This window comes from Aythya ferina (assembly GCF_964211825.1).
Source record: "Aythya ferina genome assembly, chromosome: 2".
Lineage (NCBI taxonomy): Eukaryota > Metazoa > Chordata > Aves > Anseriformes > Anatidae > Aythya > Aythya ferina.
In genome coordinates this window covers 112,351,133-112,639,490 of record NC_140297.1, presented here as the reverse complement: position 1 = coordinate 112,639,490, position 288,358 = coordinate 112,351,133, and the positions used below count along the sequence as shown (strand labels likewise).

At 37.3% G+C, this 288,358-nt stretch overlaps 2 protein-coding genes and 3 long non-coding RNA genes across 9 annotated transcripts; 1 reads left to right on the top strand and 4 right to left on the bottom strand.

Annotated features, from left to right (window-relative positions):
* Positions 1-23,945: 23,945 nt before the first annotated feature.
* ALKAL1 (ALK and LTK ligand 1) lies at positions 23,946-60,576 on the bottom strand. The gene is made up of 6 exons (XM_084510944.1): positions 60,465-60,576; positions 59,354-59,658; positions 32,130-32,183; positions 28,774-28,854; positions 26,827-26,903; positions 23,946-24,603 (listed from the first exon to the last, which is right to left on the bottom strand). Exons 2-5 carry the CDS (start codon positions 59,646-59,648, stop codon positions 26,839-26,841), a joined length of 495 nt encoding a protein of 164 aa, XP_084367070.1. The 5' UTR covers positions 59,649-59,658; positions 60,465-60,576; the 3' UTR covers positions 23,946-24,603; positions 26,827-26,838.
* A 74,598-nt stretch (positions 60,577-135,174) lies between these two features.
* Positions 135,175-209,693, bottom strand: RB1CC1 (RB1 inducible coiled-coil 1). 3 transcript variants are annotated; one of them, XM_084507405.1, is made up of 24 exons: positions 209,536-209,693; positions 197,614-197,729; positions 195,593-195,720; positions 192,617-192,743; positions 192,189-192,359; positions 181,628-181,830; positions 180,108-180,543; positions 177,052-177,222; positions 170,239-170,423; positions 167,436-167,622; positions 167,274-167,355; positions 166,355-166,416; positions 165,268-165,371; positions 163,081-163,207; positions 153,596-155,511; positions 149,363-149,522; positions 147,501-147,609; positions 147,145-147,385; positions 146,185-146,236; positions 144,819-144,866; positions 141,726-141,784; positions 139,850-139,986; positions 136,708-136,778; positions 135,175-136,143 (listed from the first exon to the last, which is right to left on the bottom strand). In XM_084507405.1, exons 3-24 carry the CDS (start codon positions 195,661-195,663, stop codon positions 136,066-136,068), a joined length of 4,797 nt encoding a protein of 1,598 aa, XP_084363531.1. In that variant the 5' UTR covers positions 195,664-195,720; positions 197,614-197,729; positions 209,536-209,693; the 3' UTR covers positions 135,175-136,065. The 3 variants fall into 3 exon arrangements, with proteins under 3 accessions (XP_084363531.1, XP_084363532.1, XP_084363533.1); XM_084507406.1 differs by having other exon boundaries at positions 139,859-139,986; XM_084507407.1 differs by lacking the exons at positions 192,617-192,743; positions 195,593-195,720; positions 197,614-197,729; positions 209,536-209,693 and adding an exon at positions 185,793-185,847 and having other exon boundaries at positions 192,189-192,307.
* On the top strand, positions 209,030-237,666 carry LOC311430640. Of its 3 annotated transcripts, none has more exons than XR_014688920.1 (4): positions 209,030-209,238; positions 232,088-232,148; positions 233,724-233,760; positions 237,139-237,666. It is a non-coding gene; the product is annotated as an uncharacterized lncRNA (long non-coding RNA). The 3 variants fall into 3 exon arrangements; XR_014688921.1 differs by lacking the exon at positions 209,030-209,238 and adding an exon at positions 228,684-228,860 and having other exon boundaries at positions 237,203-237,666; XR_014688922.1 differs by lacking the exon at positions 209,030-209,238 and adding an exon at positions 228,699-228,860.
* Positions 224,797-228,470, bottom strand: LOC311430637. The gene is made up of 4 exons (XR_014688918.1): positions 228,333-228,470; positions 227,918-228,033; positions 227,051-227,134; positions 224,797-226,073 (listed from the first exon to the last, which is right to left on the bottom strand). It is a non-coding gene; the product is annotated as an uncharacterized lncRNA (long non-coding RNA).
* Positions 235,824-239,672, bottom strand: LOC311430638. Its single transcript, XR_014688919.1, has 3 exons — positions 239,438-239,672; positions 238,844-238,962; positions 235,824-236,052 (listed from the first exon to the last, which is right to left on the bottom strand). It is a non-coding gene; the product is annotated as an uncharacterized lncRNA (long non-coding RNA).
* Between the last annotated feature and the right edge of the window lie 48,686 nt (positions 239,673-288,358).

Genomic DNA, 288,358 nt, shown 5'->3' with positions numbered 1-288,358 from the left:
TCAAGCTGTGCACATGACATTCTTAGTGATGTGTTTGAGGAAAATATTAAGACTAATTACTATTGCACTATCATTAATTTATTAACTATTGTTGACATTGTTTTGCCGTTTTGAGTAACCTCTAGGGATGCCATTGCAAAGAATCCAGACACTTTTTATTTCATGTACGAAGAGGCAGGCAAACCAGATGGGACAGAATGATCATTCTAAATAAACATTTAAAAATCTCTATACATGCACAAACACCACTCAGGTGTGAGTTAACATGTGATCTATTTGCAAATTCACTATTTCCTATTCACTATGATATGGATTATTCAATGGAGTTCACTGATCTTTATCTTTTTTTTCATTTTTTTCATCTTTTTCATCTTTTTTTTTTTTTTTTTTTTTTTTTTAATTGGTATGTCTTATGAATAGTCATATTGAAAAGTTGTGGATGCCCCATCCCTGGAAGTGTTCAAGACCAGGTTGGATGGGGATTTGAGCAACATGGTCTAGTGGTATCTAGTGTCTCTATGCATGGCAGGATTGGAATTAGATGATCTTTAAGGGCCCTTCCAACCTAAACCATTCTGTGATTCTATGATATGTATATAAGCATCATATTTGTGCACAGTACCTGAAACAGCACAGGTTTTCAACAGAAAATACTGCCCTGTATAACAATTTGTTCATTCCTTTAGGATAAAATCATTAAAAATGCAAATTAAATATTGAATTATATGGAGAAATGTAAACAGTCTATTCATAACAGCCAAAGATTTTGTGCAAAGAATTTTGTTAATTTTTCATAAAAACATTTTCATTTTGTTGCTTATGAATATGGATTATTTAATACTATACAGGATAATTTAGCCATAGAAATACATGTAGAGCTCTGAGATTTGACTTCTATATACATGCAAAAACAATAAAATCATAAAACATTTTTACTGTACTAGTAAGCTGCTCAAATATGAAATGCAATTTGCTTATAAAATAGTTTTGAATAACAGAAAAATAAATGTAATTCGTTTTAGCTATACAATATAATTTCAATAGACTTTGGTAATCTGCAATAGATATAGTGGTCCAAAACTGATCTTGGATATGTAAAGCTAAATACAAGTCATTCCACTAAACTAAATCTATGTAAGTGAATCAGATTTTAATCCAAACTTAGTACCAATAAGAAGTAAATGTTTTAACAATAAGAGTAGTACCATTTTAGACTCCCATGGGTATCTGATATACATTGGGCTAGGAAATATGAAAGAGGACCAATAGGGAACATGTTTCTAATTTCAGGATCAGGGACAATAACAAAAGGTATCTAGAATGGCATGAGATTCCTATGTTTAAGTTGACTCCCTAATTGTCTCTAATGGAGATCGTACTTAAATACATCACCAATAGAAACCATTATACCTCAAAAACTAAGAGATTGGTCCAAATACTCATTACATTGATGGGAGAGAAAAAAAAAAAGCAAAAAAAAAAAAAGCTACTTAGATCTTGCTGGTTGCTTTTGACTTGCTAATGTAGCTTTGGTAAAAATATAATCTGAAAAAAAAATTCTGATGAATAAATGAATAAATTATTTATTCATCATATGTGGAAGTATATGAATATTTTGCTGCCCCTGATAATATGCATAAAAAGACAGCTTCATCAGGAAAATTTAGTGTACATTGTAACTAGCTTAACTTCAGCTTTGCCACTGTTTGTGTTTGAATCTCTGTCACAATCTCAATTAAAGTGTTAATCCTTCTTTAATTTTAATAATCCTTAATTATATGTGTGCCACAAATAATACAAACACATTATTCTGTAACTTTATCTGCTGCCAGCCTCCTAACCAACTGGGGTCCTCCATATGATATATCCAATCATAATGTACATTATCAGGTACATCCTAACAGCATTTTCCCACTGTTACTCTGCTTTCATATGTCTCTCATATTAGTGATCAAGTTTCTGGACTACAGTTGGTTTTATTCCAGTCAAATAAACTTAATACAATATAAATATTTGTGGATATAAATACAGTTTCAACATTTTATCAGGCTGGCTAAAAGCTCTCACATACCTAGTCCAAGGGTTTTGACTACTGGATGTTGAAATGATAGAGTTGCTCAGCAGTCTAAGAAAATAAATATGACAATGATTTTGAAGATCAGTGAAATATAATAAAAAATAATCTACTACTTAGATTCAGAACGGAACCTTTATCTTTAATCTTAAAGACCAAATTCCTACTGAACCACGCAAAGCTGAACCTCTCCCATTACTTAGATCCCTGTACTATCTTGAGGTTAAAAGGACATATTTTTAAAGATCCAAATATAGAGATATTTTAAGTATTTGTACTACCACCCAGCACTGTAGAAATGACAGCTTTGAGTCTAGAACAAAAGGAATAACAACAATTCTAGGCAATGCACCAGCCATAAGACACAACAGAAACCAAATGAAGTGATCCAAGGACTGAAATAACACTCCAGAGCAGTCAGCAGCAGTTTCCTTTTCCTGCCATTACTGCCAGAAATGCCTTCATGGGCATGCAGTTTGGAGAGGAAACATGCCGTGACCAGGAAATCCAGAAGAAGTCCTGTGGTCCCATCAGCTTACCTTTAAGCAAATGAATGCAAGTGGATCACTCTTTAGTTTCAAATTCTGATGCAGATTAGGAAGAGAGACTGGACAAGCAACTGCACCAAGGAAGAGAAAGCATCTACCTCCAGACCCCAGTGGAGAGAGCTGAGGGCCCGTGTGTGCAAAAACTAAACCTTATCTAACTTCTATATTTCTTGTGTAATTAAACAGAGCTCTGCAATAGCACTTGCCATTCTGAATGTCTTATTAACCAAAATAGAGACATTTCTTGCCAACTGTGTTTTTCCAGTCTCTCTCACCTCGTATCTGCACCATCTGTCTTTAAATCATAAATATACTAATAATATTTATCCTTTCAAGTTCTAGGCTCACTGATCCCTGTGTTATTTTTGATTATTTTTTGACATTGCATGTCACCCACTTGTCAGCTGCTGTAGTATTTAACCTTTGAATATCTTGCAGAAAATAAAGACATTTAAATGACAGGTCATTGAACCCCTTATAAATACACATACAAACTTTTGTATACTACATATTATATCAATGCCCCCCTGTTATGAATAACATTGTGATGACAGACTCATACTCAACTCATGTCCATTGCACAGACTAGGTAGAGCAAACAGAGATAAGCTCTGAAGAATTTTTTTGATAATGAGAGCCTCTGAGAATAGTATCTAACTCAGAACCTTGGTTTTTGGTCATGGTCCCCATTTTTTTAAAACAGGAATGTTCTCTATATTTCTCTAAATATTTGTTCAGTTAACATATCTGTATTCAAACAGTTAGTTTTACACTGTATTTACTGGGAAATTTTTCTACAAAAAAAAAAAAAATCAAAATTTGAATTAACTTAGCTCATTATTTTCTGTTAGTTTTTACATTTCTCCTCATTTCCTAATTTGAAATGAAAGATGCTAATACAAATCCTAAAAAATTTAGGAGGCAGCTGTGGTTTAAGTACATTGTTCTTAAATCCCTTCACTTTTTCCTGTAGCTCCAAGTCAGCTTCTGAAGAGAGAGGAAAAGCAAGAAAAATAAGGGGCTGAAGAGTGCCAAACAGAGAAGATGCTCTTGGCTTCTTTATACCTTCTTCTCAAAATTTCTAGGGCCAGATTTGGTACTTGGCTCTTCCTAGAAAGTTGGTCTCTGACATAGTAAAATTTCTTGTGCAGATACATATGCAGACACATTCATCTGCATAAGAAATGAGAAAGAAATGAGTAAAAGTCCTAAATTAGAAAAGTTATAGAACAAGAAGAGAAGCTGGAAAGCTAAAAAAAGACTGAAATAAAGGCCAGAAGATAGGTTGACCTTAGCTAAATCATCCAAATATTCACTCCCTATAGAAAAATATGCAACATCAAATCCTCCCTATTCACAGTGAAACAAGTATGTTTCTTTCAGCATATGCTCTTGCTTATCATCTCTGTGTATGTGCAAAATAAAAGCTACATTAAAACAGAAAAGGAAGAATAAAGGAGTGTATTTATCTCTACTTTTTCAGCAATACTCATTTCACCTAGTAAGGTTGTCATTTCCCAGTTCCTAAGCTTGCTTTTGGTGGCCAACACAGCATATTCTGCAAAGACCACTACCAAAGCTGCTGGCATTATATTTTTCTACTGTTCATCATAGTATATAGAAATTGTTTTAGAAATTTCCATAATCAAAATCAGTTACATACAAAAGGCCTATTCAGAAGATCCTGTTTAGAGTTCTGTTTATTAACTGGTGACTCTATATTAAAGACAGCAAATGTAGAAAAACACTCATAGGTTTAGTCACCAATAAATATCCATAGAAGGGTTGGAAAATGAATGATAGACAAGTACATTTGCTGCGTAACTGTTTTTCCAGGTTCATTGTATTTGTTTTGAATTATATTTTATGCCTTTTAAATACCTTTAAAAAAGTAACCTGTTTTCCACAGAAGAAAATTAAAAAACATATTTTTATTATATTTTAAAATATTGCTGTCACCCTATTTTCATCTTATTAACATATTTTATAAGCAAATGTTTGTAGTATAATTAATCCTCTGAGAAGTAAGTAAAGCCACAGTATTAAACTACAGCATTTAGGCAGATTTATATCCTTGCCAAAGTAATTATAACTGTACTAATTCAAAGCCTGCTTTCCATGACTGAACTGGAAGAGAAAACAACCAGTGACTTGTGGTTCAAATCAGTCTTGAGATACACATAGACTGTATTTTGCATCAAAGTCTATATTGTTTTCCTCTGTAAAAACAAACAAATAAATATAATTGCGTCCTTACACATTTTTTTTTTTTATATTTCAATTTCATTCTGAAATCTAAGGGACCAGATTCAAAACTGTTTATCCTCAAAATTAAAAAGAAAAGAAAACAAAATAGTACTTAAATGTCCTTTCAGTACTTACATATAAACTTTAAATTGAGACACACACAAAAAAAAAAAAAAAGAAAAAAAAAAAAAAGATCCCTTTTAGTCTCCAAACTAAGAAATTTCACTCTATTTCACTCTGTTGCTCTCTAATAATGCAGTCAAGCAGCTCTTGTTTAGTAAGGAATTATTTGAACCACAGTTATCTACCTACTGACAAAGCACATTATCAATACTAGTGTTTGTGTACAATGACATGTAAGTCTGACCATTTCCTTCTTTTTTGAGATTTGTGCCAGGCCAAGCTGCCATACAGTTCCTTCAAGGAGAAGGCGTGCTGCCAATTGAACTCTCCCTCTGTGTGCTTTCCTGCCTCCAAGAAATAGATAATTTGCCTGGAACTTTTCCCGAAGAGATAGCATCTCAAAATATGGGGTTACTCAATTTAAGGAGAAGGGAAAACAAAACAAAACAAAACAAAAAACACACCAGTCATATTTATTAATTCTCATTATTTATGAATCTCATTATTATGAGATTCAGAGATCTTCAGTATATCGTAACTGTTTTTTCACGGAGCTAAATGCTTTTTCAATAAGGCTTCTGTTCTCAATAGCTAATTAGGGCTTGGCTGATCTGGGCTTCCTGGACCTGGCAGGAACAAAGCTCAAATAAAGGTCAAGTACCTGGAGTGGCAAACCAACTTTTTTTTTAGGTAGGAATTTTTAGTTCAGGCTAGAGATAGAAATTACACCCAAGGAAAAGAGATGACAAAAGTCAAAATTAAAATAGGTTTTCCTCATGAAACAAACAGTAGCATGTGGCTAAAACAGCCAGCTGAAGCAGAGAGATTTTGTCAAGGGCAATGTTTACCAAGAACAGCTACTTGCATGATGGCTTCCCTCTTTTTTCCCTCTCTTTCCTTACCATGTGATATGGTTCAGTTATATGAGAAGAACAATTACATGGCTCCATGACCACCCACACATACAGCAGCATCCAGTTCTGCTGAAAATAGGAGCTTCAAATAGGCTTCATATTGGGTGTTAGAGCTCAAGTGTTTCATACATGTATCTCTATTTGAGCAGAGTTCAGTCTCTGTTTCCTGTGAAGCATCATGCTTTGCCATCTTATTGACCCACTGATAGTCATCACAGAAAGTCATAAGTGCAAAATTTAAATAAATATGCTATTTTTATCCCTGAACTATGTAATATACATATTTTAAAAATCATTTTTAGAGTAGAAGTTTCTAAACTTTTTTAATTTTTTTAAGTTTATTATCTGGGTAAATATTCAACTTCTATCAGTCATTGCTGTCTATAGCAAATTTCCTGATGCCTCTCAAGTCATTTAGATGCACAAGTGATTTACTTCACAAATTTAGGCAGATAATTTAATAAGCTAGTCTACTCACATGTCCTATACAGTAAATGGAGAGAATCTGTGTTCTAAAACAGCATTTGAACTACATGTTAAGAAGTAGGAAAACTCCCTATCAGCTTCCTACAAAACAGTGGTAAAGGTAAGGACTGCTGAACTGGATTTCATGAAACAAACAAATAAAAACAAACAAAAACAACAAGCAAACAAACAAAACAATACCCAAACATACACACACACTTAACATAGCTGAGAAAGGAGACTTGGGCACCACGCTGAACCTGTGACACAAAAACACAAGCCCTTTCCTGGAATCAGATTCTGCCACCAACTCATTCCTTCCAAGACAAGAGACAAGACAGTACAAGAGACATGGCAGTAAGAAAAGGAAGTAATTTTAATAAACACTAGTAGTTGAAATGTTTTATTTTATACACACACCCCTTCAAATATCTATATAGAAGTTTCACTTTTTCTTACTAGATTTGAATCTGTAATTATTGCTCACAGGGATCCTTCACTTTAGGGAAGTATTCTCTCTTTCTGAAGTTAATTCAGTACATAGTAAACTAAAATAGTTCCTTGGGATACAGAAAGGAAATTACAAGAATAACCAATAGTCAGAATCCTTCCATTAACAATAATTTCGTACACAAGCTATTGCAGAGCTTAGAGACAAAAATGTGTGTCTATGAAGATGGGAGGGGTAGATTCAGATCTGTTTCCACATCAGATCCACATTTGAGGTATGCAGAAGGGAGCAGAAGTATCATTACTTGCTACATTTATTATATTAGGATTTTGGCCTTTTCTAGGCTTAGATGACTCATTATAAATAAATAACTAAACCACATGGTTTATTTCATGGGACAGATAATATAGGTTCTTGTTGACTATGAAAATACTGTAAGGTGATATTTTATATACCTGAGAAAAATAGTTATTTCCAGGGTTGGCAGCAGCTAAAACATGGCTTTAAGTATCTAAGGATGAAGTATAGGTACCTAAGTCCTCATTATCTCTCCATGTCCTTTTTAGAAGTATAATACAATTGACTTGTATTGGTTCTGTGATTCTGTGATTCCTACCTCCAAAATTTAATTGTGAGGATGAATAAATTAAAAACTGGCAAGCACTCAAAAGCTGTAGTAAAAGGATGTGTAAATGTGCTGCTAGTAGATTTAGTTGTGTCTTCTCCATTTAACTTGATTCATAAAATCAGGAATGAATGAGCACCTTGAGCAAGAATGTTTGTTCACACAAAGAACATTAACTGCATTTCTGTGTGAGCAGCATACAAAGGAGACAGTCCCAGTCCCTGGGAGATCTTGGTTGAGACTCTGCCTTCGGCCTCCAGCAGCCACAGCTCCTGATATCCCAAAGCCAGGTCTGTAATTGACCATGGCAATCCTGATCTGGGACTCACACCGACCCAGGGGCCTACATCCTGGCTTGGCCTCATCCTGTCCCCAGGGAGGTGCCCAGTTCCTAGAGTTGGGCCCCGGCTACTGGGGCCTTGCCTGTTGCTACTGCCAGAAGATCACAAGCCTTTCCATTCCACGCTCCATAGGTTCAGCTGGCCCCTCACTACCTGTGAAACCCAGCCCTTCCTCATGGTACTGACAGCAGTTTCCTCATCTTGTCACCTTGCCTCTAATGGCCATTAGAGGTTTCCTTCACCCTGTTCAGCTGGCTTTACCTCTAGCCAGGGCCTAGGCAGAAACCTAGTCACTTTCCTGCAGCCTTAACAGCGTGTAATCAAACCCAGGGACCTGATTTAAATTTCTTTGCTGAAGGTGCAGATTGGAAAAGGTTATAGTGATGTAGTGATGGTCTGCTGGTCTGCAGAGAACCCAGAAACTGTTATATAAACTGAGTACAGCAGATCACCGTGATTTAAGAAAGACCAAACTTGTCCAAGGTTTACTGCAGTGGCCTCATTTTAAAAAATGAAATGAAATGAAATGAAATGAAATGAAATAAAATAAATAAAATAAAATAAAATAAAATAAAATAAAATAAAATAAAATAAAATAAAATAAAATAATAATAAAATAAAGTGCTTGCCTTTGGGAAATAGTAAAGTTGGTTGTTTAGTACAGAAAGAAAAAAAATAACTCATTTTATTTAAACAAACAAACACCACTACGTTAAAAAATGCATGAAGAAATAGATGGAGACTTATGAGTAGCATGACATAAATCAATACTAAATTTCAGACAGATATAAGAATGGCATTAATCTCTTCTGTTGCTAAAGTTTGGGGAAATATATATATATATATATATATATATATATTATTTTAAATCTACTCTATCTTTAAGGGAAGATTAATCTTCTGGCTTGGGCAGATTTACCCAGACTTAGAGATTTGGAACTAAACTGACTAAAAGATGTAGCACCATGTAGCCCCAGAAACACCACATAACATCCCTTGGATGCTGGATACATCAAATTCTGTGTGCTTCTCTTACCCGCTTAGCCAGAGCAGCCATACACTATCATTTATTTCTATTTTACCAACTGAACTAGTACACATTGATACTGTTAGTGCTAATTATAATGTAGATAAATGTTCACTTATCAGTAAAAAGTTTTGCCTGAGAACAGATAGTGATTCCTTTTCTGAATTGTTCACCCAAAAATACACATCAAAAATGCCTCTGTACAACGGATTGCAAGACTATTTTCTGTCTTACAGGCTGGACTTGCAGGTGAGTTCAACAAAGTCCACGGGCATTGTCCTCTTTACTTGTGCATCATCTAGCCTCAGTTCTATCCCAAAGAGTTTCTCCTTGCCCCATCTCTGATCACACTACCAATGCAGTCTTTGAACACATCATTCCCTTCCTCATCTGTTGAAAACTGCTCTTCAATTCATTGCAAAAAATAAAATAAAATAAAATAAAATAAAATAAAATAAAATAAAATAAAATAAAATAAAATAAATAAAATAAAATAAAATAAAATAAAATAAAATAAAATAAAATAAATAAAATAAAATTGTCTGTGTCTTACAAATACATTCCCTGCATCACATGGAAATATTAACATAACACTCTCCTTACCAATGGAAGTATTTTGCTCCACTAATCCCTATTTTACAACATCTGATATTGTCCCCTACTCCCTTCACATGGGAGAAGCACTTTCCCAGCAGCCCACAAAATATCGTTCTTTCTCCTCTTTTCTTATCTTCCTCATGATACCAGCAATTTCTCATCTTTTTTAACCTACCACCAGCATTTATATTTCTAATTTCATCAGTTTGGGGGAACAGTGCTTTCACTATAGACAATTTACCTATTAATGTAGAAAAGATTTTTCAGTTAGAGTTAGATTGTAGAGTTTAGTTTTATGCGGAGTCACTGAATGCCTCCATCTCTCTCCTTTTAATGTGTAGGGAAATCAGACAACTTTATTCTTAATTTAGATAGGATACATTCAGCATTAACCACATGACCAAATCTCAAGAGTAAACTCAACACTATCCAGAAATGCTTCTACTAGAGAATATTTATGAATATCTTGGTGTATAGAATTTGAAGAATTGCTTTGGCAGTAGATATATAAACATAAGAGGCACTGCCCAAATTATTTTTCCAGTCTTCCTAGCTGAATCTGAGCAAAGCAGCTGGTGACATAAGCACAAAAGCAGTCAGAATTTACAGCTTTCTCAAGATGGACAAGTGTCACTACTGTAATTTTAACCTAAACCACCTTGGGACATCAGAAACAGTAATTTTACTGTCTTAAAAATCACAATGAATTATTCAACAAGTAACGCTTACCAGAATAAGAGTAAGCAGTTAAATTGCATAAGCTTTCAATTTCTTAGACCTGAGTGTAGAAAAAAGTAATTTGTAACTGAAGTTGTGATTTCAAAGATTGTATAGAGAACTATCAAATATGTAAAATGAAGGATATAGAGTAACAGAAACAAGAAACAAAGGCTACCATTTGTTTTTCACTAGAATATATATATATATATATATATATTTTATTTTTTTTTCAGAAAATCAGTTACAAAAGAATTGGCTTCCTTTTGAGCAACCGCTGTGTGGACTACATTGCCAATGATTTCTAGGTACACTGACAGATAAGATATTTGTACACTATTCTGGTATCTTTTTGGTACAGGACAGTAATTATCCTACAAAGATTTAGAACTCAGCTGTCCTACATATAGTTAAAGATATCTGGTGACAAAGTCTCTATGTTGATTTGTCTCCTGTACTAGTTTTATTTTTCCTTTCAGTTTCCTATCATTTTTAAAATAGGCTCTAATCTTTCCATCTCTGCTAAGATACAACAGGAAAGTAGTTCAGATACTACTTTGATGGACAAGTGGTACCTGATGAGGGAATTTTATTTGGCAATAGCAGCTACAACATTTAATATTGCTCTTGTTACACCAGAATGAGAAAATCCTTCCTTTAAAAATATGTTGGAATAGCTAAGAAAACACAGGACTCCAATTTATGTACTATATATTCTTTCAGGCAGCTCACTAACATTTCATTTGTTTGTTCTGAGTAAACAATTTACAATGATATGAACTGTTGTTAGCAAAAGACAATGGTGATCCTTTCATAAAAGTATCACTGCATAGTGTGTTCAGATAGTTGACCAAACACAAAAAAGGCACAAGTGCAACAGAAAAGCACAAGTTCTGTATGAATTACTAAAAAAGGTGCACGTAATTGCTCTTATATTAAATACAGGATTGTTTAATGTTATGCTGAAATCCACACTATTATGTTCAGACTACCTACCTTTTCTTGCAGTTTTATGAGATGTCAATAAGCTTCATAAAGCTTAGCAATCTACACTGATGACCCAGAACACCACGGTTATCTGTGTAACTGAAGTAACTCATTTCCAAATCACATCTATGCTACAAAATGTGTTTTCCTAAATGATTATCTGTACAATTATTCTTAAGATCAAATGGTAAAGATAAATGTATTATTATTGCAGAATAGGTCTGTCACATCAAACATGGTGGACAAGTGTTGCTGAATGCCAGATGGAATAAACGTAATGCTAATGTGATCTTCTTCTGCATATAACCGTAACCTCACATTCTTTGAAGACACACACCACTGATGTGAATTAGTGCAAAACTGCCCCCTGCAGTCACAAGGCTCTTGTGAACATGGATGGCCTTTCTTTATGTCTTTCCTCATGTCTTATATCAGCTGATCCTTGTCATGACTCAGATATACAAAGGATATATGGAGCAGATATCTGGCATTCACAGACTGAGATCTGGCCAAATGGGAAACAGGCCATGCAGGACACAGAGAGAGGGTCACTTTCATCACAAGCCAAGACTGTGGGAACTGTTCTAGACATTAGCAGACCTTTATGTAGAAATTCAACATGGAAGAAGATGCATAGCCTATGCCATTACTGCCAAAGTAAACATTCCTAGCAGGACTTCCTTATTTCTCTATTTTTGTATGAGACATCAGAAACATTTGCCTGTGTGATGGTGAAATACTTCAGCGCATAAAATACCACATCACTATTCATTTGCAATATTTCAATGTCAGCAATCCTTTCTTGTAGTGACCGGTTAGGCCAAAGACTCTCATATGTTTCTTTTTTAGGTATGTAATATTAGGGGAAGGCAAGTAGAGAAAATAAAAATAATAACAATAATTAAAAAAAAAAAAATCTAAAATACCAGAAGACCTTTACTATTTTGTATGAGCTGGCAATGTGCCCAGGTGGCCAAGAAGGCCAATGGCATCCTGGCTTGTATCAGGATGTAGTGTAGTGTATCAGTGTAGCCAGCAGGACCATGGAGATTGTCCCCCTCTACTCTGCTCTGGTGAGGCTGCACCTCAAGGACTGTGTTCAGTTTTGGACCCCTCAGTACAAGACAGACATCGAGGTCCTGGAACATGTTCAGAGAAGGGCTACAAAACTGGTGAAGGGCCTGGAACACAAGTCCTGTGAGGAGTGGCTGAGGGAACTGAGGTTATTCAGTCTGGAGAAGAGAAGGCTCAGGGGAGACCTTATTGCTCTCTACAGGTACCTGAAAGGAAGTGGTGGGGAGCTGGGGATCAGCATCTTCTCACAGGTAACTAGTGCTAGGACAAGAGGGAATGGCCTCAAGTTGCACCAGTGGAGGTTTACATTGGAAATCAGGAGACATTTCCTAGAAAGAGTAGTCAGGAATTGGAACAGGTTGCCCAGGGAAGTGGTGGAGTCACTATCCCTGGGGTGTTCAAGCAAAGGTTGGATGTGATGCTTAGGGACATGGTTTAGTGGGTGACATTGGTGATAGTGTAATGGTTGGACCAGATGATCCTGAAGCTCTTTTCCAACTGTAATGATTCTAGGATTCTGTTCAGTTTACAGTTTTTAATCATAGCCTGGTTTAGGATGGCCTCGTATAATGAAATGTCATAGTACAGCAAGAATTCCTGGATATCTGGTAGTTTGAATTACTCTGGAGAGACATTGTCTTTTCCATTTCTTTTTCCTTAGCAATTGTACAGGCGTCACATAGCTACTTATAGTCAGCCACAAAATGCACATCAAATATATCATTAAATAATGATGGGAAAGCATGAAAGTGTTTTAAATATTTTTAAACTAAATAAAAGTCACTGTGTTATTTCAACTTCAGGAAAACTTAAGTTACATAGAACAGTTGTTTCCTCTATCTGATCTCCTATCACATAATCAACCACTAAGAGGGAAAATCAAAATTATATATTGTGTCATTACTTATTAACTCAGCCATATAACAGAGGTATTTGTTTTGTTCATGTCTGTCCTGTGCCTAGAACAAAGTTGTCAAGAAATATCATTAATTTTAAGGAAATGTAAAACTTAGGGAGTAGGAGAGGAAAAGTGTAAATCAAAATAATTTTTATTCTTTAACCTGGTATAATGCAGTTCCTTCAGATAGAAATGCCTTTGCACCTGAAATTTCACATACATCAAGGTTATTTGTATAGTACAAGTACGGTATATATATAACTGCATTTTCTTGCTGAAAAGAAAAATCAGTCTATCATGTTTTACAAAACTGTACCTAATTATAGAGTATAGCTGTTGCCAGTCTCCTGCTAAAGTCCTATTTAGTAAGAAATGGGCAGGAAAAAAAAAGGCATAGTACTTAAGGACAGAAAGGATTGTTAGATTATCCAATTTTTTATATTTTGGAGGCCAACACATCTTTATCTGTGTAGCCTAATAATATAGGCTAATTATAGTATATTTTTCTAGAAAAACCTCCATCCTTAATTATTTCTTGATGTTTCTAGAGACTCCACCTGCACTTTTGATACAATTAACTTTATGAAGAGATTATTAGTGATTTAGAGCCATTCCAGATTTGAATCTGCATAAAACCAGCTTCCAGCTTTTGGTCTGCGTTTTACCTCTCCCTACAGATTTATGAAGTCCCTTTGTGTCTTTCTGTTGGGAAAGTAATTAAACATGGAAATCTATTCATTACTCTGTAGCCTTTAAAAATCAACTAGGCAGGCTGAGCCTTTTAATTGTCTCATTCTAGCATATATTTTCCAACTTCCAGACATTGGTATGCTTTCCCTGCACTTTCTTCACTTATGAAAAAAACATTCTTAACTTGGGGCTGTACAGATAAGGCATAGTTAAGATGCAGCTACAGAGCAGTGCAGAGAAGGCACAGTGCAATGCAACATGTTACAAAAGCAGCACCACTTTTGCCTGTAAAATGTTTTTAAGCACATCTAATAAGAACCTTGAACTCCTCAGAATTTCTGGGATACAATCCTTCATTCTGTATATATGGTCTCTATTCTATACTCCTAGATGTGTAGCCCTGCTTTTGCTAATATTAAAGCAGCATTAAAACACATCTGTGATATAAATCAGTCTGGTCATCTGATAATCCATATAATGACCAGATTTCAGTGATTACTTAACAAGACTTTTACCAGCAACAACTTCAAACTTCCAAATATAAAGCAAAATTATTTAATATGCTTTAAAAACATTAATTTCTATGTAGACCCTTGTCAACAACACTCCTAATTAGTAACAAGGCATTGCTGACAATTCCTTTAGAATCAGCTTGTTAGCTGCTTGTAACTTGATTAAATGTGCCTTTGGAAGGTACACATAGAAAACATAGAATATATAGAACATGGAAGAAAAAAAAAAAAAAAAAGAAAAGTGTGATCATTGCACTGATAAAGTTTGTTAAAATGAGAAAAGACCCCATACTGCCACCTTCAAGAACAGGTGATTGGATTCACCCAATCTATCAATCACATGTAACTTATGTAGATAATGTTTAGAATTGGGGAAAAATAGTGAAAATTCTTCATGCTGTGCCCCTAACATAGTCCTTGCCAGATAGGATCTTACAGACTGAGACAATGAAGTGGATAAACATGTTCTCCCACAACTTCTAATCTATTTGTACAGACTGGCAATTTATTACAGAATCTCAGAATGACTGAGTTTGGAAAGGACCCCTGGAGGCTATTTGGTTCAACCCCCTGCTCTAGCAGGACCACTCAGAGCAGATTGCCCAGGACTGTGTACAGGCAGTTCTTGAAGATCTCTGTCACCTGCACAGTATGGATCTTCCTGTGCCAATTGCCTTTTTGCCCATTGCCTTTTATCCTGTCACTGAGCACCACTGTAAAGATCCTGGCTCTGTTGCACCCTCCCTTCAGGTACAAAACATACTGAACTTCCCTCCTTGTTGAAATACTTGAGTTTGCACTGGTAGATGGTGAGATGGTTAAAGAGCATATGGTTTTTAGCAAAGGCTACAAACACAGAAACACAGTGCAGGGTAATACCAGAATATATTTTCCTGGATATTTGAAGAGATTGGAATACAATGGGTAAAAGCTATGATGTTTGTGATTTGGTTGTGCGTTTTCAAGTCTTATCACTTTTTCTCTCCATACTTCAGGTCCCTTCTTTCCTGTGAATAGATGCCAGAAGATAAAAATAAACTAAACTTGCTTTTTATCAGTGAGAGAGCTAAACCATGGAGAGAGTGAGTTAAATCTCAACATTACATCCAACTCGTTTTGTTACTGTTGGATTTTCTGTAGTTAAGAAGATACAGGAATTCTATTTAGGAATGATAGATGAAGAGAACATGCAGCTTCTTCTACTGGAAGTTTTGACTATTTCTCATCCTTCTTGAGATATTTTGCAAATATCATGTTGCAAACAATTATTAGAACCTTATGTTGTTTTAAAAATAGAAAATCCACATGACAAGAATATTATGGTACATGTGTCTTCCCTAGCTCAAAGTTATCAATCATCATGATGAAGTAGACATAAGTGATGAGATTTCCATGGAGGATAGAATACTGGACCAGTGAGAGAATGTTATAATCCAGCTGTAGCAATAATTCTAAGTAGCTTTCAGATGCTGAAGTCTTAATAAACTTAAATACTTGTGTAAGCCAGATTTATTGAAGCAGTTTCACATATTGTGAAAGTCTAGTGTTTTTTGTTTTTTTTTTTTTTTGTTTTTTTGTTTTTTTTTTTTTTTCCCTTGGAATATGTACTCCCTATTCCACCCAAGAGACTACCAAAAACATCACATACTTTTTCTTCTCTTCCTTCCCCATGCATCACATATATTATCAACATTAAAAAATAACATAGTTCACTATTTTATGGTCTACATATTAAAATTAAAGCAAACCAAGAAGACTGTTTTACTCACTAAAATAGGATACATGTTACCAAGCTTACACCTGAGACAGCAGTAACCTGACAGCTTACATGTGATCTTGCCTTGAATATCTGGAAAAAACTTTTACAGTCTTGTTTATTTCCCTTTTTAAATAAGATAGAGGTTCGTTTGCTCTAAATTTTGTATCTGCATACTTCACTGATACATTTTTGGCACTCTTTCATATTATTTTAGACCTGTTTTTGGCCTAATATAATTTGTCCTATATTTGTTGGTTCTCTCCCCAGTGCTCTAGGATTTCTTCCATTGAAATTTTATGTTTGAGTAATCTCCTGGAATTTCTGTTTTTTCCATGGTCACTTGTTCTTTCAAGAATATATGTTTCTTTCCATATCCCTGACTTATTTGAAGTAGCTCTTCCATTGGCATTTGCATTTAATTTCTGTCTACAAATTTAAAGGCAAATAATATAATGTGAGGAGTAGTAAGCATCATTCTCTCCTTTTAAGCACAAACCAGTCTGGAATTTCTCCCTCTTCTTTCTAATAGTATTTTAACACATGACAACACAGCTTACTTCTCTTTCACAGAACATTAGTCTTCACCATACTGTGAGGTCTCCAGGATATCTTGAGTCTAGAGACATTCTAGTTCAGTTCTAGTGTAATCAACTAGAAGACAGGCCTGAAATACATTGTTTTGCCTCATGCTAATAAGAATACAATTTAAATAAGCCCTGAAGGACCATAGAATTAAGGTATATGGAATCATTTCTTCCTTTTTTTTTTTTTTTTTTTTCAGTGCACATTTTAATATATTGATACTAAAATTTAATTCTTGTGTCAATAGAAGAAAAGGTGTTCAGATGATGAATAACTTCTGTATAGAAGAAAGAGAAACTTCTATATGGAACCCTAGCTAAGAAAGAAAAACAGAACTTTGGAGTGTTAAAACTATTTAAGATGGTGTTTACTGAAGAGCTTCCTCATTTTTATAGAACAGATTTAGCTGCTGTTCTGCATTTTTCTAAGGAAAAAAAAAATCAGTTCAACTCAATACAAAATTCTCAGTGTTACCAAGTAACTATTATGAATGCAAGAAAAGAATAATTAGGAGAGCTGACCAAAGCACTCCAGAGAAGATACATCCATTTTAGTAGAAATGACTCCTTTTTCATCCCAGTTACATTGAATTGAAAGAATCATAGAATCATAGAACTTCTTGGGTTGGAAGGAACTATAAAGCTCACCTAGTTTTAAGCATCATGTTATGGGAAGGGATGACACCCACTAGACCAGATTACCAAGGGCCTTGTCCAGCCTGGCCTTGAACACCTCCAGGGTTGGGGCATCCACAATTTCTCTTGGCAACCTGTTCCAGTGTCTCACCACTCTCTGAGTGAAGAATTTCCTCCTAACTTCTAATCTAAATCTCCCCTCTTTTAGTTTAAAACCATCTCTCCTTGTTCTGTCATTGTATGCCCAAACAAAATGTTGCTCTCCATCTTTATTATAAATATAGGAAAGTTGAAATAAGGTTCTCCCTGCCTTTCACTGTGAGTTAATTTGTTTGGAAGTAGGACAAATCATCATTCCTATGCAAGGTGCTAAATATATCAAGTTCACAGAGGTTTAGAGATACAAAAACATTAAACAGCATTTTCATATAGCACATTGAATTGCGTCATCCAGTAACATGAGGAAAGACTAAAAATCTGCTTAAAGCACTTTGAGGACAGCACTATAACATAAGTTTATTGTGTCCAATGAAAGATAAGGAGATCATTAAAGACAAAGCAGTAATAGCTGATAGTTGAAAAATAGTATCTAATAAAACCTTAGAAGCAACTTACAAAGTAAGAGAAAATAATTATATCAGTATGTTGACTAAAAAGATAAAGGTAAAAGTTAGAGGACAATGTGCTATACTTAGTAGAACTTAATAGAACAACACTATCAGATTTAAGGTACACATATATAAGGTTGGTAAAAGTTTATATATGTAGCAGATGAAAAGAAGGATAAAGACACTTTGATTTAAAAATATTCTTAAGTATACACTACCCTCAAGACTGAGTCAGTTCACGTAACTTTATTTGCTCAGCATTTTACTTTGAAGAGAAGTAAAATTCTCTTTAAAAGTTCTTTTATTCACTTCTGAAAGTATTTCCTCTCGGTATTTGGAAACAAGGTATTCAGCAATCCAAACAGAGATATTTTGGGAAAAGCAAACAACAAACATTAAAATAAATAAATAAATAAATAAATAAAATGAAACAAGATGTCTTTTTTTTTTCTTCTCTCTTTTTTTTTTTTTTCCTTTCTTTCTCCTGATTACAGTGTTATAAAACAGATATTGCCAATTTTGCTACTAAAGGATAGCTTAGGTGGAAATGACAAAATATAGGAATGGGAACAGCTTTTGTTTTACTGTGATTGGAAATAGTCTTAACTGTGAAGTAATGCTGTTGTACCTAGACAGAGATAGCTTTATCTGTCACTGTATATCAGACATATAGAAGCTCTGAGAGAGGGTTAACTTCCAAGTGATTTTTGCAGCTTTAGGGTTGTAGTGACTGTGCACAACTGACAGATCTCCAAATGGCAGTCAGCACAGATTTATGAGGTGAAGTGAAAGTTTTACCCCCACATTTGTCTGCTTCAAGCTTTTTGCTTCTTTAATTTTTAAATCCTCCAGTTAAACAAATAAATAAATAGACATTCAAATCAAATTAAACTTTGCTGCTAGGAACTGTCACAGCAGAAATTTCCACTGGATATAGGTATCAGCATGTTTATGAGCCTTCAGGGACAGAGCTTTCATCTTCAAATATTTAAATTCATAGGAATACAGGATCTTAATTGTGAAAATATCAGTTGATAATTTAAATAAGGAAAGATGAGACAGGTGCAAAAAGAAAGCACCAGAGGTGCCCAGGAAATCATAATCAATAAATACACACTTCTGCTGAATGGATTAGTGTCTTCACAATACAGGATGCAATGAATTGACAGAAGAGGCTACTCTCATGTAAAGTGATATGAAAGGTGATATGAAAACAAACAAACAAAAACAACCAAAAACAAACAAACAAACAAATAAACAACAACAACAAAACAACAACAAAAACAAACAAACAAACAAAAAAAAAAACACAAAAACACACATCAGCTTGTTTGATGTAGTCAAAAGCATGCTTGGAAGAAATTAATATTTATGTTCATATCTCTTCATCTGAGCAATCTCTGAGGGAACTTTATGCCTATTCAAGATGCCATGAAGAAAATGCATGAGTTATATGGATCTTCATACCTTCCAGCAGGATCAGGAAAAATACCATAAGGCAGAGGCATATTTAATGAAAGAAGTAGGATTCAAAAGGGAGAAGAAATAAAAGTCTGTGGTTTGCTCTCTCCGTTAGCCCTCTCTTAAGACCAAGTGCATAAAATGACCTTCTACAATGAAAGGATCAAAAAACTGAACAGTCTTAAATGTTTTTGATGCTGATTAAAAAGTCACTTGGTTTTAAAAAATGGAAGCGGGCCTGTAAAAGCTTATCAACAGACCTTATGATACTGAGTGACAGGGCACAACAAGAAAATTAAATTTGGTGTGCACAACCATAACGCAATGCACAAGAGAAAAGTCATATTGTTTATTTATGCACATATACAATGATAGGCTTTGAGCTGACACTTACTACCAAAGAGTGAGATCTGTAATCTATGTATTTCAGTGAAAACATCAGGTCATTGCTCTGCAGTAGTCAAATAGCCAATGAGAATGTTAACTAGGAAAGGAATAATAATTACATAAATTATAATCTCTTAATATATATATATATAGCAGAGACCAGAAGACTATTGAAAAAATGTGCTTTGTAAGTAAAAGTGTATGGTCATCAGGGAACATTTCAAATATAAAATACCAATTTAGCTTTTAGCAACTGATACAGTAATAATTTCTTGAATTTGTTGCTTCATATAAAAAGTACAAAAGCCAACATATTCTGTGTAAAAGTGGAGAGTAGTTTCAATGAGTATTTTCAGCAAATGTCCTTAGCAGAAACATCTTTAATAAAAGGGCACTGCACAGAAATTTTCTGATACTGCAAGTAGGTCAATGGATCAAATACAATAGCAAAGGGCAGAATTGTAGCACTTCCATATAATTATGGGTATTATAAGGACAAACGAAAATCAAAGCTAAACTGATTGCACTCAGACATGGTAAAATCAGCCTACATGGATGGTAAATTGATACTGGTATGATATGAACTGTTGAAAACAATATCCCTGGGTCAAAGAGTAAATGTCATGCTATCAAATGGCATAATCTGTCAAAATTTTAGTATCATTTTCTAACAGTGAAACTACATCAGAGCTTTGCAAATTTTTTTTATCCTGTTTTGCCACTGGATTCATCTCTTTTATGTCCTCATAAATATTGACATGGCAGCTTTTGAATAATGATAACTTACATTTGATTTTATGAACACCTGCCTGTGAGTAGGTGATAAGGCTTGTATATTCACAGAGGCAATGAGCGGGTAAGTGTCCAAGACTGGGGTTAAACTCAGCTGTTAAGACAGTTAATGGAGGAGAGACGAAATGATACGTAGGCCAGTAACAAATTGTGTAGGGAGTTCAATCCCATACTCCAGTGCAGTAGTAGTTGTGCTAACTATCCTTATTCCTCTTATTTGTACCTCTCTTTTATTTATTTTCCCAACTCATCTCCAGTGCAGGTAGCACCTGGCCATAGGATGAAAAGGGTGGTTGGGCTGGATTCTTGCTTCCCCAGAATCACAGCCACTCATCTTAGCCTTCCACACCAATCAGATGTAATTCAGTCTCTCACTCTAAACCTCCCTGTGCTAGGTTGTTGTGACGTATGTGGGAGAAATGTCTTCATTTTTGTTGACCAATGGAACGTTTGGACCCAAGTGAGTTAGGGATCCCACAGGTTATTAATAGGATCATGTGGGATCCAAAGGGTGCTGACTTCTTTGTCCAGATTGAAATAATTTAGGTCTCTACATAAGGGAGGTTTCCTGTGCCTGAAAATATCTATAGCCATTTATAAAATCTTTATGATATGAACTGAATGTGTATTCATGCTGGTTTGTTTTTTTTATATCCCAGTTACTCCACCATCACTTTTACAAGACTTCATAAAGGGTACCTTCCAGTCTGTGTCCAAAAAGTGAGTTAGCAAATTTTTGTTTTCTATATTTCTGCCTCTCTTCATTTTCCAGGCTTTCTGTGGTTATTTCTTCCTTAAAACTAATGTCTTGTTCTACGCTGAAAATTCTGTACCTTACTTTAAAGCATATCATCGCCTCTCAGCTTCTATGGCCTGCAGTTTTTTATTTTATTTATTTATTTATTTTCAAATAATCACCTTCCAGATTTGGTCCCTACAATCTAGGCCTATTGACAAGTTTTAAAACAAAAGAAGAACATCACATGTTTCAGGTTAAATAGTACAGTGACTATGTTACACTATTTTGTAATTTCTATACTACTAACTTTGGATCTAGGCGCTATGGTGATGAATGGTGACAGATGTAATAATAGAGGGAGGGTACAGAAAATCTGGTTTTAATTCCAGCCATTCAGAGCATATTGAGCATCTAAAAGCCTCTAGGGCCGAAAAGAAAGAAGGAATCCATGCCACAGCTGCCTCAAAGAATATCTTGCTAACAACAAAAAACAAAACAAACAAACAAACAAAAAAAAACACTAAGCTTTATGACTTCTTCCAAATTAGAATGGCGGGTTTGTCTTCTCTAATTTATTTCACATATTATTTTTCCCCTTTGCCAACATTTTAACTCTGTGTTTTAATCTCTGCTTAGTGTCTTTATAACATCTGTTTATAACTTCCCAAAGGTAGGGAGCTGAGCACTCAATAGGAAGAAGATGTCTTTATTCTCACAAAGTAAGATGAAGCTCTTGATTTAGCATATTAGACTGGAGACCCAGAACTACATTAAACAAACCAGATGAGGTTTTCTCATTGGAATTCTTATTTCCCTTTTCAGAAATTCTCACTCCTTTTCAGAAAAGGGCATTTTTTTTCTGTTTCTCCTTTCATTATCTTCAGTCCCTTGAGGAGTGAAAGAAGTTATGAGAGACTTTTTTTTTTTTTTTTTTTTTTTTTTTTTTTCTAACTTGAGAAACTGAGATGAAAACAAATCAGAATGGAAAATGCAAAATCAAGACTTAAAAATGAAGATTTTCTCAGAACCTCTAATCTCTACTCTGGGCTTCTCTCACCTCATCCTTTCTCTTCTAGCTGCAGTGTTTCTGAGCCACCCACAGACTTGTTTTGGCCAATGAAATATGGCCAAACTTCTATGAAATACGTAACTCACAGAGAAACATGGTTACCTATCTCACCATTCTGACACTGGATTACAGATACATTTCTCTATTTTCAGTATGAATACTGCCTTCAACATAGATTAGAATGTAGCTTGAAATCTTTGCTCTCATCAAAAAAATACAATGGCAAAAAGGTTTGGAAATAATCATATAAAGAATAAATACAAACAGCACAGGACTTCAACATTCTAGCCAGGACTACAGAGGGAGTAACAAAGTAAACAGCTGTGAGTAACGAGCTGTTTAGAAACAAATAGTTTAATATATTATTGCCCAGGCAGAATGTAACAGTACCTGGAGAAGGTATGAGCTGGTCTGACTGGTGCGTGATAGGACCCAGCCCAGCTTTGATGCTAAAAGACTGCAATTTAGAAAGAAGAAACTAAACCCCTTTGAATGTAAGAATAAGGCAGCTGTACACTATTTGACAAGGAATCTCAGAGCAACATTTCCCTGCTATTCTGTAGAGGGAGAAGTAATCACAGAATCACAGAATGGTTGAGGTTGGGAGTTACCTCCAGAGATCATCTAGCCCAAGCCCCCTGCTCACCTAAAGCACATTACACAGGATCACATCCAGGTGGGTTTTGAATATCTCCAAAGAAGGAGACTCCACAACATCTCTGGGCAGCTTCTTCCAGCACTCTGTCACCTGAACCATAAAGTTCTTACATATACAGCAATGAAACTTCCTGTACTTCAATTTATACTCATTACCCCTTGTCCTGTCACTGGACACCACTGAGAAGAGTTTGGCCTCATCCTCTTTACGTTGTCCCCAAAGGTATTTATAAAGGTTGATAAGGTCCCCTCTCCATCTCTTCTTCTCTAGGCTAAACAGGCCCAGCTCACTTAGTCTTTCCTCATAAGTGGCCATAGAATTTATCAGGATCACCAAGCCTACACTGAGGGAAAGGATAGCATAACCAATCTGGGGCAGTGCTTTTCAATGGTCAATTAATCACAAGAATTGTGATCCGGGCACAGTGAACATGTGTTGTCAATTACTGTATGCCTGACCATAAAATTCTCGCTTCTTACTTCATACCAGATTCTTTGACAATCAATCAAAAATGCTCGGAATAATAGAACTGAGACAAATGGGTAGCAACTGTTAACATCACAATTTAAGTTTAAATAAGAAAGTAATTGTGCTTTGGAATCTTCCCAAATATTTGTTTGATGTGTTACCAGCCAAATACTTTCATTATGCCCTTCAGTTTATGATACTATTTTATGATACTATTTTCCCTCAGTATTTTCTCTTCTATAGGGCTATTATGCTCTTTTCACACTCACAGAAGGTTTCTGTTGTTCACAGTGGGTGCACGATGTGTTTTTGTTGGCACCCCATTTAGCTGAAGAATAAATGCCTGAATAAAATTTACTTAAAAAAAAAAATGCAAAAAAGGTAAACCCACAAGTTTGTAGTTCTCAGCGGAAAATTATTTTGACTTCACCAAGTAAATTAAAGATGTGTATTAAATAAGTAACCCCTTAATAAATTTAAATACCCACCCTTGAAAATGGTTTCTTTTTATGTTCTTTATTCCACCAAAACTGCATTGCAGTTTTCCAGTCTTTATATTTACATTATTTGCAACTCTTTCCATAAGTGCCAGTACAAATGTAACTGATGATAATCCCAAATAGTCATACAAATGTTCCTGAAAGCAAGGTGCATTTCTGAGCATTTTTTTTTTCTGATGAGCAATAATATATATGTATATATTAACAAAGCTTCATAATATAAAATATCTTCCATGGCAAGTAAAACTTCCCCACAGCTTATTCAGATTTCAGTTACATAGACTTCAGCATTTCAAGTTAGTGCAAATAATGAAAGTAAGAGCCTGAGCAAAATGATGTAAATACAATGGAACAAGAGAAACACCATTTTTTTTACCAACTCCCTGCATGTGGTTATAACATTTAATCAGTATATTATTAGTATTCTTTATATACAATGTATTTAAATAATTGTCTTGTCTGAACTATAGGCAACAAATTTACAAATTAAAATAAAATGTTTCACACAAATATGGAATGTCCAACAAATATATGAAAATAAAATGCATCTAGTAACAAAATGTTGTAAATCAAAAAGGTAAAAGATGTCTTCTCTGTCTTGGAAGATTTCAAGGCACTTTCTTGGCAAATCAGAATTCTCTCCTTAGTAGAAAGTCTGCAAGAGAAAAGGACATGACATTTTATGACTAATTTCAAAACACAGAGGAAGGCTGCTTAATAATTCGGTATAATTCTGTTTGTAAATCATTTTACTTTGGGTTGCACAAATCTTAACTCCAGAATGTCAGTGGGTCTTTCCCTCCTGTGAATACCAAGGAATTTTGCAGTGGCAAATCATCAGATCTGATGCTGAGATGTTTAACTCATAGCAGTCCACACTACACATCTCACCAGTTTCCCATACATGTAGTCATGTGCATTTCTAGATTTTGGATTCCATTAAATGCTTCACATCCATTTGAAATCATCTGAATGAAAAATAGTAGTAATAATAATAATAATAATAGTAAAAAAAAAAAAAAAAAAAAAAAAAAAGCTGCAGCCCTACTATGGCCTTCTCCATGGTCCTGAAACGCAGCCTGCAGCAGCTCCCCTTCAGCTCCCACTGCCACACACTACTCTATCTACCTGGTGGAAGAACAGAGCAAGGGAGCACAGAGGCAGCTGGGAAACACTCAGATCATAGCTCTAGTTTTTCTTATAATGTTCTCCCTATATTTAACATTGTAGGGAGTAAGTCAGCCTAGGAACAATTTTATGTGAACACAGTGCACATGGCTTATATTTCCTTCCTCACACATCACCTCTGAGTGTATTTTTGGCAGGCCACTTAGAACAGCTAGATTTGCAAATCAGGAGCAACTTCTGATCCTTTTATAAAGCTGGAAATAGGATATGATAGAGGCTTCTGTACTGAGGATATGGAAGTAGAAAAAAAAGAAAAAGAAAAAGAAAAAGAAAAAGAAAAAGAAAAAGAAAAAGAAAAAGAAAAAGAAAAAGAAAAAGAAAAAGAAAAAGAAAAAGAAAAAGAAAAAGAAAAAGAAAAAAGAAAAAGAAAAAGAAAAAGAAAAAGAAAAAGAAAAAGAAAAAGAAAAAGAAAAAGAAAAAGAAAAAGAAAAAGAAAAAAGAAAAAGAAAAAAAAAGAAAGAGAAAAAAAAAAAAAGAAAAAAAGAAAAAACAAAGGAAAAAAAAGAAAAGGCATTCAGGAAAGGATTCCTGCCTTCAGTTACAAAAAGAAGATCCTGGTAAAGTAACAACATCCCTTAGTCAGTCTCACGTTTAGTGTCCCTGATATATTCAAGACCATCTGCAAGACCCAGAAGGCAAGAGGCCAAACAGACTGAAAAGAAAAGAAATGAAGAGGCAAAAGGAATTATGTCATTTATTCTCAGCACTGAAATATTGCCATATTTTTCTAAGCATTTTCACACATCCACCAGAATGAAACCCACCTCCACTTGGGAATCAAATCAGCTAACACTGACTCATATCCTACTCTTCCTTTCTTATTCTTGATTAGTATGAATTGAAGTCTTGATGCAGGAAGAAGTGACATACACTACTCCCCCAAACTCCAGGCAGCACTTGTCAGAAGGAGGTGGTAAGAGGAAACCATCTTTGAAAAAATTTAAATAAATTATTTTTCACTGATTTTATATATTTTCTTGACCCATAATAACTAGTGTGTTTTTTCAAATTAGTGTGAGAACTGTAAACAATATTTGGTGATATTCAAGCTGCTAGGAAAAACAGCTCACTTGGAGATGTTCCTTTTGTCAGTGACACTGATGTTTAATTAGCATATTTAATATGCTAGTGAACTGCTACCTTCCACAGCTTGTTACTGAAAGACTTCAGCTTTGTCACATCTTTATATTCAGTTTACTCCTATTGCCATCTATGGTATTAACTTTAGGCAAATTTTCAGGAGACAATTTGGGAATGACAAGTGATCCTGAAGATGAATAAAGTGATAGCATGTCTGTTATGACTTCAGACCTGAGACCAAGGCTTTCTGTTTCTTCCATGCATTAACAGCAAAGCTCTCTCACTGAAAGCTTGTAACAAATGTAAGTCCTTACACACTTTTCATCTTCACCAGTTAGTCTTCTCAAAATTTTGGTAGCAAGATGTGATCCAGAGCACAATTTTGCTCTGTAGTGCCACCTATGACTGGGGCATGTATCAGAGACATCTGTGCTTCTGTGTATTACCATGAGGTAGTAGGCAGTTCTTAGAGCAATCCCAGAACTGCACGTTGATGCACTGTTAATACAACATTTCTATATACACACCTGATAACAAGGTACAAATGTGGAGTAAATCATTAGACCATTAAATAAATAAAAAACACGAGTGGGAAAAAAATGATACTTACATAACAAACATCCTAGGACTGTGTACACAAAGGGCTCATTGCTAATCTTGTTAGCAACCTTGCACACCTTTTATAATCTGTAAAACAAAATTACCAACAGCAATAATGAATCTCATCTGCCAGATACCCTCAAAAACTGCACCAAATTAAATGTAGAACTTGTAATAGAATTTCAGGCTGTCTACACAATGAAAACATTCCCTGATGGAAATTCATGAAATTATGAGCACAAAATGCAAAATTATACCTTATCCTAGCTGAGGCCCTAGAGGAAATGTGAGAGATGTAAGCAGTTCATTTTCTACTATATAGTTCCCTCCTAAGAGGTAGAAGACCAGGTTCAATTCCCAACTTTACCTGAAGGAACTTAACTCATTACTTGGGATGTTACATGTATTCCTATACAAAGACTATGAGGTACTGAGGTCAGGCCCTTTCAAACTTTTTTATTGTTCCACTTACTGTTAACATTAATAGGAATCCATATTTTCCATGTCTAAATAAATCTTAGCTATCAGATTAGAGTTACTAGTGACCTACTTGCTCTTTCTCTAGTGTCCTCTGTTCAAATGGCTTTCTGATGGAAAGACCGAAGCATTTAGTAACAAGGAATACTAAGTACAATCTTCTTGTCTTGTTTGATAAGTTTCTTGGTAAAACTTAACAGAAATTGTGTCAAACAACAAGGGACCGAATGCTAACCTGGGATCAGTGCTTCAGGGAATGTTTATAAAGAACTTAACTGTGCCAGTAGGACAGGAAGTAACCCATCCTCAGAAGTCCTATGGTAGCTACGGTTTCCCTGAAACAAAACAGCAAACTCCTCTAAAGAGACTGGAAAAGATTCTGGCTGTGATCAGCCTTGATAACTATCTTGAATGCTGGATAAATTGCAGACAGGTGAGTGTTCAACTCTTTTAGATCTACAGAACATTTAAGGTTGAATGAAAGTCATTGTCTGCTTTGGGTCTGATTGAAGAAAAGGATAAATAAAACCTGCTTTGGCTTTAATCACATTTTTAGTATCTATGCTGATAGTTAAACTTAAAAATTAGTTCCTCACAGTTCAAACTGCAATCTTGTTTAGAGAAAAGTTGTTTAATTAGAATAGAAATGTTATGACTGTGTCATTTTTTTATGTTAAGTCCTGAAAAATTTCCAAAGTGTGCCATTCCATAGTATGTGCTTACACATCACTGAGATCCACATTTGCTAATGAAATGACATAGTTTATTCTAGAATAGAGAATGTTAACTTAATTGTAATGGACTTTTTTGGTTTGTTTGTTTATTTGTTCAATTTTTCTTTGTTTTATTCAGTTAATAACACAATAGAATAGTTTTCTTTTTCAGTAAATCTTTCTGACACATTTGCGTTTAGTCTGTGTTACAGCAAAACTTCTGTTGATCTCATAGTGGAATACTACTTGATAAGAAATGCATAGGTCAATAACAGAAATGATGAACAAATTGCTTTTTTGTTCTTTAACAGTGGGCATATTTGGATAATTGCCATCAGAAGCAGGTGTATAGTCAAAAACAACATATAAACATGCAATTGATGGTTAACAGAAGGTGGGGAGTTTTTCAGATTTCATCTTATTGCATGAGTAGAGCTAAGGAGAGTGGGAAAGAATGGCTTCATACCCCACGTCTGTATAGGCATGCCTGATTTTTTTTATTCTTTTATTTTTGTCCCAGAGTTTTCATTTCATTTATGTTAGTCTCACTTAGAAGGATCTCTGTTTTAAGCAGTTGACTGTAACTGCATTAATTAACAGAAATTAATGTGTGCATTAGAAGACCTTCAATGTATTCTGTAGAATATTGCTACAGTGAAGAGAAAACGATACAGAAGAATCAGCACACCAAACACTGAGCAGGAAAAGCAAGTTGCTTCTAAACAAGTATCACAGCTGGATTTTAACTGACTTTAGTTACAACTTACAAGCTGGCGTTGAGCAGTCCCTTGTGTTGTGATACAGCCGATGAAAGTGCTTGCTACACTCTGATGAAAATGTGACTGGCCCTATTTGAGAGTAAGCAGGAGTTAACCACAACCTTTCAATGTCATGATTTCGCAGCTTCAATGAATCATGTCATCATATAGAATTAACATCAAGGTGTTTTGATAAAATTATGCTTAACTTTATGCTACACCTTAAACAACTATGATGCAACACAACTATAACAATACTACTAAAATAACAGAAAACAATCTTATTACTACACTATAATGCTTATGATCCAAGTAACAGAAAAATTGAAGTGATAGACTGCCTTACCCTTGAAATTCTATTAATTCCAAGTTAATGGTACAGTTTGTGGTGAAAAATAGAATGTTGCAACTACAACGTTAGTTCAGTAGTCAGTATTATAATGTAGGAATAATGTAGAAGGAATGCAGATATTATTTCTGAAGATAGATAAAAGCAATATTTTAAGGAAATATGAGTTTCTAAGCCCTGCAAAGATGAAGTAGTTTGATCTACTAATGCTTCTAATTTGCACATCATTTAGAAGCTCTGTATGAATATGATGTGGGAGTTGAGGAGAAAAATAGAGCCAAAAAGTATCTAACAACCCTATCTCTCGTTGAAGCAGTCCTAGCAAGAAAGGGTGCACACCTGCAGAGGGCAGCATGTGTTTTAAACGTTTGGATGAGGCAAATCCCTGTGTGCCCAAGGTGTTGTATGCTATGTGTCTGCTCTTCCAGTCTCCCTTTTTTCTGGAAATTCAGTGTCATCGGCCCATAACAGTATTTCGTAAGAATATACAGCTACTGGTCCCCAAACCATGGCTGACATGCAACACTGCTTTGACTAACTTTCTAGTCAAAGAAAAATACTATATATTTCTGGGCAACAGTTATTTATCTCACCACTTGAAAGGTGGTTTAGCAGCCTCAAAATATACAGGGAGACAATACTCCCTGGCTCCCTGATAGTGGAGGTCAACTACCACAGGCTTGCAAGAAGATTTCTCCCTATGACAGTGAACTGACTTGAACATTGGGTATATTTTACAGTAATATGTAGATTTCATGAGATTTTTCAGCCACAAGTAAGCTTTTGAATAAACTGACAAAGCAGCCTTTGCAACTTTGAACTGGAAGATTGCTGCTATTTTTTATCTGAGTATGTAATTAGGCTCTCAAGAAAGTATGCAATTTAAAATTATCCAAGATATATGGAGATAACATCAGCTTTGTCACTAAATAAATTTTATGTCCCTTCAGATAATATATGATTTTCGAACTTTCCTTCTTGCCATCAAAAATAGGCTGTTAATTTTATTTGTGCCTTATAAAGCAATCTGTGTCAGCTGGTTTTTCAAGCTGAATTGATAGATAGCTTTATGACTCAAAATATTATTTATGATTGTTTCTACAGTCAAGAATTGTTACATACAGATCTTATTTGGTTTTAAAAAGTCTACTAATCTTGGCAAAGTACAAGCGTAGAAAAAATCTCTTAATCCTGAAACTCTACAGATAATGGACTGTGAAGGTAGTGTTGATTTCCCTTCCCTCTCCTCTTTTCCCCAACTCCATTAACTCAGGATGTCCAAATTCTTGCACTAGCAAGGACTATATTGGAATAGTTTACTTAAATAAGGTTCATAGAAAAAGGATCATGATTTGAACAGAATCAAGAAAAATACATTTAGGTTGTATTTTAGGAAAAAGACTGTGTATTACAGGATCTAATAAACCTATGGAAAAGAAAAATCAGGCAGAAAACCCCATCACTGAAGATCTTAAGAGCATAATTAAAAAGGAAAAAAAAATGTAGGAAGTAATTCTGAGCCAATAAAGAAATAAACTTCCAAGAATTTTGGAATGAACCTGCTTTCCTTATTCATTCCAGCTATTCTTAAACAAATAATTTCAGCAATTTTGATAGCAACTACCCATGCAGGAAAAAACTATTAATTTAATAAATGTCTCCAGAAACAAGCTTTTAAATACTTTTTGATCTTTTTCCTTTCTGTGATTTAGTATTCTCAAAATAACTTATGTAAAACTCGTGGCTGTTTTTCACTACTGTTTCTGAGTAATGAAACTTGCTATGTATTCATCATCTATCCTACTCAGATTCTTATGTTGATCTTGTTATGATGGCTGAGAAGTTTCCAGATTTAAATATGAAAAGGAAACAGTTAAATTATTAATATAAGCAACTCTTTCTTGTCTGTCCTCCCCAGAAAGTTAATTTCTAGTATTCCTGTGGTACATGGAATAACACAGTTGTACCTTGCATTACTTTTTCACATGAATTGACATTACTTTTTCACATGAATATAAGGTTCATAATTATTCTTGTTTACTGTGGGAGTGAAGAGGCAGCTGGGTGTAGCATTTCTCCTGTAGGTGTTGTTAGACTGGAGTTAGCTGTTGGCAGAAAGACCCTTACTGTCGTGCTTATTCTAAAGGTTTGAGGACTCCCCTGACATACAAAGGACACAACAAATCCTTTCCTTTCTTGCCAATGACTGTACAAAATTTCCAAAGAGGTAAGACATAATTATCTCAAATTCTATTTTGTTGCTATGTATTTCTCTAGGTTTTAGTTTCACTAATCCCAATAATACTTAAAATCACCAAGACATTTGCAGTGTCATACTTTCAGACCTTCATTTTTCTGAATTTCAGAACATTTGCAATAAAAAAGTAAAGAATCAGCACAAGCACGTTGATATTTTTGCTGACAGCTCATTTTGCTTACAGCCAGTACAATAATTTTCCCAGTAGTTACAAAACAAAATACAATAAACAAGTGTATGATATAACTACATCTGTTTTCAAGTACAAGTATTTGACTGCAATCATATTAAGTTTCCATATCTAAAATATCAAATGATTTTTCTGATTCATTTACACTGATTTAACACCCTTTCTTGGTTTAAATCCTTTCTTGCTTTGTTTGCTGTGTTAAAAAAAGCAAGCCCACATATATATCATGAGATAGAACAAAGTGTTTTGCTGATAGAGTGAAAATTTAGTCACATGGATCTGATTCTGAAAGATATATGTAGTCTAATGAGTAGTTAAAATTGGCAGATTTAAAAATTGATATGGAAGGACTGACAAAGTTTATGGAGAAATACATATACATTTAAGATTAAAAATGTGATTAGAGTTCTTTAAAACATTCTAGCCCTAAATGATGGAAATATAACTTCAAAAATGTTAAACTTAGTGCATAACCTCAAAAAAGTTAACAGCATGACTTTTTTTTTTTTTTTGTGGCATCTTAGAATATACATCTGTGGGTAAAATAAAGTGCAAACAACTTGCCTTACCTGTAAAATGTTTTATGAACTTGTCTTTTAGACTGGAATCTCTTGGGAAAATTTCTAAAGAGAAAAAGAAAAAAAAAATGTATCTATGTAGTATAGGAATTACAAAAAAAAATAAATTAAAGCAAAATATGAGAAGTCTACTGTAATAACACAATAACTATTCAAATTATTCCAGGTATATTCACATATAATAATAATCTTCTTCCTGGAATAATCTTCTTTTAATCCAAGAAGAAATTGCCAAATTTCTTCTTGAAGAAATGTCAAATGGTCCTCATAAAAGCATACGTTATCATATTTTCTGTCGTTTGCACATCTTGTAAGTTAATTGAGCTGTACTTTAAGAAAGACCGTAAATATTATAAATATGTTTTCATGTAATGACAACTGTTTGAGTACCTGAACAAATTATGTAAAATACTGAACCAAATACAGTATGTTGGGTATTGAAATTATGGGTACATGAAGAGAGAAGTAGATAGACCAAGAGTATTTCTATAGTCATTATTAGTCAAAAAATAGTATTCCACTCCTGGGAAAATAGTTGTGAATTTTAAAACACACCATTTTCAAATATGGTGCTTTTTCCAAAAAGTACAAGAGAAAGTACCTGTCTCAGAACAGCCACAAGAAATAGGCAGAAGAGAAATCTGAGCTAACACAAAAACTCTACTCACTAGGATTTATTTATTTATTTATTTGCAATAGGATGTTGCCTCTGGCTTACAGCAAAAGCTTTTGATACAAGTAAAAATTCTTAAAACTAGTGCATCTCCCTCAAGACTTATTTTTTCCACTGAAACTGTACATAACAGCTATATGCTATGTTAAATTTAAAAGAAATGCCTTTCTTAGCAGTAATTCTTTGAGCATTGCAATGTCTCAGCATTAGGACCTGCAGCTAAACATATTTATTCACTAAAAATATCTCCTGACCACTTATGCCATTTTAAATATCTGTATTCTCCTACTTTTTTTTTTTTTTTTTCCTAATTCACAGTCTGAATTAACATTTAGCTTAGAAGAGAGCAAGCTCCCTTACATACTATAGAAAGATGTTGTTCTTCTGCCAAAATAAATTCTTATCACTGGCCTTAAGCAGTTTCTCAGAGGTCACATGAGTGTATTTTTAGTCTGGGATTTTAAACTAAAATGTCCAAGTTTTTAGATTTTAAACTAAAATGCCACACTAAAGTGCAACTTAGCAAGATCAGGGGACCTAATTTACTTGAAAATCTCAGTTTTAACTCACGTCTATTTCATTTGTTTCCTAATTTCAAATGAAATATCACCCCTTAAACTTAGAATTTTACTGAAGTACTGTATGCCAAGTACTGATTTACTGATACCAAATACTTTAAAATTATTCAGAATGAAGCATAAGAAAAGATAAAATAGTGAAACAATCTGGATGAGTTTTGAATGAGATGCCTCAAGTGGACCAGTAAAGAGAAATAACCGAAGCCTGGTGAAGGCTGGTCAAGGATGACAGAAAGCCAAAACCCCACCCTTAAATACACAGATGGCAAAACAGGATAAAAGATTTGATACTCAGGAAAGGAGCTCAGGATTTCAGGCATAAACTGCAGCTGTAGCTGAGAATGAATGCTGCAGGGTCTGCTTCCCACAAGCAACCTCCATTGGGCTCAGGGTTCACCCCAGCCTGTCTACGCCTGTCCCTACAGGAATGGGTCAGCCATGTGCAGGGCAGCAGCTGAATGACACCGACTGCATGCCCACTCCTCTTCTGACACAGCTGCCAGCCCTCCAGGCAGCAGTCTTCTTTTCAACACGTGCCTATGTTTCAGCTTTCTTGAAACATTCTTTTTCTTCCAGTACAGTACATTTTGTAATGCAGTCAGTGAGCCCCTAGCTCTCCACAAAGACAATGTCAGTTCATTTGTATAAATGGCACGGGGAGCACAGGTTACTGGAACACTTCTGTCCACTTGCTATAATGGCACAAGGAGCTCTATTAGCTCTATGAACTATTAATTGCCTGACACAAGCACAGTAATTTTCTTCTACCTTTCAGCAGCATAGCTGGATGCTGGCACTGCTAATGAGACCAGGCAAACTATTTCTGCTATAGGTATTTTCTATTAATTTCCTCAACAACAGGTTTCCAGAACTGTCCATGTTGAATGTAGTGAAGCCCTCCTATCTGTGCACAACTATGAGGCTGAGGTCTCAAAGGACTTAGGATTTAAATCAAACTAAAGAACATCCTTTTAGAATGGAATGGTTATCACTGACTCCTGACCAGATCACACTGCAACCAGAATCAGGATCTCAAGTCCATACAGGATGCTTTTATATGGTGATGAAAGATCAAGACAGAACCACTATGCTAGGTTATTTTGGCTTCTAACCTGCTCTTAGTTGCTCAGATCATGCTGCATGTGGTACCCGACACCTATTAAGACAGATATCTTAATATCCATTCTTGCAGTGTATGCTCATATCTTCACAGAGCACGTTAAATTATTTTGATATATAAGTCTCATAAAGGAAAAGCAGAAACATGTAATAGCATAAAATAACAAGATAGATTGGCAAAGTATTGCTAAAATCAAAACACTGTGAAGTAACACTGCAAAAATACAAAAGAAACAGGAAAATGAAAGAATGAAATGTAAGTATGAAACACACATGAACAGGAAGCATTGACTGGAGATGATTTATTCAATCCATTCTTGCCTCAAGACCATGCTACACAAACTAGTAAAGTACAGCCAGTATATATCCTATGGAAGAGAGTAACAGATTTTTTTATCAGCTGGGAGAACATTCAGACTGTGCCATTCTTGTGCACAATCTTACAAACCCTGCACAGCTCTCCAGAGATAATATATCTGAGTTAAAATGCACTTGTGCTATTGACCCTGAGTTCATCTTTATAATCTCAGATTATAATCATAAATAAAGTGAATTCAAGGTTTTCTTTTTTACCGACATGAGGACCTCTGTATGTGTTTGTAGCTTATTTCTAACCTGGTCCAAAATACTGCCCATCCTACACTGCTTCCACAGACAGCAGTGAATATGGACAGCTATTAATGGTGCTAATACAGATCTGCTACTAGATCTGCTGCTTAAAATACTCAGAATATAAAAATATAAGGTGAAAATAGAGGGATGTTACAAATGTAGAGTGTTTTCCAGCTCCACAGACAGAATGGCTAAGTTTGTACCGCAGTTTCAATCATAAATGATCCTTACTGTTAATTTTCTTAATCTGAGTTGTGATGCCTTGTAGAAGGACTTGGGACTTCAGGTAAAATGCAAAAAGGATGTGACAGTTTTATACCATGATTAAATGATTGGAATGGTGGTTAGTTATTCACAAAGCCTGCATGAGAGTAAGCAAGCTCTGAGTTAAGAGGCAGTGAGCAACAGCTGCTCCGGAGCTCTGCTGTAACCATGATTTTGTTGTAAACTTTCCAAAGTTGATTTAAACCACTGTTGTAAAGCTAATGATGTAGAAAATTATTCTGCACACTTTTCAGTTTCTATTCAGTGTTTGGTAGCTGAGATGAATGCTTAATTTTTCACAAATTTGGACTTGCTCATCGAGAGGTAGAAAAACAAATAAGCCACAGCCATTGGCTAGGGCGTGAGCTCAACCTGCAATAGAGACATAGCTGCATCACCTTGGATGTGGATTTCCACTTCTGTGTCTCTCAGTGTTTGTGAGTTCAAATTGCAAAGCTGTGACAGCAGGTGCTGATTTTTTACCCTGTGTTTCTACTGTCTCCAGCACTATGATGGTACCTGATGAATTCACGTCCTCCTGTAATATATATATAAAAAAAAAAAAAAAAGAGAGATGTGCTTGCAGCACTGAAATAGGCCAAATCCCCACAAGACAGCTTGTCAGCTTGGGGCATCAAAGCTCCACGTCTTGAGGTGATATCACCTTAGCAGAAAAAATCAAGATCTCAACTTGTTTGTGTCCCCAACAGGCAGCCTTTGCCTATGTTAGCTTACTCAGGGAAGCTCAGGCTCTGCTTCATTTTCCAAGTCCCTTAACCCTTCTACGTAAGAAAAAGAAATCTTCATCAAGAATCATCATCTTCACTTTTTGTAAGAATACCCATGCATCTAAAAATAATAAACAATAAAAGAATAAATGATAAAAGGCACATTTTTTTCAATTTCTTAAAAAAAGAAACAGGGGGTGGGAGGGGGGATAAACACTAAAGCATTCTTAAAAAATTTTGTGGCAGGTAAATTCTTCAGGAAAACATAAGTGTATCTAACAGAACACAAAAATAGAAATTACATTATTTGTTAGATTTAAAAACAGGTGCTAAAGTGCTCTTCAAATCATTCTTCAATTAAAGTATTCAAAGCCTGGCATTTTTAGCCAGCTTCAATAATTTTCCATTTTTCAGAATAACTATTGTTAACTCAGAATAGCCACTTTTATTTTCTACAGCATTCCTCAAAATTACATGTCAAATGATGGAACAACAGGCTTTTCTGGTTCTTATGTTCTGCACTTCAAGGAGTTACCTAAGACAGTTAGCTAGACAGTTAAAAGACTATAAATGCACAAAAAACTTGGCAAATACACATAGTCCAACGTAAGGTCAATAGGAACAATAATGTATCTTAATATATCTTACAATGATTTATATTATTTATATTTTGTTTAAAGCAATTTTATAACCATAGAATTTATAATTAAAAAATGTTTTATTGTGTATTTTCTTTTTTGTCTATAAAACAACAGGAAAAAAATATCAAAACAAACAAAAAAATAACTGCCAGCAGTGAGATGCATCTGACTTTTATTATAAACTCAAGCTTCTGAAAATGTTGTTTTGACATGAAAATAGCATATAATTCTTTTTGTTCTTCATAATATAATTTCAGATCAATAAAATGGTTACAAAACAATATGTTTTAGCAAACCTTTAATTAAAAGTGACATTTTGAAGGACAAGACTCTCCAAAGCTTCAGCTTAACACAGGCTGTATTTGTTCACAGGAAATGTGCAGTGGCTGAAACATTATTGTCAGCAAAACTGTCTTTAGTTAAAATAGACAAGTCCCATTTAATTAAATGGAGCTTTTCTTCACTAGAGACTTCTGTTAGTGCCTAAAGATAGCAGGTCTTGTGTACTGTGACAGTACTACAAGGTGTAACAGTTTGCATACTTGCAGCAATGCCAATATGGATTTAATTCATGTTAAAAAAAAAAAAAAAAAAAAAAAAAAAAGAGAGAGAGAGAGAGAGAGAAGAAAGTGATAAAAAGTCTTAGTAAAATCTTTCAAATGTAAATTCATAAAATAACTAGTAAGGTGTCAGAAGAACTTAAATAATAGAGATGAAAATAGAAAAAAATAAGAAAATACCCAAGTAAAGAGATATACCTAAAAGATGAATGAATGGAAAAACATTGCAATGACAGGATGAACGTATCCTCGGCATGGTAGCATTTTCTCTTAAAAATAAATTAAATCTTTACAAAAAAATCATTAAAAAAAAAGAAAAAAAACACATAAGATATTCAAAAACCTCAATGATCCAAATAATCTCTCCTCTGTATGCCTTAACTATGCAATGATTTCTACAAATGGTAAGAAGCAATGCACATCCTCAGTGTAAAGTTAAAAAAAAAAAAAAAGTTTACATTCATTTTAATAAGATTATGTTGTGTTGTTGAGTAAACTATAGACATTTGACTACAGTCAGTGTCACACATGGGAATCACATGGCAAAATGTCCTGTGAATAAATAGAGTGTGAAGCATGCACCTAGAGATCTGATCCAGGTACTTCTCCTAGATGAAGACAGTGATCCACGACAGTGGGCTGCTGTCACAGGTTGTCAGTCCCATTCCCTGGCTAAGGCATTTGCCACATGACAGCTTCATGGTGCTTGAAAGAATGGCTCCTAACTGCAGCAAATGTTAAGGAGAATTGAATTAATTAACATATACTGCTTTCTTCAGCTCCCTGACCAATTAAAAAGCATCAGTTTCCTACTTTCATTCTTACACTTTGGCAGTGAACTCACTGCTTAAATCTCTTACTCCAGGTTTCATGGCTGGACAAAGTTCAATTTGCAAAACTGAGATATTCAGTAGCTTTGGCTATGTTGTAAATGCTGGTTTTATATGCTGCTATTCCAATGCAAGCAGAATGGTATTACTTTTTGTTCTGCAAACAATAGCCATATTAATACAGATTTAAAAGTTTCTGTGGATATTCATGGTGTCTGACACATTAGAGGAACACAGCTCTTCATTGAAAATGGGTGACATTTGTAGTCCCTGCTTAGGGACTACTAATTGATTCTGGGGTCTCTCCAGGAGTGCTCCATATCCTTAGGACAAATTTGTGGTTACGTTACATCTCACTTCACAGACTGATATTTCTAATGCATTTTCTACTGCTCTTTCCAATTGGGAGGCAAGAAAAATATTGCTTTGTTCAACAGAGAGCAAATCTTTCCATCTTTTTTTTTTTTTTTTTTTTTTTTTTTTTTTTTTTTTTTTTGTATTTGAAATAGCTGCTTTATGAGAAAATATCTACTTAAACAAAGCAATTTAATTCTTCTCAGTCTCCTCATTCACGGTTTCTATCAATCACATAAGCTCTATTTCTGCTTTTGTTTTGCATTTTCCCCCCAATTTTTTCATAAATAAATCTTCGTAATAATTTCTAATTGTCTTAGCAATTTGTTTGTTTACACACACACATACACACACAGACTGCTTTCCCCCAATAGATTTGCAATTCATTCCTGTAGACAAGGGAAAATATCTATTTCTGTGTGCAGTTCCAAGACGTCACTGTGTTACTACTTCTGTTAAGTAACACACACAGTTCCCACTTACTGAATACTTTTATTTTGAGACTTTGATGTGTACACACTAAGTTCCACAGGGCATAGATGGAAAATGAGTCAATGCTCCAGACAGATGCATTCCTTTCCCTATGTAATACCATTGTTTGAAATTGAAAACTTACCAGATGCCTTACCAAGCGTTGTGTAATGAAGATTACAATAAATTAGAAAAGATTTTTAACATTTTCTATCCCTGTTTGCTCCACCAGGTAAAAAATAAAAATAAAAATAATAATAAATACCTGGTATCTTAGTATTTTCTGAAAGAAAAAAAAAAAAAAAAAAAAAAAGGCCTCAAATAAACCCCCAAACAACGTTACTTGGTTTCGCAGAGATGACAGCATCTGTTCAAGAGAAAATCCTGAGTTAATCTACAACTGCATACCACTGCCATCTACTGAATGTAGAATATGCTGAATGTACTCATACATACCTTTCTGCTCTGAGTTTACTAGGCTTCCCACTTACTCTATGTAAAGGGAGCTCTTTCCGTTCTTGCAATACAAAGTTTACTCTAGAGCTTAAGGGTTGCAAATAGAGCACAATTAACAATTCATAATGAATGACTTGGTCAATTTATCTTTTACTTCTCCAAGGGTAGACATAAACAGCATTGTAATCTCTCTGGATTTATTTGCCGTCCACAAAACCTTTGTTCAGTACATTGACTTTATTTATAGCAAATATTTGGAATGCACACTGTGATATTTGACTGTACCTCATTAGTCAAGTCCTAAAATGCTAGTTCTGCTCCCATGTCAAATAAATGCTTCCACACTTATTTATTTTTCCAGGTTTGAACCTGTGCTTCTAAGGATACTTAAACCAGTGACTGGAGGTTCACTTTCCCTGATATTCATTCCAGTAATATTTTTCTGATGTGAGGATGGCAAAAACTACTCCATTTACATGCTGAGTAACTGGAGTATTGAAGTATATTTTCAAATTCTCCCCACTCTAGTTATGAATAAAATATCTGGTGGTACATATACTAAATAAAGTTTTTATTCTGTGACACTCATTGCACTTGAATGATGAAGTGGGTTGAGGCATCAGTCAGTTTAGATGTACAATGGCATGACTGTAAAGTGAAAACTGAACAGGGCTTGCATTCACTGTGATTGATCCAGCTGCCATGTCAGTAGCCAGTGGCAAGAGCACTAGATTTAAAACAAAAACAAAACAAAACAAAACAAAACAAAAGAAGTGCAATTCTTAAATGTGCTAAAGGTAAAAAGAAGCACCAGCTTCTGAAGTCTCAGCCTGTCATTTAGTCATGATTTCTATATGTTTTTTTTTTTTCCTTTCTTCCCTTTTTCAACCCACCACATGCAGTGCCAGTCACCTGTTCTTATCCCAGAGAATCTACTTGTCTACATTATCTATTTCTTGCTCACACTGGTAAGTCTTGGTATAGCAGTCATTCCCTTAAATCCAGGGTGATTAATATTCATAGACAATTTGCAAGGGTATATTGCAAATACTGAACATTTTCAAAAATACACAAAGTTACTGTACAAAGGGATTCCTAAAAACAGATGATAAAAACAGACAACAATTTCTACAAAGCACAGTAATGTGAGAAAAGAAAAACATATAAAGAGCAAATAAATAAATGTCTCCTAATTCAGCATGCATCTTTTTTGTTTGTTTCTGTAAAACTATATGTTTATATGTCCTCAGAACATTTGTTCGAGAGATTGACATCCATGCACAGTTTGGAATACCATTATAGTTTGGGTACTTCAGATTTGAAATAACCAATTTCTAGTTCATCTTTTCTTTGGAATGGAATAATTTATTTATTTTTTCTATTTTTTTTTTTCCCTAAAAGTAGTCTTGAAATAGTTTGAAGTACTGGCTTTTTATGTTGGCCAGGGTCAAATTCCACTCTAACTCATAGCTGCACAGTCCCCCTCATGCATCAATGCCCCATTAGTGTAATTGCAAGGGAACTATAGAAGAGGTTTTAGACTCAAATATTCTTAATATGTGTTATTATTGAGACATACAGGTGGATACCAAGAAAACAGATGACGAACTTTAGGCACTTGATTTCATAAAGTTGGATGTATACACTTTATTTGAATGATGGGGTAGTACGCTCTGTTTTAAAGAGCATGGAAGATTCTTTACATTTTAAAAATATAAACAGTAGCACACACACACAAAACCAAAACAACAGTAACAACAAAACAACAGCAGCAACAAAACACAAGGCAAATGCAATTTGGAATTTTCTTCAGGAAGCAAAAGGATATTTATGTCTGCTAACTGATAAAACAGGCAAGAGAAGTCTTACATTAGCTAGGACATGTCCAGTTCTTTTAAAAGTTTATGAACAAAATTCTAGAACGTGTTGCCTGAAATAACAGAAGGCTGAATTTAATAAATCCAATAGGTTCCAGCAATGATTCTAAGTGTGCAACACTATCTTGAAGTCAACAGGTAACTACCTCACATATGTTCTGTGTGCTATTATCCCCATTAGGTCACAGCCCACAATGTCTAAGAGGAATTTCTCTTACCTCCCCTCTAGAATTCCATTTATGAAATGCTAAGTATTACATAGAAACTATGCAAGCTTGTAAATATATGATGATAAGCCACACAAACATGTCTTTTTTTACCTTGAAAATAATAATAAAAAAATGTTTCCTATAGTGTTTTATTGCTAACTCCCTCATTATTTGTTTATTTCCAAATCAGTAAACAGGGTTAATTTCTGAATTAATTCAGAATGTGGCTCTTTGCCACACTTCTAGGACAGGGTAAATCTACAAAGAATGTCTGTTTTCCAGCTTCTTTTTCAATGTTTCAGATTGTAAAAAACTAACGGCTTCATGAAAAAAAAATAAATAATAATTTTGGTGCACATAATTAAATAGATGGCTTTAAAAAAGTGTGTATTTTCAGGTTGCTCTTTCCAAAATACAAAAAGCATAATTCTACTGCATTCTGCAGTCTTAGAAGGCATGTGTGCTTATTTGTATGAGAAACCAAAACTCATTCTCCCTTCTACAAAGGAAAATCAAAATTTTATATTTTCTACACTGCTGCAGATTCTTCTCCATTCATCTGAGATAGAAAGAAAATGAAAGTAAAGATTGTCTCCTTTTTGAAGTGAGGCCTTTAGTCCCATAATCATTGTATACTCCTGCTGGATCTTAGAGGCCATAATGAAAGCAGTGTCCTGTCCACACTCCTGTGTTATTATAGCTATCATTATGGTCCTCTTGCCAATGTAGACCCTCCCAAACACAATTTGTGTGAGAGCTGCCTTCATTCATAAAGGTGAAAGGAGATGAAGGTGATACAAAGTCCTCAGAGACAAATGTGTGTGTCTTTTTTTTTTTTTATGCTTCAAGGGAAATCAGTCCTTCAACAGAAGCTTTCACAAAATCAAAAGAGGAACAAACAAAGTAAATACACATAAATTTTACCCAAGTTTGCTCTTTTTCTTTTTATGGTAACATTACTTGGGAAAGATACAAATGTACTTTCGTTTATAATTCAATTTCCCGACTTAAATCTACAGGACAATCTTTCAGACACCACAACTGCTCTTGTTTTATCAGTTTCTCACTCCCTGTGACCAGCATTATCATAGCATATAAAAATGAAAGCACCTGTGACAGTAGAAGACAGCAGCAAGAACACGCATCCAAAAATAAGAGAACAAAAGTAGGAGAAATAGGAATAGAAATATTTGGTGTTCATCTTCTGTCACTATAGCACCTACACAGTATACAAGTCACAGGAGATGATCATCTGCTTAGGATTCCTGTCTTCACTCATATCTAAGTTACTTCTTCAGAAGTTGCAGTGGAAAACTATTTTTCAGTAAGTTCCTCCAGCAGTCTGAACATTGGAAAAACTTGCAGTCATGGGAAGATGATAAAGACCAGCTCACATTCACAGGAGAGATCCAACCAGCTGCTGTCTCCAGTCTTCTGTGTCCATGCCCTACTCTTGCCCAACTGTTGCACTTTGTCTTCTTCCCTCTCCACTCTCCCTTTGGCCTCCTTGCCTTGGCTGGTCTCCGCCAAGCTGTGAGTGGGAGCAGGGAGTGACAGGAATAGTTAGCAGCAATCGTTGCTATGAAGACAACTATCAGCACGAACAGTAATTCCAGTGAGGCCTTCCTATCTCAGCAGAGCGACGACTATTTACAGCCTAAAAGAGGTTGCCAGCCTCCAGTTCAACACCCTCTTAAGGGCAATGGATTATCCCTAGAGTTGGCTCCTGCAAGCCTGGGCACTGAGCTGTGGGAAGGACATAACCTGAGACTGGAGGAAGCTAACTCACTTGAGCTGCAGAAGCAGCATTTAATCACATCTGAAGGGCTAGGATAGGCAAACAGGGGATGGGCAGGATAGTTTTGCCTGTTGTGAACTGGGTTTTCAACGCTGGTAATACTATGTTCTTCCTCTCCCCCAACCCCCACTTTGATTTTTCTTTGCTTAACTCATTAGTGAAAGGAAAGTAGTTGCTAATTATGTGCTCAGAAAAAAATTCAGAAAAAGAAATCACACCCTGATGCTGGTTAAAAGACTGCTCTTTTATTGATATTATCATCATGAACTTGTACATGCTTAATTGTGGCTGGCCAGGGGACAGAAGTTCTTGTCAGCCCCTCCCAACCACCACCCTCTGATGCTCTCTGTGGTGTGAATGCAGAAATCAGCACCTACAAAATGTTCTAAATCAGAATATTTCTGCCAGTATCTTATATGTATGTCCAAAAATATGATACTAAGTAATTTCTTTATACTTAATTTATAATGTCATCAGTTATATGCTGTAACAACACACATTCATCATCCACATGGAATTTACAGAAATACATGTCAGTCTGCAAATTGCAGATCTTTTCAGACACTTTTCAGTCACCTGTCTACCAATATTTCCCTCTTTTGGTAGAACTACATGAAGGCTCTTAGCCAGGTAATCACTGCACATGTTGCCTTCTCCCAAAATCAGTTGCATGTGTGAAGCCTTCTCATAAAATATTTCAGTTCTTTCTGAATGATCTTTTCAAGTTTTCAGCTTCTACCATTTTTCTTCTGATCCTGCGAAGCCTTCATGATCAAACAAGGGTGGGTATTTTTGTTTGTTTAGTTTTATTTAATAGAAAATTTAAAAATGTCAAAGAAAGCATAAAAATACCGTAACTATGGAAGAAAAAAAGTCTTATTTCCTGTTATTCATAAAATGTAACAAACACATATGTTCATTAAGGAAGAAGAAAAATTTTTCAAAATTTTTCCAAATTTTCACTATAAAGTTGTTGAGCTTTCAGATCAGTAGAGTTTCTCAATGGGACAATTGAAGATAGTATCTCTGAATTGGGACATAGGTCTAGTTTTGATATTGTCAGAGCTTTAATCTGAGAATGTATTAAAATGAGGAAAATACATATATGTCTCAATGTTTCTCTTAATTTAAAAATGTCAAAGAAAGCATAAAAATACCGTAACTATGGAAGAAAAAAAGTCTTATTTCCTGTTATTCATAAAATGTAACAAACACATATGTTCATTAAGGAAGAAGAAAAATTTTTCAAAATTTTTCCAAATTTTCACTATAAAGTTGTTGAGCTTTCAGATCAGTAGAGTTTCTCAATGGGACAATTGAAGATAGTATCTCTGAATTGGGACATAGGTCTAGTTTTGATATTGTCAGAGCTTTAATCTGAGAATGTATTAAAATGAGGAAAATACATATATGTCTCAATGTTTCTCTTTGAAACTGGCTACTGTCAAAAACCGACATCTGAATCTGGAGTTCCAGTTTCCACAGTTAGAGTCTTAGGAGCCATTGTCTGCATGTCAAATTTTGAAATAAAACCTAAAAGAACCTAAGGAAATACATTCTGTTTAAAGTCCTAGCCTACGATCATAATAATAAAACATAAATTGCGTACTAGCGGCTCTCTAGGATTTCTGACTGGTACAAAAATGGTTCTAGGAGCTGTCATACACTCCAGTAACAGTTTTGGTGTTTGAAAGATACTGGAAGAAAAGCGTGGCCTGATTCTGTTCTCCTCGATTTCAATAGAAGCAAAAACAGGTCCTCAATCTGTGTGTAATTCACATGATCTACTTAGCTAAACAATTAAGTCACAGCTCTGACATCTGATATTTATTTTAAGTTCTTTGAGCCAGATTCTCTTCACTGAGCTAACCCTTTTTTCTATTCTGGTGGCACAAAGGCTGTAACAACCATGGATTTTCCCAGCTGGAGATTCTCCCAGCATGAATAAGTCTTTACCTGTCTGGCAAAACCAGCTTTCATGTTATTTCCTCCTCCTTTGCACCCTCTGAACCTTAGCCGTCTTATGTGAAAGAATAAGAGGCCTGGCTACAGTGTTGGTTACCATGCTTCAAATACTTTTAGCCTGCATATTCTTCAAATTAAAGCTATCTGCTTAATTTAAAATAATACAGAGGCTATTGTATATAATGTGAAAACATAGTATAGTATGATGCTCCTTTTGCAGTATTTCAGAAGACATAAACTTGAAGATTTGTCTGAGGTGTGTTATCAACAAGACACCCAGAAAGCGCTGGACCTTTAAAATATAGGTTCCTCCTAACTGTGGAGGCATATTATATACGAGCATATTGTAAGGTGATCTTTAAAGAAAAGACCCTCAATCCAACCAAGCCAAATGCTCAAACCCCTTCCCTACCCCAAGATGGCAGAGACTGTACTGAGAGGTAACCTGAAGAAATATTCAACTGAAAAAAACACACAGCTTCATCAAATTGAGTGACTGTCAACCACAGCCTGAGTGTGGAATCTTGTGGTTAAATGGGTGTTCCTTTTACGTTATTTTAGGAGACATACGCAATGGAAATATCTTCAAACAAGTATAGTTTTAAAGTAGATTTAAAAAATTAGGATGCAGTTTACTGCTGCTCTTTTTTGAATTTACCTGAAGTAACATTTACTTCACTGTGTAAAAAGTAACATTTACTTTACTGTGTGACTGATCTGCTGGGGAATGTTAATCTTTACAGAGGGACTGCCCTGTATATGTGATGTGGAAAGCAGTGGAACAACACTGAGCCACTGTGAAGATGGAACCAAGTACTCAAACTTACATCTCCTTCACTATGCTTACAGTGTCTAGGAATTCATCAAGGCTCTGACTCCAGTCTCGAGATGCACTCACTGTCAACATTCCAATTCCTTTTGTCTGTGCTTGTGCTTTGTCACTTAAACTCTGGAGTTCTCTGGAAGATAAAGATCAAGTCGATGCTGATGCATAGCACAGGCCCAAGCTCTTACCCAGCAGTGTGCAGTGGTTGGAGTGTCACAAACAGATATTACAGTACGCACTCTGCCTTGAACAGATGAAGAGTTATTTCATTCAGAAGTAACTGGAAGCAGGAAGCAAGCAGACCTCAAACCCCAACAGCAGACAGAGGAGTAAATATAGTGTGTCTAACCTGAGGAGACTCTAAGTTTCTGTTTGGGTACACAATTTCTTTTGTTGTATTCTCTTTAGCTGCATTGAAGCTGTGCCCCATTTCTGGTCAGAATCATATTCTAAAGTGTAAGCTTACACGAATATTTACAACGTACATTAAATCCACAAAATAAATAAATAAATAAATAAATAAATAAAATCTACATAAACCTATCACATCTGGCTTCTGGACTTGCACTGGCATATAATGGCCCAGTAGAGTAGGCACACAGCTTCATGTACTAAGATTTCTGGCCAAGGAAATGAGTCAACCTGGGAGGTAAACAACATCAAAGAGAGAAATATTCAGAATGCAGTGGTCCCTTCTGATCCAATGCTTTCTAATCAGCCACTTTCCAATAATTCATTAAGACTTGAACAATGAGGTTGAAATGTTGGGTTCTCCTAGGGCTTCAGCCAACCATAATGAAATTATAACAGGATATATTTACAAGGTTGAATATCTTGAACTCAGTTATAATGATGTTTATTAGTAATTCTTCAATAGCTGCTAAGAAAGCATATTTGTATTAGTTAATCCTTGCCCATGGAGACCTTTATATTTGTTTTGCAGAAGAACATTAAGAAGCAAGGATTTGCTTTTTCTCTTCTCTGTAAATCCCCATTTCTATCAGAAAATAATGTGGATCAAGAAATAAACCAAATCTGTATACTATTACTTTTCTTCTATTACAATTAGTGGTCACCCTAGAAAACAAAACTGGAATGTATAGGGATATAGACCTAGCCTAATATAATCTGGCAACTTTTACATCTGAAAAAAAAATGTAAAAAAAATAGCAACCATTGTTTGTATTGCAAGCCCCTTGACTAGCAACACATATATACAGATAAGTACAAATAATTCAAAAGCACCCCCCCCCCAATTTTTTATCTCCTGTCAGATGTAGACATGTAAAACTCTGAAATAGATGTCTATTTTGAAAAGCAAAAGAATAGTCTCAAAATAATTACAGACATGATGTTTGAGTTTATGCAGGTGGGTTTTGTTTGTTTGTTTGTTTGTTTTTCCCTAAGAGAGTCCAATAAAGAGGTAAAGATATCCCTCAGGGAATTCAAATGTCAAACATGAATCCATGGCTATTTTGAATACTAAATTGTGAATATGTACTTCACCATCTCCAAGAGGAAAGATGTATTATAATAGTAATTGTTCATTAAAATATAAAAATACAATAAAAAAAAAAAATAATGAGACATATAGGTAGAATTGGTCAAAGTATTCAAGGCATTAATTTACTGAAGCTGTATTTTTCCTATTCATATCTTTTCTATAACAAATTACAACTTCTATTCAATTACCAGCTACTTGGAATCACTTAACTATTAAGGCAGATATTTCAGCTGAATCCACAGACTCCAAACTATGTTTGGAAAGCTACTGGACTGAAGGCAGTACTACTCTTAGAATGAGATATAGAGACTAGATATTGATAAATATGAAGAGGAAGTTCACTTTTTGCAATTCTGCAACACTCTATGCAAGTATTCTGTTTTAGCTATTGTGGCTGCTAATAAATGTAGATTCTAGAATATTTACATGAATTAAATACATGAACAGCTGCAATACATCAAAAGAAATATATGAACTAGTTAAATCATCTGAATGAAAGCTGATGACATGTGCTCAACTGCATACAAGCCAAACTCAGCACTGACAAACATAGGCAAACTCTGTTGGAGCGAAAGGAAATGGAATTGAGTTTGCCAAAGATGAATTAGGCCCTGGTCTTTTTGAAAGATGAATAGGCTCCAGGTTGATTGCTGTGCAAATGGCAATGTTTAACTGTACTTTACAATTCCTATGCTAATTTTAGAAATGTTTCTATTTCTTTCTGAATTAAAACAGATTCAGAACTATCAAAGTAGATTAATAACCCATAGATTCTCACTTATTCCAAACTGCTATCTTAAAGGTGTTCCTTGTGAACATATGCTAGACTTATACCCAGGCTAAGGTCATCTTACTCTGTCACATACAGGAGGAGATGTCTTATAAATGATAACTGAAATCAAAATATTTTGAGTATGAGATATAAATGCATCAAGCATGGTAAGCTACTTAGACACTGATATTCAAAGTCTCTTTAAGAAACAAAATCAGGAGTAATACGCATGTAAACCATACATTTCACTTGGCCAAAATCTTCTGGGCAGAAAGCTTTGGCCTTACTTAAGGGAAAGGGAAAGGGAAAGGGAAAGGGAAAGGGAAAGGGAAAGGGAAAGGGAAAGGGAAAGGAAAAGGAAAAGGAAAAGGAAAAGGAAAAGGAAAAGGAAAAGGAAAAGGAAAAGGAAAAGGAAAAGGAAAAGGAAAAGGAAAAGGAAAAGAAGAAAGAGGAAAAAGAGAGGGAGAGGGAGAGGGAGAGGGAGAGGGAGAGGGAGAGGGAGAGGGAGAGGGAGAGGGAGAGGGAGAGGGAGAGGGAGAGGGAGAGGGAGAGGGAGAGGGAGAGGGAGAGGGAGAGAACACTTTCCACATCCTGAAACTGAGATAGTTTTATGCTTCTCTGGTTCTTAATACTGCTTTCACTGTTATAAAATTCTGGTACTCAGAGACAGTGAGAGTAACTGCAAAGAAAAGGAACTGGGTCAGCACAAACATGTTACGCTCAACATTCAAGAAGTCTCCTATCTATTATAAGATTCCTTGCTCTACTCCTTACTCTAACAAGCAAAGAATTGCTGCTCTAGACAGAAGTAAAGAAGGAGAAGCAAGGCTTTTCTGAAGGGGCTGATCAGTTCTGGATAGGTAGACTTCAGGATAAATATGCAGTTTGGATCTGTTCTAAGGATTCTGAAAGCCCTGACTGAAGCTTAGATAAGAGATCATCTCTAGTTCTGTGCAGCTGAATCACATATGTACACATGGAGTGATGCCACCACACAGGTAATGTTGAATTACCCAGTTCATGAGTAGTACATCTGGGTATTGAATTTGTTGCACCTGCACAGGTCATTTCCACACAAATGATTTATTTTGTAGTAATCCCTTTTCCAGATGATCATCAATTGCCCTAGCATTTGGAAAAATAGCTCATTACCAAATAAAGGGGGAAAACCTTTGTATATTAACTTCACAGGCAAACTTGGGATTTGGTCACATAATAAGGGGAAGCACAAATTGTAAGATATGTCTTGCTAAATATGTACTGACTAATTGGTCCATCCAAACTTTAGGCCTGTGGTATAAAATGACTGTTATTAGCCTGCTTCAGATTGTATTCCAAACCAGAATGTTTCAAAGGACAACAGAAGAAATTGATATGTTTTGGTAATGAGCTTTTGTCCATGAGGTAAAAGATGAGTTCTGAAAATATTTTTCCTAAATTTCCTTAGCCGAATATCCCAGTTTTCCTATGTCAGGACTAGGGAAGTGATTGTCCCCCTGTACTTGACTCTGGTGAGGCCACAGCTCAAGTACTGTGTTCAGTTTGTTTGAACAAGTCCAGAGAAGGGCAACAAAGCTGATGAGGGGTCTGGAGAACAAGTCTTATGAGGAGCGGCTGAGGGAGCTCGGGTTGTTCAGCCTGGAGAACAGGAGGCTCAGGGGTGACCTTACCACTCTCTATAGGTATCTTAAAGGAGGCTGTAGTGAGGTGGGAATTGGTCTGTTCTCCCACGTGCCTGGTGACAGGATGAGGGGGAATGGGCTAAAGTTGCATGAGGGGAGGTTTAGGTTGGATATTAGGAAGAACTTATTTACTGAAAGGGTTGCTTGTATTCCAAGGGACTGGCTCCATCACACACGGACAAAGCTGTTGCTATTGATCCTTCACCAAGGTAGAAGTCAATAACTAGCTTTAATAGTGTTGGATGAAGACAAAATTAAAATATAATTCTTAAAGGTATGTTTCTGAGATCTTTTACAAGCATAGCATACAAGAATAAAGTTTATTTCCTTGTACAGTTATAACATTATGATGAAGTTCATGGAAATATATGTGTATGTAAGCATTACCGTTTATGATTTAAAAACAAACAAACAGAAATATTATCAGGTATTAAAATTTCAAAAACAAATGAGAAGCATCTCATGTTAGGCAAGCTATACCAATAAAAGACGAGGAAGAAGTAATTATCACAGTTAAAGTAGTAAAATCACAGCTATCTCCTCAGCTATTTTAATTCAATGGGATTCAAGAGTTTTATTAATCTAGGGCATATATCCAGTACTGCCCTATATACTGATAAGGATACATTTCCTAACACTTCATTTCAAATGTTTCTTCTACTGTAACACATATAGTTTGACATCATAAACAGTAAAGGTTAAGGAAAAAAGAGTTTAATGTTTTCTAGTAGGGTTTTGCTTTTATTTCTTTCCTTTATATTGCAGATTCAAGCCAAAAGGGGAACATAATTTAAACAAAGTCTTGATTAAATTTGTGCCATATTCCTCTTAAAGTTGCATAAGATCTGCAAGGAACATTACAATAATTGTTTTAATGATGCAAATCTAAATGTTTATTTTCAACCCAAAGATACCTATAGTAAGAGAACATACTAAAATGTAATCTAACCAATTTATTTCAATTGACAAAGACCTAATAGACTTAAATATAAATAAATAAATATTTAGATATTCTTTGTTCCACTGGTGTTAAACAAAGACATTTTTAGGCACCATTTCTGCAAAAACATTAGTGGCACATCAATAATTTTTTGCTCAGTAAACATAATAAAACATAGAATAATATAAGCATGGCCACTAACCAATGAAATGCTTAGATCCTTCATGTGTTAAATTCTGTTTATACCCTACAGATAAAAAATTGCACCCTCAGTATATAATCAATATTCAATCAATTCTCTCACTGGAGCAAACATTTTCCATTTGACCGACATTAAATAATGCCCAAAACACAAACGACAATAGCCTGTAGGTCTTCCACTGAAGTAGTAACCTCTAAGTCACAAGTAACAAAATGAATCCTTAAATTGAATAGAAATGCCTAACCACGAATTGATGCTAGCAGAACAAAGACTCTTTCAAGCAAAATGTTTTCCATTATATATCTTCTTCTTATCATTTTCAAATTCCATTTTTGACATATTTTCCCCACTAGAGTTAAGTTTCACTTGTGATCTCATGGGACAAGTGTATGCAGCTGCTGAAGTTTCAACAATAAAAAAACAACTGCCCCAGAGAATATGTTTTTTTTTTTCTGATTTAAAAATAAAATAAAATATAATAAATCTTGTTCTATGTAACTGCTTATTTATGCATAATATACCACCAAAATTTTTGATTCTTGAGAAAACAGGTGTAGCACAATTAATATAGGGATATTCCCACTTTCCCCAAAACCTAATTTCTGGCCACTTGGAGAGAGCAATTAATGACTTCATGATCCCAAGGCTGGCAGTGGCACTATGCAGTGGAAATCAAGTCAGCCTCCCTTTTCTTTCTGCAGCCTTCCAGTGGTTATTGTCCTACACAGAAAGTGTATGTGTGAGGGTGTGTGCCTATACATTGGACATATATATATTTACACTGCTCATCTTCTTAAATCTTTCTCCATGTATACATATATATTTTAAAAGCTTAAAATAATCTCTAGACATGAAGCAGTGTATTTTCAAGGCCCATACTTATTTGCTAAACAATAAATATCCTACAAAGCCTTACATTTCCATACTACCACTCTTTCCCTATCAGATTAACACCTGAAATAACAAACTAGAAAACACTGAGACCTGATGTTATTTTATTTTATTTTATGATAATCAGAACTTCATGTCTACAAGAAAGAAAGAAAGAAAAAAAAAAAAAAAAGAAAAAAAAGAAAAAAGAAGGAAAAAAAAAGAAATATCTCAACTCTTCAGTTTGCTCACAGGCACAGTGCCAAGCTAGACTAATTCAAAATGCATGCCATAGTTACTGGATTGCAGACAGTTATGCACTTGGATCTACTTTGAAGTGAAATCTCTGTTTTATTTGTTGTTCACTTTGCTGCATATTGGAGGAGTCCTGGTGTACTTCAGGTATAAACCTGGCATAATTCAGTAAGAATTCTGATATTCATTTTTCTGGGGCTAGAAAGGTACATATTATTAATTGTGTATATTGTCATGCTAAATACAAAATGGATTTTTTTAATACTAAAATGGACTAAAATGAAAACCAGAAAATCTCTCCATATTGAATAAAGAAGTCACTGTTTTTTTTGTTGTTGTTGTTGTTTTTTGTTATTGTTGTTTTTGCCAATGGCAGATCAACTAAAAGAGTTTTTCCATATGCAATCGTATTTTGCCCTTCATTACAGTGTACTATTATCTAAAATACTATCATCTGAAATACTTTCTGCTCAGTGTACTGCAATTCCACAAGGTTTCATCCTTCAGGTGACAGAGCAGCATGCAATGTCACATAGATTCTGAAGGTATTGAGCAGCCTTGGTTTGCACTGTGCATAATGGAAGTAAGAGCAGAGCCCCTTGGAAAGCCAGTAGAATCACTTCATTTGGAAAACTATTCTGATGGCCTTCATTGTATTTTAAATCCCAGTGTACATAGCAATTACAAATTGACAATAAGTAGTTTTGTTCTTGTTTACTCATTAGCTATCAGAATTCATTCATGGGCTCAAAACTCTCTACCATGATAAAGAAGATGCTGGAGGCTCATCCTAGATTTCAGATATCTTCTGTTCAGCAGCCTAGTTCTATTGCCTGGTAATCATGCTTGCCAAACACACAGAATCACTATTAGAAGTCATGTTGTACAATACACCTAACAACTTAAGTATTTGAGGCAAGAAATGCAGCAGGAGAGTTACAGGTTATAAAGTTGTCATATCCATGAAGGAGCCACCTCCTTCAAGATGGATACCAGTCCTTAAATGGAACTGAAGGTTGAGGTGGTCTGCAGGTGGTCTGCATATATAAGTATATATGCATATAAGCATATATAGGTGGTCTGCAGCATTTGGTGCTTAATTTAAACAAGAAACTAAGAAAGCTGGCATGCAAACTAGATGCACCAAAATCATTGACATCTTAAAGTTTGGAGAACTAATACAAATGTAATACTTACTGGAAGGAAACGATGGTGATAAGTAACAGCTAACCTGAATGAAAGTCAGTAAAGTCAATGATCATTCCATTAAAAATAGCAAAAATGCTGGGAAAGGCATATATTACAAATATGCGCTTATCAAAATTGTAACTTGGGGGTGTGGAACTGTACATTTATTACACAAAACAATAAGTAATGAGCCAAAAAGTGGACAATATCAACTTGCTAGTAGAATTTATCATAGAAAATTTGAGTATGACTTTGAGATAAAAATACTATCAATGTAATTAATGAACAGTAATTCTCTCTTCTCATCCAAATAAAATATTACGTAACAAAAATCTACCCTGCCTACTTGCATTCTTTTGGGTAGGATTGACACCTAATCTTGGTAGCAACTGAGATGGTGGTTATTACCACTGAGCTTATTGGGACCGTTACGATTTCTGCATCATGGTGTGAAGAGATACATCTCCTCTGACCTTGTCTCAGTAACAATTAGCCTGGGCAACATAGTGTATTATGGCATCTACACCACTTTCAATGCCCAAGTTAGTGGGTATATACAGGTGTTCTTCTGAGAGGAAGATGATGGATCCAGTGATTCATTCAGCTTGTTAATTCTGTGAGAACAACTTTTCTCCTAAGTACTGTATTTTATATATGCAGTTATAATTTACACACCTATCATGCCTATCCCAATAAAAATAAAGTGAGCACCATAAGCATTTGGAATATTGATTATATTAAACCTACCCATCAACTTCACAGTGAAAATAATTTGAAACTTCAAATGTAGAATCAGGAATAATTTCTATAACCAAACAAAAAATATTTTGATTTTTAATGTAATTATTAATCTTTTAATAAAATTTCACCTAGTATTCTGCTAATTTCTGAGGTAATGTCTGTTTTGGTAAACATGATTTTAGAGGATGGCATTTTTATTAACTCTCATTTTCTTTATCCCTTCTAAATGTCCAGAAATTCCTACCAACATATTGATACTTTAAAAAATCTAATAGGAATAATAGTTAGACAAGACATAGATATTGCAAAGAATTCTGTATTACACTGTACCATACATTTCAATTTTCTTGGGACGAGGTTTACATTCCTTAGTGGTATTCTTTTTTATTCCAGACCTGTAATTACATTCACTGAAGTACTTTAGTATTAGGCACAGCGGATCTTGTAGAATTAGGGATTTCCAGCTGGAACTATCACTGGACATTCACAAGATTTTTTTAAGTGAGTAAAAAGAACAAAAGTTTTCTTATGCCTTATGTACAGTTGCATGGTTTTGATTCAACAGTAAAAGAAAATAAACCCAAACTTATCTTTCAAATCTAACTCATTTTGAATAACACTTAAATTAGCACCATGTCATGGGACAGTGTATAGTTTTTTCTGCTGATGTGTAAGATATTTGGCATAAAACTGAACTCCTAAGTTTAACCTTAGACTTTAAATAGTTTGGGGGCCAAATTCTCTTCTCTGATATGTTATTCTAAATCTGAAGTAGGTATGCTCAGGAGGCTAATTTGAACACACTGGTAAATCGAGAGCAATATTTATCTTCATTCCTTCATGCCTGAAATATAACTTATCAAAATGTTTTAAAATGTCTTGCTGGTCTCCCAGTACAAAGACAAATTTCAGCCCCCCTACTTGTAAGCTTAGATAGCTCATTTCTCCACTGTCTTGGGGAATATGCATGGAAAGAACAGTTAATGCAAACTTTTTTATTTCACAAGACTTCTTTCAATCTAAGTGCATGGAAGCTATTTTGGTCCTGTGGAAAGTGTTTGGATAAAGGTAACAAAGAAAATCTCAGGAGAATGACGAACTATTCTAGTTCCCCCAACGTGATATTCAAAAATAACCTGATGTTGAATTTTGTCTTTGTGAAAATACATATTTGGGTTCTTCATGAAAAGACAACCATGGTTACACATCAGAAACTGTGGGAGAGTTATGAAAAAGACTGCCCGTGAGGAGCTTTCATAACTATACTTGAAAACTTCACAAGGCACTTAATTAAAAAAAATAAATAGTAATAATAATAATAAAACTTAAACACAGATTTCATAGAAATTAGGCAAAGTATATTATGACAGAAAATTTAATACCACTAGATATAATAAGTCAAAGAAAAAAATTGTATTTTCAGTGACATTCTACTAGAAATTCTAGCAGAAGATGAAGACTGCTTTTTGATTAGTTGGAATATAAATTTCTTCTGAATATGGTCTTCAGAGTAAGTGCTCACACTCACCAATCAAGTCACCAAGAAAAATAAATAAATAAATAAATAATGGACAGATCTGTCTGAGAAGGCTTTTGAACATGGGTAGATAAAAGAGAGAAGTAAAGTCAGCTGAAGTGATGGGCAAATGAGTGTCTTTACAGCAGATGTGGGTGCCTTTCTTAATCCTGTAAGACACATGATACAACTCTTCATCTGGGTGAGAAATACACAACACATGTTATATCCCTGACACCTAAGGGGAAAAAGACCTAAAGAGTCATTTCCAGGCAGGAGCACAACAGCCCAGTGCAGGTTTGAGTGTCCATCCCATTTCAGTGGCTGCCCATGTGGTCATGTACCATTGCCCCCCAATGAACCCAGAAGATGAACAGCACAGCTGTTATTTCACAGAATCACAGAATTGAAAGAGTTGGAAGGGACCTCAAAAGATCATCAGGTCCAACCCCCCTGCCAAAGCAGGTTCCTTAGAGCAGGCTGCCCAGGTAGGCGTCCAGACAGGCCTTGAATATCTCCAGAGAAGGAGACTCCACAACCTCCCTGGGCAGCCTGTTCCAGTGCTCTGTCACCCTCACCATGAAGAAGTTCTTTCGCATGTTCGTGCGGAACTTCCTGTGCTCTATCTTGTGGCCATTACCTCTTGTCCTGTCCCCGCAAACCACTGAAAAGAGGTTGGCCAAATCCCTCTGTCTCCCACACCTCAGGTATTTCTCTGACACAGCTCAACACCAGGGCCTGTCTGTGAATTGGCTGCAAGCCACTTTCAGACTGGGCATCGCAGACCAACCAGTTTTGTCTTACACTCTCTTTTCTGTATCTACAAATGAGCAGCACCTCATTTAGTACACACAATGATGCTTTGACTTTCCATTATGGCCTGAGGAGTACATTCCCCACAGCGGTAAGGATGAAGACCCATCCCCTCTCAACTCCTCATCCCTCATCCTGTGCTCCAGCCACTTGCTTCCTAGAATTCACCTGCTGGCACACCAGGCTAGCTCTCCTCACTATGCAAAAATGTAACTAAGCCCCAAAACAAATACAAAACATGTGGGGAGATGCAGGGCTGTGACCTGAATTAGCTCATCGTGCTGAAAGATTAAAGCTGGAACCAGTTCTCAGAGACCAGGAGGGAAAGTGTATTTCAACCCTCCTGCTATTCAGCTCATTGATACTAAGGAGTTGTTGTTTGTTTGTTTGTTTGTTTTCCTTTGAAAATAAAAAAAAAAAAAAAGGAAAATGCACAAAAATGGGGTTTCCTTGGATTCTTTCTTCTATATACTGCTCTGGATGCTTTGCGTTTCAAATGCAAGAAGCAATTGAGCAAAAGAAGCAATTCTCTTCTAAGTCAGACACTTGGGTTTGATTTTCTGCAATAAGAGCAGCCAATCCAAATATATAACTGATTCTAAATGCTTGACTCAGTATGTAGCTGAATGCAACACGTTTTCTGACTGACGGGAAGATTAGCTGTTCTTTTCAGCTGATGCTCAGGTACTACCAGCTGGAGTACAAAGCTGCTGTTAATGTGCTGGTGACGGGAGTTATAAGAAAAGAGTTGATGACTTGCATATAAAGCCTAACAGTTTTCTGGCCCCCAAACAAACATATCACAACAGATACTAGTTTGTATCCTTACTGTTTTTTATTCAAAAAAAAAAAAAAAAAAAAAAAAAAAGGAATTAATATCAAAACTTGACTATTTTTTAAGCTGTAGATCTGCCCTGTCTGGGCTGGAGAAAACTAACTTTGTGGCTGCCCACAGGACACTGCACCTGTGCCAATGACTACTGGAGAAATCCTCCCTTTAAGGACATTCAGAAATTTCACCTCTGTAGTGTACAATATATTTATCAAAACTAAAGTTTAACAGAAAATAAAGCTTTATTACATGTAATATTGATCAAGAAAATGCATCTTCAAAACTGCATAAATATTTGGGAGCTTGATGTAACTACTAAATTAGGAATAAACATCTCAAAAGAGAGATAACTCTTGTCCACAACAGGCTTTTTTCTCTAAGCCACATTATTCTAGCAATAATTGCTCTCAAGTTTGTACTTTTCTTTCTTTCGTTCTCTTGCAAAGAAGACCTGTATAAGGCATTTTTTATAGTGCCTTGAAAAGGCCATTTGGATTTTTTTTTCATTGAAAAGTGTACATTGAGGGTTTGCCCACAGAACATAAAGAATTAAGCAAAAGTAAGCAATCACCCATGGCCAGTCACAATGAGAAACAGCAGCACCTTTTTCACGCAGGATACAACTCTGTGGCAGTCTGGTTTGGGTTGGTTTGCCTGTAACCACCTGTTCTGAAAAGGCAAGAAAATCTAGAAGTTCACAGGAACACTACTACCCCTTTCCAATAACTTTCCAAGAACAACCAATAACTTGGGGTAGATCACACTCAGCAGAAGCTTCTAAGGCCAGAACTGAATTATTTTTTAATTAATTTGTCTCTTTTTCTTTTTTTGGTCCAGTTTCCTCAGACTGTACAATGATTACAGTGTGCAAGTGTCTGTGCCACTCAGTTACTCACCTACTAACTTCTGAACATGTCACCCCACCATTTCAAGACTTTCTGAAATTAGATGTTTAATTTTCTTCAAAATAAAGCACTGATCAGAGATGAGCAACCTACCAGTGTGACTTCTGGGTGCCTGCATCTCAACTTCACTTATTACTAGCTATTATAAACAGGGGCACTCTCCAGAGAGGCGAATCCCTAAGAAACCAAACTTTCCTAGTTTCCCTCCTCTTGGTTTCTCTCCACTAGGATCTCTGATCTCTGGCAGGCACCAAGTTAAAAAAAAAAAAAAAAAAAAAAAAAAAAAAGAAGTCAGTGGGCTACAGCCCAAGAGAAAGTCATTGTTTAATCTCCCTCTTGCTGAGCTGCACCACCCTAACGCCCGCGAATCCCTCAAGCAGTGCCACTCTAGCAGGAAATGTTTTGGATGGCTTTGCATGAAAACTAGTCGTGGCAGAAGTGACCTGCTGCCGGGCCTCCTGGCCAAGCAATCTGTGCCCACCACCACGTAGCTGTGCTTGGATCTGAACCATCCCCACTTGTCACGACCAGACCTGTCCGGGGCCGGTGGCAGGGACGGCTCCCGGCCCTGCAGGAGCATCCTCCGGGGAGGTGCAGCAAGCCCCGTGCCCAGCACGCACCTCATCCTACGCGCCCATCCAAGCGAGCCTAGAAAACAGCATCACGCGATGAACCGGTCGAGTTGAAGAGGAAGTTTACAGGAGTATGTCGGGACATCTGCCTCAGTCAGACAAATCAGTCATTTTCCCCTTTGTTCGCATCAGAGCAGCGGTGCTAAATCTGGAACGGGGCTGCCGCGGAGCCACGCTCAGAGGAGGCTGGAGGTCAGCTCTGGCTGCGACTGGCTCCCAGCTGAAGGCGGGGAAGCCCGAGCGACCCTCTCCTCCCTCGGGACCCCCAGCCTCAACCTCCCTTGTGGCACAGGGGCTCCCCCCGCGGGCGCGGAGCCGGGCAGCCCTCTGCAGTGCTCGACCCCACCAAAGGCAGAAACCTCCTCGGGGGCCGGGGCTGGCAGCGCGGCGGCTCTTCCTTACCTCGTACCGCAGGGGGCTGCCGGGGGGCGGCGGCGGCGGCGGTGATGGGTCGGGGGTCGGGCGGCGGGGCGCCGCCACTGTACCGCCGGGAGATGACCCGGTCCCGCCGTGGGGGCCGGGGGGGCAGCGGGCGGCCGTCGTCGCCCAGGGCTTGCAGGAGCAGGTCGAGGAGCGCCCCCCGCTCGGCTCCGGCGGCGGGCACGTCCCTGCCCTCGGCGCCCGGCGGCGGCGGGGCCGAGGCCAGCAGCAGGAGCACGATGGCGGGCAGCGCCTGGCGTTTCTTCGCCCCTCGCATCTCTGCGGCGCTGGGAGGAGGCAGAGAGCGAAGGCGGTCAGCTCCGGGCCCGGCCCGCAGCCCCCCCGCCCGCCCCCCATGCCGCGGCCGCCCAGATTCCCGCACGCCTGCCCCGCGGGATGGCGGCGGGATGCGGGGCCCCGACGGGACCCCCAGGGCCGGCCCCGGCAGCTCCCGAGCAGCCCCCGCCGCGCTCCGCCGGCTCCCCGGTGATGGAGGAGGATTAGGGGAAGGGCATTAGCCCTCCCGCACGGAGCGCGCTGCGGGGCTTTGCGATGGATTTGCTCGGCCGCCGTTGCCCCCCGGGGGTCCCGCGATGGGGGCTGCCTCCGTCCTCCGCCCTCGAAGCGGGGCGGCCCGGCACGGCTCGGCTCCGCACGGCGGCTCCCGGGAGGGAACGGACGGGAGGACAGCCGCACGGAGCTGAGTTTGTGGCCAGTCGCATCGGAAACCGCCGCGAAGCAGGGCGCAAAGGGCAAACCCAGTTGCAAGAGGCTGAGGCTCCGTAATGCCCCTAAGTAAGCTAGCCTAATTATAGCCCACGGTTAGGATTAAGGGGGAGGCAGGAGAATTGGGTTCTCCACGAACTGCTTTATACTTGGCCTCGCTCGCAAATCCCCTTTGGGCGAAAGAGTTAATCGGAGCCGCTGGGAAGACGGCTCTCCCCGACGGCCAGGGGCCCTCTGTCCGTCCATCCATCCGTCCGTCCGCCGCCCGGCAGAGCCGCGCGAAGAGCCGGCGCTCGAGGGGCAGGGGCGCGGGGACCCCCGGCTCCAGAAGGGCCGGGACGCCCCCTCCGAAGAGGCGGCAGCTTACCTTCCTTCAAGCACGGGCAAACCCCGGCGAGCGGCCGCGGGCCGGGGACAGACGTCCTCTGCCGTTGCCCGAGAGCCCGTGTCCCCGCCGAGGCTCCGCCGGGCGCGGAGCGGGGCGGTCGGTGCTGAGCCCGGGGAGGGGGGATGCGCCCTCCAGGGCCATGCGCTTCTCTTATATAGTCCGCACCGGCGTACTCATTCGAGTACTATCGACTTTAGGTGGGTGGCAGTCGATGGAGACACCTCTGGTAATCACTCTTGGGCTCAGAGAAGGTCTTTTCTGACAAACTTCCTCCTCCCCGTTTGTCCCCCGGTGGATGGCAACTGAAAGCTGCGTTTGAAGAGGCTCTGATCTATTTGAGAAATTAGATTTCCCCGAAGACTGGGAAACGCTTACTAATAAAGCTGCCGGCTCAAAAGATTAAAATGTGCTTTAACTTAGGGGGATTCCCTTAGGAATACAGCAGGAAAACTATTTTTTTCCCCCCTCTTACTGAACAAAGAAGCCGTACAGATGAGCGCGTACAGATTTGTTTCTGTTTGGACAGTGAGGGAAGTGGTAGACTGTCTTTGGTGGGTGAATTCGTAAGAGACACCTTGTGAAAGTCTGTTTCTCTCCCATTATTTTTTCTTACTTTTTGACAACTAGACTTAATGAAAAGATAGCAAAAGAAGACACTGACCTGATGAATCTCACAGGATAAAACAACTTGGATTCAAGAGCCTTAAAAAAAGTGAGCAAATAATTGAAGGAGATCTCTGCTTTCAGAGAGCAGTGCGTACAGGTGGTCTGGGGGTAGATTGAAAAGCAATATGCATTTTAAAATCATACCAGACAATATTTCACATTATGACAGAATTTTAAAGTGTAACTCTTCTTCAGAAAGTACCCCGAGATATTTAATTAATAAGAGTGGGAGAAAAATTAAAAACATTTGAAATATCCTTGAATACATGAAAAGGGAGATTTTAGATTTGGAACAAATTTGAACTCTTTATATTTGTCTGGCAGATGATATTTCTCTACAAACTTTGTCTCTTTCCCAAAAGTCCCAAAAGGTCCTTCCTGCGCTTCTCTGGTTATCTCACGCAGAGCACACACAGGGCTGCATCTCACAGGGGCTACATCTGCACTGCTGTTGGGAAGCCAGCTTCTCACCCACCTCCTCCTATTCTTGTGCCATCTTCACTCACCTTTCAGGGGCAAAATACCACAGAGATTGGGGATCAAACCACATTAAACTATTGAAGGGTTACAAAGGGTTATACCCTTTTTTATTATTGTTTTTTAAGAGGTCAGTGCATTGCACTAGGCAAATCGGTCTAACCTGTGGATTCCCAGGATAACAGAAGGGAAGTGGCAATCTGTCATGATTTACTGTTTCTCTCTTTATTGGGGGCATATAAGGAGTTTTTTTCTGGTCAAGGTGACAGGTCAAGTGAAAAGAAAAAAGGAGAGCTGTTACAAGCTGAGAAATGAAGAAGTGTGCTTATTTAACAACTCCAAAACAAATCCCAAACCTTCTCTTCACTTGTTTGTTTGTTTTATTTTGTTCTCAGAGATGTATATTGCCACCACAGAATGGGACTGAATTGTCCTGTAGAAATGATCAAAGCATTCCCTTGACTTGGGCTCCTTTGCCCAAGTCAAAGCTCCTTCATAACTGGTCATAGATTAGGTCTTAGCACTGGAAACAGGACCCATGGAAATCTACATGGCACTATTAAGAAAGATATTTTTTTATCACTTGAGAAAAAAAAAAAAAAGTTGTTATTGGATATCTTTTCAAGGCAGGTAGCAGAATACTCACAGGAACTAAAGACAATATTGCAAAATACAAGCAAATAACACCTCTTCCCCATGCCCACAAAAGATCTCCAAGCTGCCATAGCTGGCTATGCAATCATGATTGACAACATCCTGGAGCTCTCATTTGGGAAAGTTTGTGAGTTCCTGAGCAAACACTGTCAAATATGTCACCTACATTCCATGTGTTTCTAAGAATCAATCCTGTTAGTGTAAGGATGTTTTTTGTTTGTTTTTAAAAAAGGATTTTAAAACTCTATAGCAGAACATAGCTAGGCCTATTACTATGGTGAACTACCCAGCTTTAGCTTTCTCCTTTTTCTCCACTGTCACTTGCTTTCTAAAGAAGGGATCTTTTGGAAAAGCTATCTTTCTTTCCTTGGATTGACATTGTACTCATCTAGAGGACAATAAGGTGTTTCTTAACTAATATTTTAAATTAAAACAAATTGACAGGGTGGGCACTTCCTTTATTACCAGTATTTAACTTTTTTTTTTTTTTTTAAATGTTATCCTTTGTGTGTTTTCAAAAGGAATAAACAAGAGGTCAAGTAAAAGAAGAGAGTAGCTGTCCCTGCAGAGTAGTCTGAGAGGCAGATCTGTCAGGCCCTAAAGTTGCTGCAATGATTCCCATTCACTGATGTGGGAGTTGGTTCTTTTCACTTTAAAGCTTGATCCAATTAGAGCCACAGCACATCTAAATCGCAAGCTTTAAGTAGCTTTTTCAGATTATTTTATTGTTTAAAGAGCCTTAAAGACTTATTAAAAACAACAACATATTTGTTTCCTACTGTTGTGTAAAGCCTTTTTAAAATTGTCTCAATATTTGAATTCTTCAGAGAGTATTTGAAGGAATGTCAGCCAGAAAGCAACCAAAGGAAGACGACTGCTTTACTAATCCCAGGCAATTCTGAAAACCCATTCTCAGGTCACAGTCACATTGGCCCCTTTTTGTTCATAGCCCTACTATGCCTTCTCCTCATTACATGGAGAAAAAACCCTCAGCATGAGGTTTACATCAAAGAGAGCATCTTAAAACTGCATTCAATGTCTTGTTTAGGAACTGAAAACACGTTCGTAGTAAACCCAATATAAGTCCTGTTATTTGCTTCTTTTAGCCAGTGGATTTAAACAAGTGAATCACATTTATTTCCTGTGGCATGTTCTTTTCATTTTCTGATGTGTCTTAGCCACGAGTCCATCGCTGATTGAAGTTAAAAGCAAACTGGTTAAATCAAAGAATCACAGGGCTGACAGGAACTTGGAGAGATGATCTAGTGCTTTCCATTGCCCAAGGCAGAACCAACTATACCTATGTCAACAGGGCTCAGTAGGAAACTAACCTTTATTTTTTCCCATCAAGCTCAACGCTTCAACCCAAATCCATTAAATGAACAATTGGTAAATGTCGGTTTAGTAGTTATTTTTTTTTTTAATCTCAGTATTTATAGTGAAATATAAACATTATCTAAATGTATTCCCAAAGCACACGCTCAAATAAAAGACAAGCTAAAACAAAGACTTAAAATTTAGGTGTCTCACTGGTTCTAAATAAATCTGTCAGCCAAAGATTTCCGTGGCCACTCAGCTAAAGCACAATGAAAAACAGAGAGAAATCCTGGTTCTGTTGAAGTCTATGGGAATTTTCCTGTTGACTTTGTTGAGCTGGGATTTAAAGCAAAAGTTGTTACTAGAGGAGAGATGAGAAAGTGAAATATGACCACAAAAATATGAATGTATTAGCCAAGGCACTAATTTATAGATACCTGCTGTAATTTCTGATAAGTAACAGAGGATTCAGGCTTGGTTTTAGATCACACAATTTTCTTAAAATCAGAGTATTTAAACAGCCAAATATATGTGCCTATTGAAGCTGATATAAAAATACTCTTTGTGTAGAGGACTTGATCAGATGATTGCTTGCATAACTTTGCCATTCTTTATATCTATGGATCTACAGATTTATTTTTTTCCAATATTTCTGCCAGCAACTTTTAAGTCACAAGACTTGCTAATGAATTAACTGACTGTGGAAGGTCATACAGTATAAGTAAAATAATACTGCTAAAAGAGATGTAAGAATCTGTGTGCCATATATATGATAACAGGAAACTTAATCTCTTAAATTCATGTAAAAAATGTTATAGAAATAGAGAATTGTGGTATATTCTTACTGAGTTTTAGTTAGCATGTCAGCTTTCTTGTAGTGGAAATTAAACTAGAGCTTTAAAAATGTATTCCACAAATCAATATCAGTCTTTCCACTTGAAATATAGCAGATTAGTTTTATATATAAACATATGTAACTATTTTTGACTAAAGTGTTAAAATGATCTTTACCAACTTTTCCTTTAAGAAATTCTGTGCTGAGGTCATCCCTATCTGGGTTTTGGAGGAGTTTTGTCCAGGCAACTAAGACATATAGTCATTTCTGGAGGACCTTTGGCTCCCCTGTACTCTTGAAGGCTCAGCTGGAAACGTGAAACAGCTTCTTAAAACTAAAACCTGCAAATTGTTCAACAGAAAACAAAGAAGGGAGTAGGGAGAAAGAGTTTCAGTAGTGAAGGTTTTGATTGTGCCCCATCTGATTAGCTGCCTGCAGCTGGGACTGTTCAGTAGAACATGGCCTGTAGGAGAAGCTAACTACTTCAAAAGTATTGTTTAGATGTTATTTCACAAAAATCTACTTCTAATTTTTTCTTCCACAGGACATCTGGTATTGGGAAGTTAAGAGGAAAAAAAAAAAAAAGAGCATTTCTTGCCTTTAAAACTGTTCAGAAAAGATCTTCTGCAAACCTTCCAAAGAAAAGTGGGAAGACTTTAAAACCCTGACAGATTTTTCAGGACCTCAGAGTTGGCCCTTGAGCTCCATTCTCAGTAGACAAGCAATACACAGTCCAGGCAAAGGAACCTTTTGAACTGCTTGCGGTCTTTTATACATCATCGAAATGATGTATAATTTGAAAGCAATTATCTGCATTACTGTGACTCTGAAGACTGACAGTTTATCTTAGAAAATGTCCAATAGTTGTTTTGCTTATTGTCAGCTTCTGATTTGGCCAGAATTAAGAAGGAAACAGTAGTCCCCACAAGAGTCCTGTGGCAGGCACCTGCTCTTATGACACCCCATCTCGAAATCAAAAATAGGTACCAAATATTCCCACTGGTTGGAGTCCCTCTCTTTTGAACCCAGTCCTGGATTCTCAGCTGTGTTGGGTGTACCCAGAAGATAAAATCCTGTTTCTAAGAACATGACAGCTTTTTACACCTGTCCTTATAGCTTTTAGAATTAATCCACAGATGCAGTGAGTCAAGCATAAATTTCTTGCCTGACACTGAAGACACCTTCATCATGTGCCATTCGTGACAGCAGACAGGAACTTGCTGACAGCACCAAAATAACTTTGCATGTGACATGGCTTCCTAGAAGAGCTCTGTCTGACCAATATGAGGACCATCATCTAACCAAACAGATCTATTTCCTTTCAACAAAGCAAAAACAAAACTGTGTTTTCAGAGTTTGGCAGCTAGGGCAATATCAAGCACAAGATGTTACATTCAAGTCCTGGAGTGTCTGATATAGAAGAAAAATATCAGATTTCCTCTCTCAATGAGAGCCTTCAATCAGGGGAACCTGAACCTAGGGATTTGGGGACGCAAAGATGCAATGGCAGCCTTCACCACAGATTGTGAGTCAGTACGGGTGTGCTGCATCAGAGTGGCATAAGAGTCTAGAGCTCACTGCCCCTCTCTGCTGAGGTAATCATCTTTAAAAGAAAGAACATTTTGATAGGAATGTCCTGCCAGGAATCCACAGTGGTGAACAGGGAGGCTTGAAGAGTTTTTGAAAAAATGATCTGTATGGACCACCCCGAATGAGAAAGTTAAGTCCATGCGACCTCCACACAGAGCAGAAGTTGAGACATGAGGTGTCATTCCCTACAGCAAAGACATTTCCTGATGATATATTACATTAAGGATAGACTTCCACAGTGGCCCCTTGTGGATGATGTCTGATTCCTCATCTGATTCCCCAGGAATAAATGCAGGCCAGCATTTATAACACTGGAAGAGGCAAAAATAGTGGAATCACCCTAATCAGATGACAGCAGAAGCAAGCCTCAAAAGTTTCTTAACAAAAGCCCTAAATTGAGCAGGATGTGGCACAGCCTGTGCACACCCATACATGTGCAGAGATGGTGTGCAGGACTCAGAAATCCCTGCATATGTGGTGCAAAGTTGCTGGACCTGCCACACAATGTTGGTTATGATGCTTCAGAGAGGAGAAAAAAAAACAAATGAGGTGCATGCTATTCAACTAAATGAGGTTACCTCATTGTTGATTCAAGAAGAGATTTTCAGCAGGAATCAATTTGTAGAATGGCAGATAACAAGGGAAACTGGTCACCATTGCTAGCGCAGGCCAATTTGGGTACTGGAACAAGAAAAGCACCATTAGTTTTGATGCAGACAGATGCAGAGAGTGAAGCTGAGTGTGGACTCCAACCTGCAAAAAACCAGTTCTCAAATAAAAGTTGTAATTGACCAAAGCAGTTCTGCTTATATCCAGAAAGAGGAATCTCAACTGAAGTGATTTCTCCCTGGTGAAACTGCTACTGAAGTCTTGTACTTCAGTCAAGAATTCACATCTTGGGAAGAATGATGAGATCTGGAGACAAATCGGGAACATTCTTTTAAGTTGGGGAAAAAAAAGGTTAAAAGATTATCAGAGAAAACCTTAAGCTTACCCTATAAGTATCTACTCGGAAAACAAAACAAAAGATATTAGAGAACTCTTTAATTTACTAACATGAATTTGGAAAAGACCATGATGGTCATTCAGTCTGTAAAACCTAAAATTACCATCAAGAATGCAATAGACACCTACTTCAAACAGAGTATAAAACATGCATTCCCCATACCCCTACACACTTGGGATGAAACAGTTTTTAAAATAGACTAAAACAAGCTTAAAATGCCTGTAAGAGACCAAAAGACATGTTATAGTGTCTGAAGGAAAATCAAGGGGAAAAAATCAAGAACAAGGCAATGCCTTAAGGTCCTAGAGTAGAGATTTTTTTAATAAACTGACCCAAGGAACCAGGTCATCTACTTGCTTATGAATATCAGAATGCTTCTGCCTACCTGGCTTGGAGGAAAAAAATCATGATGACTCCAGCCCTGGTGACTGATTTATATCTGAGCCTGTGATTATGATATACTAGCTGAGCAGCTGAGAATGTAATGACTTACTAATTGATCTTTTTGACATCCTGTCTCCAGCTGTGAAAGTCTCTGGTGACTTAAAGGAAGGGAAAAAGGAAAAAAAAAAAAAAAAAAAAGAAAAAGGAAATCTCTTCCTCCTCTCCCTTTCCTGAGGCAAACAAGGCATCTAAGGGATGTTTAGGAATGGTCCCTACTTTCATCAGGTGACTAGAAAAAATAAGGTTTAAGCATCTGAAATGGAATAGGTGAGCAGCGATCCTGTGACTTTCAAATTCCCTTGGATATATCTACTGGTTATTTCTAACAGATTCTAACAGATAATAGTTCTAGGTGCATCACAGTTTGTTAACTGAGGCCTGAATTTCACAAGTAAATCACAAGTAAATTACACACTATGCAAAATGTATTTCACTTTACTTTTCCTTCTCTTGTGTTGCAAGATGGAATTTTTGAGGAACCCAGCTCCAATATTGTAGCACAAAAAAGAAGTAGATATTCATAAGTCTTTGTAGTCATACCTCTGACTGTCCTCTTTTTCTTCTCTCTCTGCCATGGTAGTCCTAAATTTAAAATATTCATTTTACTTCAGCTGCCTCAGTTTCTCTTTGGTATACATTGGTTGGCTCTGCCTTCTTCTTTTCTGCCATCCTTCCCCCACATTGTTCTTTTTACTTTTCATTTAAAATGGCATATGACACTACAGCTGAAATATCAAACATATCAGTCATGCAGTTTTTTAGACATCCTTTGTGTCTTTAACAAACAGAAAGACACATTCAAGTTTTTTTGTTATCTAGGAAAGGAAGAAACCATACTAAACACACACAAAATTTCTGTTGAACATTAATGTCTTGGTATCCAAATTATGACAATTTAATAAAAAAGTTAAGTAATAGTTTTTTACAATTTTTATGTTTTAATCTTGTTAATTTGTTTTATTGTTAGTAGTGTGTTTTTTTATTTTTCTTTTATTCTGTGTGTGTGGTTTTTTTTTTTCAAATTAACTTGGACACTTTTAAGGAATAAGGATTGACTGGCAGAAAATCAAGCTGTGTTAATTACATGATGTATTGTTGTTGGAGATTTATTTTCAGTTCATTTGAAACCAATGTTAAAAATGGAAATTGTGCTGAAGTTGTACATTCCTGATTCTGAATTATTACGTCCTTCACCAGTAATCCTTGCAGTAGGACTCTATGGGTGCTAAGTGATGCCTATCTCATAACTTCCACTGCATCCATTTTTGGGCACCACTGAAGAGGCTCTTCAGATCATGTAACCCATTTTACATCAGCATCATCCCTCTGTTAAAACTGGGGATCCTGTAATGAAAACGGAACTCTGCTGGAACAGAAAAATAAATAAATAAATAATACGTTACAAAAAAAAAAATAAATAATATATACATACATAAACATATATATATATATATCAACCACTGCCAGCCAGTGGCAGGATTAACATGAGGCACACCATGAGGCTGCATTAGAGGCTGTAAAGACAGACCTAAAGGTGCTTGCTTAGCTCACTGCTTGGAAGCAGCCTTGTCTGCAGCACACAGCCCCTTCCAGACCCAGGGAAGTGGCTGACCTTTGCTGTCTGCTCTGACAGACAGCAAAATGCTGGTGCTGGCAAGCAGCCAGGGGATCTGATTCCCAGATGATGAATCAAAGGCACAGAGAAGGGGGGGCTTGCCCTTTCCAAAGGGGACACTGGTGAACAGGTGTTTATTGGTTTTGTTTGATGACTGCTTTTTGGCTGATAAATGCCACAGAGAGCCTATTTGGAGAGGCTTTATACCAAAATGGCCATGGCAGTTTTGTGCCTGAACAGAAGGACAGAACAGGCAGCATACAAAGTCCACTTGCTCAGTTTTGCCTTTTAACATTACTCTGCTTTTCATAACTGAAAAGTAAAATGAACATTAATTATACTTTGTTAAAATCTTTCTTTGGCTTTTTTTTCCTGGGGCAATGAATTTTCACCCAATTACATTGTTTGTCTGCAGCTTCATGTACAATTTAAACCAACATAATTTGGCATTGCTGCCAAAAAGATCAACACCATACTCTGCATGCCTCTGGCCACCAAATATCTGCCCCTAAGCTGGGACCTCTGTTATGCTGGCACAAGAGTTCAGGTATTTGCTTGCTGAATAGGGTCAGGATACTGATTCAAGCTAAAGTTACTTCCCAATGGCTTGTTTCCCCATGCACCCTACTATATACCACATAGCTTGTCTTGTAGACGTGGAGAAGCAGGTAGTGTGGAGATGTCACTAAGGAGCTGGCATCAAACTGTGTCTTCCACAAGCAATGCTGACTTACAGTGTTCACAGCTACCCCAGCAGCATTTGAGTCCACTGGCCATCTGCATAAGATTACTCTTTTACACCAGATATAGCAATCTTGGCTGCCCTTGCTTTTGCTTTGATTTTCAAATTTCTTATCCAAGTAAAGATGCTGAAAGGAACTAAAAACCTTTACAAGGGATACCCTGCTCTTCTGACTTCCATCTGAGGAGGCAAAGAGAGAATTGACTCAGCAGGAAGTGGACCCAGAACTGCCTTCATTACTGCTCCATCTCTCCTGCCTCATCTCCTGTTTTCCTTCCTCCACAATTCCCTTTTCATTATCATTGCAGGAATTTGAACATGTTGCTGAGCAAACTGCACAAGCCTTCCGCAGCAGCTGTGAATCTCACCTGCTAGGCAGCACCAAGAAAAGCTAGACAAAGGCTATATTTCCTAAGCCTCCTCTTCCCTTCTCTCCTAAATAAAAGAATATAAAAAATATTTCAGCTACCAGGCATGACGCTGTAGAGGGTCTATAAAATGCTGTGAAAAATCTGTTACTAAAGATAGCGGATCTAAGATAAGCAGATCTTGGCCCAGACGAAGACCCTTAGCTGTTTGAGGAGGAAGACTAAGAGTAAGGATAACCTCTCACACTGCTTGCCTGCAACATATGGACCTTTACTAAATCTGATTTGAGCAGGTTTAACTTATTTGGATGTAAGCCCCGCTAAATATTTGGAGAATAATTCAGATTTAAAAAATCTACAACCCATAGCCCCCTTTTTGTTCTGTGTGATGCAGTGTCAGCTTTGTATGGCAGAAGCATAAATACTGCAGACAATGCTGGAAAAGAAAGAATACAGATGTCTTTGACAAATGACTCCAGTAACATAGTTGAAGCACTCCCACTCAGTTGTCCTAAGCAGCTACCTATCTAAAATGTACTTTGCAGCTACTTTAATCCCTAGCTCAATTTTCCCTAGTAGGAGATTACTTAAATAACAAAATGGTGGGAAACTACACAAGGACTTCATTGTCCCATTAGGTGCCGTTGCATTTTTCAGTCTTATTCACCTTACCTTTGTCTCTATAATGTCTTTTTATATTGACTAGTTTATTGGCAGAGACCTTGTCTTTTGCTCCCTGTGAAAAGCTTCTTTTCTACTATTCTTAACAATAATAACACTAAATGAGTCAAGGAGAAAATTTAAGTAGGAAAGATAACAAGCTGCATGGAGGAGGTAGAAAAATTGTTGATTGAGTACAGAAGCAGTAATGAAGTGAGGAGGAAAGATGCAAGACAAGGAAGGGTTAAGAGAGGAGGAGAAGAAAGTCTGAGTCAATGCAGAGTAGGAGGAGGTGATTAAGAAGGAATCAAAAATTTGAATTTTAAAAGGAAGGTTTTTGTTACAGTAAAATTGGAAGGGAAGGAAAAAGGATTTGAAAGACAAAATGTTGAATAAGAAGGAAGGCAATTGTACTCCACACCTTTTCTACAATGTGAAGAAACTCAAGAAAATGCAGAATAAAGGAAAGCATTAGAACAGGCTAGGTAGAGAAGAAGAAAAGGATAGTGAGCTGAGGTAGAAAGGAAGTTAGAACAAGTACAAACGTTTGATATGTAGAGGGATATGCTGAGGGATATATGTATTGGTCTAAATATTATATTCAGCTTATTTTCTTGGAAAATGAATGAGTATTTCCACAGGAAGAGATACATTGGAGTTGAGCACAGGAAAGGGAAGGAAGAGAAAACAAAATTTGATAAATTTGAAGCATTTACAAGAGAAATACTGCTTTTAAAAAAGTGGTAATTTATGGACAAAGCCATAATAGTCATAAGAAATCTATAAGTCAAGATGTCACTAAGTATATACCTGCAACACATACAGAATGTCAGATACATTTCATACACTTTTCTCACACATTTAGTGTCTTAAATAGATCTTGTTTGGTATGTTAGTTTGATTTCTTGCTATTTACTAGCTGAAAACATTCCAGAGTAAAACATTTTCTCTGGCATAGGGCATTAGATTGGCATTCAGCATACTACTGAGGTAAATAAAAGACCGTGAACTTGACTTTGCTGTTGCATAACCACAGATGATGTTCTTTAGCTATTATCTACTTATGAAACAATCCTTGAGCTTTTATAAAGTGATTCTGAGCATTTCTAAAGCATGAGACATTCATCGCTTTCTAATGTCTAAAAGCTAAAGACATTGTCTCTTCAGGAAGAATTTCCTCCCAGATTGTCCACATTCCTCTCAGGTCATTCCTATCCTTCTGAAATGCCTTACTTCCTCTGTTTTTTGATGTTTCGTTTTGTTTTGTTTTGTTTTGTTTGTCTTATAATACCTATGTGCCTTTCACTGTCATCAGCTTCCCGCACCTCCATGGTTCTCTCCTTTTTTCTTGAGCTGTACTTGAATACTGTTCTGATACAGCTCTACATCTTGAAAGTGAGTAAGTATTAGTGTGGTGCTAGCTAAACAACATATTTGGGAACAGCTCTTCATTCTTCTACACAACACAGAAACATTGAAGCTCATTAGTCGTTGTGTCTGAAGGAAAACTGTTTCATCAGAGAACACTGATTAAACAGGACATATGGATCCTACAGGAGTCCATCAAAAAATTCAGCAGAAATATGTTTCCAGGTTTCCAGGCAGTCTGCCTTGACAAAGCACTAGCCAGTTGGCTGGCAACAGGGTGGGCAGGTTGCCGGCTCTCTGGGACCCTCAACTTCCCTGTCAGAGCAGGAAGTTAGTAAGCCAGCTCAGCAGCTGGGACAAAGAGCGTCCAAAAAAATGATCAGAGAGGTGGGAGGCAAAGGAGTTTGGCAACTGGGAAAGCAAGAAAGACATTTGAGAAATCTCATTCCCATGGAAAGAGTCAAATTTCTGGCTTTTCATCCTGATCCAGGAGGAAATATATACACATATTTATAATATACATAAAAAAAATGTATACGCACCTGTATGTGTTTATATATATGTATACCTATTTAAAATATTATTTCTTGTGAGAAAGGAAATCCTTCTTCTAGCTGGCTGTAATGAATTGTTGATGTCCTCTGCCATGAAAATTAAAAGTAGGCAAATATAGACCAAAATTAGGAAAGCTAGCTGATTAAAGGAAATGCCATGACATTGTCAATGCATATTATTACAATTAAATATGAGATAACATGCGATAGGGTTGAACTGAGAGACTGTAGTTTTTTTAGCCCTGTGACAAACAATCATCACTAAATAATTTTAAGGCTTTATTAAGCATGGTTAAAAAGGAAGGTGAGAAAAATAAGAACAACTAATGTAATTTTACTTATAAATATTTATATTCATAAATATAAGGTAAATATTTACATATTTACATACTTACAGCTGCTGCTTCTGTGTCAGAAATAATTTTTCTTACCTTTCTTCTGCCTCATTTTTATAACAAAATATTTCCTCAGTTTGGCAATCTACAGGGGAAAAAAAAAAAATAAAACCTGAGCTGAGAGGAGAGGATCTCAAGCACTTTTTGAGAACCTTCTAATCCTGGTTCTTGAAGCAAAAGACCAAATTAGGGGAAAGATTAAAGAAAAAATAGCAAAGTAAAAAAATATAACAAAAAAAAACTGTGTTATGTCATTAGAATGGACTCCTCTGGCATCCTTGCTTCAGAGGGGAGAGTGGCAGCTCCTCAGGGAGGTGGCCGGATGAATCTGCTGAGGACAATGCTTTCAGCTGGTCAAAAGCTGAAAGAGCATTTCAAGGGTTGCAGTCTTGGCAACAGGACCAACCTTCCCAGTTTTGTCTGGCCAATATATGGAGTAGGGAAGAGAGAAACAACTGAGGCAGAGACACTTGAAAGCACAGATGACTGACCAGAAGGACAAAAAATACAAAGCCACAGTTAACAATCTTTAAATCTTCTTTTTTTTTTTTCCCTTGTATGTATCACAAGGGGAAATTAAGAAAGAAGTGAAATATGAAAGAAGCAGGAAATCTCATGGCTTGGATGTGGAAACCACTCCTTCCTATAAGTCCTCCTCCTAATTTCTCTCACTAGCACTTTTCACTACAGCATATGCACAAGGTACAGCTCTGCTGCTGACTGCTCTTATGCAGGTCCCAGATGAGTTTTCACTCCTCTAAAAGAAGTTTCCTACAAAAGATGCTAGAGATCATCTCCAAGCTAGTGCTGGCTATCAACCTTGTCTCTCCTTTTCTTCCTGAGAAGTGATGATTCCTCCTTCTCTGGGTCACCAGAAGTGAATCACCTGGCTATCCTGCTGTTTCTGATTGCATCAATATCACTACACTCCAAAGGACTTCAGAGCCAGTTCCCTCTGCCTAAGTCCACACAACAACTCACCTGTGTACCCATGGAAAGTGCTAATTACACCTGTCTGCTTTTATGCTATGAGAATATACACTTGTCAAATGTCTGATGCAAGGCATGAAAATGTACTTTCATGCCCGTGAATGTACAGTTCATTAGATTGTTTTTATTGATGAAAGTAAAAAATGAATGTGAAAAACCCATTGTTATAATAGTATCTAATATAAACAAATAGAGGAAAATGTAATATTTTGTTTTCTTGCAAAGGAATAATTTTCTGAGTCTTATTTATTATATAATACCAGATGAAAGATACATTCCCACCCACCTCCCCACCCCCAAGAAGAAAAGAAGTCTAAACTAAAGTTAACAATATAGTATTTCTTCTTGTTTTGATAGTGAAATGTTTCTTCTCTTCTGAAGTACCTGAATAATTTAATTCAGTAAACATGCAACATAAATACATCTTTCAATGCCTGCATGCTTTGATCTTCTTAATACTGGCAGGTCTTTGTTGCCTCGTACTCTTGATTTTGTTAACAGTAGTTTAAGCAACAATCTTTTTGAGAAAAAAGGATTACAACTTTATTAAAATATTCTCTTACAAAACTCAAACATTCATAAAGCTTGTCAGATAGCTTTGCTTGTCTTGTACTTCCAGAGTGCAGAATGAAATCCTCGGTTTACTCCAAGCAGTGTGGCAGTCCCTGGGGACATTAAAGGCCTTTTGCAAGGCAATGCCAACATTTCTTGCTCTAAGAAACTGAGAGCATGAAATCACCTCTCATGCATGTTTTGCACAAATGCACTGCAGAAACTGCAACTGTGGGCACACAAACCCTGCTCAGCCCATAGTTTCAAGGACCCAGCAGCCATGCTGCCTTTGTGGGGACAGTCCCTTCCCTGAGCTGCCATGGTCCCTTGTAAGAGCCTAGTGCACTTCCACCTGGCCAGATTTCTCCTCTGGTCTTTTTGGTGATGGTAGGAGCAAGCAGCTCATTTCATTGTACCAAACATCTTGGTACTGCATCATCTCTCTTTCCATAGCCAGAGAGCATCATTGGCTACTAAATATTAAATAACCTGTGTTTAAAAAGAGGCAAAGATGCCCTGACCACATTGAAATAGCCATTTATTTTTAAAATAGAGATTTTTTTTTTATTAGAGATTTTTCTCTATAAAAAATAATAAAAAATATTCCCTAAGAGTTTTTCATATAGTATTATGACAGGTATTTTCTCAACCACCAGAAACAGAGTCTGTTTTGCTCATGACAATAATTGTTGAGTGATCTCTCTGTTCTTACCTCAACCCTTGAGACTCTTCCATCATATTGACTTCCCATTTCTTCCTTTGAGAAAGGTGAGTGAGAGAGTGGTTGTGGTATTGTTTAGCTGCCTATCGGTATGAAACCATCACAGCATCCAAAATATATAACTGAAGTATAAATCAATAGAAATTAAGAAACTTTACTTTTGTGTTAGTTATAACACAGTTGCAGTTATAGCCTTACTCAAGGTACATATATGCCTTATCACATTTGTAGCATAAACAGATACAGCTTCTAATAAAGTTAGTGACATTGATCCATTGAAGGCTTGCTTAAAATTAGTTTTGACTGATTTTTTTTATGCATATGCAGATTTTCTGAACAGTCAAAATAATGATGTTAAAGAAAACTACTTAGCTCGTTATTGCATTTGTTAGTTCTATGCGTTGTTAGTACCCTCATTAAAGCTTATTGAGATATGGAATTTTTTTTAATTTTTTTTTTTTTTTTTAGATAAGAGGTTAATCGCTTATTTTACTTCACCTTTGATTAATTTCATAGGTGCTAGCAGGCACAATTCTGCTTACACATTTAAAAGTGTAGAACACTCATGCAACATGTGTTTCCCTGTTTGTTTGTTTCTATCAAGAGCAACATGATAATGATAATGATAAATCAAAATGTGGCAATCAGTACCTTTCATCTACAAGATCTTATGTTACTCCTCACAAGATTTATGCCAAGAGCATGGAATATCTCCCTTAGGCAACCAAGTTATCTCATACTTGGGAATTCCAGTTTGCTAATTCCCTGGAGCTCTCCCAGCTAGGTGTTTTCTTCTGAAAACATGAGCACAGTCTCATAGTTACCATATAAATTGAGAGCTGTGTTGTAACAGACAAAATCAGCCAAATAACACAAAGAAAATTAGGATAGACTGTGCACATTTCATGTGCTGTAGCAGTCTAATTTAAAAAAAAAGTCACCATCAGACATGGTAGCCCGAGAAGATACATCATCATCTTTAACTATGCAGTATGTTAAATTTCAAGTAAATTATGTAATTTGTAGTGCATTATCATAGTGGGACAGTATTGTTAGCTTATTTGTTACCAATAGATGGCAGTGATCACTCAGTTTCCTGCAGGAGTAAAAAATGTGAAACAAAAGCCAGGTGTCAGGAAATGGGTAAATATTCAAGTAGATCTGCCTGTAAATGAAGGAGTCATTGCTCTTAGTATTGTGCTTTTAACCAGAACATTACCATACTTTCATATGTTCAGGAATAGTGTAGTCCTTGGATTAAGGAAACATCTTTTGATGCTTACTTTGAAACCAATTCCATAACCTCATGTCAACCTACTGTGTTACCATTGAGTTATTCATCCTTCCTGAGGAGGCATGTGGATGAGTGTACTTCCTTTGATAGAAAAAAATCACATGGTTTGTAGGCATCTCTTCTCTGCAGCCTTCCATTACTGCTTTCCACCATGTTTCTCATGCTTAATGGGCAGCTAGCAAGGGTAACTCAGCAGGTAGTCACCTCTGTCTTTGGAAAGGTAGACTCAGAAGCACAGCAGATGGACAAAAAATTCTGGGGCCAAGAATGAGAAATTTTCTGAATTGGTTTTGTGACTCTGGTGATACAAAAAATCCCCTCAGCTGTTGTCTAAGTTCAAAATCTCTCACTTGCTGCAAAAAAAAACAGAAACCCTCTTGGAGTGCTATGCTATTAGCAAGAGAGCAACAGAAGAGCAAAGCATATCTTTACTGAGTCTGTGTTGGTCTCTTTCTGATCCAGATGCTTCTTACTGGGCTTGATCCTTCCACAGTTCTCAGCAGTGTGGATGTTTTTTCTCCAGTGACTAAGAATATATGAACATTCGTGGTCACTCCTCACAAAGATCAGCCAACTCCTGGAAAGGCCCAAAGTTACAGCTGGTGTAATGTTTAACTTTTTTTTTTTTTTCCTTCAGCATTTCCATAGCTTGCTAAGACACAAGATGACTTCAGTTCCATCCTTATCTCTAACTGTCTTCATCATATTTCAGTCCATATCTAACCATCTCATAGCTTTAATAAAGGAATTGTCTATTTTCTTTGTCTTCCATGGCCACTCTCAGATATTTACTTTCCACTGTCTTAAAGGAAAATTGACCCTTCCCGACCATTTCTTGAATCTTCTGGAGTCTTTGACTTGGCTAATCACTGTAGATCCATTAAAGGACTTAGACATTTAACTCCTGCTTTAAATATCTAAGTCCAGACTGTAGATCCTCAAAATATCACCCTTATCTGTCACCTAATCATAGTTACATCTGTAGTCTGACACCAATTCTGTTTTCATAGTCTTCTGAATATTTGATGGTCATCTAGTGATCAACACTATATTAAAGCTCCACAAAGATTCACAAATGATTACGTCCCTTGCTGAGCTGATTCTCAGAACAGTGTTTATACTCATACACCCCAAAGGAGAAGTAGCAGTAACAGCACATTTTTATTCATTAGCACAGTGGTTATAAACATACCTGAAGTGAAGAAAAACAAAGCTAATTCCGTTTTCTACCTAAGAACCTTTTCATACCACAGCTCTGAAGAGAATGGCCTAACTCCAGGCTATAAAGTGCTTTAAAATTTTCCAGCTGTTCATATCTGTACAGGTGAAAATTCATATTAATAGAGGCTGAGCCCAACCCGTACCTTCCCTAAAGACTTCCCAAGCCATTAAGTTATTTTTTCCTTCCATTCTCCTTCTCTTTCCTACCACCATTTGCATTGCATGTAGGTTTTCCTAATTACAGGATAAGTGTTATGGATATGAACCCAATAAGGAAGAAATAACCTCTTTCTAACCTCAAGCTAAGTTCCTAACTGCCTAGATGAACCAGTGATCTCTGTAGATCCATGTCAAAGCCTCACAAAATGACAAAAGGGATCTGTCCCTATACTTGTGCAACTACTAACCAAATTTCTGTTTCATTTCCATTGCTTAATAAATTTGTAACCAGGATTTTTTTCCTAGAAGCAAAAGTCTCCACTATTAGAATGACCACGTTATCCAGATCTCAGCTGCAACACACTAATTAACACGGATGAATAAGTATGTGAGAATAAAAATTTATTCATTTTGGTTACAGCATCTTAGATTGGAAATATCTTGGGTTTTTAAGACAGATCACTGTAAGGATAAACAGGCATTCCTCATCTACCAAGCTTCTTCTGAATTGTTACAGACACTTAGACAGTAATTTTCTCTAAGTGTCTCAGTAATAAGTCAGTTGAGAGAGCAGGTTTTTCATTCATATCAGAAATATCACAAAAACACCTGCTCATGCTAATTTGGTATTTCTACTCTGTGCTCATCTGGAAGCCAAATATGTCACAGAAAGCAAAACACGTGTGGTTTATGTTTGTTAAAAGGTTTGAATGCTTCCATCTTACCTAATTTAGTGTAATTCATATACAAGAAAACTGTGTATTCCAGTAAGGATTATTATTTTTCTTAGTAGCATTGAGAAATCCCCATGTGAGACAGTAGCTCTTTAGTACTAGGCACTCTTACAGGTAACAAAACCCTGCCTGAAGGGATTCTCTGTATAAATAGACAAGATAGCCAAAACAAAGGCGGAAGTGTTTTACAGATAAGACACTGAGGTACGAACAGATTGAATGACTTGTTCACTTATGACTGTAGCAGCAGCAGAAACTGATCCAAAATCATTGAAGTCCCACATCACCACCTTAAAGACAAGATAATTTGTCTTTTTTTTTCCCCCACTGTGAAGATGACATCACAAGAGACGCCCACTTGTAGTGAAATTTCGCTACTACACCCATTACCATCACATTCACTTTTCTTCTTGGAAAGAGAAGAAACATTATTATTCCTGCTATAAGTGAGGTGGAAATTGGAGCAAATTGATATCAAATTATCTAAGATGGCAAAGATAAGGACTAACTGTGAAGAACTGCAGAAGGACTACATGACTGGACTACAAAATGACAGATGAAGTTTAGTGTAATAAGTGGATCCTGATTCACATGGGGAAAATAATTTTAACTTTACCTATTAAATTAAGCTTTGAGATGACCATTACCAGTAGGAGTAAGATGTTGGGGCTGTGAATAATAGTTTCATGAAATAGCAGCTCAAAGCACAAAAGCAATAAAAAAAAAAAAAAATACCACAAGCCAAGTGCTAACACTTGCTAGGAATGGAATAGAGAAGAAAGATATAGAGGAAAAAGCATCATTCTGCTACCTACAAATCTTCAGCCTGCCTGCACTATGCATGTATTCCAGTTCTCCCATCTCAGAAAGGACAAAATAAAATTGAAAAAACAGAGGTGGACAACCAGGCTGGTCAAAGATATGGAGTGGATCTTACCCTGAGGACCAAAAATAGCTCTTTAATTTGGAAAAGCAAAGATTATGAGATATTATGCCAAAGATCTACAAATTCATGAGTGTAGCAGAGGGTTTGGATTGTTCAGTTTGTCTTCTGCTACAAGAAACTGGGGACACTCAAATGTTTCTAGTAGGAACCAGGTCAAACCAAATAAAAACAATGATTGTACAGGAGATGCATAACAATATATGATGCATGAGATATTTGAGCTATGCTCTTCCTTACCACTGTATCTTGTAGAAGGTGAAAACTAAGATGAGTTAAGATGAGGGAAGACTGAACAGAAAATTCATCCATCAAATGTCTCTAATTACACAAACAAATTTATCTTAAATTCCTCAGCTCAAAATGTCAAGAAACTGGGAGAGTACTAAGGGAAAGTTTCCTACTATCTTCCTTGGTCTCATATTCTTCCCTTGGTCATCTGCTTTTAGCAGCAGTTGGAAACAATATGAGTTAGATGGACCTTTGGTGTTTTCTTATGTGCCATATAATGAATGATGATTTGAGAGAACATATCATTAAATTCCTAACAGTTCTAAAATTCTCCTACTGCAGCCTAAAATTATTTCACTACAACAGGTACCTAAAAATCTTCAAGGTTAATTGGCTGATGCTGTTTAGCACAGTGCAATATGAAACAACTGTGAACAAGTTTGCAAAACAGAAACAACTCTTTTTTTTTTTTTTTTTTTTTTTTTTTTAAATATACAGTATATTCACAGAAAAATCATTCTATCTTTACACTGATGGTTTGGGTCAACACTTATAAAACAAATCTAACTCCATTTGTTTGCACTGATATTTTTACCAATGAAAAGTTTATATTATTCCTCTAAAAATAATAATAATAAAGGAATATGTATGTTTTGTAGACTACACCTGGTAGCAAACACCTTTTTGAACTTGCTTGCCTTGCATCCTTAACTTGAAACATGAAAGTGGTGTACCTAACTACAAGGTTTCCATTCAAGAAACACTAGCTTCAACTTGTCCTAAAAAGAAAAAGGGGAAATACACATCAAACACATTTAATCTGTTGGTAGTTACCTGAGACATGTAATGTAATGGTGTCTGGAAATCTCTCATTTACTTTGAAAAGCCATGTGGTCAATGTCATATGAATACACTCAAAGACACGCTGACTCTGCTTGAGACATGCATGTCAGCAACTCTGACATTCTAAAATAAGATTTACAATCCGTCTGTGAAAGCTGTAGCCCCATTAATAACATGCTATTGTGGACCTTCACCATGTCACAGCAGAAGGAGATTGCAAGTGTGATACTTAAACCTCAGAGGATAACTGCTACACACTTTGCCCTAAAAACTGCATTCATTCCATACAGCGCCACCACTACCACTCTATCCCATACTCTCTCTAGCACTGTTTTACCAGCTTTCTGCTCTAGCTGAGGCAGCTCTATGGTTTGCTTAATCTCTGCCTCTTGCTTATATGTACCTTGATCCTACCTCCACTCCATACTCTGCTTTGACACCTTAATCTAAATTTTGGAAGTGTTTATTGCCTTGCCCACTCCATCATTTCAAAGGAGAGAATGAAGCCTTTAAGAGGGTTTGAAAACTCTGGGACAGAAATACCAAGAGATATTCTGAACACATTCATTACCAGAGGAGGAACAGCAAGATCTTGATGTAGCCTGAACACAAACACAGAGAATACGGCAGCCAAACAGAGACCAAACAAAGCTAGGAATATGGCCAAAAACTGCAGAGAATAAGGATGGGGACAACACTGCAGGGACAGTTAAGATGAGGAGTCATGTGTAATCAAACAAGACGGCTGCTAGAGAGGAGTCTGGATTTAGAACTGAGTGTACAGTTAAAAGGGAAGTCATAGAGATTGGTATAGTAATGGTACCTAGAAATGATGGGAGCTAATGAAATGCTTTATTTGGAAGATATGTAAAAAATCTAACTTTTAATCTCTAGCCTCTCTCCTGAGAGTTCCCCCAAGAACTCTGCCATAAATGGTGGTGGCAGTAGTTTTAGTCACTAATTTAGAATCACTAGTGAGTGCTTCAGTTAAGAAGGTTACAGAACAGGCAATAAGCCATGGAAAAAAAAAAAAAAAAAAAAAAAAAAAGGCAAATCCACCAGCCAGCAGAACACAAAAATCCAAGGGGAGAGAGTCTGTTCCCAAGATTATTTTTTCCCTTCAGACTAAGTGAGGAGGGTATCACAAATGACTTTCTAGAAAGACTATTTAAGTGACTTCCTCTTCCCAAGGGCAAAGCACAATTTAGGATCTGTCTCATTCTTGTATTGGAGTGGGTGGACTGGATGGGAGGGAAGAGAAATCTCTTCTGCAGAGACTAGCAAACTGCAGGCCACCACACAGGCAGGTTTGGGTATCTATGGTTTGTTGTACTTGTTTGTTTCACATAGCTGTCTGATAGGACACAAAGAAGATGAGCCAGAAATCCCTGAAATGTTTCCACTAAAAGAGAGGATGTAGAAAAACTGCTGCAGCACTGGCTGGGACAAGTCATGTTCTCTGCATCTGTCTCTATGGAGTTCCCAATGATAATAGCACTAAGGCTATCCTCGGTTTAAATCCAAGCTTCATGAAGTTTTAGGTATTTCTGATGATTAATTATGGAAAATATATATATATATTTTTAAGCAAAGAAATTAACGTCTTCTGTATAGCCAACAGTGTGTAACTAGTAGTTTGTGATAAGTAGTTTGTGTAAGGGATACTCAACTCTACTTAGTACTCAGAACTTGTTGACGGAAGAGGGTTTTTTGCTACAGGAAATCACTGAAAGCAGTTTGACTAGAGGTAGTTCCCTTAGCCAAGGATAAGAAGCAAAGATGGGAACATGTGTTTACAAGTCATTTTACTTTGATCTTAACCCAGCTAGGTTGTGTCTGTTCAAAAGTGATGTTGTTCTAGGTCATCAGAAGTTTTAGCTTTAGAGGTGTTAGTAAACATGCAGTGGACTTCAACTGACTTCTGTTCTCATTTCAATAGTGAATACAGTGAAGTTCATTACATTAAATTTATTGCCTTCTGACAAATGCTCACATTTTTTGACACATCATAAAATACACTAAAAGTTAATTAAAAGGATCTCCACAGCTCAGAGAAACTGAGACCAACCCCATTTTAACCTTTTCCTTACTATATCCCCAATCATGAAATGATTCCTGTGTGGAGGTAGAAAATGTGATACAGAGCTGAAAAACTTTAAATGAAACCTCCCTAAGCCTGTTTTTAAGAAGAAACAGACTGATAGTTCAGATGTTCTTATTGGTCCTTGATGTCTGTCTATAACACAAAAAGAAAGGTGGTCTTCATACAGAGCAAGGAGGTGGCTTCAGCAGAGGGTACAATACAACAAAACAGTGTTTTTGTCTGGAAATACAACACCATCATGGTGGAGGAATGCCCATATGCTATATGATGTGAGGCTTTAATAAGGTGATTTTCCTTGTTTACCATTCTGCATATAACACAATACCTTACAAACACAATATTTGATCAAAGACGTCAGGGAATATTGAGTAAATACTGGAAAAGGAGATGGTGGAGGGAAACAGAATTCCTGTTCTCATGTCCATCATGTTTAAGCAATTCTGTAATTATTTATAGATGAAACAATGAGCTTACATCTGTCATAACCATCTTCAGGAAAATAAGAGCTCTTGGCTCAATTCTTACTGCTTTCCAATGGAGGTAGAAATATTGTCTTTCAAGAAGTAAATCTCAATCTTAACAGTAAGAAGCATTTAAGTACAAGCAGGTATGTAAAAGTCACTGCACAACAATTTAGCATATATTATAGTTAGACAAATAAAGAGGAATGCTTTGGAATATTAAGGAATAGACAAATGACAATCTTCTGTATTTGAAAAACAATTTGCAAATTATTGCTTCTGGAAACTAACATTAAGTAAGCAATTGAATATAGAGTATTTGTAACATATATAAATAATGGAGCAACCACTTCCTTGTAGTTTTATTATGACTATAAATTGATGACACAAATATAGGAGATTGGCTTAAAATATTACTTTGGTGTGGGTGCAACATTTACTTACACAATCCACTTAAATGATATATATATATATATATATGTTTAAATATTATTTCCCATGTAAGCTAGTCTAGCCTTGGAGTGCTCAGCAGAACTAATAATTACTACGGCAAAAATAAAACACATAAGACAAACAGAAAATGGCAGATAATTTGTTGTATCTTTCTTCTCAGGTTGCCTCCATGATGTGCACGGCTGAATTAACCAAAGCATGAACCCAAAACAGAGAACTTGCAGCCAGTGTCCCTTGTAACACCTCATTCCTCTGTTGTACCTCTTTAGTCATTGGTACCAATTGCATCCCATCCAACATTATTCCCATTTAAATATCATTCAAAAGGAGAAAAGGGTGGGAAAAAAGGGTAGAATATGAAACCAAAGAGACAAATAAAACAAGTTGAATTTTCACTGCCTTGTTGATTTTTCTTACAAAACTAATCAGCCAGAAAGCTTTTTAAAAAGACCATGTATATATTTTCTTGTTTCTTTTCATATATAAATCTGTGTTTAATTTGGCATTAGATTTGTTTTCTGCTTTCAGTCTGAAGAATCATCCCAGACTCTAGAAGAATATAGATCATATATTTTTGGCATGTATTTCACTAGATTTTATTCCAGTGTAAAATTTTAAGTCAGCTGTGGCCCACACTTCCATAGCTGACTCAGTGTATGACATTCATAAATAATGTAATTTATGACACAGAAGTTAATACCACTAAGACAGGAAGGCAGGAAGTTTTCCCAGATCAGAACACCTTCTTTCATATGAGCCTTGATAAGTGTTAACAATTTCTCTTTGACCTTTTTAGACAGGAGTTCAGACTTCTCACTCCTGGACTTCAGCTACAGAATGCCTTGATGATTTCTTGAGTCTCCAGACAGTGCCAGACAAGAGTTTAGTTTAACAAACTTACTTCTGTTTATTAGTGACTCATTGGTCTCTCATTCACCTCTGAATAAATCCAGAGTCATTACTGCTTACCTTAAGTCTGCGTACATTTTGCATTTCAGAAATGTGAGAAAGTACCTCTTTTTCCATCTGTTACAGAAGATCTGAAACATTTAAGCTCCTCATGTAATTGGCCTGAGAGGAATTTTTATGGTTGTAATGACTTCTAGGTCACAATGCCAGATTCATTGCTATCCTCAAACGTAAGTATGAAAGGAATAGCTGTCATTAAGAGCCTGAAAATAGTCTTGTTAATTTTGAATCCCTGGAAAAGCAAGAAAACATTATGAGATATTTAATTTCGCACTAAGACCAATAACAAGCATATCTGGTAATGCAAGTGATACATTAGAACCAATCTGTGCATAACAAATAATAATAAAGATTATTTGTTAAGCTCATGTGTCAAAAAATACCTTTCTTGATTCAGTGAGAGACCCACAGAGAGGACACAACAGCAATTCAATAATAGTATAATCTATATTTGGATTAGGAACAGTCTCCTAATTAGTGAGACCACATGCACAACCTTTAAAAAAGAAAATCAACTCTGAATAGTCACTGTCAGAAATGCATTTTAACTGGGGCTAGCACCACTTGGCAGGTCACCAGTTGGGATCATTTCCAGGTCACACAGAGAATTTGCAGTAGATGCTGATGCTGATAATTCTGTGTGGTTTTGCTCTTCTAGTAGCTTTATTAAGATTCTTTAACTTTAGTCACTGAGGCAACTAGAGGACCATCTGCAGAAGATTTTTGGGGTGGGTATAAAACTACTCATTTCAAAGGCAAGTAGGCTAGGCTAATGTCAAAAATCTCACTCAGGCTCCATTCTGGAATAGTAATCTTAGTAGTAACATAGATTTGTTGAATCATGACAGATACATAATACTGTCCTACTCTCCTCGATTCTGGCTAACTTGTTATGATGCTGGTTAGAAAAATCTCAATTGTAAAACCCAAACATCTTAGATGAACAGATAATTATTAAAATACAATATGATCTCTCAATAAAATATGAGAAAATTAAGCATGCTGTAAGGCATATAAATTAGGGTTACAAACTCAAAATTCTTTATATTAAAACACTGTACTGTGTTCTAACCTGTAAAATTTAGAAGGGGTAAATGTTATAAAGTACAAACAACCAAGGCAAGATTCTCAGCTGAGAAAAATAATTGATCACCAGCTCTAACTATATTTTTAAATGACTATAGCTAGAGTTAACGAAGCTATTAAGAGTATTAGCTGCTGCAAGAAGATAAAATATGACCAAAACAGTAATGTTAAAAATACAGACCTCAGATATACAACTTGATGGTGAAAAAGAAAGGTTTACATCGCTCACATACCAGCATTCACTTGGGAATCCAAATGCCCTAAATAGGATGTTGGGAGAAAAAGTAGTTCCCTAGTAGGCAATATGTGTTTTCCCTTCAAGACACAACATCCCTGATTAACTTCCTTTTGAAGTCTGTCTCCAGCCAATCAAGAGGACCATTAAGTCAGATGATCTTTGTTTCAGGAAAGAGATGCTGGGAAAATAGTCTTCACAACCCACCCATTCCCTCTGAGTCACTTCTCTTGCTACTTTTATTTCTTTCAAATGGATCTGTGGCAAGTATTTTTAGAATCTATTGTATTGTGTAAAGACACCAAAAAATCAAGAACAGGAAAGGTTTTTCCACCTGTTTAGCTACCTGTTGCAGTGACTGTGTGGCACAGATAAAACAGATGATATGTAATGAAGCGAAGGTGTGATCTACCTCATAAAGGAGGGGGTCCACAGTTCCCTTTTTCCATGGGAAAAATGCAATTTATGTCAACTGAGGACTAAGGAGAATCTCCATCCTTTACTGGATGCGGGGGGAAACTTAGTTACAAGAGATGAGGAAAAGGCAGAGGTGCTCAATGCCTTCTTTGCCTCAGTCTTTAGCGGCAATATCGGTTGATATTCTCTGGATACCCAGTACCCTGAGCTGGTGGAAGGGGATAGGGAGCAGGATGTGGCCCTCACTATCCACGAAGAACTGGTTGGTGACTTGCTACGGCACTTAGATGTGCACAAGTCAATGGGGCCGGATGGGATCCACCCAAGGGTACTGAGTGAACTGGCAGAGGAGCTGGCCAAGCCACTGTCCATCATTTATCAACAGTCCTGGCTGTCGGGGGAGGTCCCAGTTGACTGGCGGCTAGCAAACGTGACGCCCATCTACAAGAAGGGCCGGAGGGCAGACCCGGGAAACTACAGGCCTGTCAGTTTGACCTCAGTACAAGGAAAGCTCATGGAGCGGATCCTCTTGAGAGTCGTCACGCAGCACTTGCAGGGCAAACAGGTGATCAGGCCCAGTCAGCATGGGTTTATGAAAGGCAGGTCCTGCTTGACGAACCTGATCTCCTTCTATGACAAAGTGATGTGCTGGGTGGATGAGGGAAGGGCTGTGGATGTGGTCTACCTTGACTTCAGCAAGGCTTTTGACACCGTCTCCCACAGCATTCTCCTCAAGAAACTGGCTGCTCTTGACTTGGACTGGCGCACACTTCATTGGGTTAGAAACTGGCTGGATAGCCGGGCCCAAAGAGTCGTGGTGAATGGAGCCAAGTCCAGTTGGAGGCCAGTCACTAGTGGCATTCCCCAGGGCTCGGTGCTGGGGCCGGTCCTCTTTAATAACTTCATCGATGATCTGGACGAGGGCATTGAGTGCACCCTCAGTAAGTTTGCAGATGACACCAAGCTATGCGCGTGTGTCGATCTGCTTGAGGGTAGGAAGGCTCTGCAGGAGGATCTGGATAGGCTGCACCGATGGGCTGAGGTCAACTGCATGAAGTTCAACAAGGCCAAGTACCAGGTCCTGCACCTGGGGCGCAAGAACGCCAAGCAGAGCTACAGGCTGGGAGAGGAATGGTTGGAGAGCTGCCAGGCAGAGAAGGACCTGGGAGTGATGGTGGATAGTCGGCTGAATATGAGCCAGCAGTGTGCTCAGGTGGCCAAGAAGGCCAACAGCATCCTGGCCTGTATCAGAAACAGTGTGACCAGCAGGGCTAGGGAGGTGATCGTCCCCCTGTACTTGGCTCTGGTGAGGCCGCACCTCGAGTACTGTGTTCAGTTTTGGGCCCCTCGCTACAAGAAGGACATTGAGGTGCTTGAGCGGGTGCAGAGAAGGGCGACGAAGCTGGTGAGGGGCCTGGAGAACAGGTCCTACGAGGAGCGGCTGAGGGAGCTGGGCTTGTTCAGCCTGGAGAAGAGGAGGCTCAGGGGTGACCTTATCGCTCTCTATAGGTACCTTAAAGGAGGCTGTAGCGAGGTGGGGGTTGGTCTGTTCTCCCACGTGCCTGGTGACAGGGCGAGGGGAAATGGGCTAAAGTTGCACCAGGGGAGTTTTAGGTTGGATGTTAGGAAGAACTTTTTTACCGAAAGGGTTGTTAGGCATTGGAACAGGCTGCCCAGGGAAGTGGTGGAGTCACCATCCCTGGAAGTCTTTAAAAGACATTTAAATGTAGAGCTTAGGGATATGGTTTAGTGGGGACTGTTAGCGTTAAGTCAGAGGTTGGACTCAATGATCTTGAGGTCTCTTCCAACCTAGAAATTCTGTGATTCTGTGATTTAAGTTGGATTCACATAGGAAACTTTTTTATAAACCTCTTATTTTCAATGTTATCAAAAGCGTTTACTGTAGCTCTGGCTTTAAGGTGACATTAACCTTAATGTGCACATTTTAACTGCATGAAGTCCACCACAGTTATGGTAAATTACTCCTTCCTTGTACGAAACAAGGCAGTATTGTATGTATTGTGAAACATACATACACAAATTTAATCTCTCAAAATTTTAGCAGTACCAATTTATTGTACTCTGTACTTATTAAAATAAAATTGTTGCGAGGACATTTGTTGTCGACGGAAGGAAGACACAGACGCTCAATATGAGTGATCAGTGAACTTCGATTTATTGGATAGCTCAGTCGTCTTTTATCTAATTCAATATAATTAGCTCATACATATTGCAAAAGCTAAGCTCATGATTGGTTAGTGCATTTCTCTATTCTATCAGCTAGTTTCCCACCAAAGTAACACAGTTAGTACTTTCCCAGCATACCAACAGATATCATGTTCTTGTACCTGAAACCTCCCTGAAACCTCCCTGAAACCTCCCAGAACGTACATTCCTTCCCAGGCCGCATTTACGTACTTTCTCAGGCTCATATGAGCTGCGTTCGATACTTTGTTAGCTCGCGACCTCCTAGTTGCTCAACATTCACATGACCTACTTCACTTAACCATTCCTCCACATAAAATCACCCATTTTCTCTGACTTTATTATTGCTCCACTGCAAATTTAAATGTTGAAAGAATCTTAAATCTTGAAAGAACCCTATTACAGCAGTGTTTTGTTTAGCAATACAATTAAGCTTGGACAGTGTTTCTGTCTAGATTAACCTCAGTAACATTTCAGCCAACATGATCTTTGACTTGACATAGCAAGTGAACACATATGTATAGGGCTGAAAATGGGCTTACACTTATCTGCAAGTGAAATGTTGAGATGTCCAGTTAGTCAAAAGGAGATGGAAATTATTTAAACATCTATGATGTCTTCTGAGTTCTTTAATCTCTGTCTGAGAAGACAAAACAAACTTGTCTTTCAAAAGAAAACTGGCATCTGTTAAGTTTTACCCATTAAGGGAACCAAAATGAGAACAGAATCCATGGACAGCTTTCCACCTGTTGTCATGAATATCAATAGTCAGAATAGACTAAATTCTTTTCCTCTTCTCATTAAATCTGTATAACTCCACTGGATCCAATTACTTCACACCATTACTGAACTCGGCTCCATGAAGCTTCTAATTTAATTTATTAAGTTGTTCATCCCTTGCTTTTCATACAGCTAATATGTATATACTATAACGGCCTTCCTTCATCCTCCTCCTCATCCATCCTTTCCATTTCAATGTCATCTTGGCCAGATATGAGAAGCACAAGAGGTGTGTTGAACAAAAAATACCTACCATGAAAAAAAAGGGAGCAGTACAAAAATCCCTCATGTTGACCGAGGAGGAATACAAAGATGTCATCAGTCAGAGAGACTAAAAAGCATCCATGCATGTATTGTAAGGAAGATAATAGGAGAAAAAAGAAAATTCATTCCAATAACTCAATATTTTTCCACCCTCTGTGGCTGAATACAGTTTCAGAAACTGCTAATTTACTAAAAATTTGGGATTGAAACCAGAAAGATTTACTGCTCTAATTATCCTTTAAAGAATACATGAAGAAAGTTTTACTTAGCTGTTTTTGCTCTACCACTAGTGTCTACCACTCTAATGTATCACAAATACATGAATAAGTGAAGAAACTTCTATTTGATAATGATGACCAATTACTTACGTAGAAAATTTTCTACTGTGTTTCTACCAACAGAATATTCCTAAGAGTTTATGACATTCTTGCTCCAAGGCTATACTCTCTGATACTGCATAGGATAATTATATTATCAAGATAAATAAAACTCTCCTTAAGGATATTTGTGTGATTTAAAGAAGCCTTGCCAGATCAGCTTGGAACATTCGCTGTGTAGTTATAACTTTCACTCACTGATGATTTTTAATTATTATTATTATTATTATTATTAATAATAATTTTCTAAAAAGGGTTTGAAATTATCACAGCTTCTGTTAGCTACTACACTCTGGGATGAGTGCTCAACCTTTCACATTTGTCATATTCTTCCTTGATCATGTGTTTGTGAATGATTTGCTGTTCCTCAGATTTACTCCTGGTGACATGAAGGCAAAAATGCTTCTACTAAGGTATCTATTTACAGTCTTTCTGGGTTCCTCCAGTGCTGTTCTGGCATGTCACCCACCAGACTGAGATACAGAACATGGAATAAGGAGGCAAGGTCAGTGGGTTTTAGTAAGTAGAATCTAGGTTTCACTAGAGTTGGCCTGTGTTTGTTAGTATGAAAGTAAGAGAGAAGATGAAAAATGCAAGGCCCTTTAGCTATATAGCCTAGCATGATTCCTGGTCCAGACAGGGCATCCCTCTCCCTGAATTTACGAGAATTCTCTTCACTGCTTTGAGTTTCTGAGGATTAAAATTAATCATCCAGTCTGGGGAACACTCAGACTTGAAGAAGTTTCAAAGTTTTTCTTTGAGGGTCTCCTGGTAATACCTGTCCATTCAGCAGTAAGGACGACTGCATGCTTCATTCAGCTAAGAACTACTGAGAAAACTCTTGTGTTTTATCTAAGGTTGACAGGGAGTTCTGAGTGCCAGCCTAGTTTTGTGTGATCTTGAACTACCACTCAGACACTCTGTGACCCATTTTCTTCATCTGTAAAATGGGATAGAATTGCTCAAGTAGAATCCTGAGATCCTCAGATGAGAGACATTATGTAAATGCAGTTCCTGTATGCTCCTGCAAGACAGCAACTGCTGAGAGCCCAGAGCAATAGCTGAGCTCTCAGAGTCTAAGACCTGTAGGAATCACACTGCGTGAGAGAAAATTGTGCCAGTGTCACCTCCGGAGTTAAGCTGTAGATAATAAATGATTGCGCTTCCATTAGTAAAGATGAAAGAAGAGTGAGCATATGCCCCTCAGGTACAGCAGAGAAATGGCACTGCCTTCCTCATCATCCTTCCATTATTGGCCATAGTGTTGTTTTCCTGCTTGCATTATATGGGTTGATTCTCCAGCATTAGCACAATGGGAAGCAGTTTTCAGTGTCTGCTTTTAGAGGAGATCAGTGTTGCTCTTTCTGCATGAAGTTCCAAGGTCCATCTTCTCATGGGAATGTAGAGCTGGAAGTGATCACAGAACATCTCGTCTTACACCCTTCTTCAAAATACACCGCTGTCATTTCTGACAGATGCGTGCCCACTGAAGAGCCTACAGTGGTGATAGTCCACCACCTCCATAAGGAGACCACTTCAATGCTATAAGAATTTTTTCTTCCAGTATAATCTATTGTCACTTATTATAATTTAAACACATTATCCCTAGTCCTACTTAAATCAGGACAAGTGTATTTATTCTTTTATGTCTATCTTTCATAAAATTGAAGACTACCATCAAGTCTTCCTCAAACCTTCACTTTCTTGAAGTAACACCCATCTTTGTGAAAGCTTAGTGACTGTACTTGTTTTTGGTTTTCTGAGGGTCCAGGAGGAACTTTCTGCTTTTTTACTGTTTTGTCCTGCAAAAGAATTGCCTTGACCATTGCTCCAGACTTTTTTCTGGGAGTAGCTGGTACAATAACACAGCCTGCACCAGCTCCTCAGATATATAATTATTTTAGATTTTAAAGGCAAAAGTTATTGTCTGGAAATATTAAATCATATCACTAAGAATTACCTAACCCTTGAACCAGGTTTTAAACTGTGATTCACTGCAGACATCAATCAATAATAGAAATAAGCATTTTTCCAGGAAAGCAGAAACTCCTTAATAGAAGACTAAGGCTAATAAAAGAAGATCTGTCTCTTAAATCATAGTCCACCTTACAGAAAGCCAAGAATCTATAACATTGCTGCATTACTGAAATTGCCTATTAGAGTCCTTGGAGAATTTCTCTTAAGACCTCTGAAACATTTAGACTGAGAAAGGAACAGAAGGGAAACTACTCTTGATTTTCATCTTGTGTTATTTAACTTGAAAGCAAAGATAAAGCAAAGCAGTGAATTCAGCTGGAGGCGTCATTTTCTGGAGGATGTATTTGCTTAAAATATTCTGACACCAGCAGTTAGGGGGGAAAAAAGGAAATTCTGCTGTAAAAGCATCAGCATTTTCACAGACCTGACTGGGCCCCTGCCAGGGGCTCTTCTCAATGTTGCTTTGCCTTATTTTAGCAAGTCTGACTCTAGCTTCACAAAAAAGACAGACTGAAAAGGTTCATCTGAAAACTAGGTTTCTCAAAATCAAGTTATTTTTCTTTCCCTTTTCTGCCCAGATTGTATTAGAAGTCACAACCAAGCATGACACTTTCAATAAATGCCCATCTACAAACAATATACTTAAGTAAAGAGAAAAAGAGTCACTAGTGACCAAAAAAAGTTCTTCTGTATCCTGAATAACAACAGACTAAAAGCAGAGTACTCTCTCCAGAGAGCTCAAAATAAGACAATCTATCATTATAAATGGAAAGGGATTGACTTTTTCAATGGAAATGGTATCTCCCAGCTCATGTAAGCCAAAGTGAAATGAAAAATTGCCATTACTGTGCAGATGATGTACTACCTACCTAAGATGGATTTTCTCTCTTTTACTTACTAAATACTCAGAAGTCCACAGAGAAAGGTGATGTGATCATGATAATAAATTTTACAGCTCTTTTACTCTCTTTTGCTGTCTGGGAATTGTAACTCACTTTCAAAATAGAAGCTTAACACAGAAGAACAGTCAGCTCCCCGTTGGTACCTCTCTGCAAACTGACAGATTATGAAATAAACTCAAGTAACAAATTTGTGTAATCTCTCTGCAAATGGAATTTTGTTGCATGACATAGATTTATACCAAAAATCTGTAAGAAAGGCTAAAACATCTTCATTCCTCAGTGAAATTCTTAAGCCTACTTAAGAAAAAGCACTGGGCAAGCAGGAAAGACGTGCGACTTTCCTCCTCCATCATCTTACACTGCTTATGAAACATCCTAAATTCTTTTAAAAGAAGTATCAGTCAACCAGGCTTCTTCATCTTTCTTCCTGAGACTAAGCACTGAGGTAACTGGTCTTTCTAAGCTCTACTAGGAAGCAGAATCATACGTTGTTCTTCAAGGGCAGTGACATGCTCAGCAAACACAGCCCTACTACCCGTACAGATACTTGTTACAACAGGCATCTTCATCTTCAGTATGTTACTTATTTGCTCTGTCAACCTAAAACAGTTGGTCCAGAAATGAAAGGGGAAAAAATGTGTAAGATTAAAAAATGGAATAAAGTATGACAACATGCCAATGACATTATGACATTTTTAATGAGATGAATAAATATATTCTGAAATATTCTTACTCAGTGGATTTCTATTGAGTTATTAGTCATTTTTGAATCTATTAAATCTATTAATATCAGTACTTTGTAAAAAAAACACTCTGAAACTCTTCTTAATCGGCTAAGAATTGGAAAAGAACTGGAAATGTGTTTTCTTAGAAGCTTGTTTATATCACCATGCACTGCCTGGGAAAAACAGGAAAGGTGCAACTAGAATAAATAAATAAATAAATAAATGGTGGTCAAATAAGCCAAATTATCTCTTCTAGTCTTACCTTCCTAAAGCCTGATTTGTTCAACAAATATTGAAACAGAAAAAGAATTGATGTCAGTATTTAGGTACCCAAGTTTGCAGATTTCAGACTTTAACAGTTTTACACCTTACAGTCAGTGAAAATAATAAGCTTACCAAATTTCTCCTCAAAATACTTAAAGTATTAATCACTAGAAGTTCTGAAACATTTTCTGATCTTTGGTATTTATTAGATAATATCCAATACATAATTAATAAGATTACTCTTTTTTTATTTTTCTTTAAGTCATAAATGTACCAACTCCAACAGGCAAAAACAGGTATGGTAGAGATTATGCAGACACCCATAATATGTAATCCCCTTCCTTAAAATGTTCACATGCTGTATTTACACAAAGAAATATAATTTCCTTTAAAAAAAAAACCAGAAAGTGTTTTAATTCATATAAATGAAAAATCTGCCAGTGCAAGAACCAAGGTGTAAATACACTTAAAGCTGTAATGCAGATTATATCCTCGTAATGTTTACTGGTTTTGAAGGATAAACCTGATATTACTAAAATTCTTGCTCAAGGATATGCTTATAAAAACTTTTTGCAAACAAGAACACTAATTTTAAGCAGCAGTGTTCCCTTTCTGAGTGGCAGATTCTATTTTCTGTGACTAACAAGTTAATTCAGTTACAAAGACTCATTCAGAATTACAAAATATTACAACTCAGATTGCAAAAATGAGCCATTAAGAAACACTTCATGTGACAGCCAGAAGTTTTAAGCCCATCATCAAAAATTCAATTGTGTAACATAGGGACAGAAGCTGGTTGCAGGTGTAGCTCTGTCATTGGATGACTCATTTCATTGACTCATTTTAATTATCTTAATGACTCATTGTGATGATTCCAGCAACATAAATTCAGTTTGTTTTGTCAGCAACACACAGATATCAACTAAATGCTCCAGAGAGAATCAAATAACATAATCAGTTAAAATAAAATAAAATAAATCTTATTTTTTCAGGGTATTAGCATTGATGTCATATGCATACGAATATTTCTCTTTACAGTACTCCTTATTTCCTTGTGGCATTCCTCCCAGATGACTGGCTGTTGACCTGTTAAATGATGTTTCACAGACCATACTTCTGCATATCTGTTGACCTTGATTTATGAAGGCAAAGCTCAAAAAACCCTTGGCCATCACTACTTAGCTACTGCAACTCTCAGCATGTAATGTCAAAGCATTTGTTACAACCGGTGTGTTCATGCTAGTACCCTTGTCCCTTGACTGAATACACTAATCATGCTCTCTCTTTGGGAGGGGGGTGGTGAGACGAAGTGGAAGAAGAAACTGTCACCCATCTCCTCCCTTCTGCAGATTTGCCATGGAAGATGACAGATACACACAATTTTATTAAACTACCTGGGTCTGCAGCATCTAGTCTCCATATTGGTTTAGTAAAACCCCAAATCAAGTTGTGTCATCATTTCATGATGGAGCTGAGAATTTCTAAGACAGGAAATAATACTGTCATGTACCAGCTTAAAGCAGCTTTTTGAGTGGCTCAGCAGGAGGACACAAATCTTGTTCCCTCAACCGCTGGTGCTTGCAAAGGTCCCCCATAAGAGAGATCCCCCAGCTGCCGGAAGAAAGATGGTTCCCATGCTTAAGACACAAAGAACTATTTCTTAAATAACATGTGGGCTACCAGGCAACTTGGGCATCTGCATAGTTTCAGACGTAGCTACCAATAAGCTACAACTTTACAAATAAAATAATTAATCACATTAAACCTTGTATTGTTCAACGTCAAAAATAAATGTGCCCCAAATGCCTTCAATTAAGTGTGTCTTATGGCCCTCAGACTTGTACTTGTCCTCTTTTAAATTTTCAGCACACAAAGTTTCAGCAAATATCACTTTTAATTTTGCCATATTTAAAAAAGTAGGACAGTTGGTGTATTCTTAGACATGCATCATGCATAGATTATGTTACCCACTTGACCAAAATAACTGATGAAGATGATATGATTATTCTGATTTATTATTATTATTATTTCTTTAAAAATATGTAAAAACTTTTATCATATCAAAAAGTCATTATGTTTATGATACTGGTGAAAAAAACATAATATGTAAAATATATAATCTCTTGGGTTTGGTTTTGTTTTTCCCCATGGCATTTAACAATTCTAGAGTTCTTATGCTGTTAATGTGAAATACTTCTTTTTTCTTTTTTTTTAAATTGCTTTTTTTGGTCTGATGGTGATTCTTCCTATTTCTCATTAACTTTTCTCCATCTCGGGGTGGGAAAATATTTAACAGTAAAGCAGGCTTCCTCAATAAATAACTGACTATTTGAGTACTAACTTTTTGGTCTGATTTGCTTTCCTTTACTTTGAACATTTTTACATAGTAGCTTTACTGCAGGTCTGTGGGTAACACATTGAAAGAGTATCACATAGCAGTTTGTAGTAGAGACCAGAATCTGAGCAAAAATAAAAACTCTTCAAGACAGCACACTGCAAACTGTCATGCAAAATGGTGTATTGCAAAGACAGTTCTGGAAAATTAGATCAAAATGCATGACAGAGTTTTACTATTGAAACCCCATCACTTTGATGTGAAAGCAATTCCAAGTCTGATGAGGAGGATTTACAGAAAATAAAAGTAACAAAATGCACATGGATCTGAAAGTTAGTGTGAGAGGTATTTTTTTTCTAGTACTAAACACATTGATGCCTGACTCTGCTAAAACCATTACTGTCCAGACTGCTTTAGTATACATCACAGTAATTTCACTTAAACAGCCATTCAATTGCAAGATCTATTAATTTTAGTTCAAACATTGAACCCCCAGTTCCTGACACCAGCTGTCCCATGTACTCAGTAGATTAAAAAAAAAAAAAAAAAAAAAAAAAGCATCAGAAGGACAGGACACTCCACCTTTGCCTAGTAACAAAACAAACAACGAACAAACAAACAAACAAACAAAAAACTGTTTCCAAGGGATAGAAATTATTTTCAGTATTACTGGTATAGTATTGATTGATTGATCTATGAAGATTTTATCTTTCTTTACCATTGGGGTACATGGGGTCTACTTGGACCTATAGACAAATAAATACCTTATTGATTTGTTACTCGGTCACAAAGTTTTCATATCACTACTTTATTTTCTACTTATATGGGCAGCAGAGTGCCAAGGGCTCTACCTTAAAATGCTTTTCTAAAACTTCTTTTCCCTGTTTTAATTGTTGTAAATTGAAAAAGGCATAGCCATCACATGAGGATTAGTCAAATGCTGTGAGTGCACTGGGAGCACTATCCAGATAGATTTCTTTTTTCCATTTTTTCATCATTGCAGTCACAAAACTACAGAAAAGTTGCATACAAGTCAAGATGAGTCCACATCTTCCAGGAACAGAATGAATCAGTGAAAAGCATTTCATGACTGACCTTGAACTTCATTACCACCAGCTACTCTTGGCAAAAAAATTCTCAATGGATTCATGTGCACTCTGGATTTTTAGTTAGTTTTCCTTAATAAAAATACATCTTTACATTTTCTGTGCTTGTCTGTCCATAAAAATATATCACAGAATCACAGAATTGTCTAGGTTGGAAGAGACCTCAAGATCATCGAGTCCAACCTCTGACTTAACACTAACAAGTCCCCACTAAACCATATCCCTAAGCTCTACATTTAAATGTCTTTTAAAGACTTCCAGGGATGGTGACTCCACCACTTCCCTGGGCAGCCCATTCCAATGCCTCACAACCCTTTCAGTAAAGAAGTTCTTCCTGACATCCAACCTAAAACTCCCCTGGTGCAACTTTAGCCCATTTCCCCTTGTTCTGTCACCAGGCACGTGGGAGAACAGACCAACCCCCACCTCGCTACAGCCTCCCTTGAGGTACCCATAGAGAGCGATAAGGTCGCCCCTGAGTCTCCTCTTCTCCAGGCTGAACAAGCCCAGCTCCCTCAGCTGCTCCTCGTAGGACTTGTTCTCCAGGCCCCTCACCAGCTTCGTCGCCCTTCTCTGCACCCGCTCAAGCACCTCAATGTCCTTCTTGTAGCGAGGGGCCCAAAACTGAACACAGTACTCGAGGTGCGGTCTCACCAGAGCCGAGTACAGGGGGACGATCACCTCCCTAGACCTGCTAGTCACACTGTTCCTGATACAAGCCAGGATGCCGTTGGCCTTCTTGGCCACCTGAGCACACTGCTGGCTCATATTCAGCCGACTATCCACCATCACTCCCAGGTCCTTCTCTGCCTGGCAGCTCTCCAACCATTCCTCTCCCAGCCTGTAGCTCTGCTTGGCGTTCTTGCGCCCCAGGTGCAGGACCTGGTACTTGGCCTAATTGAACTTCATACAGTTAAATATCAGATAATATCAGATGACCAAAAGTATTTAAACAGAAATTTGTTGATATCAGACACTTTAGAATCTTTGTGGCCTTGTCATATGCAGAAAATAAAAGTATATCTCACATCCAAGTCAAACTATCTCTTGTGTTATATTCTCCGTTTTCTTCTGTTGCCAGATCAGGTTAATAGCATTAAATGTTTCATTTCACCAAATAAACAGTATCCCAGTCCTATTACAAAAAACATTCTGATGCCTTCTCCTAGCTCCACTAAGAGGGACAATACAAAGTTGTCCTCCCAGGAGAACCCTGAAAGCAACAGCACAGTTAATCACATCTAGAAGTCCATCTAACTTCTTTAGCACTGTTCACTGGGCCCATTTTTCACATCTTCAGTATGGAGCTCTACTTCAGCAGAGGAGTCTCTAAGGGCCAGCAGAGGAGATAACACCCTGGTCTAATCCAGTTTTTCCAACAACAAGACAAAATAAACCTTTGGTCATTCTGATTTGGTCTCATGATGGGTTTTATAGACAGAGAATTTCCAACACCTTGTTTTTTGTTTGTTTGTTTGTTTGTTTTTGTTGAATAAACATGTATGGTCGGGAAGATAATTTTTGTGAATGATTTATCATTCTTAGAACCAATTGCTTTGTGTACATTTACCACAGCATGAGAACAGAGCACTTTTGGTACGGGGTAACAACACTATGAATGATAGCTAGACTTTAGAAATAAAGGTTTAGCTTACCATGAATCAGTCTGCTTACCATGAAGCAGTCTGGGTTGCTGGGCATGTAAACCACATAGTCTCTCCCACCAACTTTAAGAATTGCATCCTTTGAAATAAAAGAATTTATTCTATTTTGCAATGCTCTTAGCTGAGGTCAGCACGTTTACCTGCTGCTGTAGCAGCCCTGAACATTATGACAGTATGCAGTGAAATTGCAGGTGATTTGTTTATTTATTTATTTTTGTGGTTTTGGTGTGTTTTTTGTTTGTTTGTTTGTTTAAGCTCTGACATTATCCACTGATACTTGCTGTTGAGGACTGTACTATAGTGCAGAAGTAGATTTTTAGTGAATGAGACCAGACCTGGTGTGTTTGACTTCAGGAGGGAAATAATTGCTAATTTCAAAACGCAAAAGTAGGAGAAATTCAGATCTGCTCTCTAAATTTACAACTAACAATTCTGATGTAGGACATTATTCTGGGGATAAGATATCAACACAGTTGCAATGAGAGGAAAACAAAAGATTTAGGAACCCTAAACTTCTCCTACTTCATCAGTCAAACAAAGTCAAATACATTTATGTGCATTAATGACAGCAAAATGCTTAAGCTTTCAAAGAACAAAATGTACTGAAAAGTTGCAGTCCTACTGCTTGTGCTGAATCTACTGAATACCTCTAGCAATCACCAAACTCTTTTGGGTAAGGGGGAGGCCTTCAGAAACAAGACACTTGTTTAAATTTTAAAACTTCTTTGAGATTAAGTTTAAACTTAAAGAGAATTAAGGCAAAACTCTAGAGTGGTGTCATCAGAAAGAATTGTGAACAATCCCTTCAGAAAGACCAAATCAGATGTAAACTAACATATTTATACCCTAAAGATCATGAATAAGACCAGCCCATATTGTGCCAGTGCCATTTATTGGCACTAGCCAATAAAAATAATGGTGTGAGAAATTTGGCATTCTGTTCATTTTCCAAGAAACATAGCAGAGAAATGGTGTAGATTTTGGCACAGACAGTGGAGAGTCAAAGACGAAACAGAGTCCCTACAATCCTTTGAGGCCAAGAGCTGATGGCATTGTGCCTTCACCCATGCTCCTCCAATAATGTGGAGGAAGCCTGCAAAATTCTACCATGCTCACTAAGTAGACAGCAGCCTCCAGAATTCAGAGCTTCCTTTTTGTTATTTTTTTCACAGCAGAGCTAAAATATATTTTTACATTGAACACAGGGCAAGGTGTGTGTGGACTCAATTTGGAAGAGACTGGTTTGCTCTGCAAACACTGAGAAAGCTTAGACATTTGGGTATACTTACCTACAATAGCTAAGAAAATGTCATCAAGCTGTAGACAATTTGTTGGGGATTTTACAACAATCAGGTCAGGTAAGATCATCTTCTCACTTTAACATTTGAGAAACTGAAGCAGAAGATAGCCTACAAATCTCTCTGGTTTATATAATGTTGGGAATAAAATTTAATTTATTGAGATGGTAACCAATACACAAGTTTCACCCCCAAAAAATATTTTTTAAAGAATATTTGAATAGTAGTTTTAAAACAAGAGTCCACTGGCGTACAACAAACAGATTTTTGCAGTACCAAGTACATTAGAGATAGCAGTTAAAACCCACTCCATTCTGCTCATTTTTAGTCTGTGTAAAAGGAGTTTTCCAAAACTGCAAAAAAATGTAGTATTTTTGCATACTTCTGTTCTCTTACTACTTATTCTAGCAATTAGGATAAGGAAAGTCTTTAAAGAGTGCAACCTTAAAGATTTCCTTATGATAAATAGATGAAAGCCTCCCACACAAAAGGAAACACTTTTTATATGTCAATTTAGTCAGGTTAGCCATTAATCTGAAGTGTGTAATTGTTTCAGCCAGAGAACTCAGAAGCTTCTACCAAACAAGACTATGGACGCTACGGCAGCAAATTACCCAGTTTATGCTTTGTAGGGGAGATAAAGATATTGAAATATTGAAGGATTGCCTGGTAAAGGCTATCTTTTCAATCAAGTGCAAGTACAAAAAACTCAGCTGGAATCACTCTGTCTAAACTTCTTTTAATCATTCACACTGCATTTTTTTTTCTCTAGATCCTAATTTCCTGTTTGATTTTTTCACACTTGTACATAAAGAACAGCTGATATTTCTGAAGATTACCCCTGCTTCCAAAGTAACAATTCTGGATTACAGTGTCAATAAATATTCCAATTTCCTTAAAAGAACAGGTTAAGGTGGTTAGGAGTGGGAAGATTATGTTTCCAACAGCAACCAAAAAAAAATAAATAAAAAAATCCAATAACAAAAGAAAAGTGTTTTTCATTCGATTAAGGTTATGTAACTGAATTTTAAACTGATCTGTCTGCTACTACTATAACTGAAAAATAGTTCAATCAGAACTAACTGAGGCTTAATTTTAGCCTTTGTGTAAACATAGGGAAGTCTTAAATCACTGTCTATTTAAAAGCGAACCACAAACCCATGAGCTTCTGAAAAGCTATCTGCAGTGCCCAGAAGGTAATAATTAGTTTGACTCTTTCTGTTTTGTCAGTCCATTTGTAAATTGCAAGGCTTAAGCATCAGATCTGCATTGCATGTACAGAAGAGTACAAACCCCACAGAAAATATTGTATCACAGTAAGTAAATAGGCCAATAGTTAAAAAAGGACTTCATCCAACAGCAGTGTAGGCTGTATCTTAGGTCTTAAACAATTACACAATTTTTATTGATTGATTTATTTATTTTGCTTATAGCTTTGCTACTATTTTTGGAATAGTTTGCTCTGTGTTAATGGTTGGAGGCAGCTTAAAAGAATTTTACATTTTACCTTACGTTTTACCTCTTGGGATCTAAAAGACATTTTAGTAGAATACACAGAGAAACCAGAACATCACTGACACACATCCACATCTTAACAGCACCACTGGCATTGCAGCAGTAGCATGTGTGAATGACAGAAGCCACCTGTAACTTCATCAAAACAAAAGAACACTGATTGTGCAGAAGTAAAATCTTCAAGTTTTTACTTGAAGTAAAGTGCCATTTGTAAGCACCACTGATCAGATTATATCCACCGTGGAGAAAAGTTTACAGGAATGGGAAAAATGATGCTTAAAACTTCTTAGGGTTTTTCATCGTGTTTTTCTCCAAAAGCTCCCCTGAATGCACATTACTGTAAGTAAAGGATGAAGCTTCCCCATCCAGCTCAATTATCTTCACCTATAATAGCAGCTAACTAGCAGGTAACCAAGGTTACCCAAAAGTCCTCACCTACAGCTCACTCTCAGCTTGACTCACGCTGCGCTGGGCTGCTCGGTGCAAACCAATGCCTGGTCCCAGTCTTGCAGTGCTCCTCTCCCTTTCTTGACTGATGATCTGAGAACATTTGGCTTACATCAGTTCACTGGGCAGAAATAAACTCAACCCATGTCATTACTGCCTGGAACCTTACAGAATCAAACCTGCACTCATCTGAAAGTACTGAACATACCACTGATGTATCATTACTCTAGCTGGCCCAAGACTGACTCTGAAGTCAAAACAATACGTCTGATGAATGTGTAGATGCAGTAATTTTCACACAAAGTCATTTCAAAATGCCGTAAGAGTTAGAGATAAAAGAAAATAAAATGGAAATGGAAAGGGAGGGAAAGGGGAAGGAGAGGGGTGGGGAGGCTGTTTAAATTTACTCTTTTAAATTATTTCCTTTTTTTTTTCTCTCTCTCTCTCTCTTTTTTTTTTTTTTTTTTTTTTTTTTTAAGGATGCTAAAAGGAGAAAATAGTTTCCTCTATAACATACTTTGTACTGAATTGTTTCTAAAGAAAATGTGGCACATGGTTGAATACCTGAAAACAAACAAACAAACAAAACTATTTTGCATACTCTGTTTCCACCTTTATTTTTTTTTTCAGATATTTTCACACAATGTTTTAAAACATTGTTGGGCCCCATACTTCCAGATGAACAGTTGCTTTTGTGGCCACAGTGTCACTGTAACATAAGCAAGAAAAAGCTCTATGATGTACTGTTGCAACTGCAGATTTGGAGGCCTTTTTTTTTTTCTTTTAACTTTATATAGGACCACAGGTGCGTGGTTAGTGAAACACCTGTGAATATTAACCAACTCAGTTATTCCAACGACATTGTGCCAATTAATTAAACTCATGCAAACCTCCACTTTCTCAAGCTAGGTAAGTGCAAATGGTCACATGGACCAGGCAGAGGTCCTTAGCTCAGGAGTTCTGCCTTGACTAGTTCTTGCAATGGCCAGTAACAAAAGCAAAGGGAAGAAGTTTAAGCATGAACCGTGTCTTTGCCCAGTTTCCAGCACTCCAAGGTTTAAGGATTTCCTGATCCAGAAATTATGTTGATATCTTTGTGTAAAGAATTATCTTATTGTGGTAAGCAAAACAATTTTACTATGCTTTTTGAGAGGGGGAAAAAAAAAAAAAAAGAAAAAAAAAAAGTTACTATCTTTTGTTTTACATTTGCTGCCTAGTAATTCCACTTTATTAATCAAGACAAACAGTGAGTAATCACTGCCTGTATATGACTGTATGCATGACTCATGTTTCAGACACAGAACATGGATTGCTGAGAATGGCTTTCTCCTATTATGAAAGAATAAAGAAATGATTTTAAACAACCCTATGGGTGTCTAAAAACCTACATCAGACACCTCAGATACACATACTAGATACACACATATCAGATACACATATACACAGATACTTTGAGAGAGGAGGAAAACACTGCCAGACATATACCTGACCCCTCTGCTGCAAATATTAAAACAAAAATAAGCAGTAGAGGCCGGACAGTGGTTGGAAATAGATATCACAGCCCTGGGGCATGAAGGATGGTGTGCAGTTGTGCTGTGGCAAAGTGACAGAACATCTGCCCATCCCAGCTGGGACCTCATCTAGCCTCCATTTCAGCTGTCTTGAGGTCATAAAGGGGATCTGGTGGCATTGCTTGCTAGGTGTTACACCAGCTTCAGGTAGCTCTTGCTTCTGGGCACCTGAGCCCCCAGTCATACACTGCGGCTTCACCTACAGAAATAAGATCTCATCCACTTCACAATTATGTGTTTCTTTGTTTGTTTGTTTGTTTGTTTGTTTGTTTCTCACTCCTTTGCTATCCAGATCTGTTTTCCTCTTCTTGAATCCAAAACTCTGCTTGGCACCGTGAATTTTGTCCCTGAACTACTCTCCTCAAGCCCCAAGCCATCCCATGAACCTTGCCACCATGGAAAGTGTCTGGATTTCAGGAAAAATTTCAAAGTTAACTCACTGGGACAAAATGATAGCAAAATCATGAATTAATATATGATTACAGGCTGCAGCCAGTAGGGCTGCAGGCTGGACCAGGAACCTTTAATCACTATGGATTTTAACACTGCTCTGAAAAATACTGGTTTTGACTGTTTTTTGTTTTTTGTTTTTTGTTTTTTTCAGAAGAAAACATCTCACAACCAACTAGCAGCATCACAAATCTGCGTCTGTGAAGTAACACAGAAATGGCTGCACTGGAGTGAAGCAACGATCAGCAACTTACTAGCCACCAGGCAACATGTAGTTCATCAGTGACCAATGGGAAGTGAAGGAGGAGAGCAAGAATTGCCAGCTATCAAGAGAGGCCTCTCTAAAAATGTTTCAAACTCCAGGAAACGTTAAATTGGGTTCTCATGTAAAAATATTCAGACTTGGCCCAAATAGGATGGACCCCTGACAGTTTATGCCTCTGTTATGCATGGACATTCAGGCTATCAGGGTTTCAGAGCAAGCAAATTAAGTCTTTGTATGCCTATGCCATCAGCTGAAACAACTCTCTAAAAGCATTGCTAAACTGACAGTGCAGGTACACTGTAGGATATTCAGAGTGAGGGATATGATTTCCTACTTCTAAGGCCTGTATCTCCAGCCAGCAATTCATAAATCTACAACAGCTGGAGCAGTCCAAGGCCTTTCAAGCTCCTGAGGAGAATGAAAAGATTAGTCTCCAAGGCAGTCACAATCCCTTCATGGTTTTACTTAACTGCTGTTTATATTTTAAAGCAAATAATAAAAGCTCTTTTATACAACCTAGTCAACACGGATAAACTCTGACGCAGAACAATGAACAAGCACTCCCTGACACACCACTGTTTTTCGTAATGAAGATGCCATTTACCATTTCCTGAATTGGAGACCTCCAGATCAACAACAAGGTGATTGCAACTGCTCAATACCATATTTAAAAACTATGGAAGTAAAGGTCATGCAATAGTTTTATAACTGGTTTTCCTGTAACTGGTGATCTGTAGTCATCTAACACTATGTTGATAATATAAAGTGTGACTTTATTTATAGTGTTTATCAGATGTTGGGAAGCTAGGGGGCAAATCTTCCTTACAAAATTGCAAACAGTTATAGGAGAAGGAAAGAGTATGAACATTTATTTCTGTATCACACTTTATAATAGTTTCTTCTCAGAAATATGAGTGTTTCATCCATGATGGGGGCCTATAAACTTTCCTGCTTGCTTTGTCCCTCTCAGCACCACAAGTGTCCTCTCTCTGAGTTCTTCTTGCTGCGTTTGTCAATGATGAAATAGAAATTTCCTCACATTTTCTGTTCTACTCAAGACCATTTGTTGCTCATAACCCCAATTAAAGAGAATGCTCTTATTCTGCCTTAGAAGTTTCTATAAATTTACTGATTTTCAGTGTACTGTTTAACGTGTTCCTCCTGACATACACAGCCCTGAATGTCAGTGCCAAAGAGACATAGCCAAACATAGGAAGTCTCAAAGAAACACTGAGGATAATCAAGCTTGAAAATAAAACTTGATCATATGAATTGAGACTGCAAAAAATAGCCTTAAAAGGAGGTGAACAGTTGGTGTTGTGATGAAAACATACAACCTAACTGTTACGGAAATAACCAGTGCTCAAGAAATTGTAGACACGAAATTTCTGTGCTCCTTCCCTGTTAACATAGGAACAAAGTAGAATTCAATAGCTGTTTCAGTCCACATATGATTAAAGCATAGATAACATATTGCTGCAAAAAGCTGCCAGAAAATCTGCAAAGTTTGCTGAAAGAACAGTCATTTCTGTGGATGACGAGAACATCCACAGAATCATAATTGAATACAACTAATTCACTCAAGAGACATTAAATCCCAGTCCTTGGGAGTTAAGGCAATTTCAAATGAGTACAACTCATCATAAGCCTACGAATGTATGTGGAGGAACAAAGGCCATGTAATCCCATTTTCTTCTGAAGTATATAACACTAATTGTTACTGAAGAAATGGTATGGGATTAGGTGGGTTTGGGATGTAAACCAGCATGGCATTACCTATAGTCCTGCTCAGTGCTACTTTTAGCTTTTCTGTTAATCCAATTCCAGGTGGCCAGAAGAAAAGAAGAAAAAGCAACTTTTGCACACTGCCTGCATTTGAATTCATAAGATGTTCATTAAAAACCTCCCAAAGTTCCAGTACCTCAGATAAGGGTCAGAAAATAAATTCTTCTCCCTGAGGAAGAACATGCTATTAAAATGCCCCCAAATTTCCATAATTTTGAACAATGAAAAGGGAGAAGCCAACATTCAGGGAAAACTGTTGTTTCTATTTTGTCTAAACTATACTTTTTTCTCTAATCACTGTTTCTCAGCCCCATCTATTTCATGCTGGACTTGCAGGGGAAAGGCACAGAACCCTAGCCAACTCTGGCAGAGTCAGGAAGCTTAGTCCTGAAATACATCAGGATTTGAGAAACCTAGGGAGAACCACAACTGGCTACTCCTAGCATTTCAGTACTATGGGACAGATCTCAAAGCATCATATGATAGGTTTATATAAGAATAAAAAATAATAAATAATAATAATAATAATAAAATTAACTTTCTATCTATTTCTCTTCTTAAATTCAAAGATTTAGTCAAGCTGCTTTTTCAAATTTCTGCATACACATAAAGCTTTAAGTTCCATCATTCAAGGCTTAGGAAAAAAAAGAAAATCACAAGATTAAAAAGGCTGGGAGTTCTCAGTTCTAAAGCCACTACAAAACATCCAGCATAGCAGGTTTTTGTTTTGTTTTGTTTTCCCCTTTTTTTCTCTGCTCTGATCAAGCTGTGAAAAAAATAATGAAAAACCAGGGTAAAGTCTTTATATCAAATAAAAAATTCCTATTTGATCTCCTGGAGACAGACTTTCATCTCATGAACTGCTATAATACAGCCAAGAATTATACCCAGATATTGTCCAACTAATCCAACATCCACTTGATAGCAAACCTAAGAGATCCAGTATAAATCAGCATCTAGAGCTATGAAAAGATTCTTGGAACGCCCTTAAGTCATCAACTCCATCAACTCTGTTATAAATAAAGAATGTGATTAAAGAGAACAAAAACATGAACACAATATCGTACTTTTCTTCCTGGAGCTTTTTCTTTATTGTTCCAAATTAAACAATTCACATGGTGTCTTTTTTTAATTTTTTTTTTTTCTTCTGTTCTGCACTCTCTGTTTGCAAGCACATATTGTATCTGTTGTCTCTTCCAATTTCCTTGCTGCCTCTGGAGGTGCTGAAGACTCATCTTGGTCTCTGATATTTCTTGACTACTAGTATACTTCACACATCATTTTTTTCAATAACAGATGCCACTGCTTGAGGAAAACAACAGTCTGCATGCTTAGGCTAGTAAGTGCAGAAAAAGCAGTTAGAGCTAGTTTTTGCTTTTTCTCAATAGGTGCTTCAACAATATCAATTCCCTAAATAAAATCTATTTTCAGTGCATATGTCCAAGGTTTACAAAGCATACAGAACTACAGTGGGTCTAGATCATATATATATATATATATATACACATATACAAAAGGCTTTAGCCCTCAAGTTGTTGTTAATTGCATTCAAATAACTTCACTATGACTATTTGATTTTGAACAAGATATTAATATGTGATACATCAAATAATATCAAAAGAAGATATTAATATATGATGCAGTGTTTTTTGGGCTACAGACCCTGCATCAAAAGAAGTGTGTCCAGCAGTATGAAGGAGGTGATACTCCCTCTCTACACTGCTCTTGCAAGACCCCATCTGTAGTGCTGTGTTCAGCTCTGGGGTCCCCAGCACAAGAAGGACATGGAGCTGTCAGAATGAGTCCAGAGGAGGGCCATGAGGATGAATAGAGCAGTGGAGCACCTCTCCTGTGAAGACAGGCTGAGAGAGCTGGGGTTGTTCAGTCTGGAGAAGAGAAAGCTCCAGGGACACCTTTTAGTGGCCTTCCAGTACCTAAAGGGGGACATGACCAGGCTAGAAGCTGGCACACCCATTTCATTCCAGTCAGGAAGTGAGCTTTCTGAGAGGGCCTGCAGTCTCCCTCACAAATTTAAAAACATGCATCTGATACATAACATGTCTGCAGACATGTCTGTCTTGAACCAGGGGACCCAGAAGAGGGCATGCTACACCAACTTCAGCTGTGCCAAGTAGGCAAAATACAAACTTTTTGCCATCCATGCTTCCCCTAAAGTAACTCAGGATAGGGTTTACCTTACTAGTGATGAGACCACTGTTGTGTATTAAGTTTGGATTCTGCCGTAATGTCTGTTCTTTTTTAGCTGAGTTGCTTGAGTGTGTGCTCTGCCTCAGTACGTAGGTCCATCACTTTCCCAGGAAAGGAGGTGAAGCAGCCTGTAGCTCCCCTAATTCTCCTTTTACCCTTCCCATCCATGTTTCCTGGTGCATCACTGGATGGTTCTCAAACCTGTAAAATGTTTTCCTTATGCCCCTTATGACTTTTAGCTCCAGTGGCGGCTTTGGTCTTCCCAATTTCACACCTATGTGTCCAAGCAATGTTTTTATGCAACACCTCTGTAGCCTGTTGTTGTTTCTCCTTTTTATTTCCTCTCCTTTTCCATGCTAGTTGATCGAAAAGCTCATTGCTTAGCCAAACAGACCTTTCACCAGAATTATCAGTCATCTTTTATAACTGGACAATGTACTCCCAAGCTTTCAGAGCATTTTCTTTGAAAATCAGCTGCTTGCCTAGGCGCTATAGCAGCTTCTCATTATTTTTGTCTGGCCATCCCCTACACAAGCCAAAGATTGCTGAGGCTCATCTGGCTGTCATTCTAGCATCCCTTTAAGAGAGCAGAGAACTGCCCCTGCCTTTGTGGTATCACAAAGTATATTATGTGCCTTTTCATAACATTACATTTCCTGAGTTTTATGTTGACACAAGAGAAGTTCCTCACATACCACTGTGCTCCATTTGCTGCTTTATGTTTGTATCTTTCCCTTTACATATCTTCTTTCCAAAATAGACATCCCATTATTCTTTTCCATTCTTGTAGTCCCTCCCCCCCTCAAAAACACTAATACCTTTTCCTCCTGTAGCCTTGATCATTCCCGCAATGCTATGTGGAACTGCCCTCAAATTCTACAGAAAAGTACAATAAACTGCTCTTTATCCAACTATTTCCCCACTGACACCTTATATAGTGATTGTTGGCAAAATGCTAAGAAGTGTATTACTGGGAGAGATGTGGCATTTCTTGTAGTGACCACCATGCAGCATTTCCTGATGTTCAGCCAGTGTGGATCAGAGGCAGAGCTGCCCATGCTACAATGCACTGCCCAGTGCAGTCGTACCATACCTGGTGCCAAGGGTTCGCTCTGCAATGCAGCATGGGGAAGCACTGAATCCTTGCTCTCCCCAGGTATGCTTTTGGCTGTTGGAAGACATTGTTCAGTCTCCTGCTCCAGATACACTCTTGCTGCTTCTTGGACAGCTCTGCACATTAAACAGAAGATTTTATTACATGGCCCACAGACAAAGGCCAGCTGTCTCTTAAGTAGGGATGTTAAAATAATATAAACAATAGAAATGTAGTAAAATACTCTTTAAGACTTCCTTAGAAGTAAATGTCTGTAATCCTTTGGCTTTATTATCTCATTTTCTTAGAACTTTGCTGTTTGCCACTAGAGCTTGGGTGCACTTGGAAAAAAATAACTGTTTGCCCACTTGGGTTTATTCAACAGCTATAATAAGAACTTCCTGAATTTCTGTACTCCTTATGTGGAAAAGGTGTCACAGCACTCAGCTGAAAATAAAAATATTTTTAGATGGTTGTGAATTTTTTTCCCTTTATAGAATCTTGCTGATTTTCTAATCTATCACATTTTGAAGACTGCAAGTTATTTCCCATAATACATTTTGCAAGATGTTCCCCCATCCATGATTTCTCTAACTCATTGTGCTAACTATGCACTTTTAAGAACTTTGTTCCAACTTTATCCTCACTGTTCTCCTCTGTTTACTATTAAGCCTACTTTCTCCTGTGTTAATTCTTGCAGTTGTGCTGCAGCACTGTTGTTTTTTTTTTAATTATTATTATTATTTTATTATTTTATTTTTTTTTTTATTATTACCCACACTTGTGTAACAATACTTCCAATGCCATTTGCTTATCCCTTCAAATTTCAGGAAGAAACGATAAAAAAATTTGGGAAAAATAGAAGAGAATGACTAAAATCGTGCACACATTTCTTCTTGGCAGAAGGTAATTTATCTCCAAATTCTTGATACTACTGTTTTAAATCTGCTCAGTGCATAATACATTTATGCAATGCCTCAAAGTCAGATTATATCTATCTTGTATTCACTCCTAAGGTCTTTATTCTAGGAGAGAATTGTTTTTGAATTCTTAAACAAGGCCAATAATTTTCATGATAAACATATTCAAAATGTATAATCAATATATATTTATCTTGCATCCACTTACTAATTACTCATTTGTAATTCAGCCTACTACATTTTTTGAACAATCCTGAATGTCAGACAGTGAATCCATAAAAATGCATTATGTCATCCTCTGAAAACACATCTCACTCTTGTAGTACTGGAAAAGATGCATCTTTCACCTTAAAATGGTAACACAATAGAAACACAACACTGCTCTCAGTCGCCAAACTCATTGCTCTCGGCAGAGCTCAGACCTGTTCTCTGTTACAATACTGCACAGATTTCTAATACAACAAAATCCTATATTAGTCAAATATTTTTATAAATACAGGTCACATCTGTGCTATGATGCACTTGTTTCTAATGTGATAAAACTATCAAAGCTGAAAGTTTCTTGCAGACAGTTTACATTTTGTGATGACGTTCTTTTGAATCTTAAGTGTGGCAGCCTCTCTTGTTTGTGGGCTTAGAGCTCTCCTCTGGGAATGGAAACATTAGCTACTGATGAAAATATTCATGAACTCTTTGTCATGCTATTTTTATGGAAGGAAATTCCATCTATATCATGATCATGAACTGACAAGTAAACTAATCTTTGCTCTTACGTATTAGTCATATTTTCCCTTGTGTTCTTTGCAGAACAAGTGGCACGTGCGTATTTAATTTAATTGTGCATAAATATTCAGCAGGGCCTTTATCATATCACCTTGATAGCTCCTTTGGGCTAGCAGATTTTTAGCCTTGGAGTCAGAAAAAGAATCCGTTTCTTACAATTAATACAAAAGCATGTGACACTTAACAGCACTCAGCCTCACAGAGGCGGGTGCTGAATTAAGAATAATAAATCCTAAATATGTCTTATTAAGGAACTGATCAGTAACAATTAAAAGCTCTACTTTATTGTTAACTTTCTGCTACGATATTCGTTGATTTATTTGCAGATTTTCAACATTATTGAGTGAAAGCATTATTCAAAGAAGCTTTCAAGAGATGATACACAGATACACTGAATTCTCCATTTAGCATGGCAGTTGGTTTTCCTTACATTGTTGAATGGTTGACAGGGGAGAGTATACAGTATGGATATATCCTGCATATGATGGTGATAATTATTTAATATTCAGAACAACTTTTTTGTCACATGAGGCAAACTGAACAAAACCTTTTAGGTACACAACCATATTGCCTTCAGACCAGTTGCTGCAACCTTCTTAAGAGAAAGCTCAGCAGAGACCTGTGGGAAATTTTCATAGTTGTTTTGCCTTTTATATATTGCAGAAGGAACTCCGCATACTCATAAATGGAACACATTTGTGCACCACAATGAACATAACATTTGCTGTTAACGGTGCAGGGCAAGCACCTTCACTGCCTTCCTAGGAAGGGATGTGGGGGAAGCTTCCTACCTTGTGTCCTCTTCTTTACAGGATATCCCATCTAATGCTCTGGCCCCGTGAAATGCAATAGCTAACAGGCCTGGGAGGGGATGTAGTCGTGACCGTGCAGCTACACTAATTGCATGTTGGATGGGGCACAGAGAAGCAGTCTAGGAGTGCATGAAGCTGAAATCCCTGGCTCTGCTCCTGCTTACCATTGCCAATATTACATCATTAGACAAGGAAAGCCAAACCAGTATTCAGACTGCCTTTGAACTGGAAGAAAACGGGATTTATCTTTCCCACCTGTGCTATTTATATTCAAGATTTTTAGTAAAAAGTATATTACACACCAAACTATTTCTGACCCAAATATATGCTGAAAGGAAGTCTACAGTTATGTGCAGATTAGATATACAGTGGGATGTAGGAAGAAAAATATTCTTACATAAGCTCCAGCATCATTTACACTGTAATACCAACTGAATTTGCCCTACAAGCCAATGCTGGAGAGTTCAGAGTTATCAAAAGTGAGTTCAGCCATCTGAGGAATGCGCCTGGGCAGTTGATTTCTGTGATTCTGCTCCCCGATGCCTTTCTTACGTGGGAAGATGCTCTAGCTGTTTAACTTCATCTCACTGGAATGTGTTTTGCAAATGTTTTAATAAGTTATGACCCTACTTGTCTATGTAATGCAGTTCCTCAAATACTTCAGCTGTGCTCTTCTCCTCTCAGCTGTTTAAGCTGCAAATTCCTTAACGCCTGGGATGTTTAGGAAAAAGGGAAGTTTATACCTTGCTAAATAGGGTTGTTGTTGCCCCAATGATAAATTCTCTGGCAAGATGAATATCTAAGCCAACTTAAAAAAAAATAAAAAAATTTAAATCCATATGTTTATTATCCTTTATGACTCCTGGGAACCCTTCAGGCTGTGTTGGATGTTTCCCACCTCCCACAGTGTGAATGTCTCAGGAGACATAACCTGCCTGTAGATTTCTCCACGTCTAGCAGCTAGAGCAGCTGCAGAGTTGCAGATGGAGAAGAGCACAGGATCTCCCCCTTAGCTGCTCCTTCCCAGCACTGGCTTTACACCCTGCTTAGGAACAAAATCTAAGGCACGGGAAGCCCTGCCCTTTGTCAGCTATCAAGGTGCCTCTCCTTCTGCAGTAGCTGTCAGATGGGTACCAATTGTGTTTGAGACCCGATGTTGACATATGTGGTAGTTTTACTCAGGTGGGCAGCTGAGTTCCACCATGGCCGCTCTCTCACTCAAAGGGAAAGGGGGAGAAAATACAATGCAAAGGGCTCAACGGCTGAGATAAGGACAGGGAGATCGCTCAACAATTATCGTGATGGGCAAAACAGACTCAGAGTAGGGAGATAGTAAGATCAATTACCTATTACTAACAAGATAGAGAAGTGAGAAACAAAGGAAAGAAACCAAAGTCAACTTCCCCTCATTCACCCTCTTCCACCTCCTCCCCCCATGTGGAGCAGGGGAACAGGGAATGGGGGTTGTGATCAGTCCCTGATGCTTCATCTCTGCTGCTCCCTCATGGTCACTCTTGTAGTGGGTTTACGTGGCAAGGTTTTGGTAGCAGGAGGCCATAGGGGTGGTTTCTGTGAGAAGGATCTAGAAGCTGCCCCATGTTCGGGAAGGGCCCCACTGCTGACCAGAGACAAGCCAATAAAAAAAAAAAAAAAAAAAAAAAAAAAAAAAAAAAAAAAAAAAAAAAACCAACGCTGCACCACACAGCAGCTGGGAGAGTGAGAGCAGTGAGGAACAGCCTTGCAGGCACCAAGGTCAGTGAAGAAGGAGAGGGAGAGGTGCTCCAGGCACCGGAGCAGAAGTCCCCTGCGGCCTGTGGTGAGGACCATGGTGAAGCAGGATGTCCCCCTGCAGCCCATGGAGTACCACGGTGGAGCAGGGTTCCACGCTGCAGCCCGTGGAGGAGACCACGGTGGAGCAGGTGGCCCTGCACCGACAGAGGCTGCTGCCTGTGGAAGACCCCTGCCGGAGCAGATTCCGGGCCGGACCTGTAGCCCGAGGAGAGGAGCCCACGCAGGAGCAGGTGACCTGGCAGGAGCTGCTGCCCATGGGGGACACAGGTTGGAGCAGTTTTCTCCTGAGGGATGGACCCCGTGGTACGGACCCATATCTGGAGCAGTTCTGGAAGAGCTGCTGCCTGTGGGAAGCCCACGCTGGATCAGTTCATCAAGGACTGCATCCCGTGGGTGGGACCCCACAGCACAGGGGACGAGAGTGACTGAGAAGGAGCTGCAGAGAAGAAGCGCTGTAGACTGACCGTAACCCCAATTCCCGTTCCCCTGCGCCACTCGGGGGAGGAGGTGGAAGAGGGTGGATGGGGGGGAAGGTGCTTTTGGTTTCCTTCCTTTGTTTCTCACTTCTCTAGCTTGTTAGTAATAGGCAATAAATCTTACTATCTCCCTATGCTGAGTCTGTTTTGCCTGTTACAATAATTACTGCACGATCTTCATGTCCTTATCTCAACCTTTGAGCCCTTTGCATCGTATTTTCTCCCCGTTCCTCTTTGAAGAGGGGGAGCAAGAGAGCGGCTGTGGTGGAGCTCAGCTGCCCACTCAAGCGGAACCACGACAACTCTCTGCCCCTGCTCCACAGGATGCCATCCTTCCTAAACTGATCCTGCGTGGGTTGCCCACAGGCAGCAGCTCTTCAAGAACTGCTCCCACATGGCTTCATATCACAGGGTCCATCCCCCAGGAACAAACTGCTCCAGCACAGGCGGCAGCTCCCCCCAGCTCCTATATGGGCTCCTCTCCATGGGCTGCAGCTCTGGCCCGGGCTCTGCTCCTGCGGGGGCTCTCCATGGGCCACAGCCTCCTCCAGGCCACATCCACCTGCTCCACCTGAGGCTCCTCCACGGGCTGCACCGTGGAGATATGCTCCATGTGGGACCCATGGGCTGCAGGGGGACAGCCTGCTCCACCAGGGGCCTCTCCACAGGCCGCAGGGGGTGTCTGCTCCGGCACCTGGAGCACCTCTCCCCCTCCTTCTTCACCGACCTTGGTGCCTGCAAGGCCGTTTCTCACTCCTCTCTCCCAGCTGCTGTGTGGCAGCAGTTTTTTTCTTTTTCTTCTTTCTTAAATCTTCTCTCACAGAGGCACAAACAACATCGCTTATTGGCTGGGCTCTTCCCAGCGGCAGGGCCCTTATCTAACATGGGGCAGCTTCTGGATTCTTCTTGCAGAGGCCACCACTGCTACGAAAACCATGCCATGTAAATCCACTACACCATACTATCAAAATGTAATCATTTTGTTTTAACAAACGCAGAGCAGATAAAGATCAAAAGGTAAAAGGGGCTTCATACCAACTTAAGGAAATACAAAATAATAATAATAAAAAAGTAACACTTATGCCCATCTCATTTTGAGAAGACCAGCCTGAAGACAATATTACCCCCTTTTGATAGTCCAGGCGGGCAGTGATAACATCGAAGAGAGAAGCCTCAAGGCTATCAAAAGGGACTTTAGGGGGCTGGGTCGGTTAGTGGATGGAGCGGGAGTGCAGGTGGTGTTTTCGTCCATCCCTATGGTGGCAGGGAGGAGTTCAGAGAGGACACGGAAAGCCCACCTGTTAAACACGTGGCTCCGGGGCTGGTGCCAACGCAGAAATCTTGGGTTTTTTGATCATGGGGCACTTTACTCAGCACCTGGCCTGATGGCCGCAGACGGGTCCCTATCTTTTAGGGGAAAAAGGATCCTGGGCCAGGAACTGGCAGGGCTCATTGAGAGGGCTATAAACTAGGTAGGAAGGGGGATGGGGCTGAGGCTAGGATTGTTGGGGCTGTGCCAGGGGGAACAATGGCAAGGCCGGAGGATAAGGCAATGGCCCAGCTGAAGTGCATCTACACCAATGCACGCAGCATGGGTAACAAACAGGAGGAGCTGGAAGCCATCGTGTGGCAGGCAGGCTACGACTTGGTTGCCATCACGGAGACGTGGTGGGACCAGTCTCATGACTGGAGTGCTGCAATGCCTGGCTATAAGCTCTATAGAAGGGACAGGCAGCATAGAAGGGGTGGTGGTGTGGCTCTCTATATTAGAGAGTCTTTCGAGGTTGTAGAACTCGAGGTTGGGAATGACAAGGTCGAGTCCCTTTGGGTTAGGATCGGCAGGGACAACAAGGCTAGTGTCCTGGTCGGGGTCTGCTATAGACCGCCGAACCAGGATGAGGAGACGGATGAGGAATTCTACAGGCAGCTGACAGAGGTTGCAAAATCATCAGCTCTTGTACTCGTGGGGGACTTCAACTTCCCTGACATATCCTGGAAGCACAACACAGCCCTGAGAAAGCAGTCTAGGAGGTTTCTGGAGAGCGTGGAAGATAGCTTCCTGACGCAGCTGGTTAGTGAGCCTACCAGGGGAGGTGCCCCGCTAGACCTTCTCTTCACAAACAGAGAAGGACTGGTGGAGGACGTGATCGTCGGGAGCTGTCTAGGGCAGAGTGACCACGCAATGGTGGAGTTCACTATTCTTGGCGAGGCCAGGAAGGGGACCAGTAAAACCGCTGTATTGGACTTTCGGAGGGCTGACTTTGAGCTGCTCAGGACACTGGTTGGTGGAGTCCCTTGGGAGGCGGTTCTGAAGGGCAGAGGGGTCCAGGAAGGCTGGGCGCTCTTCAAGAGGGAAGTCTTAATGGCGCAGGAACGGTCTGTTCCCACGTGCCCAAAGACGAGCTGGCGGGGAAGAAGACCGGCCTGGCTCAACAGAGAATTGTGGCTTGATCTTAGGAGGAAAAAGAGGGTTTATAAGCTTTGGAAAAGTGGGCAGGCCACTAAGGAGGACTTTAAAGAAGTAGCGAGGCTGTGCAGGGACAAAATTAGGAAGGCCAAAGCTCATCTGGAGCTCAATCTGGCTACTGCCGTTAAAGATAACAAAAAACGTTTCTATAAATACATCAACACAAAAAGGAGGACTAAGGAGAATCTCCATCCTTTACTGGATGCGGGGGGAAACTTAGTTACAAGAGATGAGGAAAAGGCGGAGGTGCTCAATGCCTTCTTTGCCTCAGTCTTTAGCGGCAATACCGGATGTTCTCTGGATACCCAGTACCCTGAGCTGGTGGAAGGGGATGGGGAGCAGGATGTGGCCCTCATTATCCATGAAGAACTGGTTGGTGACCTACTACGGCACTTAGATGTGCACAAGTCGATGGGGCCGGATGGGATCCACCCAAGGGTACTGAGGGAACTGGCAGAGGAGCTGGCCAAGCCACTGTCCATCATTTATCAACAGTCCTGGCTATCGGGGGAGGTCCCAATCGACTGGCGGCTAGCAAACGTGACGCCCATCTACAAGAAGGGCCGGAGGGCAGACCCAGGAAACTACAGGCCTGTCAGTTTGACCTCAGTGCCAGGAAAGCTCATGGAGCAGATCCTCCTGAGAGTCATCATGCAGCACTTGAAGGGGAAGCAGGCGATCAGGCCCAGTCAGCATGGCTTTATGAAAGGCAGGTCATGCCTGACGAACCTGATCTCCTTCTATGACAGAGTGACGCGCTGGGTGGATGAGGGAAAGGCTGTGGATGTGGTCTACCTTGACTTCAGCAAGGCTTTTGACACCGTCTCCCACAGCATTCTCCTCAAGAAACTGGCTGCTCTTGGCTTGGACTGGCGCACGCTTCGTTGGGTTAGAAACTGGCTGGATAGCCGGGCCCAAAGAGTCGTGGTGAATGGAGCCAAGTCCAGTTGGAGGCCAGTCACTAGTGGCGTCCCCCAGGGCTCGGTGCTGGGGCCGGTCCTCTTTAATATCTTCATCGATGATCTGGACGAGGGCATCGAGTGCACCCTCAGTAAGTTCGCAGATGACACCAAGTTAGGTGCGTGTGTCGATCTGCTTGAGGGTAGGAAAGCTCTGCAGGAGGATCTGGATAGGCTGGACCGATGGGCTGAGGTCAACTGCATGAAGTTTAACAAGGCCAAGTGCCGGGTCCTGCACCTGGGGCGCAATAACCCCAAGCAGAGCTACAGGCTGGGAGAGGAATGGTTGGAAAGCTGCCAGGCAGAGAAGGACCTGGGAGTGATGGTGGACAGTCGGCTGAATATGAGCCAGCAGTGTGCTCAGGTGGCCAAGAAGGCCAACGGCATCCTGGCTTGTATTAGGAACAGCGTGACCAGCAGGGCTAGGGAGGTGATCGTCCCCCTGTACTCGGCTCTGGTGAGGCCGCACCTCGAGTACTGTGTTCAGTTTTGGGCCCCTCGCTACAAGAAGGACATCGAGGTGCTTGAGCGGGTGCAGAGAAGGGCGACGAAGCTGGTGAGGGGCCTGGAGAACAAGTCCTACGAGGAGCAGCTGAGGGAGCTGGGCTTGTTCAGCCTGGAGAAGAGGAGGCTCAGGGGCGACCTTATCGCTCTCTATAGGTACCTCAAGGGAGGCTGTAGCGAGGTGGGGGTTGGCCTGTTCTCCCACGTGCCTGGTGACAGGACGAGGGGGAATGGGTTTAAGTTGAGCCAGGGGAGTTTTAGGCTAGATGTTAGGAAGAACTTCTTCACTGAAAGGGTTGTGAGGCACTGGAACAGGCTGCCCAGGGAAGTGGTGGAGTCACCATCCTTGGAAGTCTTCAAAAGACGTTTAGATGTAGAGCTTAGGGATATGGTTTAGTGGAGGGCTGTTAGCGTTAGGTTGGAGGTTGGACTCGATGACCTTGAGGTCTCTTCCAACCTAGAAAATTCTGTGATTCTGTAATACCAAATACTGTTTTGAAGGAGCCTGCAAAGAGGAAATCAAATCAGATTTTGGTTGCTGAGCCAACAATAAGAAATGGCTTTGAAGACCTATTATGCTGACTTGAATACTAAGAGTATAAGTTGAGAAGTGATACTTTTCACTACCTATTACTGCTTTGATTGCTTTGACCCTGCAGTGTTTTATCCCTTGTTAAGGCAATGAGTATCTTCATGAACTGCTTTTTATATGATTTTAAAATTTGTATTGCTTTTTTCAACCAGAGTAAGCCAGAACCTCATGACGATAAAGAAAGGCCGAACTTTGGTCTTTGCAGCTTGTGGATAGCAGCAGTCGGTCCACCCAGTTGGTGGAGACCTGATCCTCACAGTGCTTCACTGCAAAATAAACAATGGCACGGGACACGGAAGCAAGATTTGTCAGTAGGAGCTAGATTCTCAAAATAGTTTTGCTCATGCCAAGCATCTAGCAATCTGAATAATACTAAGGACAGCCAAGGAAATAGGTATAAGATAAAAATAAATTAACTGAAGTCAACTCATGGGGTTACAGTCCAAACTTATCCAGAAGGAGAAGTGGAGAAAAAGTATGAGTAGTCTCAGGGAACATGGTTTTCTTTAGGCAACACACAGCTGGGAAAACCTGGGGTCCCTCCTAATGACTCACATCAACCAACTAGTCATCCTGACACCCACAGAAATGGGACTAAAAAAAACAACTATTCATAAAACAGCTGTGAAAGGAAACGCTACTGACCCTTCTCTTTTATAGAGGTTTAAATCACAGGTCTGGGTAACACGAGATGTGAAGTCAGCTCCTTCTGGGCCTGAGGAGACCTGAGCAACATTTTTGGTAAAACACTGATTTACTGAAAATAATCTAGCATTTCTTTGAGAAGGAAGGCCATCACAGGCCAGCAGCTGACTGAATATAAAGGAGATAGTGGCCGTGAACAAGCCTGGAGGCAAATCAAACTGTTGGCCAATTTTGGTTATGAAAAACACAAATTAATATAAAAATCCAGATCCAAAGTCCTGTTTTATAACAATTAGACTCCAAAAAAATGGGAAAAACTGAATTCCTATCCCTGCTTGAGGGACACGCACCTCTTCCACCATCTAGAGCATGTTTTACTATCACATCTAACTGATGTTGAGGGAACTGTCTCCTGGGAGGTTTGTCAACCACCTTTGTATATCCCTGTATACTGACAACCACAGCACTTCATTTTGATGTAAAATATTACCTTTCTCATGGAAGGTGCTGCTGTATGAGGCAACAGCTCTCTGTGAAGTCTTGTCCCTCATACCAGGACCACAGATTACTGCAAAAAGACAAACTGTACCTATTGCCTCTTAAAAAGTACAGGTTTTTATGGAGAAGAGGAAACAGATTAAGTGTCAATTCAAACTTCAGGCTTACAGTCCTTGAGAGGAAATTTGTTCCATGGAGCAATAAAAGAACTCTCTAATCTTGTTAGTTTGAAGTTGGCTGTTCTGCAGCTCTTTTCATAGCAATTTTTATAGTAACAAAGAGAACTCTGCAGAGATCGTAAGTGCCTAATACCAGATATCAGGTTTAGGAAAGCAAGGCTTCCTCCCCCACCCCACCCCCCACCCAAAAAAAAAAAAAAAAAAAAAAAAAAAAAACTGTCAAAGAGATGGGAGAGATTTTATTTGGGACTATATTCTATATGAGCAATTCAAGTAAGATATATGACATGCAATGTCTAGTTTATTGTCAAAACTTAGCTCACTGTATACCACATACAAAACAGCAAGGATACGTACTAAGAAAAGTGCAATTTAATTGTGAAATATGGGTGGGGATTATAATAAACAGAAGAAAACAAACTACTAAAAACAACAGCAACAAAAAATAGGCAGAGTTTTTTTTAAAGAGATCACAAGTGTCATTTCAGATCTAATAGAGCCATATTGAATAAGTTGCTGTACAACCTATATTAGTAAAGATAGGAGAAAATAATTTATATAGGACAGGTGTTGTCACAGCCAGCAGAGCTGTCTTTCAGTCTTCTGAAATGTGTCCCCAGGCATTAATCTCAAATAGTTACTTTCTTATTTTTTCCAATAAGAGCATCAAATACGAGATGCAGACACTAACACACAGGGTGAGAATATCACCCATTCAAATTTTTTCAAAATGTCTCAAAAGCATCCCTAACAGCAGTTCATAGTTGATTTTACTGCTATTTAACTTGCACAACACACTGGCTTTGGTGGACACTTTTGTATGTATTAGTCCCTAATCCTAAACATTTGTTATACATGTATTTCTAAATACATACATGTATTTTAGTGTGTCATGTACACATCCAACACAAGAGAGCACCTTCAGCTATTTTCTCCCCTGGCACTTAGCCAATGCAAAGATGTCCTACAGACAATGTGATACCCACCCTTGGGTTGGTAGTCTGCTCTGGGATTTTGAGTCACAGAGCTGGAAGCTAGACAAACACCAAGTAATACATGCACAGATATACACAGCAGACATAGTAACAGGACCATCCTCATTAGTGATATGGAGTCTTTGCCCTCAGAGGTGACCCTGACTAGAGTGGTCAGTCTGGGTGATAGATATTCACAAAGTTACCTCAGATCCCTCCCTGCTGCTCTCCCAGTTAGAAAAAGAACCTCAAGACTTCAAGATGTCAATCTATGCAGCCAGTCAAGAAGAAGAACAAGATATAAGCATCTCCAAGAAGGGAACATGCTTTTCTGCTTCCCATAGCCCACCAGACACAGCGTGGTCACTCAAATAATTCTGCCTACTACAACTCCCCTTGGACGCTGTCTAACATGCCCTGGGCCACAGGCCAGCAGAGCTAGACAAAGGGCTGGAAACTGAATTCAGGCCCATTTTTGTTCTTATTTTTAGAAAGCAATTTTAATCACTGCAACAAACAGCTAGGTGTTAATGACAATCTTGACAGCAAGATCAAGTGTCATTGTGGAAGACAGGTTCATGATTTAAGTCATTATTATTTAGGCAGATTATTGCATTTGATTCAGTCCTAATGAAGAAAAATATGATGGTCTTTAGTATGCCAAACTAAGGTCAAACTAAGTGATCTAATCATTTGACTTAACCTCTTTAAAATCAGGGGGAAAAACAAACAAACAAACAAAAAAACAACAACAAACAAACAAACATGAGAACACTCATCACCAGAATTTCTGGCAGATGTAGGAATCGATTATACTGGCTGAATGTCCAGTCATTTTAAAGACTTCAGCACTGTAAAAATAGATCAGATGGTCTAAACAAAAAACATTTACTTTTTAAAGAGGATCATCTAATGAGTTATGTAAAATAAATCCATACTTGTCCATGAACAAGATACTTTATCACTATGAGATTACCCTAAGAACATACATTGTAGCTAAAGTTTACAAGTTAAAAGAGCATCAAGCTATTTAGCTTGGAGTGGATGACCACTCTAAAGGAGTAACTTCCCAGAATACTTACCTAGATGGATAAGCTTATTATAATTAACACACATTTCTTTGGTCTCATAGTACAATGCCAAGAGACTTACAACATGTTCATTAGAGTTTTCCCAAGATAAAGTAAAAACAAACAAACAACAACAAACATGCTTTGTTCAAGAATACTTGTACTTTCCTCAGTCATCAGAGGTGTAGAGGAAACATTTGGCTTAAAACTGTGAAAAAAATGTTTTAGGTGAGATTTTTTTTAATTGCTGAAAAAAAAAAAAAAAGAAAGAAAAAAGCATAAATTAGATAGAACAGATATTGACAGCTCTATCTCATACATGATTAAAAATATTCCTTTAAACTGGTATACCTCTAATAGAATCCCAGAAGGCAGCCTTTCTCATTAAATGTTTTTATTTTGGCACATGGATTTCCTTGCAGATGGTTGTTGGCTACTTTATTATTTTTAAAGAAAAATGCTAGAGAGAGGCAACAACTATATTTTTCTGACCAAGCTAGCCAGTGTATGATCCTGCAACATCTTCCACAGCGTGCTTTCTATCAAGGACTGTCTGAATTCTTGCAGAACACTCCGTATCAGTTAACAGAATACCTCGTTCATGGTATTGCATGTGTTAGAGAAGTCAAAGGCTCCTCTCAGCAAGATGCTAATAAAAAACATTCTTACTAAGGATAAGGCTTCTAATGAATAATGAAAAAAAAATAAAATAAAATAAAAAATCAAAGGAGAATTCATGAATTCATCAGTTGTCTTTTGGTTCATATTTCCTGTCACAGATGACTTTTTCTTAGTATGGGGAAGAAAAAAAAAAAAAAGAATACTTCAAAGTAACAGTAGGTTTTTGATTAGTTTGATAACTTCATAGGAATTTCCTACACTTATAGCTGTGATATTCAAAGATTCGAAGTATTGAAAGATATCTGCTTTGCTCACTGAGACCCATCCAATTACCACTGCTTCCACCAGCAGAAAAATCTCTATCCCTTTCTTCTGCCAATGGAGAAATTCAGTTACAAATTCCATTATGGCTTTCTGTTACAGGAAAAACAAACAAAGCAAACCCTGCCTCCTAAAATTTGGCAAAAATAGTTCGAAATTCCAAATGGTTAGTGCCAGTCCAATGAATTAATTTTATAAGTGATTTGTTGTCTGGACTTGTGGCTCTTTCTTTAAATAGCAGTACTCTGCTATCAGGAGGCATTAGATTCATTTGATCCAACACCACGTGGCCTCAGAGAGAAGAAAAAAAAAAATATATATATATATATATATAGTTGCTTTCCTCTACTGGGATAAAAGATCTGGCATTTTTAATTCACGGCTTTGTGTGTCTTGAAGTCACATAATCCTCCTACTTGCCGATCTCTGAAGGTAACTTTATTTTCTTAAAAGGTTATCTTGTTTGTAAACACAGTTATCAGAAAGCACCACCTTTCTCCCTGCACTCACAAAGCATCATTCTTCTGCCGCAGCATCAGATGCTGGCATCCTAAAGAACCATGGATTTTTTTCCTGTTGATGTTTTTAATCATTGTCTGTTTTTATATTTGTACCTGTCTGTATTCCTTTAACATTGGTTTCTAACGTGGTTATTCTGGGTTGTCTATTAAACAAAAGTTTAAAAGTTTAAGTGTATTAAAAAAAAAAAAGTCAGCCTGTAACATTACAGCAAAGCCTTAACAAGAATGTTTTAACATATCAAGGCTAAAGGCATAAGGGAAGTGCCTGTTTTTCCCCGATGCAACACAAACTAGTCAGGCTAATTTTGATCTGCCTTTAGCCACCAGCTTGGGCTCTTTTACTTGTCTGTATTTTTAGCATATACAGCAAAGCCTCGAGTGTTTCTTGATAGGAGTAGATCTAACCAAGTCAGTATGAAAACACCTTCTCAAATCTTTGAACTGGTCAGAAGCTTATGTATTTTTCATGAATATTTTAATGTAATATGAAGGATCATCATTCTGGTCTAGAATGAAATACACATGAAGGATGTCTTTCATTAAAATCTTTATATATCTTCATATTTAACTGTGAGGATTATGGGAACATTTTTTCATGCTTGAAAACTAGAGGTACTGGGAAAACCAGGATCCATAGACATATTTAGTGAAGCACACAGTAGCCTTCAGAAAAGATCCAGAAGCCAAGAAGCACAACGGAACCGGGAACTCAAGAGGCTCCATCTCAACATCAAGAAGCACTTCTTTACTCTGCAGGTGGCAGAGCACTGGCACAGGCTGCCCAGAGAGGCTGTGGATCTCTCCTTGGAGATCTTCAAAACTACCTGGACATGGTCCTGGGCACCCTGCTCTGGATGGCCCTGCCTGAGCAGGGGCTTGGACCAGGTGACCTCCAGAGGTCCCTTCCCACCTCTGATAGTTATTTGTCAAACTTGCACTGAGCCATAATAAGGCTGTGTATATGGCTGATGGTACCAGCACATAATTCTCTCACCAGGTTGGAGCAACAGGTTAGCAAATCTCTCTGGCAATGTGTCACCAGCAGGACCTTGTCTTCAGGAGCTCAATGGCTTCCCTCAGGGTTGCAGTCCCTGCTCCACCGCTAGGCTTGCTCCTCCCAGAGGTCTGCAGCCAGCAGTCCTGCATCCTTTTGGCTGAGGCAATAGTTAGAAATTTCCTTCCCCCATTCAAAGCCAACAGCTGTTTCTATTATGAGACCGTGAACTTTTGGTATTATTCTAGGAACTGTGTCGCATTGCTAGTTTCCACCTCAGAAATGAATTACATCATTTCCACTCAGTTATTACTTACAGGCACTGAACCTTTTTCAAGCAACTAATACCACGAATAATCAGTTTTCACACTTACCCTGAGAACATCAGAATTTTACTCGCCTCTTCATAGCTTTAATATCTTCCTGAAATGGAGCAGCCATTTCCTCCTTAAAATTGCCATCAAAGAGATACTCAGAAGGTGTGAAATCTTCAGGTCAATCAAGCTATTGAGAGCTCAAATGAGAGTACTCAGATGAGTTTCAGCTGTCTGGCACCACCCTGTTCTTCCATAGTTCAAGACATTTGGGAAGTAAATGATAAAATCTCAAGGGGAAAAAAAAAAACAACCTGTATATTCTCCCACAGTACCTAATAATGGAGATGAAAAATCAGGAGACAAGGAAAGGAAGGAGGGATAGATGTACAATGGAAAGTGGAAAACCTCACAGATGGGACAAAAAGAATAAGATGTAGGACAGCTAGAGGTTGTAAGGCTTAGTCTATGTGAAACACGGACCGGGAGAAGCAGCTCAGCCAAGATGCTTATTTCCATCTACTGAAGTATTATACAGAGAAGTGGGTAGAATTAGGAGTAACCACTAATGCTAAGAATCAGTGGCACTACTATATGGTAACGTTATTTATATTACTTGTTATTATTTATAAAATTAATTATTCTTAAGAAAATACCCCCACCAAGTTACTTTTTAAGTCCAATAGTCAGGAAGTTACTTTATCCATTAGCTCTAGCCCTTATCTTTATGATTTTTCTAGATCTCCATTCTTTTTTTTTTCTTTTTTTTTTTTTTTTTGTCTTCCAAAGCATAAGTGTAGTCTGTATAGCACCACGCTTCTTTGATACATATATAATTATTCTTTTTTTTTTTTTTTTTTTTTTTTTTTTAAATGGGAGATACATTCATTCACAAATCAAAAGTAGAACTTGGTGGAAAGACAGGAAACACAGGCTGTTTAGAATAATGATTTACGGGATTTTATTTTTTGATGTCTTTCTTCGAAATATGCAATTTTTTAAAAGCAGTCCTAGAGGACGTTCTTCTAATAAAAAGTCTAATCTTGAATGAGGCAGAAACAGGCAGCAGGAACTTTATGTTACACCCATTCAGAAATGTCACACACACATAGAGCTATGTGCAAAGCAATGTTGCTTTCATGCTACATAACCTCTACACAAACATAGGCTAGAAGCAGGGCATGAACACATCTCAGGTTTACTGCCTTAGTCACAACCATTTCCTAAAGGATGAAACACAGCAGGAAGAAAGCAATTTCATTGTAGCTGTTAGCATATTGCTTATTGCCTGCTTTTATTGTTCATGAAATAAACACACATGAAAGGGGTCAAAAACCAGAAAAGACCTGTTTAAATATCCTGCATACATAATAGCATGCGGTTCAATAAGAAAACCAGAATTTAACTCTGGTTTTAAGATATGAAAGCATCTAATTCTTTCTTTAAAAATAGATTTAAGCATTACTTACATGTATGTCAAAAAATTGTACAAGACTAATAGTTTGCTTTCTTTCTCTTCACTGAAGTAACCCACGGATTTTGTGTTATAAAAAGGCTCCTGAATTACAGGGACATACTTGAAATAGTAACTTATTGAGAGCCATTTCATGACTTCAGAAACCTAATAATAGTCCTCTTCTGCACTAGTATTTCAGCAGGTATCGTTCTTTTATTTTTTTATTTTTTTTCCCATTTTAAATCAATTCTTTATGTGAAAATATGTATCAAATCAAGCAGTTTGATTTTCATATTATAATCATATGCTTGTTTCAACAGGAACAACTACGCATGTAGAAATGGAAGTGCTACTATTGCTCTGTCATTTGCCTAAATAACTGTGTTCATAGACTTAAAAATATTCCTTCAGAAAGAACCCAAAGGTTATGCAACAGAGACAACATCTCCCTGTAGAAAATATTCATTCATTTGTAAGAAGCTAAAAGTATGGAGAGCAGTTTCTGAAGATGTATTAAGGATACATAAATGCCATAGCTGCAAGTGTGAGTAATAACAGATGGATTAAAATAAATAAATAAATAAATTTCAGGTTAATGAATCACTACCTCTTGCAGCACTACACTGTGTAGGAAAGGACATAAGCTACAAACACTGTCCTGTTTTTTTTGGTGATTGTGGTTTTGGTTGGTTGGTTTGTTTGGAGAACAACAGTACAAGATCTGCTTCACCACTGATTCTATAGACTGCAACCCAGGGCACAGATTTACCTGGAGCACTCAGTTGAAGGATGAAATTAAACTTCACGAAAAGTTCCAGAAATTGTCTGCCATTCCTTGCACCTGCGTTCAGAGGTCAACGCAACCACAGCAACCTGCCTCACAGCATCCTAAAGCACTGGCCTGTTGATCCTGCATCACGTGCATGGTCAGAAACCAATGACAGAGCTCTGGTCTCAGCACAGCCTGCTGCTTTGCAGCACATACTGAAATACCTGCTCCCTACTTTGCTCCTTTAAACTGTCTCAGTCATCCGAAAGAGCTTATAATGACATGGATGGGACTCATAGTATAGAAACACAACAAATTCCAGAAGCAACAAAGCAGGATTTGGTAAGCAGGTCAGAGGGCCAAAGAATCACATGGGAAGGAGCATTTCATTAGAAATAAATATTTAATTCATCACAATGCTAACGAAAGTGATAGGATAATTGCAGCATGAAGCAGGCAACCTTAACAATAAAACTTATAACCTTCTGTGAGAACACATCAAACAAGTTACTTGGGCAGCAGAACTGGCCATGAAAGGCACATGCATTGCTCCTGGGGATGTGTACAAGGTGCCTTTGATGAGGAAAAATAAAACACTATAAAGGCAGTGCAGAGCAGCAAGAGATCTGAGAACATTCTGCTGGGGCTTTTCATTACAGCCCAGCCCAAAGCCACTGCACTTGGTCTGCAGCAAAACAGTGCTGCCATTAGCTTGCCATCTGTAAATTCAGCAAGAGGATTACAGTACATGTGAAGAGGCTGACACAGTACTTACTGAAGTTGAAAAGGTATGAGCATAAAAGAAAATAGCATACAACCTGTAGCAAAATGATTTCGGTTTCTTCAGCAGAAGAAACCCCTATGGCAAACACAAAATTCCACCAACCCACAGAAATAATGAAAATAAGTTAATATAGCTAATATGGAGCAACTGAAAACATGGAGAATATTTATGGAGCCTGGTGGAAAGTCTGCAACAGGTAGAAAGGAAAACGATTGCCATTTCCTCCCCAGTTTCCCTTTTGTTGTTGTTGTTGTAGTAGCGCTGCATACACATGGATACAGAATAAAGTCATTTTAACTTCCTCCTCGTTGTTTCTTAATATAGCTATTGAAATAGTTGGTTGTAAAAATGCTTTGTAGGTAGGAGAGGAACTGGGGGCACTGATGATGCTGGCTACAAAATAGCTATTCTATTTCATTGATGGTGTTGCAGTTTTTGTGTTTAACTCTTGTTACCAGCTTAGGAAAAAAAAGAACTGTGGGCCCCCTGCAGGGGTCTATTTAACCAATGGCCTAGTAGATACACAATGAGGTGGCTTCCCTTAACAGCAAACCCCTCCCTCCATGCCACTGTGGCATATCTGCTTCAATGTTAATAAGTAAACTTTCCTAAATGTTAGATGTACTTCTATGGGACATTTCACATTTGGAGAAGTTGGCATTTGACAAAAAAAAGATTTCTGCTAAAAACTTACAACCAGCATCAGGGTACACAAAGCTTATGCACTATTCTTTGTCACCATGGGATAGGTAAGCTACATACATACAATGGAAATTATGATTCATCTACACAATGAGGCAAAAACACTTGCTTCATCCTGCCATGCAGGGATAAAGAGAAATAACTTTGGAAAGAGAAACTTAATTGCTGGTAACCAATCTCATTGAAGAAGAAGAAAGAGTAAAGAGAGACTAAAGACAAAAAGAAAAATAATCATAAATACTCAAAAGGCACCATATTAAAATTCTGGCTTATCCTAAGTTTCCTGTGAAGTATGGGTTCAGAATTTCAACAAATTTTTGCAAGATTATTGCTAAAGAACTATATCCATAGAAAGACTAAAGGTTCAAAATTACTCTTGTAGATTAGGAAAGAAAGAACTAATTTGGCAGATGGAGAAGTACTGAAAAAGATTAAGGAAAAAACATAAAGCAGAAAAATGAACAAGATCCCAGTGGACAGAAATTGAAACCTATATAACTCATCTGAAAATAAATTACAGGTCTTTAATCAACCATTCTAAAAGTGAATTTCCTCCTGTGTGCATAATCTCAGAGAAATTCTAAGAGCGAGAACTGGCTCGCAACATGCAGGCTTTCAACACAGCAGCTTGCAGGGGTTCCTGACAGCAGAGTCAGAAACATCAGAGGGCACAGATTCACAGCTGGAGTTTTTTGTCCTGGTACTTTGTGCCTTCACACACATTGTTTTACTTTCTAATAGCATTCTCTCTCTTACAGAACAGAGCACAGACAGGAAGAACACAGTTTTTTGAAGCTATAAATTGCACCGAAACTGTGTGAAACAGTTCAAGTACCTCAATTTGGTCACCTTGGTTTTCAGGTACCAGAAATAAGTGGAAACTAAGAAATCTGGAAAATCTTATTTCTTACCTAAGAGGCACATAGCAAGTATTCTACTTGAAAACTGTCAACATAAAAAGGACAGGAATGTAATCATATATTTAATACAAGGTTTTAATGTAGAACTGTAAGAAAAGATGTGGAAGAGAAGAGCAGGAAAATAAGAACTAATTAAAATGTGCATCCTCGTGCATACATGTATGAAAGAAGTTTAAAAGTTTGTCAAGCAGTCAAACCGAAATTTCCTAACTTTTCAGTGCTTTAAAACTAACATTGCAAAAATCTAAATGCATTCTATCAGACTACATACACACAAGGCAAACATACATAGGTCTGAAGAGATCTGGCATTCTGGACTACAATCACAGATCAAGCATGCAACTATATGCACTTACATTTTAATGTCATTTAACAATTTTTACAAACTCTACAGTATGTTGTTAGAAGGTCAACAGAAGCATATTTAACTGCATGCATCATGTTTGGATAATTATTTGTGCTTACAGAAGTTCATTTATATCCAAGAGCTACAAACAAAAATTATAAATACAATGAGCATCACAAGGTCTAAAATTAAAAAAGGTCATTTTACTTCTTAGCCATTTTGTTAAATACTTTTACAGGTACAATCTCTGAAAAAGTTACTTTAGCTTGATTCAAGAAAATTTAGTATTAAACCAAGCAAGTTTATTTCCAGTTTAAAGCCTCTTAGGCATGCTCAATTGAAACAATACTTTTTTTTCCCCTATGTGTAGAATAATTACATAAAAAAGCTCTATCACAAAGTTTAAAACAAAACAAAACAAAACACAGTCTTCTATAGCAACATCAGGAACTTTTTTGCCAAGTTTAGTATTCATCATAAGCTTTTTCTACAATTTCAATCTGAAAATACCCCTCCTCACAAGAGTCATGGCAGTCAATTTATGCTGACCAGTCCCTTGAGAGAGGCACCGCTCAGCAGTCTCCTGATTACATTAGATGTTTAATATGCTTAAATTAATACAGGCTCAGATATGAAATGGTTATTCAAATACTTCAAATGAACTGCTTCTCCTTAAGTGTCCAGGATCTTTAGGTCAACTTTGTTCTTCCTCCATATTTTCCCTGCAGCAACTGTTGAAAGGATGAGCTGCTAAGCAACAAACTCCAACAGAACAGAAATCCTTCAGCAATAGAAACAAGTAGGTCCTATTTCTGTAGTTAATCTTTGCATAAAAATTGAGAGGATACTTTTCTAATTTTTTCTAGACCTCTGATACTCCCCACACAGGTAAACAGGACCAAAATATAGCAGGTTTGGCTGCAAGTAGGTCAGTATCACTCAATCATTTGTTGCACACATGTTTAGGTTAGGTAGATCTCATGCAGAGATGTGAGGCAGAAACAGGTTTTCTTACTTTATATGAATGTGTCAACATAGCTTCTAACACCCCCTTGGTGAACTTTACAAGTTCTTGATTATAAGACACCTTCCTTCAAAGCTGCTCCCATTGCAGAAAGATCAGCTTCTTACCCAATATTTTTTTCTAATTTCTCTTTTCAGTACAAAACTCAGTGAAAGTGGTGCCTTAAGAACAGGACAGATGCCTTAAGAAAAGGAAATTCAGCACATATGGCTTGAAATATTCTACAGCTATACAATGGAATCAACATATAAGGCAAAAAAAAAAAAAAAAATTGCATTTGCTGGGAGCAGCCATAGAAATATTAATTTGGCAGCTAAGTTTCTTTTATTTAAAAACTTTTTAAAACTGTTATAAAACAAAAAGATACTGAAAGCCAGTATTTACCAATATATTATTTTTTTTGAGGGGAAAAGTAGAAAAAAATAAAATTACCCAAATTATACCATCAGTTTCAACCCAGCTTTCAAAACAAAGGAAATAAATTGAACATTTTGAGTTTGCTGAATTGAACAAATTAGTTTTAATCTCAAATCCCCTGGTGAAAATGTCCCTGCAATTCTGCCTGAGCAGGGGCTTGAACGGACTGACCTTGAGAGATCCCTTCCAACCTCAACTATCCTGTGATTCTGACACCACTTGAGCATGTTAACATTGAACTGAATTCTTTGCCAGTAGCTACTTGGAATACAGGACTAGACACTCCTTTACTCCTCAGTATTATATATGGATGTTGTTAATACAAGTGATTTAATTACAGTGACTGCTAAAGGAAGTAACTGTTTAACGTTTCTAATTTATCATCATTGCTTTAGGACCGTGGAATGGCTTGTAAAGTGATATTAAGACACTGTGACCTTAAAACGCAGCACCGAGACAGCTTACTGAAGTTTAATAGCCAAACGTAACTTGAAAAGGGAAGTGTTCTTGTGTAGTGAATGCTCCATTTCTAAAATTACTAAAATTAACCTTTTTACGCTATGAAAAAGTAGCTCCCTGTATTACAGCTTGTTGATGAAAAATCTACCGGAATGAGTAAGCGCTACAAGCTACTACTCAATTTTTGCTGTTTACAGCCAATGCGGTTTCTATCTGAAGCTCCACAGAAAAAGAAAGGCTGCAATATTGGGTACGGAGGAAATCTTGGACTACAAAACAGCACAATAATTTTGCAGAGCGAAAGGCATACTTTCCAGTCCTGCTATACAACATATGTAACGGCAGCTATATTTAGGAAAACACGTATACTTCTGTGTATGCTTAATCAGTCTTACTCATGCTTAATCAGTCTTACTCATTGGCCATCTTAAGATTCAAATGAACCACAACTGAATTCTTAACAGCACAACCTCCTGACTGGAGACGAACAGCAGCAGAGGTGCAAAAGCCACGTAACGCTCAGAGCACTCAGATAGAGACTTCCAAGATTATTATTATTATTTTAAAGTCCTTTTAAATTATCACCTCCTTTCTGTTTAGGTCTGCAGGATAAGGTTTGCTCTGAATCAACTTTATCTACTCTTCATGTTTCTTTTTGCACTTCAAAATATAGTTGCTCTTGTTAAAAGCCAGACTTACAGACTAAATATATATTAGCAGTAGCACAAGAGGGTTTGTTTTTAAATAAGTCAAATACATTTCCAACACACAGCCACACACAAAACAATGAAAGAAATCTCTCATGACCTAACTAATTCCCAGCCTTCCCTGACCTCTTCTGAATATGCTGTTGCTCCAAATTATATAGCCATATACAAAATTTTATTATGGAGCAAGATGAAACACATAGGTGGTGCATAACAAGCATAGTTTCAAGAACCAGTAAGGCTGTGACATACAAAAAATATGTAAACTAAATTTTTTTCAATGACTGTTCAGAATCATTACTGAATATGTTAGGAGTTTGTTTGACAGAATTTCCATTTCAAATATACATAAAGATTATAAAATGAAACACATGACAAATATTCCTAAAAACCAAAGCCATTGCTGGTTATTTATATTTTAGAAGTATGATGTCATGTAAAAATAACAGCTATATCCTGGTATTCTTTTAAGTGGCAGATATCAGCTGGGAAGGACTTTTTTCTGCATTCATGGTTTGCATTACAGTACTTTTTTTTTAAACCAAGTATTTAGGCTTTTTCACGCTCAAATTGCTTGTGTGTTTCTTGGTTCTATAAGCATCAATCATGTCTCTGCCTATGATAAGACAGAAATCAGAAGGAAATCAAACCAACTTTCATAGCACCATGCATCAATACTGCTATTGTCCACATAAAAGTTACATATAATTTCAATCTGCACAGCAAACAACTTTGATTAATTTAAAATGAAAGCACAGACTTTTCTTAAGACAAAACTAAAGCTATTTTATATTGTTAAAAAATTCTCAGCATGGAGTTGTACGCTCAGGAAGATAATCTGAGAAGCTGCAACAACCTAATGTCATCTAAAGAGTAGCAAGACACACAGACCTTGGTGCAGTCTTAGAGGTTGGAGTACCAGAAGCACATTTTTGAATGTCCTAAAAGGACTGTTGTTTGTAGGTGCACAGTTCTGGAGGCCCACAACGAAGTCTACCATTTTATCCTATCTAGAACTTCACAAACAGATCCTTTTCTCCATGAGGAAAGATCCAGAGGACCTTCTACTTATCTTCGAAGTAGGCTATTCAATAATGGCAGAGTGATATTTTACATTGTAGTGCCGAACTACATGCATACTATTATGCAGATCCATTGCTACTCAAGGAGTAACCATTCTCCCAGAAATGGAAGGACTCTGTGCCTCTTAGCTAGGCCTGGTGGCTTCCAGGAGATGAGTCCCTAAAAGGCAAATAAGGCTCAAAGCAGTAGGAAGATTATCTAAGGATTGGAGAAGTTTTGTCAGTGGAGTTTTGTCAGTATCAAGGCAATTGAACACACAGCTTATTAGAAGGAATGAATAGTGCTATGTGCGCACCTTTGTAAGCCACTTGACTCAACTGATTACAGAACTTTAACCTTGCTTTATAGATCGATGTTATTTACATATTTGCCACTGGGTAATACTCAAATATGGTAATATTGTTCCTGAAGAACAAGGCACTTTGTTTTTTAAACTAAGTAGCTTTAAAGAGTCCATCCACCAACTAGCAAATTTAAGAATCGTGTAAGAAAGAGGCTTGATGAAATGCCATCCTATTTTCCAGAGATCAACTGTCTTAGTTTTATTTTAATCGAAGGTGAGATACAATTCCAAGTCTACACATTTCACAATTTAAAAAAAATAATCTGACCTTAAGTTTTTGTTTGTTTGCTTTAAAGTAAAACACTGGATTTTCAGGGTATTGAAGTGAATTATTTAGTCTGGAGGAATAATATTTGCAACATATGGGGAGAAGCATTGAAGTGAATTATTTAGTCTGGAGGAATAATATTTGCAACATATGGGGAGAAGCATTGACATTTTCATGTGATCATTTCTTTATCTTCTCTCTTCCTCCACTCTATACCTTCCGAAGATAAATCGTCATTACATACATGTAACTGTATCAGTTAAGTCCTAGACATAAGCTTCTGTATCCAGAATTTCACTTTCAACTGGTTACTCATTTCTGGTGCATTTTCTTATAGCATTATTAAAAAAAATAAAGTAGACTATATTTTTAAACTGTAGCCAGTACAATTGTTTTTAAAAATGTCATGTATCAGTCTGATTTGTTAACAAAATTACTATTTATCTAGCTACCATACTGCCTAACTATTATTACAAGGCAATTACTGAATGTTGTTGAACACTAACTCCTTCTGGTGAAAATGTAGTTGTAATGAAACTTTGCTTGACCAATCAGATAAGAGCTGTAACAGATTAATACAAAATAAACATTATAGAAAGTTAATATTTAAAAGGCACACAAATGCTTCAAACACATACAGTTTCAAATCTTTATTGTTTTAAAATTCTACATGTCTTTTACAATTACAATAATTTGTTACTTAAATGACTCTTGTATGGGTTAATGTACAATGAGTTTTTTCCTGAAACTCAACCATGAAATACAATTTCATCAATATGATTTTTCTAAATAGATTAATACAAGATTTCTGGTTTGTTGGGAAGAACAAGTACTTCACTTTGAATAAACAGCACATGAGTCTTCCCTTCAGAATCTGTGTGATCAATCCATCGAAAGTGCTTTTGAAGATTGCAGATCTAACTGTGACTGATTTCCAAAATCAGTCCATCAAATTACTTTTTTTAAACATTAAAGAGCATTTTCATGTAATGAAACAAGTTGCAGTAGTTATTTTTATTCATCTACTGAGGCAAACTCATGTTGAAGAAAAATTATATGATTATCTGCATGCAATGAACACTCCTCTTTAAATAGTTGATGAATTTTACACATATAAAGAATCTGTTAAAGAGTGCAAGTACTTTGATAATGATTTCACAAAAGGACATATGCTGGTAATAATGGTAACTAACATTTAACACCTAAATACAAGCTAATGTATATTTAACAGGCAATTAACATGGCTAACAAACCATGTTGCATGTGGTTGCCCTTTGAGAAAATGAACTCATTTGGTCCACACTCCTAAAGTTATCTGGGTAAAAAAATTGGAACAGGGTCAGAGATTCTGATGAAATTCTTGTTTCTAAAATGCGACCTGTTAAAAAGTAAAAGCAGTACATCAGTGAAGTATCTTGTCACATGACCTCAGTATAAAAACATGGCCTGGTATTCGGAGCGATGAACAAGCACTGAAGGACAAGTCAAAAAAGAATGGAGACAAAATGAACTGAAATTCTGTTGTGTTATACTTTCTTGTTCCATGGTACTGCTTTCACTCTGTAGAATTTTGTACCCAAAGGAACTTTAAATCTGTTTTGTGCCTACAAAAAAAAAAAAAAAAAAAAAAGCATATTACAAATGTAATCAGAGGATTATACCTGTTTTTTTTTTTTTGGTTTTGTTTTAAATAAAGACTGACTCCCGTCCCTCTAAGTTTGCCAGACCCTGGCAAGGTTCCTCTTCATACTAAATTATTGCCTTATCTGGGTCTCCAAAGATACTTCATCATTTTCCCTGATTGCTGTTAAATTCTGATGGTTTTGAGGTACCAAAATCTTACCAGGAACTGAACCGAAGTTTAGGAATTGTAGCCTACAGGTCATTGAAATATTATTACACAGGGTTGATGGAAATAGTCACTAGGATCCCAACAAAAAGTTTTATCACACAAGCAGGTTTTCCAGAGGCAAACCTATCCAAGCCACTTGCTCGCTCACTCTTTTTTTTCTAGCTCCCCTTCTCTTACTATTCACTGACCCTGGACAATCTCTATACTGAAGTACTCTCACATATTATGTGAAGAGTATACTTTATGTAATTGTAACATTTAATCTGTTTTTCTTCCTTATTAATGTAATCAGATGTTTCTATTCCAATACTCTTACCTTTTTTGCCTGGCAATATTCCTTTTCCATAACTTTTCCTAGCACCCAAGGTCTCCTAGATGCACCTGAAGCTAAAGAGACAATGTGTTTACTATTTTGGATAGTCAACTACAGGCAACAGGACATTATATTAACTACAGTGAAATATTTGTCAACATTTTCCTTGAAAACATGAATTGTTCAAAAAACATTTTAAAGTTAAAGCCACAAAAAATAAAGAAATTATGTCAAAATGGGGTTACTGGCATTTTCAAATAAAAACAATGTTTCAGTTCAAACTTTATTTGAAAAATAAAAATTAGCAAAGAGAAAAAGCAAATCAAAATTGAAATTAATTTAACGACTCAGAATTATTCTAGTCAACCTTGTTTGACCATTTAGTCAGATTTAGGATGATAATTTCTTGAAGTATTTCAAAGGATTGAAAGTCTTCCATATAAAACTTTCAGCATTTATAAATTCCAGTGAGAGTAAGGACATGTATTTGTCTATTATTCCAAGAAATTACATCTATTTTGTCAGTGATTATGGCATGAATAAAACATCAAAAACAGACTGAAGGAATGTGCTCTGCATCATCAGTGCTCTTCTAAACACATCTACAAAAAACTGGATCCAGCGACTAGAACGTAAGTCACTCAAGAACCAGTGTTTGAAGTTTTAATCTAGCTCTTCAAAATTAGTTTGGCTATTAATAATAAAGCAGATTCCATTCTGCTCAAAGCTCCTACGTATCAGTAGGAAATATTCATATCTGATCTGAATGCTGTACAACAATATGTTATGATTAAAATACTAGATTTTTTTTGAATTTGCTTGGCTGGTGGACTTCATTAAATTCACAAAAATGAGAAAGATGCCATTCATTCCTGAAATTTGCAAATTAAAACTTCCATATTGAGACGATGTGTGACAAAACGAACCCTGCAGTCTTCAGCCAACTTCAGCATCATCCTAACATTCTAAGTTTTCTTAATGGAGGCACACACTATGACAGTCTAAGTCCCTGACACTTAATATTGTAGAGATCTATACAGATGTATTAAAAATTTATACATGTTGGTTCAAAAGGTCAGATTTATGTTGGTTTTGGTAGACTTTGAAACAATTTGTAGTACCTAGGTCCACACCAATTCCGATCTGTCACAAATAATACTAAAGTAACCTTTATTTCATTTTCCCTACTTTTCTGATGCAGAAATAGAATCAAGACGCTATTTCTTGAAATACTGAGCTAGAAATAAGTGTGTTCCAAAGGTAAGTCTTCATGGTTGTTTTATGTGCAGTTTTCTCAGACGTAACACTACCTCTGGTTAGCAAGTGGTAAGGACAGAACAAAGTAAGTCCATTCAAAAACAGTTTTCAGTGAATTGCATACTCAGGATAATATACAAACTGAAACAGTGGTTACCTTATGTACGTAAACCAACAGTAAGAAAACAATCAGTCGTATATCACAGTTACGTATGCAACACTAATGCCATTGTTGTACTGTATTATGTCTGTAAGATAGGGATTCTGCCCAGACATATATGAGAAAACATACAGCACAGATTCTTCAGCAGTTTCTGAATTCAGTTAGAACTTGGTGATCTTTTATTGTAACTGAAACCCATAATGAGGTCTGCTGCTTGAGTATAAATTAACAGCTTCTGACAAGCAACAGCAGGTATATATTTTCACTTGTAAGAATTAATAAAGTTCCTTTTGATGCATACTCTTAAATATTTCTGGAACAAAGATCTGGAGCATGGTGAGATGGGGAGGTTTGTAAAACATACATTAGGTATGATAGATTAAAGACATTTACATTAATCTATTTAATTTAGCACAGTTCATTGTAATGCACTAAACATTGTTATTTTTCCTGATATCTGAAAGATTAATACTTCAATTTTTTAAGTTTACGTAGCTGCCAAAAATCACCAATGTATAACCTGAAGATTAAACAGGGGAAAAAAGCAAATGTGTCACCAACCTGAACATAAACAAAATGTACAGAAACTAGCAGGACTCATTATTCTTCAGAGAGTAGTTTCACCATATAAATACAGTGGGAAAACTTTATCAGCAAAAAAATTGCTTGCAAACTCCCCTATACTATAGCTTACATTTTATTATTATAGACCCATATTTAGGGCCATAAATACATGAACCTAAATTCAAGTCACTTCACAGAAGATGAGCTAGAGAGAGAACACATTTTATCCAAAGAATCTTTAAAGAGCATCATAAAGCCAGGAATTAAAAATAAGAACTGAGTATGCACAGTTTTGACAGAAATGTTACAATGAGTTTTGCATTTGCTATCCTCATCAAATAAAAAAAGACACTGAGAACAAATTCCACATAATAATAGGCCTGAGACCTACACAATTATACGCTATTATTGCTGATACTGAATAGCAAGTGACCTGATAGAACGTTTTCCCTAAATGATCAAAAGATTGGCAAAGCTGCCCTATGAGGAAAGGCAGGTCTTTCGACCTTGGAGAACACAAGGCTTGGGCAAACTTCATCACAGTATTCCGGTACTTAACGGACAGCTGCAAAGAGGACAGAGGATCTCTTCACTAACAGCTACATGGAGAATGCAAGAGGCAACTGGGTCCAAGATGCACTGGGAGAGGTTTGTCTCCCAGAAAAACCCAGGTTGTCTAAGAAAAATGTTTTACAGTGAGAAGAATCAATCACTGGAGTCCCCAGAGATATGCTAGAATTCCCCATCGCTACAGGTTTTCAAGATGCAACTGGACAGAGTGCTAGACAATCTCATCCAGGCTCCCTTTTACTACAAAAGGTTGGATGGGATGCTCTTTTGAGGTCCCCTCTAACCTAGGCTGTTCTATGATTCTATGTTAATATACACTGTATATAAAATTGGCATTTATTACAGCTTGAAGATGCAGATATTCTTTTCTATTTTTCAGAGATATCAACACCTGCATAAAATTTTGATTTAAAGTGTTCTGTGTTGAAAAACATTTAGTATCAAATAGCAAAAGCTGCAGAGAAAGTTAATAGCTATTTACATTACACACTTGTTGCATTTACCACATAAGTATTTATATCACTTACTAACTGTTAGAAATTTAAGCATTATTTGTAGGAAGACAAATATTGAAAATAATTTGACACTTACCACACTCACCTGGTTTGAGATCCAATGCAGCAAGAGATTCTGAGTGCAAGAAATACAAGGTTGGACTAACAGTAAATAATACGTAGTTGTCATGCCTTTCATCCAAGATTATTAGAACCAAATCGCCAACCTGAAAACTAGAGATATTAAGGAATTTAGCGACAGAAGCACGACAGTTTAAGACTACATAAGTTACAATAACTATTTTTCCATATACTGCACAGGCAGGATGAGACTTAAGCCACATAGCAACACAGAATTTTCTACTTATGTTAATTCATACACATTTTATATTTTCTGGAGTCAACAAAAATACCTTTAAAAAATATTTTTGAATGTTTTTCTACATCCATCAGCTCATTAAACAGGAATACTTAAAATATTCTACTACGGTCTTTTTTTTTTTTTTTTAAACTGTTTTTTATTCACCCATACTTATGATACTTATCACTGTACCATAGTATTTACAAACAGCTTTTTGATGTTTTAAACTGTTGCTAATATGATCTCAAAAAATACAGCAAAGCATTTATGTAGATATCCTAAGATTTTAAGCACACGGGACAAAGAGATGAAATGTTCATCTGACTCTGATCAAAAGGTTAGAAACGAAGAAATACTGTGGTTACTTCACATAAAAAGTTTCAGAAGTCTGCTTCTTCCTGACAGCAGGTTAACACAAGCCATAAAGTTCTGTTGCTGAAACTTGGCCGAAGAAGTTAGAGAACTTCTGTCTCCAATTTGTTTCACGGTTCAAATGTGTTGGAATTTAATTTAATTACCCATGAATGAAATGAATTCTGAAACAGCTACAAGTTAAGCATTAAACCATGAGAATACTAGGAATAAATGTTACTATTATACTGAATGTGGGGGATGAAGTGGCAAAGAGAGTGGGAAATACTTCTTTGTAAAAGGGTGGGGGGCAGAAAGATACTCAGGTATAAACAAGTCTGGAGAGAAATCTCTCTCATATGCTTTAATGCACACTTTCAGATAAAATAACACAGCTTTTCCCCCGTACTGATATGATGACAGACTATGACTCAAAGATATTTCTCTTGGATGAGTAAAATCTTCTTTCATAATATTTTTGTCCCCAGATAATACCATGAGAGCTGCCATAATATTCAGATGCTCAAATGAAGGGTTGATTCTGTACATACTGCCCTTGTTACAATAAACATGCTATTTGGTGTAATTCAGAAAACATTAACAGAATGTTTTGTTTTTCCCCCAAAAACAAGCATTTTTGATGTTCCTCAATCTCAAATTGAAATATTATTTGAAAACAACTGTCTGTAGCTTTCATATTTTGCAATAATTGACACACACACGCAACAATTTTACATGTTAAGAGTTCCAGAATACATAAAAAAATATTTGAGTTAATTTCATTCTCTCAAGATAGGTCAAAATTTTAAGAAAGTAGAATTTCTACTGAAATACACTATACAGCACTATACAGATTCAGGGTGAATAGCATTCCTTTGACTTTTTCTTAGCATTATTTCAGAAAGATAACAGCTAAAGAAAAAGTAAATCTAAAAGAAAATAATGGACGCATTCTAGAAATCCCATGGAATATTAGCCTTATAAAGGAAAACTAAGACATCAAGAAATCAGGGAAATCAAGAAATCAAAAATTCAATAATGAATTCAGAAAGGCCTTTTTTAAAAAGGAAAAAAAAAAAGAAGTTTATAAAATTTGATTTATTCTGAACTGGCATGGTTCAATAACTGATGTGTGAGCTATAAAGATGATCTACACACCTTTTCATTACAGAGAAAAGACAGAAGAACTGTGACATTCTTTAACAACATTTATTACTGAAGGCACGTCCATCTGACTATAGGAAAATAAACATGTACTTACTCTCTAATTGCTATTTTTTCAGAATGTCTTGAGGATACTGAAGACATGCTCTGGGACATCTATAAAAAACAAAATAGATATAAAGAATTGGCAAGCTATGATGAAATGTAAATGGCAGATAACAATATGGTTGAAATAAATCGTTCGCTGCTGTTTTCAAACCTGCCTGCTCTCGTAGATCATAGAATCATAGAATATCCTGAGTTGGAAGGGACCCTTAAGGATCATCAAGTCCAACTCTTGACACCGCACAGGTCTACCCAAAAGTTCAGACCATGTGACTAAGTGCACAGTCCAATCTCTTCTTAAATTCAGACAGGCTCGGTGCAGTGACCACTTCCCTGGGGAGCCTGTTCCAGTGTGCAACCACCCTCTCTGTGAAGAACCCCCTCCTGATGTCAAGCCTAAATTTCCCCTGCCTCAGCTTAACCCCGTTCCCTTGGGTCCTGTCACTGGTGTTAATGGAGAAAAGGTCTCCTGCCTCTCGACACCCCCTTACGAGGAAGTTGTAGACTGTGATGAGGTCTCCCCTCAGCCTCCTCTTCTCCAGGCTGAACAGGCCCAGTGACCTCAGCCGTTCTTCGTACATCTTCCCCTCAAGGCCTTTCACCATCTTCGTAGCCCTCCTCTGGACACTCTCCAACAGTTTCATGTCCTTTTTATACTGTGGTGCCCAGAACTGCACACAGTACTCGAGGTGAGGCCGCACCAGCGCAGAGTAGAGCGGGACAATCACCTCCCTTGACCTACTAGCGATGCCGTGCTTGATGCACCCCAGGACACGGTTGGCCCTCCTGGCTGCCAGGGCACACTGCTGGCTCATATTCAACTTGCTGTCTACCACGACCCCCAGATCCCTCTCATTCACTCAAGAAAAGATTATCTTTCTGTCAGCTTGCTCTGTAGCAGCTTTTTTTTTTTTTAAAAACAAACAAACAAAAAAAAAAAACCCACACCACTAATTATGAAATAGCTGACCTCTCCCTTGTTAATAGCAATGAGAAGTGCTCCAGCCCGGGGCCTGCTCCTGAGGGGGCTCTCCATGGGCAACAGCCTCCTCCAGGCCACATCCACCCACTCTTTTTTTCCTCCTTTTTCTAATTCTGCTCTCAGAGGCAAAAACATCGCTTATTGGCTTGGGTCTGGCCAGCTGCAGGTCCCTTTGGAGCAGGCTGAAACTGGCCCTTATCTAACATGGGGCAGCTGCTGGATCCTTCTCAGAGTGGCCACCCCTGAAGCTGCCCCACTAACAAAACCTTGCCGTGTAAACCAAACACATAAATTAAAATAAAATAAACAAATAGAAATAAAATAAATACAAGTTTTTTCAACAGCTCTTATAAAGTAATGAATATCCTCTAACAACATTCCTGTCATTAAAAGATCCTTTTTAACTTGTATTGCTTAAAGAGGTAACCCACAAACTTTACTGCAAAATCCAGTGACCTGAAAAAGATTCTTTTATTATGCAGTACACCTTCTGGGTTCCTTATCTGAGGTAGCTGGGTATAAATAAATATTGATATGTTAACACTGATGTGTATTTTAGTTTTAGAAGAGTATTGGGAAGGGGGTGAGAAAAAGGAGGAGGAAGAGATGACTAAATATTTTATTTTTGAAACAGCTGACCTACATGTAAGGTATTGAGAAGGTATGTTCTTATGCCCATTTAGAAATTAACTTTGAATAGATTTAGATACCAATAAACTGCTAATTTCTCCTACACAGCTTGTTATTAAATACACTAATGGAAATGATTTTGTATTTATCTTGTACAACACCAAACTTCCTTCAACTTAATTTTACTCTTAGATGGCAAAAGATACAGAATTTAATTCAGGATACTACAGGGAAGTTTAGCAGACCGTCCAATGTGTTTGTTATAAAGAAATGCCTTTTGTGCACTTTATAAGCATTCTGAATAAACAGGTATAAGGAAATATGCTTTAAAAGGTGTTGCAATCTTTTATGATCTGCAATAGCAAGATTTTTAAGGACAGATTTTAATGGGGAATGGAAAGCTTTTGAAAAAAACAGTCATTTAATACCTGAGTATGTAACAGGAGAACAGAAGTAACTTCTAAACCAAATTTCAGTCCTATCCCAGGCAGAAAACTGACTGGTGTTAAGTAACTGAAGAAATTTAAAGACTTCTTCTATGGCATGTAACTTCATGCAACCACACAGATACCAGTTCTTATAAAATTCCTAGATATCTATCCATTTAAAGAAATGGCGATCTCCATGGCCAGTCCAACCATTCAACTGCCAACAGAACTAACAATTTCCCGTATAAACATTATTTTGAATTCAGGTTAAGACCTACTAGCAATGCTACGCTCCAGCTAAATCAATCGAGAAGGATTCATAGCTCATGAATTAAAGGAACTCTGTCAGCATATTCTCTATCCTTCCTTAGGCATTGACTGATATTTCAGCATATAAGTTAAAAATGATGACAGTATTTTCAGTAGCTATGCAAAATTAAAGTTCCACACTTGATAAAAATACAAATGCAGGTGGAAGGGTCTCTGAGTATTCTGAACGCTTTATTAGGATAAGTAGACTTTTGGCTTATAACTTAAAAGCACTTTATAACAGAAGTGTGACAGAGCCAACAGCACTGTTGTATTCTGATGTGCTGCATCCCTATTTTGAAAATTAAAAGCAAACAAGAAAACCTCTAAAAATGCTAACATCAAAAAACAGTTTTCCAAAAACAATATCTAGGTTATTGCTAAATATGCTTAATGTGCAGGCATATATATAAACTTGTAAACTGGCTTTCAATCTACTGTTGCTGAAGAACCGAGCCTTGCTGAAACTGAAATTTATTCCCCCCACACCAAGCCTGGAGAGTCTGTGCTTTTTGGGATGAAGAGCTCCAATCATATTCATCCATCCTATGGGAAAACTGCTAAATTGAGGTAACTCAAAGGTTATCAGATCAGTGATTTGCCCCTTGCATTACCATTTAAAACACTTTTGTAGTTAATAAACCACATTTTCAGATTTAAAGAAATTTTAACAAATTTAAAATTTGTAATTTTTTTTTAAAGGTACCTAAAAGATGTGCATTGCACAAATACTTACCAATCTTTGATTTAATCTCTTATTTTCCTCTTCTTTCAACTGCAAAGTCTGAAAGAAAATCTTATCTGATTAACTAATACAACTTGTACAGTATATACATCTTAAATAGTGTTGACACTATGAGTTCCAGAGTAGTTGCACAATAGAAATCTTTACTTGCTTCAGTTTTAAAACAGTATCAAAAGATATTTTGAATGAAGACTTGCACAAAGTTCAAAGGCCAGCAATTACTACTGCTAAACTATGCTTATCTCCACACTCATTCTTCTCCTCAACTTGAAAATATGCCATCAATAAAACAGAAAAAAATATGTTACTATTTTGTGGCTGCTAGCTACTAACCATGACAATATGACATGTATTCTGCTTTGCAAGCAGAATACAGAATAAAATGTGCAAGTAGTCTTAATCAGAAACATCCAGTCACTTGCATTATGTGGTTCAACATTCAAGTTCTCCTGCTGATCAGAGAATGCAGTGTAAGTGATCCTAAAGAAACTCAGGTTTCAACTTTGAAGAGGAAAAAAAAGGCAACTAGAGAGGAATTAAATATGACTGAATTGTTAAAAATGACCAGAACATGAAAGATTTCAGTTCAACCACTGAGGATTGATTTAACTGTTTACCAATAAGTAAAAAGCTTATTTCATCAAACAGGTTCCACAATTCAATTATGCTGAAAGCTACACTCAAAATAAAAGGAGTAACAGAAGTAAAAATTAAATTAACGTATATTGTTTGTGAGAGGCAGGGGAGTGACTCTAGCTTTAAACTCACAATCCTAACCTGCACGTTAAATAAGTACTTAACGTAGGAGCATTACAGTAAAGTCAGAAAATTGGAATATGAACATTCAAAACAGGCGCTATCTCAATTTTTACTGAAGTAATACTGTCAAGATTATAATGCATCCCAGGTAGAACTAAGATCACCTAAGTAGTAACAGTCTAAGAGTAGAAGTAACCTGCTTCCAAAGGAAGAGCATAAAATCAATCTTGACTCCTGTCCAACTGTTTTGGATGCCTTGATTTAAACATGCAAACTTTTTTTTTCCATGGTAAAAAAATTCCTTAGGCCAATGAACTGTTACTGCAAAGAAGGAAATACTACACCCAACTCATTTATCCCCAAAATCTATATAAACAGAGCAAAGTATAAATGCGCATTAAGCTAGGCTCAGTATAAATACACTGTATTAATACTTATTTTGAATGACTTCAGTTATACCAATCCGAAAATCATTCAAATAGAAAACATTCCTCGAAATAGTATTTATAAGCTTTGCTAATGCTATATTGCACCACAGTACTAACAGACATTTATAGTAATTAGCTGTAATGCTTAATCTCACAGATAATCTACTCACTCTTTCTAACAACATGATCCTCTGTTTTTCTTCAGACATATGGACATTTTCACTACAAGAGAAAGAAATGGGTACATTAAAAGCAATTTTTTTCCCCACACACTCAAAAAAGTGCTTTTTCCCCCCCTTCTCATTCATGCACAGATGAATGCCGTCATTCTGCTAGCGTAAGAAGCTTACAGAATACTTTGGTACTAGCATTCCTAGTACATAGGCAAGGTATGTATTTAGGAAAGAAAGAATCAGGAAAGCAAAGAATCAGGAAAGTAGCTGGGAAGCTGAGGGAGAAGAAACAAAACTACAGAACAGAAAGGCAATTTAAGAATCAGCATTGACTGGCAAAACCTTTGAAAAATTAAAAAAAAACCCTTACCCCCTTCTATAATCCAGTGAATTTTCAGTCACTGATAAATGATAAGTTTGCGGTCATTTAAGAAGAAAGGGGCCATTTCTGCATATTTCACAAGATTCAGCCCAAGATTCAGTCTAATTTCTACCACGGGCAAGTATCTCCACTTCCCACTCATACACAAACATCGTTATGCAATCTACAACAGTCACACGCTCAACCAACCAGAAAGTTTTCTGTGTTTGATCTGAAGTCAGCCACTGTTCAAAAGATATGCCAACAAAATGTAAACTCTAATAGCTCATCCTAGGTCGCTATTACAATTGCTCTTCTTCCACTTGATTTATATTTCATACACTTCGATGTAATTTTTCACCTTATAATTGCAAAGCCCTTAAGGCTGTCTACTTCAAAGCCATCAAAACCATCCATTTCTGATGACTGTGATGCCACAATTGTATATGTACATTTAAAAGAACATTCTTAGTAAGAATATCAAAGGTGGAGGGAGTGTTAAACATGCTCATTTGTACTTCAGAACACCCAACAGCACACACACAAAGAACGTGAGCATGCTTTGTGTAATTCTACTACCATGCCCCCATACTTACTGCACAGCCATCATACTGGTTTCCATTGTGGAGTCCATTCTCCCTTCAGCTGCAATGTCAGAAGCTAATCTATCTGTGTCAGCAGGAATATCAGCTGCACATGCTCCACAAGCTTCTGAAGCTGCTGCTAAGTAGGTTGATGGAGAAAGATTACTACTCCTCAGCTTATTAACTTGTTCTTCAAGCTTTTTCTTTTCTTCAAGTAAACGAGCTCGATCTTCAGAAAGCGTTTCAATCAAATCTATGACGCAAATAAATAAAAATTCCTTTAATAATAGCAGAACAAAGGAGCAAAACCAACCTGACGCAAATGGAATTGTCCTATTAGAAAAGAAATACTTTCACAGTATGCTTACCCTTATCTTTTTCTTGCTGTTGTGTTAGCATTTTTAATTTGTCACTAAGGTCATTAATTATATTTTCTTTCTTCATTTTTTCTCTTGCCAAAACAGTGTTAAAGTTGGTCTGAAAACAAACAGAAGTATTACTGAAATAGGAAACGTAAGAGACTAGTTAGAGCAAGAGAAGAGAGAAATAAAAGCCCAAGCAAGAACTAAGCTGTTTGTTTTTATGCCACGCTGAGGAAATTTTAGGTATTGGAATGGGTTGCCCAGGGAGGTGTTAGAGTTGCTGTCCATGGGGGTGTTCAAGAAAAGGTTGGACGTGGTGCTTAGGGACATGGTTTGGTGGGTGATAATGGTGGTAGGGGGATGGTTGGACCAGAGGTTGGTCTTAGAGGTCTTTTCCAACTTTACTGATTCTATGATATGAATCCCTCTAACCATTACACCCTCATACCTCCTACTTTTAAGGCTGTGGTGAAGGGAGATTAAAAAAAAACTACCAACTATCTATTAAGAGGGTATTTTAAATCACAATTTCACTTCTTTGGTGAATTATAGGAGCCAGTCATGACCTTGACTAGCTTTAGATTCTTTAATTCTGTATTTTATATTTTTTTTCTATGCCTATTCATCTGTCTTAAATCAGAAGTTATTTGTCTGGTCATACAACTTTTATAGTTGTATCTTTTTCCTGTTGAGTCTGTCTAACAAAACTCACATAACACAACACATCACAAGCATAAGCAAAAACTTAAATAACTTTACTAAGGTGAAAATGACATCAAGTATGAGGTTAAACACCCAGAAAATTCAGCAATCGTTGGAGGCAGACATAAGTTTTCAGCACTGGAGTATATGTTTATTTTTAATTAGGTTCTGTATTTCATTGAAATTTGATGTTAATGCTTTCTCTACCATGCTTTGCATGAATGAAGATTATTAGATAACAAGGAAAATGGTATACTAAGGCAGATTCCAACACAAAAAGAGATCTTAAAATTATCAATCTGTAAGATATCCCTATTAGATTAACTATGTACTTCAGTATTAATGTCTGCAGTCCAGAAATTTTAAAAATACTCATTTCTTTATAACTGTCTGATTTTCTGCTCTCTGTATGAAGTGATTCAAAGTTCATTCACTAAGCTGGTTGATTACTACACTGTCTCTCTGACCTTATTTGATCCTATTATAACTAAAGTAGAGGTGCTTAAAACAGAAAAACCTTTCTTAGTGTTTAAATGCTAAGCTGTAGATAATAGCTGTTACTAAGAGATTTAATTTCAGAACTGAGCGCATCTACAAAATTGGAGATTCATGACATTTTAAAAAGAAAAATACACCAGTAAAGATACTGTAATAATTAAATCAGTGTAATGGGAGTTTGTATCGAGGTGAGGAATACAGAGTTGTTTAATATAAGTTTAGAAAGACGTAAAAGATTACATTTGCTTTGAACCTCAAAGGCCATCTGCCCAGGATGACGACGTATAAAAGCCATTAAGTAGCATTCCAAATCAATTAGTATTTCAAAGCTTTAACTATGTATTGCACAGAGTAACACTTAACTTAAACCATACTTAAGTGACATCTTTCTGGAGTTCAGTATATCAACAGATAAAATTTACAGCACTAGCATAACAACACAAGCAAAAGTGACGAAAGAACAGAAATTGAAACTGGATTGCACGTTCACAGATAGTTAAGCAATTAATAAATAAATCATGGAGTGTTGAATTTCATTAACACATTATACTACTCCACCGAACATAGCACAAATTCTGAGTGTGTTACACAGCAAAAAAGTCATTATCTTCAGAACAGCAAAAGAACACATGCTCATGGGAGGAAAAGTAATAAAGAATCAACTTTACCTGCTGCTCTGCAGTTAGCGATGTTCTGATGTTCTGCATTTCTTCATTCTTTCTCCTCTCTTGTTCTTCAAGTTGCTCCAAAAATTTCATTTTTTCTTCCTGAAGCTTTTCTTGAAGTTCAGCAACCAAAGTTGATTCAGCAGATGATTCAGTGGGAGGACTTAAAAGAAAATGTTTAGGCTTTAAATTTATGTCATATACAGAGTCCCAGAATATATGAAAGAAGCAAACATACAGAAATCACGTCAGTTTTGAGACAGTTTTCTCTGAAATATTTAACGAATACTGTATTCCAATTAAGTCATTATTAATATTTAATTCTATTTTCAATCATGTATGTCTCAGCACACTTAAGCATTGTTTTCTAGTACGCTACAGTGACTATACTTTTGAAATTTTCTTGAGAGAGGGACTTCTGTTTTTACTTTTTGGACACAAGGTATGGAAAGTGGTGAAACAAGAAACGACAGATCAATTCCACTGAGATTTTCAGTATGTCAAAATGCAATGCCTACAGTACCCTTACAAAAATACACCATTCAGCAATAATTCAATGAAATGCAGATGTAAAAGACAACACTGGCTTGCAGAATCTGAAGAACAGCAGTAATGCAGTGATGATCATAAAGAAAAGAAAGCATTAGATGTCACTCAGGCAGGAAGGTTAATAACAACCTAACATGGCTCTTGAAACAGACAATGTTATACAGCTCAAATATTTTCCATCACTGAACCCAAAGCGTTAACCACAGTTTCTGTGGTTTGGCTATACCACCACTGTGTACAGTACAGACAAACCACTTTTGTTCAACAATTTTTGTGAAAACCTGTATTACATTTCAATTGTTTCTCCACACTGGAGTTATTTTTTAAATAAAAATTTCCTCAAACCTACCTACATACACGTGTCAATGTTTTTTGTTTTTGTTTTTGTTTTTTCCCCCCTCTCTCCAGTCTCAGCAGCCTGAAGGGACAGTCTCCTGACATTAGATAGGCTGTGCTGAAATCAAAACAGTGTGCTAACGTACCAACTCCCACAAGCACAACTCTTAATCTGAAAATGCTTCAAGAATTCTTCACCACATCATCCGGCACAAACTCACCTGTATCTGCCACCAATTCTCCCTAATTAAGAGAGCTAAGTAAAAGTTTGGCTGGGAAGTGTAATGAGGTATGCCTACATCTTACAATACAAACAAAAACACACTAGTCACGTTACTCCAGGTTGCCTGAGTGCCAAGCTAAGGCACCAGCCTAAACCTAAGACTGATAGCTGCACCAAACCAAAGGAGGTGTCATCTGCCTCACAGATGGACTGAGTGAACTCTCAGCTCTTTGGAAGATGACACTCAAGTATGTCGTTACTCTAAGGATGCTTAATACCTACGGCATTAGTTACAACACCTACTTAACCTTTTTTATTTTTCTTCCAGATACCAAAGGCACCTTTCTTCAAGGACTCCTCTTGCAAATAAACACTGTACTACTCTAATTTAAGATGACAAAGGACATACTTAGGAATACTGCCACTCCTCTACCACATGGGCATACACTGAAAGTACAAACTATGGTGTAGTATCTAAGTGCTCTGAAAGCCTGTTAGAAGTTGTAAATACAAAGGCCCTGAAAGAACTAAGTGCACACAGTGGCAAAACAACCTTTTGCGATTCCTTAAGTCAGAAGGAAAATGAGCAGGAAAACAAAGCAAGTTGTGAAGCACCCAGGCAAGTCTTTTTTTATGCCACAGAGAAAGCTTTCTTTGTGCTGGATTAAATTTCAGCTCATTTTTTAAATAAATTAAAACTATCTGTGAGATACAACATGCATGCTTTATGGAAAAGCTTCACCACTGAGCTGGAAAATCCCAAGGCTGGAAGATACCAAATTCGTAATTGAGTTTTAAAACCAGTCAGAAGCCCTACTACGCTTTTAACATTTTTTCAAAGTTATACATCTTTTAGCAAAACAAATTGCTTAATGACAGTAATTACAAAAATTGCATTGTTCAATTAATCTCTGTTAATCAAATTGGGCACATACTACATACAAAAGAAAAATTAAACAATTACAAATGCTTTGCGCATCTATTCTCTCTCCTAATCATGACGACTTGAACTCCAGGCACTTTATAAACAAAATACATCAGTTTTCACGTGTTAGTAATGCATGGGCCACAAACATTCCTTTCTAGCTTCTAAATATTTTTGTTAGATTTCATGAAAGTTCAAAAAATGAAGTTCCTGGTACCAGTGCAACGCTCAGATCAAATTCAACAACAGAAGTCCCTCTCAGTGACTTCTGGAATGCTAGCATAAGATTGATCTTGCAGAAAAAGGCACTTATTTGACAAGCACGTGCCAAATAAAGGTTGTTTTCCACTGTTACAAGTTAATGACTAAAGAACAACTGAGACAGGATAACAAGTCAACTCAAGTTACTGACACAGCTTGGGTCTTAGGAACTTCAAAACCAAACAGCTAGGCAGTGACTTTGAAATAGTAAGACATATTCACATAACATATGTGCCCTCTGGAGATGAAACACGTTGTGTCTTTATTCCTAGAGAAAAAGCCTAACAGCAGATTAAAGGCATAGAGTGGCCGTATTTTAACATCACACTTTGAAAATTACAATTACTTGATAGAACTCATAACAAACTACTAGCATGTCTTCAGACTGAAGCAGATAATATTTCTTTGAAATATATTGCTCTCCATTTTATCCAGTTTGTATAGCAATGCACACAGCTGTGTTCAGTTCAAATTTAAATGTTGGTCTTTCTTTTTTTTTAAAAAAAAAAGTCTGATGACATAGCTGTATCTTTTTCCTGTTGAGTCATATGCATCATATCGTGTCTACATGCATTAATACAAACAAAAGGAAAAGAACACAGTGCTTGATTTATTCATTTTTTCCCTTCTAATTCCAGCACATTTCCTTAAATTTAGAGAATATTTAAAGACAGGAGTTTTAATTTAATTGTATCCCAATCACTGAATCTTAACGCAGGAAGCACACCTTCATTTTGACCTTTTTTTGTACACAGATACACAAAAAGCAGACAGTGATAACACAACGACAGATACATTAGCATATCAAAATCCTTAGGTAATGGGGATGAAGTGGATATTTCAAGTGATGTGGATGTTTACATTTCTTTACACCACGGAAGCAAGCTGTGTACTGGATTCTCTGTATAAACTCTCCCCATTTTTATTTTTAAAAAACATTACATTGATATTTAAAAGGTGAATGCCAACTTAATAAGTTTGTGTTTGAGTTCTGCACTGTTCTTTTTATGTGCCCATTTTATCACTCTTCACATCTCACATACTTGATGTATAATACCCAGCTGAAGCTTTTTGCTCTAGGTACGATGATATAAATAAGAATTATCTTCGGAGCTCCAAGACTCTACAGGGAGATTAAAAACAAATTCTAGCATTTCAAATTAGAATATTGTATCTAAGCCATAGTTGCATAGAAAAAGTCTAGTATTTCCATTATATAATATACAAATGTCTACTCTGACGGGCATTATGAACTAGGAGGTAGATTAGAAATAGGAAGTCAGGAGAAGTAACTCTAGGTTTTTATGGCAAGAATTTTTTTTCCCCAATTGGAAAAATACTGCAAAAATGAACAAGGAAAAACAATTATGCTAGGATGGCCTTTAAAATGACGTTGCCCAATAACGTTTCATTATAAAGCTCAAATGGCAGACCCTAGAAACAAGGCAGCTACAGTCCAGTTTTCATTTGACCATGTATTGTCACACATTTTTTCATGGCAGCATTAGCACCACCATGAGCGTACAATTAACCAACATAAGAAAGTTACTAGCCTAAAAGCCATCCACTTCAACCTTATACAGTGCTAGTGCAAGAGCAAAGGACAGGAGAGGAGAGGCTGATGAGACCATTGAATCATGAATTTCAAGCAACTGTGGAAGTGCTCCTTCAACAGAGCATTACAAGACTGAAATAAAAATCTTCATTGCTGTCTGAAAATCATTACTGTATAAAGTATATTACGGTCTTTTATACTAAATGCAGACACAGGAACATCATTACTTATAAAACAGAAATAACTTGAAACCTGAATAAAAAACAAATCAGACAAACACTGCTACAAACATGTAGAAATTTTACCTACTGCATACTGCATCATGAACAAACCAGATTAATTACTTTAGAATACTAAGACAACACAGCAACTTAATTCTTACAGTACCTCCGATTTACTTGCATCTCAAGTTGTTCTATTTTTTCCAAAAGCCCTTTTTCAGCAGCTTCTCTCTGTAATTCAAACTCTTTACAAGCAGTTTGCACTGCGTCCTCTTTTTCAGAATTGAGTTTCTGAATGAGCAACTGCCTGTCTTGCTCTTGGTTAGATACTAACAGTTCTTTCTCTTCCTTAAGCGTATGGATAATAGCTTCATATTTTTCCCGCTGCTCACAGAGTGCCATTTTTTCCGTTTTTTCCTTTTCTAAGGCATTCACTTCCAACTCTAACTTACTTTGCAGTTCTGTTATTTGCTCTGAAAGTCTTTTTTCTGCTTCACAAGTTTTTTGATGCAGAACTGTTACTTTGTTTAGTTCAGTTCTAAGCAAATTTGATTCTTCTTCATATCTGTCTACCAGCTCAGAAATGCACTGATCTTTCTCAATTGTCATTAGAGTTCTCAGTTCTGATAAGCCCACTTGATATTCATCACTGCTGTTTTGTATCTTACTGTTTAATTTATCAATCTCTTTTTTTAAGCTTTCAGTTTCCTTATCAATCTGAGATTTTAAGGTCTCTTGTTGCTGGTTCCTGCTTTCTTCCAAGAGAAGCTTCATTTCATCCGTTTCTGCTTCTTTCAGGGCAAGTTCAACTTCTAATTTGCACCTTATATCAGATAGATCTGAAACTTTGAGTTTTAACTCTTCTACCTGTTGTTGTTTCTCTTGTACAACTGCTGCATGAGATTCCTGCATTTGTTCAAGTCTATGCTGGTTCTCTTTTTTTAATTTATCTAAACAGTCCTTGTGCTCAGCTAGCACTTTCTCAAATTCCTGTAAATGTCTAGCTTGTAGGTTGTTTTCCAGTTCTTTCAAATGGCTTTGTTCTAAACTCTGGAGTTCTGCCCTCAGGAGTTGTAGTCTTTCATCACTTTCAACATGAAGTTTTTTCAAGTCTTCCAGAACAGTCTCACGTGACTGTCTCAGTTTCTTAATTTCACAATTTTGTGTCTCCATTTGGCATTTTAATTCATGTAATTTCTGATCTTTTTCATTCTGAAGGCAAACTACAGCTTCTTTTTCATTTTTCACCATTGCGAATTCATCATTTTTATTCTGAAGTACTTCCTCTAGGCCTAACAAGTCACCTTTCAACTTTGTAATCTTTTTTTGGCTTTCTTCACCATCCTCCAGTAATTTATTAATTTTAGTTTCATATTCACTTTTCAAAGATTGCAGTTCTTTTTGATGTTTATCTTTTAGTGTTTTTTCAAGTGAAAGTTTTACCTTCTCAATAGTATTTAATATTTCTAATGAAGTGCATTTTAAAGAATTAGAAAAGTCACACTGTTCTCTTTGTACAAGTGTTCTAAAGTGGCAAAGATCTTCTTTTATGCCTCTTAAATGTACCTTTGAATCTTGAGCAATAACCCTACACTTCTCCATGCGAACACTGAGCGATGCATTTTCTACTGAAACGTCCTTTACACAAGAATTTGTGTCTTGCATGCGTCTACTGTCTATTGCATTGATAACTGAAGAATAAAGAGATTCCACCATCATTTCAGGACTTTGTGGATCACTTATTACATTAGGAGATACTGGATTTTCTTCTATTACAAATTCATTTACCGCTGACATAAAGTCAGATTCTGGACTTTCTGCTAATGAATCCAAGTCTAATGATCCTTGTTTAAGAGCTTGCTCCAGGTTCGGATGGGCAATAGTTTCAAAATCAAATGTGTGAGCATCAATGCTGTCTGGTGACAATTCCTCTAATGGAGCTGGGGGACACACAGGAGGACACAGGGGACCCTGAAGACTGAGTGATGGAGGAGTTTTTGAAGAGGTAGCAATTGTGGTTCCTGTTGTACTTTCCATCCTTGGTGTAGTAGCAGATTGTGGCGATGCTTGACTATTGGAGGCCTAGAATTTAAAGAACACAAAAAAGTGTTTAGAGATTGGCAGAAGTGTTGACAAATATTTTAAATTGATCAATAATTTCCAGGAAAAACTACAATGAAGTCAGCTTTACCTGTAACAATCCAAAATAACTAAGACTGCAGTTTAACTAAAAATTGCAGAAATTGCAAGTGGTACTTTGTTTTAATTATTTTCAACAATTGCTCAAACAAATATTAAATGTCCAGCTATATAAAAATCCTACAGAAATCACATACAATTGTCTTTGAAAAGTCTGGAACAACTTTGGATGAAAAAATGAAGCTACCAGTCAGAAATAGACACCCTTTGTTTTCCAACAATCTGCTGAATTTGTTTTGCATTAATAATTTTGTTAAGATATTTCTAATTTATTCTTGTTAATACTGTTAAAATTTAGTTTAATTCAGATACTATTAATTAATATTAAATTAAAAAGATTTACAAAAAACTTTATAATGACAAAACTGTTGTCTTCTAATGCAAGTATCAAAAACATGCAAAGAGAATTGTCCTGCTTCAGAGATCATTAAGTGCAAGTGTAAAAGACTACTAATATAATAAAGTGTACATTCTTATTAAAAGCAAAAATTCTTACTTTTCAGAAGTCAGGACATTGCAGTTGGTGTGGATTTATTTTTCCATGTTACTACCAACATCAATTTTTGTCTTTTTGCCTAGAGACACCGGATAGCACTAAACTTGATTCTGTAACTCCAAACAACTCAGTCTTCAACTGAAAGGCTAAGGATTAGAATACCTCTCCACAATCACCCCTGAGTAACAGCAGCTTGTAACCCAGCACAAATATTATGCAAGCTTCTTCATCTTTATGGAGTTATTTCCAAAAAACTCTGATCACAGTGCTTTTGATATTTAAAAGGCTGAAGTTTACCTCTCATCAATTTTCCAATTAATTGGGATTAGATAACATGTTTAAATCTCATCACTATTACCTCTTGTTCAGTACTATGAGAATTATAAAGAAAGAGTTCAAATTCTGCAAACTCTACTGTGAAGTGTATGTTCATGCACAGTGTTTGAAAACAAATCTTAAGCAATTTCAAAGATATCTTACAGATGTTACACTAAATTTCAGAACTGTAAATGCTTTTCTATATTTACTGCCATGGAAAATATACTTTAAGTGAATTCAGTTGAAGGACATCTTTCAGAATGATGCTCAGTTCCAGAAAGCCAACAACCTCCTCCAGCTAATGATCCTGTGCATGCCTCTTTTCCAAAACCTACATGCTGTCTCCATGCATTTAAATAGTGTCTAGTCTCCTCCAGTATATTAGTTTTTACTGAAGAAACTTCTGTTATCTAACTCAACTACTTAAATGACAAGTTAGTAGAGCAGGGCAATAAATGGTCAGCAACAGAAACCAAAACCAGACAAAAGTGGCAGACACCAGACTGCTGTTGCATAAATACCTAATTTTTTATTTTCTCAATCTTTTTACAAATAGCTGCTACCCAAAAAGGTACCTTATCCTTCTCAGTATGAGGTAAACACTTTCTTCAAGGAAATGTAGCATGACTAATGTGAGTAAGAAATGAATGCTAAACTAAGATTCAGGAATAATCTATTTCCAGTTGTGACACTCACCTAAACAGGCAAGCTGCATATGTATCTTACCTCGATTTGCCTTTTCATTTCTACGAAAGTAAATCATACAATGATTTTAAATTTGATGACCAAAATCCACTGCAAAAAGCTTTATGTTGTTATTCAAAATACTGTCTTCAGCCATCAAAAATGAATACAAGATACAAGAGAGAAAAAACATAAATGGAACCGTTCCTTTTGTTAAAGATACTATCAGTTCAGATTTCAATATGTTTCCTCCCTTGTGATTAATTTCAGCTTGCTGTTTATCTAAGAAAATTGAGAAAAAGAAATGTTGAAAGATACTCTCTATGTTGGTAAATGCCTGGACTCAAACCACATGCTTTAACTGACAAGCACTTAATATCAATAAACCAGAGCTTTAACAGTAATGAAAGCTAGCATCACAGATGTAAGTAAGCACGTAAAAAATGACTTTGAAGATCAAATATTAGAAAGTCCTACAGAAAGCCACATACAAAGGAAAGGCGGTATCAACTTTTGGCACTCCTGGAGGATCATATTAGAAGGCTCAGAGTAAGAATACAGCATAAAGAAGAGGAAAATAAACCACAACTTTTCATTGTGTAGAGCAATATGCTGAAGTGAACTTGCGTTTTTTTTTTTTTTTTTTTTTTTTTTAAATACAGTTCTGAGGGAAACCCAGGCTGTAACGAATCAGATGTCTCTGCAGTGGCTGCTGTGAACTGAGGTGGAACTCTAGCTGAATCACTAGATTTCCTAGTGAAGAGTAAAACCTCACATTTTGAAGAACTGAAACTACATGGAAGATTTTGTTTACCACTGCTTATTTCCCTGAGAACTTGATGCCTGCTACATAGTCCATTTACAAAGCATACACAGTAATGCATGCATGTGTCATATGCTGTAATTTCTGTGACAACAAAGAAAAAAGTCCAGAGCAAACAAGGAAAACTAGAAAGCAGAAGTAATTTTAATGCTCTGAGGTGTTACTAGATTACATGCCTTGTTCTAGTTATATCAGTAGATAAAATCATAGGCAAGGAGTTGTGCAACTCTTCAAAGGATTACAAATGGTGATAAATTTTGAATTCAACTAGAACAAATGCTATATACATAATCTCATTTGAAAAGCCTTCTCTTACATTAGGACCTCTTATCACCACAGGATTGCACATGTTAATTACCTGCTAACCACGGAGAAGACACCTTAATCCTCTTACCTCACTGCTATGGGAACCTTAACTTTCTCCTCGGTATCTTTAACCCAATCATTAATCAGATTAAACTTTGTATTATAGAAATGAAAGGACACAGCAATCTTTGTGAGACCACTAAATGAAACAGAAAAAGCAGAAAGCAAAAGGAAAACATATTTCAAAATAGCAACAAATTAAAAACAAACAACATTGTTCTTTAAATACTTTGATGTAATACTAAAAAAAAAAAAAAAAAAAAAAAAAGAAACCTCAGATAAAAATGCATATTATTCATGTTCATCAAAGCTGGATTGATAAGAATTAAGGGGACACTTAGAATATGTTATTAGCATCCCTGATCAGTTACTGGATTCCCTCTAACTTACTCTTTGTTCACTTGGCTGCAGACACATATTTCTTCTCCTTCCTAAAGCAGCTATCAAAAGAGGATCCTCCTGCATCAGCCACAGAAGCTGAACTCCCACCTGCCCCAGAAAAAGCTGAACTGCTGCACTATCGAGAAGCCTGAAAAACTATCACAGTTCAACTTGAAGAACCAGGCTCCTCCTGCCTGCCACCTGTGTGGATGGCATACAGGTGGGTTTTTGAGTATCTCCAGGGAAGAAGAGTCCACAACCTGTGGACTCTGGGCAACCTGTTCTGGTGCTCTGTCACCCTCACAGTGAAGAGGTGCCCTCTCATATTCAGCTGGAACTTCTTGTGCTTCAGTTTGTGTCCACTGCCTCTCAATTCTGTCACTGCACAAAACTGGAAAGACACCAGCTCCATCCTCTTGACACTCTCCCCTCGGATATTTATATAAATTAATGAGGTCTGTCCTCAGTCCTCTCTTTTCCAGGCTAAACAGGCCCAGTTCTTTCAGCCTGTCCTCATACAACAGCTGCTCCAGTCCTCTAATCATCCTTGTAACCCTCCTCCGAACTCACTCCTGCAGTCCTATGTCCCTCTTGTACTGGGGAGCCCAGAACTGGACATGATACTCCAGGTGTGGCCTCACCAGGGCTGAGCAGAGGGGGAGGATCATCTCCCTTGGCCTGCTGGCAACACTCTTCTAAATGCACCCCAAGATACCATTGGCCTTCTTGGCCACAAGGGCACATTGCTGGCTCGTGGTTAGAAATTCCTAGCAATATTGAGGACAAGAGGACACTTTGATGTTATCTCAATCATTTTTAAACAAAAACAAAAGAGCATATGCAATCAGGGATGTAGATCTGTTAGAGCAGGTTGAGAGGAGGGCCATGAGGATGATCAGAGGGCTGAAGCACCTCTGAAGAAAGGTTGAGAGAGCTGAGGATGTTCAGGGTACAGAAGTGAAGGCTCCGGGGTGACCTCACTGAGATCTTTCAGTACTTAAACGGGGAGGGGTTCAGTACTTAAAGAAGGTTTATAAAAAAGATGGAGAACAACTTTTTGCTTGGGTAGGTAATGACTGGGCAAAGGGAAATGGTTTTAAACTAAAAGAGGGGAGATTTAGATTAGAGGTTAGGAGGAAATTCTTCATTCTGAGGGTGGTAAGGCACTGGCATGGGTTGCTAAGAGAAGCTGTGGATGCCACGTCTGGAGATGTTCAAGACCAGGTTGGAACTAGGTGATCTTTAAAGTCCTTTCCAACCCAAGCCTTTCCTTGATTATGCTCTGTGACTTAAAACAAATAAAAAATACTTCTAGATCATTTGCAAAACAAAGTGACACAGAGAAAGGGCCCAGTCTTCTACCAAATGATAACAGGAACACTGACAAAGAAAAATGCCTTCAACAGACCTATTTGCTTCAGTTAAAAAGATGTTCAAATGAATCACTGAAATGACATACAGAGATGGGCATTTTCAAGATGACATCACGAGTTGCCCAACTCTGACTGTGTAATTTAATTTACTTAAAGGAAAGAGAGAATTATCCAAATCTGTCTAGGCATTTGACATTTTTGAGTCAGCCAAGAATCCAAACTGATCACAGAATAGCAAAAAAATGTGGATAGATCAGATCCTGATTTGGCAAGCATTTTTTGTAAAGCCTGATACAGATACAAATTTCTCAGATAAACAAAGTCTGAACCAATATTTAGGTGGACTTTCAGAGCAATAGAAACTATCCTTTCTATGACCAAGTAACCCACCTGGTGGGCGAGGGAAAGCCTGTTGACGTAGTCTACCTAGACTACAGCAAGGCCTTTGACATGGTCTCACAGCATGCTCTGGGAGAAGCTGGCAGCCCATGGCATAGACAGGTACACACTTTGCTCGGTTAGAAACTGGGTGGACAGCCAGGCCCAGAGAGCGGTGGTGAACGGAGTGAAATCCAGCTGGTGACCAATTGCCAGCGGTGTTCTCCAGGGGTCGGTGTTGGGGTCCATCCTCTTTATACTTATTGATGATTTGGATGAGGGAATTGAGGGCATCCTCAGTAAGTTTGCAGATGACACCAAGTTGTGGGGAAGTGTCGATCTGCCAGAGGGTAGGAACGCCCTGCAGAGGGACTTGGACAGGTCAATGGGCAGAAGCCAATGGGATGAAGTTCAACATAGCTAAATTTCGGGTCCTACACTTTGCCCACACCACCACCATGCAGTGCTAGAGCTTGGGACAGAGTGGCTCAAAAGCTCTGCAGAGGAAAAGGATCTGGGGGGTGCTGAATGATGCTTGCCTGAACATGAGCACCTTGGCCCACGTGGCCAACAGCATCCTGGCTTGTATCAGGAATAGCGTATTCAGCAGGACCAGGGAGGTGATTGTCCCCTTGTGCTCTACTCTGGTGAGGCTGCATCTCCAGTATTGTGTTCAGTTTTGGGACCCTCAGTAAAAGAAGTACAGAGACCCTGGAATGTGTCCAGAGAAGGGCTACAAAACTGGTGAAGGGCCTGGAGCACAAGTCCTGTGAGGAGTGGCTGAGGGAACTGAGGTTTTTTAGTCTGGAGAGGAGGCAGCTCAGGGCAGACCTCACTGCTCTCTACAGCTATCTGAAAAGAAGTGAGGAGCACAGGGTTGGCCTCTTCTCATATAGAACTAGTAACAGGACTAGAGAGAACAGCCTCAAGTTGTGCCAGGGGAGGTTCAGATTGGAAATTAGGAGACATTTCTCAGAAATAGTAGTCAAGCATTGGGATGGGTTGCCTGGGGAGGTGGTACAGTCACCATCCCTGGGGGTGTTTAAGCAAAGGTTGGACGTGGTGCTTAGGGACATGGTTAAGTGGGCGATATTGGTGATAGGGGGACAGTTGGATCAGGTATCTTAGAGGTCTTTTCCAACCTTAACAATTCTATGATTCTATGATTAAGACTGAACAAGGCACCTTTCCTGTTTCTTGTTCTACTGTTATGTACATCTTGGATTAAAAGTTACTCTCTTGATTTATTTTACGCTATCCTGACACTGCAAACTTCAGTAATTAAGAATTCCCTAGAACCCCCGTCACTGACTTGGTTTCTTAAGAGATAAATTTCAGTATGCTCCAAGTTGGGGGTGGACTTTTACATACCATAGCATGGTGTGGTGAAAGAGTATATTCAGAAAACTCCCAGACTTCACAGAAGTTATACTACTCCTAGTCATTCCATTTTCTAATACAATCAGGCCCTAACCCTCTTGTCCATAACAGCTGCTCATAGAGAAAGCAATCTTCATAAATAGAAAAGAGCTAAGCTGACAAATAGCATCCCGTTTTTTATATTTCAGAATGAAGAACAGCACAGATCTCAGACTTTATATAAATGGAAGACTTCCAGTAAATCTCTTGTTCAGATTTCAAAGCAGTAAAAAGAAGAGAACTTCATCCATATAGTTTAAGCAGGAATTTGCTAATTCAAAATTGAACATGCACATGATCTTGAAGATAAAATAGTAACAACCTATTTGAAGCATATACCTTAAATTTCAGTTGGACTAGAACAGGCTCAATACAAAAATTGCTTCTAGTCAGCATCACAATGTATCTGAACACATACTGTAGATACCATGGAGTCCTGCAAAAATTCTATACAACTACTAGAGAAGCCCAATCTGAAGCAGTCAACTTTAAGCGATGTGTAAACTTTTGCTTGAAGTCAACAGGACAGGTTACAGTCACAAGCAAAAAGGACTCCATTTAGCACACTATGAAAGTTAGAGGCAGAATGTGTAGAATCAAAAGTGATTGACAGGAAGAGTTTCTAGGGCAAAGTATCTGCTTAACAGTAGAGTGAAATGAGGAAGAAGTTTTTCCCATCTATTTCTTCTATACTCAAAGAAGAACTGCACATATTACTTCCCCAGGAAACAGGACTGCAACAAAAGGAGTAGATGACACATCAATATGCAGATTAATGGGGCCAACCAGTTAAGGTTCTGAATTCTACCTTACCTGTTTGTGCCAGAAAGACTTAAAAAGCAATGCAAGTATCTAGAGAAAGAACAAACTTAAATACAAGCTAAAGCAACATAGGCAAAACATACACATTGCACACACAGAAGCTCACAAAAGGCAGAAAAATATTAACAGAATAATTCTATTAGACTCTTTAATTTATTCTCCTAGTTTTAAAACTTCTGTAAAATATAAACATCTGGTAAATGTTTAGTATCTTTAGACTGCTTTCTAAATAGGCTCATTTTACTCATCAGAAAGGAAACAATTACTATGCAGTTATGAGAAAAGCTAATCATGTCTGCAACAACAAAGTTTCTTTCAGCTAAAGCAATATTATGAAGATATACAACTATTTTCCAGTATTCTATTTTCTTGGTAAAAAGAAAAGCACATACCTTTTGTTCATTCAGCAGGTCTGTAATGGTTTGTGACATTTCATCCAAACTCTGTGCTGCTTTTACCAGGTTATGTAGAGCACGTACATGCTGGTGAAGAGGTTCGAAGTCGCATAGTATGGGAACCCTTAAAAACAGTACAGGATTACCTTTTCCCCCTTATTGTTACATCTAATATTCAAATATATTAACATATTATATAGATATTTCAATAAGACTGAACTTCCTTCTGTATAAAGTTTATATTTTCTTCGTTTCATCTATTTTACATGGAAAATCCTCAGAAACACCTGGTATTTGTGCTTTAAAATAAGAACTCAATAGCTCTTAAGTACTAAATAACTGTAAACACAGTAATGGGGAAGTAATATATCAGAGTTTTTCCTTCTGAGGAAAACATTTACCACTAGTACCTAGAGTTACAACAACACTAACAGAAGAGAATTGATGGTGATTAGATGTGTAATTGAAGCACTTATGACTCGATTATTCTCTTGGATTCACTCCAATCCAGCTCTTCCTTTGAAGCAACAATTAATTCTCAATTACTCTTTGTCAACGATAGATCAAAAGGCTGAATAATGTTTTGTGATCACATTGCATGTTTTGCACTGTAAGATTTCAATTGCAAGTTTCCTAAACCTCCATAAAAGTAATATTTATTCCATTTTTCTTGAGAGCCTGTACCTCCACGCTATTTGTTTGGAATTACTCCACTGAAGTCATGAAGCAGAAGTTAATTTAGACTAGCAACATAATAAAAACAGATTATATTTCACTGTATTTTGCATTCTCTATTCAAATATACTAGATAATAGTATATATACACTAGATAAAAATATTATGTAGTAGATGCACGTAGCATCTAGTGAATTTTATAGAATTAAGATTTCAGTAATTGCTTAAATTTAGCAGTTGAGAAGACTGAAACACTAAGTAAATAAAAGCATAACAGAAGCCTTTAATTATGCAGCTCAGGGGACTGGTGATGATAGGAGAGGATTCCGTGCTAGGTCTCAGACTGCTAGTTTGCCGATTGTTTTGTTTTTTGATATTAAAAATACCAGACAAAGCACTGCTCTGAAGTTTGTTCTGAAGTTCAGAGTGTACCCAGGTGGGGTACTCAGCCCACTCAAGTTACAAGTCCTCCACTGTCATCAACATTGCCACCAAATGTAAACACGAAACAGAGTGAACATGACATAATTCCACCTCTATTGCCATCAAGTGGAAAGCTCTATCATTACATCAGTAACCCACAACAGTTTTGTTACTGATGATTTCCTGACAATAGAAAAACAAAGTTATTCCTGAACTCAGTCTGGATTTACTAGGAAGGGTGTAAAATTCACAGCAAATATCAGCAATACATATTATAATAGTTTTCATTTTATCTCCACAGTGACTCAGAAGCAAACTTAACAGTGTAACAAGAGGAAATTAGAATGGTTTATCAGTTGCATTGTGATCTATGGCAAATTCACTCTCAAGCACACTAAGCTCACTATACTTATTGTTTAACGTCAGCAGCCATAGCACCAGGAGGATTTCCAGGACTTCTGAATTAACAAGAATGCCAGTAAACATAAAAGTGAAAAACACAGTCAATTCAGCTCCTGCACCGTGCACCAGTAACAGGCTGCAGGTTGGTACTGTTGGTGAACCTGACAAATGACACTGGAGCAACTCCTTTTTATATTACCATTCTTTGTGGGATTATGGCGTTGGAGCTAGAAAATGAAATCTGAGAAAAATCTTTAACTACAGCCACGTTTGTTAGAACAGAGGATGATAGATACCTGTAGCATCTGATTATGGTGATATAGATAGACCTCATCCTAGACAGGACCTTACACAGGACTTGCTCCTGCCTATTTTGTACATTTTTTTTTTAAACATGTTTAAGACATATAAATTGAAAGCTCACTAACTATTAGAGCAATGTCCAACATACTCTACATCTCCATACAGAATACATAGGGCATACATGTGTTCAGGTCATCTGAACTTGTGTATAAGCATGTAAGTAACATCCATCTGCAGTAAGCGGGCAAAAGAGCATTGCTTAAGAATATCAGTTTAAAAAAATATCCTTGTCTGTTCCTTATGCGAAATAAATTGGAGGTGGAAGCAGGACAGAAAGGGAAGCTACCCCCACATTGCACAAAGTTTAAAAAGGTGATTTACCTGAGTAACGGCTGTACTTCTGAAGGACAAAATGACTGCAAAAACTGCAAGTCACTTAATGAGATATCTGGAAGCTCACTGTCAAATCTGCGAGGTTTTCGTGTCTGTATTAAGAAGAAATTAATTGATTTTTGTTATGAAGGTGATATCAAGATGACTAAGGAATGACTCAAAAAAGGAGCCTAATTCATAATGGAGAAGTTTAACAAACTGATCTCACAAAAGAATTCAGTATCCTTTTAAGGGAACCATGTCCAGCCACACCCTCACCCAAACAACCCTAAAAAGTTAATTTACATTTACAGTCATTATCCATAGTGCCTCTGTCATCAATACTGTCTCCCTATTACCAAGCTTTGTAAACATTACTGATTTAAGAAGTTAAGAGATGGCACTGAAACTTTACTTATTGTGCTGCTAAACAGACATTTAACTATCAATCCAGTTCAGTGTTTAATAAGACAAGTACAATTTTTATTTCTTCCCAGCATCTTTTCAAAAAAAAAAAAAAAGCTGCAAAATAGAAGCTGAAAAGAGTAAACAAGGCAAAATAAGATGGCAACATTAGAATCAGAGATAGATTTTACTTGAATTAACCAGTCTGCGTGAAATTAAATTTAATAGACAATGCTTGATTATAGCTACACTTTTTCACCATCATGTTATCAACCAATGAAGAGATGAAAACTCTGCTCCACTCGTCTAGTAATTACGGGAAAACACGAAAACCTTTTACTTGCTTTCGCAGCATGATTAATTTTATGGCCGTATTATTCAAAATATTGGATTACATGGGTAAATTATCCCTCCTGGCTTCAGCTTTCCGATCAACAGCTTTTTTTTTTGTTTCAATTTCAGAGACTCCTTGTTAAAAAGGAGTATCAAACTGACATTTCTTCTCCCACTGCAAAGCAAGTTAGGAACCGACATTAATATAGGTCACTTTAAATAGCAAAAAAGTGCTAGTTTCTAGCTCTTTCTTTTGTGTCAGAGCAATGTGACAGGCATATCACATGAATTAAGCCTAGTTTAATTTACAAAAGTACTGTTTACAAATATGAAAGAAACAAAGATGCCGAGTACATACACAAAATGACGGAGGCCAGGAATCAAGTCCTCTAAACAAGCGATTCCTTAGAAAAGATTTCCCTGGGCAAAGAAAAAAAAAAGTGGTTATTTAAACTGCAAAATAAATAAATGCAACATACAAACACTGCCTCAAGAGAAAGAGTTTAACAACTGAACTAAATTTGAAAGTATTACCAACCATGCTATTTCTTAACAAAAAGTGAAACTTTTTGCATGGAACATCATGCAAAACCCACCATGAAAAATACAACTTCGCACTCCATTTGAGATAGTTCCCTTAGTGCTTACCTCTTAAAATCTTCAAGTTGTTTTTCAAATTTTCTTCTTTGTAATCTTACAAATCTCCTTCCCAAAATTTTGATAACCTTTTACTCAATTTTCTTATTTTAGTAGTTCATTTAGAACATAGGATGCAGATTTAATAGAAAAATCCAGTTTCTCTGATTTATTTTTTTTAATCAAACTTCATACTTTTTTTTTAAGCCTCTGGTCAAGTGTTATATACGTGAAACTTTAGTTTTTGTCTTTCCTGAAGAACTACAGATGAAGCTGTACCAATACTCAAATATTCAGTAATGGTTTCACAAGTGCTATTTAAAGCTTGTACATGTTCAAGCAGAAACTGCATTTAAGAGTAGTAATCAGAATTTTTTTCTTTTGAAAGCTTTAAGCTAATTAGAACTTTCACAGTATTTTGGGTAATCTATACGGAATAGTTTGTTAAATCATAACATAACTTATGAACAAACTTTGCTACTAATAGTACCTCCTGGCACACCGTACGTTCCCTTTTTAAGCAACAAAAAACAACATGAAGGTATTTAAATTACAACATAATTAAAATATTTTAGCTACTTTTAAAGACAACAGTACATACTAAACCATAGCTTTGAATTCACAGAAGAGAAAGTACTTACTGAACAGTTTACCAAAAGATTCTCTTTTTGCTCTTTCAGCTTCATATAGGTGTTTCCCATCTTTTATTAAAGCACCAGCCCACTACAGAAAGAAAAATACATAGTTAGTAGTTAATTTATACATTGACAAACTGTCAAGACCAAACCTTTGCATTTACTTACCTCCCTGTAGTGTTTTATGAACATTTTTCTCCTTACAACCTCAACAACAGCTAGACAGTACATTTGAGGAACAGTGCTGAGAGCCTCTACAACCTTGACCCTTTCTAGCAGCTCTGTTACAAGACGAAGCAAAGCTTGCAGTTTCTCTCCATCTTGGTCAGCATGAAGCATTACAAAACAACACCACCTACAAAAGCAGGTTACACTTTAGAAGATAGCAACTTAGTCATCTCTTCTGCATTTGAATTTATCCAAAATTAGCAATATCTCTGGATCAACGGAACAATTATATTATTTTACACAGGTCAACAACAGGCTATCTGTAAGTACCAAGTCATTCAGAATTCAGTAGTTGTCTTCCCTATGAACCTCTCAGAGTAAAAAATCCACATAAATACTCAAATTAATGCTCACCAACACTTAAGGTATTGTTTTTGGTAAGTAATACTCTTAACCTACATAACCTTAAAATAATAATGTAATTTTCTCTAGAAGAATTAACAAAGAAGTCGGTACAGCCAGAGCAAATATGACACTAGTCTTTGTTTATAAGTCTTAAAAACATTGAAAAGCATTATCCAGAAATAGCAGGGGTGGCGATACTGTCAAAGAGAAGATCTAAAGACTGCCCAGAAGTTCACACTATCTACTCACTCACTACAAATAACCACCCTGCTAACATGCAAGTTCTCATTTTATGTAACCACACATCCAATTACCTTATTGAAAATATACACATGTATTTCTTGGTCAATATACTAATTTCAAACAGACACCATAATAATTAAACCACAGCTTAGCTACTGAAAAGGTGATAAACTGGTGTCTGAGTGGAAACATTACAGCAACTTTTCCAAAGTCATAACATGGAGCTACACCCCTGCAGTAACAAAGAAATTTTCGTTGACAGAAGTGAAGTAAAAGCGACAAATACAACGAAGTCAACACTAGTAGTAGTAACACTACTAAAAAAGTACTTTTTCCACACAACAGTTATGCTGCTGAACTTACAAAAGCCAGGAGGATTTTGTGGATTCAAAAGAATCAGTTAAGCTAATTAACCAGTAGTTAAACACAGAACTGCTTCTGTATGTAAATATTCTTAGAGGAAAATATTATGCATTCTCCTCATTCCTGTTTTAGTCATTTGCTACTAGCTGCTGATGAAAGCAATCTAGAAGAACCTTTGGTTTGACACAAAAAAGTTTTTTTTTTTTTTTTTTTTTTAAGTCTATGTTTTATTCTTCTCAAGATCTATCCTCCTCAGATTCATTCTCTGTGCCTCACTTTCTCCTTCCAAAGGGATTCAATTCTTTTCCTCTAGTAACTTATGAATTAGGTGCACAGCTACACCAATACTTCAGCATATAGGAAATCAAAGTGATGTTTATGGTAAGCTAGCTTCTACATACTAACCCTTGATACTTGTGAAAAATGGTGAAAGAACAAAAAAAAACCATCTTTTCAGAAAGGTAAGAGTAGATGCATGGGCACTTAAGACAAATTCCTATTCTGATTTCCCTAGCAATAATTCATCTTACAAACACAATCTTTGTCATTACTGCACTGCTGACTCTGCTTTACTTTTTCCTGAATCTTTAAACTAAATTTTTTCATACAAACTGTAATCTTTTCAAGAAGAAAAAAAAAAAAGATGGATTGATGGATCCAGTGTGCAAGTTTAGCAGAGTCTTAACAGAATCAGTGTTTGTAGAGCCACAGAATACCCCAAGTTGGAAGGGAGCCACAAGGATCCTTAAGTTCAGCTCCTGGCTCCACACAGGACAACCCAAAAAATCAAACCAAATGTCTGAGTGCATTGTCCAAATGCTCCTTGAAGTCTGACAGGCTCAGTGCCATGACCACTGCCCTGGGGAGCCTGTCCCAGTGCCCAACCACCTCTGGGTGCAGACCCTTTCCCTAACCCCCAGGCTGACCCTCCCCTGTCCCAGCTCCATGCCGTTCCCTCGGGTCCTGTCACTGTCCCCAGAGAGCAGAGCTCAGCGCCTGCCCCTCCGCTCCCCTTGTGAGGGAGCTGCAGGCCGCCATGAGGCCTCCCCTCAGCCTGCCCTGCTTGGGGCTGAGCACACCAAGGCACCTCAGCCACTCCTCATACGTCTTGCCCTCTACACACTTCACGAATGTTGCCTAATTGTTAACAGCTAGTATAAACATAATCCTTTCTGAAGAAATGATACAAGCCTGTACACTTCCCCTATATATCTGACATCACATTAAATAAAGCTTAAGGATTAGGTTTAACAGTGGAAAGAACTGTTTTTCCATTTAGCAATATAGACTACTTATTGCCTTCTATGGCATATGGCAATGATGCTTACGTGAAAAAAAAAAATGACGTTCTCAATGTCAGTACATGTAATTCTTTTTCATTAACTGCAAGTAAATCACAAACTAATGTCATGCTTTCTTGCTTTGATACAATCACAAGCTACTGAAGAACGTTTTACTTATATTTATTACACTCTTATGAAAACATCAATTGCCAGTCAAATTTTAAATAAGAAATTGATGGCTTCCAAGGTTGACAGGAGAGGGGATTGTAGGTTCAACACTATTGTTTTATTGATATGAAGGTCATTAAGAGGTTTTTTTCTTGAAGCTTAAGTAATATTTTGTTTCATACTTACTGATGACTTGATATACAAACTCAACTAATCCAACTTTTATTTTTTCTTCCATTAAGAAAAGCCTCTGTGCATTACTGAAGATTTCTTTATGGCACTTTTTAAGAGTATCAGTGCAAGTGGAATTTGCAATACCAAGTTGAGAAGTTGTAACTTACTTTAGTCTGACTTGTAGATTATTTGCAAGCTCCTGTTTGGCAGTGGTGCATTTCTGTTTAATATCTAACAGTTTTCTGTGATTAGTTAACATGATCATCAGCTGATTTGCATGACTTAAACACAAGTCAGGCAGAACAGAAGGATCTTTCAAGTTCTCAGCTCTCTTCTGATTAGCCAAAAATCCCTAGAAGAAAAAAGACATTTGTTACACAAGTCTGTAATAATCAAAAAGCACTGAAGCAACCACCTTGCAAGCAACTGTGCAGCAACCACGCAAGACTTAATAAACTTCCTGTAACTATTGAAGGGTATAACAGAATCCTACATAGAGGAATCAAGTGTCAAGCTCATGTTACTTCCATTTTATAATACCAAATAAATCTCACCTAAGATTTAATCTCCAAACAGTGCCAACACAACCTTTTAAGAACTTCACGCAACTAACTAGCACAAGTGAAAGATTATAAATTTAATACAGCAGAAAGAAGTAGATACTAGTAGTTGGGCAATCAACCATCATTCTAATTTCTTCAAACAGCTTTTTAAATTCTGGCATATCCAAGATTTAACATCATAGCATATCCAGTATTATTACTGCAGGCTAAAGAATCTACCTCTTGAACCACAAATTCATGTATGAAAACAATTCCCCTCCTCCACCCTCAGAATGTAGTATGTACAAATTTAAACATCATCTTCATTATCTGACAATTAGGAAGTACATCATAATTGTCATGAAATTTTCAGCCATGCAAGGCTTATCTAAGACAAATTACTGAACTTCTTTATGCAGTATGGAATGCATAACCTTCAAAACACAAAGTAAATGCATGCAGTGACAATTAAGGATGCCTGATACTCTTTATTAGAGCATCCATTTTCATTTAGTCTTAATCATTCCAAAATGTAACTGCCTGGCATTAGCTCTTCTGTATTCTACTTGGTAAGACTGTTCCTCACAAATTTCTGAATTTGATGTTAATTTCTGAAAAGTCAAATACTGAAGCATTTAAAAAAAAAAAAAAACAGCCTGAGGAACATTAAGTGCTTTTGCAAGATGTTAAAATTCTTATAGTTGTTTTTACTCAGAGGTATTAACTTTCCTATTATGGGGCAGGAATTAGAATTTCACCCTGGTTCTCTATGGTGTCAGAAAATGCGATGAAAGAGCGAAGGACAAAAGAGCATTATGACCAGGATTTTCTGTGGAATCTAGACCACACTACAGACTCTCTGAAACATTTTACCAATTGCAGGGCTGAGAATACAGCAAATGCTATCAGCAACACTTTTTTCTTTTATTCCTGTAAAGGGTGCTGGCTTTGCTTAAGAACCAAGTAGAAAGTTTTGTTGGCAAACACCCTATCAATGCCATATTTGAGGGTGGAAGAAGTTTCATGTAAGGAAATTCTCCCCACCGACTTCTCTTCAATAATCCAGAAAGACACAAAAATATTTAAAAAGCTGAAGTAGTGAAGTCAAACAGTGAAGGGTTACAAAACACCTCCCATAAAGCAACAGGGTCTCCAGCAAATCCATACGCATCATGGTGGGGAGGGCTGATAAGTCTCTCCAGTTGTGAACATTTGCTCTAAACTCTTCTTGTTTCTGGTGAACCAGTGGAACAAGAGGAAGTAGGGAAAGGAATAAGCTTCAGCAAGACAACGAGAATGGGAAGTTCAGCTAGGCACTTTCATGTTGCATCTGACACATTGCTTGAACACAGTGGACACTACATTTGCGCTTCCATAAGCTTATTAACCCTTTGTTTTCTTAATAAAGAAATAAAAAACATATTAGTTCTAAGTGTTTGTTTCTGATGTTGAAGTCAATGAGAACAGTAAGCCATATAGAATTACATATACCAGGTGACAAATGAAGTTACTGTCATTGCTGGTTTGATATTCAAAGCGAAGAGGTCTTGACATAAAATACTGTAAAGCTTATTTACAAAGCCTGCAATAAGTATTTGCATCCTTATGAGAAAAGCACAGAAATCAAAAGGTAAAATATCATAAAAGTGTAATGAAAAGAAAATGAAAGATGAACACTGAAGATGGAAGAGAACACGGAAGAGCTATGAAGTTACTGAACTATGTGCAACTTCCACACTGAATGGGGGAGGACCCTTTGGGAAACAAAAACAGGTTGCCAGCGTTTTAACTGCCTGTCTTATTCAGCCCAAGTGAATGGAGACTGGAAAAAGTGGGAAGAATTGTTAAAGACGATCAGGATGAGGAGTCTCACCAAAATAACTTGAATTGTTTAGCTACAGAAGACAAAGACATTGCACATACTGTGGTAACCATTAGGGAATCGCCAAGTACCAAAATCAAAGACAGAATTAGGCATGAAAAAATACAGATATGAACTAGACAAGAATACATGCATATCTGAGATGAAAGAATGTATATATATTTTAGAACAGATTGTAAAAAGTTGTAACATGTACAGAAGTCAAGAAAATAATTGCTTTTAAATTGCATCTCAGTAAGCTTTTTAAATTGACCACATGGTATAGAGCTTGCAATTACACAAAACTGGAGGCACTGAAAATTCTGAAAAGGCTAGAAAATTCCTTCCAGTTTTACTCTCAGTTACAAAAAAGCTGCAAAAGATATTCAAACTTATGGATAGCCTTTTGGATCTGTGAATCCATCTTTAAAATAAATTTCAAACTAAAATTCTCATAGCATGCAGATCAGAAATAAAATTCTGATCATACTAGAAAAAAAGCCAATGTCATGGTTTTGGCTGGGATAGAGTTAGTACAGGCTTGCATAATGCTGTGGTTTGGATTTTTTTTTTTTTAATGAGACTAGTAGTGATAACACCTCAATGTTTTAGCTGTTGCCGAGCAGTGCCTACACAGAGCCAAGGCCTTTCCAGCTCCTCATGCTGTGAGGAGGCTGGGGTGTACCAGGAGCTGGGTGGATACACAGCCAGGACAGCTGGCCCAGGCTGGCCAGAGAGATGTCCCATGCCATAGGGCATCATGCTCAGTAATAAAAGCTGGGGTAAAGAAGAAGGAAGGGGGATGTTCAGGGTCTTTTGTCTTCCCAAGAAAACATTGTGTGTGATGTGCCCAGATCTCCTGTGAGTGGCTGAAACTGAACTCCTGGTTTAGCTCTGCCTGTGCACATACCTTTTGCTTTACCCAGTAAACTGCCTTTATCTCAACCCATGATTTCTCACACTTTTACCTCTCCGGTTCTTTTCCCCTATCCCACCTGGGGAGAGCGAGCAAGCAGCTGTGTGGCATGGAGCTGCCTGCTGGGAATTAAACCACAACAGCTAGTTAAGAAAAACTACGGTGAATTTAAAAAAAGAAAAAGGAGAGGAAAACAAAGATTGGAGAAATCCAAGACATGAGTAATCAATTGTACTAACAAGTTCCTGCCTTTCTAGTCCTGAGAAAATTAAAGAATTCATAACATGAGCTTCAAAGGTAAACTCAGAAGAGTCCTGAAAAACAGATATGATAGTGCTTTCATTGATTTTCCCAGTGCCTATTTCCAAATGAAAAAAGCGACAAGAAAGAATATTTAACACTTTAGACTTAAATGCAAATAGTTAATAGGGAAAGGTGGTAGTCACTGCAGTACTTAACATCTAAGAAGACCTAGAAGCACTATAAATCCCCCCCAAAACTAAACTAAATAAGATTTTCCCCCTGATGTCAAGAAGTAGAATGGATATAAAAGTACAGAATATGACACTGACAATATGGATAACTCTCCCCCTTTTACGTCAAAGTTCTTTTCTCATCAACTTCAAGAGAAGCAGAAGAATCCTAGAACCGAGAAAGCCATCTGAAAATCTGTGTGTTGGCTATGGTTAACAGAACTAACAGAAGACTGATACTTCTATGAATCTAGTTTCTGGAAGTGAATTTTGATGTTACAAGATGTTTTAAAGAGCTACAACTATTAACTGAGAAAATTTAGAAAAAAAATCAAATACAAGAAAATGCTGTAAACGACAAGCTACTGGACAGAACCATACTGAAAGATTAAAGAGGCTCCAAATTTTCTAGAGGAGTACTGTTATTACATAATGCCACCTACTGACCATAGTTATATATGCGTATGCTACAAATTCCAGCTTCCAGAGAGAAAAGGAGTTTTTGAATTTAACAAAGCAGCTTTCCATTGCTCCAACAGCTAGAGATTTACTATTCAAGTACATAAATCAAAAAGTAATTTTCATATAAAAGGCTGCTTAAGGGTCAGGTCAGTTCACAGAAAAGGCTAACCAGAGACAAAATAACTCTTAAGACAGTCCAAGGGACAAACAAATTATCTAAGTAACGAGGACTTCTAGCAGACTGTTCTCTGGGCTAAGTTTGTTTTGAATTTCAGTAATAGAACTTAAGTTGGAACAGAAAGTCAAGTCAAATTCTAGAAGGAACATAGCTTTCTCCAGAAAAAAGACAAAAGAAAAGAAAAAAAAAAAAAAAGACAAAAGACAAGAAAAAAAAGAAAAAAAAAAAAAAGACAAAAGACAAGAAAAAAAGACATTTGGGAAAGACAACTATACAGCTTCCAATACATATACGGCCACTGGAATTGCCATTTGCATCTTCCTTATTCTTGTTCCATAAAATACATCCACTTGCTATTTCTTTATGAACAGAAATAGTTCCCTGCTGAAATATGTGATGTATTGAGAATTTAGAGTTTTCTTCTAGTAACACCAAATATCAACAGTTACCACAAAAATTTTGAGCACTCCCTTTAAAAATACCCAAGTCTTTGCCTATATGAATAGACTTAAACCTTTGAATCTAGCTGTTCTTTTTAATATTTCTATGCAGACTATCATTTGTGTAACATACTAGCTCTAACTAATCTCACATTAAGCATCTACAAGCATCTAGTTTTTGTAAACAGTATCTAAACAACTACATTAAATGTAGTAGATGAAATAATATAAGTATATGAAAAACCATGTCTTCCTACATCTGATTAGAAAATGCTTCCTGAGGTTTTTCCATCATATATGCAGCATATACAGAAATGGTTCCATATAAAACCAAGGAATAAAGCTATCCAGTAGTACCCTTCGTACTTATTCACAAGCATTCAATTCACTGATTAAAAAAATAATGTTGTCCTATCTATGGTATAAGACAAGGCATATTCTTCATGATGAGGGTGGTAAGGCACTGAAACTGGTTGCCCATAGAGGTTGTGGAACCCTGGAAGTGCTCAGGCTGGATATGGCTTTGGACATCCTGATCTAATGGAAGGTATCCTTGTACATAGTAGAGGGATCAGAATAAAATAGCATTTAAGGTACCTGCCAATTCAAACCATTCTATCTCACTATTCTTAAAAACAAACTTGTGTATTTTATGATACACATAGAAAAGCCAATTTACAAAAAAAAAAAAAAAGACAAGATGAAGATTTGAAAGTTTTAAGTCTGATAAATCTTCAAAAGGCACAAAATCAAAATGTACAGAGGTATTTAAAAAAAAGGTACCAAGTATCTTTCCAATTGACTTTTAGGCATTTTACTCAAGTAGAATTGGTAAACTTGAGGTACATTCCTCATTCAAGTGGAGAGGGAGAACACAGCTAAGACCACAACAGCACTGGGCAACCAAGTAGAGAGATGCAAGAATAGCTTCTCCACCGTGCTAAATTTCTCTTGGATTTAGCACCTGCCTACAACATAACATGTATGCAAGACTGAGATTTAACAAAAAAAATATGCCTGGATTTCCTCATTGAAAGTATTGGAGAACAGTCTACACTTTTAAACAATGCTGCTGGAAGTGCTAGTAGCACCCACCTTTACATACCAGCCAGAGGATGCAGCTGAACACCTGGGTCCTATATGACTGCCAGTCCAATTCTTCCCTGGGCCTTGAAAGGGGCCCCTGATTACCCAGCTGACCAGCAAGATAGGGAAGAACACTGCCCACTTACTCCCATTAATGATATACCACCATGCAAGCAGAAATGAGAAACTCGTCTGTTTCCTTATGGTTCCTATTCTGATGCAATGGTGAAAATCTACACATCTATTACTTCAGGTAATGATCACATATGGGTCTTAACGTATTTTGAGTTTCAAAAAGACAATTGGGTATAAAATTAACTGAAGCTCTTCACAGAAGCTGTATTTAATGAAGAAGCTTTACTACAGCACTACACTATTTAAAATGTACAGCTCGTGTGTTTGTGTATTTTAATATTTAGAGAAGCTTTACATCCAATTTCTTACCACTTCAAATGACACTAATACAGGCACACTACATTCTCTCCTCACTACAAGCTTGGTGATTAACCATTAAGCACATTACCTCTTCTCAGGTACTTTTATAGAGGGACAATTACCAAGGACTAAGCATTTCCCTTCAAAAACAGAAATTAATCTGTCTCTCTCTTATTCTGTATTTCTCACTCAAGCTCTGATTTTCTAGTGTTTTCTGCCTAGAACTAGGGAAAGGGTAACGGTAAACAGTAAATCCCTCCATATCTGAAACCTGAAGGTAAACAGACCTTCTGTAACTCCTGAAGTATACAACAGCGATGTCGTAACTCCTCTTTTCAGATCAAAAAAAGAACACTTTAAAATATTTAAAAGAATATGATAATCAGTTGTTCAGTTGTGCACTGAAAACATAAGGTGTAAAAAAATATTTAAATGTCAAATTATTATAAATACAGCACTTTACTGTAACACATTGAAAACTATCTTGCATTAAGACATGCAACTGTTTCATTATAATCTTTAACAGCATACACATATCAAAAGTCTACCATCTTCCAATGTCACAGACAAATATACATTTGTATTACCTGAGCAAGTTCTTTTTGTTCATTCACCAGTCTGCTGCAACTTGCAATCATCTGATCCAACGCATAGAGCCTATCCTCAAGGCCTTTAATAGCCTTCATGTTCTGATTATCTAGTTTGGCAATAGTTTGTCGACATTCTGCCAAGAAGGGCTGGATGATCCTTGGATCGAGCTAGAAATAAAATAATGAGAAAAAGTTAGCACTTGATGTATTCAAAGGTAACACGAAATAGCTACATTAATTTTTATAACCTTAATATTTAAGGTTATATTCTATCATTTCTAATACTATTTCCACTAGGCATTTTCTTTGAATCAAAGGCGTGCCTACATCTTTCACTTGTTTCAGAATCCTGAATTAGACTGTGAATTTCTGATCAACGCATGAACCTCTTTTAAATTTTCCAACCAGATCATAATACAAATCAGGTCCTTGCAAGGGGAAGGGACAATGAGGGGACAGTGAGGATTAAAGCCAATGGACAGAGTGTACACTAGAATAGAGTCTATACAGCTATAATCAGAACAAATGACAAACGTGACTCAGTAGGGAGTGCAACAGGGAGGGTGGTAGGAAAGATCTGCAAGATCCATTAGCACTTTCCCACTAAATGAAAGCATTTAATTGATGGCTTCATGTATAAGCAGATCAGTACTAGTAACTGGAATACAAGCTACAGAAAAATAGTACATTTCTAATACTTTTCACTATTAGTTTTTATAACATATTGTTAATACAATTGTTTCACTTTACTCCTTTGTGATCCATTATCTAGGAAACAAAAAAACTGTGAAACATTAAAAGGCTACAACACCCACAGACAGTAAGGGTAACTCTTCAAGTTTCACTAAGGAAACAGCAAAACAAATTAGAAGTCTTTATTATGTGAGAAACTAATGATTCTGAAATATACAGGTATGTGGTCATACGAGCTGTCATAACACTAGTTTCTTCCACTAATATGCAGGTTTTACATCAACCCACAACACAAAGCGTACTTACACCTTTCTAAAGAAGCCACTTACATGTATCAATATTAACATGAATAAAAAAATCTATTTTCCCCTAATCTAATATTTGACTGTATAAAAGCTTTCCTATGCAATACTTTCATTCTGTTACAAATCTCATACTCTGAGATGTTACACTTCAATGAAAGTCTTACCTGAATTCAGAGTTTCAAATAAGAATTGCAATAAGCCATTGGTATGGTTCATATTTCCAAGAAGGAAAGGGCAGGGGAAGAACAGCAAAGAACAGTAACAAAAAAAAAATTGGCTTTTGTATTTTCACATTTAAGTGTTCTCTTAGTATTTACTTGAGATGACAACTGTGTTGTGAGATATTTATTTGGTTGATTTTCCTTTCCAGCTACACATTAATTCTATTTTATAATTCTAAATCAATGGTAAACAAAGATTGAATCAATGGTAAACAAAGATTGAATCCTTTGTCTGTACTGCATTAAAAAGAGTAAATTAATGTTTTCCTAGGAACTATCATATTGAAGCTTTTGAGTTTTTGTGAAAACGAAAATAAATCAAAATTGATCACTTATAGTTGGTCTGGTGGTAGCCAGAATAGATGGAGTATCTACCAATTATGATAGGAAAACAAGAACAAAACTTTGCAGGGGCAATTTCCCCTTTTTCCCCCCTACAAAAAAAAAAAAACAAACAACTAGATAAGAGAAGCAAGGACAGAAAAGTACACGGTTACAATATAGCCTGTTCAAAACATGTGGAAAAGGTCAAATAAGTCTACAAGCTGGTCTGAAAAAGGTACAAGTATTCAACTAAAATGTGTTTTTTTTTTCTTCAGCATCACTAAGTGTATTTTGAAGCAACTCTTTAATTCCTGTCTCTTAAAATATTGACAGATATAGGGATATAACACTGTACAACTTTAACTAGTACGAACAAAATGAATTTCTTCTCTCTCAAACTGAGCTACAAGGTTTTGTTACTTGTTTAAAACTATCAGAAGCCACCTTGTAGCATTATCAAAGAAACAAAACAGAGGACTGTCTCAGACTTTGACAATTACAAAAGTTTTTCAGAGACAGCACCGAATATACTTATTTTTGGCAAAGGAAAATAAAAGCGTCACAACTTGGGAAGTACAGTCATTCACTCAGCCTTTTCCACAGTACTAAAATTGAGACAGCTCAAAACCTTGGGCAGGCCTTAATATTACTCTCAATTCTCCACTTACTTTTAAGTCAGAATTAAAAAAAAAGTATAAACCTGATCACATGGTAACACTCCTTATAACAGATGACGCTTAGACATAATTGAGAGTCTTACAGTCTTACCTTACAGTGTCCAAGGCTATAGAAATTATTTTCTTTGTTCTAGGTACATTGAATTATATTACATATAATTTGCATATATACATATGCAAACAAGGTTACACAACATAAGAAATATAAGCTACAGCAAAATGTACAAGGAAGCAAGATGGAAATCTCAGTGTAGAAGGGTACTATGCTATAATTGGTTAAAGCAGTGATTCAGAAAGAACGTGAGCATGTACCAGTTAATAAAGACTGAAGAAATATTATGATTAACCACATGAATTTGATCTGTGTTTCAATAAATATGTCAGTATTTTTAAAACACATACTAACAGTGAGTTTGGTCCAGGAAAATTTTAGTTTCATTATAAGCACAAATCCACAATCAACTAAGAGTAGAAGCTGCTTTGATACAAGGAACTATTGTTTTTCCAGAAGGAGTGGCGACTTCCGAAAAAAAAAAAAAAAAAAAAGCAGGGGAACCCCAAAACAACAACAAAACCTCCAAGACAATTTCACAATATTTCACAATAAACGTTCATTATAAATTTTCTCAAAGGTCAAATTCTTAAAACTCAAACTCATTCACAAAATACTTCCCCCGCCCCCACTCTGTTTTGATCTCCCCTTCAGAAAGTTATTTGAGAAACAAGCTATAGAAAGTTGAATCACTTCAAAAGAACTGGCATCTGGAAAAAAAGAATCATCCCATAGCAAATTTCCAATATAATTTGAGTGAGGAAAAAAAAAGTTAACTTACCCTGCTCATAGAATCAAAACATTTTCTGACCAGCGATTCAACATCGTTAGGTCTATCTTGAACGTTTATCCAGTCTAATAAAGACACATTGAATGAAGGCTGATCATCATCTTTCAATTCTACTGATGTTTCATTGTCCTGGACAGTAGCATTTTGACCCGACTCCTTATCATCTTTTACATTTTCAGGATTTGTGCCTTCCAAAGCTGAATGTTCAACTGACTTGCAAAATGATGCTAACATTGATTTATTGTTCGCTTTAGATACATCAGAATAAAGCACCAGTTCAGGAGATTTCCCATCCTCAGTTTCTTCACTTTCTGCCCCTCCATGCTCAGCTGAAGAATCCAGTCTTCCTAAACACTCCCTGTAACTATGTCTCGTTAGGCACTCCAGCAGTGGTATCTTGGCCATGATAGAAACAGCAGAACCCAAGCTTTTTTAAAAAGGGTGAAAACAAAAAGCCATCAGTATCCAGAAGCCAACTGCATAACAACTTTGACACAAGCCACTCATAATTGAAGTGCTATTTGTATATTTTAGAACTGAAACAGACTTCAAAATGAATTTGCTTATTACCCTTTCAAAGCACTGTGTTCAGTAACAACATTATGAGAGCACAGCTAAAGTAATTTTTGCTCTTCCACTGCTCAATATGAACTCTTCTAAACTTCAAGGTAAGCTTATAGTTATAATGCAATGACAAAAACATGAAAAAAGACAACAGTTTGATAAACTGAGACATGTCCATATTTTAAACACACAACTAGGACTTGTATGTTTGCATTCTGCATAGGTACACATCAATGCTTATTAGCAAAGACTGAGTGCCCTCCAGCTGACTACTTTTGCAGAGATTGAATGCTCTCTACATATTTGGTAAAAGCTATGAAATTCAACTTATTTTTTGTTTTATTAAAAAAGGTACACCATATTTCTGCTTGATTTCTCTAAGTACCTGAAATTCTATTAGGCACATCAGTCACAGAAATACCACAATAATATAACGTCTCCAGAAAGACGTCAAAAAAATATTTTCCTTCAAGCAACATCCAAAGTTTGCAATGCTCTAAGTATACATTTATATACATACACCCAAAGATGTATGTCTACACACACCAAGATTGTGTTATAAGTAGCTTCAATTTTGCAACATAAATCATCATTCTTAATATGTGTATTCAGAAGTAATTAATTCAGAAGTGCAAATATGTATTCAAAATACTATTTAATGACTAAATTTATTATTTAGATGTTTCTAGTGTACATTTGGAAGGACTCCAGCTCTTAAACAGCTCACAGTAGTGAGCATAATTTTCCAGATAATTCAGTACAGGTATCTGTGTGCTGATGAATGTAATGAAAAAAAAAGTCAATTAAAAAAAAAAAAAAGACTAGCATAGAAGAGAAATAATGTTTTCAGTGACATAAAAATCAAACAATACATGCCTGATTACTTAAAACACAAAAAACATAAATAAGCTCTGGAGATTGAGACTGAAGTTTAATGGCAAACCTACTGTGTGAGTTTCAACTTGATATCATCTATGGACTGCAAATAGCTTGAATATACATTTTCAAACTTGAAAAGTAGCTTTTGGTAAGAGTATGTACAATCTTCCAAGTTGGCCATTATGGCAGCCCAGCCTTGATGCTGAAGATGTTCATCATGTACAAGACCTTCACAGAACGAGCAAAGCTTCTTGGCAACTTCATACATTTCCTGGAAGAAAAAAAATCCAACAACAAAATGAAAGTCACTTAGCCAGACTTGTGATGTTTTATATAGCTACCATAGAAAAGTGAGACACTTGGAAAATATTAAGATAAAAAGTGTTAAACTGTGACAGCTAAAGCTGCACATCTTTTAAAACTTCAACCAAAAATAACAACTTCCTTTACTCTTAAAAGAAAAACAGTTAGAGGATGAAAAAAAGAGATATTTACTGAGTTATTTTTCTTCTAAATAGGCAGATGAAAAGTTGCAGAATTTAATTCTATGAGTTTTAATTTCTATGAGTTTATTTTTATCAAAATAAAAACTCAGAATTAAGTTCTGCTAAAATGAAATAGTGCATATGTGAATAATAATACTTGTAGTAATCTAACAGAAGGAGCTGGCAAACAAGGTAGATTAAAGAGGAAGAGCCAAGCAGAAACTCAGAACAAGACAAAGAATCGCAGTATCCATTGATAGAAACACAGGTACTTCAGATGCAGGGAGAGATTCATAATGTAAATGGTAGGTAGATACTTCACTGAAGTCTAGCAATTAATAATCCAGAGGAGCAGTGCAGAGAGCATACAAAACTCCAAAACACCTGAAACTTGGTGCACGCAAACCAACACAGCAGCTTTTCTGTTAAATAACTGGATGACACAAACATTTAACCCCCGCAAGAGGGTGAGAATTTAATTACCACCCAACTCAGTAGAGTTAAAACAGAGACCTAGATTTGCCAAGTACTGTATCCTATTAGAAGTGCACTAATAGCAATGCCTTATTGTATTCAATTCCAAAATTTTAACTATTAGTAGAACATTTATTTAAAGTATACTAACTTAAGGAAGCAGACTGCATCCCCCCTACTACTCCCAAGGCGCTTACTTCCCAAACACCCAAGTAAGAATATAATATAGAAGTCACACTTAATCCTTCAGCTCAATACTTTATAACACACTACCTTGGAAATAGTCTCCTCAGAATACCTGGATGTTTGGTTTTAGTGTCTGCCTATCCACCAAGGAAGAAAATCCTACAACTTTTTGCATGTTTTTCATAGTGTTGAACTAAACAAAGCATATCTTTGTTAGAGTGCATGGGGAAAAGCATACATGGAGAAACAAGTTTACATTATTTAAGTACAGTGAAAAAGCAGCGTTAAAACCCCAACATATTATAAAATACTTTCACTTCTGACCACATGGTTAACAGCACATATTTTCAAACCCAAAATTTTCTAAAGGTAACACTTATATTCTCAAAATAAATCACAAAACTGCAGAGCATTTTATCTGAACATTTCAGAATTAATCTTAGCAAAGCCTAAGTTATGAACCCCCTTTAAAAATAAACAAAAAAGTCTCCAGCAGCATCACAAAATTCCATTGTCCTTCAAATTACTAACTTATCTAACTTATATATCCATTGTTTGCATGCTGATAACTACTTACACATGAAACCCAAGGAAATCAAAAGCTATTACAAATTTCTACCATTTCATAGTACAGACACTGGTTTGTCTTTAGTATTGTCTTTCCAACTCTGTCTTGTTTTATGAACTTTGTTCACCTTCTGCGCACAGGACATCAATAATTTCTACTTTGAGAACAACAGTTATTTTATTTGCAGTATGAGCTCTCACTTCCTGAATCAAAACTAGCAACACAATTTAGACAGCATCCAGGTTATGCTGACATCTTCAAGTCATTATCTTAATACTAGATCCAGTCCCTCTCTGTACAATTTAAATATACACCTGCAAACTAAAGCAATACTGACAACTTGACGAATTTTTATTATTCATTCTTGAATACAAATTGCTAAAGCAAATTCTGTATCAGCTGAAAAAAAAAGAACTACTGCTTTCTCAATTATCATACTGAAAACCAGAAGAGACTTTTTTACCCTAAAGTATACTAGAAGATATATCCACAATATAAAGCTGAAAGGCAACTGGATGTCTCTGTTGTGTTCTAATGTATGCCCTGTGAAAGTAAGCGAGCATTCTACTTTCAACCGACAAACACTACTCCCTTCCCAAAGTCAACCTGCTCCCACCCTATTGGCAAGAACCCTATTACACATTAGTCTGAAGACTAAAAGGATTTAAGCCATCTACAAAATCTAAACTGATCTCAAAGTCTTTTTATGCAGCAGTGTCTTCAAGCTAGTATCATCACAGTGTATTGGGGAAAAGACTGAATTCATCCCACCACCTAACTAAAATGTTTCTTTAAAAGCCTTGGGCAGAGGGGCCTTTGTTAGTTCTATTTTCCTTTGGACAAATTGACTTGGCATTGCACAGATCAACTGTGTAATGACAAAATGCATACACTAGGCATGATTAGACCAGATGCTCTGCCCCGAAACATACTCCCAACTCAGGCCACTTTTTTTTTTTTAAGCTAGATCTATTTACTGCATTCAATATAGGAGTCAGAAGCTACAAAATTAGCTTTGTTCTATTAAGTTTTGTGTGTCTTTTTTTTTTGTGTTTTGTGTTTTGATACTCCCTGGAAAATTTAAATGTTGTCAACTTAAGACATTAATTCTGTCAAGGTTGTCACAACACTTTCAAGCTAAAAACAAAAATTGCAAGTTATCAAATTTTAATAGGAAAAAAAAACATTACAACTGAGATTGCTTGTTACACTACGGATGACCAGCACTGACACTTTTTATCTGACCTGCCATGATCCAAACTTATCCGAGTCAGAAACTTGTGTCCCAGAAAAGTGAAAGAGTAAAGAACAGTGTTTCCCACAGAGGCAAACTACTACTTTTTAGCAACCACATAACAGAAGGGCATTCTAATAACTGCCAAGATCTGTCATGTAATAGAGGCAGACCCAAAGAAATTGCTATATAAGAACACCCCAGCGCCATGTAACTGTTCAACTAATTTCATCTTCAGTGTGAAGTGTACTACAGCTCTTTGGTGGACATACACACAGAAGACATGAACATTGAAACAAAAAAATCTCATGAAAATCTTATGAAATGAGCTATAAATATGATACTGAAACAAAAAGATATTTTATATGTAGTTTAGAAGTAGTTCAATTAAAATCTGCACAAGTGCATCTTTCTTATAATTCCATCACTACTTAATGCAGCTTCAAGTGATTGGGCTTGTTTTTCCTGCCTTTTCTATAAACAATACTAAGGGGGAGGCATCAAGCTACTTCAGAAGACCAATCTATTTTCCACGATCAGTATGCCTGCATGAAGAATTAAGCAGTTCCCTTCCAAACGACTAACATCTAAAACTGCAGGCATATAAATAAAGACCTGCAGTTCAACATATGTTTTAACACTTCTCAGTAAAGTTGCCAGCTCCAGCACAGAAAATGAAGCCTGCCTAACAACAGGTATGCTTTTGTCATTGATTCTTCCACAGATCAGTTCAGAGTAATTTCCAGACACCCAATGGTTCACAGAATATAAAAATGAAAAACTGGATGCCTTGCACAGCTACACTAATTTTACTCAAATACATCAATATACCTAGAACAGAGTTTCAAGATACCACTGGAATGAAGACCTCAAAAAGCACCTCTACAAGACTAGACAAACTCAACTTGCCCATTTACATTGAAGAGCAAATAAAGGCATCTTGACTTTTTAATTTGTCTAAAAATCCACAGGCTCACCAGAAAGATTTCCTTTATCTCTGTCTAGATGTGTTAACAGAATATTTACATGAATTACTTTATTCCATCAGCATGACTTAAACACAGGTTATTCTTTTGATTACAACTATTTCATTTTAGTCAGTTGCACCCAAAATCAGTAGAAACAACAAAATACATTTTATCTAAAACAAGAATTAATTGGTAAAGTGCTTCCCATTCATTTCAAGACTTTGCCCTTGCATCCTACCACCCTAATTTTGCTAATCTGAACGGGGGGAAAAAAAATCATGGGAAGATCCATTTGTCTTCAGTGCTCTTTGGACTTACCTCTAAAGAGCAAAAGTTTTCAGGAAATGCAGGGTTCTTTCCATTCTCTACAACCCTGTGGTAAAAGGAAACAAGGCATCAAAGTCCTCTATTGCCATGTGTCTGAAATTCTGTTAGAAGGACTCCTTATAGATTTGAGTCATCCTCAACAAAAAAAATCAACCTCAGGCCACCAAAAAGGAAAGTGAAGTTACACCATAAACTACACTAGAGGATAACCACTTCCACAAAAGGTAACCAATATCTTAGTTACCAGTATCAGGAACTAAGACCAATATCCCTTTTTATACACCTCAACTGAAAACAACAGTAATGCTATTATATTAACCACTTCTCAAGATTTCAGCTTTTAAAACCTGAAGTTGAACAGTTCATTTCACTGTGAGGGAGACTTGAGATTTCATTATAATTTTGTTCATTAGACAGAATATTATTCCACTCTCGTTTAACATTGATCAATTTTGGTGACTGTCCTTTGGACATTTGTCCACACAGTTCATGACTTATTACATATTCATTAAGTATTTATTTCATCAGCGTGATACAGAACCAAGCTATTCATAGCTTAGTGACTTTTTCTTCAGTCCTGTTTTCACTAGCTCTTGGCTGAGATCCTAAAAGCAAGCTGAGAGAAGTCAAGTGACAGAATTTACCACCAAAAAGGACACTGAGAAGCTGATATAAAACAACCAACCAATGAATCAAAGCAGGGTATGAGGTAAGTGATAATTTTCACTAGCTTGATTCCAAGCCATCCAAGTCTTTTTTTTTTTTTTTTTAAAAAAACACTCCCTGTGAATTTTCCAAAACCTTAATCTAACGATTTTGGTCACAAAGGCCAACCAAAAACCATCTAATCATAAAAGCTTTTCTATTTTAACCTTTCACAGCTCAAAGACATTCAAAGATGATGAGATTCATCATTAATGCAAGTTAAAGAAGTCTGGACTTCTGTGGAAGAGCTAGAAGTGTTTCTTGCTATTAGAAGATTTAGTAAAAATGAACTAGTAATAGCAATGTAATCACGCAATTGCTACAATCGTTATAAATGCTTTCAGAACACAACATTTTTAAATAATTGTTTTCCACTGGGTCTCAAAGCAGCTTTCTAGCCAAAGTGAAAGCATACGTATTTAAATAGTAGTTACATAGCTTTCAGGAAGCATGATTATACATCTTTACTAGAGTTGAAAGCATTTGGAACTGAACCAAGAATGATGTTGGTACTATGACTACAGTTAGTTTTATCTAGCCATATGGAACAACCACACAATTTCTCATTGTCTTCCCTATCTCTAAAAGAAAAAATGACTGGAATCGACAGTTTGATGATGTCAGCAACAGTATCACTTGAGATGTGAAATGTATCCACTAACCAAAAGTCCAAGCCTCTAATAACCTTTTCTGGGACTTCAGTTAAAATGAGGAAATTTCATTTAAATTGCTTAAAAGTAACTAAATAAATCCTGTTCTAAAAGATAAACTATAAGTTATGCTTTTTTTTTTTAGCAGTAGCATTAAAAGACCAAAAGATTAGACAAGATTCATAGAACAGAGTTTATTGCGCAATGCATTGTGTAGAGAACAGCTTGTTTTCTCCTAAGCTGATGTGTACGCAACTTTTTGCAAACACACTGTGCACCTCATTGTCCACATTCTGCAGCTCAAGGCCAGAACTGCTGAACTGGAAGAGAAGTAAGAAAGTAGGGTAGCTGTAGAAAAGCATGCTGTAACACTTCAGGCACTTACATCTCAACAGCAGATTTTTAGCCAGAGGAAAACCAGGATACTTGGACATCATAAAATGAAAATAGGCTTAGAAAGTTGCTTTAACTGCTATTTAAAAGCCAGACAGTAGATGAAACAAACACTGAACAAGGAAGAGATGATTAAAAAAAAAGTTCAAAACACTAAGACATCAACACATTTGACAAAAAGCTATGGAAAGAATTTCAGTTTAGTCAGTGAAAGAGCAAGTTGTGGTAACAGATATAGCTTCTCTAAAGCTACAAAGTCTTTATACAGTGAATTTTATGTAATGAGATCTCCAGTTTAAAAAAACCACACACCTTAAAGAAATCTGTTTAAGTGTTAAATTCAGGAAATCAAAAAGAATTTATCTTGATATGAATTGAATATGAGTTATACTACAGCAGAAAACCAAACAGGTGGTAATAAACTTGACATAGGAATGACTTTTCGTTAGGAGGTATTAAAACCTAAAGACTAAATGTAAATTTATGAAGTTAGCTCCAATCAGTAAATAAGAAAATCAATATCTGCTGCTTTTACACATCTCTATACCATGTGGATAAAAAGTTACAAGAATGCAAACATCCCCATAGGGCTTTTAAAGGTCCCTGTTCAATAAAAAAAAAATATTTGTAAGTGAATTAACTTGACTCATTCAAGTCTCAAAAGCAGTTCAGCTGTTCATGTGACAATGGCTCAGTAATGTAGGTGAGAGCAACATCTGAAAGGGAAAAAATGCAAGCCATGACAAACAGTCTTCCTGAAAAAATGTTACAGTTCTGCGTATTTTTCCCTCCCCATGATTCTAAATTACTGACCTGGAAGAAAAAAAAAAGAGCCATGAAGTAGCAAAGCTTACACAGATTTAAGAGTCTTTCTTTAACAATAATTCCAACTATAATTATGTTGCTGTAACTATGTTCCTGAAGTAATGCACAGAATACAACTATTTACCCAACTCAGAAGATTTAAGCTACCTACAACGCAGGAAAAAAATGGCCTCCGCTGTGAACTAAAAGATAACTTTTTTTTTTTTTTTTTTACAAAAAAAAATTTTGTATTTTCAGCTATAGCTGCTCATCTAACAAAGGGAAGATACAAAACAAGAATTTGGGGAAGAATATATATATACACAGACTAAGAAAAATCCTTGTTAAAAGAAAACGTAGAACTACTTGCTATTGAAAAGTAGTTTGTAAAAGACCGTATCAGAAAGTGAGCATCTGTCAGCTTCCTCTACAGCACAAATAAACTTCAAAATAAGGTAAGATAAAAATACCCTTTCACACTGTTCTACAGCATAATACAACCCATGGAAAAACTGATCAAATTCAAAGGTTTTCAGGAAGACTTAAAATAAGGGAAAACTAAGATGACAACAAAAGCCATTACACCCTGAAGCATATATAACACTCCATACAAGAAAATACATTTACCTATTACCAAATTAGAAGCAGGCCACAAGCTACAAGAGACGACCAAGAATACTAATTGTACTCCTGCACAGTAAATTCAAAGTTATCTTCTAAGCAGTGCTTACTATTTCATATACTGTGTTAGTATGTCTTATAAAATCTGATTTTAAAATTGTACTGCATATCTTCTGGGCAGAAGAGATAGCAAATTAAATATAAACTGGCAGCTATCACACATTCTCCTCTACTTTTAAGTAGTTGCACATCACTGTTTCTTATTACTGACAGTAACATTTTGTAATCATAAGCAACAACTTAAACTGAGACTTCTATTCTCCTAATACAAAACATCTTTAAATGTAATTAATACATGATAATTATTTAAGCTCCCTAAATAATTACAACAGGCAAAACCACTATCCCACTATCAAGTACTGTAACTGTTTTTCTAGTAATACAAATTACTGCCTCTCTAAAATTAATTAAAAGATAAACCTTCGATCTTTATACTGCAGATTTTTCATGACCATTTTGCATGAAATCTAGCATACAGTATCGTCAGTGTGGCTTTGGATGCATCATTCTCACACCTATAGAGGTTCAGAGCCTCTCTTCCTCTCCCCCGATCTTAATTTTGAGGACTAATGCTCCCATGTTCCATCTTCCTCCCAGACCAGGGGCTTACAATGAACCTTGAAGAAGATTAACGTTTTAACCACATTTCTAGCCTCTCTCTAGTTTATTCTGAATTACTGCTCAATGTGCTTCAAATAGGCATCATGAAAGGCTGTAGAAACACTGCAATAGTCCTTTATAAAGTCTTCACACCCTGGCACATCTCAAGTCAGGTTAGACTATTTACTCATCTTCTATGATACAGAGCTGTTTTCTTAGCATTCAACTCTCAGAAAAGCACCCAAAGCATTTTCACAGCCAAATATAGAGCCCATGATTTTGAAATACTTAAAATATTGGGCAAAGCTAACTGATGATATAAAGGCACATCAGATTTAAGAACATAACTAGCTATTCAGTCTTTTTTTTTTTTTTCCCCCAGGAAAAAAACTTACTACCATTGTTACCCAGCAGGGAAGAGCTGGAAGAAGTGTAGCACATAGGACAATCTTTTACAAGATCAACGTGCAGGCTAAAACAACAACTCCATTCCACTTAAATAGATGTTTAAACACCTTTAACATTCTAAATCCGCCCTCCTTCAACAATAATAATAGATTCCATCAAGTATGGAAAGATTTCTTTACTTGGGAATCAGTTCAGGATCAATCTCTATGTAAACTTCACAGTCTTACGCTAAATGTTATTGCTCCAGTTGTCCACTAAATGCTGTACTTCACACGGACTTTGAGAGTATTTCTGAAATATGGATTTCCCTGACAGAAGACTTGTCACCAGAACAAGTCATTTAAATATAAATAATTTACAAGCAGAAACACTTGAAAAAACTTACTTGCTCTGTGTAATAATACAGCCTTCAGAATTGAGGGGGAAGAGAAGGTAGCACTAACAATCCTTCTCAAGTACAAATATACATTAAAAAACACTCCTAGAATACAAAAACTTACTCCACAGGAATTAAATCTGTTTATCTATCAATTTATAGTAACTTCACTGGGTCAAAACAAAAGTTGGGAATACCTGCTGTGTTAATTTTTCCCCTTCAGAGATGGGGAAAGCAAAGAGAGAATATCAACAATTAGAAACAAGACACTTATTAACACCACCTTCTCAAGTGAAGTTCAAACATGAATACCAGAACCCCCATTCATGTTAAATCAATTAACATATTAAGCATTTAACAGATACTAGTCTTACTGACTTCTATAAAATCCTTTTAACACCTCATAAAAATCAGTATTTCAGTCTCAGCTGCTGAAAAAACAATCTTCACACTCTTCAAGTACGGAGCACAAATGAAAACCTCCTACTCCTAGATGAATTCACATCTACATCTACTCTTTTCAGTCTGACAGTCATATGATTCACAGATCCCTAATTACTCAAGGTCTTATTTACTAAGTCAGCAATAACTGTCAACAGGTGGTAGAGGGAAGAAGAGTGTTTATTGGACTTGATCCTTGCCTTAAATTAGACAGTATGTCAATGTTAGATTATTCAAGCTAACCTCACTCCTGATAGGCCCAAGGAGGAAAAAAAAGCAAAACAAAAGTCTGTGCTATATGCATGACTTAGCACTTTTCTCCGAATTCTGCTGTACAGTATTTAAGAAGTACGTCACTTAAAACACTGAGTGTTCTTTTAGACTGCCTTAACGTTGTTACTGGAACTTGGAAACGATTACCAAGACAACATGCTAAAATCATGAATTACTGTTCAGTCTGTGCTAAGTGCTACACAACCATTAACCCACTCCTAACTCTTGGAAATTTAAATAATTAGAGAAGAAAATTTAATTATTAGAGACAGCAAAAACATTTAATGCATTTAGAACGTAAAATTTGAAAAGGAGACTGAGGACAGCATTTTGTAACACGAAATGCAGTCAGTTCAGCTACTGCGCGCGTTGTGTTACATTCTAGAGCACGCAGCCACCATTCATACCACATGCACACTTGATATTTTACCACCCTTGTTGCAGGGTAGCCCCCTCCTCAAAGCAATATGAAATAATCAAATAGGATTAGATCATGTTTGCTTTTCAGGCAAGTAGAAGCCAACACTCAATAAGTACACAATAAGAAAAGACCTGAAAGAAATTTTGGGAAAATGAAGCTTAGTTTTACACGTCTAAACAACTGGTGAGAAATTTATAAGAGGAAGCAAGAGATTAGAAAGGTACTTAGAAAATTTGCAATGTAATTTGTTTCAATCTGGGTTAACACTGTTTCTGAACTAACAAACTTTTCTGTCTTCTGGTTGGAATAGACTGAAGTCACTAAAAATAAGGCAGGGAATTGAGGCGCGAGTCCAAAGAAACCAAATTGCTTTCATTTTGTCAATGTTATAAACATATGCATCCATAAAGCCATATTGCATTTTGTTTTTGAAAGAAGCTTTGAAAATGCTACAGAAGCACATTTTAGTACCTACCTTGAAAATTAGGGACAAAGGCTTCAAGGAATAGATCATGAATAGTATACCATTTTCACTGTCTTCTGACAAAACCACTTCAAAATTTACATCAAGTTACCTCTCTGACATAAAAAGGTTTTTGTCCTTTTGTGCGCAAGTACACTACAAATTTACTTACCACAGCAAGTTGTGTCCGTGATGCTACCGTATGAAAAACTGCAGGCATCATTAGAGATTCTTCTACTTTCAATTCCATCTCATTCTCCGCTGAAAATGTAGTTTTGGGGATAGCTGGGGGACGCTCACACAAGATCATTTCTTTGTTGAATAAGAAAATTGGGTTGGTGTCCTACACTCAAGAAGAAAGTGAAATCACACGTTTAGTAAAGGTACCATCAAATCACCAATTATTCCATCATATGGGTAATATGTCTTAAGACCATGTTAAAATCCACATGTATAAACCGAGTAAATAAGAAAAATCTCAAATGAAAAAAAAAAATCAGCAAACAAGGTATACTACAGAAAAATACTTAAAAATCCTTTACTAAAATAGTTTTTTCTTCCCTTTTCACAGCTCAGATGACAAATGCAGTATGCACTTACTGTTCCAGCACTGTAACTACACACTCGTCTGTCTGGTGCCATACACTCTCCTCCATTGACGACCAGTACCTGGTGCTGAATGGCAATCTTGTACTTGGTTTGTATTGCATGTTTCAGATCAGCCACGCTGAAAAAAATGGGGGAGAAGATGACAATAACATGTGTAGCTAATTTCACATATTCCTATAATATAGACAGGCAACTTGTCTGTTTCAAGGCAGCACTTGTCACACTTGCATTCTGCACAATGAAATATTTAAGTCTGTAAAGGCTGCAACATGTTGTGTTCTGGATATTCACCTAACAAGCTATCAGCTAACGGAGTAGAGCCTGTAGAATACTGATACATAATCAGTAATCTTCTTCCAATAAGATCTGATAATGTGCTGAAATACTAGATCAAATCAAGCACTTAGGATACCTGTAAAAGTCATATTATGTTCTTTGAATGTTTACGTTATGATCATACAAATGACTTTATGAAATTCTATAATATAACAAGAATACTCAACACTTCATTAAGCCTAATTCAAACACATTTCCACTTAATCAACTCTGATTGATTTACAGTACATGAAGCGCAGTATAATGCTCAACTTACAGGAAATTCAATCAATGCATATGCAACAAACACATATAAACGTTGCAGACATGTTTAATGCAAGAACAGTAGACCAATAAGCCATCCCTACTTTTGTCCTCCATCCTAGCAGCTTCAATTTCAGGTGATGACATCTTTATGACACTGCTTACTTGAACAATTCTAGACTTTATCTCCAAGAAACAAATAATTAAGAATTCATTAATATGATACAGTAACTGACCAAAACTATAATACACTGTGGTGACAACTGTGCAAAAGCACTGAAAGGCTTCAGATTATCAAGTGAATAATCAACGTAAGCATCACTGTTTTCGATATAATTAGCAGGAAGCAAAACAAAGTTACTGCCTATAAGGTACTTGAAAAAATAGGTATCTATTACCTAAAATAGCTGTGATGACAAAATCAATTCACTACAAAAACCTCAAACACAGGCTCATACTCACTAGCTGTGTTATAAGAATTCACCTATCATTCCCACGATCATTGGGAAAATTGATTAGCCTGTTGACATATAAGGAGATAGGCAAAGAACCCAAGAAAAAGGTCTTGCTAAAAAGAACAAGTCTCTACAGACATTCACAATACAAAGTTAAACTACTCAACTGAAATGTCTTGTATTTTGTCTCATCCACCAGGTTTTCCTCAAAAGATATCAGACAGAGCAAAAAGTTAGCCCATACCATGCTATTAGATACCCTGTTTGGCAGTTCAGATGCTGCACCTCACCATGATTTAGGCAATTTTAAGATCTCAATGTACTAGATGACACAAAGAGGTACTGACACATCTGCAAATGACAGAATCGTGCAATAACTTAGGTTGGAAAATACACTTATGATCAAGTCCAACCATCAACCTAAAACTTCCAAGTCCACCTCTAACCCATGTTCTTAAGTACCACATCCATACATCTTTTAAATACCTCCAGGGATGGAGGCACCTCCCTGGCCAGCCTGTTCCAATACTTAACCACCCTCTCTTGATTTCCAATCTAAAGCTTTCCCGGAGTAACCTGAGGCCATTTAATTGTGTCACCAACCCGAGGCCATTTTAATTGTGTTGCCACCTGAGAAAAGAGTCTCATCCTCCTTGCTGCAACCTCCTTTCAGGTAGTTGTAGAAAGCGATTAGGTCTCCCCTCAGCCTCTTCTTCTCCAGACTGAACAACCCCAGTTCCCCCAGTCACTCCTCATATCTTATTTTCTAGTCCCTTCACAAGCTTCATGACTCAGTAGATCCAAAATGGCTGTGGTATTTTATTTCATCCTCAATAATATCCTCAGTTAGCTTTGCAAGACAGCATGCAAAATCATTCAACGCACACAGTGTTAGGGCTCTTCCAGCTTAAAAGTTTCAAAATTTTGACTCAACCAGTGAATTTGGAAAGTTACATACAGAAATTCAGGAGTATGGAAACAATGGACTCCATTACAAAATCCATGGAAGTCTTTCGATCAGCATTATCTAACACATGTAACAGCATGTACATGAATCACTTGCAACTCATTCACCACTGATCAAATATGAAGACAGCAGGTTAGGTTGGCTCTTGCTAGCTCCAGTGCACATGGGCTATGATGATGTTATACAAATTGTGTTATACAAGATTTATTGTATTAGATCAGCATTCTACATGAGAACAAGGGTAGATGCTACAATACACTTAGTATATCTAGGTCTCTCTAAAGCATCATTAAGGTTGCAAGATGTATTTAACTTGTAGTGGAAAAAAAAGTTGTGAAGTCACTGGGATTTATCTGGGAATCTAAAACACTGCTCACATTTCAAGCAGTTCACAGTCTGGAAGTTTGTTTGATAGGAAGAATGCTGTAAGATATGTTAGAGCCTTACAACATATGACAGAACCAAGTTTTTCCCATCCTGGACATAAGACAAAAAATTATATTCCAGTTCTTCAGCATCTAGAACACATTTTCCTAAGGATGCAAGTAGAAAAAGCAATCCACAGAACTTATTTTATGATGTCAATAAGCAAAAATCAAAAATGCTATTCAATAAAAGATCACAGAACACCAGAAGTAAATCTGACGTTTTTTTCCAAAACGCAATCACAAGTATAACACCAGACTGCGCTAAGATCAAGTAAATAACACCTACATCCTATGTCACTGCTGCAGAAAGTAACCTCCCTGCTCTTTCATGGGATCTCAGAAGCACAACCACCTGCAAGGCATTGAAAATGCTAATAAAAAACATCCCCAATTCACTGAAATACATGAAAACCTAGGGGAAACTATGTGGACATACTCAACAAACAGTTGAATATCAACGTTCAAGAACTCATTAAAAAACATAGCATATACCACTTATTTATTAAGGAAATAAAACGGGATTAATTTACTTTCTTACTTTTGTACAGCAAGTTCTGTGTCAAAGGTTAGGGTAGTTCCAGTGTTGACCAGAAATACATATAGCTTCATGATGATTTATTTAGGTCTCCGAAGTTTATAACTTCCACTGTTAAAATCATCTAGAAACTGAAAAGAAAAAAGATTAAAGTGTTAGTTTCACATATGAGTTATGAAAAAGCACGTACGTGCTTTTGAAAGAAATACTTTCAGACATATAGTGGGTTAACACATCAGCTTTCATATTCCGCAGTTCTTTAGCTGATACGAAACATACAGATGCTTCTCTTACGAGAAACATGGGCACAGGAGGCTTTCTCATATGCGAATGGGCTAGAACACATTTCTAGCCCATATAGAACACATACTATTTCCATAGTATACACTGGGGAAAGACAGGAAGGAGAGGTGAAGACAACTTTCAGTTGCAGAGGCCATCATCTCAGATGATTACCTGGCTTTTCTCAGATACGAAATACATTTTTAAATCCCCAGATACAGTCATTTCCAGTTATCTTTTCTACATTTTACAAATAGCAGCATGGTCTACGTTGTAAGCATTCATTCCCCAACCTACAACTTACAACTACAAAGCTTACCTATCCCTATGCATAATTTTTTCCTCTCAGATATATAGAAACAATATCAAACAAAAAATTGCTGAAACTAGTTTTTAAAAACTATTAGGTAATTACAGACATGAAAATCTGTAGTGTTTTTTTTTTGTTTTTTTTCAATAGCTAAATCTGTAGCTACCTTCTTAGTCACTACTAGCCACTATGGGGTGATCAAAGAAACATCGGACATTTTCAGTCATGTACTCTACAAGTTTCTGGATTAATGACTATAAGCACGCACATGTTTTTCCAGAGTACATAATAGAAGAAAAACATTTGCTTTGCAAGACATTCTGAGATCTAATCTGATATTCTACCCCTGAAATACTCCATACTTCCAGGCCTTTTTCACTACACTAACAGAGTGGCTGCAAAAGCACACTGTCACTGCAGCCACTAATGCACTGCATTTTTATTTTTATTTTTTTTATTTTGATGTGGAAAGAGCAATGAAAAGTTAAACCGGGGATGATTTAGCCTCAGCAATACCCCTACATCATTATTAGAATGACTTTTTTGATTAAATTACTTCACAGGAAGAGTAAGTCATCCTTCTTTCCCTGAAATAAGAGGAAAGCGCACAAGATCTGCACAGCTACTTGCATTATTTTAAAATGAGTTTGAAATTGCATTTATCTTTGTCTACACAGGCAAAAAACCTGACAGACCACAAAGAAAAATAACAAAACTGTTAAAGCGTGTGAGGGGTCAGAAGATAGTTCTACCAGAAGAACAGTTCCAGAAAGTCATAACAACTTTTTTTCAAGAATGATTTTCTGCACACTTTCACACATGAACATAAACTAGTCAAGAGGTGCATTTTAACAACAAGGCTTAGAAAGAGAACTGTCAAATAAAAAAAAAAGCCTCAGTAAAGAATATACTCTATAAAGAAACATGCTAGACATAAAAACTCTTGAATCTCAAGAACATACTAGCAGTAATTCATTATTAAATTCTCTGGCCTAAGCTATAGAATTAATCAGTCCCACAAGCACAGAGTGAGTTCATCTGGTAAATGGTATTATTTGTGACCATGGTCCATATAAAATTAGAAATAGACATGTTAAGTACAATGTTTAAAACAAGTACCACAGAGCACATAAAAGCTGCTGTTCTTGTCTTTCTCACCTAAACAGAGTAAAATACTTGTCTAGTATCTAGTTTTCACAGAAACATTACTTTGCAAGCCTGAGTGGTATTTAATAGACAATTTGTCTTGAAACCTCATTTATTCATGTACAGAAAGTGAAATTTTAATTGATACACCCTATCTTTAACACTGTGGCTAACCATTTAAAGGTTCTAAAGAAAAAGTAGCATCAAGATCAAAAATATTTATGACAGCATCCGCCACTCATGCGACAGTCTCAAAATTTTCAACTTCAAGCAAAGAAAGAATTACCTTCAGGCACTATACAAAGCTATCACCTTCTTCAAATACACAGGGAGAATAGATGCCTGCTCGCTTTACTTGATTTTGGCAACAGAGTAGCATGACTGTTCAAAACCAGAGAAGATCTGTAAAGAAAAGATACAGAACGTAATTACTAGTACCATGAAAACATCAGGATTTTATGGTTATCGCAGTGTTTAACACTGAAGCCAATGTATATGCCAATACTAGAAAGAATTATGTAGTGTTGTGGTTTTTTTTGTTTTTTTTTTAAACATTGACATCAAGTTGTAAGTCTACACAAAGCTATTACAAACCTTAGTACTTTCCCCATTAGTTCAATTTAAAATCATCGCAACATTTTTCAGTATTTACAAGGAGGTAGAGCTGGTTCACTAAAAAGAATTGCTTGCATTTCCATTAACTAAAAGCATGGGTTTTTGTTGTTTTTTTTGTTTTTTTTTTTTTTTTAGAACTGGTGCAAAATGCTGATACGATGCTAAGAGCAACGTAAGTCAGAATGTCGTGCAATTGATCTAAGAAAACCCAGAGTAAAAAGGCATTTCCCTAAACTGAAGATGTTACCAGATCCAGCTGCTCATCACTGGCATCTCTGCCAGGGGCTTCCTCTCCCCGAAACACTGTTAATAATACAACAATCAAAGTGAGCCAGATCAGCAAAAGTGGTCTTTTAAAGCCAGTTTAGTTCATTTTAACTGCTATCAGTTAGGTAGCATGCTGAAGGAGAAGGAGCCCTTGGCAAGGAGACGGTGACAAGCAACTGGGCTCAGTAACCCGTTCAGCTCAACTGGTGCAACAGCAGTCAGGAAAGTGCACAATCAAACTGAAACAAACATTATTTCTGCCACGTTAATACCCTAGCAAGCTCTCTGAGAAGATGATCAGGCACTATAAAGGGTGATAATCCACTACTAAAAATAGGATTGCTGAAGCCCCAAAACCATTAGAACATGTAACTTGTTTTACGCAACTCATGCCTCTAACAGTAAATTGGAAACAAACTCTCTTCATCCTAAATTTGTAAACATTGTGATCGAGGGGAAGATTACACAACTGCATTTTACGTGCATGGAACAGATGGCAGTTTGTCAGGCAGTTCATTATTTGAGCTTTTATCTTCCTCCATTCCTGCACACTCCCTCTTTCCTCCCATTCAAAGGCACATACATCACAGAGTCAGAAGTGAAGGTGCAAGAAGATGAAAAAAGCAATGTGCTGAAGTATCACCATTGGGAAAAGTACTAACTGAGGCATCCTCCTTTGGCTATCAGCTGTTGTACTCAAGCAAAATAAATTCAGGAATACTTGTTTTAGATTGAAGTAATGGGTGTTACCACAAGTCATAAGAAACTACTTCTACAACAAAGAAGGACCCCAGTACTATAATCTTTATCCTAATTCCTTTGTGACCATTCAGAAGACAGAAACCAAGTATTGTTTCTTCCACCCAACACTTCAACAGACAAGCTAACAAACAACCCTGAGGGAACAGAATTATGCTCAGACAAGCAGGACAAATCTGTATGTTCACACTGTTAGGTTACTATTTAAAGGAAAAAAAAAAAGTAGAGTTTACCCACTCCCAAGGTTGCCACAAAATTCAGTGAGTACTTCCACGAATAGAGGAGTCATGTGAGGCAAGGTTTTAGAAAATATATCCTTTGAATGTTGAGTTTCCTTGCAATATTTCCCTAAGGAATAACAAAGGTAGGTTGCGGCCCTCCCTTCATCAGAAGGGCATCAGCTGAAGACAAGACACCAAGAGTCTCCCCAGCTGCCTCTTTTCACAACACTTGAAGAAACTTAACACTGAGAGCTCTCACTACTCTTGCATCTCTGGATAATGCCTGCCTGAGTTTGCCCAATGATGTCCAAGATTAGTTAAAGGGTGATGAAATTCAGTCACAGGTGCCTAAATCTTTTTTCTTCAAAAAGGGTAAAGTAGGCTAACACAAGTAAAGTCAGCTCCATTCCACAAATTAGCTTTTAGGTTTGTTCCTAGAATTCGAGAATACGATTCCAAGAATATGATTCAGCAGCAACACAGGTTTTTAATGTAAGCTTGGAGTGAAAAAACAGGAACAGTCAATTGTCAACAGAATATACCCATAAACAAATACATTTTATTACTCTTCTGCTGGCATTACTTCAATAGGCTGTTAAGAGAATTTCACAATCTTTAGTGTTACACTTCTACATAGTGTTACAAGTGTTAGTTAGGCTTTTTAACGCTACACTGCTAAATTATTTTCAGCCATTTTGATAGAGGTTGAAAAATTACAGAGTTTGACAACTACTGAAGACAAAGCCTTTAACTATGTAATTAGAAGCTGTAACGAAATGACTCGTCCACCCAGATTTGTTGTCTGAACTGCACGACCTGCCTGCACTATTAGGTCAATGCTATCATAGAAATAAGATCTTTCGAGTCATGGGGTGGAAGCTTGTATGATCAGCACCCAGGAATTATTAACAACATCATTTTAAAAAGCCAGAAACCTGAAAAGAGGAATTGCTGTCAGAGCAATAACTGCCAGAGCAGACAGAAAATGGTAGAAATTAATATAAGAAAAAGATTAAAATGACAAAAAGTGAAGTGAAAATAGCACAAAGCAAGAAAACCTTCACGAAGTAACTCAGATGTATATTTTGTAACATTAGCTAACACCAAAACCAGCCGGGAATATGTTATGCTGACAATATAATATTTATTTCACTGCTCTATGTTGTGCTTACATTGCAATACAATTACATCTGCTTCACTTCACAAAAATATTGCAAGCTTGTCCTATCCAATATAAACTCCAAAACACAACCGAGAACTTTTGAAGTCTGTGTTGATCAATACTTTCAACGTATGTTGTTTAAAAATTTTAAAATGTTGCTTATTTAGTTCAGAATATGCTTATTATTTCTACATCTGTAAAAGGAAATGAATGTCTGTTTACAGACCTTTCCTTTTTGTAACTACAGCACAGACATCATGGGTCTCACAGCACTCCACATATAATCTTATGGCTACATTAACCATCCACATCTCCCATTAAGTGCAGAATCCCTGCTCCACCTTCCCACCGACTGCTCCGCTGCTTCACAGAACAATTCTTTCCAACTTCACTAACCCAAACACTAAAATACAGCAAGCAGGGTGTGACAAAGACAGCAACCAATGTTTACCTTTGCTCTTTGTGTTTAAAGGGGCATCATCAATTTCACTTTATTATAGAGGATACCCGATAAAATGTATTTTCATATTTCAGTTTGTGTATTTTTTGTGTGTTTTTTTTTTTTTTATTTGTTTGTTGGCATCTCATTTTCCATGTCTCCTTTATAAACTGGGTTGTTCAAGTTTCATCTGTAATCCAAGTTATTAATCTTTTTTTATTTAAGCACCTAGAACTTAAACTAAATTATGCCAAAGTCATGGCTTCCCTTAAAGCCCACGGGTTCAAGAGGGAACAGCAAGACGTCAGCAGTATAGGGTACCGTTCTTTTAGTGGGGAAGTGTTACTTCATATCTGCACAGCAAGTGCTGTACTCAACACTACTTCGCCACCAAGGTCAGAGAGGACCAAGGAGACCGAACTCCTTGCCCCCATACTTATCTCCAGGTAGGAAGGAGCATGGCTCTAAAATCAGACAGAACTAGCTTAAGCAGGGCAGTACCCTTGTTATTCACTTAAAAGCCTGAAATTATCCACATTGCTAATTATTAGACATTGTAACAGCTCTTTATGAACATCATCTGTATAAGCTAATAAAGGATAGCTCTCTTCTCTTACTGAGGCTACGTTACAGGTAACAGATATTGCCTCCAATATGAGTCACAAATGTTACCTGTGATTACAAGGGTCTGGATTCTCACTGGAGATCACTGTTGAATTCCTACCTGCCACAAGGACAATTCATCCGAGGCAGAGTCCGACAAGACTGTCACGTGCTAAAAAGACTCATGATGTATTCCTCATTCACTGAGCATCTTATTTGAAGTACTTCTCTCCTCTAGAAGGATATGCCTTTGTTACCTCTGGGGATTGAGAAGCAACTCTGGAGCACATTATCATTTTGTTAAGCTGCCCTTCATGTCCATGCAGCAAAAATTTAAATCTTGCCTTTGAGCTGCTGCAATTCCTGTGATTTCACCTTGCTCTCCTCTGAGCAGGATTTCCTGTTTCACTTCAACTTAGGCAACTCTATAATAGACAAAGTAGTAGACTAGCACAGAATGTTCCTTCCAATTCAATTTGCTTTCTTCTACAAATCTGTGTTCTACCTCTATTTGCTTTCCTTTTTTCTGGTGCCCTTCTCAAAAAAAAAATCTCTTGATCTTCCACACCTCACTTCAGAAGCAAAGGATTTAACATCACATTTCCTAATATTAAAGGAGAGTGAACATAGAGACTAAAGCTGAATTTAAGGAGAAAAACATCTTTCTTCATACTGTAAGATCATCTCTAAAAGCAGATGTCAAGGAGCTTTCCTCATTATTGCCACCAATGCAACCAAAAATCTCTTAATTTCGCAAAAGACCACTGCAACTATCCAGAAAAACAGACAGGATGACCTCACAACATTCTTCCCTAATATTTTTAGCAACACAAACCGCTTCATTTCTGAAACACAATGCAAATGCATACCCTTATCTGGGCAACTGAAAGGAAACATGCTTTAAGAGGCACTTCAAAAAACAAATTCCAAACTTCTTCAATAAATCATAGAATGGTTTGGGTTGGAAGAGACCTTAAAAATCCCCTAGTGCCAACCTCCCTGCCGTGGGCAAGGGCAATTCCCACTAGACCAGGTTGCTCAGAGTCCCATCCAACCTGGCCTTGAACACCTCCAGGGATGGGGCACCCACAGCTTCTCTGGGCAGCCTATGCCAGGGCCTCACCACCCTCTGAGTGAAGGATTTCTTCCTCATGTCCAGTCTAAAACTACCCTTGTTTAATTTAAATTCATTAACCCCTTGTCCTGTCAGCACACTCCCTGACAAGGAGTCCCTCCAAAGCTTTCCTGTAGGCCCCCTTTAGGTACTGGAAGGCCACTGTAAGGTCTCCCCAGAGCCTTCTCTTCTCCAGGCTGACCATCCACAGCTCTCTCAGCCTGTCTTCATAGGAGAGGTGCTCCAGCCTTCTGATCATCCTCATGGCCCTCCTCTGGACCTGCTCTACCAGCCTTACATCCTTCTTATGCTGGGGGCCCCAGACCTGGATGCAGCACCCCAGGTGGGGCCTCACAAGAGCCGAGCTGAGGGGCACAATCTCCACCTCCACCTGCTGGCGATGCTGCTTTCGATGCCGCCCAGCATACAGCTGGCTGTGCTGCCTGATGAATATACAACAGCAGGGCCTCTCCTGACCGAGATGCAGAGAGAAACCTCATTGTCCACCCCTTCAAAGTTTTAAACCAGGCCACACCTAATGCCCAAGATGCACGTTACTCCAGGTGGAGATCCTATCTCCCACGGCCACTTTACAACAAGACCTAAAAAACTCATGTTGAAGCCAGAGCGTAGTAGTCTTCAAGAAAGGCTGTCAATCCCTGACATCTGCAAGGTGCCATCTGGAGCTCTATTTATACTGTGCTGAGATGTGCGTCAGGCACAGAAGCGGTTAGTTAATTAAAGCGCCTCCAACAGCCCCTGCCCTGTTAGCAGCCCTCACAGCCACAGGCTGGTCAGCAAAGCAAGTCCCTTCCTCTCCGAGCGCAGGAAAGGAGCCGCAGTCCCGCACAGGAAGCAGGAAACGTGCCTGAGTCCCTACTTCCCAATTCACTGGAGAGGAGTTTCAGAACTCGGTGACTCAGAGTGTAAGAGCCATTCCTACTTTTATTTCTGCTCTCCAAGGACCCTCAGAGGTCCCCAGCGCCACCGAGGGTGGAAGAGCATGAGACCTGAAGCGACTGCAGCTGGGCAGGTAAGAACACACCACACCTCAAAGAGTAGCTTTAAAATTGAGTTGGCCCAAATAATGCAGCTTCTTTCAAGTTCAGACAGAACTCACACCAGGAACTGTAGGAAAAGAATAGTTTCAAGCACTTTTATGAGGCAAAATGTACATGATTAGACATTATGTCATGATTCTGTATGCATATAATTATAAAACTTCAGTTGTGAGGGGTTAGCGTCTATTTACATTACTCTTTTCACTGTATCTGTGCCAAAACACGATCCACATAAAGAATCAGGCAAAAGTTTTTCTCCTCCAACAGTTTAAAAAAAAATAAAAAAGTTTACTGGCTTTTGCAAAACGCCACATCTCTTATCTGTCAGAAAGTGAAATTTCTGTGCCTTGGTTAACAAGTTGGAAAACAAACCAAGGTTTTCTGACATTCTTATTGCTAGGAAACAGCCCACAGCTTGTAAAAGTGCTTTTTTTTTTTTTTTTTTTAATTGATGAAAACAGTCTTTGCACAGCTGCCTGCAACTTTGTCTTTAGCAAAGTTAACTGCAGGTTTAGTCAGCTTTTTTTTTTTTTTTTTTTTTTTTTAAGTGTAATTTTGCCAGACTACACATCTCCCTCCAATTATGGAGATTAATACTTTGCAAAGAATGGTGCTTTTGGGTATGTAGAGCTTCAGGTGGTTTTATTCAAGTTACTCACTGACTCCATACTGGTGGGGAGGTTTCCCTGTAACAAGCTATTTTAAAAATAATTAGCATGAAAATTATGCAGTGTTTGCAAACAATTCTGTAAGAAACAGCCAACAAAAAATTCCTTTACTTCTTACATCAAAATCAGACAAGTCAGCACCAATGCCTCTCCTTCATTACCACTCTCCCTCTGGCTAACCAAGACCATGATCACAAACACTGATTAGAGCACGAGCAGCAGCGTCCCTTCTCCTCAGCCAGTTGCCCTTCTGCTCCTCTCCCTGCATCAGCTTTCAGTTGTGCAACTTTCCATAGATGCAGAAAACAGGATTACTTTGCTGTAGCAAGTTAGAAAGAATACTCCCATAGCCTTGGTAAACTCTTCAAACAATCAGCAACTTCCAAAACATTTTCAAACTTTTTATTCTTCATATGGATAGTTATGAACATGCAGAGTTCATATCCTCCCCATGAACACATTTCAAAAAAAATCACATCTAGATTTTTGGCAAACCAGCTTACTGCTCTATTTGCATATTACATAATTACAAATCTACTTCAGGTCTCCATTGGAATCAATCTGAAAGATAACATTAATGTATCAAAAAAATGAGAAGAAGTGCAGGATGGGTATGAAGAATATTATTAAACAGTTACTTGAAGTTAAATTTAACTTCAACTAGCCTCTTTACCTTTCTTGGCTTAATCTTTGGCAGTTTAAAACAACTAACAAAGTGCATCAATAATTCCTTCCATGGAATATCACCAACTTATGAAATAGACAACCTCTGACAAAAAAAAAAAAAAACAGACAACAAAACCAACCCACAACTCTTTATGTATGACAACCACACCCCCACCTTATTAAACTCTGGTCATGTTGTTGACAGACCATTAATGTGAAATTGCTTTGTTGTATCATATACACTTTTTTTTTTCTCAATTCATAGGTATTTTATCTCTGAGTCTTCCACATAAGTAAAGGAAAATTTACACACTCCACCCCCTCTTTCTGCTCAGACTGAGATCTGAGAAGTTTTGTAAGTGATATTTTAGTGTTTTTTTTTTGTGTAAAGAAGTGTTCATTGGGTTTACATCAAGTCTCTTCCAATTAGTACATAACACAAGTATCTGGACAGAATATTTTTAATTACAATAGACAAATCATGTCGAGTTTTACTAGTAAATACTTGCAATATAACAATGACATAAGCATAATATACTGTAAAAGAGCTGCTAGTCCAGTTACACAATATATTCTTACATAACCACCTTCATTTCATCTGAATTTAATAGAAATACACACACTGGAAGATGGAAGGAAAACTGGAACAATACAAGCACCATTTTATCAGTGTAAACTGCCTAACCTAAGCACAACTACACTAAGTAAGAAACAAATATCCCTACTTTTGACGTACCATCACAGCTAGTAGGCAGCAATGAACCCAAAATAAAATTTGAGATAAAACACTGACATTTATAATCCCTGCAATATCAGGGAAACACTGCCATCCAAAAAGGAAAAAGAATAAAAATTGCTGCAGCCATTTCTGCAACATATGCAATAGACAAGAGCGTATTTTACAGAATGAAGCACAAACATATTCAACCATATAAAAAGTGGAGATAAGTTACAAGATCAGATCAGTTACGAAACAGAATGTGAACACAAAATTTGGGAATTTAGAAGCAGCTATCTCAAATGCTCATGGAAATCAGGTCTCAGCAAAGTGCCATCCTGAACAGATTTCATATTGCAGCTTTGCTAAGAGAGGCCTGATCTGTGAATTCGTGATGGAAGCCAAACTTGCCCTTTAATTACTTCTCCAGCGCCACTTTCTACCTCAAAAATACACATTGCTTTCAATCTGTTCAAACTGAAAACACCATGCTGGCCTTTCAAACACATCTTTAAGAGTAGTAATGAAGATTGCTGTACTGTGTTTCTATCATATAGACACTAGTTCCAACTCATCTGTCCAAATAAAAAACGGGCAATTCAAATAATGAACACACTACTCCCACACACACTGCCAAAGCTTTCCCAGTTTCCAGGAAAAAAAAAAAAAAAAAAAAAAGCAGAAAGTGTTTCAAAAATAATCCTCAGCAGGTAAGAAAAGCTATTCGTAGCAAGAAAAGTTCTGAAGTCAGAGTGGCATAACACAGCAAGACATCTGGACCCCACCTAGCCAACAAAGCAGCTTTACATTTTATTTTCAATCAACAGGTAATCAATACATATTGGAGAAAAATTCATGTAACACTTCAAGTCACAGAAAGCAGGCTACCACTTCTTACAACAGCTGATTTTCTAGGTACACCAGCTACTAGAGACTTACATACAGCATCCTGTAATCATTTTACCTTGATGTGATAAAGGCAGCAGGCCCAGCTGCAAAATCTCTTCCCAGAAGAAACTGTCAGCATCCTGGATGCACATAAAAAAAGCTCCACTAGCAACTGTCATTGCTTGAGCTCAGAACCCTGCTGGGGCAACACAAACCCCAACTGCAATCCCCAACAACAAAAAGGAAAATACACACCTGGAGATGGACAGAAGACAAGCGAGAGTTCTCCCGATACCCCAGGGGCTTCTCCTAACCAGCCAAGAGCAACCAGCCCCACCTGAATCTCTGAGCAAAAGTTTTTATATCAATAAATTTGTTTTGATATTTCTGTCAACAACTGCCAACAATTTAATTTAGATAGTAACAATCCAGATATGTTGAAATCCCATTATCTTCAGGAAACATCAAAATACATCCACTGCCAACCCTACTTACAAAGGGAAACAGCTGATACAGAGCTAGTGTCTTCCAACTGAGCTAAAAACTGAACTAAAAGCACATCTGCGATATGAGCTAGCCCATAGACAAGTGACTTTCGCAACAACCACAGAATCCCTCACTAGTTCCCAGAACAAGTTACTGTTAGTGATTTCTCTATCACCACCAATTGTACCGCAAGCTTTTATGACACAGAGTTCATAAAAACTTGTACACGGAAATTATTACTCTGAAAAATTGTCTACAAAACGCACGCATGACCTCTAGCAACTAGCTTAGTAATTTACATGTTGTTTTGGTGTTTTTCTTTTTGCCTGCTTGGTATCAGTGCATTCAACCAGGCCTTGCAGTATCATGCAACATTATGTAAGCTTGCATCTTGTCATCAAGCTTTGCTTCTTCACAGATTACTACTTCTAAGGACCCCACTAACCACTAATGCTCTGGTGCAAAGTTGGTAGGGTATTAGTTTTTTTTTTCTCCCCCTTTTTGGAAACTCCTCGTGTAATATCATAGAGCTGCAGACCAACATCAGGAGCATAACTGTTCTCGGGCATGCACGTGCAGAAGTAGAGGCACGGCAGCCTGGACACTGTCCAAATGACTCTGGAGCAGCTCATGAGACAGCCGGGTATGCAAGCTATAGTTTTCAGAGTACCCACCTCACACAAAATGAACCCCCTGGTTCATTTTACCTTAGTACGTGAGCAAACCCAAACTTTGCAATACAAACCTCAAGATCCTCACAGAGCAGAGCCAGCCGTCCACTAAAATTATTACTTTAAAAACAAATGCTTAAGACCACGCTGATAACACCCAACCCCACGGGGTAACGTAAGGAGAACTCTCCAATGATCCTGCTCTGTCACTCATATCAAAAGGAGCAGAAGGACACACACCATTCCTATCCTCTCACATAAACCTACCTCCAGTTTAACCAGAATAACTGAAATTCTAAGAAACTTGCAAATAGCTTAGAAACCATGCTTTTTGCTTCAAGTTTTGCAAAGCTATGCATAACCTCAGCGATGTTTGGAGTACATGCAGGGACAAACCATGCTTTAAACAGACACCACAAAAGACCTCAAAATAACCGTTGCCCTCTCCTCCAGTAGGCGCAAATCTGCTTCGTGCACTTCTAATTATAAATATGGTAACATGACATGGGGAGAGAGCCAGCCCCTTGAGGAAGATCTCAGACACTACTAACCCAAATCTGCGCCGAGCAAAAGGCCAGACCAACAGATTACAGCACAACATATAGTGGGGTTGGTTGTGTTTTGTTGTTTTTTTTTTGTGTGTGTTTTTTTTTTTTTGTTTGTTTGTTTTTTTAACCTACAAGGTGATTGTTATTTATACAAAGTGTAGAATGGTAACATACCTCCAAAGTGCAGTTATGTCTATCTTACACTAATCCATTATCCCAAAGGTTCCTGCTTCTATTTCTGGCTCTATAACTGGCCCTCCTGAAGTCCCTTTCTCCATGCCCTCGGGTAAATTCTCCTCACTACTCCCAATAAAATAAAACCATCTGGAGCTTTAGATGGTGTTTAGTGTAAGTACAAATGTATCCTCTGCATGCTTTCTTTTATAAATATATAAATACAATGACTTATACAACCAATTTCTTTCTTGTTAGTGTTTGCTCTTTGGCACTAAAGTTTATGAGAAAGCATTAACCAATGGCAAAAACCCTTCTTGATGTGCTTCATCTTCTGAAAACATCCTAAAGTACTAGGTATTAATTTATTTTAGGTTCACAGCTTGGATGTATCATGGGAGTGCACAAGATTGCTTAATTGTTACCAGGTGTTTCTAGTATCTAGTACTCCTCGTAACACTGCCCAGCTACACAGACTCTCAGATGCATCTTCTACCTTCGTGATTTCCCCGACACACTTGGGGTATCCTATACTGCACAATCAACTGACTGATTTCGGAGGCGTAGCTCTTCCAGAAAGCCTGCCACGCCAACCACCTCCTCCCAATATTAGGCAGGGGTGGGAAAGCCACCCAACCTCCCAAAACGAAACACAGGCGAAACTTCCAACGCGAGGGCACCGCTCGGTTACTCCAGGCAGGAAACAGACGGCAGGGTAAAAACAACCGGGGCTAACAGAGGGCTAAACCAACACGCCAAGGTTACAGCTCAGCACCTCGGTTTGTTTTCCCTTAACCTCTAGATAAGGTAAGACAGACGGCGACGCCAGGCTCTGCCCCCCCAGCACCCAGGTGAGCAGCTGCACCCCCGGCACAACTCTGGGGTCACAACCAGGGGACGGCTGGCCCCCAGGGGAGCAGACAGCAGCCGAGGGGCGAGCCGGCAGCCGGTCAGCCCTCACCAGCACTAACCCTGCCTGCCTGCTCGGGAGGCACAGGCCGGCTGAGTCATCCCTCGGACCAACTTCGCTGCCAGGGCTCCTCCGCCCAGCCACGGGCAGGGAACGCCCCAACCCACCCGGGGGTGCCCGTCCCCCCCCCACCACCCCCACCTCCACCACCGCACCCCCCCCCCGCAGCGCCACTCACCCCGGGGGCCGGCGGCGGCAGCCCCACACACGGTGCGGCAGGGAGGGAGGGAGGGAGGCAGGGAGGCAGCGGCGCCCCCCGCCCCGGGCGCTGGAGGCAGGCGGGGAGCGGGCGGTGCGGGGCCGGGGGAGCCGGGGCGCAGCCGCCGCCGCCGCTGTTTGTTATTGTCGGCAGCCGCTTCCGGAGCCGGGGGACGCCGGGAGGGGGCGGCCCCGGGCAGGGAGGAACCGGGCGGCGGAAGCGGCGGGGCTGTGCGGGGCTGGGCTGGGCTGGGCTGGGCTGCGCCGCGGCGGCCACCGCCAGGCTCATTGCAGCCCTCACCGACCTTAGAAAGGCCCCGTCTGCCCGCCCCAGGTCCCCTTGCCGCCTCCCCAAGTTGTCTCATGACATTATTTATTATTTTTATTTTTTTTTTTTGGTACGAAGCAGCCCCTGAGCTTCCTCGGGGGCTGGTCTCTCGCTCCTGCGCTGAGAAAGCGAAAATAAACTTTGCACGCCTCGCTTTCGGGTTTCCCTTTTGTTTTTGGTTTCTCCGGTGGTGTGGTCACCCACAAAAGAGCGAGGCAGAAGGGCGGCGTGAGGGGGCTTCGGCCTCTGCTGCCTGCCCGGGGTTGAAGGCATCCTCAGGAGAAGCAAGGCTCCCTTGCATCATACCTTCTCCATATCATGTTATTTGTGTTATATTTTCTGTGTATTGCTGGGTCTTATCTTCTGTGCTGCAGCACCGTGACCTCTCCTGTAACATGTACCATAGGCAGCAGGTCAGGGAACAGACAATATTCAAAGCACGATGCCCCGGTCAGAATAGGAAGCAAGCACATAGGAGGAATGCAAAGCAAGAGCACAGGCATCTTGTTTTCAGCCTGCAGGACAGATGCATTTAATAAAATAACTAGGGGCATTACATAGCGCGTCTTCTTCCCCTCACCTGAGGTTTCCTCTTAGGCCTGTTTAAATCTTATATGCACGGCCCTTCACCCAATTTTATTTTTTCTTTAGTTCATCAGCCAGAAAACACACTTTCTTACAAGCTAGACCAGGCTTATGGTTCTCGCAGTAAGCTCTGAAGTAGTTACTTCTGTCAGGTTGAAGAGCTTGCTGCCTGCCTGTCATGTTAAGTAACATTGAACAGCCACAGCTTGTGCAGACAGGTATTTGTTCCTGGAAAACACCACTGCTATGGGATTTTGCAAGTAAACAAGGCCTTGCTACCCCCAGTTGCCACCTTGTGGCACCTGATACCCAGTGCTTTCTGACTCCTGTAGCTTGTTGGGATACACGGCCTAGTTACCCACATTGTGGAAGACAACTCTGGCACTTCAGAGTACAACCGTGACTGGAGCGGAGAAGGCATTGCTACTGAAATGAGCACACGTGATTTTATGGGAAATATGATCGGGGCAATTGAGCAATTCAGGGCAGCTTTGGGTAATTGAACTTTGATTACATCAGTCAAGTGTTCTACAGAAGTTAACTTTATCTCCAAAAATGGTCCTTTCCTTCATAAATTAATTCAATGCGATGAAGGATTGATCTTCTGTACTGTGAAGGGAATGACATCCAGCTAGAACTTAACAAGTGCTATATACACTCTAAACAGGGAGGTAAGCCAAAGTTAAAAAAACAACATTGAGGTTTAGTAAGCCTGAAGCACCAGAGAGCCTCATTGAACTTGTCTGGCCAAGTATCTTGAGGAGATACCACTGGGAGTTACCTATTGCAGTTTGAAGGTCAATGAGAGAAGCAACAGCAGATACTCAGACACTGAAGTGGCGGTGCCAACAGGCTTGGTAGTTTCCTAACAAAGAACCTCTGCCATTCAGGCTTTCAGCAATTGCATAAAGGCTCTAGGCACTGAAGAAGGGCTGTACAGTCTTTGCCAGCACGTGCAGGACACCTTGATTTCAGGGGCAGCTCAGGAAGGACTGAAGCAGGAACAGGAGTAAGCAAAGCACTGCTAGCAGAGCAGGTTGGTCTGGCTTGATCTTGTAACATTTCATTATGTTGCTTCCTCTCAAAGTGATCCAGAGCCACTTCATGCCAAGCAACTAATTACAGCGTGTGTTTTTTTTTTTTTTTTTTTTCACGAACCTGTCTGAACAAAAACAAGCAAAAGTTTAACATAATATCTAGCACATCTGCCCTGAAAAGCTGTATTTTATGAAGACTATTTTGCTCCAGGACATATATATAAAAGGCTTTAATTTGGGGTTGCTGATAATTCTTCACATTTCCAAAGCGCTGTATTTAAGTTATTATTCTTTCAACTTATTGTTCAGGATTCACCGGTACATTGTTTTCACATTCTGTAAAACAGCCAAGGAGGTTGAAGGAGTTTTTCACTGTGTGCTTTTAATTTTGGGAGCTAAATTTGGCGTACCAAGGAACGTGTCTCTTAAGTTGCATGTTCATGCAGCTGTAGCTGGGGACCAAAAAGAAAGCGGTGCTCTGCGAGGGCAGGCAAGCTGGCAGCTGAGGCTGATGGCGAGGTTGGCAGGGGCACTGTCTGTGAATAAATAGTGCAGTCCCACTGTAACAGAAAGAGGTCTGGTGACAAAAACCTGGTTCAGCCACCAGGTCAATGGCTGGGAGGCAAATCCATGGTGACAAGGCAGGCCTGGGGTGGAGCCAGCACAGCGCATCAGGATCCGCGGGGCCACAGCTGCAGTGCAGCTGGAGAAAAGGCCGAGGCCAAGGGCTGAAATGTAAATGCAGCTCCTGAGCAGAGGGGAGCAGCCCCCCAGGGGCCACCCACACCGTCCTTTCACAGCAGCCTGACCAGGTCCCCACGGCCACACCATGACACAAGGGGCCTCAAGCAGGACAGCCAGGCCCCTTGAAAGGGCTTGCACAGCCTGTTTGTGCTTTGAGGGCCGTGACAGCTGCCATAAGTGGGTGTAGACCTATGTACGAAGTTGAAACACAGTGTAGATACAAAAAAAAAAAAAAAAAAAAAAAAAGGTAGTCCGTTTTACCTTAGCTGTTGCAGACAACATTAGCCTTTTTAGCCCATTTAGCCTTCTGCAACGTCTGTTTAAGTACACACTTTGTAATAGATTGTGTATATTAAACTATGTGCTGAAAATGTGATTTATACTTAAAAATTCCAGTTGCAAGCCAAAGCTATAGATAGAAAAAAAATGAAGAGAGGTTGGTTAGCTACTTACTACAAACTATAGGGGTTGTAATTTCACAAAGTCAAGAATGCTTTTTGAGTGAAAATGCTTTAGAGAAATATATATATATACTGATGTAATTTAATTCCAAAAGAAAACTAGGAGACATGACTGAGTCTGAGTACTCCCAAAACAAATGAGACAAGACTGTGAAAACTGTTTGATTAACAGTGTTTTAAGAAAAACATCCAGTGTTAATCTAAACTTTCTGTGATTACAGTGGTTAATTAGCATCATATAGTTACCTCAGATGGGCAGTTTCACTGTCAGCCATTTAATTTCTTACATATTTCTCTTCTGGAGATGTTTGTTCACACATGATTCCTTAGCACCTCTGAATTTTCTCCATGACACCAAATAAGCTAACTCCTCGAGTTCTGCTGCTAAGTGTTTATTCCCATAGTGTATCCCTAACACTTCTGTCAGGCATATGCTTTGAACTGGTAGCACTAGGTCAGTATCAAATGGGGAAGTAGCATATCAATCTTTCTGTAACTTTTTCATCTGCAGTTGTAACCTGCCTTGCCAGTAATAGACCAATACTGTTTGGTATTTATTCAGTTCCAAATGTACTTGAAAAACCACATCTTCCTGTTTTCTTTAGCTCTACTTGCCCATAACTGTCCCTGTTCACTTCTGCTTCCCTTACACTTGATATCTTTATAAACTTCCCTTCAATTTTGTCCTTTTGGGGGGCTAGGGGGATGGGGTGGATAATGGAGATAGCTGCTTTTCCTTCCCTGCTGAGCCAGGCTGACGTTTTATACCTAAGTTCCTCGTCTCTCCATTCACACTCATTGAGTCCTTGTGGCATCTTTTATTAAAGAAATCTTGAACAAGTATTTGTTTTCAGTTTAAGTTTTCCTGCAACAAAATAAGTTAATCACTTTTTCAAATAATGAGGATTTTTAGAGCACAAAGTGTATTTCTGCTCTGAACTGGAGTGTACAAAGTAAATACCAGCCTCCAACAACACAAGTTCTCCTCTACATTAGGCAGAGAGGTTTCAAGAACTTTGATTATCCCTTAATGGAGCCTGGCGCTCCAGAGCAAACACCAAATACCGTCCCGTCTCTTGCTTCTTTCCAGAGCACAGACTGGTCCATAAGCTCTCAGTAATTTGTTTTTGAATGGTCAATGACTCAGGAGCAGCTGATGCCATTTTTGAAAGCACACCACTCCCTCTGACCCTTTTATGGATCATTCCTAACCAGTGATTTTAACACCACGTGACTCTTCCCAATATATTTCTGTAATTCTGACTACACAGGTTCTGAATTCATAAGTGAGTAACTTGATTTTTTTGTGTTCATTGCCTGAGCTCTGTGCAGGAAGCTAATTATTTAGCTTCAATTTAACATTTAGGTCATGCGATCAGGTAGGTTTTGGTCCTGGGCAGAAACATGCAAATGACATTTAAACCTCGGATAAAATAGTCAGAATGGACATACCTTCAGAAGTGGTTAAGAGCAGGAGCTTTGAAAGGAACACAGGCCACCTGAATAATCATATAAAAATCCTCTTTGCTCATTTTGATTTAGAGACCTCGTTTGTACGTAATGTAACAACCAGACCTTCCTGCACCACCTCCTCTCCACAACACGTGGAGGATACTGAACACAAGGCCAAACAAGTAAGGCATTAAAGACTACACAGAGCAACAGTAATAATCATTACAATTATATAAAGGCATTGCTATATTAGTATTACTATTTCATGTTACTGGAAATAGAATTTACTTTTTAATGTGTAACAGCTTGTTGTTTGTTTTGTGTTTTTTGTTTGTTTTTTTTTTTTTTTTTACAGCACTTAAGTCACATTCACATGTACAATGATAGTTTTAAATGTTAAACCTAATTCCCACAGACAAGAAAATTAATTATATAAGCAGATATTTGGGTTCAAGAAGTTATCCCAGGAATTCAGTTTGGCCTAAGTTGCTAGAAAGCTGTGGAGACATCTCTTCATTTTAGAGTTATGGCATGGGATGCACTGTTCCCATTTGCAAAACATCATTCTAAATACCTGATAGTCTTTCTGTTCACAGATCACATCCTCTCATGACTTGCATCAGTCCCTGTCCTGAATCAGTGACCATAAAGAAATAATTCACAAACCAAGGGGTGCAGGCTTACCTGTGAGGTAAGGCTCCTTTCAGCCCCAGCAGTGAACTTTGTATCTCACTATAACCCTGGCACAGTACACAAAGCCATGTTCAAATGGCATTATTCATGAAAAAGGGATTTGGGATGTACCCAGCTGAAAACCCAGGCCACAAGCTAACCAACCTCCCAGCACCCAGCCTGGAGATGCCCTTCAGCAGGCACTGCCCTGAGATAGCCTCATATGCTTCTAGATCATGTCCACTCCTATGTTTAGATTTTAATGGGCACTCTATTTTTTAAAGGCAAGAAAAAGTATGATTACATATAATCTAAGTCAGTAACTTGGGCATTTTTTTGTTTGTTTTCTTTTGCTGTTGTTAAAAAGGACTGCTTGGATTTTATATTAGCGTATAACTTCCCCCCACCCACAAGCTTTCTATTTACACGAACTGGAAATTCAAAGTGCAGAAACTCTTCATTTGATATAATTTATTATTTATATTTAAATAGATTATTAAGATCCTCAAACCAAATTTATAAAACCCACTTTGTGCTTAAATGAAGATGTTATAAAGAGAAAATATCACCTATTAACATATTGAATTATTTTTTCCTCCTTTGGTCTGGTAGCATTCAGTGCTTTTTGTTTCATTTTTATTCATTTTTATTCCTGAATGGAATGGAAACAAAACCATCATTTTCTTCTAGCTCCCAGATTCTTAATGCAAAGAATTAGTCATTGACCTCAATTAACTGAATAAACTGAAGTGGTGATTCTTCGTATCACCAGAAGAGGCTATACCTAAGTACCATCCCTAAGTACCTAGTTAAAGTATTTTTAAAAGATACTGTAGGAGTAGACTAATTTAAGCTAGATTTTAAATCATTTTCAAAAAATAAAAAAATAAAAATCTGACTTCTTAGTGTACTTGCATTCATTACTCATTCTTAGAAGCTTTTTTATATTCATTGATGAGATAAGCCGTGGGTGCTGGCAAAATCCTCTTTCAGGGCTTTGCAGCTTTGGAATTTGCTCTGCATTTGAGCTTTGCAATACAGCAACTCTGAAGTCTGCTGGTTTCATTGCATCATTTGTGTTCCCTATGCATTTTAAAAACATGTATAGATTGTTGAAGCAGTGCAGAGAGGGAATTATTTAAAGAGATAGAGATTGTGGAAGGCTGTTTTGCAGTTAAAAATTCTCAAATATCATAAAATGAATATTTTTCTAGAATGTATTTCTAAAATGATTGAGTTTAGTATATTTATGCAGCAATGCATGAAGGACACCAAAATGGAGATTAATGGGTAAAAATCTCTACTAGGAACAAATTAATTTTTTCTGCTGAAATAAGAAAATTAGCGATAATGCAGATCACTATCTGCATAATCATTTGGGCACAGGAAAGTAAGAAAATTATGTCAAAACTGTAATCTCACCACCATCAACTTCTGAATAGGATTCTTTTCTTGAAGATTGGTTCGGGATCTGTGTTTTTTTTTTAATTATTATTTTTTCAGAATATATACAAAATTAGGTATATAAGAATTTTTCTGTGTTCATGATTTACCTGTGAAGAAATGAGCTTCAGTGAGTCTATTGTTTCCTCTAATATATAACCTGAGTCAATGAAGTTTTACCGTTTTGGATCCATTTTCCTGGATTCTGAGCAATATTAACATTATTCTTAATCCTTTTAGCTGTTTTAACTGAATTAAACTGTTGACATCATGATGAAAATGTGTTCTTTAGGTGTCACATCAAACTATAGATTTTAACTAGTTTTATCCATTTGCAACTTTCAAAAATTGCCTTGACCTTAGAACTCCGCATTTTAGTCTTCTGAATTTTCCCTGCTTTTCACATTTTTATTGTATTAACTTTAATGGACCACAGTGTAGAACTCCAAATTACCTGGATTTACTCACTCAAATTATTAATCCCTAGCCAGGTTCTAGTAAATTCCTTGATTAGCACTAGACAATTTTTATGTCATTAACATTTTCAGCAGCTTGTTATGGGCTTAGTGTTAGTTCTAGGATTCGGGGAACAGAAGAGTGATTGACCCATGCCTTGACAGGCTATGGACTTCAGATTTCCAGTTTTGCTCATTACCTTTCCCATTGGAAGACTAGGCAAAAGGAATTGCCAAGTTTACCTATGTCCCCTTACCTGACCAAAGTACACCCATTCTGAATGAGACAAACTATTGGTGGTCACTAAACAGCCACACATTCTACTTGATGAATAATGTAGGTTTATCTGCAAGAGGAATTGTTTTATTTCTGGCTGGTTTAAAAAAAGGTAATTTTAGAAAGACAGAGGTAGATAAACTGTCATAATTTTGTTCATTTACTATTTCTCCAAGTAGTAACTCCACTTTTCAGTTTACTTAGTTCATAGGAGCACAGAAGCCTAATCTTTTCCAAATGCTTCTTATAGTCTGAGTGTGCTTACGATTGATTTTGCATCAGGCTCTCCAGAGGCATATAGAAATTGAAGCATTTCCTGTGGTTATCTTCAATTCAGAAATACTCCAGACAACCATCTCAAAAAGCCATTGCTTCTCACACCCTCCTAAGTTCATCGTCCCTTGTAATATTTTGTGAGGTACATTCTAGCATGTGCCAGGATGTTTTGTGATTTTTGCTGCAGACAGCTCGTCCCACAACTCGCACACAGTGCCAATGCTCTGTATTGGATTTCAGGTCGCAGATGTGGAGCAGAACTTGCATAAAATGTGCGTTTTTCATTGGTGATAGCACAGCCGAAGCATCACCTGCCCAGCCGTGGCTGCAAAACTGCTTTGTGAACTCGGGAAATTCACAACTGGCTACCCCAGCCTGAGTTCTGTGTCGCTGCAGCTATGCCACCAGTAATGCTGTGACCCATTGAGGGCTAGCAGAGTCAAACCTTTCCCTGTAGGCTTTACGGTCACTCTTTTCTCTAATGGCAGGATTACATTTCTTAAACTGTGCAATAGAAATCATCTCAAGTTGCAGATATAGATCGACTAGAGAATTGCATAGGTGTACTCTGAAAAAAAAAACCAACAAACTAACAAACTAACAAACAAAAAACAAATCCACAAGCCAAACCAAAAAAAAAAAAACCAAACACACACACACACAAAAAAACAACAAAAAACAAACAAACAAAAAAAAACCACACATCTGTTTACACAGCAAGTAGCAATGAAATAGAGGCAATTAAAGAAAATATAGAATATTTATATATATATATAATATTCTATATTTTATATTCTATATATCTATATATCATATAAATTTAATATCTATTAATATATAGTATATATTATATAGAATATTTTATATATTATATGTATATAAATATGTATATATATTATATAAATATATATGTCTTGCAGATACAAGCAGTAGCTCAGCGGTGTGCTTAATATTGTCATTGAAAAGGAAGAAAGGTTAAGAAGGAGAAAAATGAGGAGCAAGTGAGAGCAAGCCAGACCCAAAAGTGGAATTAGACATAGAAACATTGCACTCTTCAGTGCCTGCTGACCAGAGCAAACTCTGAAAGAACCCTGGAAGATTATTTTGTGATTTCAGTTCAGCTGTGTTTATGAAGGTCTCTGGAGTCCTTCTGTAAGATGGCTTCCACAGATTTTGATTAATCTTTTTAACCATCCTGCTTTGGCAATTTGTCCCTAAAGACAATTTTTTTTTTTTAATTTCTCTGAAGCAGTTGGTATTTTCAATAGAACCGAATGGATCTCACTTCTCCAACAGATGCACCAGAGATCTGAAAGCAAGGCCTGGGCTGTGGGACTAAGGCCAAAGATTCTTGGCATATCTGTGATGTTACCAAAGAGAAGTATTGTGTTTCCTCTCAAGCCCAAACGAGCAATTAATTTACATACTAGTACTGTCTTTTTCTAACCACGTCTGTGTATCTAGGCTCTTTCTGTTCAGGCTCATGGCTATTGAAGCCAATATGCAACAGGGGTATTTGTCTGCGTAGGGGACAGTAACAGCCTTATCCCTGCATGAAGGTTGTCTTAGAAAGCACTGCTTCTCTATCATTTCCCCACAAAAGCTTTGTAGGATGTTATGCATAGCCAGCAACAGTATGAAATGTAATAGCCTTTCACTTGCTTTTGTTGTTGGGGTTTAATTCATTTTCTCCTACTCCTCCTGTCTTGCCTGTCCTGAGAGCCAGAGGGAGTAGCCTCTCAGCTGAGCCATTGTCTTTCTTCCCCATCCAGGGGCAAAGAAGAGCACAGAAATTTTTTCCCTACTATAGTCAGAAACAGGAGCTATCAATCCAAACAGGGCTCCATAAGTTTTTACTAGCTTTTAAGAGAAGCGACAGAGTACTTCTGCTGGTGTATTTATTTAATAGAATAAGCATTTTTTCTTCTCTCAAAGATCTTATGCATTACACCACATAGTTGAATACAGTCTAGAATTACCTATTCCATGGATGCTGTGGTTTATTGCTGGCAACACTATATTGCAGTTCTGAGAAAGCAACGCTAGAGGACATTGTTAGTCTTTACACGTTGATTCTGCCTGAAAGCAAGCAGAGCTCTCAGAGCTGAGTTACTGTTTTTCTCTTTAAACATACATAATGAGGGGTATGTTTAGGAAACAAACCCGCTCGTGATGCATGGTTTCATAAGTTTTCACGCTTCATCTTTTCTTCATCTTTTTTTTTTTTTTTTTTTTTTTTTTTTTTAATCAAATGAGTAGAGCATCAGTCCCAGAACAGACAAGTGAATATATGCATTAAAACCAACACAGTGGTCTAATAACCTGCATGTCTGCATGTCAGTCCTACACGATTTCTTTCTTTCTCTCTATTTGCTTCTTAATTATTTTCCAAATATCTAATTTAGCAAGCCTGAATGTGAATTTTAATATTTTTCATTAAAGACTTATATTAGGAATTACTGTTGAGCTGCCTCTGGCATGTAGAATGCTTGCTAAGGTTAGGCAGTGATTCAGAAAGGAAGCTAATATTTCTTCTGTTTCTTTTATGGTCTGATGAGTACAAAGTTGTCTGAATGTCATTTACTCTATGCAAAAAGGCATGTCCTTGAATGTTTCTAATATTCTAGCAAAGAGCAGGTCCAATATAGCACAATATCAAAAGTTCAAGTACCAATACTTCGATACTTTACTAGACACACAGAGACTTCATTTCACAAAGGACTGAAGTTGTATTGTGCTGCTTAGTGGGTTTCAAGGTTATGTTTCAATTGAAGCTTACCGTGTTCAAAAATAAACAAAGAATAATTTCATATTAAAAAAAAAAAAAAAAAAAAAACTTTTTGGAACATTTTTTCTTCTGTTTTCTTAAAGCAACATTGCAGATGGGACAGCCACCCTGGTATAGTATTTTCTATTGACTTCTAAAGCTACTGTTAGATTTTCTTTCTGCACACCATAATGCAAGGAAATTAACATTCAGATTTATAGAATAATATTTTTTTTCTCTATAGAAAATGCATTAAAGCTCTTTCAGAACTCCAAGCTACCGAAATTTCCTTAGTTACTTGGTAAGGCAATAGACAGGATAATAAATAATGCACATACTTATTTCATTGGGTTCCAAGTGTCTTTTGCATTTTCCATATGGACCTCTCTAAAGGACATACTGGGACTTAATATGTAGCCTTTTTAACAGGCTATATAATAACCTAATAACCTTATTTTAACATTAGACAAAAATCACCTACTAAAAGAGAGTGACAGTAAGTTCTTTCTTTCTGACTAAAAACAGGTAAACATGGTAGGTTATTTACATATTTACTAAATACAGGAAAAGAACTTAAAGGTTAAGAAAAATCCCATTAAGCAGATGAAAACTTTTATTGCACTTACCTACTAAAATTCAGTATGTACTTTAATCGAGAATAGCAAGTTTTTTACATTTTTTTTAACAGCCTTTTATTAATATGTTATGTAATAATAAATGGGCCTTATGTCACCTTGGGTTATTTAACTTCAATATACTTCTATTTTTGCCCTTGGAATTATATTTATGAAGTAAACAGGTAATGCACATTTGGCAGCAACCTTGCATTCAAAAACAGATATTAATGCCCTGGGCTAAGTTTGTTGTTAGAGTCTGGTGCTGTGGTTCCTGGAAGCTAATTCTAGCAAGGCTAAATACATATATGACATCTCATGTTATCAAAGTTTATTTTAAATCCTATTTTCTTATCAATATGTGAGCACAGTCCCCCCCCCTTTTCCGAGAATGTCTTGTGTGCTACATGAATGTTGTGAAATGAAAACTGAATTTGGTCAGGTGGCTGTGGCAAATACACGTAAGGAGAAACAAGTTTCATATCATCTTTCACTTTGAAAATTAATTGGTATTTCTGTGAAATGGTTGTCAAATTTTCTCAGTGCAATACTTTAACAAGTTCTATTGAAATACTAATCAGAATGATAGACAGGGGTGTTTATGAAGAGGAAACTATTGGATATGGCTCAATTTTGCACCGTACTGGCAGTGTGCTCACTGAAATACCATAAAAATGCATTGGGGAATGTCTCAAATCTGCCACGTCTGCTTTCTTGTTACTTTATGTGGGAAAGAGGCAGATTCCATGGAAAAGCATGGAATATATTTAATGCATGTTCTTGTTTTGCCAGGGTTTTAGTTGTTATTTTGTTGTGGTTTTGTTTTGGTTTTCAATAATATCTTAATATCTTTATTCACTAGATATGTTTATTTACTTCTTATGTTTAATTGTGCTGAGACATTTTGACAGTGCCTTCTCCTAGCCCACATTCTTCTAGTTCCCTTCAAGCTCAGACACAAGGAGGACCTGCAGTCCCTGTTCCTTCAACTATCATTTGTAATGCTGTTGTTTTTCAAAGCTCTGTATTGCTTCTCCATTTCACATTTCTTTGCTGGACATGCATATTCAGCTACAGAGAGTTTTTCAAGACTGAGTAACTACAGAGACAGAAGAAAATACCCAAGGTTTAGGAATAAATTTGTTTGATTAGTTTGTTAGTTGTTTTTGTTTGTTGTGGTCTGGTTTGCTTGTTTGTGGATTGTTTTGTTTTGTTTTTTTCATTTCAATTTAAGTTGGGAAAAAGCAGCATTTCATTTTTCTGTTTAATCACTAAGCACTTGCAGAAAGTTTATTTGGACACTAGATGACAGTGGAAGATAGTAATTGCAAACAAGAATTTGAAGGAGAACATCATTAGAAACATTTCCTAAGGTTATGTGTTATGACAGTTGATTAACCACTAATGTTATTTCTAGAGTTAGATATTTTGCAGTATAGAATTTTGCATTATAGAACTTCAGCTGTAACATAAAAATGTAATGTTACCTTGATTTTACCATGTAAAAATTTGATTTACCACTTGATTTACCTTTTTTTTTTTTACCATTTTTATTCTGAGACTAGACAATTTTTTGCTTATACTGAACACCATATTTTTTTAGCCTAACCTAAAAAAACAGATTCGTAAAGCCTGTTTTAGTAGATACAATTAATACATTCACAATCAAATATGATATTAGATATTCAGGAAATAAGATTGACCATTCCAAATGAACATACTACATTTAAAAAAAGAAAAAAAAAAAAAAAAAGAAGAAACAACGAAGAAGGAACATGGAGTTGCATGGTTTAAAGTAGAGATGACTAAATCTTTTAAGTGGTACAAAAATATTTGAATAGTTCTTGAGAACTTGCTGGTAACATGCAAATTCTTTATTTTCAAGCAGGCCATTCTCTTAGCCAAAGTACTACCTTAGTGAAACAACACATGCATTTTTCATTACCAGTTAATCTTTTCAAATAAATATAGTTTCCTGTCAATCTTTTCTATCAAGGATATATTATTCACAAAATTTAAGAATTACACTGAAGGCAAACTTAAACTTATTATCACAAAAAAAAAAAAAAAAAAAAAAAAAAAGTTTTAAACGGGTGTTAATATTCAAACTAAATATTCTTTCCCAAATCCCATAATCATCAGTACCTGGCAATGCAAATCACTGAAGGCAGGAGCATTCTGGCTCCTGCATCATTTTGGAAAAGAAACCTACAGAGCTATGACAGTTACCACTAAGATTGATCAAATTTATCCAGAAATGAGGTTTCAAGGAGCACCAGCCCTGCAATCGGTCAGAACAGGGCTCAGCTTTGTGTAAAACCCATTCTCACAGACCTCACTTTGATTACTTTTAAGTGCTTGGCACCGTCAGGTACAAGACTCCTGGTCTAATGGAGACGTGCAATAGAAATCTGCACGACAAAAAACGACATCTGCTCTGCCTGCCAGGATAGCCTTTCTGAAGTGTTTCTTCTTCGCTTTCTATATATTATGCCTTAATAATGTCAAGGGTAATTCCCAAGACTCTAAAGAAGCACTTTATCATCAGATAAATGTCTCTCCTGAAATGATTAAAATTTTCAATTTACACCAAAGGCTTCAAAGATGACTTCCCACAAATTCCAGGGATTTCTAATAATCCTTCACTGCAAAAGGCAAGGGAAGAGAGAGAGAGAGAGAGAGAGAGAGAGAGAGAGAGAGAGAGAGAGAGAGAGAGAGAGAGAGAGAGAGAGAGAGAGAGAGAGAGAGAGAGAGAGAGAGAGAGGTCTTATGATTGTCATTTTCTGTTACTTGTTCTTAAATCTCTTTCATTTCTGTTAGTTTTTTTTGATTTTTTTTTCTGATAGGCAGCCCAGACACTATCCAGCAAAGTGAGTGCTGTCAGCATCTGTGTAGTGCTCACTGCCTCTTCCAGCTGATGCCCAGATTTCATGCTCCTTAGATTTCATGTTAAACTTCCAGCAAATAGATACATTATGAATTCCTACTCCCCCCCCCCCCCCCCCCCCCAACAAAAATTGCTGTTTGTAAGAAATGAGTGGAGGATTTTCAAAGGAACAATTCACACATCTAAATTCAGAAGCAGTTTGATACTGTGAATTTGATCTCAGTGGTGCAGGTAAATGTTTAGATCAAGAATAAGATAGGATTTCTGCCTGGCATTTCTTCTTGGCTGGTTTAGCAGTCCCTTCAGCTCAGTATCTTGCATTCTAGGACTTTCTTCTTGGTTTTTAGTCTCTTATTACTAATAAATAGTAAAGTTTAATAATAAAGTTTTAATAAGAGACTACTAGTAAGTTTACTATTAGTAAACTACGTGGAGTATTTAGACCTCCTTTTCAATTAAGCATATTCTTCTGTAAGAGCCAGCCTCCACAACTGAAACAATTCCTGTCACTACACTGATGTTCCTTTGTGGGCTTAAGTTCTAACTGTCATTCCCATTATCTTGTTTTTATAATTCTGCAACTGGAAGAGGAAAAAGGAGATTTTTTTAATTGTATGTTTGACTCGATGAACATCTCTTCTGCTGATAGCAGCAGAACGAAGACAATTTTATTTTTACCATTGCCTTTGTAAGGCTGGCAATTTAGAGGACATATGCTCAGCTTGCAAGTCATGATATTCAATATGAATTCATGTAGCGGCAAGAGACAGAAGGTGTCAAAAGCATCCTTAATATGCTTGTTTTTCACAGCAGTGGTAAACTACTTTGTTCATCATCAAACTGTAATGCTTTGTGGTCTTCATATGAGCACAGAAGCAGAAGTATTTTGCCAGAATTTCTGGAATGCTCACGTTTTACTGTAAACAAAACACCAACAACTCTGAATACTGCACAAGATTAATTCAAGTTAGTTTCACATGCTTACAGTTGCTTTAATTTGAGCCCATCAACCATGACTGGTCTTATAGCTTTCTCTATGGTACGTTATGAACAAGTCTTTGGAAGGTCAATAAAAAGAGTATCAGCAGAAACATGATTTTTGTCATCATCCCAGAATATTAGTTACTCCTCAATTAGCAGGAGTTCTTTATGATATTCTGATGTAAATATAGCAAATTTAAGACCCAATATTTATTGGGAATGCAACTGTGGTCAGCTGTCTACTCACTGCTCAGAGATTGTCTTAATACCAGGCAAAAAGTTTATTCTATATCATGCTTAAGGATAGTGCTTATTCTATACGAGGCATGGTCTACAGCCAATGAAAATTAGCAGATTTACCTTAGATTTCTTCAATGAGTTCAAATCAAGAACATATGAATAAACACATGCCTTTTTTAACATTACATGATTTCATTGGTTTCAGGGTAGTATAGAAGTATATTGAATACAAAAGAGCAGCATGAATTGTCTTGGTAGTACTTCATGTCTGACATATTCCTACTGTGGTACAACAAATACTTCCAAATTTATAAGTGAATTGCTTCATTAGCGTCATATTATGGTTAATAGTATACTGTCAAAACATGACAATTGATAAAAGTAGGTAGAGGAAAAACTGAAGACAGGGCTGGTTCTTTTCAGTCAAATAAACTTTAAGACAGAATGAAATCTGTCAAACCGAGCCAGTGCTCCCACATGTTTCTCTCTGAAAAGCAACTGAAACTCCAAGAACACACAGATGTCTTTCCAAACCACCTGCTATTTCACAAGTTTGTGAGTCCGTAGAGAAGCCCTCCCAGGTCTAGCTTTATTCAGAGGCAAACTGTGCACTAAGCCGCAAAAGGCAATGCAGTTTACACAGAGGGCTTGCACCTGTTTAAATAAAAGATGTTTTCTCCCTGTGACCTCTCAGCTGGACTTTTGCACCTGCAAACAGCATGTAGTTAGTCTGAGCAAAAAGCAGACCCAAAATGCAGGCAGTAATAAGAAGTGCACCCTGCCACTATAGAAATAAAACTGCTTCCTATTGCAAATCCATAGGAAACAAAGAATGTCTTTAAGCTCCTTGTCAGTCCTCAGTCCCCTGTTCCTAGTCCTAGTAACCTAGAAGAAAACATCTCTGTTCAGTCGATTTCAGTCTCTGTTCACTCAATTTTAGGGTAAAGAGCTCATCCTGGGGAAGGAACATGTCACCAGTGCTTGTAACAGTGAGCACCTAAGCCTGCCCTCTTGGCAGCAAGGGCAGCTGAGGTGAAAGTATGGCTGTGTAAAGTCTCCAACATTCACAAGCTAGACAGCAAATGATTTTTGTGAGTGATTTTTTGCTTGGGATTAATTACCTTTTACTCAACACTGCTTATCAGCATCAGCTCTGTACCACAGAAATACAGAATGGTTGAGGTTGAAAGGGACTCCTGGAAGTCATCTGGTCTAACCCTGCTGCTTGAGTGGGGACCCAGAATCATGTCCCTGTGGCTTTTGAAGATCAACAAGTACCACAGACTTATGGAGGAAAACCTGTCCAACAGAGACAGGAAAAAAAAAAAAAAATCACTTTCTGTGGGAAATAAAAATACAGCCTGACAAGTTTGTGTCAGCATTTGGTAAGGACTCTACTGAAGACATTCCTGACATAATGTTGTTGTAGGTGTAGGAGCAATTTAGATATGGAATAAGAAATGCTTTAAATAATGTATAACTTAAAGCTAAGCTCAAAACTGTTTTTTATGCCTAGTTTTTAAACCATTAATAATCTTCTGATGACAAAGCAGCAAACTTGCTGCTGCACAGAATGCATCCTTTCATTTCCAGTTCTGTGGTTAAATAGCAAGAGCTATTTGACTTCTAATGTGTTATAGTAACCCTGTCTCTAGCGGCATTGTTTTCTCAAAAAAAATTTCTCATGCATTTTGAGAGATATTTCCATGGTCTGAATAATAAAACTGCATCAGCCATTACAAACAAACAAATGACTGGGGAAAGCATCATTACTTCATTCATTTTGGATGTTGGAAATCACTGCTGACGTTTCTCTCCAGACTCTTCTCCCTCCAGCATTTCCATGAAAAGTGGAAATGCTGGAGGGAGATAATCTCCTATCCCATATGGAATATAAAAACTAAAATAAAAATATAAATTATTAAAATTATAATTTATTTTGTTAATTTAAACTTGCTAATTTAAAACTTGAACTTTGCTTGCCCAGCAATGATAGCACTGTAAATATTTAGATTAAGCAGAATCAGCTTTCTCTTTTGTTCCTCTTGTTTCACCAGTCTCTGCCATTGCTGCTGTCAGGCAGGTGTGCTTGAATGTCAGAATTAATAAGGGACCTGGACCAAGCAGTACTGCTGAAAGCTTACAAAACAGAATTAATTTCACATAAATTTCAAGCCTCAAACAGGCACATTAGATTTCAATTCTGAGGTGACAAATCTGCCAACAACTTGTTTGAACTGTTAACATACAAAAAGAGCACAAGAGTAAAAGCTTACCTTAAAATTAGAATTTTGTTTTCAAAGAGGAAGGATTTTGCATTACAATCACGTTGATGTTAGAGTGTTTTGTTGAAGTTGATTCTGATTGTGATGAAAGGAAAGAAAAAGACTGAGGTTAACACATTGATGAAAAAGTTGAATTAGATAAAGAATGTTGAATATTTTGCTGTAATTACACAGGAATACAGTGGTGGTTGCAGCATCAGTTTTCTCTGCATTACCTCAAGTAGTTCAAACAATGAGTTGTGTGGTAAATATCTTTAAATTAAATCATTTGGTATGAAGTTTAACAGTGAGCTAATCTCTGGAAACGCTCCAGACTTTTTCATGAATCACAGTTAAGAATGAGGGAATTATTAGTTCTAATCAACTTCACATTCAGTCAAAACAAACACATTACATGACAAAAGAAAAAAGAAAACAAACAAACAAACAAAAAAACTAAAACAACCATCTTGATCTTGAGCTAAATACAATCAGTATGGTTATTTTCTATGTGAGACTTAATAACCACAACAATATTTATTATTTGTGGTATAAAGAATTCATCACTGTTTTTTTCAGACCATAGCTCTTATCATTACTGGTCCACAGCTAGCACCTCAGCACCCACTGCAGCACAGAGGCTGGCTGAGTTGTGCACCCTGGGCCTATTTTGGTAGCCTGCTCTGCCTATCAAAAGCAAACTTAAATTTGAAGAAATACTTAACAAGTGAAGATATAAAAAATGCTGAAAACAAAACAGATTTACTTCTCAAAATAAAGAATACATCCCCAATATAATCCTTCACCAGTGGTTTTGCCTTGGTCTGAAGAGGACCTATACATTTATAAGCACACTGGAGTCATATGGGGTCACATTACCTGCTCCAGTTCTCAGGACTGCTAGAAGAAAAGCATTGATGAGATCCTAAATATTCATAGTCTTTACCTTTTCTCACAGAGGATGTCATGGCAGTTAAATGGTATGTTTAGCATATCTATGTAAAGAAAACAGTAGAAGATTAAAAATACTAAGAATACTAAACTATCATCAGTACTGAACTGAATATTCTTGAACAGAAGAAAAATCTAAAATCTCTTAAATCCGTGTTTTTCTTATGATATATTTTGCACTGGATTTCTGACCATAAGCTTGAATCCTACTGGTCGCTGGTACTTGTTTTTTGTTTTTAATGTTGTCTCCTTAAATTGAGAGTCCAAATTATACCATCCAGGGAAAAGATAAAATACTGCTCAACAGTTGGACCCTGCTTTCAGTTCACCATTTGTGCCTGACCTCAGAAATCACAAAGTGTTATCAGTGCTAGCAGTAGGGCATGAGCAGCATGTATTGTCTTTCTAATGCATGGATCTATCTGCTTTTCACTAGGGAATTGCCTTAGCCTAACTAACAGTTCCATGGAGCCAGCTGCTTGAGTTGTAGCCTGTAAAACCTCTATTTGTACCAAGCCAGCTGCTCAGCATCACCATCAGCTGGGTTGGTATAGCAACATCAAGTGGTTGTTAACCCAAATAATCTTCCATTGAAACAGTGCAGGCTACAAAAATCTGCAATCCTGCAGGAGATGAGATCACGGTCATGGAAAAATAAAACATGTTGTGTGTATGTATGAAGGAAATGTGACAGTGTGCTCCCACCCCCACTTTGGTCTGGCTGTTCCCTTGCTCTAAAAGTGTCCTGGCCACACCAGAGGCCTTGCTCAGGCAGAGAGCAACCATGGTATTGGCTCAAGCTGGGCGCTGGAGGAGCTGACAGACAGACAGACAGACAGACAGACAGACAGACATCTTGCAGACATCTTGGGTGAGTGGAGCATGTGCAAAAGAATACAACTATGAGTCAATTAAAAGGAATCTTTAATTTACTAAAACACTCTTGCCTATTTGTTCAGCCTAAACAAGAGAAGGCTCCTTGGTGACCTTATTGTAGCTTCTCAATTCTTAACGGGGGTTTGCTTATAAAAAAAATGGGAAGAACTTTTTGCACAGGCAGACAGTGACAGGACAAGGGGGGATGGTTTTAAACTAAAAGAGGGGAGATTTAGATTAGAAATTAGGAGGAAATTCTTCACTCAGAGGGTGGTGAGGCACTGGCACAGGTGGCCCAGAGAAGCTGTGGTTGCCCCATCCCTGGAGATGTTCAGAGCCAGGTTGGATGAGGCTCTGGGCTCTGATTAGGGCTTTTTGCCATCATTTTAATTCCAGTTCCAAACTGCTGCTTTGAAAGGGAATGTTTGAAAAGCCAAATCACACAACAGAAATGTGCCAAATGGGAGAGCCACACTTCTAAGTAATAGAAAGGATAGATTGTGCATATATAATCCTTCAGACATAAGACTCTGACCAAGTGTGGTACTTGGATTGTATTTAGCTGTACCTATGCTCCTTACCTCCTTGGTTCAAGGAGTTTAGAGAGCAAGGGGGTGCACTATGAACTGTGGGACTCAATGGCAGGGCCTCCCTGATGATATTGTCTGTTCTTATCCTCTATGCAGTAAATAGACAAATTGACATCGTCAAATCTTTAAAACACATAAGCTTTGTTAAATCACTACTTCACATCAACAAACCATATGGCTGCTTCTCTCTTCCAGGTGATGTAAAAGGCACGTTCACTTCATTAGACCCAACATCTTGACTTAGCAAGCTAATAGGAGATACATTTAAAAGTTGAAAAAATTGTTTGAGTTACTGAAATACCTAAAATGATGGTGAAGGAACAGCATTAGTTTTGGTGCTAGAGCAACTACTTAATGAAATCCCTCCTGTAAAAGTGGTATTGGGCAAGTGGGCCCACCAAAGCCCATAACTTACTCTTCTCCAGATTGCTGCCTGCATGGAAGTGCCTCAATCTAGCCTGTAAATTCAAAAGCAGACACATCATGAGACACATCATGAGAAATTAAAAAGTTGAACTGTAATTGTAGCAAGTGGCTGTCTTCATTTTTCACACACACACCCTAAAATCCATTTAGAAGTATGTTTTATCTTCTCTCCAGATATTGACTCCGCCACTGCTAAAGGTGAATGAGTCTCAGCTTAAATTCTTTGTGTTGAAAACCATTCATAGATGCCTAAAAATGTTTTGATTGGATACAGACAAAGAAAAAAAATATTAAAAGTGGAAAATTATTTTCAAAACATGTTTCTTTCTCTGCTCTTTTTAACTCAGAGATAAAATAATTTTGATAGTTTCTTGTTCCAAGCTCATAAATGGATCTATTGAAAGCCATAAATATTAAGCAAAACTGAAAACTATAATTGTACTTCTTTATCCTGGTTGCAGCTGGCATAGAGTTAATGTTCCTCCTAGTAGCTGGTAAGGTGCTGTGTTTTGGACTTAGGAAGAGAATAATGCAGATAACACACCAATGTTTTAGTTGTTTCAGAGCAGTGCTCACACAGAGCCAAGGCCTTTCCAGCTCCTCGTGTTGCCCTGCCAGCGAGGATGCTGGGGGTGTGCCAGGAGTTGTTGGGGACACAGCCAGGGCAGCTGGCCCAAGCTGGCCAAAGGGATGTCCCATACCATAGAGTGTCACGAGGAATGATAAAAAGGGGCGAGTTGGCTGGGGCTGCTGCTGTTGCTCAGGGACCGGCTGTGTGTTGGTCAGCAGGTGATGAGCAATTGCATTGTGCATCACTTTTTTTTTTTTAATTATTATTATTATCATTATAATTATTATTATTAGTTCTTATTTTTTACCTGTCTTATTAAGCTGTCCTCATCTCTACCTGTTCCAATGCCTAACTGCTCTCTCTGAGAAGAAATTTCTCCTAATGAAATTTACAGAAAAGCTGAGGAAACTAAACAAAAGAAAAATATCATATTAAGCAACAGAAAACTAAGGTATTAAGAACTACTCATAAGGTTAGTATGTATTTCTGTAATGTCAGGATGGGACAATATCTAACCATAATCTTTGCATAAAAGTATGCTTAGGAGAGAAGCTGTCATGAACAAATATTAATATGCTGAAGAGAGAAACCAATGACAATAGATATTGATATCCATAGACCTGTGAATGTTTTGGTAATTACATGTATATTGAACTTTTTATGTGAATTTGATTTCCAAATGCTTGAAGTGGAAGTGCAGGATTGTGAAGGAATCATGTTAGACGGCTACTTTCTGCTAGGATAAGAAGTGATGAAGCAATTTGCACTTTGAATTTTCACTCTGACATCTTTAGATTTCAAACTTGGTGTCTCATTTAAACAAATTAACAGCTCACAGCTGCCACAAAGATTATTTCAGAAAGGTTAAGCAGACTTTCAAGCACTTGTACCCAACTCAACATGACAAAGGGAAAAAAAATCATGCGTTTAGATTTACATTTCTTTAACAACCATGTCAACTACTGCTCCATTATCATTGCTTGAGATGCACCACTACAATTGATTGTAGAGTTGTGTGATAAAAAAGAAACAGAGATAGGTTAAAATAGATTCAAAAATCAATTTCACCTTACAGTATAAATAAGAAGGTAGGACAGGAGCAAGGATCAGGTCTGGCAGCAGCTTTCTCTGGCCCCGTAATTGAAAGAAACAAGCAAATAGCTGTACTTGGAGGTCAGAGCACAATTTGGTATATGAGATGTGCAAGGCATGGGAATTCCTGGGTTCAAGAACAGACACAATTCCTGTACTTGGGAATCTAGTTACAATGCTTGCAATTTGCTAATTTTCACCACTTGAGATCCAGCTATGCAACTTGATAAATAAACCCTCTCAGAATGTGGGAGGGTAAATAAGCCCTCTCAGAATGTGACCAGGGAGAAGTGTGGAGGAGGCAATGGGCTTGTAGGTGACTGACAAATGGAAATCCCATTCCCCAGAAAATTCCAAAATTTATTTTCAATCCACATCACATCCTCCAAGAGCTCAACGAGAGTGAAATATTGGTAAAACCCAAGTTTGAAGCATATTTTGAGTCAATATTGCGTCAATATGAGAAATTCCATTGAAATACTTCTTTTCTCATGACTTTTTTTTTTTTTTTTTTGCAATGAAACTCCATTCCTATATATTAAGAGAAGGAACCAGCAGAGATCTTATGGCAGAGAAAAGAAATGGTCTTTCTTCTTCTTAGAAGGTCAGTATGGAGAAATACATTTGATTTGTTTTAAATGCCTTTCAAAATGTATAAACAAAATCTTCACACATAGTCTCCTCCATCTGCTTTAGTTATCTAAAGCATCACTAAAGCGTTTTTGTTTTTAAACTAGTTGTTTGGGTTTTTTTTTGTTGTTTTTGTTTTTAAGCTAATACAAATTCTAGATGAAAGAAACAACATGTTGCATTAGATCCAAAAGTTGTTCAACATTTTCAGCATTTTCCCTCTAAGAATCTGGCAAAGAGCAAAGCAAAGACCCAGATAATACTGGGACAAAACATACTCTCTGGCATCCAACAGTGCCATCAAAGCCAAATGTGCTCCCACACAGGCTAAAGGCTGTTATTACTTGCTTGAGGTGCCAAAACTGGTGTTTGTAGAATGACGTTAGGAAACAGAAAATTAGTCAATATTCATTAATTTTCTTCATAGCTCTCTTAGTAGAAACTGTGTGGTATTATACTGCAAACACCTGCACTAAATATTTTGTTTTGCATAGGCCCTCTTAAGTAACATTTCTGTAAGCACAAAGTTAAGGCTCAGTTTCTCTCACAGAAGAGCAGTGATAAAGTACTAAAGATATGAAGCACGTTTCCATGCCCTGCCTTCCTTCCCCCCTCCCCCATTAGCCAGTAGAATATCCAATATCTAATATTCTTACTGTCCTAAGTGCATGTCCTATAACAGTACCCAAAATGACAAAGGCAGAGAAAAGTGTAAGTCTCACAAGGAGCATCTCACAATACTTAAGGCAGATACTTCAAAATCACACTGTGGCTGGCATATATCACTTATTGTTTGTCAGATCATCCTATCTTCTGGCATTGCCTATATCAGGTATAGAGTATTCCTTGATTTCTTGATTTGTAAGACAAAACATTAAGTTCTCTTATGTATTATAGGAAAAAAAAAAAAAGGTCGTAGTATTCATTATAATAGAGAGAACAAAATCAAAGAAATCCACCTTGTTATTGCAAAGTGAGTGGTGAGATCTGTGGTAGTAACTAGCTGTAATTTATTTTCTTTCAGAATATTTCTTAAAATAATCCAATTATAACTTAACCCTGCCATGGTTAGTAGCAGCTGTCCTCTCAGGATATTAGTTGAAGCTTGTCAGAGCTATGATCAAGTAATATGGTTCAACCAGTCTGTCTCTGTTCATGTGATGAGCCGACCAGATATCTGTGCATAGCTGTCTTTAAGCAAACACACTGTCTGCATGCACCAAACTGTAGTTCCCCAGAAACTGGCAAGGGACTATCCACTGCAAGCTTTAATTAAAATGTTCCTGCTAATTTAGCATAGCTGGAAAACCTTTGTAAAATAAAATAAAAACCATTAACTTCAATGGTGGGTGTTTGTGTGTTGGAGCAAGGAAATTAGATGAACCTCAAAGCATGCTATTTAATTGAGTGTGGGTAGAGAGATAAATTATATGTACTAAACTGCATTTGGACTGTTGTAGGCTTTGCTTCACTGTAATTTTTTTCTGTCACTGCAAACTGTGTGGATGAAAATGACTGCAATCAACTCTGATTTTTGTTTTCTGAACAGGCAGCATATTGGCAATTTTATTAACATTTATAGACAGGTGGGTTGAACCTTTAATTCTCCCTCTTAAATATATTTTGCATTTCCAGCAAATTATTTCTGTTGCATTTTCCTGCATATGTTCATGACAAAGATAATAATCACTTGTTGTTAAATAATTACTCCAATTGCCCATATGTTGACATCCAGCTGCTGCATCTAGAGACTGAAAACTGGCTTCTAATATGTTCAGTAGCATGTAAAGAATATGGCTTATTTTATGTTTAGAAAGATGAGACACAACTCAAAGTAAATAAAATGAAATAGAAAAGCCTTTACCATGAAAAAGAAGATCAAAATACTGAAGAGGAGGAAAATCATAGAATGGCTTAGGTTGGAAGGGATTTTTAGAGATCATCTGGTCCAAAAAGTATAAATACATAAATGTGAATGATAAAGGGTAATTATTTGAAAATGTTTTAACATGCAAGAGAAAGAATGCCCTGTTAATTTAAACTCTGTACTTGTTGAGTGCAAGTGCATACTGTAAGGAAACCAAACACCCCATCCTACCAACATATAATAAATGGAAAATATACACAACAAATTGACAGCAATTAAAAGCAAGTGAAGATGACAGTTATAAAGAAGAATATATGAAAATTAAGCCCATAAAGGTTAAGAATAAGGCATTTTTATATAAGTATTAGAAGAACTACAGTCCAACTGTAGCACAACAGTGCCAAGCACTGTAACTGCATTTAAGGAAGGAGCTTTACCGAGTGGAGAGGATTCAGAGAGAAGTTGCAAAGTCAGAAAAATATCTCTTAAAGTTGTTTCCTAAAAGGCTGAATTTATTCCTGAAGTAGGTTAAAAAGATGATTTCACAATAGCCTAACAGCACCCATATCAGAGACCAGCTTTTGATATAGAAATACATAATCTGAATTAAATAAATAAAATAAAATCCAATGGTAAGTCATTGAATCTACAATGTTTCTACGTAAATACACACACACAAAAAAAAAAAAAAAAAAAAAAAAGTATCTCAGTGAGGCCGCAGAGCTGAACCCTGTCAACATAGCTAAGATGCATTCTAGTTTTCAGTAAAATGAAACAATCTTGATGCAGGGTGTATACAGTAAGTCTCTTCAGCTTTGTGCTCCTTAAGATACTTCATTACATACACGAGACAATCAGTTGGTGTCTGCCCGTGACTTTGACCAAGGAATCTGTTTATGTGATTATTATAAAAGGGACTGATTTCCAATGGGCTCACAGATTTGGATAGGATAAACAGCCTTGGAAAGCTGTTCATAAGAAATATCTAAGGCACTTTGGTACGCAGAAGTGGTTTGAGATGTAGGCAAGCGTAGACTGCCTTCACGATGCTGTCAATGTATTTCAAATGTTATCATCTCCCATGGGCTCTACATGCCACAGGGGTTTCTTGTGTAACGTTGGCCACTGAGAAGTAGATTCCTGCTGTTGACATAGGGCTGTTTAAGGAGCCCTCAAATGTACTTGAGAAAACTGTTGAAGGCAGAACCATACATTATGGGTACTCTTGAGAATTCACGTAGTGTCCTTACTGCAAGAGCTTTCCCTGTAGCATGGCTTTAGGAATCATTAGCAGAAGCAGAATGACCTGATGCATTAGAGAACCCAGGTTCAATTTTATTCCTGTAGATCTTTTTAAAAGATAAAGCTGAGCACTTTTGAAAACACGTGATTCCAACAGGGCAATAAAATTGAAAAAAAAAAAAAAAGAAAAAAAAAAGACTAATAAAATTCCACTCAACTTTGCTTGGCATCTCTATCATCCCATTCATTTGTAAAGAAGGCTCTTCACCTTCTGCAGCTAAATCCAGTGCTGTCATCCTATAGAGTTTCTTGTTGTTAAAGACTGCTTTGACACTTCAGTTTCTTCTATGCCTTAAAATGGAATCTCTGTATTTACTCCATCTGCAAGTTTCCTTATCTTTATGTCTAGTTTTAGGTTATGGTACACACTTTTATGAAAGAGTCCTTCCTACAGTTCACGCTGCTTTCTGACATTTAAAACTTGGAAAAAAACAAACAAACAAACAAACAAACAAAAACAAACAAACAACAAAAAAAAAACAACAATATTTTTGCTTTCAATTTCTATTACCTATAAAATCTTATTGCTACACATGTGGATGGTGCAACATTTTTTAAAGATATGTGTTGTGATCCTTGGACAGCTTTTACAAGGGACATGTTTTACAGGGCTCAGTGAAAGCTGAATTGATGATAATGTTGATCTGTCGTTCACCACCCACCTCACACTTGCAAAGCTCAGAAGATACAGCCACAGACTGCTTGTTGCCTGTGCCAAGAAAAATAAAAAAAAAAAAAAAATCACACTTTTAAAATGGACCATTGAGATCTGGTCATCACATTTCAAAAGAGCCTTCATTTATAACAGAGACTCATTCACCTTTCAAATCAAAAAATCATAGAATGGTATGGGTTGAAAGGGACCTTAAAGATCCTTTAGTGCCAACCCCCCTGCCATGGGCAGGGACACCTCCTACCGGACCAAGTTGCCCAAAGCCCCATCCAGCCTGTCTTTGAACACTTCCAGGGATGGGGCAACCACAGCTTCTCTGGGCAACCTGTGCCAGTGCCTCACCACCCTCTGAGTAAAGAATTTCCTCCTTACCTAAATCTACCACTCTTTAGACTAAAGTCATTACTCTTTGTCCTGTCACTACACTCCCTGAGACCGAGTCCCTCCCCAGCTTTCCTGTAGGCCCCCTGTAGGTACTGGAAGGCCACTGTAAGGTCTCCCCAGAGCCTTCTCTTCTCCAGACTGAACATCCCCAGTTCTCTCAGCCTGTCTTCGTAGAAGAGGTGCTCCAGCCCTCTTATAATCCTCTTGGCCCTCTGGACTTGTTCTAACATCCCCACATCTTTCTTGTGCTGGGGGCCCCAGACCTAGACCCAGCACTGCAGGTGGCGCCTCACAAGAGCAGTGCAGAGGGGAACAATCACCTCCCTCACCCTGCTGGCCACACTGCTTCTGATGCAGCCCAGGACACAATTGGCTTTCTGGGCTGTAAGCAGACATTGCCAGCTCATGTTGAGCTTCTCATCAGCCAAAAGCCCCAGTCCTTCTCAATGCATTCTTGCATTCTTAAGTTTTTCTGGCTATACTTTTTTTTTTTTTTTTTTTTTTTTTTTTTCTGGCTATACTTCCTACATTTTCTTTTGCAGTACTTCACTGCTTGTTGCAAACATGCTACTCCAGAAAAACCTACATTTGCATTTGTCTTCAGCCTCTAGTAAAACAGTCTTTAGCTAACATAGTTTTTTTCTTAAGCAGACCTGACTGTGGCTCAGTTATCTTATTCCAAAAGAAGCTGGTTTTTTTTTGTTGTTTTGTTTTGTCTTGTTTTGTTTTTCCTTCCAGAACCTATACAAGAGGCTGTTTATGTCAACATGGTAATGCCCACCTTCCTGTACCTTTATCCCAGGCTTCTCTATACAAACCTCCTTAACTGTCTGGGGCAGAAAATCAGCCAAATCTGTTTGTCTTTGGAAGATGCTGCTTTCAGAAAAACAAGCATCAGAGACATTTGAAACTCTACCTCATGTGAATAGCTTTTCACTAGTGCATGAAACATCTTTGACGAAGAAGTTATTGATTTTGTCTTCCTCTCTATGAAGAAGAATGAACACTTTGGAAGCTTTTCAGAGGCACAAGCCTGAATAAATGGGCAACAAAAGAATAAGCTTTTACGCAGTTTGTACAACCAACTGTTTAAAAAGTATTGTTAAGTTGAATAAATATTAATTTCAATTTCTGAAATATATTGGTAATACTATAAACTGTAAGTTTAAATAAAGTGTTTCCAAAAATATATATATATATTGTTTTTGCATTTCAATTGTTCTCTACTGTTCAGTGAAATAAAATTCATCCTGTGTTGATTTTGGATTTTCTAGTTCAAATTATGTTTCAAAGACAGAAATTTTCAGGCACAAATTACTAATTATGGATACAGAGTTACTTTATGAAAGATTATTTTTTTTCCCTGCATACAGAACTACAGGCAGTTCACTAGATGCAAAAAAATTTACCCTTACTTAGAGACTAAAAAGGAAAAAAAAAAAAACAACAAAGGAAGAAGAGAGAAAGCTAGCCCATCTGCTTTAATCTTTTGGATAGATAAAGTACTATAAAACGTGTGAAAAAGTTTAATGGCAGCACCATGAGTACAAGGAGAGAGATAACAGTAAGAAATAGGGAATGGCAAGATGTCTTTTCAGATCTACAAAAAAGAGAAGAAAAGAAACTGAATGAAATGTCATTTGGATTTACATGAACTGAAATGAAAAGAAAATATAATTTCAAAGTGAGAAATGAAATTACATTTCTGTGTAACTGAAATTTTTATAGAATTACCTTTATGTAGTTACAGAAATGCAACAAAAAATCATTGTGATAATTATCTTTGTATGACTATAGTTAAACTATTGGCTTGTTTAACGATCTTTGCCCACTAGTACTGCCCAATGATGCAATAAATGTTTCTGAACTAAGCCTTCTATAGAGTCTAGTAACACCAAAGAAAAAAGTCAGAAATTCTGACTTATTTTCAGGTAAGTCTGACATTTTGGATGGTTGTTTAAACCAATCATTTTAAGATATAAACATCACTGCCTAACACATATTTAGAGGTTTAATAGCTTATGATGCATAAGCATATAGTATTAGAAACAATAGCAAATGCATATATGCACCTTTTTGAGCCTGATATAAGCCTGCATATCTGAAATCATCTCTTATATTGCACTTAACAGTGACCTAAACACACACACACACACACACACACACACACACAAATAAATCCCTTGACCCTAAGGATTTCAAAATAAAGAAAAGAGAGGGAAAAAAATACTGCATAAAGGCATTACTTAACTTGAGCAAAAGTGTTTGTTTGTTAAAAAAAAAAAAATGTTCTTACACCTTTGTTCACAGTTTGTTAGCCATGGTATCACTAGCCATGTGACTCAGCATTCCACCTTCACATTTCTGTATTAGTTAGTGATATCTCAGCCTCAAAACAGTTGAATGCACAAAGCACTCCCACAAACATCAAAGATCTAATTACCTTCAAAAACTTTAAACAGTAGTTTATGTAACATCTCTTTTAGTGATCACCACGTCCAGAAAAGAAAGATTTTCATCTTACTTCTGAAAGTTTTGTTTTGCTCATGCCATCTTAGCCACCTGAGAAAAAAAGGAATTAAGCAGTTCAATTGAACCAGCTGTGGTGGTTTCACACTGATAGACCTCTAAAAGCAAAAGCTGAATGGAAGTAAAAGGAGAAAACAATTATTCTATACTTTCCATCAGCTAGCAATGTTCAGCCATATCTTGGAAGGCAAAGTTTCAAGGCTCATAGTGGTTGCTTGGGAAGACCACACTTTCATAACAAGACCCTCTCAGGTACTGGATACCTCCTTCCATATCGGTCTACTTGCTTTGGAAATTTACAGTATCTTCCTTGAAGGGATTCCTTTCCTTCGGACAAGACAGGAGTCACCTCCAGAGGCTGAGGATTTGTGCCCATTTTCCAATCACTTTGCCAGTTCCCCTTTCCCTACAAAGGGGTCCCAAAGGTGCTTGTCTTCCTTGCCCTCCAGTTCCTAACTACTGGCTCCAGTATCCCAACATCAGAGCAGTCAGCTGACCATGTGCTCACCTGGATGACAGCTGAAATCCTCTCACATACCTACTGGCTCACTCAGGGACAGAGATTGAGTGGTTTCTGACTCGCTTATGATTTATATCTTTCTCCCCTCCTGTTCTCACGGTGGCCCTGCTGCACAGCAGCTTGCCTCTTCCAATTCTTTCTCCTGCTCCCTCCTAGAAGTTTCCTCTAAGCAAGTTGACATCATCTTTCATTGTTTCTTCTTGACTATGGCAGTAGCTGAGATCTAAAGCTTTCTAACACCATTTTATCAGTAAATGGCTCTTTTTTTAAGTGATTGGCTGTTATATGTCTTTTTTTTTTTTTTTTTTTTTTTTTTTTTTTTTTTTTTTCCTCCCTCAGTCTCCATATAAAGCCCAAACCCATGGCCTAGGTATATGTAACTGTCCTAGCTTTAATTAAGTTACACAGGACATCCTGGTAGTACCTCTTACTCCATAACTGCAACTAAAGGGTTCTGTTTTGCAGATTCTTGTTCTCCATCTGCATCAATAACACTTTTTAGAGTTTTTGTCTTTTTCTGCTCTAACTCTTTACATCTCATTAAAATGTGTCATTTTGCTGCTCTTTAAATATCACAGCAAAGTCCTTGCTTCCCAAGCTGATCCAAACTGCTGTTTCAAGGCCTCTGATGATCTTAACCCCATCTTCTGATTATCTTTGATTTTCACTCTACTAAAACCTGCCTTCTAATTTCACTTCATAGCTCAATTTCCACAACACATATTCTCACTTTTTAAATTTTCTGTGCTATCTCAAGTGTCTCATTTAGCTCTTTGAATAAGCTGTAAGCTGATTCAGCATACATATCAGCAAATCACTTTTGGAGGTCTCTTTTTTTGTTTGTTTGTTTTTGGAGATCACCAACACCTCCTATAGATAATGACATTGACTTAACCAGAGGGGCTAAGATCACAATATTTACATCCTTTAACTTATTTGTTGAAAACACTCCATAAAATTAAATGTTTTGAAACAATCAACACATGCATATGATTAAACTTCACTTCCAAATACAATCTCTTGATAATAGATATATTATATGTGGCCTTGTAGTAAAGGGAAAAGAATTGTATTTGGATATTAAGCATCAATACACAAAATTTGATGTATAAATCTCAGAAGTTATATTTCACAATTTCTAATATAGTGTCTCAATTTTCTTTAATACCTGTGCTACACAGTCATTAAGCATGTGTGAGTGCAAACATACTTCAGTGTGAGGATTTATACTAGAAAATACAAAGCAGCCTTAGACTGGAATACTAATTTCCAAGTTCAAAGAACAATTAGGAAGAGGTGCTGGACTTTTTTTTTTTTTTCATTCTAACTGTGACAGATACTTTGTCCTGTGTCATATAACACTAGTAACATTAGTCTTACATAAAGCCCCTTTTTCATGCAGCTTCAATTACTGTACTAAAGATTTGTATTACCTCAAACTCCAGCGTCTGGGATAAGCTACTCATATATGCACTAAGTATTTAAACTTTATTTTTTTTGTTAATATTACATATAATACTAATGAAATATAAACAATGGATATAATATTACATATTATGTTTAAGGTTTCACAAAATTGAGAAATGTTAAAAGAAGCTTCTGTCTTGGTTAATGTGTCGAGGTTTTGGTAGCAGGGAGGGCTGAAGGGGTGGCCTCTGTGAACAGAGCCCAGCAGCTGCCCCGTATCAGATCAGAGCCAGCTCCAGCCAGCTCCAAAAGGGACCCACTGCTGGCCAGAGCCAAGCCAGTGAGCGGCGCTGGTTGAGCCTCTGGGAGAGCAGATTTAAGAAAGGGAAAAAAACTGCTGCACATGGCAGCTGGGAGAGCAAGGAGCGAGAACCAGAAGGAGGGCAGGAAGTGCTCCAGGCATGCAGCAGCAGTTCCCCTGCGGCCTGTGGAGAGGCCCCTGGTGGAGCAGGCTGTCCCCCTGCAGCCCATGGGTCCTACATGGAGCAGATCTCCACGCTGCAGCCCCCCCATGTGTGGAGGAGCCCCCGGTGAAGCAGGTGGATGTGGCCTGGAGGAGGCTGCGGCCATGGAAAGCCCCCGCAGGAGCAGGAGGTCTGGGGGGAGCTGCCGCCCACCCGTGGGGGACCCGTGCTGGAGCAGTTTGCTCCTGGGGGATGGACCCTGTGGGACGGAGCCGTGTGGGAGCAGTGCTTGGAGAGCTGCTGCCTGTGATCAGTCCTCGCAGGCTCAGTTGGGGAAGGATGGCATTCCGTAGGAGGGACCCCGTTGGGGAGCAGAGGCAGAGAGGGACCGTGAGGGAGTGGGAGAGATGAACCACAGCCCCTATTCCCCATTCCCCTGCACTGTTCAGGGGGAGAAGGTAGAAGAGGGTGGATGGCAGGGAATGGAGTTTTTAGTTTGTTTTTCACTTCTCTAGATTGTTAGTAATAGGTAATAAATTTCTCTATTTTCCCAATGCTGAGTCTGTTTTGTCTGTGATAATTGTTGAGTGATCTCCCTGTCCTTATCTCAACCCTTGAGCCCTTTCCATTGTATTTTCTCCTTTCCTTTTGAGGAGAAGCGAGAGAGTGGTTGTGGTGGAGCTCAGCTGCCCAGCAGGGTAAAACCACAACAGCTTCAGGAAGGCTTCTATTCTCAAAAGTCATCAGATGGGACATGCTTCTTTCTGACTAATAGGAGACATTTGCAAATATTCAGAAGATGTTTATGGCCTATGTAGCTTGCAGACTCCAGATTAAAACAGGCAGCAATACCTTGTGATACATTAAAAAGCCATTTATCAGCTGCATTTGGCACTGCTTAAATGTGACTCATAAAATCTATATGCCTTTAAACTGGAAACATGAAATGCTTTTCAGAAGCTAGTTTTGCTGAATTAGCAAGTTTGGCTAACTTCTTATTATATTATGCACATTCTAGATATCAAAGCAATTAGGATACTAAAAATACATGGATCAGATTGATACATGTGCAATTGATTCAAAATTACAAAAAATGAAACTTTCAAGATTACTTTTGGATGGAGGGGTACAATTCTTTCTGCTAGAATTTTGCAACCTAGTCTTGATAAATTTTTCTATCACTTAATGGAAAAACAAAAACAAAGAAACAAAAACAACAGTCATTTCCCAAGCAGAATGAAGTAAATAACAAATAATCTTGAGTATTGTGTTTAAATATGATTTGTATTCTTATCCAGTTGAACAGAGTGTGAGGAATATTTCTGTGTGCAGGAATAATTTACTCTGAATGTACCAATAAATTTAAAAGGGTAATGAAATTAATTGATGTAAGATGAGTAATATGAGCACCAAAGAGTGGATTATGCTCCACACACTAACAGATATGAAGATTTAACTGTGGAAAAGACACAACCATCAAAGAGACTATCACAGGTTTATTGGACACAGCTCACAGGTGCCCAGCAGCATAGGGTTGGGCATCCATGCTTGTTATGTGCTGTGGTCACTCTGCTGAATGTCAAATGGAGGCAGATGAACCAACAGAACAACTTCCAGTAACCAAATATTTAAGACAAAATGCACTTGAAGTCTTCCAGCTTCAAAAATTTCTGTGAAATCCAAGAAGGAGAACAGCTAGGGTCAAATAACATAAATTCTCCCTCTGCGTAATACCTGACTACAGAAATTCTCCAGCAATACATGTAGATGGGCACACACAGGCACTTCAGTAGATGTCATCTTCACAGGGGAAAAAAAGCGTGTTTTCTTGCAAAAGTGCAGACAATATTTAAGAGGCTCTGGTTATAACCTCCCTAGTAAGCAAGCAAGCAATTATGGTTAATTTCTTTCTAGTTTTCAGAAGTTTAGTGCTCCTTAGTGGGGTTTTTGATGCTTTGTTTACATGATTTTGTCCCTTCTCAAGAAAGCCTGCTGTTTTATTCCGGTATTTCTGTAAGAACCGATAGCACACTATGCATAATCCAATTAATTTCATTTTCACTAATGATAGCCTTCAATATTAGCCAGTACCCAGCCCTTTTATTTTGTGCAGTCCTGCTGTTCTCTGAAATATGGTATGTACATGTGAAAGAAAAAGCCCAATAAAACAGACAATAGACTTTACATAAGTGTCTGGCATCATAATAATTTCAAATAAAATATGCTATTTTAAAATAGCAAATATAGATAGATAGATAGATAGATAGATAGATAGATAGATAGATAAAGATGCCATTTCTAAAAAGACTTATTGTGGAAGTCTGTCATTAAAAGAATAACCACAGTGAAAGCAGAAGTTTTCTTGGGTTTTGAATGCAAGTATCTGAGAGCAAGAGGGGCTCTTGGAACATCCAAATAACAGTCTTTTGCCTATATTTGAATAATGCTTATTCTTGCTTTTACTTCTTTCATTATGAAAATTCATTTTCATTTTAATTCAATTGTGGAAGAAAACCAAGAGATGGAACATCACTTTTTTTGTTTTGTTTTGTTTTGTTTGTTTTTCAGCTATTATTGTTTTCTGAAGTGCCTACTTGAAAAAAAAAAAAAAAAAAAAAGTGTCTGATTTTGAAGCGCCTACTTGTTTGGGCAAATTCTTTTCCAAATTGGAAAATCTTTTCTAAATTTATTTCACATTAACAGGTTTGAAAGAGGGTAAGTTTAGTCAAATATACCTTAGCCAAAACAAAACAAAAAAAGCCTTTTTTTTTTTTTTTGTAAAATAAAATATACAAAATTAATGCTTTTCTTTTTCCTCCTTTCTGTTCCAATCTCATTTAAAATCATCTTCTGTTCAGCCCCAACCAAAATATTTCTCTACCTTCCATTTGATTGCTTTTCATTAATTTATATTCCTTTCATCCTATAACAGTGGCAAAGTGGAAACGAGGCCCTGAGCAACCTGATCTAGTGGGTGGCATCCCTGCATATGGCAGTGGGATTGTAACTAGATGATCTATGAAGTTCCTTCCAACCCGAGCCATTCTATGATTCTATATATTCAGTTTCAATTAGATACTCTTCTACTTTGAGTAAAGAGGAATATGTGATAAGAGAAATTTCTTATGCATTTCCTTACCAAAAAAAAAAAAATTAAAAAAAAATCCTGACAAACACATCAGTCAGCTCTTTATCTTACCTCACTCACAGTCCGTTGTCTAATTGAATAAAGCATGAAGTAAGGCACCACTCATTCTCACTGAACTATCATGCCAAGTGTTTTATAGTTTAATCACAATGTCCTGAGATGGAATGTTTTGCTAGGATAAAAATTTTAGTGTAAAAAGCAAAGTAGACCTAGCTAGTCCCAAGGAATACTTTGGGAGGTAGAACATAACTGTTGCCCTAAACAGAGCAGGATACCCCTACTCCTCAGATGGCTAATAAAAGTTTGTAGTGAAGAGGAAGAACACACTACCAGGAAATAAAATGTTTTCCAGAGAAATTGGGGGACACTCAGATATGAGGCTTGTGGAGAAATTGAAGGGATGCTACATCAGACATGTGGAATATGATACAATAAATACAATATCCTGAGACTTTCAGATTTTCCACAGAAATTGCCAACTAAAGATGGCAATTAGCATGGCCACTTAGATCTTTCAGGATTCACAAATGCTGAAAAAATGAGTCATTTTTGCCCTAATCTGACCCTGACCCTTCAATTCCTCCCCCTTCTGTGACTTCCCTGACATGGTCACACTTAACTATCCACAGGTCATCAAATCCTCTTCTGTAACTGTATTTTTTCTGACAGCCGATAGGAGGAGCTAAACAAACAAACAAACAAATTTTTGAACCTTTTATAGTAGTGTTTTAGACATGATACAGTAACAGGAAGGACTACGAGCCTACACTCTCCTCTGTCCCTTCACTAAAGGAATGTCTTTGTAGACAGACAAGGAAGAGAAGCATACATTTCCAGACAAGGAAGAGAAGCACACATTTCCACCATGCTCCCCCATCTGACAGTTCAGCAGTTTCATTTCACCCACTTCCACCAGCAGTGGAAGTAGTGAATCCAACTGAGCAGGCATTTAAACGCTGTGGTGAGATGCGGGCTCACAAGGCACTCAGGCAGCCTGCAGTTTGTACACTGCAGCAGGGAGGCCAGCTCAATGCTCAGCTACTGCCACTGGTTATGTCAGACATCTCCAGGGGCCCTTAGAAAATGTCAGAAGATAATCGCTGAATACCCCATCAGCACATCAGCTGGAGTGGCAACCCGCACTGAGGCAATTAAGAAGCCATTGTAATTACTTATGAACTAAATTGGTTTGCTATTTTCAGTTTAATTTTAAAGGGCAGAAAAGAACAATTTTACAGCTGATTATGTTGCCTGCTATATAACCTTATTTGAACAACCAGCTTAAAGAATGCACTTAAAGTAATATTGAATGACCTAACTTTCTCCCTAAACACCAAATAACCTCAGAAACCTCCAGCCAGCTGCTATCTCTGATTCCATAGAGATATGCCTGGAGGGTTTTCTGACTCAAAGTTCAACAGATACTTCTCTGGTACATGTGTAGAACTATCCAGCTTTAACATTGCTGAACAAATATCTCTCATATTTAAACAAGTCAGAGAGCCACAGAGTGAGCTTTGCCCTCCTGGAAGGGATCAGCCTGGTAGGCTCTCTTGGGCTATGGGTAAACACAGTGCCTGAATTGGAGTCTGAGCCTGACAGTTCAAACAAAAAGCATTCATAACATCTGCTTTTTTATAAAATACAGCAGGAGGAAGAGCTACGGTTAAGCCTGCCTGCCTTAAGCAACAGCATATTTGTTGGAACACTAATCCAGAATGTGTTTCTTTACCTCTTCTGCTTGATTCATAGTTACAGCTCCCATAGTCCCAGCACACACCTAAACACTGTGATTATATGATCATAAAATCATGTTATCATAGAATGATTTGGGCTGGTAGGTACCTTTAAAGGTCATCTAGTGCCAACCTCCCTGCCATGGGCAGGAACACCTCACATCACACCAGGTTGCCCAAAGCCCCATGCAGCCTGGCCTTGAACACTTCCAGGGATGGGGCATCCACAGTTTCTCCAGGCAACCTGTGCCAGTGCCTCACCACCCTCAGAGTAAAGAATTTCTTCCTCATATCTAGTCTAAACCTAACCTCTAGTTTAAAGCCATTACCTCTTATCCTATCACTACAATCCCTGACACAGAGTTCCTCCCCAGCTTTCTTGTAGGCCCCCTTTAGATACTGGAGGGCTGCAATAGGCAGCCAGGAGCCTTCTCTTCTCCAGGCTGAACATCCCCAACTCCCTCATCTTGTCTTCATAAGAAAGGTGATACAGCCCTTTGATCATCTTTGTGGACCTTCCCTGGACTCACTCAAACAAGTCCATGTCTTTCTTGTCCTGAGAGCCCCAGACCTGGATGCAGTAGGGCCTCACAAGGGCAGAGGGGAAGAATCACCTCCCTCCATCTGCTGGTCACTCCTCTTTTATCAACTGTTGGGACCAGATATTCAAACTAGCTTCTAGTACATTTTTAACCTGGGTTAAGGATGACTCTGTTAGGCAGGAGCACATACATTTATTAAACTGCTTCACTGTTGAACTTAATGAATCTGTTTAAGAATAAGCAAAGGATAACAATATTAGATGTGCCAGATTGACTATTTGTTCACCTCAAAGTTCTCAGGTAAGGGCAATTCAACGTTAATCATACTACATTCAGCTTCATCAAAGGGTGATGTTGACAGCTGATTTCAGCTCCTGATTTGCAAGAGAGGTAAAGCTGTGTAAGGGGCATGGGTGTAACTAATTCTTCATCTACAATGGTTGTGTTGCTTTCTCCAGATTAAAAAGGGAGGTCTGAAATATTTCTTCCTTATCCTGATATGTAAAACATCACCAGAAACTTCAGAAATCCCTGAAATGACTGTCAAATGAATCTCCCTGCCAAAAACAATAGTTTGTATCATTGTTGACTAGGATTTAGTGTTGACAGTACTCATGTAGTATTGTGTGTTTTCCAAACATTGTGTTGTATTGTGCTTTTATAGTGTGTATGATGAATGGTGCCTAGGAGCAGGAAACATATTTTAGATCAAAAACAATTTGGTTTCTTCTCTAAAATTCACAGCAGGTCTGCTGAGCACTCCAATTCCCCCAGTCTCAGTCTCCTGTCATGCATTATACTAACAAGACAAAGCAAGGTGTTTGTATCTCTGCTTTTATTTCTCAATAAAAAAGTAAAAGAAAAGTATGAGAAAAACGGTATTTTCAGACTGCATTTTCTCTCTCTCTCTCTCTCTTTTTTTTTTTTTTTTTTAAGCAGAAAGTCAGCAAATGTATCATACAAAATACGAGCAGTGGCTCTCACACATCATCCCATGATCTTGACTATATAAACGTAGTCAAGCTGGAATTCCTTTTCCATTTAGTAATATGATTAAGGTGAGGAAGCTTTCATTCATTAGAAACTCTCTAGGGTTACTATTTCACAAAGGTTTGTGATCATATAAGCATCAGTCTTCATTCAAGAGTAATCCAGCTGTTTTAGATTTTTCCCCTCCTGTATTTTATGTCTGGTAGGACTTCTCTACAAATTTGTGCACAAGCATGTTATTCACAGTTATTGATCACCTTAACCCATTTGTTAGAAGAAGTCAAACAGAACTGCACCAAGTCAATTTGTGGGGGAAGGAGGGAGAGAGAGAGACAGAGAAACAACAGAGACAGTTTGCTAACCCTTATTCTGAAGATGAGAAGGAAAAAAGGCTTTAAGTCTGTTACAATCTTAAAAGATACTCTTATGTCACAGCAGCTAACATATGCAATCATTAAAATACACTGCTCAGTTATTTCATACAAAAAAAAAAGTCTCTTCAGAGCTAGTGACCTGTCTCCACTGCTTTTTGGTGAACTGTCTCCCCTGTCTAGGAAAGCTCCTGTGGTCCAACAGGGAAAGAATTCAGTCTGCTAAATCTTTGTTTCTATAACCAGTCATTAAAGTTCTCCACATTTATAATACCTCCTGTTATTCAGACTCTTCATTGTCTTCTTTGTTATTGATTTATTTATACTCATGCTGGTGCAGTTTCTTCTTTTTAGGATATATCACCCTGATACATTTATTGATTTCTTCTTTGATTAATATTAACAAATCATTTCTTTCTTCACTTCAGCATTTCTTATTTTTTTTTTGTTTTTCCCTGATAAGTCTTTAATTATGGCTTCAATTTCCTTACTGTTTCATTATCTTTTTCCTCTTTCTTGTTCTGTGTTTATTTTCTCCCCAAATTCAAAATGTTGATAACCTCTAAGGTATGATATTGGTTTTATTCATCAGACTTTCCACCTTTCCCTTCCAGACAAGTTTTATCCTATTAGATACTTGTGCTTTTTTTTTTTTTTTTTTTTTTTCCTTTTTTTTTTTATGATCCTGATAACTTTTTTCATTGTGGTGGCTATTAAGCTAGTGTTAAGCAAACTTCACTTAAGGGGAATGAAATAATTATTCCCCTAATTCCTGTTCAGAATGCAAAACTTTTCCTGAAACATAACAATTAATGTCAGGATCTACTAAGGTAAACAAGGACTGATTTTCAGTTTCAGTAGCTCTCCTAGATCTTTCCAGCTCTGAAAGCACAGCAGACATATGACAAACTTGTAAACCCTTGAATTTCAAGCAGCTTTTCCCGTCCCCAGGGAGTCACTGTAGTCTCATCACAAGATATACTCACTATAGAGAGCATTACCAGATCTGCTTCAGCTCCTCTAGGCAAGGGCACCTGTGTTTTTTTCCCACAGGTACCTTAAAGATTATACTGAGCAGAGTTATCTATGGGCTTTATTGTTTGCCAAGAACTCAAGATAAGTAAATATTAGGAATTCATTTGCATACTTTGCATGTAGGCAATACAGTTAAAAGTTTTTTATGGGTAGGTTGCCAGAAATAAACAAACCTGAAAGTTTTCATCAGTATCAATGTAAAATCTCTCTGTGTCATCTAACTGCAAATTCAGCTGTCTGTCTGGTCTTAAATAAACCTTACATCTGATACACAAGAAAAGGACTGCAATCTCAGGATGTGGGCAAATCATAAACCTAAAGCTCTCCCTCGGTTTCTCTCAGAGTTATCCCTTTTCCCTTACTACAAGATTTCTGAGAACAGGAATCATTCAGGACTTTGAACATAGCTTTTTCCTGAGGGAAATTTCCTCACATACCCACAAATTTAGCAAACATTACTGGCTAAGCAAAGCAATCTTTGCCCAAAGTAAACTGCTTATCAACTTCTGAGAAGTGTTCCTTTTCTCCTGGCAGACAGAGATGGAGATCTCAGGGCACAAACCTGAGATTTTGCACAAGTCAATCTATAAATTATAAATCTATGCTATGTACAAATATAGATATGAAATTGTGTGCTGTTTTTAGTTGAAACTACAATATCAAAACACATTTTTGGATATATTACTTCCTGTCCTTGGTTTGAAGTCCACTATGCCAGACACCTTACATGTTCCTGTGAACAGTTATCTGTTCTGCTTCATTCCATTGCCTGTTGTCAGAGCACCAGGACTTCCATTATCTTCTTGTCAGATAATCCATTGCTGCAGAAGGAGATCTTCTCTGTCTTCCTTACTAGCTTAGTATAGGCCTGTTTATTCATTCCTGCCTGCTTCTGTCCATTTTCAGGGCCCCAAAACCTCTAATGTGTATTCAGAAACCTGCCTTTTTTTCTGGTGCCAAGTGCGAATCATTCATAAGCAGTTAGAGAGGAAAATATTTCTTAGCATTTGCTTAGAGATTTAGACACTAAATATTGGCCATGCCAAGAAAACTTGCCAACCAGAGATGAGTGAAGCAATTTATATGTAAAATAACTGGTAGCAACAACCCGTGGCAACAGGAAAATTTTCTGATACTCCAGCTGTCATGCCAAATGGGAACTTCATTTATTACCCGCCTATCCTCCTTATTTTGTAACTTTTCTACTACAATAATAGTCTATATAACCAAAGGCATTAACAAGCGGTTAACACTTTACTTCATTCTGAAAGTTTGCTCATACTTGCCAGTTTAATCTGAGTATAAACTGATGGCCTGGCAAAATTGGCATTTCAAAAAAAACATATGGTAGAGTTAATTACTGTGAAATCCTTAAGGCTTTGCAGATCATTGGAAAGGCATCCAAGCAAGCTCTTCAGCAACATTAAATCTTTGCAACTATATGTTAGCTACAAGAGATCAAAGTCAGGCTGCAATATTTTATATCAGCATAAGCTAAAAATTATCTGCCACTGATACGGAAAAAAATTACTTTGTTAAATCTACATTTGACTTATTTGCACGTGTTATTATTTGTTATGAATGATAAATTACCAACATACTTGTTCATAAATATTTATAAATAAGTACAGATCTAGGCATTATATATAAAACTATTACTATTACATTATTGCTTATTCCACTCCTCAAGATACTTCTCTGGCACTTCATTTTTCTGTTATTATGGTAAAGACAACAGATACATAAGGCCTCTCACCATACATGAACACAAGTATGACTATGGAAAGACTGGAATAAATTGCTACTTCTGAATTTTCTGCAAAAACACTCATAAAAATTCAATGCAAGCTCTTGTCAGGTTTGTATTAATAATGGTCATGTGAAAGTTTCTTCTAGGAGCCTGCTATTTTGTTAAGAATCTTGGTAAAATCATTTTAAGTTGGATCCCAAGTAGCAGATTCTTCAGGTCAGCCCCTTTTTATCACAAAATAAGAATGCAATGGAAAATGCTCTCAATTTAAATACCTATGAAATCAGAAAGTACAGTTTCCCTTTTATTTATTTGCTTGTTTGTTTTAGGTGGGATACATTGTATTTTACAACTTGAAGAGAGTTATAAATGATCAAATGGCTCAGACTTCAGTCCTAGAAGATCAGTTTATTCAATTATCCTTCTCAAGATTAATTTCATCACCTCACAAAGATGAGATATGAAATCTGTGGGCCATCTAAATTTTCTCATGTTCTCACAAATCAAGTGATCATATTTTGAAAGGACAGCTACAAAGTCAATGTCCCCTTCCTTGGGAGTTCCCTCCTGACCAATGAAATTGAGATTAAATAAACTTTAAAACAAACAAACAAAAAACTGCAGGGTTTGGTCATTTTATTAAACAGTATCCAAAAGCCAAAAGTTTACATGGCAACAAGATACTCTGAAGTTTTTCAATGAGTTTTATATTATTTTCAGTGAAGGGAAACAAATATACTTAATTTGACTGACTACCTCACACATGGACAGCAAGATATAAACTTTTTTCGTGTAAAATAGTGAAAATATTTCAGTTTCCAGCCCTCCAGCCATCCCAAACTATGTTTTTCCCTGACTAAAGAAAATGAGGCTGGTGCCCTGACTATCAAAGGATTTTAATGACTTTCCAAAGCACAGGCAGGACATACAAAACATTTTCTGTAACATTCCAGCCAGCTTGAATAAAGTTACTTACTAATTACTGCATAATATTATTATAATTGTTTTTTTTTTCAAAGCCTATTTCCAACCTTCCCATTCCAAGTCCAGATCAGCATGTCCAAAGAGACAGGCAGATTATCAAAGTGCTCCTGCTGCGGGTTGCATGGCAACAGCACAACACTGCATCCTTCTCAACAGGTGCCTCCTTGTGATTCTTCTCCATCATTCAAGCTTTATTTAACGATTGATATCAAAGCAAAATAACCTATTCTAAATTAAAAAGCCTTGCGAAAGTGAAACAAGTCCACCCCATTCAGCTCCCTGCGAATGGAAACACACACCTGTCTTTTCCATGTTTTTCCTACCCCACAATGAACTTTGCATTTACCAAAGAATAGATTCAAAGAAGAGATTTAGTCCTTTTGTAGCAGCACCTCAGCTGCACCAGAGTGGGCTTCAGTCACATAGTGTATGTTTTTAATAAGCTCAAGGGCTCTTATTTTTCTAACAAGGAAATATTAATCTTGTATCCAAAACATCCCTTTTACTTACCATGTAGAATGGATCATGAATCAACATTATTTAGGCCACTGGGATTAAGTCAAGACATGTTTCACAGAATATACTATTGGCCATCTATTTTCCCCAATACATGTAATAGTAGTAGTAGCAATTTATGACTTTACACAGGCATCTGTTTTACATTTCTTTTCTCCAATATATCAACCTTTTTGCTGATATTGTCACTCTTGAAAGTCATTATTATACAGATTTTGAGCTCTTCAGCGGATAACCCTTAATAAACACCTTGTTGTACTGTGATAACACAATCAAAATCACATTCAGATCCACATTTCAAACATCTCCAAATCTATCAAGATTTGCACAACTTTTGCAAAACAACTGGTTCCCACTCTACATTCAGCCATGAACCATTCTTCACTGACCTGCATTGTGGTGTTGTGGTTCCTCTGCCAGGGCTGACCTTGTCCATCTCTGGTCAGGTTGCTTCTGACCTGAGTAGTTGCGCAGTGCTGCAGCTGGGGCCATTCCACCTCAGGAGGCTCTCGTGGCAGCCGTGGCTGCCATGCACTGAAAAATTTGATGTGGTCAGTAATGTAACCTGCCACAGAGCTGCTACTCACTAGATGTACAGGATTTGATAGACATGTGCCTAAGAAAATTTATTGAGAGGATTCATTAATATTAAATGCATTCACAGGATAGTACAGAGCAAAGTAATACGTGTTTCCTGGGCCCCAGCCAAAGAGCAGCAGAGTGCAGAAAGTGCATCCTATTTCCTTTGCCTTCTTTTGGTCTTGTTTTCAGAGAAACAGAGGTCTTATAGGAACCATTAGGGAATCAAATACAATTCAGTCTAGCCTGTTCCCACTTCCCACATCAACATTTTCCTTGCAGCGTATGAGCCTACATCTTTCTCAACTTGACATGATGTTTCAATTGAGATTAATTTTGAAACTTCTGAACTCCAATGGCTCTTTTTCCTTTTTAAAGAGAACTGGAAAGTTGGTACCTTTCACATACCCAGCATAATATTTTCCAAATTACATGTTTCCCTTCATCTCAACTCAGAATATGAATTCTTCAGGCAAGAAGGAAATTACTGGCCAAAGCCACAGCCTGGTTAATAAGATTATAAAAGAAAACCAATTTATTCACACATTGTGAAAAGCTTTATCTCCTATACAGCTTGCTATTTCAGAATAAGCTCTTAAAGCATATTTCAATGCTTTGTCCAGTACAGTGTAACAAACAAAAGTTGCTTCCATTACTCAGGGAACTATTACGGAGTTTGATAGATCTTAACATAATGCATTTTAAAATCTGCTGTGTGGGGCTGAGAGCCCAGGAGGGCAGGCGGTCTGAGCTCTGCCGTGTTCAGCCTGCTTGTACCTCTTGGGAGCTTCTTGGAATCACAGCAGGAGCCTCCAGAAGTGCTCTTGTCATGGTCCACTGGGCACATTCCAGACTGCAGGCTACAGCAAAGCCTCTGTGCCATCCCATCTCCCAGATATCGAACTGGCCAATAAGGCTCACTGGTGGCCCACACACCCCAGGGGCTGCTCTCTAAATGCAGCATGTTTCTTGCAGGCTAACCCCAAGCAACAACCTCCACTTGGTGTTTTATAGAAATTATGGCTTAAGTTGTGGCAGCAGTGCAATCCTTTTGCTCTGTGGCTCTGCCTGAGGGAATGTTTTAGCCTGTACACCTGGGTTGCTAGCAAGCAACAGAGAGGGTTTATGCTGCTCAAGATTTGGAAATGCCTACATCATAACTACCCAGGGACTGCAAAAGGGCTTGTAGATTTCTTTACACTTGCAGTTCTCTAAGGTTGTTACAGATGTTTATAAGGCACCAAAGCACTACCATATTCTTTGCCAATAATAGCTGTCTCTTCTGTGCTATAAACAATTTTGTTTAAATTGTGTTCCTGTGGAGGAAAAAGATAACGAGTTCTGCAGAAACCTCTTATCTGGACTTGATCACCAAGGTTCATCCTTTTTCTCCCTGTCCCATAATGAGAGACAGCCTTTCCATTTTGACCACTGCTTTGGCAAGAGAAAACATGCACTTGTAATCCTCATTGCAGTAGCACAGGGAGACATGAAGAAAGGCTGGGACTGAGACTGACTGTACATAACATAGATAGGGACATGAAGAATCCAGGGAAGCCACACACACACTTGTAACCAAAATACAGTGGCCTGGGGACTTTCTTACTAAGCATATGGCAAGATAATGTTCCTGCTGATTTGAAAGCCAGGTGGCAGCTTCCCCACTCAATTGCTGGCAGAAAAGTGAAGACAATTCACAGCTGAACACTGGAAGACTATACACAAGACAGGGAACCTCAAAGGGTTGCAATGCTCAGTTCCCCATTGCCACAACACCCCAACATACAATCACATTTATGAACATATTTTGCTCCATCTGAAAACTTTCTTGGCCTTTTCTGTGTTCTGACAGGTCTTCAGGCTAATCTAGATTCTGCCAATCATCCTGGAGAATTATGGTCCTACCAAAAACAATCTTCAGAATTCCTAGACCTAGGAGATGAAGGGGAGAAAGTCTGTAGCAAAGAAGATGGACCCTCAGTGAAAAAGGAATATGTTGGAACAGGTAGAACAGAATCAGGTTAGAGAATATTTAAGCAAAGTGGACATGCATAATTCCATGGTCCTGATGGAATGCCAGCTGAGGGAGCTAGCAGATGTCATTGCAAGACCACTCTATAATCTTTGAATAATGCTGGTGACTGATAAAGGTGTCTGAGGACCAGAAGAAAGCAAATGTGACTCCTATCTTCTAGAAGGGCAGGAAGGAGGACCCAGGGAAGTACCAATTACTCAGCTTCATCCCTATACCTGGGGATGTAATGGGGAAGCTAATCCTGGAAACCTGGAAACATGAAGGACAAGAAGATAAGTAGGAGTCTGCACAGGTTCACCAAGGGGAAGTGATGCTTGCCCAGCCTGATAATCTCCTATGATGAAATGAGCTGGCAGTGTAATGGACTGAAAAGCAGCTGAATGGCTAAGCCAGGAAGATGGTGATTAGTGCTGCAAATTTTAGTTGCCAATAACTGGCATTGTACCCTAGAGGTCAATACTTGGTTCAGTCCTTTTTGACATCTTTATTAATGATCTGGAGGATGGGGCAGAATGTAATCTCAGCAAGTATGCAGATGATGCAAAATTGGGAGGAGTGCAGGATACGCCACAGAACCATGCTGCCATCCAGAGGGACCTGGACATGTTGAAGAGGTGAACTGTCAAGAACCTGATGCAGTTCAACAAGGGGATTTGCAATGTCCTGCACCTGGAGGGGAAGAACTCCAGACATTAGTACATGCTGGAGGCCACCTAGCTGGAGAGCAGGTTGACAGAAATGGACCTGGTGGTCCTGGTGGACACCAAGTTGAACAAAAGGCAGTGATGTGCCCTTGCCACAAAGAAGGCTAATGGTATCCTGGGCTGCATTAGGCAAAGCACTAAATTTGAGGGAGGTGATCTTTCCTCTCTACTCAGCACTGATGAGGACACACCAGGAGTACTGGGTTCAGCTCTGACCTCCCCAGTACAAGATATAGACATACCGGAAATAGCCCAGAAAAAGCCTATAAAGATGATTAAGATACAGGAGCATCTCTTCCAGGAGGAAAGGCTGAGGAAAGAACTGTGACTCTTTAGCCTGGAGAAGAGAAGGCTTGGGGGGATCTCACAGAATCACAGATCAGCCCAGGCTGGAAGGGACCTCAGAAGATCATAAGAACCAATCTTTCATGTGAAAAGGGAGCCTAGATGAGATTGTCTAGCACCCTGTTAAGTCACATCTTGAAAACCTCCAGTGATGAGGATTCACATCCCTGGAGAGGTTGTTACAACCATTGATAGTTCTCACTATTAAAAATGTGTTTCTTATGTCAAGATGAAGCCTCTCCTGGTGCTGCTTGTACCTATTGTCCCTGGCCTTTTCCATGTGGCTCCCTGTAAAGAGAGTCTCCCTCCTTTTTGTAGCCACCCTTTAAGCACTGGAACACTGTATAGAGATTCCCCAGGAGTCTTCTATTCCCCAGGGTGAAAAGACTTAACTCCTTCAGAGCAGGGTCTTTAGCATCTTGGTCTTCTTCATGGCCCTCCTTTGAACTATTTGATGTTATTTTGTTGTAGAAGGTGATCAGGTTAGTCAGGCATGACTTGCCTTTGGTAAATCCATGTTGGCTTTTCCTGGTCACCTGCTTAATTTTGTTTGTGATAGTTTCTAGGATAACTCATTTCATTACTTTCCCTATAATTAAAATAAGACTAATGAGTCCAAAGTTTCCTAGGTGATCTTCTGGTTCCTTCTTCTATGACATTTGCCCTCTTCCAGGGCAATCCATATAAATATTGTGAATTATTTTTTACACAACTTTGATTAAGCAGCAATTTAGAATTTATTAATACCTTTACAGTAAATCACAAGATTGGATTGTGTGATTCTTAACAACACTTAAACATCAGCCAATTTAACACCGTGATTCAACAGAATTTACTACAATTGAAACAGTGACTTACTTAAAGATTCAAGAATGTCAAGGTTCCCATAAGATTTACTGCAGGATATTGTAGGGGTAAAATTCTAAACTCAGTTACATGCTCAAGGACTTTCCCTCCTTTTGGTGAATTACTATCCCTCTTCTGCCATCAGTGTTTGTCAGCTGATGATCTTCGATCCTCAAGCAGCCTATCCTGAAAGACATCCCACCTCAGGGGTGCCCTGAGAGATATCCCAGCTCAGCGGGAGATCAAGGATCACATTTCACTGAAACTCTGGAGAGCTCCACAGGCTCTTTGATCAGGATCATTAACTAGTGACCATGAGATGACTGATTCTTTAATCAGTACTTTTCCATCCTGGCTATGTTTCAGATAAAGCAGTTTGGGTTATTTTCCACCAACTGTGCCATTCTGGTACCTTCCAAAATGTATAGTTTGGTTACTTCCCAGATTAGGCTACAATCCAGGCCACAGGGTCCAAGACATGATCAGGGAGTGCCAGTTTGTACTCACCTGTTATGCCAGTTGCCTGTTGACAATGGAGGGATGAAGTAACATTAGTTAATCTGGAACCATAGCTGAGCTGGGGAAAGAGCTACTACACCACAACATTTTACTTAGGTTTCCTAACAAAGGTGTTTTTTTTTGTTTGTTTGTTTGTTTTGTTTTTTAATTAATTAATTAATTTATTATATATATATATTTTAACTTTCCAAGCTAACTAGAGATCATCAAGCTGACTTAAATGGATCCTTCCAGCAAATTGTCTTCTCCTAATCATATCATAATGCTGACAAGAAGTGGGCTGAGAATACCAACAGGAGCATCCTTACTGCCGTAATATCTCAAAAAACTGGAGGTCTACACAGTGCAAATCATCCATGACTCCATTGGCACACTGGAAAGCTGCCATGTGGTAGGAAAGAAGCACATAGAAGTCAAACATAACTAAATTTCTCTCCACAGAGAGGAAGGTTTTGGATCAAAGCAGTGTTCATAGAACATCTGGTACAACGAGTCACTGCAACTTACTCAAGTCTGCTAGTCATTTTCTTACAACACATTGCAGTCAGGCAGGCCTAAGTTTTGCAAATGCTTCTGCTTTTCCTAGATATTGGCTATTCTATGAGCAAACGACTTATTTTCCTGTGAGTTTCAAATTGTTAATTTATTTTATTTTACTGTAAATTACAACATAGGAAAATAAAACCTACCAAGAAAGCAAAGCAACCATTTCACTGTTTGGTTTCACAAATCCATGCAAATCATCTTCAGACCCTCAACCACTATCAAAGAGATGAAGAAGAGCTTCAGGACTGACTCACTGATAAGGTCCATACCTCAGCTGTCAAAAGCGTTGGTGACTAAATTTGAAAATGTAAATCACAGTAACAGTACTTAAAAAAAAAAAAAAAAAAAAAAAAAAAAAAAAAAAAAAGCACAACAATTACCAGCAACACATATGTAGATAAATACTAATAATAAACTTCCAGGTATGTACAAGCAATCACTGTTGTATTCATGATGAGTACATCTAGTGACAATAGACAAATGCAGCAGGCAGCAACAGAAGACTATCAACTTACTGGAAATTAATACTTTAAATTCCATTTGAAATCAAAGCTTTAAAAGACATATCAAGTCAGTCTACAACAGAATATAGCTATGTTCACAACCAAAAAAATAAACATATTTGTAATTCACATAGATTTGTTAAGATCTGGCTTAGTCTGAGCTTTGCATGTTGTCAAGGTAATTGAGATTTAGTTTATTGCAGAGTGACTTATTTTCTGAGAAAGATTTAAACAATGTAAATAAAAAAAAATCCATACATAATTCAGAAAACTAAAACTGAATATATATATTATTGAAAATGAAGCACATGTCACTGACTTGATTTTGTAGTCCCCTCTGAAAACTAGATTATAGAAAGACTATACGTTTTCATAGGGTATTATCTTGTTGTTTTGTGAAGAAGTCTCGTAATGGATCATGAGAAACAGAGTTCAATTAAAAAGCTTGAGCCCCAAAGGAGCAGAACTGCACTGGGTCATCAATGTGCTCAAAGAGCTGTGACAGTGCATCTGTCACATGCAGTACCTGCACATCTGAATTATCTTAGTTTATAATAAAAATATTTTAATATTTGTCTAAAAACCTAAATACTTTCACAGAGGTTATTAAGGCAAAAGTATCTGGGAAAACTTACCTTTTTTCCTGAGATTTCTGAGTAGTTTCTCTGTTGTATAACCTTCAGTAATCTTTCTTCTAAATACTTCTGTAGTTTTATTTTGAATCCATTTTTTTTACATCCATCTCTTCTGCTAGTGAGATATTTCAGAGATCTACTTGTGTGTGTGTGAAGAATCATTTCATTTTGTTTCTTTTGATTCACACTAAGTTTCATTTGATGGCCAGATTTCCATCTTAATAATAATAATAATAATAATAATAATAATAATAATAATAATAATAACAACAACAACAACAACAACAACAACAACAACAACAGTGAATAGACCTTCATAATTTTTCTCTCTCAATAATAAGCACCTTAAGTTGTCTCTTTGACAGGACAAAGACTCATAGCTTTATCAGTCTTTCTTTGTGTGGAAGTTTGACCTTCATTGTGTTCATTGTATTTTTTTCCAAGTTTAATTACATCTCTTTTGAAATGAGGGGTCCAATGGACAATATTAATATCATGCATTTCAAGTGAAATCCATAAACTTAATTTGTGTTGCTAAGCCAAATTGTAGTTAAAAACTATTAAGTGAAATGTTATAAAAGAAGACAATGACCATTTTATGTGTCAAAGTATTCATGTTAAGAACAATAAAGGAAAGCTATATCACTGGATGTTTGATCACTTGAAAAAAAAAAAAAAAAACAAAAAAAAAAAGACAAAGAAATCAAACAAAAAGACCACTCTTTATATTATATAGATAGAATTATGAGAAACAACGCTAGAACTCACCATGCACAGAGAGAAAGCTGGAATTTAATGATGCATCGAGAAGGTATCAGTGAAGGGCACCAAGATATATTATTTTTGTCCCTGTTTCCTGAGAAAAGCTTCACATACTGATAAATCTCATCTACTAGGGATGATGGTATTTGAAACAGGAAAGCAGTAAGCCTGCAGGCTGAAATTACACAAAGATGATACCAAGTGCGGTGCTTTCCACAGCACAGAAATGACACTTCCATCTAATAAGACAGGTATTGAGAAAAATCAAAACTTCATCATTACTGATTGTTTTTTTTTTGTTCTGAGCTGGAGGCCAAAGTCAAATTGAATTTCCAGACAAATCATTTCTAGTTAGTCAGTATCTAAGGAACAATGGTGCTCCCAAGGCAGCAGAACACAACAGAGGTAATTAGCCTTCACAATCAGGATCCCAATAACACTACTTCTGTTACTCAAGGAATCAAACAATTAGATATGTATGATGGGATATGACTATGCTCATGTCACAACTTTCCACTTGAAATGAAAGACATCCCTCTGATGAATGAAGCCCAATTGCAGAGTATCAAGTAGTAGAATATAGGCTTGAGGGCTGTCCTGGCCCTATCCATTTTTTACCTATTTATAAAGGCCATCTATAAGATGGAAAATTTCTAAGAGGGAAAATGCCCCTTCTCCTTCCTCCTCCACACAATTCTCAGACCCAGTTACCTAGACTTTATTCAAAAGTCTGTAAAAACACAGCTCCTCAGCAGAGGTATTTATCTGCACTACACTCTGCAAGGAAGGTATATTTTGATAAACTCTCAAGACATGTTTGCAGATGTCATACAAATAACTTTGTATCGGCCCTGACAACTTCTACCATAGACATAAAAAAGTGAAGCTAAAAGTGTAGAGTTTAAGGAAGGAAGCTACAGAAATATTTATTTGTCTTTAAAAATCAGAAAACCTAGAGATGTTTGGACTTGTTAAGAGAATTCTGTGCAATGTCTTACAGAAACACTGCAAATGTAAAAAATATATATCTGCTTGCTTCAAAATCCATTGCTGAAATTAAGCAATTGAGACTGCTGTAATAGATACCCCCTCGCCGCCCTGTTCAGACAAAAATCCATATGACCAGTATTTGAGATCAAGTATGTTCAAAAGTTTCATTTATGTTTATAAGTTTAAGAATGATATATACCCACTTCAGTATGTCATACATACAACAGGATCTTGGTGGCTTTGAAAGAGGCTTAGATGACAAAAAATAAATAAAAATGAAAATGTATATGAAACTGAGACTCAGATTGTTAGAAAAAAAAAAAAAAAGATAAAAAAAAAAAAAGATGGTTTAAAAGTACTAAAGCTACATTATTATGTTAAAAATTACAGATGAACTGAGATTACTGCATTTGGATCTTCAGCAAGTCGAACTTCTTCAGAAACACATTTATTCATTAGTGAAAAAAAAAAAAAAAGCTGACTATAAAAAAGCTGCCTTGTGAAAAAAAGGCAGACATTTTCCCAAGTTGCTCCTGCAGCCAGAGAGACATTAAGGCCAGTGTATAATGTGCATTTGAGTGACTATATACAGTGTGACCATATAATCCAAAAAGGGTTAACTGAAATTTAATGAGGTGAAAAAGTATAGTGGTACACATCAAAAAGCTACAAAAACTCTCATAACTTGTGTGGCCTATTGATGACAACTAAGAACTAAGCTCTCCATAGTATCACCCCTAACGTAGCCATTTGGTTGTCTGCAGCACAATTCTCATTGATTTCAGCTATAGTTATCACTGCTCATCATTCCTGTCGAAGAACTATCAGGGTTTCCAATATGTCTCTGTAACATACAGACTAAATTAAGTTAGTCTGTATTAATTAAGTTAGTGGTTAAGTACCACTGCTCAGTTCATTTCATTTTATTATACCAGAGAAAAGGTGGCCATTCAGGATGAGGAGCTAACATATGTAAAAATACTATTTCCACAACTCGAGAAAGTCAAGTTTTCAAATTTCAAGTGCCTGTACAAATTGACAGAAAAGGTCAATCCTTTCCAAAAGCTCCAATCCTTTTGTATCCCACCCCCACCTGCAATCCCCCAAAAAGTGTGAAAAAAATGTTTTTTGAGGAGAAAATGCCAGTCCCAGGTAGGGTCATCACTAAGCAGGATAAAGCCAAAAAAAAAAAAAAAAGCCTTAGGCAAGTCAAAGTTGGATTTTGTGTTTGCTTTGTTTTGTTTTAGAAGAAGAAGGGGATTCAAAGTTTATAGAAGGCAGCTAAGAAACAATCTCCTAAAATGAGTTATTATACAGAACATTACAACTTGGGATTTTATTGTTGCCTGCAGTATTGGGAAATTAGATTCCCTGGGATATATTAATTTATTGTGAGTTACACAAGGAAAGAAAACTAAGATAGTGCATGTTTTTTGAACAATGGTATTTTATAGAACTTTGTTGCCTTTGGGAAACCTTAACTTTGTGTCAAAAGTTCTAATATCCAATGGCATCGGGAGAGGTTAGAGAACCTTTGAGGCAGGAACAAATCTGAGCTACTGCTCAGAGCTACATTGTGAAACCAAGAAACTAGATTTTACTGAGCCACTGTAATAAAATGCTTCTCAGATATCACGTATTTTGACATTCACTGTGTAAAAGATTCTCCCCTTAATCTTCATTTCTTTTTGATTTAACGACCTGTAAAAACAGCAATAGGTTCAAGGAATCCTATATTTATTATCTACATATTTCACCTATTCCTGCTGACAACATGTCAGGTTTATATATGCAATGGCTGTAGTCTTCTTGGAATTGGATTTTGATTAAACAAACACAAGCTATTGACTGTTATTTGGCCTCAGAGCATATGTACTTCTTGACTAGCCATGTGAAGGGAAGCTGAAACAAAAACTAGCTGTAGTTTTACAGAAGAACAATTCTTCAGAATTTCCAAGATGAACTTCACATTTAGAATACACAGCGAGTGCTTATTCCCATACAACATGTCACATGGAGGAGCAAACAGAAATTATGACAAACATCAAACTAAATGCAGCAACTTTGCCTGAAACAAACCTTGTGTATTGTCATCAGTTTTAAATAAGCAAAGGAAATTCGTTAATGGAAAATTAATTTGATTCTAAAAAGTAACTTGCATGTTATAGAAGAATACCATTTGGACAAATTTTTGCAACAGACTTGAACTTGGCAGTTTGGCCACTTCTGATGTAAACAGAGCCTGGACATCTAAAGTCAGTTATCTCAGAATAGTTAGGGTGTGACTGGGGTATCAAAGAAACAATCCTTTCTCCAGTGCTGACACACCAACCTAGTTTACATGTATATTCCAAGGCTGTTATTCTTCACTGCTCTCTGTAATGTCTCATTGTAACCTGCGTAGTATTCAAGTGTAATTTTGTCATCGTGTGCTCACTCAGAGAGAACAGAGGATCTGTAGTCACAGTTATGGGAGTTATGGGAGATGACCTTACTGTAGAGGTTGGGGAAGAAAAGGGATTTTTCCTGGCAGAGAGACTGGCGGCGGACAGGGGAGTCATATTTCAAAGTCTATTGAGAGAACAGCAAACTGTCAAAGAATCTGGAAAATTTTACTTATTCATGTTCCACAGCAGCAAAGTGTTAGAGAGTTAATTACACTCACAACTGTAATCTAGTTTAGATCCCTAATACGTCATCCTCATACTCTGTCCATCCCATTGGCCATTTAGTTCATTAACCTTGTTCCAACATCAGATACTCTACAGAAAGTCTAACATACTGTAACAGGGATAATGTATAACTTGATTGCACTTAAGGTGAATTAGTATTCCTTTAACATTTGTTTGAAGAACATCTAGGTGTAAAGAAAACAATTAAGCCTCTTGCATATTTGTTTGCCTCAGCTTCCTGCAATAATAAATTCCAAAGAAATCAATTCCTTTTAACAACTGGAAATTCATTACATTTCTAATGTCACTTCTGTCCCTTTTACATCTGTGCTATTGCTTTCCAAAAATAAATAAATAAATAATAAATGAAATGAAATGAAATGAAATGAAATGAAATGAAATAAAATAAAATAAAATAAAATAAAATAAAATAAAATAAAATAAAATAAAATAAAATAAAATAAAATAAAATAAAATAAAATAAAATAAAATAAAATAATGGGTTTGTAGTTTTCAACTTTAAATTGACTCATTGCTATTACGCCATTCCCACCATCAACAAGATGCTTTGACAAAGGGCATCAGAAGAAAAACCGAAGAAAACAGCAGCAGAGATCTGGAGTTCTAAACATTTGTAGCAGATTCACTTAAATAAAGCGAAGAGATATTATAGGAAAAAATGCTGGACTGACTTTTGGGTCATCTCCCAAAAGTGATGGCTTTTATGTTTACTCCATCTCAGTGATCTCTGCTGGGAGGGTTAAGAAGATACAAAACACTGAAAAGAAAAAGACTTTCAGGAAAAGTCAACAAGAAGGTTAGTATATGAATAATACTAAAATAATGTTAGGAGTGATTATGACTGCTAGCATCAAGAAGTTAGAATGCATCAAGAATGCATGAAGATAATCACATCTCATTAGTTTTGTACAGTAGTAGGAGAAATAGCCTTGCTTTATGATAATAAAATGTAACAAAGGAATTCAAAAAGGTAGTAAATAGCTTATTTGTCTGAAATCTACTCAGAACTAATTATTGTTTTTTTGTTGTTTCCTTTCTGAAGCTAGGAATCTCTGCCCAAGAGAATGATCTGTCCTTTATCAGATAATGGGGGTTGAAGCTTGATGTAAAAGAATGCATAATTATTTAATTACGTCCTGAGAACATATATGGAATGGAAAATAAGCAGCAAAGAAAACCAGTGCAGGGTGTCTGGCAAGTCTGGAATCCTTATGTACCATCCATATGCTGTAATGTGGTTCATCTTATACTGAATGCATTGTATAGCATTCTAGCCAATGTTTACTGCTTCCTGAAATCACTGGATTTTATTATTTTTCCCTTTGTGTCAAAGATAGTAAATTTAACCTACACAAATCAATTAAATCATATGCTAATAACAGCTGTAAGCAAGAAAGACTAAGTAGCTAATGCAAGCAGATATTAAACAAGTTTTCATGGTATTCTTTAAAATTTAGTTGCATATTAAGATGTAATGCAAGGGCATCATCAGAGCAAAGGATTTTTCAAGCAATTTACTGACCCCATAAGAGAGAATATCTATGTTACACCTATAAAAGAGTTCTGCATGATTTTAACACTGCATTTGAAACTATGATCCCTACATTAACTCCCAACATACTTTATGCAATGTGCTAGCTACAAAGGACTTGGCATTTTTGCTCAAAAACTCCTCTACAATTACTTCCTACAACTAGGAAGTAATTGCAAACAACATTGCAAACATACCTATCAGGTTTAGTGCTGGTGGTGTCACAATAGAGTACTATGTGGTGCCACCATCATTGCTCCATAATGTTAGTCAATATATTCTGCACTGTGTGGTACTGTAGAATTGTCATAGTAGCTTTACTGTGACAAAATTATCCTCAAACAAACCCTCAAGAACAGACGCACAGATAACAAACACTGTTAACATGGAATTTTTCTCTTTCTTTTCAATTTTACTCTTCCCTAAACAGTACCCATAAAAGAAGAAAAACACAGCAGGAAGCATACAGCACAGCAAGAATGCCTCATGTAAGGGGAAGGCAGTTCTGTCAAAACGTTGTTTGCCTTTTTCCCATTCTCTGAGTTAATGCATGAAGACAATCACAGACATTTATGGCAATGAACAAATAACCAAAAGAAGAGAACTTAACATCTATTAATAAAGTATTAAACTATTAGCTTCTGCTGTAGTACCTTGTGAAAAACATATCATACTTTGAGTTCTTTTTCTGTCCTCACTTCCCTTTTCTTATCTCTCAGAAATGAAGAAGAGGTAACTTGGCTAAGCTGTTTATGCCTCAGGAAGGTATCTCACTTGTTGAATATTTCCCTGCCAGGCATCTTTTATCTGTGATTGCATACTGTTTCAATGGTCACCTTGTGAGCTTTATGGGTAGGCAATTATGTTTTTATTTTATATTTGCACAACATCTGGAAAACAAAACAAAACAACAAAAACAAAAAAAAAAAAACATAGTCCCCTACGCTATGATTACTGATCACTACAATGGGAAGGGGTCTTATTGTCATCTTGCTACCTCCTTTGAATAAATCAGTCTTGAGAAAAAGAGAAGATCAGCTGAGAAACTGTAGATTTAGCAGAATTGTGAAGATACAGGCTTGTGAAATATTTTAGAGGCACCAGTAAAGACTACGGATTTATTTTTTCAGCCATTTCTTAATTATTTAGTTTACTTTAAACTTGTTATTATGGCTAAAACTAAAATGTCTTTCTATTATGTTTCAGTGTGGATCTTTTTAACATTTCTGTCCATAAACCCACAAGTAACACTTAAAAAATATTTCACAACATAAATGGTAAACTGTATTCAGCTTCTCGATCCCATTTCTTAATATTTTGAGCCATTTTCCACATACAGAGTCCTAACTTTTATTCCTGGCTACCACAACACTTTTACTGTAGTTAGTGAACTTTAATCAGGAGCTGAGAAGAAGATGCAGACAGTCTGTCACAACAGAGGTCTAGACAGGTAGAAAAATATAATCACAGCTTACCTTGGGACAGGGAAATAGGTCCATATTTATGCTACCAGGCTTGGAATGAGTTTCAACCACTCTGAATTTGGCACAAAGTTAATAATTCAATTCATTAACTTCATATATTTCTGGGGCTGCTAATTTGTTTGTTTTTGTTTAGCAGCTAATGTAGAAGTGAAAGGTTCTCTGAGGTGCACTGTAGCATACATGTACTGTTGCCTCAGCTTGTAGCATGCACCCAATTCACTCTGTGAATGCATAAAAATTCTTCACACAGCAGTGACGGATAGAGGTAGAAGTATCTACTCCATTTAAATTCCTAAAAACAGCAACCTCTAAAAGCCTCTGCCAAGAGAATGCATTATTAGATGGGGGCTATATCACTAAGAGAAATCAATGTCCCAGCATATTAACACAGTACAATTTTCCTAGTGGGAACAAATAAATAAATAAAAGCGGCATAGTTATTTTATTTAAACATTCTTTTCAGCAAAAAAACTCTTCAGAAGAAATGCAGAGCCTCACAACTGAGAGTATAAGTACTTACAAATAATTTTCAGATTCATCTATATATGAGCTAAGCAACAAGTTTCTCTTTCAGTGATTCACTTTTACATGTATGTCTTCTATCATTCTTCTAAAAGCCATAAGAACAGAATACATTTGAAGCACTTGTAAAATTTTACTGAAAATGGCCAGTAAAACTGAAGTATAGTAAAAGCTTAGGAAAAGGAAGCTGTGTTCTGATACCCCAGGTCTGAGTGCTCCCACAGAAGGGAGATTTGTATTTTTTTCCAGTGAACATGCAGCACCTTTGGGAACAGAAGCAGTCATTGGATGTCCTAGGTTTTCACAGATAACACCACACAGCTAAAGTTTTTGCTACTAAATTTTGCATAACTGAAAATTCCTGCTTTGGATTTTGTAGCTACCTGTGATTACCCAGTATGTTTTAGCAACCTTTTCTTTCTCTACCTGGTCTGAGCAGTGTAAGACCCTTTTGGCTTAACTCAATTACTTACTTATTTTAAAGTTTACTTTTGCATAAAACACTCCTAGCAAGATACTCCATAAAAAGCATGTTGCTGCCATATTTCCAGTGCAGTCTGAACTCACTATAGGAGCTGTTTATATGATTTTTAATCTGGATTTTAATTCTTTGTAGCCAAATGTTGATGCCTTTTTTTTTTTTTTTTTTTTCTGGACAAAAAATGAACGACATGTTTAACTCTTTTTCTGGGTCTGGGGTGATCAGCACTTCTGGAGATAGTCTAGGAAGAACAAGAGTGTTGTTTTACTTAAGTGACAGAGCATTATGATAACAAATGTAAAAACTGACTGAAAAAAAGTCTAAAGATGACTTAGACCTATTGAGCTATAGTATGTCTTTTTTGTTGTCTGTGAAAAAGTACATTGAATATTAGTGAAAGTGCGATAGGGCCTTTACATGAGTGAAGATCTTACTTGGTGACTGTGCTAGTGATTTAGTTTCTGAAGCATTCAGGAAATACAGGAAACATAATACTACCACCAAGTATTGGGCGTTTTTTTTTTTTTTTTGTTTTTGTTTGGTTGGTTCCACCAAGAGAAATGAGAAAGCTCAGGAAATAGTAAATAATTGAAGCATCTCTCTGGTATTCCAAAAAAAAAAAAAACCAAACTGTTACAGGGATTGTAGTCTAAAACCAGCACAAAACCTTAATGGAAATGGACTTCTTAATCTCTTAATCCTTATGCCTCAGACGGAAATTTGACAAGTGTATATTTTGGAATCTCTCTAACAGGTAAAAGTTTTTTCTTTGTATATAGTAGCAGAAGCATTTCTGAGTTGATTTCTGATTACTGAATCAGACAGAGAACTCTGAAGAGCTTTTGTATTGATGAAAAGATTAACTTTTTTTTTTTCTTCTGTTAGAAACCTTGTCAGTGCAGCTGAAGAACTTCATATAAGAACATCTAAAATGACAGTAAAACCCATCAGAAGTAAAAAAAAAATAATAATCAGGACTGCAAAATCAAATCTGTAGCTTCCTGTTTCTTAACAATCACACTCACTTTTAAAATACCAGTTTAGGAATGATGGAAAGTGAAGTTTCTTCACTTCATCACCAAAAAAAAAAGATTAGGAAAGTCTCCAAAGCAGCAGTAGCAAGAAAGCAGTTTTATAATATTGATAACATCTAGCCACAATGTTATTAACCAGTATGCTTTCTTACAAATACTCCTTGTCTATAAGAAATGTGAAATTTATGGTTCCTAAGGAAAATATTGCAGACAAAACAAAAACAAACAAATAGAAATAAAAATGATAAAGAATCCAGGACTTCATGCTAATCTCAGTATTTCAACCTCTAGAGTTGTTCAAGATTTGTCACTAATCCTGTACTTTGTGACTTTAGCACTATTCTCTCCCCTGCATCATTGGATAACACAGAAAAAGCAGAACTGCTTAAGAGCATGCTCTTATTTGGTGGAGGAAACAGCTATAAGCTTATTCAAGATTTCATATATAGTAACTTTGTGTTTTAACCCCAGCTCAGTGCCACACAGCTGCTTGCTCACTCTACCCAGGTGTAATAAGGGAGAGAAACAGAGAGGTAAAAGTGTGAGAAATCATGGGTTGAAATATAGACTAATAAAGACTGAAGACTATAAGGTAAAGCAAAAGCCACATGCATAGGCAGAGCCAAACCAGGAATCCATTTGCTGTTTCCCATTGGCAGGCCACTCCCAGGAGGTCAGGGCTCATCACATGTAACGGCTTCTTGGGAAGGCAAACACCATCACTCTGAACATCCCCCCTTCCTCCTTCTTTTCCCCAGGTTTTATCACTGAGCATGATGACCTACAGCATGGGACATCTCTTTGGCCAGCCTAGGCACTGCTCTGCCACAACTAAAACACCAGTGTATTAGCAACCCTGTTTTCACCAAAACCAAACCAAACCAAACCAACCAAACAAACAAAAAACACATTATGTGAGCCTCTGCAAAGAAAATTAGCTCTGTCCCAGCCAAAATCTATGTTGCAATTAGTCCAAAGATAGCTCATTTGTTTCCCACCTATGTAAGCCTCAGAAATTGTACTTGCAATCTGAGATACCTGCCTGAAACAATAAGCAAACTCCATGCACAAATGTATCAGCTCTCTTACATCTCACCCTGCAAAGCTGCAGTGTGGATGTCAATTGGGAGAGCCGGATTAATTCTGTGCACCTACACTGGGCTGAAATGCTGAATGATGTCTCTCCGTGTCATTCTGTTTGACAGGGATGGATTCTGAGACCACTCATTTGCACATGGTATTGCATACCAGGAGAAGCTTTATGGAGCAAGTTACTCTAAGGCACCCTGAGTGAAGATGTGAGAGCAGAGCTCAGGCAACAATGTTCAACACTACTCAGCAGCCGACTGAGGTCACCTGAATGCAGGCTCACACCATGGAGGGAATAGGTACCTTGTGAATGCCTCAACGGGATGTTTACTTCATAGTGAATGCCACATGTACTAAGCACTCCAAAGATGAATGAAATCAAATATTCTTGCCAAAATTTACCTGATGAAAATAACTTGATCATCCAGCAGCTCAGCTTTGTATGAACAAATCTTTCTCCTACACAAAGACACAATTCAAGAATATTTTTTTAGTTTTGCTTCTAATGTTTCCTTTCACTTGTCAGAAAATGCTAGCTTTTCTCAGAGACTTTCAATGCACTTTGCATAAGCTTCAGTTAATTAACCCTGGAAAAAGGAAAGAAAAAAAAAAAAAAAAAAAAAAAAACCACTCCCTTTGAGAAACGTATTACCCAGTACTTTAAAGGGTGACATAGAAATAGATGGAATGTTTTTGTTTTGTTTTGTTGAGATATAAATCATGCCACTAAATGAAGAACCCAGATTTCCTCAACACAGCTGAATGATATCACTCATCTTGGCTTTTCCAAGCTTAGTAATCAAAAACAGAGGAATCAAGACATATAGTAACAAAGAAGAAGGATTCTGGCACAAAGAGAAAGGATTTTATTTTGCTTGTCTCAGATAAAATAAAAAATAAAAAATCTGTGAAATAATTATTCAGTTGAAGTTTCAGTTTAACCATGAAACTTGAAGTAAAACTTAGTAAAACTTAAAACTGCAGAGTTAATAAAAGATAATTATTGAGTGCATTCCTGCAAAGATTTTTCATTCATAGTGGGCATAGCTAAAGCTCCTTGTTCTGTGCTTCTTTGGAATAAGTCTTTCTGTGTAAAGTACAACAAAATAATGATGACGGAGAAAGGGTTTCTGACCTTTGCCATCACTGGAAAAAAACAAACAAAAAAAAAAAAACAACACTCTGATTTACTTCATATTCCTCATCAAACAGAAATAAAACAGACCCATAGCTTCATAAAGACATTCTCAGTCTGAGGCAACAGGATGTCTTTAGAAAATGTTGTCACAATTATTAACCTGATCATCAAGAAAATAACAGGGAGCTAAATATAATGACTTCATCTGAAGAAAGAAAAAAAATCAATATCAAGCCATAGGGAAAATTCTTATTCCATCCTTCCATTCTTTCAATTTTTAAACTTGGATTTTACTCAGTGGGAACACACTTGTCTTATAACAGGATGACGTGTACTACTAACATCTTGAGCAAAGTGATAAAATCAGAGCTAGTCTCTCAGAGAATTAATGACCACCTCCTCACCACCCAGTACAAAACTACTATCTGCCAGACAAACTGGTACTAACTAGTATAAATGTCAAGACTTTTGATGTTTTGACTGAGAAGTCTGGGCTCAATACCTCCAGCCTTTGGACAAAGGACTGTGGAGGCAACAAAACCTTTGACAACAGCAAGGATGAAAAGCAGTGAGTGAGTAGCAGACTTTGCAAATGCAGGAAACACTCCAAACCTGGCAGGACATCGTGACCTACGCCAAAACTTACTTACGCCTGGCAAGCACTTGGCACTTTCTTGTGTCAGAGTTCTCTCTCATCAATCACTACATAAGTATTTTATATTTTTATTTATTTATTTAATTTTTCTGTGTAGGATGTTTCTCATACTACTACTTCATACTAGGCCTTATGCTAGTATGGGGGTCCTGCTAACTGATGGATCTGTTCAAAAAGCTGGAGGATCTTAGGAGTTCCCAAAAAATTACCCCAAAAGCAAAGCTGACAAAATGCCAGTTGCTTGAGGAGCTGCATGGTGCAGACACTGAACAAACTTAAAAGGCCCACTTCAGAGGCAGCTCCTCAGGCCAGGTGCAAGAGGGACAGGAGATCCAGGTAAGGACTGGAGACAAGCTCCTCATGTGCTTTATGCTAAAATTGCCTGACCCTGAACAGGTCAGAACTGGCAAGCACCAAATAGTTTCCCTCAACTCTATAATTAATAAAGTTGGTTTCTGCACTTCTACAAAGATTTTCTCAAAAGGTACAGGTGCTGAGCAGACCACTTAGGATGTATTTGGCATTACTACAGAGTAATGTTAATTCCTGTGACTTTCAGAGCAAAGTCGAGCCACCTCAATTTGTAAAAGAGAATTCTGTTCAATCATAATGAAGCCAAGCTATAAAGAAGAACCATACAGCTAAAACAGATTTCAGGAAGAATAGGCTCTTAGAAGACAATAGCACTGCTTCTTTCATATTCCTAAGGGACTGTATATATTTTCACACAAAGAAACTGTTCCTCTGCCTGTCCATTCCAATGAGTAGAGACAGGACAGGAAGGGTATATCTTGCAATGCAAATTATAAAGATATTTTGACATTTGTAGTGTGTGGAAGGGGTATGAATATTAGGAGTAAGTGGTTATCATATGATTATTTAATAGTATATACATCTTTCTCCCCTTCTAAGTAAGAAAACTATTGAAATCTTTTAGGAGATTTTTCCTTCTCATATCAGCAGTTCCCACAATAATCTTGCTTACCAGAAGTTGTGTGACATGAACATTTAAAGCAATATCAAAGAGCTGAATACATTGTTTTGATTTTTATTTTTCAGTCAATATGTAGGCCTCAAGAAATTCAATAACTGATTAATAAAAACAGTAAGCAACAAATCAAAAAAGTCATATTGCTAATAAGGAAAAGATTACATTTTGAATTTAACATTTTCCCTAATTTTTGATGGTCATATCCATTTATATTATATTATATTATATCTTTTAATTTTATTCTTTTTGCTAAGCAATATTAAAGTAAATGGCTTAGATGTCTTGTTTCTACCGCTGGCTAGACTGAGAAGACAAATAGAGCTCCTGCAGTGGCACAGCCATAGAGACTCCTGTTACTTCCAGCTGTAGAACCTGTTCTGTACTGGAACCAAGTCACTGGCAGACATGGGGAAAACTTTCCTTCTTTTTGCTGCTTTATATCGCCTTGACTCTACAAACTGTGACTTTGCAACTAAATTGTTATCCTCATAAAAAACTTGAATCATGGGAGACTGATAGCCAGGAAAATTACAAATTAGTTGAAACATTACTCTTTTTCTTGCTTAGTCAAGTAAAGACGTATTTTTTGTTTTGCTTAAGCCCTAGATTTTCCCAGAAACTTCAAAAGTAAGACTAATTTCTTACTCTGCTCTTCTGGAAAGTATCAATGGATATTTTAAAATGTGGTTTCTTATCCTTGTCCTTAATTCAGATGATAGTTTATTAATTACCTATATCCTACTACCCACGTTGTGTATTAAACTGTGCTTAAAGGTTGCCAGATGAATCTGACAATTCCACCATCAGTGAAGATAAATAACAATCTGTTGGGAAGTGAAATTTAGGGTAAGAATGATAATTACAACAGCAATAAGATTAACCATATATTTATGAGTACAATTAAGCATATGCCAAGGGTTAGGAGAACAAAACAGTTTTCTTTGCACAGTTATTAGATATATGACAGAAGGATTATAAATAAATCAGAAGTAATTAACTGTGAATTACAGGTCTAAGAAAAAAAAAATCAAAAACTTTTTATTGCAGAAAACAATCAATTCTTAAATATATGTATATTTCTATACATGTAATGGCTGAAGAATTAGAAATTCTGAAGTTGAAGACTACTTCTGAAATTTCTCAGTTATATAAACAACATCCTGAAAAGACATCAAAAGATGATAAATTTGTATCTTCATGTAATATAGTTAAGCAGATCATGCTCATAGTTTGTCTGCAGTTGCTACAACTGGGAGGTACCTATATTAAACAGGGAGGTGCCAATATTAAAGGGTGAAAAGCATTTGTCCTTTACACACTTTGTTTTTCTGTTCAGAAAAAAAAAATGTTTTCCTATTTTTAGTGAGAAATGCAAAGAAATTTAAATATCAATTACTTTTGCTATAAAGTTCAAAATTTTCCAGACTCTCTTTTTATGTTGTTAAATGCTATTACGGTGTTGTGTATATATATATACAACATGTATATATATAGACTTGGTTTGAGACTAGAACAGATGGAAACATAATAAGATTGTTTGTTCTTTTTGACGTATACACATTTTCCATATTAGTAACAGGAGATATTAGTAACAGGTGAAAAGAAGGGAGAAAAAATACTGAATGTTTTTAACTGATACACAAGATAACGTGATATTAAATTGTCAACAACTTGGCTGGTAAATCCACAGAGGTATATTGTTCAGATGGCTAATGTGGAAGTCAGTGATATCTTTAAATATTCCAGCATGAATAGCATCATCTAATGCTTCAAGCTAGATAGAGTTCAATGGGAAAGGATGAATTTCTTTGATGTATTTATAACAATTTTACTTCAATGCTACTGCTTTTCAACTGACTGTGTGAAACACAGCACATGTTCAAAAAAACATGAGAACATGCTTTTTTGAGATGTCAAAAAGAAATGAGAGAGAGAGAGAGAGAGAAAGAGAGAGAGAGAGAGAGATTAAACTGGTCTTTTGGCTAATCAAATGCAGTTGTTTCTCAAACTGCTTCTTGATCCAAAACTTGCTGAAGGAGACCTACAAGATTATAGTATAAATTAAGTTGAAAAGGGCTTCTGGAGATCATCTTGTCCAACTCTCAGCTCAAATCAGAGATACCTTTAAAGCTAAATCTGTGGTGGCTGGGTACTCTGGTAGAATTAATGAAGGTGCTGTTTTGGTGCCTGCACTCTTAGTGCCAAGATGAGAATTCTTCAGTCTCTTCCACATCATCTGAGGAGAGGAGGAGAGTACAGTGAGATCTCAGTGCTTCAGTCCGTGACACTTTTCACCAGAAGCTTTAATTTCAGCCTGTGAACTAGTTTGGCTTCTCCTTTAGAGATTTTTTTTTTCCTTAAACCATGTACTAAAGCCTGTTCCTGCAAGTCAGAATGAAAAATCTGTCTGTACTAATTGTTCCACACCAAAGCCAATGTTTGAGAAAGTATTTGAAAGCCACAGTCACGTTGAGGTGATTTATATCATGACAAGTCCCTTTAAACATCAATTTGATAAAAAGGAAAAGAGTCATTATAAATGTTACAACTGAAAGATAAATAGAGCAAAAAAAAAAAAAAAAAACCACAAATGTACTAATAGATTTGTGTGGATCATTATAATACATAATGATGCTTTATTCACTCCACAGCTAAAATAAGGCAGCTAATTATTCGTGTAAAGCTTAGATGCAAAAAAAATGAGTGATCACAAGAGAATAGTACCATTCTCATTCAGAGAAAAGCCTGTACTGGTGACAGCTACTCACTGAGGTAGTTGAGAATTCAGGACCTCCAGGAAGATGTAGATGAAATATTTCAGCTTAAAAATATCAGTTGCATTAAAAATAAATGCTGTAAAGGGTATTAACTCATTCTAATGAGTTAGACTCCCCAACACCAGGTTGACTGCAAGTCCTAACTCCCACTGCACTTCCCAAACCAATCAGCCTTATTGGGTTCATCTGCAGTTACCATGACTTAAGACACTGTAAAAAATCCAGACCTCTAGTCTTTTCTACTCCCATGTTGCATAACAGGGTACTACAGCTGAACTACAGATGTGATGCTCTTTAAACAAAACACTTATGAAATTAATATATTGAAGCTGAAGGAAAAGTTCAACATTGTCTTTCTGGCATATACCTGCTACCAGCCCTCCAACAGGGCTCAGAGAAATTCTGCAGTGTCAGGTTCAGCTCCTTGATTAAAGAAACAGACATATTTCCACAATCCTAAAACTCTGACATTTGGCATGACAAACTAATGTCTTTCGGTCGAGTGTTTCTCATTTTTTGGACTTAATCAGATAACAAAACAGTATTTTTTCAACAATGGGATTGTTAGCTCTGACAAGCTGTTGTTCTAAAAATTAGTCACAGTCTTAGCACTCTGGTTCCAAGGCCTGAGGGCAAACATATGCAATTCATTCACTTCAGGCATCCCAATACTCTCCCCTACCTCCTAAATAAAATGTTTCTTAATTTTTTTATTGACAACATGCTTTGAGGAAAACTCTTCCAGCAAATTCATTATTTTGTATATTGCAGGTTTTTGATTTCCCTCTGGTGCCATGAGGGGGAAAAGGGGAAAAGGAAAGGCAAGAACACTCTTTACGATATCCAAAAAAACAGCCTGGAGCCAGCTCAAGCATGACTTGAACACCAAGCCAGTGCATCAGCGTGCAGGTAGGTAGGTGTAGGAAGTTTCTTTCAATGATCCCACTGCTGGGTGTTGCCACTTGGGCATATCATGTACCCAAAGGACAAACCAGGCTTAAATATCGGCACCTTGTGCAAAGGTGTCTTGTCTTTAGCCCCCATCACAGCACAAAATACTGAGAGGAGAAAGAACCTTAGTTTTTATTCATAGAGCAGTTTGTGTAATTGACTTTTAAATTCCTTTCTGTTCTCCAGGGTTTCATTTTCAGTATTTACTATTCGTTGCTGAGCAGTTGTTCTCTGAAGACATATAATAAGAAAGAAGGGTTTAGTTTCCCATGTGGCTCCATAAAGGTATTGATAATTTGCAGCCTGCAAAACATCTAAGCATTACTTAGCAAACCATTGCTTTCCTTGCTTTTCACCTACTTTGAATAAAATACAACTGTAAGTAATGCGCAAAGAACACAATTGTGACAAATGATTTCCTGTAAAATAAAGTGTAATGACACTAGAGAGTATTTGACAGGAAAATGTTGAAAGTCTAAAAAAAACTTGTTACCAGGCTGACTATCTCCAACATCACATTTTCTCCATGAAAAGTTATTTGAGAGTTATTGGAAGAAAATGAGAATATCTGCAAACACTTTGCTGTAGAGCAAATGAAAAGCTTAAGATGACCATTCATTTTTTGCACAGTTGGAATATGCAAGGGAGAAAATTACTTGCAATCAAAACCAGATTGAAGTGTCCCATAACAATCAGCTTCTAAAAAAAAAAAAAAAAAAAAAAAAAAGTAAGCTAAGTGCAGACAGGGAAATCCTGTGCTAAAAAGCTATGTATGGATTTCTACAGATCCATACTCCCAATTTTTATCTTGTTTTGGAGATTTGAAAAGTATTTATCTGAAAAGCAATTTGAAAGGGCTTTAGCCACTGTAGCTTGCTAGAAACCTGTCAGTGTGGTGACAAATCTGATGTGTTCTAATAGTCTCATTGATTTAGAAGCAGATATTGACTTCAGATCACTAGCCAAATAGCCAGACAGTGCAGGCTTAAAAATCCTTGCTTGCTAGTGATCTACCTTTTGTGGTTAGAAGGCTGATTAATCGAATTGGTCAGAATTCAGGACCAACAGCACTCAAATAGTCCTATTTCCAGGTTCTATCAAGGACAGCAGTATGTGTTCCTCAATTTTGCATTTTCAGTTTAAAGAAAAGTTTCTTTAAATTCTAGGGCATGAATAAGTTAAATAAAAAGGCATTTTAAATGCTATCAACAGCTGTTCTATTCCACTATAACATCTTCTGTAGTGTTGAGAGATTAGAAGATCAAAAGGTCATCCCATAACTTTATTTTCTCTACATCTACTAATATGAAAGTGATGTATTCTCATCAACTGTTGTCAACACTGGTCTCTTTTTCTGTGGGAAGAATAATAATAACATAGCCTGAGTTCTATTTTTTAGAAATCTCCAGAGATTTGGTATAAAATATTTTCTTCTACTCAAATTCTATGTTATGTCATATTATCAGTTTTATGCAGGATTTAGGACTACGCAGTAATTTATACAGAGGCCTATATTAAAAATTGTTCCTTTAAGCAAGGGGAAGGCAAACACAGAAAATCAAACCAACACCATGGATACAGAGGGGAAGTACAATATGTTGCAGATGACAGCAAGCAAATAAAATATTTTAAGCATCAAGAAAAAACATTATATATTTTAAAATCAAGTGTTTTTTTCCAGCAACACCTTCCTGTCCTCACTAAACCAACTATTTTTCTATGTCCAGTCCAGTACATGCCAAGCACAGCAAACTTCCTTCAAATCTTACATGTTTTTATATCTTTACATATTATATCTCATTAGTGCAAGGGTCATCTTTATACATAATGAGGGACAAAATGTAAAATGTGAAAGTTCCCTTTCATAGTACATAGGAAGTACATAGGTTTTGGAATGACCATTTAATCTTTTCGATCATAAAGCTATGAATCAATGGTCAATTAATGAATAAATTATGAATATGGTTACATGATTCTTCATAATATTTCAGATACACTGATTGGCTGAAGCTGAGTTTGCTTATATAGCTGATGATTTAAGTATTGAAGAGTCTAAGAACAGCTGGTTTAGGGTCAGGCCAGAGGTCCTTTCAACATGGTAACCTCTCTCCATCAATGGCCATTGGCCACTGGGAAAGGAATAGCTTGAGACCAGCTCAAGCTATAGGTATTAGCTGGAAACCAGAAGGCTAGCCTCTTTAGTACGGAAAGGGGGCAAATGAACAGCTCATACAAATTCACTCAGTATGTATTATCAGAAGCATTTATTCCTCAAAGTTCAGGACATAGAGGATTTCCCAAATTTATTGCAATCATACCATAACATGTAATTCAGAGGGCTTTGGTGTTTGTGCAAAACCTTAAGTAGCAAGTTTTTTCACCCTTGGCAATTTATTCCAGGGTTTACTTTTCTTCAGCTAATAAGGTTTTTCCTTCTTTCTCTTTGTATTTAACTACTGCTGTAAAAGGAATTCTCTGTACATTAGAAGTACAACAGTGAAGAAAGCCATCCAACTTTCAGCTGCTGAATATCTTCTATGTGCTTTAAAACTGTGTGAGAGTTAAACAGAAACTGCAGTGAGAAAATGAGAACCAGTGGTTCTCACACAAAGCAAACCAAAGGCATAAAATAACATTTACATGAATATAATTTCAATAGGATGGCAATATTAATATTTACTTGATATTTTATGCTGCTGTTCTGAGCATGGGTTTTGGGATACAGGGAGTCAGAGAGGATACTAAGTAGAACTCAGCTCTGCTATCAGTAGATTTTGCAACCTCTGCAGTGAAAGTGAGGAAACTGCAGATGTTCATGTAGATATTTCTTGATCTTTTGACGACTCTAAGATTCAGTCCTGACTGATTTCAAATAGGGATAAGGGGAATTTACCTCTTTCTATACAATACCCTATAACATCTTGTAACAATATCCTTTAACATCTTTAGTATGAAATAATGTCATCAGTAAGGTGATTCATTTGAAGATGGTGGCTTGACAGAGGTGGGTTTAGCTAATATTTTTACTGACTAAAATACAACTCAGCTTTGACATTTTGCAGTTTATCTTGTCTTGTTAAAAAATTAGCCATTAGGCAAAATACTGTCATTATTTTTCTTTCTCTGAAGTGAGAACAGAGAACAAAGGATGGTAAATTGCTGGTCACCATGGATACCTGCTCTTTTCATCATACATTTTTTTTATGAGCTTTACTTTGAGGCAAAAATGAAAATTCTTTGTTCCTTGTGGGGGGGGGAGAGGGTAACAAAAATCAAAGAAAAAAAATGAAATAAACAAAAAAACTAAACAGATCTGACCTTTACTTTAGCCTCAAGAAATCAAGAGTAAATCATTTTTCTATAGTTTAATTATTGACAGAACTCTCAGGTGCATGAGGGATAGAATTTCATGTTGTTTTGTTTGTTTGTTTGTTTGTTTGTTTTTAATAATTTGGTAATTGTCTTTAAGATTTAAAATTCTTGTTTGAGAAAATTAACATTACTATTAATTTGCAAACAGCTACTTAAAAATGTTGCAGAGAGATTTGAAGAATTTCAGTATAAATCAGGTTGTTTCCTAATACAAATCAATAACACTAACAAGGAATCTAACATCCCAGTAATACCTGCTCTGCTTCAGACGAAACTTTGTGTTTCAGGCTATTGTACCTACACATAAGTGGACACAGTCTGTGTCCCATGCTGCTTACAGATGACAGATGGAGTACAGGAAAAATTATTTCTGTTTTTCACAAATAAAACACTAAAATCAAGTTGTTGTTGTTGTTTTTGGATTCTCTAGAGTACATACTATGACTGTATTTGCTCTTGCAAATCAAATCTCAAAGGCAGTTCATCATTATCCAATACTTTCTCACAACTCATGAACACATGTGCCTATGGATCACCCAAAATAGAGTGAACTAAACTAAGTTAGATGGGGAAAAAGATACAAAAAGAGTACAGTGCATATGAGTGTTCAGCTGAAGTAGCCAGAGAAGTTCTCCCTGGGCTCAGTTTTTTCAGCTGCCAAGCTTTTTCTATAGTAAATGGGTTAGCAAAACAGAAATATTTGGCAATGACTAAAAAAGTGAAATGAGAGGTCCACTACAGAACAGTAAATACTCTATTTGGTGGCCAGATCTCTCATCTAGTGTCCTGAAGAACCTGGATCAACCAGTGCTCCCGATCCACCCCACTACACTGAATCCAGGGTTAGGCTTACCTCAGCATTTATTCTGAACGGCAAGTCCAATAGGCAAGAGGGGTAGGATGATATCTCACACAGGGATTCCAGATCAGTGGCTTGATTTTGGGATGGGCTGGACACCGCTGGGAAGAGTCTGGCATTATCTTCCCCAATGGAACTGTCCTCTGCTCACACTCAGTTTATGGAAATCATACAGCACACCATATTATTCATCTTTGACCAAAAGCCTCTTTTGGTAGGGAGTCTATTCAATCTGGGTCAAATCTTCATACAGTTTAGGCAGATAGTTTTCCTTCACCAAATGGATCTGCTACTGTGAATACACATCAACAGAGAATGCAAACTTTTCTTCTTTCTCAGGGTACTGTGCTTTACTTGGGCAGACTTATCAATTCAGCATTCATGGACTCGATTCTCTGAGCCAGATCTTCAGCTCTTTGAGGTCAGAATAGATTTGTAGTTTTAATACAAGCTACAAACTACATGTTCAGTGAGAAACCAAGTCAGAAAAATTCATGTAAACAGCACATTGCAATCCATTTAATATTTATTCTTTTCTGACATCTAAACAACTTTTGAGGTCTTTGCACTGTTGGAAACACAATTTTTTTATTTCAGTTGATGTCACCTGCAATTATTTTGTTGTTATTGTTGTTGTTGACTTCAGTGCAAGGAGGGTCTCAATCCAGGGATCTAAAGTATCAGGATGAGTTGAGTTGAAGTAGATATATTTCAGAAAGTATTAGAACTTGAGCAAATATTTTAATATTAATATTTGTTTGGTTTCTTATTAATCACTCCATACATTCACAAGCAGATCCCTCCATAAAGGTTATTCTGTACTTGTCAAAAGCTAACCCTATCTTTACGAACCTTCCCCCCCCCCATTGCTGGCTATGTCCAATTATTATACTAACAGAACATTGTTTCTTTTGGAAAAGATCAGTCTGAGTGTGCTATAAACAGAAACACCTTGAAGACAGCATTACCTGGAAACGTGTAAATAGAACTGACAGCAAGTAGTTATTATAGAAATCTGCTTCCTGCTAAAGAATAATGTTTTTTAACAGCCAACAGTTTTCCTGGTAGTATTTTCAGTACAAGAGGATTATTTATTTCTAGTATATATTATCCAACTGAAAAAAAATTAGAACCTGTTAGCAATGAGTAAACAACATTGTGTTTGGGTATGAATAATATCATGAATCCTTTGTTATTTTATTCATGAATGGACAAAAATCAGATGTGAAAGATTAGGAGGATCAACATACTCTATGTTAATTTTTAAAAGGTAAGTCTCACGCTGCATCTTGCCAAGGACATTGGTCACAGTGTGCTTCTGCACAAACTCACCTACCCAACTCCAGGACTCTTGCTGCATTTCCTACCCTGGAAATACCATTCCCAGCATGCAGACTGTGGACAGCTGCTTCATATAAAAGGATTTCCACAGACCACTTTATCTGCTTTACCAGCTGCATATGGTCTTTTACATCACAGTGCATAAAAAGGCAGACAAACTTCATTTCCATCACATATATTATAGAAAAGAGACTGTGCTCGGACAGCGACCGTGCACAGTGAATGAGGAATATATGGGATAGATCTCAAAGCCCTGAATAAGTCTCTTGATTTTCTATATCTAAGCCTAGTCCTGCTCAAAACTCACTGAAGCCCTTGAAGCATGGGTTACTGTTTATTTTCTTCTACACAAGACATGCATCAAGGAGAGTAAACACAAGTTTGGGTTAAAAAATAAGAGTGGAGGACATTAAAATGCATACACAGAGAAAATCAAATTACAGAATAGTAAAAAGTGCTCAGTAATATAGTAAATAAATGCCACTATAAATTGCTAGATGTGAGGGATGTTACATCTGACTGTTCTTCTCCTGGATTAATAGTGTAATGTGAGGCAATTGTAGAAACACTCCATCAGTCCACATCAAAGGTGATAAGAATGGACAGTGACAAACTTCACACAATCTGGGGGCAATTGATGGCAGAAAGCTGAATTCCATTCCATTCCATTCCTTTTTTTTTTTTTTTTTTTTTTTTTTTTGGGGGGGGGGGCTCATTTCAAATAAGGTAAACACAGGTTCAATAGGCATATGGAGCTTGAGAGTCTCTAGAGATCTTTATATGTGCATATAATTGCCGTTCCCATAATAAAGATCTCGAGCTTTTTTTGTTAAGGGTTTATTTGTATTGAATGGAGCAGAAAATAATGTTTTGAAAGAGTTTTGATTTTTATGTTGTTTCAAATTATGGTGCAAATTCCTAAACAAAGTAATTTTTAATAGATTTTCCTTTGAAAATATTTTGTTTTGTTTTGTTTTAAGTGAAAATAAAGACCCTAGTGGCTACTGAAATTTCAAAGTAGTACAGTAGTTAGATGCAGAACAGGTGAAGATTTATTACTGAGGCTAACAGGGTCTGATGTACTCCACAACTTTATTGGCACTAGCCAGGACAGTTGTCTGAATACAAATTTTCTGATATAAGAAAGGCTGCACAACTGCACAGCTCTGCAGAAATGTGATGCTATCCACAATGTGATGGGTCTTCTACCCCTTAATTAGAAGTGCTCACCACTCAGTGTCCATCATAATGCAGTAATCAGAATAGGACTTTAGAAACTGGCATTGTCTGAGATAAACAAGTAGATTTTTACAATATAAGAGATGTCTACCACTCAAGAATATTCTTATTTTACTTCATTAAACAGAATGAAGTCTTTGTCTAAATTACTGTTTATGTCTTACTCTGTATACCTCTTGTGTGGAGTAGCAAAACTGTTTTGCAAACTAGCTAAATTTTGTTGTTTTTTCCTGCTCACTTCCACAACGAGCTCACTCTATGCAATGCACCTGACTTTTCAGGCTAATTATGGACTACAATATAAAAATATGTATGCAGCATCATCTCACTTTGATGTTCATGTTTCTCACTTTCATTTCAGCTGTCTCACTGACTTCCAGTGCTCTAATGTAGTTGGCAAAGAGTGCTGTACGCAAAGAAACTTGATAACGTTACAGTGGCAGTGTCTTTCATGATTACATTCTGTTCCTTTAGTAAAATATAGTAATTCTTAAGGAGCACGTAATGACAGTTAATAGCGATGATAATTTACTATAATTTTCTGTGTTTTCATAACTTCATGAAGTGTATATACAACATCAGAAAGCTGACATTTCAGAGAGCCCTTGAGATCATGGATAGCCCACAATCCACATGTCTAGGCCACAAGACTGAAGCAGGACCTGGTTCACAGTATTCTACATGTAGACGGGATTAAGCTGTAGAGCTACATGTTGATGATCAGTTTGGGACATCCAGCTTCAATAAGACTATGAGTCAGAAGAGATCAACGAAAACCAACAACAACAAGAGGAGGTCTGGAGAATAGGACTGCATAATGGTGAAGAAACTGAGTCATTTTAGTCTAGCCAAAAAAGAATTATGCTACCAGCCTCTTAATATGTAAAACATAAAAAAAGAGTGGCAAAAAACTGGTCCCAAATATTCTAAGCTGTGTATTCCAGAGTATCTCTAACAGATCTAATGAACTAAGTATGATTCATAGCCATATGCAACAGGTTTTAATGATTTGATAAATATTGTGTCTTTTCCCCACTGTCATCAAGTAATACAACTTGCTTCATGTACATGTATCTCTAAGCACTAGAGATCAGTTTTGCTCCTTTGCCCCCGGCTCCAAAGGGATTCTGAATCCACAGTGAACAATTTTATCTCCATAGTCCAGTCCTTTTTTTCTTTTTATCTATTATATTTGCTTTTATAGATGTGAGCAAAATTTAAAATGATTATTCACTCTGGGATTCCTGAACCCACAAGCAGATTGAGTGAGATCCAATTTTAAGTAGCATCAAAAGTACTATAAAAATAAAAAAAAATCCACAGTTTCATAGTAAGCAATATGTATCGTTTAAAAAAACAAACAAATAAACAAACAAAAAAAACTTTTCCATTAAATATACAAAGATGCACTGGAAATACAGACTAAATGAAACTCATCTGGATTTTCCAACAAACCACCCTTTCATTGAAAGATTCTCTTAGATTATTTAACAGTGCACTTGGGCGTATTCTAAGACCATATTTATAAAATTAAAATTACATTTCATAGTAATTCACAATAGAAAACATACAATTTTGTATATCCTTTTATTCCCAAATATGTAAATATATACCAAGTATGGAAGATTAAAACATCTTGAGAACCCATGCACATCTGAAGTTGGACTGATAAACATAGCAAAACGATGACTTAAGTCAGATTCACTTGCAAATCACACCAGGTATATGGTCAAAAAGCTTTCCCAGGAAGGAGTGTTGATTTGTGCAAATTCTATGGTAGCTGTTTATCAGGCAGTGCTTTAAGATCCCAGGAAATATAACAGAAAGACTTAATAAAGGATAAAGTACTCCCTTACATCTAGAATATTTTTGTTTATATAAACAAAGCATTTTGTATTTACCTAACTCATTCAGTTAAAACAAAGCAAAGCAATACAAAACAGAAGCAAGACAAAAGAAAGAGTTAACCTGAGGCTTATGCAAGCTCTGCAAGAGCTATTCTGCATCAAAAAAAGTAAATAATAAAGAAAAGCAATATATCTAGATAGCTTTGATCTCAAAAAATTGCCAAAAGACTCAGATTTTCAGCTGCCTTGGATTTATTTAAAAATAAAAAAGGGGGGGGGGGGGGGGGGAGAAGGATTGTTAAGGGTCTTGCTTTTCATCTAAGGCACAAAAATGCGTACAAGAAAATGATCTAGCCAATACTGAATGGTGAGCCAAAGTCTATATAAGAACAAAAAACAGCCATATCAAATGATACCCAATGTCCTACAGCAGACAGTAAAAACAAACAAGCAAAGAAATAAACAGAAGTTAAAACCTTGACTTAACGTACCTATACCTAATATCAGATAATGTAATTCATTACTAAATTTTAAGCTTGTTTATTTTAAACCTTTTTTTTTTTTTTCTGTATCTATCAAATATAAGAAAATACCTTTTGTTTGAAGGACAAAGTTCTCAAGCAGCTGCAGCAAGAAAATCCCCATCACCACTACAGAAAAATCTAATAAGGAAAAACACTTCATTTTCACATCAAGTACTGAAAATCTTTCTTACTTTCTAAAAGGGTACTGAGAATAAAATGGCAAATAAAACAAAAGTATGTACAAAGAGTTTTTAAAGATAATAGTAATTCTCAGGTAACTTCACAGAATATTTCTTACATTTACTTACTTGAAAGGAAGGTGTGGGGAGCTGGGGGTCAGCCTCTTCTCACTTCTTATTTCTCAGTTCTTCTCACTTCTCACAACTAGCAATAGGGCTAGAGGGAGTGGCCTCAAGTTTCGCCAGGCGAAGTTTCAGTTGGAAATTAGGAGACATTTCTTCACAGAAAGAGTAGTCAGGCATTGGAACAGGTTGCCTAGAGAAGTGGTGGAGTCACCGTCTCTGGAGGAAAGGTTGGACATGGTGCTTAGAGACATTGTTTAGTGGGTGACATTGGTAGTAGGGTGATGGTTGGACCAGATATTGAAGGACCAGATATTGATATTGAAGGTCTTTTCCAACCTTTATGATTCTGTGATTCTATGATTCTAAGTGCAATTAAAATGTGTGCCATTTAAAACTAAAAGCATTTTTATAGCTCATTCATCAAATTGTCTTGGTCCTTAACTCTTTGAGTAAAAGAGTTTCTTTTACAGAAAATGAAAAGAATGCAGCCAAGTCATTCATCTCCAGAGAAATCACAGCATTAACAGTTCCATTTTAATGAAATGTTATTATAATATAAGCAAAAATGAGTATGTCATGGTGGTTTTACTTCTCAGACCCTTGCTTTATAACATTATTGCATCAAAACCAAGAGATGGGAAAAGTTAGGTTTAACTACTAGACAGCAGTCCTATAAGTATGAAAGACCAGTTGCTTATTCTCCTTGCCTAAGGATTGTATAAATCCATCCTAGAACTTATTTTTAAAGCCTGGCAAACATAAAGATACTCATGAAAGAAGAAAAGAAAAAAAAAAATGGATTTAGTTTGTCAAAGAACTTTGAATTAATGCAGTTTTTTAGGACTAAGCTTCAAAAGGCAAATTATTACTCTTTTATATATATATATACCTTATTTTGTGGAGGCATACTATTGTTCAGTGCTTATTAATATCTTTTCAGCTGTTGATAACTTTATGCTTCTCAAGTATATGCTAATTTGTTATCAGGGTCCTTTAGAAGAGTCTATATTGGACTTAATCACTACCAGCTTATGTAGGGGGATCTGCTTTTGTTGAGAGATGAAAAAAAAATTGTGTACTTGCCCAGCTGTCAATGCTTAAGAAGAATATTTTCACATGGTCATCTGTGCCCTGCTGAAGCCATGGACATTAATCAGTTTTTTGCATACAAATAAGCTAAACCACAATTTTTGTCTCCCCACCTTCACACATTCCCAAAGGAGCTACAATTTATAGGTGTAGTGAGGACATACAGACAATAAAATGGTTATTCACTGTTGTGCTCATCCTGCAGCTGGCAAATTCAATCATAGAAAATGTGCAGCAGCTGATAATTCTTATGGAACATATGTCTTTTCATAGTGAATCTAGCAAAAACTGGAAAAAAAATTATCTGCTTCTATGTGATACATTTGATGCTCCAGGGGACATATTAAGTAGGAATTCTCTATGAAGATTCCTTGAGAAATTAAATTCTTGACTCTGGAAAAAAGACATGGTCGTAGAATACAGAAAACTCCTTTAACTCATTTTTCCTCTTTCAAAAGCTAATTTATTATAGAAGTAATTCCCCAACTGCACCCAAAGTGAATATATTCCTCATTTTTCTTCCAGACTTTATCTGGACTTTAAGGTGGAACTTTGCCCCATGCAAAGTTTTGGTTTTTGTTTTCCTGGTAAGGAACAGCAGCAGCAGTGATGTTGTGGAGGAAACAGCAGCTGATGGGAGAGTTTTGGCTCCTGCACTGGATATGCTCTCCACCAATCGAAACTGCAGCTTGGGGCTTTTTAACACTATGGTGTTTCTCCCTATCTCTAGCCATAAAATGGTCCAAAAGAAAGTGAGGGCCTCTGAGCAGGTATGCTACTCCTACCTGTCTAACTTTTTACAACCTAAGCACTAAAATAAAATGCCTTAATTTGCAAAGTGAAGCAACTGATACGCAATTAAAACTATTTAGAGATAGGCAGTGTGTAAAATCTGTGTCTGTATGAGGAAAATTATCCATCATCGGGATTTTTAAATTTTTTAATTTTTTTGTTTTGTTTTGTTTTTCAGACACTGAGGGCAGCAGGCATGAACAGTTAGTCTGCAACCCTAATGTTAAATCATGCCTCTAAATCATGGTGGCTTGAGGAGCACTGCTACCACAAATGTTCCGTGATCAGTCGTGAGCCATACCAGGGAATTAGTTTGGAAAAATATTTGAACCATGTGGAAATCACGTTGGGGAATATTCACAGCGAGAAAAGAAGAGATGTTGCTGGTGGAACTGTTTGGCTTACCAAAACAAATTAGTGATTTTGGAGAGATGACTATGTTTATTTAACTTACATATATGCATGCATGTGGATCCATATTGTCTGGAGTCAATGTCTGTCAGCATCAAACACAACTGAGAAATTTGATACTGTCAATCCCAGCTCTTTGCCATCAAAGCTACTGACCTTTCTTTGTAAACACTGATGTGCCACTATTTTCAGCCACAGAAACTGGGCTTCTTGTATGCCTGGAGTAAATCCATACAATATTTTAACATTGTGAAAGAACTAACATTAAATGTTCCTCCTTTATAACGGACAACGTAGTAACTGTACTAATATAGAGTCCTTTTATGGTACATTGGTTATACAACTGCAATAGCAAAAGGCACATACACTTGGTGAAA

Coding starts and splice junctions, on each gene's coding strand:
- ALKAL1 (XM_084510944.1), bottom strand. CDS start 59,648: ATGCGAGGGGCGAAGAAACGCCAGGCGCTGCCCGCCATCGTGCTCCTG. Junction 28,855..32,129: donor GTTCATAAAACATTTTACAG/GTAAGGCAAGTT, acceptor ACTCTCAAATAG/GGCCAGTCACATTTTCATCA. Junction 26,904..28,773: donor GGACTGCTCAACGCCAGCTT/GTAAGTTGTAAC, acceptor TTTGTTTTACAG/ATTATAAAAGGTGTGCAAGG.
- RB1CC1 (XM_084507405.1), bottom strand. CDS start 195,663: ATGAAGCTATATGTATTTCTGGTCAACACTGGAACTACCCTAACCTTT. Junction 177,223..180,107: donor GTTTTGATTCTATGAGCAGG/GTAAGTTAACTT, acceptor TTTTATTTCTAG/CTCGATCCAAGGATCATCCA. Junction 141,785..144,818: donor AGAGATTAAATCAAAGATTG/GTAAGTATTTGT, acceptor TGTTTTTTATAG/ATGTCCCAGAGCATGTCTTC.